Source organism: Glycine max, chromosome 17, assembly GCF_000004515.6.
Source record: "Glycine max cultivar Williams 82 chromosome 17, Glycine_max_v4.0, whole genome shotgun sequence".
Classification (NCBI taxonomy): Eukaryota; Viridiplantae; Streptophyta; class Magnoliopsida; order Fabales; family Fabaceae; genus Glycine; species Glycine max.
Genome location: NC_038253.2, coordinates 565,743 through 824,095, shown reverse-complemented (window position 1 = coordinate 824,095; position 258,353 = coordinate 565,743). Strand labels below are relative to the sequence as shown.

Sequence of the window (258,353 nt, the reverse complement as noted above, 5' to 3'; positions counted from 1 at the left end):
TGGTTGATTGATTTTGGTTTGTGTTCTCTCTTATGCTCAAGAAATCATCAAAGCTAATATTTTCTCTTTTAATAAAATCTTTTTCATACATACAATTAGGAGAATCAAACTCATGTTAGTATGTTAATTAAGAAACTCAATCATGTATTAAATGTGCTAGAGTTTATTGGTATTAAATGTTATATTCATTGCATATAAATTAACTTTAAAAATACTATTGAATATTTTATTTATTAGATATCTGTCAACTGTTATAGACCTTAACTTGAAACGATCTTTAATGATCTTAAATAAACATATTCATCTATAGTTAAGGGATAAGATTAATTATGTTAGTTTACTTTTCAACTTTCCTTCTCTTGCTAAAAAAATATTACCTCATAAGTATCAAACAAGATGATCTAAACATCTTGAATCACAAAAGATTAAAGTAATTAACAATATTAACATTTGTTTAAGATGTTAATAATTTTATTTATTTAATTAACTACTAATTTTTGCATTCTTTTTAAATAAAGAAATACATACCACTTTCATTAATTCTTATTTTTTACTAGTTTATTAATTTTATCTATAAGTTCTTTTATTTATTTATAAATTTCTAGTTTTTAATAATTCTTATAACTTTTATTGAAAAATTATATACTCACGTAAGAAATATTACAAAATAAAAGCGATAAATTAGTATAAAAATTACAACTTGATTGAGGAAATATAATATTTTATTTAATTAATATTTAATTGAATGTCAAATTGATTTTTTTTATTTAACAGTTTACGCTTTTAAAATAAATTACTCATTATATATAAAAGTAGATTCTATACGGTCATATATTTTTTATTTGATAATACGGAGTTTCTTTTAATAAAAAAGTTAATTAATTTTTACTTTATACATTGTTTTTTTTTAGTTTTGATTCAAGTGAATGCTCTTATTTTGGAATATATTTTGTAAAAGAAAAATCCTAATTATTATTCTTACATTGTGTTTGGCTAGGTGGAAAAAAAAGTAGAAACTTTTTGCCTTTGCGCTCCCTTTCATCTTTTTTTCTTTCTTTTTTTTAAAATTCAAATCAATTATACCAAACGAGATTATCATAATTTTATCTGTAAAAATTTAATGTAAAGAATCTTTTAAGAAAAAAGAGAATGATTTCACTTATAACGTGTAATCTCGAGTAAAAAATTAAATTTTTTTAAGCATGTAATTTTATTTAGTATTTAATTTAGATTTCATCTCATGAAAGTACAAATGTATATATGTTTCCATTTTAATGTATCACGGTGTATAAGAAATTATTTTAGTGAAATAAATAACTCACTTTTAAATCGTAAAAATGGGCTTTGATAAGGGTGGTTTGGCATAGGATTTGAAAAGTTGGAATTAGGGCTGAAGGAGTGAGAGTAGTGCTACATGTGGGAAGACGCCAAAGACAGGAGGGATGGTACGCGAAAAGTTGAGAGACGTCACTGGTGATGGAGGGAGGGACGGTCCAAACAGTATCTAATAAACATGCTAATGAGTAATTGCGAATACTTTTATTTGATTTGTTTTCTTAAATAAAATTTCTTGATTTTATCGCTTTACGTCATGTCTATCAACAGCTCCATGATTGACATAAAAGGAAAATAATTTAAAACAATAAAAAGATGCGACGGAGAAGACAGTAGGTCAGTACGAAAATGGTGCATGGAGATAAACAGAAATGTAAAATACGATAGATAGATTAAATTCTGAGTTAAGATTTTGTTAGTCTCCCTAACAAGCCAATGTTATCCAACCCAGTAGGATTGAATGTGCCATCGATTTCTTTCTAACATTTTCTTTTACTCAAAAAACACTCTTATAATGTATTAGACACTTACTATAGTTTTATATACTCAACACCTGTTTTAACAAAAACTCATTGTGATACTTATATAAATCGTCTATCAACGAAAGAAACGTCTCGACAGTTCTAACTAAAAACATGCACACATTACGTGCAAGTATAACTATTCATGAAAAAATTGGATGAAGAGTTGGGAGCTCACACTTTGGTTACATTAGGATCTGGCCCTTGACGTCGTCAAGGGATGTAAATGGTAAAATAGTTCTGGAATGGAATATATACAGATTTACTAAAATTAATTCCTTTGGGCAAAAACAATGATGATTGCACAGTGTATTTAATGGACATCCTAAAGATGGCAATTAGCACTGTTATTTAGAATATTTTACGGGGCTTTAAGGAGGCAAGCAACCTTTATAGGTGGTGTTATCTGTATATAAGTGTGGCCATTCAAAGAAATTGTTGAATTTGACATCAATCCCGAAGATTTGGCCATTTATTTGCTTAATATTTTAATATTACTATCCCAAAGTTATCATTAACATTTTACTTTTAGGTTGGTAGACATAATGGGCTTTTCCACTTTGTAGACCGATTATTATGATTTTGATTAAAAGAGTCATATCTATATTCAAATCACAATAAAGTTGTGCCATAGGGGAAGAGATTATGGCATGTTGGGTCCTGTTCATTGCATGCTGGGCTTCTATGCCAAATATACGTGGTTTCTGCCCTTTTATTTGAGATACTTTTCTGCATTGTGCAGCCTCCAACACTATACAATATGCATTTTTATTTGAAAAGGTTCCACATTCAAATTTTATTAAAAAATTCCATTCGTTAATCAGTCAATTAGAGAAGATAAGGGGATAGTTTATCAGATCCATTTCAAAGTAAGTACCACAAAAAAGTGATAAACTTGTGCCACATAATTAGATTCTCCAAAAATGGGAACGATCAAACTAATATTAATTAATCACATAATCTCACTTAGGAAGGCGCTTTAATTAATAGAAGAATAAATGAGCAGTACAAGTAGTGGTGGGTCCAAGCTTCCCTTTGGCGTTGCAAGATGATCTGTGTGCCACACAAGACAACGGGGAGGTCCCCACATGTTAGTACTTGGTATACTCTCCACCAACGTGAGTTATCATCTTGTTAAAGTTAATTTTAATTTCACTCGACAAGTCAGATGGCACCTTACTAGTGACAAGTTGCTGCGAGATAATAATTGATGTTTCTTCACTGGTCCTTGGTTCACAATTTTCCAACATAAAGTAAATCTAAAATCTTGCTTTCTCATAAGCATATTTAGCTTTTCGTTAATGGAAGGGCGCCACTAGTTGATCCTTTTGAGTCTTTTTTTTCTTAGAAGATATTTTTAGGTGTTAAGATAAGGATAATGATTATCAGATGTTGTTCTACAGTACGACAATGTTTTAATTTGTTCCACGTTGAGCAAAGCTGAATTGTGGTTTTTTTTATTTATTTTTTGGTTGGAAAGGAATTTTAAGTATATTTGTTGTAAATCAATTAAGTGGAGAATTTATGCTAACGAAAAACCATAGAGGCGTTCATGTGTTAAGTTGAAGCAAGATTGGAAAGTGCTTATGAATTTTAACTACTAAGCCTAGTTGATAGTTCGAGTTCTATATATAGTTGCCTCTAGATGGAATAGTAATTGTAGTTGTTGGCATGCATGGCTAATTTAGCTGCAACATTCTTTTTCGTTTTTCCTCTCTTGTTTAGTTCATGTCATGCCACCCTGAGAAGAATTGGACCACTCGTGCAGGACTAAGATAGTACTTCTATAAACATATACCACTTTCTTTAATTTTCATTGTGTCTGTCTAATTGATTCTAGATAAAAATGGGATTAAACAATCTCATATTCAATAAATAATAGAATTTAGACATATTTTTTATTTTAAATTCAATCATTAATATTATGAGTATCATATTTAATGTCTTGTCTTTATTTTTTCTTTTATATCATTTAGGTGTAAAATTAAAATTTCATAATTGTTAATTAAAATTATATTAAAATACATAAATATTTTTTTAATAAAATTATAAAATATTAAAATCTTACTAATTATTTTTTAATCATTATATTCTTACCTTAGGAAAAATATATGTGACTGTAATTTTAATTTTTATAATTTTTATCTATAACTTTTAATTAAAAATTATACTCTTTATCTATAATTTTTAATTAAAAATTATAATGAAAATAATGGAAAAAAATTTAAAGTATTATACTCAGAAGTATTAAAATGAATTAATACTATTTACCTAATTTTTCTTATAATAACTATTTACCTAAATTGAATTGAAAAAAATAACTATTTAACTAAATGTCTTCTCATATCATTTTCTTTGTTCCTTTTTTTTGTGTGTGTTTTGGAACAAGATAGTTTGAACACCTGTTTGTATTTGTCTTTAGATTCTATACTATACCGTGGGTGTGGTTTTCTAAGGAAAATATTTAGTTTTTCATGGTGGGACTGAGAGATTTAGTTGCAAAGATGAATTGAGGGAAAATAAAAATATCATCATCAAATGGAGCATACACATTATAAAACGAAGTATATTTCTGAAAACAATATAAAATCTAAGAAACGCAAAAAAAGATGTATTTGGCATTCATTATGGAGTTTCTTACTTTCTCTTTTTCCAAATAAAGTTGACTCAATCAAACACCATCAAACTTGATAATTTTACTTAATGAATGCAGTTTCTATCTACCATAAGTCACATGTAAGCCCATGTCCAGTAGCTCAGAATGTATAGAGCCCATTACCAAATGGAATTGGTAGTTGAAAATTCTTGTTCTTGCTAGACTCAATATACAAGGCTAATTTTACAGGCTTTATTAGGATAAATGTAACATGATGAAATATTAATGCAAAGTGTAAAGTGCAAACTGCAATGCATCGTAGGAAATGATAAAGCCTCTGAGATGAAGGATCCTCGCTCGTTCATTAGACATTAGGCAAAACGAAAAGAAAAGGATACAAAGGAATAGAAAATGGAAGAAGCAAAGTACGTATATAATAGTAGACGAATTCTAGTGTGCACAAGTGACATATTCTTTGGCACCGTGCACAACTTTTGTGAGGCGTTAGATGTAGGACTCTTAAATTAACGGTTGTACGTGGTTTTTCTTTGTAATTCAATTTTTGATATTTTGTTTTGTTTTTTAGAATTGCACACGTGGAAAAGAAAACATTAGTTTGACACTTTGACCATATTCTTACGGAGTTACTTGTGCACCCTAGAAGTTGTCATAATAATAATGCTCCTAGCTGTCGCGTACAGCTTTGGACAAGAGACCTATATATTCTTTCGGTCCTTCGGACCTGTCTTAGAGGACATGGCTCCCAAAACTAATTAAATTAAGCCTTGGTGTTGTTCAATTTTGCTCTCTCGATAATTACGCTATTGACTTTGATGCTTACGGTTTCCCTTCCTTCCACCATTATCCTCTTTCTTTCTATTGAATATTCATTTATGCTCTCATTCATTGTGACAATGTCACCAGCAATCTTCTTTCTTGGATTGTTAGTTACGATGTGATGGTCACCAACCATCTTAATGGCCATTATGGTCACAACCAATTGTCATTGCTCCCCTAGGTTTTGGGGAATTGGGAAATCACATGTTAATTATTAACCAACTGGGGAACATGAAACACTTGTTTTAATTTGTTGGTTTAGGTGTCCATTTGTACGCACAACCGTTTGAAACTTATTCTCAATTTGTTAGTACTACTATTTCCATCCTTAACTCAGTCAATTAAAGTATCAAACTACTAATGTCATTGTAGGTGTCTCTTTTCTTTTTTAGTCAAGATTGCACTTGATACCGATACGAAACACAGTGGAGCTACCTCATGTGGCTAATTCAAACTCACCAAAAGACAAGCAAGGAAAGATAATCCAGTTTTCCCCCGGTGATCAGCCTTGTAAATCTCACAAATAATACTACTATCCTGAGTTAAATTAAATTCTCAACAAATAGTATAGAATCTGAATTTATTGCAATGTGTGTAATCAATCAATGTGTCATGTGTGGTGTTCAGAAAGGCTAGCTAACTTTGGTGCACATAATATAGGTTATTTTCTGTGGGATTCACCACCTGTTAATCGATGTGAGGTGTTTGAATAATATGGATTCAATGTTTGAGATTTTGATAATGATATCACCAAATCCGACTGATCTTCACATGCAATCAAACATTGGGTTGTTCAATTTTGATAACATTTACCTTACCCTAACAATATGAGTGGAGACTAAGTTTTATGAAAGGTAATTGTCAAGTCCTAAATTTATTTGTACTCTGATAACGTTTGAGTTCATGAGTGGAGACTTAAGTTTGATAAGATTTACCTCATCCCAATCAAATCTCAGTTTTCTTTTTTTCTATTTCAAAATGTCCTAAATTTATTTAAATTTTTGTTAAGTTCATTTTTATGTATTCTAATGTTGTTAACTTTATGAAAAGAGAGAAAATTAAGGGTCTTAAAGTTTTTTCTTTATTAAGTGAAACCAATGCTTGTTTTAGCTTAAATTTTAGAAAAAATATTTTTTTATTTTTCAAAAAGAAGACAAAAGGTGATCATTTCTCTATATGCATTTGATGAAGTATCAAATCATTTTAAAATATTAAAGTTGATTTACAAGTTTTAATTTAAGGGTTTAATTATATTTATGAATGGGCTAGCTTGTTTTTTTTAGGGCAAGAGTGGGTCTTATTTGCCTAAGAGATGATGACAGAAAATGGTTTCTGTTGAGAAAATCATTATTCGATAATTCTAGCAAAGACAAAAACAAAAGGAAAAGTCACGATTATGAGATATTCACAATCATACTATTTGTTGGGAAGAATCACGGAATCAAGGGCAAAAGCCGAACGATTTACCTGTTGCAATTGGTTGCTAGCAAATGTACTCAACTCTATCACTTTCAGTGCTGCATCATTGATTTGCTAAAGTCATCCACTCAATCATATATCGCAACCACTTTTGCTTTTGTTGGCACTATAGTAATAATTACTAATATATACAGTTAGTAGGCTCTGCATCTATGATTTCTCATTATTTATTTGCATTTCGATTTCGTACCAAGTCTAAGAGATGGATATAAATTAGCCTAGTTCTCCAATGTGGGGAAGGGATACAGAAAATTACAGATCTCACGGGCTATTCCATAAATTGGCAAGTGCTGTGCAAAAAGGGCAAATAAAAAAAGCGTCCGAAAGAAAAAAGCTTTTATAACATTACAAAAGCAACAGCAAATAAGTTATTATTCATAGGATTTATTTTGTAATATTTAAAATATCTTTTTCTTTTCTTACTATCTTTCCTTTCATTAGATAAACATTATACAAAAAATTGAATTAACATATTTTCTCTATGAAATTCCAACTCAGTATCCGTACAGGATAGTCCTTGCTCGATGCACGAATAACAGGAAAGATTATAATCCCAAGCAGCAGTACTATTAAGAAAAAAAATCGCCATTCTCATACTTAAATTGTTGTGCTGATTTTGTGCCTGTTTTATTAAAAATAAAAAGAGCGAGAAAGAAAATAAAAGTTCTATTTATCTTTTTAGCATAAAAGATAAGTATATAGGTCTATATATAGAAAACTAAATTATAGGAATGAAACTTTAAAAATTATAATAGCAAAAAAAAAAACTTATATAGAAGAATATGACTTAATTACTTATTTACAACTTTTTTTTATTTTAATTCACGTCATTTCAGATTCACATCTAACTTAACGCTACATATAATAACTTATGTGTAAATGCATAATTGGTCGTGAAAAAATAGCTAAAAAAACAACTTATGTGTAAATGCATAATTTGTCGTGAAAAAAATAGACTGGCGCACATATGTAGCGTACAAACAAACACACAATTAGTGTATATATTTTTATAATCATTATGTTTTAACTTTTATATTTAAAACTATTATTTTAAATTTTTACACGTAATCCTTTCACGTATATTTCTTAACTTGTTTTTAGTCTTCATGTTTAAATGACAAAACTAAAACAGATTAATATATATATATATATATATATATATATATATAAATTAAAACGAGTTAATTTTAGGTATAAGGAGTAAAACATAAATAAATATGTAAATACGGAGATTAAATGAGTAATTAAATAAAAAAAATAAATACACCTTTTATTTCCAAAATAAAAATAGAGTATGTCGTGTATTCAAGAGAAAAAAATGGCTCTCCTTTTCAGTGTGCATATTCAAGTGAGTGTAAATGCACACTTCACAAGAAGCCAATTTGGTGCAAAAGGGAAAGAAAACAAGCGAAGCAGAAGCAGATTGTATGCTTGTGCTTATTTTATTTGCTTCCAAATCATAACAGATATCCATGATATACCATACATATCCTGCAGAAGCTTACAAAATTACGGACCCAACCCAACCTCCGGTACTGGTGGTGAGATATAGGTTAAGTCATGTGTGGTTCAATAATGTTCAATGGACATTATTTAAAAGTCGTATACCTTAAAGTTACTTGAGTTGATACATGCTTACGGAGTCATGCTACACAACCAGCATTTTTTTTAACCCTTCGTGTCTGTATCTGAATGCATGATTGTGTACAAAGAAATAAAGAAATGGATGCGTTTTGATGTAAATTAAATCTATCTACTGCGACCTAAAGATGGTAAAACGTCTAGTCGATTAATTGTCACACACACTGCCAATGGCTAAAAGGTTTTGCCCCTTCACCCAACTCCACCCCACCATCTTTGATCATCCACGCGTTTCGAAGTGATCATGTTTTTTTTTTATCCAAATGATTATGTATTCATTCTGTTGAAATTCTCATTTCATATTATACTACTATAGAACAACCCACTTAAACTTAACTGTGATATTTGAGTAGAGTTCTAGGTTCTATTGGTTATCGAGACCAAAAGTTAACATTTTAAAAAAATAAAATTGAACAAGACAGGTAAATGATTGACTCAATGTTTTGTTGATAATGCATGTTATCAATCTTATCACTACTGATATATATATGACGCATTGAGGAAGAATTTGATTGTGATTAAATTATCTCTTCGTTTTATGTTAGATAATATCAGTTTTTTTTCATATTTATAATAGTTTATCCTTTTAGAATAATTTATCTTTTAGATTGCTGAATAATACAGATTCCTCCGTACAGTTTTATCTCCTTTACATTCCTGCAGAATGATTAATCTTAAAAGAATGATCAGGTTTGGTTAAGTTAATAACACCCAAGTATCCATGGATTATTATACATAATTTAAATGTGCTGCGCCTGTGCTGCTATTAGTCTCGCCTGGCTCATCTGCCAACAATCATCGCTCCAAATTATATTCAGTGAAAACAAGTCATGACAAACACAGGTCATATGATCATATCTGCATATCATAAAGACTGCGTTATCTTATCTTAAAAAATATCTATTTTGAATAGGACACTGGTTCCCTATTCACTGTCTTCTTTTTTTTTTTGTCGAATCCTATTCACTGTCTATGACATTAGTTTAGAGTTTGACAGATAGCGCAGGGATTTATATTCTGAATGTAATCCATATTATTCAAATTGAGGTGGCACTAAAGTTTTTCACCCAAATTACACGGAATGTATTCTTGACGGGCTAGCTTGTAATTTATCCCCTTTTTTTTAGATACAAGAGATCATTCGTGAATGATCACAGAATGACACGACATTTTAGAGAGCTACTAGGGAAGGACAGATTTTTCTTTGATTTGAACACAAGGAAAAAAAATTTCTTCCCCAGCCAAAAGATCTTCACAGGCAAAACCGAGTCAGTTGCCACACCCAAAACAAAAAATAAAAGCAATTCAGAAGATTACATTTTATACCAAACTGTGGAACTCTCGTACGAGAGAATCCACTCCCAAATAATTGGGCATGGATTCTCTCATGTGAATTTTTAATGGTTGAGATTTCAATATGAGAAGATCAAAGTGGAACTCTCACACGAGAGAATCCACTCCCCAAATAATTATGGAAAAAGGACAGTTGATTTTCAAATTAGCAGAAGTAAAACAAGGAATCTGTCCATTTCAGTTGGTGTTACAAGTTTACGGGCCTTATTCATTTAGCATTTATGTTTACAAGCTGTATTGAATTAAAGCCGAAGTAAATGTATAAACCATAACAGCCAGAGTTCTACATTGAACAAATGTATGTAAATTATTATTTCTAGAAAACAAACTATTAAACTTTTCAAAAACTCCTACAAAAATCTAGTAGTTAGCTATGGAGAAAAATAAAACAAGAGTAAATTGCGAGAAATATTACTCGTTACTGTGGTCACCCTCGCAGAGTTCCAATACACAAAGCACTGAAGCAGGACCGTTTGGTTTCCTTATCTTATGCAAAACACAATCCACCTTAAAATTTGTCACTCGGGTACTCAAGTCTCCACCTCCTAAATTTGCATCACTACTACGGTACCTAAATGATGAGACTAGTGAACATCGAACTAGACGATCATGCAGCAAAATATTCCCAAAACATAAACATAAGTCGATGATGTTGACACAACACGAGTTTACCAATAAATACACATCGACTAAAGCATAAACTATTCTCTAGTGAAAAACACAACCACTTGACTAATCTCCGTTCTATTATATTTGCAGTAGTTCCCGAAAAAAATGAATTGCCACCATCAAAAAGGCCTCAGTATGTCTTAAGCTTGTGCACCAAACTCCAAGAGTAAAGTGTGATTAATTGCATCAGATCCTCGGCCAGTGAATTGAATTGGACCTACATTTAAGATCATCATCAGGAGCGTTACTCCAGTTCAAACATTAAAAGAAATTCCAACTTATATTTGATTTCTAGCTAACATAAACAACAACACATTTTAAAAACTAAAGAGAGGAGCATGACTTGGGTGCAGACAGAAGAAACAAACAAGTAGTGCAGGAAAACAGTCAATGCGTACCTGGACTAATGTAGCGATTTTTTAGGGCCCACTCATCCCTCAAGGAGGCAAACTTTTTGAAGGGTGCCCCTGAAGATTCAATTAGAAATTTAGTCCATCATTATCAAAGATAATTAGAGCAGATATTATAACAACAATCTTTATAGTATCTTATATAGCAAATCCTTATTTATTAAGAACTGAAAATCTGCATCCATGAACTTGAAGGTTGAGCAACTAAAGCATGTCATGGGGATTAATATGACAAGGTAAACATTATGGACCCGTAAAAGAAAATAATTTCCCATCCCCATCATTTCATTGCTATCCTTCCATGTGGGTGAAAAATATAGTTCTCACTAATTTTGTAAGCAGACAATAGAAGAATATATATATATATATATATATATATATATATATATATATATATATATATATATATATATATACCTTCAAGCTCCACCATTGCCTTCTTGATCACAGGTTTGAATTTACCTAAAAAGAAAATCACAATTCATTAATAGCAGAACATCAGAGAAAGCACATTCAAATAAATGTAACAACATAGAGACAAAATGTCATGTAATGAATAAACATTCAGAAAATAGGTATTGGGGCAAAGCAAAAGCTCCAATAGATCACATACCATGTCTCCTCTCCACGTCCATCAATGAAGTGAGTGCAGTTCCACCAACAGTCCATTCTTCTACAGGAGCACACAAATTACCAACCTGATAAAAATATCATAGCAGATCCAAAAATTGAGTTGATGGCCCCAGTATTACGAAACATTTTCAACCACAGTCAATCATTAAAACCAATCTAGAAGAAATATTTAATTTGATGATTAGAGAAGATAATGAGAAGCATTGGCACAAACCGATGATATTAATCCAGTCTTCCCACTTTGAAGGAGGGCTGCAGCACCATAACCCAATGCATAGCAGTAAGTAGAATCAAAATTCGTTGGCAAGCCACATCTCCCTTCATAGCTGCATATTTTAAAAGATTATTAGTGACTACAAACTGTAAGCAAAGATAATGATGCCATTAGTGGTCAAAATATTTTTTTTAATCCAGGTTAAACTTCAAGGTAAATCCTAAAGCAGGACCATAGGACCTCTTCATATTTTTCTGTCTCATAGCAATTAATATTATCAATCCTAGCAACTCCAAGAACGGTATATCTAAAATAGACGGAGTACCCGAAAAAGTGGGACTGCCCCCTAAATCCGCCTTTATATGAGCCCTGTTGCTTTCTCTTCTCCAACTCAGTTTCAACCATTTGAATAAGCATTTTCTCTGTTTCTATCTTGGCAACCTAAATGGAAATATATACCAACATTGAGGCTTAGTCAAATTGCATTACAGGGCAAGATAAAGTATAGCACTATAATACATTAAGCACCTGAACATTTCCATGCGGATCTCTTTCAAGCATTAATTGTTCTTGCATTGCTTTAGGTAAAAATTCGAAAAGCTTTAATGACTGATCAGTGAGTTTCTTCTTCCATAGCCCTCCCTCATCCACAGTATCATGGGCCAGAATTTCATTGAGTTCTGCAATAAGGTGTTGGACCTGCAAGCAAAAAAGAATATAAAAGTGACCATCATTATTCATTAACATGTTTCCATATTGATTGTACATGAACAGATGCCAAAACATCATATGGGGAGAAAAAAAAACTATTAACGACTAGTGATAGCTACCTCGGGAATGAAATCAATTAGACCTTCAGGGATAAGAATGACCCCATAGTTATAATTATCCTCAGCTCTTTTAGAAATGATATTAACAATGTAGTCAGTGACATCCTTCAGTGTCATCTTCTTGGCAGCAACCTGAAATAAGATATTTACATGTCAAATCAAATTTTTGATAAGAGAGCCCTGACATTTCACTGAATACAAGAAAAATTGAACAAGGTAAACCTCTTCTCCAATAATAGTAATGTTCGGATGAGTTTGCAAAGCACATTCCAGTGTAATGTGTGAAGCTGCACGTCCCATAAGCCGAACAACTGCAGACAAGTGGCTGTATCTTACCCATTGTTCGAAACTCAGTAGAATAACAATGAACAGGTAACACGCACACACACCCAGGGGAGAGAGAGAGAGAGAGAGAGAGCAGCTTCATATTGTATTCATGGACTTGTCAATAAAAACTAACATACCCCAGTGCCCGAAGGCTCCTCGCTTAGCGGAGGTATGGGGGAGGATCATTGTATGCAGCCTTACCCTTACATATGCAAAGAGGTTGCTTTTGGATTCAAACCCATGACCAAACTGGTCATCAAGGCACAACTTTACCACAGTGCCAGGGCTCACACTCAATCATCGTCTTGTCAATGACTCAATAAAATGTCATGAAAGTAAATGAACCTTTCAACAAGAGTAAACCACGTACAATTCAAGAGAATCAGAGGTAGAAAAATCACAAAGCAAGAGATATGTTCACACAATGCAAGGAAGATGCAGGAACAAGGCATTTCTATCTTAAGAGTCAGATGGGTGAAGAAGATATCATATTAACATGTTATTTGAGTAAAAAAGATGTCATAAGCAGCACATATTGACCCTTAGAAAATTAGAGCATATTTTTGTTGTCACGATAATTGAATTTGCAGTTTTAGAACAAAAAAAAATAAATTGAAACAGACTTCAGATTTTCACATCAGAATTAGAACAAGTGATACTGGTAACTAAAGTGCAATGTGTAGAACTTAAAAGATTAAGTGGTCCATTTGTAAGAAATGGGAAGCAAATGAGCAGCAACAACAATCAATATCTGAATGTCCTAAGTGAAGCATTAAAGATTGGTCAGCGCAACTCAGCAAAGCACCCAAATCTATAATTGCTATAGTTCTAAAGAGTTTCCTGCTTTCAGAACTTACAATGGTAATATTTTCCAGTTGATCGAGCATCTATCATAACATTGCCAATCATTTCTGCATATATCTGCATTAAATTCAAATAAAAAGAGAACTGGGTCAGACTATGCAGGCATGCAACATATAATCCAAAAGGGGAAAGCTGAAGAATATGCATTTCAAATCATTATTTAGAGCATTATGGGAATGGGGTTTCAAAATATCATAAGGCTATTTATACTAAAAAACCAAGAAGATGGCACATCATATGATACAAGAAAAAGGAAAAGCAGCATCAATGGAATTGGAACATACGACAAAAACAAATTATGTACAAAATCCAAGGTTAAAGAAATAATATTATAAGAAATATGTTGACTGCATTACTGGAGAAAATGCAATTCACTTGATTCTCTCAAAAGCTCTCTGATTATATACTAGGATATTCCCATTATTAATCACATAATAATAAATGCACAGAGAAGGCTGACTGCATAGCTTCATTCACCTTGCATGCTGTATCAAACCCAAAACTTGTGGGAACTTCTTTGCATTTCAAATCACCATCAATGGTTTTAGGGCACCCAATCACACGAGTTTTCATATTTTTACTCCTGTATAATCCAAATTGAACAAACAATAGTTAAGGAAACAGGAAAAGTTGTATATTTATGAAAGGTAATTTTTTCTCTCATGTATATGCCAAACAAATTATACAACAGAGGGACAGGTAAAAGACCATTGAAGGTAAAATCATAAACTAAGCAAAAACAAATTTTTTTTTCCTAGATAGGGACAAATCCAGAAAAAATAAATCTAACAGGGTTGAAGACCCAAACATGCTTAATTGCATCAACTAAAAGTCAAAATAATGGACCTGAATGCTAAAGCCTACTACATACATGACTTCAGAAAAAATAGAAAATTGGGAGGGGGAGGGGGTCCCTGTTCCTGGATGCAGATCATGCCAAAATTAAAATTCCCTTCAGAGAAACCTGAAATGCTCAGCAAGGAGGCATGCATTTGTGTTCGAGTCATCTCCACCAATAACAACAAGGCCGTCCAAGTCTAGCTTCTGCACTGTTTCTTCAGCTTGTTTAAACTGTACATGCAAAATAAATTACTCCCCATACTTGAAGATGTGTAATAGTACAAGAGTTCATATGATCAATCTTTATAGCAAATCTGCAGAGAAATAGGCCAACCTGCTCTGGAGTTTCAATCTTGTCCCTTCCACTGCGAATCATGTCAAAACCACCCTACCAACAGAAATTACTCCTATTAGGTGTTGCAATCTCATGATTATTATTTCCAGGAAAAAATCGAAACAACAGCAAGATACTTCAACTGAAAACATTTACATGCATGAGCCACCAATAGAAGGCAAGTCATATGCATCAACTTTACAGCATCAGATTGAGAAGTCAAGAAATACAAACAGCATGACAGTGAAAGGAAAATATTTATTCCACACAACCATATTCGAATAAACAAAGGAATATGTGAAGCTCCAAATATACCAGTAATAAATTATCATAAGAACAATGAAAAAAATAAATTGGGTCAAAACTACACTAAAAGAAAAATAAACCTGATTTCTGTAAGGATAAATATAGTCTGAGGTGAGTTCAACTTATTTGCACTTCATGATGCCAGCTGGACCACCCCTGAAACCATACAATGTGCTTCCTTCTGCAAGGTCTTGCAGGTAATCTAAAACCAAAATCAAACGTTCAAATTAAAACATAACACTGATTCAACTCAATTCAATTGAAGATTATCCTTTACCGAAGATTCCAGAAATGACATTGTGACCGCCGGGAGCCTGACCACCGGATAGAACCACGCCAATCTTCAGCTTCTGATTTACAGGCAGCGCGTGGGAATCGCTCGGCACCAAAGCCGCCGACGGTTGCCCGAACAGGTTCGGAAACAGCTTCGCGATCTCCTCTGCAAAAAAAAAAGAGAGAGAAGATATCTGATAGGTAAGGGAAATATCTATTCTACCATTACTCCTAATTCTACAGCTAAAGGGGATAAAGATACTGTTCATTGATGCTCTTTCATTGTGATTACATAGTATATATAGGGAGATACTCACAATCTCCTCTAATAGAATTATAACAAACACATTCTAGAATGTCCCTAAACTATTATACATATTTATCTATTATTGTTAAAAGACAAATAAAGGATAATGGACCTAAGAGTGCACAGCTCTATTGGCACATAATAATATTCATAACAATATCAAAATTACGTAGAACTAATTGTCGACGGAAAATTGAAGTAGTGAATGGGAGGGAGCGAGACCAGGGTTGCCGGCGGCGGAGCTTTGGGGACCGTCGACGATGATGAAAGGGTTTTTGAGAACGGAGGGGAGAGGGAGGGCGTGGTCGATGCGGCTGTTTTGGACCTCGCTGTAGACGGCGGCGAATCGGCCGGTGACGGAAGGAGGAGTGACTCTGGCGCTGGGGAAAGCGCCGTTGATTGCGAAAGACGGCGCCATTGGATTTTGTTTTGTTGGTGACTGGTGAGAGACTGAGTCGGTGTTCAAGTAACTGTGAGTGAAGTGATAAGTGCAAAATACAAATTCAAGCGCTTACCTAACTTCAACTCTAAATAAAAAGAAGAATAAAAATTAGGCTTATCAAACTATCCTATTGTTATGGTTATCGTTTTGGGTAAGAAGATGACTGATGATACGATACGATACGATACGATACGATACTTGAGAGGTAAACGGCATTTGGTTGGTGGTGCTGTTAATAGAAGCATCAGGCAGTTTCTTAACCCTCGGATTTCCTGTAAATATATATAAAAACAAAATAGTAAACTTGTTTTTAGGAAAAAATTATTTTCAATTTTCAATAAAATTAGTTTTAAGAATGAAATTCGTAAAACAAATTTATATTTGTACTGAAAAAAAACTCATTTGTTTTAAAAAATCGTTTATTTCAAAATTAAATTTATAAAAATGTAAAAGAAACGGATTTGATCTTTCTTTCATAGAGGGGTTTGATTTGTTTGTTTCTCAGTGACTTTCGGTTCACTTTCCTTGGTATTTGGTGAAGATAATAACCAAACAAGGCAGGCCTTCAAATTGCACACTGATTAAAGTTTTAAATTGAGGGGGCTTTGGTAAACATTCAACTTTAGGTCAGTTAGTTGCACACGGATAAAAGTTTCCTTCCAGGCTCCAGCGCACGGTAATTATAATTATCATTAAGTTAACGAGAAAATTGTGTTTTTAGTTTTTATATTTTTATTTAAATATGGTTTAAATTCATGTATTTTTAAATAAATGAATCTAGTCCTAAAACTTTAAAAAACATAAGAGTTCATCATTTTTTTTAAATTAGGAAAATAAATGAGTTTGAAGACTAAATTTATCAATGTAAAAATACAAGAATTTCAACTCATTTTACTTAATAAAGTTTGAAGATATTTTTTATAATAATCATTAAAACTTATTGTTTATTTCAAATGAGTTGTTGAAATATTTTTTTTGAGTGACTTGTTTCGATTTACATATTAAGAATTTTTTTTTTTGAAATAAGATTCTTTTAGAGTTAGGATTGTAATTGTTCCATAAAAAACACACACATACACATCGGAATCGGATAGATATCTAGGCTAAGGGTCATCCTTTAACGCATCAAATTTTTTTAAAAGGACAAAATTATTAAGGTCTATGAGAATAAAAGTGAATGTTATCTTAGTCTCTTAGATACAATAAACTGATCTAACAATATCAGCACAAAAGTGCCTTGAAAAAAGTAGTTTGAATAATTCGATTCGTAAAATAAATTTGGGGAGAGAAGATTATATCTTGTGAGTTTTGAGAATAACATAACTCAAAGAAACAATTGATTGTAATAATTAAAAGAACTTGAGAGATTAAATTTGAATAGAAATTATTAGTGTATCAAAATTTCACATTAATCATGACAAATTCTAGTATTAAATCTTTTAAATTATAAAAGAATCAAACTAAAGAAAGATCTTACTAAAACTCTATTCTTTTTGAATAGTTTATTAGATATCATGTCGTGTTAAGAAAAAAATATTGATAGGTGACTAATTCGTTATAACTTATCATGGGAAATACTAGAAATGAATCCACTAACATTAAGTGGGGCAAATTGTTTCTATAAGTATTGAATCCACTAACATTGGTTATTTATGTGTGATTTAAAAAAATACCCTTGCAAAAAATAGGTATTGTTTCTATAAGATAATTTGTTAAAATAATAAATTGATATTAATTTTATTATTTTATTCTTTTAATTTTTAAATTTAATTACCATTTTTATCTTCTAATTTATTTTTTTAAAAATAAGTTCAATTTAATCTCATTTTTCTTCCATCATCTATGAATATTTTTAAGAAATGAGAGCAAATTGAATTTATTTTAAAAAATAAATAACTAATTAGAAATTTTAAAAATAAAGGAACTAAAGTGAATCTAATATATATAAATTAAGAGAACAATTTAAACCTAAAAAAATATATGATCAAAATAATAATGATTCATTTGCTAATTTACAATACATATTTTGATTTTAATGATTTTATTTCAATTTTCAATTAGAATAAGAAATGAATTAAAAGAATTTATCATTTAAGACGTTTATTTACAATTAATTTAATAAAAAATAGAATACACAATCACATGAAAAAAAGATGAATGATTGAATAATTATTTGATTACATATGTAAATATTATTTTATAATATTGACAATGAAATAATCACATAATATTTTCAATAAAAATACATAAAACACAACTAGGTGGGGTCGGCTACATGGATCAACTTCCATCATAATGTTCTATCAAGTACCATACTTCTATCCAAACCATTAATTTCGAGATCCTTTTTGATAACCTCTCTTATAGTCTTTTTGGGTCTTCCTCTGCCTCGAATTGTTTGTCTTCTCTCCATCTGGTCTACTCTCCCCACTACAGAGTCTACCGGTCTTCTCTCTACATGCCCAAACCACCTAAGTCTATTTTCCACCATCTTCTCTACAATAGGCGCTACTCCAACCCTCTCTCTAATAGCTTCGTTTCTAATTTTATCCTGTCGAGTCTTACCACACATCCACCGCAACATCCTCATCTCCGCTACACCTACTTTATTCTCATGTTGGCTCTTGACCGTCCAACATTCTGTTCCTCATAAAACACAATTATAATTTATAAAAATTTAAATATTTTGGATTATTATTTTATGTTTTATAAAATCTTATGATATTTGTATTTTGTAAAAATATTATAAACTGGGAAACACATAAAGAAATGGAAACTACTTATGTTGCTTGCATATGAATCATACGAGTTCATTCATTATTTTCACCTTGTTCCTTATTCTAAAGAAAAGCAAAAACTTAAGAGACAGTCTGTCTTCGTGTTTCGGTATTCTATGTCTTTTTCCTCTCCGGGGTCTTACGCTTTAGCTTTATCTTTAGTGAGTAAAAATCATTATAGCAACATGTGCTTCGTGACATGCATAAAAAACTTGGTTGTACTGATTACTGGCATTTAATTACCCTAATTATGCTGAAAAACGAGGATCATATTTTTCACAAATTGGCTTAGTAATCAATGATAATCACATGCTAATCACCCAGCTCACCTTTTGCTTTATGAACCAGTTTTGCTGCCTCTGTACTGTGTAGCATACAAATTAAAAAGACGAATCTGTTAAAGATATTCTTAATTAGCTGTGTGTATCTTTTATCCGATTTTCTCCATAATTGGCTAACAACCATTACCCTGCGCACATACACTAAAGCAACCGAAATTCCAATTAACAAGAAACGAGATAGAAATGCAAGGAAGTAGGACTTTGTTTGATTCATCTACTAGTCATCCAACATTGAGAAAGAAGGGCATCATTGAAGCATAATACAACGAATTTAGACATCTTTATCACAACTACTTTAGTAGTATTTGGCCATCCATTGCTTTTATAATTTCCTCAATTTCAAAGAGAAACTTGGTCAAGGGGCATATGGTGTGTTAAATTACTAAGCAAGGTGTGCTAGAGTTCAACAACTACGTACAATACATGTTATCAACTGGGATGGCTCTTATTAAAGAGGCTTCATGAGTCATGCCCCTTCCTTATTGGTCAGATTTTTAAAAGCTAGGCCACCTAATATTATCCTAAAAGGGTTGAGATCATGATAAGTCTAGTTAAACATAATGAACTTTGGCTCAATTAACTATAGCCATGTCCCCCATCTGCCCTTCAAGCTAACACCTAATCCAGTTTTGAATGTTCTTAAAACAGAACATAATGATTAATTCACTGCTGTGCCCCCACTTGTCAATTGTGCATAAGTGATTATTCTTGCACAAATTCCCCCTTCAAAGCATAGTGTTTGTGTCCAAGAATGAACAACTCAAAGCAACAGAAGCAGCTCCAACAAAGAGGATGCAAGACCTTCTGTTGCAGTTGCAGGTTCAGTGTTTCTTCCACTGAGGAAGCAGAAAGCTCATCAGCCTCCGATAGGTTCCCTTCTGTTTCAAGCCTTGCACATGCCATGGTGCAAGAGAGGCTTGACCAAATGATTAGAGCTAGGCATGTAGAGAGAAGAAGGCAGCACGACAGAGAAGGGACCAAGTTTGTTGTAATGGTAGCAATGGAGAAGAGCTCTTATGATCCAAGAGAGGATTTTAGGGAGTCCATGATGGAGATGATTACTGCCAAGCACCTTCAAGACGCCAAAGATCTTCGTAGTCTATTGAACTATTATATCTCCATGAACTCTGATGAGTACCATAGTCTTATCCTTGAGGTTTTTCATGAGGTTTGTACTAGTTTGTTCTTATCATGTAAATGCTATTGCTAACAAATGTCACATTGCCAATGAATTCATGAACGAAGCAAGCTGGGGAACAGTTTAATTTTGCTTTGACGTACTATATATGCATTATGAGGGAGCTTGCTATTTCACAGATAAAACAAGAGAATGTGGTCGTTAATTTAATGAACAAAAAAACTTGGAATAAGTTGGATGTTCAACTGTCATTGATTAGTAGAGGTCTTGGCTCTTTACAAATCCATCTTTTATGAACGGATAAATTAAGAAAGACGTTTTAAGTGTAAGTCATTGAACTGTATTAATTAGTTATGATAAAATAATAATGAAACTCTTCATTTAGAGATATCTCTTGTTAGATTTACAACTGCACCAGGGCAGTTATTTACTTATTTTTGTAACCACTAACCCCAAGAATCATTGCCCCACAGTTTCCTTTTGCTATGAGCATTTGGTAAAAGAAAGTACTGCTTATAGTTTTTTGCTCAAATACATAGTCGACTCTATTTTCTCCAACGCTTGTTTGCAAAACATCTCATTCGAATGGCCTCTAAATAAATAACTCTAATAATGTAGAAATAATAACTTTTTGAAATATATTTTTCACTTTGTAAGTTTTCTTCCGAAAAAAGATTTCCACATAAGGAAAAGAAAACATTCGCTAAAGTACTACAACAGTTAATTAGCGAAGAATACAAAACCTAAACCAAAATAATAAAATAGGATATAATGTGAATGGTATTCTTTTTTGGGTACAATATGAATGATGTATTGCTTGGTAAATGGTAAGGACGTGTCTTGTAAATAAAGTAGTACGTCTTAACTCTTAATAAGTTCAGTGGTTAGCTGCTTTGTCCGTAGCAATCTGAAAATTACTTATACTAACACATATGAAGCAAGAATAGGCCCAAGTTTTTCACCATGCCAATATAAAAGAGAAACAAAATTCATAATAACGTACATGACAGCGTTACTGTGATTCATTTTTGTTAGGCAGAAGTGACATGGTTTGTTGTGTTTTAAAACATCACAATGGGAGTTGTTTAATGAATTGTTTATCGAAAAAAATATTATTTTAATACGTTAAATATGACTTTTAGTTGTTTAAAATTGGATAAATTTATTAATTTAATTTTTTTATGATTAGAAAAAAATAAGAGTTATTTATATAAGTAATTGTTGCTTATGAGTTGTTTAATTTTGTATTAAATATAGGAAATAGAAAAGAAACATTTGTGAGTTAAGTAAATTATTAATAAAAACTACCATTGAAGAGAAAATTAATTGAAGATCACATAAATTAAGTTTTTCATATAAAGATAATTGGAGATAATATTAAGTAACTTGTTAATAAAAATTACCATTGAAGACATAGGTTTTTTTATATTTGTGAGTTAAATAACTTGTTGCTTTATCACTTGCCCAAAACAGGCAAAAAATTATCCAGAAATTGCTTGATCACATGAAAATGAGAAAGTGATGCCATTACAACATTTAAGTGTCAAATGGGAGGGACCATTCTTAATCTTAACAAGGTCGATGGGGTGTTAAATAAGTACACCCAACATTATCAATACGCAAGACAAACACAAGGGAGAGTAAGAGAGACATCTTGCATATGTCATGAGCTGGAGGAAAGGGATTTAGGAAGGCCTTGTACGTTGGTACGTTTACGGATGGATGTGTTCTGCAAATTAAGTTATTAAGGAAGAAAGGTAGTGTCTTCCGTGCTCTTAATAAATGTGATAAGTAACAGGATGAGAAAAAAAGAAAAATAAATAAAAGAGAAAGTAAATTTATATTTATAAATAGGAACGAATCTATTTGTTGTAAATAAGGGGTAATTTTCCCCCATAAACTTTTAATATTTTCTTAATATAATATATACATGTAATTATAAATTGTTTCTCATAATTTGAAATATAATATAAAAAGTTAATTTATAATATGAGTATTGTTCCACTATGAATATTGTTCCCACGACGTAAAATCTTTCTATCCGTCATTGTTTATAAAACATTCATTTTGTCATTCTTTGTAAGAAATTAAAAACTCCCTGCATAAACTCTATTCCCTGAATATTTGACAAATGAGTTTAGAATACCAATCAATAAGTATAGTGTTTGTGCCAAGCGGATAGGACTTGATCTTATGCAAGATCTTTCTCCCATATCCAATTCCTTAGACCCTTATTAAATGGGGCATAAAAGAAGATGGAAGGACCAATTTAAGGGAACTACCTCTAATTTATAAGATGCTTGCTATGTGTTGGAGAAGGGATCTTGCGCGTTGCACCTTTATATTAAGTACCGCTTTAAAATTTGCGGTGGAGTACAGGAAAATGTTCTCTTCATTTTCTATTTTTTTATTTCAGCCAGAGTATTTGTAATTTCTTTCTTTTCTTTCTTATTATGTGATATATAGTTGCATTTGTATTGGTTTTCAATTTTTATAATTTCAATTGTTATGAAGTGCAACTATGTTTGGCGGAGTGTGGCATTTATATGTGTAGCATATTCCCTGCACTCAGTGACCCGTGAAAAGCTCTTGCATTAATATAATCAAATAAGGGTCCCATCATCAAGTGTTAGTTGATCATCCTAAGTTGGAAGTATCGAAGCCTGGGTAACCAGCACTTCCAGTGTTGAGAGACATGGTTAGGGTCTATAAACTTGATGTTCTGTTTTTGTCTGAAGCATTGGTTCAAGCTAGCAGAATAGAGGAAATTCGGGTTGGTTCAGGCTATCAGAGGGCTTTTACAGTGGACGGGGGAAGGTCGAGGTGGAGGATTGGCGATGATGAGGTGGGTGGTGAGGTGATTAGCTGCTCTAAGAATTTTATCAATCTGAGGGTGAGAAATGTCCGCAAAGGAGATTAGGTTTTAACAGGTTTCTATGGTGTCCCAAATAGAATGAGCTCTAGGGTCGTAAGTTAAAATCAAGATTTAGGGAGGATATCAATAGCTGCAAGAAAGATCTGGAAGCTCTTATTCACTTGTCAGAACAGGTATCAATAACAAAGTTCAACAAAAAAAAGGGAGGAGCTCACAAATCTTTTGGTCAATGAAGAGTCTTTTTGGAAGCAAAGATTGAAGGTATTTTGGCTAAGAGATGGTGATAAAAATACAAAGTTTTTTCATGCTTCAATCACTGGGAGGAGAAAAAGGAACAAGTTGGTTTCCACAGTTAAAGAAGATGGGGTTGTTGTTCAAACTCAAGAAGAGATTACAGAGGTAGCTGAGGACTATTTCAAGAATTTGTTCAAGAGTAAACATTATAATCCTATCCATGTTGTTGACATGGTCTAGAATTGCATTTCTGATGATGATAATTGTATGCTTATTGCTCCTTTCTCTAAGGATGAATTCAAGGTGGCTTTGTTTCAGATGCACCCCGATAAGTCCTCAAGACCTGATGGATTAAACACCGCATTTTATCAAAGGTTTTGGAGCTTATTTGGGGATGAAGTTTCAGCAAAATGTGTGAAATGGCTGGATGAAGGCTCATTCCTTCAAAAGATCAATGATACTAATATAGTTTTGGTGCCTAAGTGTGATCAACCAACAAGCATGAAAGATCTAAGACTGAAATCTTTATGCAACGTGATTTATAAGATTTTGTCCAAAGCTTTATTAAACCGGTTGAAGAAGGTAATTGGTCGTTGTATATCTGAACAACAATATGCTTTCATCCAAGGCAAATCTATGCTAGACAATGCATTGATTGCAAATGAAGTTATACACCATATGAAGTGTAAGGTTCGAGGGAAACAAGGAGAAATTGCTTTGAAAAAGGAAATTATTAAGGCATATGATCGAGTTCAATGGTACTTTTTAAAAGATATGATGAAGAAGATGGGTTTCCACAACATGGATAATGATGTGTGTTAGTTCTGTGAATTATTCTATTATTGTCAATCATGACTTGGTGGGTCTGGTGGTGCTGGAGAGAGAGTTGAGGTAGGGAGATCTTCTCTCGCCTTATCTCTATATCATATTTGTTGAAGATTTTCCTCTCTAGTTAAAAATGATGAGAGAAAAAAAGATGTGCATGGGATCAAGATCTGTAAGAGATCACCAATTGTTTCACATTTATTGTTTGCAAACCATTGTTATTTGTTCTTCCGGACTTCAACAACTGAATGTAGTAAACTAAAGAGTATTCTTAATATCTATCAAGAGGCATCAGGTCAAGTTTTGAATTTCCAAAATGTGTGAGGCTTTTTTTAGCAGGAATGTGGACCAAGCCTCCAAGGAGGATATTTTACAGATGCTAGGTGTAGGAGAAGGTCAAATGACTGGTCATTACTTGGGGTTACCAGCAGTCATTGGTAGAAATAAGAGGTCTGCTTTCAGGTATGTCAGAGATCAAATGTGGCGCAAGCTTAATTCTTAGAGGGGGAAGGCCCTTTCAGGGGCGGGGCATGAGGTGTTTTTAAAAGTTGTAGCTAAAACAGTTCCAAATTATTGTATGAGCATTTATCATTTTCCAAAATCTTTAGCTAATGAACTTCATAAGATGATGAGCTCCTTTTGTTGGGGTGCCAAAAGGAGTGGTCATAGAGGGATTCACTGGATGGATTGGCACAAGCTGGGCAGTTCACAAGGAACATGGCGGAATAGGTTTTAAAGACATATATGGATTTAACCTCGCTTTACAAGGGAAACAAGGGTGGAATCTATTGAAAAACCCAACTGCTTTGGTTTCAAAGATTTTCAAAGCTAGATATTATCCTAAAGCGGATTTCTTGGTGGCCATTGGGCATAAATAATCCTTCATACTCTTGGAGAAGCATATGCAATTCTTGGGTTCTATTAAGGGAAGACTATAGATGGAAAGTTGGAAATGGGTCATCAATCAAAGTGTGAAATTTGTAACACCTGGACGAATCACACCAGAAAGAGATTTTATAGTTAAGTATGTTTGGTTTAAAGAAATTAATTGGTACTATCAATACCAACAAGATGCATATATTTTTCGCTAACCCATCACTTAAGAACTTCATAGTTAAGCGTGTTTAACTTTGAGTAACAAAGAAATGCGTGATCTTTTAGGAAGTTTCCCGAAAAATGTGTTTGTGAGGACAAAACACATTGAAAAGTCTTATGTTGATTTGTGAGATCAGTAATTGATCGTGGAAGTAAACATGACTGATTTTCGAGGTCTCGAAAAGGGTTGTCTACAGAAGATTCTGATGGAGGGTTCTAACCAATAAGGATGTTGTGAAGTATCGTAGTATAAAAGTCGTCAAGAAGTAAAAAATCAGAGATGCTACAAATGGTATCAGAACAAGCTCTTTCCTAGTACAGTGTGGTTCGAGGATGAATCATTGGAAGTTGGTGAACATGTAACATCCCAACAAATCACAAGTTGAATAATAAATAGTTCAACCATCAACGGTATAAATGGACAACAATTAAACTTAAAGTGAAATAATAATTGTTTCCAAGTTGAATAATACTTGAATAATAATCATTCAACAGAAAAAAATAATATAATATTTACTTTCAAGTTCCAAGGAGTGAACTAAAAAAAAGTTGTAAAACAACATTCAACATTCATGATACTTGCTTTTAATCATGTAGACTTAAAAAGTAGATATCCTCCAACAACAAAACACTAATTGCAACAATAATTTTTAAGAATATTTACAATATAATTTGATTTGATTTGATTTTCGTGTTAAGCAATTTGAAAAATACAAAATTCAAATCAATAATTGTCAATTTTTCTACTATTTTAATTTTTTGAGTCGGTTTGATTCAATTTTGAACACCGCTAAATAGAAATAAGCATAAAATTATCATATGTAGAATCCATTGTCTTATTAAATCTCGATTTTTGTTTTTTAATGTCAAATGATTTGGGCTGAATGTCATATAAATATTGGTGCTACTTGTTGCTTGTTGATAAAGACGTGCGTGCGGGGTTTTGTTTTTCAAAGCATAATTTTAGTTTGTCTCCCACCACCTGGTGACGTTGCATTGCTTAAGACTGGATATGAATAAAGAGTTCTAATTATAATCCTGTGTGAACTAATGTTTGATAATGTTTTTTGGATATACTACTTATGTTGGAGTCAAGATGAAAACAATTATATAGAGAATGCGTTAATTTGGATTTAATAAAACATAGTATAAAATGATTAGAGGTTTTGCACTATTTAATTTTTAAAATAAAAATTAAAAAAACTACATGCCCTGATTCACTACTTTGGTATTACTGTATTATTGAAGAAGAAATTTTAAATTTCTTGACACGTCGATGTTTTCTATTGAAAAAAGTGATATGATTGTCATGAAAGTCAGATAACTAGTATTATAATCCCCATGATTAGTGCCTCGTAGCAGATAGGACGTTCTGAATTTGGACTTTTTTAGTTTATGAATACAAACTATTTCAGGATGTTTATCTATTCATGCATGCATTTAATAAAATAAACAGTTGATTAAACTGTTATTAAAAATAAGATAATTGCACACGGCAAAGAGCCACGTGGAAAATCCTTGGTTCGTTTGTCAGCTTCAATGGCCACTGGCTTTTGACTTTATCGCTAAGGCCAGCAGCCAGCAGAAGAAGCAACAAAGAAAAATGTTACCAATAATATGTTTTTATTAATTGAAATTTATAACAAAAATGATGTGATTTTATTATTTTTGACTAGTTCCAGTACTTACTGAATCCTACTCATAATTTATAATAAAATTTAGTGAGTAAAAAAAGACATGAAAAATTGACAAAAAAGAATCTAAATTTTGCAGCGTAATATTTAAAAAAGAATAATTAGTAAAAGGAGCCGAAACAAGTGAGAGAAAAAAGTAATGTTATTATGCAAACGCATTGGGCTTGGCGTTGTGTTTGTTTTGTTTTCTTGCACCGCATTCAATATCTCTCTTTCTTCTATTTTGTCCTGATCAGCTTTGTTCAGTTTCTTTCTTTCTTTTCCCAAACACACTTAGTTTCGAATTCCTGTATTTTCAACAACGGAGCGTCCAACCCATCCGTTTTCCGTTGGCGTCATTGAAGCACATCACGGGATCTCTCTCTCTCTCTCTCTCTCTCTCTCTCTCTGTGTGGTCGACATGAGTCAACTCGGTCTCATATTGCAGGAATCGCTCCGCACCGAGAGAGAAGCAAGAACCATTCTGGGTTTGTTAACGGAGCAAATGGACAGCGTCGGTAGAGGCCAACGGAGGAGACGGACCCTCAAAGAACGCCTCAGATTCACCGGAATCGGCTGTTGTGGAGCCACGTGGGTTTTCCGTCCAATTGTCAGGGACGAAGGAGGAGGGGCACAAGCACAACAACAGCCGCAGGAAACAAATGCGGGTCAAGATCCGAATCATACTGGGCCCGAACATGTGGGTCCGAGTCAGTCGAGTTCGGGAATGAATCTTGCGGCGGCGCTGGCGGCGGAGCGTCAGTTCCGTGAGGGTGAGGGGACGCCTTTGAGGGTGTCGTTGATGCGGCTGTTGGAGGAAACAGAGGGTGGGGATGCGGCGGTGGAAGCAGTGGGGAATGATTGGGTGTGCTGCGTGTGCATGGGAAGGAAGAAAGGCGCGGCATTCATCCCGTGTGGGCACACATTCTGTAGGGTGTGTTCGAGGGAGCTGTGGTTGAACAGAGGTACTTGTCCCCTTTGCAACCGTTCCATACTCGAGATTCTCGACATCTTCTGAAATCATCACCCTTTTTCTTGGATCCTTCTCGCCCACACATTCATACAAGCCCAACTAAAATAATAATTGGTGTATTTTATTTCTCTAGTACTAGCTTTGTAGCTATCTTTGCTTCACTCATATGATATGGGTGTGTATCTGTGTATACACCTGCAAGCAAAGCCATGTCTCGGATCTTTTAATTTTGTTTGAAATTCATATATGCTAATGTTGGGATAAATTTGGCGCTTCAATGATCACATTTCTAGCAAGGGGGACCATTTTCATTGGCTTTTATTTTTTTTATGCTCAAGCTCAATTAATTACAATTGATTTGTCACGCACATGAGGTGATGTTTTTCTTATGCATGCCACACATTTGTGATTTGTGGCACAGTCACATTGACACGTGCATTCTGCAGTCGGTTAGTAGCCAACCCTCTTTGTTGGCACAAATGTACCCAACATTCTACAATACACACACACACGACAACATTTACCTTGTGTTACACTTGCGGGCAGATAGATATAGGAGTGGATCCAAAAATATAAACGAAATCCCAAGTATAGCATTCAAAAATTAAAAATCAATTGAGTGTATCAGTGAAAAGTTCCACAATATCCTCTCACCATTTAGACAGCATAAATATTCAATTTATATTGCACCGAGATTCTGCTTTTAACTTGCTGGTGGGCTGGGCCGGGTGGTGTTAAAGAAATGAATTTTTGAGCTGTCTATTTTGTAGAAAAAATATATTAAACAGAGAATGCCAACAAGTTAAATAGATACGATGAGAATTCGAAAAACATAAAAGAAGAAATATATGTGTCAAAAATTAAAGTTTGAATATTTAAAATTATCTTAAGAAATTACTTGATAAAGTTCTTTCCATTTTTTCCTTTCTCAAACTAATCAAATCCAGCTACATTCTTTATAAAAGCATGTAAAAATTGGGTGTCCGCGTCAATTTAAGCTTAATATAAATACACCCCGACGATTCTTGGTGTATACATAGATGAATCGATATTTGAAGTTATTCAATATTCAAGCTTATTTTTAATTTTAAATCCAAATTATGTGAATGGTGATGAATGGGGTTTGAAGTTTATATATTTTTTTATCTGTTTTGAGAAATAACAAAAATTTGTTTACAAAGAATTTTGATTTGTTCTTATCGAACTTTAGGGAATAGTCTTGCGCTTCAAAGTTGAGAGCTATAACACTCTTATACTCTAATAGTTTCGTGATCTCAAAAGGGTTTTGTACTTTTAGTTACTCAAAACAATTTTTAACAAATTATCGAAAAACTTAAAATCTTTAAAACTCGTGTAAATTTACTTAATGTATAGCTGAGTCTAGAGAGAGTTAAGATTCTAGTCATCATTGCTCCAAATGTCGCATACCATGAAGTCAATGTCATGGATATCTACACACTACACAGGTAACACCATACAAAAAGAGCTTTTTAGAATCCAAGATTGATGCCAAAAGCTCGTTTGACCACCTCCAATTTTTAACGTGAATCCATCTTCCAACCAATCCAGAGCCTTTAGCACGAAATTCCAATTAGTAGACCTCCTTCTTATAGTATGTGCCATGAATATACATCCCTCCTTCAAATACTTCATAGACAATATAAACACCCAATTTTATTTTTTTTTATTAACAAAAAATTTCTGCCACTTTCACTATCACTCATGTATATATATAAAAAAAAAAAATCACTGACAAGACAACTACCTACATCGAGTATTTAAAATCAGTACTCACGTTACAGCCACATTAAATCCGTCCCCAATCCTAAGAAAACATATCAGCTAGTATATATTAAAGAAAAAGCACAGTACTCCCATTATTTGCTCCATTCAAGCAATCCCATGTTGATCCATTAATAAGCCACGTGCTTGTTACCAAGTCAACAACACCAACCCGAGCCAAAGCTTTTTAGCCAAGTCCACCCCGTAAACAAAATACTCTGCATTGCCAGCTCCTTTTCAAATTGAATATTTCTAAATATGCATGAATTTCACAAACACCAAACTATTGAACACCAAATTTCACAGAAGTCATGCCACAAGCACCAAACTATTGAAAACCAAATTATATAAGCTTTCTGAGTAGAGTAATCAATCACATCACCTGCATCAACTGATAACATTTAATTAGGATGCCATTTTTTTTCATTTCCTGATTTTATTCTTTTCGGTTTATATTATTGGGTGATTGGGAAAAGGAAAATGCATAACTTGGATTGCTGGTTTTATAATTTTCTATTGATTAGTTACTCTCACTTGGAAGGACTGCAATTTGTGAATTTAAGAACGAAATAAATAAAATTTAGTAGTAGATAAATGTTCATTCATTGATTAGTGTCACTATAACTTTATCAGAACTAATCAGTATTCCAACTAAAGATTCCTGATACAATGTTTCTCCCGAATCCTTATCCTTATTGTACGTATGGCCACGAGAAGTAGAAAGTGTAAAAGGCATTATATATAACTAGATAAAAATGGGTTCTTCCAATTAATGATAATAAATTGAAAAAATCTACAACCACAACGTTCCTGTTTTATAAAAGTGACTTACGTACATACATTTGAATTTAACTATATTAATCACTTGGAAGTAGACGCTTTCTCGTTTAGTACAAGGAACGCATGTTTTTTGGACGTGAAAAGCTTTCATTGTTTTGATTACTAATTTGAGTTAATGGGTCGAGGGTCAGTAGTCATCAAGATTAGTAGTCTCCATGTTGTAAGTTCAGCTTCAGAAAGATTGAAAGCCTTTTTAGCTTAATTCCTTCCATGTGGTCATCGCAACGTTAACGTGTTTCTGTCTCAATTTTTGCTGATGCTGACCGATCCAATATTTAATATAGAAACCACGTATTTGGTGTAATTGTGCAATTTGAATAATTTTTCATTTCATATGTTGTCCCGTTGGTGTGTGTCTAAGATGTTATTATTCGGTTATTCCCCCCTCCCCAAATTAAGGTACTGTATAGTGCATAGAGCATTGAGCAATGGTTCTTAATTAGTAGACAGCAAGATTCTTTATCGCTCAAGCTTCTTCAATAAAAAACTTAAACATTCTTAATTTCTCTAATTGACATTCCTCCAATAATGTTCCTGAAGACTCTTGTCAGAAGCAATGATTACGCAGATCTTGCTTTGAAATTAGTCAAATTAGGATGCATAAGGACGGTGTTCCTGAATAAGGTAGTTTTCCTTCCACTAGCTATCAACAACAAAAGACGTAATCATATAAAATATTAATATTATCTGCGTTTTGAAAACTGATTCAGATTCTTGATTTGTGCTTGATTAATAGGTTTTCCTTCAGATAAGTTTTTCTGTAAGTATTTATTTTGATTTTTTTAATTTAAAAAAGTTATTTATAGAAATAAATAAAAAAATGTTTGAGAATAAAATAAATAAACGGTCGAGATTTCTTCTTTCTTAGTAATTTTACTCTAATTTAATATAAAATAAAAGATTATTTATAAAAGGGGTTAATTTTAAAAATTACTTCAGATAAAATTTAAATTTAAGTTTATATGTGCAAGAAGAGACAAAGTTTCAGAATTAATTGAGACAAAAGTAAAGTTTAAAGTATTTAATTAGAAAAGAATAAAATTTAAGGATGAATTTAAAGAAATTAAATAACCAGTATACTAATTCGAAATTATAAATTGTACAACGCATAAACCATGCCAGTAAGGAATAATCTTTACCTTGTGGGTTTGCGATTGGCGATTATATTCTCCATGATGACCATTTCTAATGGCAGCTAATGAATAATTGAATATTAATTGTATGTGTTACATGGGTGTCAACTGTCAAGGGATTCTATGAATTTGTAATAGAGCACTTCCAAACTTAATAAACGGAGATTACATTCTTCAATTGATATGACAAGCGATTATCATTAATTATTTGAAGGCTCCTGATCACGAATGAGTTTGATTACATATCACCCTCTTAAAAATGTGAATATATTCGTGTCAATTGATTTAGTACTTCTAAAGAGAAACATTCAAAAGAGGGAATTAGATTAATTATGTTTTATTTTCTTAAATATCTTGTGAAGTTTATTTTTAGTCTTTAAATAAAATATTTAGGATTTATTATTCTTCTGTTAACAGTTTTAATTTCTATTATTAAGTAGCATCGTTAAGTAATAATAAGCGCATTTCCTCTAAATCTTTTATAAATTATCTTCAAAAAAACTCTCAACCCATAACTTTTGAGTAAAGTGAAACTTCTCAAACTGCACTTCTTGAAATTTTCTTTCAAAAACCACGTCTCTTTGAACTCTAGCTAAAAATTACAGATCCATCTCACTAGTAGCTTTCAGTAATCCATGTATATCTTCACTCCATAGAGCAACTATTTTTTACTTCTTCAAAAACTTCTTCTCGAACATTCGTCATAGAAATAGCTCCTTTTATAATCTTAAACCCAAAATGTTTTCAGAAATTATATATACACTTTAAAAAAAGTTTCTGATTACTCTAAAAGTATAAATGGATATACTTATATATTTGTTTCATTCCAAACAAACAAATAAATGTATAAATCTATAATTTATATATATATATATATATATATATTCGATCAATCCTTAAACTTTAACTTTAAAAGTCATGTTACTTGTCAAATAAAATATTCTTTTGAGTAAATTGAAAAGGTATGAACATAATTATGAAAATGAGATCTGATACTTAGTTTCTATCAAATCTTGTATGTAAAAAATTTCCATTACTGAACATATTCCCTAATTCATCCTATATAAAGGAAAGTATATATTAATTCTTTTTTTAGGCAGGAAAGTATTAATTATTTCTCGTAAATTTTTCATATAATTCTTTTGTTAGATATTATTTTTCTTTTTTTTTTTAGAGATGTTTCCACGCTAAAAATTCATGCGAATAATCTTGTGAAAAAGTAAAGTAGGACAATTCGTTTATCCAAGTGTATTGCTTTATTCACATAGCTTGAAATCCACTTTTGTCATATATGCTTAAGGGTCCAAATGACTTTTTACGAGAAAGTATCAACATGTCTCTTAAAAATAGAAATAAAATAAAATAAAAATTGGCGATTTTTAGAAAAATCAAATGAAAAATCTGCAATATTTAAAATAATTAAATAAACAAACTAACAAAATTTAATAAATGAAATAATTACCAAACATTATTAAAATACATAAACAAATATTACAATCTTTGAAAATGATGAATCAAATGAGACCAAGATATTTTAATAGATAAAAATATTTAAAAAAAAAAAACTATTTTCTTGTAAGTGTTAATTAGTGTCATGAGGGCATTGATAAAAAAAATTTTAAAAAAATTATTAGGATTTATCAAATTATATTATTTATGTTTTTTTTGTAGTCTTTCGCTTATTTTTATAATAAATACTTATTTTTTTTAATTTCTTAACAAATGTGTTTTTAAGAACAAATACCTTAAAAACTGTAGTTAACAACACTAAAAAAATGTTGTGTAGGCTGCGGAATCCTCACAAGTTACAACTTACAAGGTTGACAATCAGGAAAGGAATTTCAGAACTCAATATTTGCATTAAATGAAAAATCCTTTTGGACATCAAAAGATATGTGTTCTTCTGATTAATTATTCCCTTTCATGACTACAGCTCTACAAGTCATTGGAGGTCACAAATTGGTATGCACAAATAAGAAAAGAAAGAACAAATTCATAGAATTCAGAATATGAGACAGTACCATAGATCCTGCTTGGACGTGTGGTGTGTGTTCTGTTCCTCTCCTGCAAATAAATTCATAAAACATACTTATGGGCATTAGAGCCACGCAGAATCCATGCATTTTTTAGTTATACTACTTATGTATATGGACACTAAGTCATTCATGGATGTTTTAAGTTATCTAATCTCTTTGGAATCCGTGGAAAGAATTATGATTGCAAGTTCAGTCTGGATAAATTTAGAAATCATTCAACCAATGCTGCAGACTCGTCGATATGAAATACAAATATATACTATCTATTATGCTACCCTTTACGTACGTATTAGTTACTGGGCAATGTTCGTAATCTAATTACTATTTACTAACTAAAGCATATAAGCTGACCAACTTTTTACATTGCATATACGAATTATCATTTTTTAAAGTTATCTCTGGATTCGCAAGCTGTTCACGTTGGAAAAGGCGTTCACCTGTTTGTTCAACATTTGACTGAAGAACAGAATAAAATCCTCTTGATAATGTTATCACGAACTTTCTTAGATACCAATATACCATAACGGTCCATTAAATGATCTAAGCTTGGATTGGAAATGGATCTAGACGTTTTAATCGAAGTTACATATATGTTGACCCACATATATATTCTTTTCAACAACTCAGTTCGTGTCATTAACTTTTTTAAAGATTATAGGTTAACCAAATCACTCTATAGTCCACTAGTAATCAAAGGTTTGTGGAAATGACATCAGATAAAGAAAAAGAGACAGGGAATTCAGCGGCATGCAGCTTCGTGTTAGTTTCCTACATAACTGTTATGGTTTTAACATCCATCCAAAGTTTTGCTCGTGATTAAGAAATGCTAATGAACTAACGAGAACATGAGACACAATCTGCCACTGCCATTATAGAAAGTAACATTGCATGTGAGTCGAGACCGAAAGTTGGTGAGTCCAATTCCCGTCAACACTGTGCAGCCCATGCTATTGTACGAATTAAAATAAATTAACAAACATTGTTTATTATATATTTCTGTTTGTTTCTGTTTGTAGAAAGATAAAGCCCACTGTTTAGTAGTAGCATACAGAAAACCGAAATTAATTAGTAATTAATTAACCACCATGCCATTTCCACCTCAAAAAAGAAAGAAACATAAAACAGAAAACACAAAGAGAGTGAGACATTCGTGCCATTTGCTCAAGTATACAATTTATGGCTAACATTATATTCGATTAGGAAAAGGAAGAGGAACAAAAGAGAAAAAGACCAACGGCTAGCTAACTAATTCTGGGTTAGTTAATGCTGATCAAAATTATACTCATGTAAAGAGGATTACTTTTGGTTGTTTGTGAGGAATACAATGTTATCGTAGGGAAGTCAACAAAACTCGTACCTGGTGACTGATCAACTTATATATATTTATGACTGATCAATTGTACTTATAAACTTTTTTGTTACTATTCTTTTTTGGGGATATATGTTGCATTGTTTTATTCTCTTCTTTTGAATATTAATAATACGCCGTTTGGCTTATAAAAAAAAAAAACCTTTAGTTATGATTAATATGTGATTTCATGTTTTAAAAGATTTTTTTCTTGAATCTCCTCTCTTAATTTTTTATTATTGTAAGCAGGTCATTTAAAAAAATCTCAAAACTTCTCCTCTTCATGACCTTAATCTCTTATATCTACAAAATCTTTGATTCTTTTCTTCTTTTTATCAGTTTTTCAACTTTTGAATCTTGTAAATCATTTTCTATCTCAAACCTGGCCTATATTAAACCAGATAACAAAGAATTGAGGATTTTATATAAAGAAAAAGTTATGAAAGTATTTAATTGTAATAATTGATAAATTAAGGGGGCATTTGGTTTAAGATTTTTTTTCCTGTTTTTTGTTTTAAGTTTGTGTAAAGAAATAGTAAAACTATAAAATAAAATAATAAAAATTTGTTTTCTATTTGTTGTTCTTGTATATTTTTCTTAAATGAGAAATATAATAAAAAATTAACAATACATCATTTTGCAATTAAAGGTGATTTTTTTCAAACCAAACAACTCAAATTTAAATAAAAGATCATTGAGAGATTGAAATCGTATACTAACTATAAGAAAAAGATTAACGATTAAACCTATATTCGATTTTGCATTAAAAAACAATTAAACCTATGTTTATGCATGTGTTCAATCTAGTGTGAGTTTTGGGTTCTATATATGCATGATAATAATATGATGGTATATTAAGTCTAAGATTTAGCTTTATTTAGTGAATGATAGAGAGAGAAATATGTCACGAGTGACATAATTAAACGTAAGAATAAAAATAAATGTTTATGTACGAAAAAAAAACGTACGATGATAGCTTAGGTAAATAATGTTATATTTACATGTTGAGTTAGAAGATCATCGTTTAGGATTTAATTATGCGGCAAACATTTCCCGAAATCTCTCAATGCATGTCTTGTTAGTTGATTCCTTTATTAGTGCAATTGGCGGTGATCAAAAGGGTTACCTTTTTATGGCATGCGTTGCTTTTATCGTTTTCCCTTTTCCCTGATGAAATGATAATGTTGCTGCCTTTGTCACAAGTCACAACTAATAATTAAATATTGTAAAAAGACAGCCAAAAATAATGAGTAGAGCTTGTGCATAGATTACATAAACATTTATAATCCGATTATTTGTAAATGATCTATACTACTTGAGAAGAAAACACATTTTTTCTTCTAGTTAGTACGTTAGAGGAATCATTTGTAGGAGATAAAGCCTTTTCAACCCAAATATATATATCCATAATATCGTGAAGTTAACTTTTTTAGGCAATTTTTGTTTTCAAACACAAGACATAAACTTAAAATTTAATTTTAAAAAGTCAATTATATATTATTGGAACCAACCACACTCACTAACTAAGAAAATATATATGAATGAGTTGAGATTCATTCTACTAATTTACGTGGTGGTTGTTTCTATCAATGCCTAAGTGCATTTAATACCAAGTATCAGTTTATAAATAAATATTATATTATTTTTAAGATTATAGAAAAAAAAATTAAATTTGGAATGTGGAGTATTAGATTTAGAATATCACCCTCCCTTTTATGTTTTTGATAACTCACCCTTACTTTCTTTATCTTCTCTTTGGGTGGAAAGTATATATTAAGATAATTGTGATTTTGATGTTTGAGTAGTGCTAGATTGTAGTTTAAGATTGTTTTACATAAATTAGGAAAAAATACTTCATTCATCCTAAAATAATAATTGTAGTCCTAGATGTTTTACACAAATAAAAAAATAATAAATAAATAAAAGAGTATAATAATTTTATAAAATTAAGTTTATTTCATCATTAATTTATTGTAGATTATATTATTCACCATTAATATTATAAAAATATAAATAAAAAATAATTAATATTATATTAAAAAATAAAATAATAATTATTTTAAGAAAAATATTTTTCTCTTTACACAACAGTTATAATAAAACTGATAAGTAACATTTTCTGTACACAGCGGAGGTTTATTTAATATTAATGGGGTGGGAGTTTTAAAGTTAGCACATAGTAGTTAGTAGCCACATGTGGATGTGGGGTTGGATCATGAGTTGATGAAGAAACTAAGAGAGGATGAACAGCTACCAAAGAAGTATATAGGGTCCCATCATTTCCTACAAAAAATGAAGATGCATGACTCAAACTCCCTAGGGTGTGAGTATCAAGGCCACATTCTGTGTGACAAAAGATGGTAGCTAGTGGGATGGTCCACAGGGTGTGAACACGCACATACTCCACGAGTGTCTCTCCTGCATGTCTTTTAGAACTTTGAGATTAGATTTTGTTTCCCATTATTTATCCATTTTCTCTTTCCATTTCCCCAGATTAAAGTTGCCCACCCAATTTCTTTATTCTCTGTGAGTGGCACTACAGAATATATACATGGTGAAAACAACAATGATCCCTTCATAATTTGCCGTAAATATTTCAGCTTCATACCTCCCGTTATTTACCAATACAACAGTGTGACATAATAAAAAAGTCGATCTTTTAAATAGATTCAGTATTTAAAGAAATTAATCTTTACCACTCAATTTTGGGATTTGAAAATATCTGAATTCTTTGTTTAAAATATATATATATATATATATATATATATATATATATATATATATATATATATATAACAATTAATGCACACTGCTCAATCAAAAAGTTTATTAATCTTCAACTTAAATATTATTATACATATTTATTCCTTGCACATTTGGTTAACAAAGGAAAATGTTACTATTGAATCCTACGTACATTATTACCCAATTGAAAATATTTGATTCTCATAATCATATTAAGAATCAAAAATGTCAACTGACTGTGTAATTAAGTAATTGTCTGCGCGAGCGTACGTGTATGTTATATGAGATTTTATAAAGTATATTCACTTATATATCTTTTTTTTAAAAACGTATTTTAACAAATTATACTTTCAAGTGTAGTGTATTTTAAGAAAATCAAATTATGACATCAAAATATTTTATCTAAACATCAAAAGAATTTATATTATCAAATTTCCACACTATTATTTTTTAGAAGAAATATTTTCACAAACTATATATAAATATATTTAAGAAGAAAAATTATTTATCAATTGTATCATGTTTTAATTATGAATACTTACTATGAGAATAGAACAGCACCTACAAGGAGGAGGAGAGAGAGTTGTCTCTTAATGAAGAAGAAAAAAAATTATATGTATTTAATTGATTTTCGTAAGAATTTTAATATCATGGTACCCATGAAGAGCACTAATCTTTTTATGTTTTATATTTTTGAATTAAATAATTTGTTCCTTAGAGAGTCTCATTGAAGCCGAGGGCCTATAAATTGCATCGCAGACAATGGCACTCCTAACAGCATATAGTCACATAGGCTATTAAGGGTTAGATATATAGAAAAACAAAGGAGAAAAGATAGAAATGGAGAACTTTCCAGTTGTTGACATGGGAAACCTGAATAATGAAGAGAGATCAGCAACCATGGAGATAATCAAAGATGCCTGTGAGAACTGGGGTTTCTTTGAGGTACTCTTAATTAAGCAAAATCTATTCTCCTTCATATTTTTGTTTCAAAATGAAAAGGCTAACATATTCTTTGTTTTTATTTTGTTTTCTCAAGTTGGTGAACCATGGGATATCCATAGAGTTGATGATGGACACCGTGGAGAGGATGACAAAAGAGCACTACAAAAAGTGTATGGAGCAAAGGTTCCAAGAAATGGTAGCAAGCAAAGGCTTGGAGTCTGCTCAATCTGAAATCAATGATTTGGACTGGGAAAGCACTTTCTTTTTGCGCCATCTTCCTGTCTCTAACATCTCAGAGATCCCTGATCTTGATGAAGATTACAGGTCTTGCTCCACATACACCAATATATATATATATATATATATAGATAGATATAGATATAAAACCTCTATTTCTACTTGTTTTAGTTTTGTGTTTCATTCAGAGGTCATTTTGTTTTCAGGAAGGTAATGAAGGATTTTGCCGTGGAACTGGAGAAACTGGCGGAGCTAGTTCTTGAGTTGCTGTGTGAGAATCTTGGGCTAGAGAAAGGGTATCTGAAGAAGGTGTTCTGTGGGTCAAAGGGACCAAATTTTGGAACAAAAGTGAGCAACTACCCTCCATGTCCGAAGCCAGAGCTGATAAAGGGGCTGAGAGCCCACACAGATGCTGGTGGCATCATTCTACTCTTCCAAGATCACAAGGTCAGTGGATTGCAGCTCCTCAAGGATGCCCACTGGATTGATGTCCCCCCAATGCGCCACTCCATTGTCATCAACCTTGGAGATCAACTTGAGGTATATTATTATTATTATTATTTTATATTTACCCATCCCCTGCTCCCTCTTTCTTAATATTACTCACCTTATCAAAATCTCACATCTTGTTGCCTAAAAAAAACATTTGTTTTGCAAAATTTGTTTGTTTTTTTTCTTTAAAATATTTTAGATGATACATTGAACAATAAAGTGTTTTAAATAGTGACAAAAATGTTGTTTAAAGAACTTGTAAATACGAAAAATAAAATAAACATATTTTATAAAATTAAAACATTATAAAAAAAAATTACAATGGTAAAAAAAACACTAAATTAAAGAGACAAAAGAAATATTTAAACTGCTAAAATATCATACAATAAATAATATATATATTAATATAGTAAAAAAATTATATGATCATTTAATTATAACATCATATATACTAAAATTTATTAATTTTTAAAATAATTATCTTAAAAGTTATATTAAAAAATGATTTTTGACCGATTGATAATAGAGAAACTTTTAAAATGTCATATTCAAAGAAAAGGTGGCATACTTGGGGGGAAAGAATGTATGTAACATTAACTTTCTTCATTAATTTAACAGCTTGTTGTTTCTGGTCAAAACAGGTCATCACCAATGGCAAATACAAGAGTGTGATGCACCGTGTAATTACTCAAACGGATGGTAATAGAATGTCCATAGCCTCGTTTTACAATCCAGGCAATGATGCATTGATCGCTCCAGCACCGGCCTTGGTGAAGGAAGATGAGACTAGCCAAGTTTATCCTAAGTTTGTTTTTGATGATTACATGAAGCTCTATGCTGGCCTTAAATTCCAGGACAAAGAGCCAAGATTTGAAGCTATGAAGGCCACGGAGTCATCCAACATTAATTTAGGGCCCATAGCAACGGTCTAAGCCTCAGATTGAAGCATTATATTAATTATAATATAATATATGTTTACTAAGATTACTGCTATCTTTATTTGCTATGGATGCTCCGTTATGCAGCATCTGTAGCATAATATATAGTTCAAAAATAAAGCATTAGCTTGATATGATAGTTTATTTGTGTAATGTATGTGATGGTTAAGTTGGTGGCATGTATTGATGCACTTCTTTTATTAGAAAGTAACCCGATCTTAGCTATTTTATAAAGAACTCTCTCCCATGATTCTTCTTTGGCTTATTATGCTTCTTCTTCTTCTTCTTTTTTGTTACATTTGGCTTATCATGCTTTGAAATATTCTTGCCATACAATAGAAAGTAATAAAAAAATAAATTGCCTACCTATGGACTTGGTACTTGGCATATCCTACTAGCACCTTAATGTTATAAAGTGCCTATAACTAGAACCTTTCATAACAACTAGTGGAGGATTTTTTTTTCCTTTGCTATTTTGGTTTGTGAAATTGAAAACATCGTATAATTCTTGTAATTCGTGCTTTCTTCAATAATTTAGTTTGATAACTCTCCATGAGTATTTCTTACATGGATGTATTTTAGGAAATTGGGTCAAACTTCAATATCCAAATGATGAATTGAATTAAAAAGAAAGGAAAAAAAAACAAATATGTACTTGGATCATCTCATCACACAGTGGAGATATGTTGGATATAAAAATTTGGAGGACTTACCGCAAACCTAAAAAAAAGTAACTGTCACATAGTTAATTAAGTTATTAATTAGTTTTTATTCGTATTAGTTATTAATTAGTTATTTCTATCATTCTATGGCTCAGTTATTTAGTGTTTGATGGTGGAAATGAAAGAAATGGAGAGGAACAAAATATATTTCAAGTGTATTTATTAAAATACTTTTATTTGAGTTTTGAAATCTAAAGTTGTAGAGATTTAAAAGTAAATTAATTTTTAAAATTTTCTCCTTTTCTTATTAATCAAATAGGAAAAGAAATATTTCTCCTCCTTTTCATTAAAATCATATTTCTCTCATTTTTCTAAACCAAACAAAATGTTTAATCAAGATTTTTGTTCTCATCTTCTTTGAACCAAATAGTCCCAACTAGTACCATTAAGAATTAGTAAATAAAATGGTTTTATATATAAAAAAAATAATGGTAATATTTTATATGAAATCAGGTGAAGAGTGTGAATAATATTTTTCATATAAAAAATTTCTATTTTATTCCTTAATCAGTATTCTAAAAACATTTGTTGACGTTTTCTTATTTTTATGGATATTTTGGTCCAAATTTTAACACGTTTTCTCCATTTTTTCCCCCTCGTACTGTCGTACATACATGGTTTTAATGTTGCATACAGGTTATGAGGTCAATAGGTGTGTTATACGCAGTACATGTACATTAATCAGTCTCTAACTTCTCTGTCCTTGTCAAGTTCTATTGCCATAACAGTTTATTTTCTTAAAAAGAAAATTCGGTGCCTTACAGATGTTTTTCTCCTTGGTAACGTAATTCTTGTGAATTCCAAGTTTCCTTGTGAAAAACAAACTAATGCATTAAATTATTATCAATCCCTTGACATTGGAAAGCAACCAAACAAGAATGTTGATAATATTAAGAATCCAAAGTAGGTAGGAAAGCATAATCGTTGGATTTGCAAAATCAACCCCGAATGGCTTCCAACAGCATCACGATAAGAGTTGGAAAAAAGTAGGTCAATTTAGTTGATTCAAGAACTAACAATAGACTATGGTTTCAATGTTTAGTCTGATTTAATAAAAGGTGCATGGACAATTTCATCTAGTGATAAAATGATCAATTGGGATCATGCACGAGGAGTGAAGGACCATTAATCTGCCTACCTCCCGGCCAAAGCTGCTAAAATTACTCACTATACATTACAGTTGAGTTGAATATGTTGACAAAGAATTAGAGCACACGACCAAGAAATTTGACCTATATATGCATGCATTTGTGACAACCAGTATGTTCGTCAATGCTACTATTCTCCACTCAAGTTCATACTTGGATTAACAGACATTGTAAGGATAAAGTTTCCAATGCTTGTAAAACCTTTCTCAACATCATTGTTCATAAGCTTTGTCACCGTTGATTTGGCTGAAGGAGAAAATAGTAGTAAAGCAATAATATGTATGACAAATTTGAGAATGGCGGAGCTTAAAAATTATGAGTCACTCCTCAATTATTATTTTTTAATTTTTTTTTTTACAAAAACATCATGTAATGATGTTAGATTTTTAAACAAAATATTATTTAAAAAATGTACAATGATGCAAATTAAAAATTTTGCCCAAAAATTATAGGATGAAAAATTAAGAAATTGTACATTAAGATTATTTTTAAATTTAAACAAAAAAAAGTCTTTAAAGTGTTTTATACTTTTTTTGCATAAAATAATAATGGCTAGTTAAAAAATAAAGCAAAGTTTGTTTTTAATAAATATTTTTTTTCAATAAGAATTAAAACTATTTAAGTATAATAAATGTAAATACCATCTCATAAGAGTATTTCACAGCTGTCGAAAGCCATCTAAATCCTTAGTCATCCTCTATAGGCCATACATATTCCATATTTGTTTGGTAAATCCAAAATTTTGCAAACACTTCACCTCTCTAACAGTCATTTATAGTCTGGATTACCTTTAATGCCTTATCGAATTATCTTTCTGGTTGAGTGCCTATGGAACTGTTCCATTGCAGGTAGCTCTTACGAATTGATCTCAGACAAACAACTTCCTAGGTGCATTTCAAGTTAAGACAGTAACTTTAGAACTTCTTAGAGCATCTCCAATAATATTTCTGTTAGATTCTTAGGTTTAAGAGTTAATTCTTACTCAAGATTACCATAGAAAGGGGATAATATAGCTTTCAGCTGTGAGAACCGGGTTCTTATGATTAAAAAAACATTTTGTTAGATAACATGTGAACCTCATTTTAAGTTCTTAAATAATTACACCATTGAAGTACAAAAAAATGTTAAAAGTTCTTAAATACAATATGACGGTAGGATTCAAGAAAATTGAGTTAAAAACCTGCACTTTAAGTGCACCATTAGAAATGCTCTTAGGTTCTCACCAACTAATTTTTTCTAAAGAGAGAAATGTTAAAAATACACTCAAAGATACTCTGTATAACTTGTTAAAAATCACTAAATCATGCAGAACAGACTTCTTATTTTAATAAATTTCACGCAAAAAAGCATATTGTGAGAAATTTTCTTTTACATTTCTTTTTAAGGGAATATTCCAATATCAGTGGGAAAAACTCTTGCGATTTACTGAACTACAAATGAATGGCACTCGTGGTTGTACTCCAAGTGAGTTGGGTGCCCTCTCATCCTTACGAAATGCAGTAGATTTTCAGTTATAATAAACTCTCTGGAGAGATCACCACTGAGCATGGGAATAATATATGCTAGAACCTAGAATCCCTCCAACTTAAACAACAACAACAACAACAACAACGCCTTATCCCACTAGGTGGGGTCGGCTACATGCATCAACTTCCGCCATAATGTTCTATCAAGTACCATACTTCTATCCAAATCATTAAGTTCGAGATCCTTTTTGATAACCCCAAGTGAGTTGGGTGTCCTCTCATCCTTATCCCTCCAACTTAAACAGTAAACATTTTAGTGGTAAAATTCCAGACTCCTTTGACAAACTGGCAAGTTAATTGGCCTGCAATAATATTACATATGGATGCAATAAATCATGTTGCTGCTGGACGATGACAAAACAGGTCACAGGGGATACTCTTCGTGCATGGTTGCCAAGATGAAATCAATTCCACAATCAGAATTAATCACTAAATTACAGTAAAGAATATTTACCAAATTAGTAAAGAATGTTTGATAAAATCTTACCACTTTCATATTTAATGAAATTTGTTACAGTAAGCAACTTCAATGAAACAATTATGAGCATGGATACTCAAGGTTTGGAGGAATTCATATTTTGTTTCCTTTGCTATAATTGCTTTCCACTTTTGCTTATACTTTTCTGGGCACTAACATGAAGTTTCTTAAGAAACTCCGTAAAAGGATTGTAGGTATTTTTTGGAAAATGACTTATGAACCTCCTATAAGTCATGTTAGCATATTATAAGGCAGCTACAGAGTGAAACTTAACAAAATAAACTTTCTTCAAAACCCCTACTAATTCCACTCACTGTCTCAAATGCCTATGACAAAAGCTCTGTCAACGATCGAGACAAATTTGAGACATAACCCTATAAAACTTCAAGTTATAACTTATACACTCAATAACACATTCAACATATAAATAAGACCTAACAGAACAAATGTCAAGATTTCAGCAAGTAAGCAAGCCTCAACTAAGTTGCATCAGCACTACGAACATAGCAGGGGACAAAAATGATTGTGCAAATAATGTTAAAAAATAATCTCCCTTCATTAGATCACTGAGAACTTCAGAGAAAAGAAAAAAAAGAGCAGAACCATTTAGTTAAGGCACCCTAAATTTTCAATTTCTATTTCAAAAAAATTAGATATCCCTCTTCTGAACTCTGAACAACAAGCATATCCTTTGTCCAGACTCCAGAGTCCTATTTCAAGACTCAACGGAACAGATGCAAAAGAGATTTCAAAGTCACACCATTTATCTCATACTTGATTAGCATTGTTGATCTCTGGTTTAACAGTCTTATTGTGCTGTGGGTTCTCAACCTTTTTATCATCTCCATCTTTTGCATCTCCATTTGAGCAATGATTCTTCAGAACCATCGAAACATCAGCCTCAGAAGCTCCTGCAAGCTTAAAGCGTTCAGTTGCAGCATCCAGGTTTTCCTTCCATCCAGTCATTCCCAATTTGCATTCAACTTGGGATCTTTCAAAAAGCATATTACCCCAGAAGAGGTGAATTTGTGATCTCATGACAGCTGCTTGCTCGGCAGCTTCTTCTGCAGATATTTCACCCTGACCTCCAACACTTGAGGACTCACCTTCAGTAGCACCTTGTTTCTTTCTTCTTCTCAATAATTCTTCTTTCTTGGTTGCATTTGGGTCCTTTAGCTCTTTTGCCCTCTGTTCCTCCAGTTTTTCCCACATATCTGTTGCAGCTTTCATCTTCTCCTCTGCACTGTCAAAAAGTTGAAGTGTCTCCTTAGAATCCCAGCCTGATAGATCTATCTTCTTAGCAAGTGCAAAAGACCAATGAAGTTTAGCCATTTCAAATTGTTGCTGCCCCAGAGCCAACAATCCCTCATAAAAGTCTGGTTTGATCGAGAGTGCTTCCTCATACTTCTCTCTTGCTAAAGAATACTTTTCCTTGACCCATTCATAAGCCACTTGAAGCTGCTCTGCCACTACCTCCTTCCCAGCTGACTCATCCAGGGGAATCCGCTTCCTAGCTGCACACATGTGAACATTACCCCAGTTGAAGAAAGCCAAAGCAGCCACCTCCTGAAATTTTGAAGCTGCCTTGTCAAATAGATCCTGAGCCTCCTCACTAGTAACTGTTTCCTCAAGTGCCTCAGAACAAAGTTCCATCCCAAGCTCATGCAAGTCAAGATGGGCATCTGGATCAATACCAACATGAGAGCGGAAAAGTTGAGCAAACTCAAACAACCAATCATCCATCTCCACTTCTTTGCATTCAGTATCTCCTGTGGTTCCTGGCTTTTCCTTTGGAGTATCCTTCGCAGTCTTATCAACCTCGGTATCAGCAACTTCAGAGACAGATTCACTGAGAGAAGAATGAGATCCACTCTCTTCTCCCATGACCCCTTCATTCTCAACTGGTTTTTCTTCCTCTTCTTCCAACAAAGGAGGCTCCTGCTCTGGACTAACTTCAACAATATGCAGTCTCAGCATTGCTACAGAATCACTTTTATCTTCCCCGGGTTCTTTCATGAGATGGCTATCAACACTAGACTCTGCCAATCTGAGTTCATCAGTAGAGGTTATAGTAACCAAATCACCATCACAATCCTTATACTTGATCAGAACAGAACTTGACGAAGGAAATCTTTTGCTTACTACATCCCTTAGTACTCTAAAATGGCAATTGACCGGCATCTGGGCAAGCCTAATGTCATGATCATAAACAAGTTTCAATGGTCTCCACCGAACTGCAACCTCCAAACGCTGCCCATGAATGGTCGATGACAGTTCCTTGTGATCTTCCTTTTTACGGTTAGGTGGCTTCACAGAACCATTTGAAGGCTTCAATACCAGTTTTGGCAACTGGGACTTGGTGTCAGGACCATTCTCGGTTGGCAAAACTGGCTGTGACTTGTCTGGCTTGTTATTATTAGGCAACACAACAGATCCAACCACCGAATTTGCTCCCTTCTTTCCCACAGGCCGAGCTGGCAAACAAGGCCCTAATCCAGCAATAGGGGCACCACGGACAGCCGAAGCGCCAAGTGCAGCCGGGGAGGGGCGACTGTGGAGGTCCTGCTGGGCCTCTTGGCGTGGCCCCAATGCAGTCCTCAATCTCTGGGCAATCTCCAAGGCATCGCGGTTACCAGGATCAGCTGCCAGCAAGAACTGCACATCTTGCACAGCCATTTCATACTTTCCAACGGCCTCGAACGCCCGAGCCCGGCGGAGAAGTGCCCGGACAAAGCGTGGCTGGACCTGAAGCGCCATGGTGCACTCCACAATGACAGCTTCATAATCAATGGGCTTCATCTGCATCAAACACGCGGCCCTGTTGCTGTGGAAAACGGCTCTGTCAGGGTGCGTTTTGGGGATTAAACGAAGAGCACTCTCGTACTGTTCAAGAGCACCCGCATAGTCCTTGTTCTGAAACCTCTTATTCCCTTCTTCTTTCAGCTCATTCGCCTTCTTCAAAAATATCGACGAATCCAACACCTCCACCCCACCGTTAGCCGTTGGGGCTGCTGCTGCACCTGAACCCGAATTATCAACCGCACCACCTTGGTTTGAGTTCGAACCACCCTTCTTTCTTCTACCCCCTGATTTCCCCATATTATTGTCCTCCCTACGCGCAACTTATTTTACTCAAATTCAAATCCACACAAACTAAAATTATCGTTGCAATGAATATAAGTCCAAATTAACAGATAGATGGGAGAAAGAGAGTTACACTTACCAGTGAGAAGCCGCACGAAATGAAAAATTGGACAGCAAGTACCAGTGGAAGAGTCCAGAAGAAGATAGCGTGTGTGATTAAATAAAGAAAAATGGTAGCTTAGTTTAGTTAGTGAGTTCAATGAGAATGAGAATGAGAACTCCCTCGGCGTGTCTGAAACCCTAGATAGATAGTTAACGTTCCTATCAGATGTAGGTCCACCGTATCATCGTTATCCTCAACCCTCTGATCTGTTGAAACATCTCATCTTCTGTTGTTCGTTGACCTTTCTATTATTAAGGGTTTAGAGGCATTTTTGTAAATACGCGAAGGAGGCGGGGCAATTTTGTCCAGTGGTTAGGGTTTATATCGAATTGACCCCTCTAAGATGAACACTCTCTAAGTCTCCATCTCAATAACACGCCGACGCCGTAGAAGGGAATAACAGGGTTTGGCGATTAATTTTATCATGTGAGTTTCAATTGTTTGTTTTTAATTTGTTGTAAAAGAAAGGCCTCGATGATTTCTATGAGAATGATGAAGAGACTGTTGAAAGTGTCTCTGCCATTGTTTGAACATTGAGGAATAACTAACCCTAATGGGCGAGTCATCGTTTCGGTCGCCCTTTCTCTGATTGGCGAATCGATTGTTCCTCGTCTACATTTCCTTTTTTGTTTCTCCTTATTTTTCTCTGTCCGATTTATTGTTTTGGTCTTTGGATTGAAAAGTCGAAAAAAGTGCAGAGGACGTGTAAGTGTTTAAAATTTCTTCACTTTGAGCCGAGTGGACTCTGTTCAAAAGCTGATACACTTGTAGCCTTTTTGGTTTGATTATGATGGTCATAATGGCTTGCTTTCTAGGACGTTTGAAGCGTTTCTTGCTGAGTTTGAGAATTGAGACCATTGTTACTTTTACTGGTCTGGAGAATAATGAGTGTTTTTCTTGTTCGTTGAAGTGAAACATAACACAATTCATAAGACCAAAGGTTTTGCATAGAGGCATTTTGCTAATAATACAGTGAAAATTACTCTTTTGCTTATCTAAAGAAGGATGCATGATGGGGACTCAAGTCAAACATATAAAATATAAAGATCAACTTGTAGACGATTGATTTGGAAAAAAACCTAAGGGAGAACACAAATAAGCAAAACGAGGACAGTCTCAGATCCCAACTACTTTTACGCATATATTTAATAACCTAAAAAATAATAACTAATTAACATAATCATTTAAAAAATAATATTTTTTTAATTTTAATTTCTCTCTTTATTTTGATAATTACATTAAATTTGATATAAATTATATTAAGATAATTAAAATTAAGTATTTTAATAAATTTTAATATTATTTTATTTGTATTATCTATTATTTATATTTTTATCATGTGTTATTTTGTATGTTCAATATTATATTTTTAACAAATAAAAAAATCCTTAAACAATCGCTTATCAAAACATTTATTTGCATGATCATTGAGCATGCTTTTCAACCGTGTCATGGTTCTCTTTAATTACTTCTTCACGTTTCTAAGAAAATTATATTACACAATAAAGGTTTACATACATAAATTATTATCTCTCACTCATTCATTTTCTTGGCTCTTGAAATAACCCATTAGGTGAATCTCTCCCATATGTATGTTGCAGGAACAAAATTAAATCACACGAGTTTTGTGGACAGCATACACTGGATTTTACAAGTTGAAATTCATGATTTGGTGGAGAGCATTTAAGTGGTGTTTACTCTTAAAAAAAGTAACTACTATTTAATTTTTTATATATAACTAAGTTTATAATAAGTAAATAAATTTAATATATAAATTATATTTTAAATACACAGTAAAAAAATACATTATATTGTCATATGATTTTTTTATTATCATTTATAATGTCTTTAAAAAAATTATTAAAATTCTATTTAGAAATAAAAGAATAGATTGAGGCAATACAGGAATTTGTTATCACACAATATACCATAAGATTGGTCTAAAATAAATGTTTAAACTTAGATCCCTGATTAAGACGATACAGAAATTTGTTATCACACAATATACCATAAACTTTCTCTAAGTTTGATTTCAGTCAAGAAGTACAATGGTGAAAATCTACCCATATTATTATTTTCTCGCCCAATTTATATTCTCATATAACACGGTAACTTTCCGTTGCTCGTCCAATTTTTTTTATAGTTTTTAAAATTATATAATTTAATACGAAAATTTAAATTTATAAGAACAAAATTTACTAAATGAATAAAACAGAGAAAATAAAAATACAATTAAACCAACTGTAGATTAGAAGAAAGCGATGCCATTTTTTGTTTTTAGTGTTCAACATATAGTAAATTAAAGAAGTTGTACAAAAGAAAAAGATAAAAGAAGCATTGTAACCATCGATTTATTTTGTTGGTCATGTCCTCATATTTACCGTTTGAATCTTGTGCACCTTCGTCATTACATAATTGCTCTGCCACGACTTCTGTCTCGCCTCTCGATAATATGACGGTAAGAGTTCTTACTATATATTCTCTGCTCTAAAATCTGATAAATAGGTATTATTAAAGCATGATGAACTAGCTCTTCCTCTTTTTCATGTTCCCTTCTCATAGTGTTTTTCTTTCGCAATGCCCATAGTTTTTAAATAGGTGACTTTGTTTTTTACTCATCAAAAGCGTCCTACAAAAATTTATTAGGAGGCAAGGAAAAAAAATATACTTTCAGTTTCATATGCATAGAGGTTAATTTTATTGTCCCATAGTACTGGGTAAAAATTAAGCTGCAAACCGTCTAAACTTTTTTTTATACTGGAGGAGAATTTCATTGATGACGGGGACTAATAAGTTCCAACAAAGCCAAGTTAGTGAGTTACAAATACAGTGGTGTTTGTGTATCCTTAAGCCAAATCCAATCGGGATTAGACAATGCGAGGTGGCTAACTGACATATATATATAGTTGTCTGAGGAGTTGCCTCTAACTAATTGACATACATCATAATTTTGAATGATTTTATACTATTTGTTTTGATAGTAAGATTTAATTGTGTTTTGAGGAGAATAGTTTCACAAATGAAAAAAGTAATACTACGAGAAGTTTTATTATTTATTAATACACTTATGCGTGATTTTCAATGTACTCACAACGAAATTGTTTATAAAAAAAAAATCATTTATTAATTTTTTAACCCCTTGTTAGCTAGCAATAGCAAGAACCATCATTAAGAATAGAGAATCAACGTATTCATCAGATTTAAATGTATCCAATCCTTGATCCCGAGTCCTCTCACAAAGTGTTTGTAAATGTCAGCATTCTCATGTCCCAAAGTTTGGTAATTGGGACTGTGACAACATCCCATACACAGTATATTTTGATAATGCACGCAACAAAAAGCCTTTTATAAATCCGAACGACCCAGAACAAAATCCGGAGGTCTTCAATCTTTACATGAGAGGAGTTGAAAAAAGTGACGAAGCAGTGAAGGCTTCTTCTACTCGTATGCGCATGCGCTCCTATAGTACTAGTTCTTTAGAACAAACAAGCCATGAACATGACCATGAGGAGGGGAGAAGCAATACTAAAAGCCATTCCCATCACACGACAGAATCTGTCAGTGAAAGAAGCAATTCCGATTACTCTGTCATTCAGAGAGTGAAGTCAGATTTCATTGGTAGCTTCTCTTCATCAAATCACAATATTAAAGGCAGAGGTGGAAGCCATTCCCTTATTAATGACCACGTGGTATAAGTTTCTCATTCTCTTTAAATCTTAGTTAATAGACAATTATAGGTATTTTTTATGAAATATGAATGGCTCCTTGCACAATGGTTATTGATATCTAAAGCTAAATGCTTTTACTTACTAATCACGTTTATGGGTTGTCCGGGACAGAACCATGAAGCAGCACTAGTACCAGAATTTGGTGCTTGGGATGTCACAGACCCTAAATCAGGAGAAGGATATACTGCTATATTCAGCGAAATAAGAAAAGAAAAGGAAATTGCGTCTGGCCGCATGCCTAGTAAGACACCATCGATAAACAACTGTTCTAGTATCCAGAATCAATGTGGCAGACCTTCCTCCATTTTATCCAAGGTAATATAAAAATTAGTTTAGTTGGTTACAAGTTAATTAAATATTAATTTAGTTGGTTACAAATTAGTTATTAGTTTAATTTGTTACAAATAAAGTTCAAGGAAGAGAGATAGAAAAAAGAAAAAAGAGAAATTTGAATATTACTTGGGATAATGCTCAAATGAGCAAATTAATTTTTACATGAATACATTAAGTCTTATATAGTTAAACTTGTAACTAATTTGTAACTAACTAAACTAATAACTAATTTGTAACCAATTAAACTAATATTTAACTAATTTATAACCAACTAAACTCATTTTTACCTCTACCCCGCAAGCTGGGAGGTATTGAAAACTTAAAATATAGTTAAACATGCCGAAAATACATTATTCAAAACAGAAATTTTTAAAAAATTTTGGCCAACTTAGCTTTCTCAAATTTCTTCCAAGAGTCCAAAACAAGCATCAAAACTTAACCATCAAGCGAAATCAACAACAAAATCATTTGGCAGAAGCTCAAATCATTATTAATCCATAAAACTATCAAAGCTTAACCACCAAGCAGAAACTATATCTCAAAGTTTAACCACTTGACAGAAACAACAAGGCTTAACCATCAAGAGCAGAAACAAAACAACAATTCAATGCTTAACCATCCATGACAAAAGCTTAAGCAATACTTAATCACCATCGACAGAAGCTTACATCAACAAAATAGAAGAATTACAAAATTTGTCTTCTCTGACGACTTTTCACAAACACTTTGTGAACCAACAATAACCAAGGCTTAACCATTCATGATAGAAGCTAACAAATGAACAATGCTTAACCACCACACATGGCAGAAGCTAAAATCATCAAAACAAGCCAAATAATAAGTCAAAATTTTCAAAAGCATTTAATCAAACACCTTGTAAGCAAAAACTCGATAGTGCTAGACATGAAGAAACTTACTCTAACCATGCAAATGGAAACTGTTTTGGTTCCTCTTCCGCTTCCCACTAATATCCTTTATCTTCACAAAAACTGTTCTGGTTGCTCTTAACTTTGGTACTCCAAGTATATGCTCATATGATTTGTCTTGATCAGAAATGGTCAGGTGAACAACACTTTGCTTGTTGACAAACTACGATAACCTTAACTTGGAATTTGTGTTGAGTTGGAAGTCATAGAAAGGAGAAGAGGAGCAACCGATTATGGCTGCCATTGGTGATTGTAATAGTCAACGACTAACACCTTTGATCTTCCATAAAGAAAATGATGAGTGGTGAGTGTGTGAGAGAGAGAGAAAAAATAGGATGTATTTTGTTTGCTTTGATACTATGATAAAGTTGAAGGTGAAGAGATAGAAAGAAGAAAAAAGAGAAACTTGAATATTACTTTATATACTCAAATAATCAATTTTTACATTAATACATCTGACCTTATATAACTAAACTTGTAACAAACTAAGTTAATAACTAACTTAACCAACTAAACTAATATTTAACTAACTTATAACCAATTAAACTAATTTATATCTCTAATAGTTACTTGATCCTATCATATATACAAAAATGGTTGGTTGAAAATTAATTAATAGTGAAATTAAATATATTATTGTATGTCAAAGACTGAATAAATTCAACGGTTAGCATTTCATAATACTTCACCTTTCATGGTTTTTACGCAGTGCTGCTGTTGTTTGTTTTCGAGTGAAAGCCAATGAACTCGGATTGTCGTTTGCCCTGACACACGGGAGTTCTCAACCTTTAAACCGGACAATTTCATTCTTTTTTCTGCATCAGACTTTGTAATCTATGTTCAAGAACTAAAAAAATGCCGTTGATTTTCTGTATACCCTAAATTTTTAATGTACGTGGGATATTTTATCATTTTTATATATGTAACTCTTTACAATTGTGGAATAATGGAAATTGTTTTACACTGGTGTAAACTTTTATACTATTATTATGTTATTCAATAACTTTTAAAATATGTTTTTTAATCGATACATCAATTTTCTATATAAATTGGTGTCTCATCTTTTAATTATATATTTAGATATAAGTTTTCTTTTGGCATGATGCTATCAAAATAAGTGAGAAAGCATATGTTATGATTGCCATAAAACTTTTTTATTTTATTTTAATGTCAAATTTGGTAGAAACAATTTTTTAGAAGAGAATTGTAGCATGAACTATATACTTCAGTAAAGTGGCAAACAATAAGTAAATAGTTAACTAAACAAAATCTATTAGTTGGTTGATGCAAAGTGAAAAAAAATCTTAATAATGTTAAACTTTTTTGTTTTTTATTTCTCAAATATTTATATATGATATGATATAAGGATAATTTCTTAGAATAGGTACTAAAGTAGAAATTGTCTTTCAATAATTTTTTAATAAAAAAATTTAGGACTAAATTCAAAACGACATACCTAGGAGATCGATAGATTTCAATTCCTTTTATAATGGCCAATAAGATTCAAGTATCAATACTTAAATTATTATTGATGAAGCAAAATTACTCTATAAATGATCAGATAAAGTTCAATTATTTTGACATGACTCAATTACTTATGTTTAATGATTTAAATTTAAATTTATGAAAACGAGTTTTATTAAAACCGGTAATTTCTTTATATTTATACACGCTACTTCTTTATTACCGTTTTGTTAATGGATCTAGCAGAACTGGGGCCCCGGATAGTGGCGCTGGAATTCAAAAGTTCAAAACGGTGAGAATAGAAGCGTATCCGTAAATCCATGTTTGTTGCGTAAAATTAAGGGCCCCATGACGAGCAAATAATTAAACACGATCTTAGCCGCCGCTAATCACTATGAAACAAAATCACGATTCTCATTTCGAATAAATTGAAAAGCAAGGAAACGAACTCTCAACTGAACTATAAGCAAACCCTTCAGATCGAGGGTGAGAGTTGCTTTCGCTTGTCTCGCTTAGGGATTAGTCAAATCAAACTCTAAGTTCCGAAGATGAAAACAGTATCCGATTGGATCGATTCGTGTTCGAAAGAGCAATTGAAGACTTACCAGGAATGGTTCAACTTAGCCGACTCAGGTTTTGCTGCTTCGCTTCATTTCATTCTTCATTTCCTTTCGGATACAACTAATTCTTTTGTCTTTGATCGTAGACGGAGATGGCCGCATCACTGGAAATGATGCAACCAAATTCTTTGCTCTCTCCAACTTATCTCGCTCTCAACTCAAGCAGGTATTTATTCCTTTTATGCCATTCTCTAATTAAGTAACGGGAATGCTTTTTCCTGCTATATTCATTCTTCATAAGCTGACTTGGCTTAATTGAATTTCCGATTTTAGTGAAATTTCATCCATGCTTCCCTATTTTCCCTCCGTAGGTTTGGGCTATTGCTGATGCCAAAAGACAAGGATATTTAGGTTTTCAAGAGTTTGTTATGGCAATGCAGGTTTGGGGTTTTGAAATATTGACTATTGGTGTTTAATATGGATGACCTGATATCAGAATTAATCTGACTTTAAAATTGAATGTTTCTTGAAATAAACAGCTCGTTGCCCTGGCACAGGTAGGACACGATATCAACTCAGATATCCTTAAAACTGAAAGTAAGTTCACTTAGTATCCCTCATGCCTGTTATTTGTTTGTATTGATCTTTACCTTGTCAGATGCTTCCTCTATTTCTTGTGAAACATGATACGGGTTCAATGTGTGGTTGTAAGGATGCTGAATTGAGGTCTCATGACCTCTTTTATATGTCAGTTGTGAATCATTTGGCATGATACTAGCAATTCAGTGTGTGACTACAAGACTGAATTAACTAATATATCATATACATAAAAGAAAGTTCATTCACTTCATTGAGGTTTTATGTCTCATGTACTATAATTTTAAATCTTAAGCAACATTGACAGAGCAAACAGAACTGAGAATCTGCTCGTCTTGATACTAATAGAAATGGATAACCTACCAAACTTCTTGAGCCACCTAAACAGGAAGGGTGTTGGTCTCAATTTGAGTAATAATGATTTACAATATTGAGGCCATATGAACATATATTTATCTATTGGATTCAAAGAGACTATTTTCCCTTTTGTCTATTATTCTTAATACTTTGTAATATTCAGTATTCACTCTGTACAATGCATTTGATTATTCCATTTCTTTTGGTTTCAGTTGACAAGGAAAATATTAAATCTCCAGTAATGGAAGGGCTTGATGCTCTAATAGCAGTAAGCACTTTATTTTTTTTTTTATCTTATTTTGTCTTTATCAATTAAATCATAATATTTCTGTTGATTCTTTTTCTTAATTTTTTTCCTCTTTTTTCAGAAAACAAAGAGTTTGACAATAAATGCACAACCTGATATATTTGGTTAGACATGTAATTTTTTTTTCAACATTCATGACATTGTACTGTTTAATTGATGTTGATTGTATTGTTTTACTGATAATGTAGGGACTGCTCAACCTCAGCCTTTCCCACTCAATTCATGGGCTGCTCCAAAATCTGTAAAGAAAGTGAGTCCCCAAAATAGATGCCCATTTTGACAAAAATAAGTAGTTTGCTTTATTTTATATATATATAAAAAAAAATGTTTAGACGAAAAGTCATTTTGGTTTTACAGGTGAACAACCAATACGTAAAAATGTTTTAAATTTTGTATATCCATTTGAAGACTGTAATGAACTAATGATAATTATTTTTCTGGTGCAAAAATTAAAAGACACCTGTTAATTAGTGAATGCTTTTTTAAAGGAAAAAAAATTCTTGAATTATTTTGAGAGGTAAGTGCATTCAGAATTGATAGCGATTCATCTTGCTTACATTCATTGCCTTGATGAATCAGTTGATGAATGCAAGGCAACATTGGAGAATTTGTAAACTCATTTTTTTCAAGCTATATTACATATGCCTTGCTTTATTTCAGTTGTTTGTCAGGTATACTCTGATCATGAAATTTTGGTCTATTATAGTTACCTCTAAGTGCAGTTACATCAATAATTGATGGCTTGAAGAGATTGTATGTGGAGAGGCTTAAGCCATTGGAGGTCACCTATCGATTCAATGATTTTGTATCTCCATTATTGGTTAGTGACATATACACCCAATATTAATTAACATGACATATTATTCATACAAATGTGATTATTCATACAAATGTGATTATATTAAGTTTAAGAATGTCTGTGGTGTGTCTTTCAGACCAACAGTGATTTTGATGCTAAACCAATGGTCATGCTCCTTGGTCAATATTCCACTGGGAAAACAACCTTTATAAAACATTTACTAAGATGTGATTATCCAGGTTGGTTAATTTGTAGATAATATTATTTGAAATCCTTCATGCAAAAAGTATACAATCGAGGGATATAAATTACTTTATTGATCATTTGTCACCTTTTAATTCTTCACACAGGAGCACACATTGGACCAGAGCCTACAACTGACAGATTTGTTGTTGTCATGGTACCATAATCTTCTTTTTTCTAGTACTGGCTTTGAAAATTGTTAATTTGTTCCCTTGTTGTTTTCATTTGTGCTTTGCTTGTGCTCATGGAGGTTCAAATCTGAATTTACTTTTACTTGTAGTCTGGTCCTGATGAAAGGAGCATTCCTGGAAATACAATAGCTGTTGATGCTGATATGCCTTTTAGTGGACTTACAACTTTTGGTGGTTCATTTTTGTCGAAGTTCCAATGTTCTCAAATGCCACATCCAGTGAGTTTTCTATATATTTACAATTTCATTTTTGGTGGTTCATTTTTGTCGAAGTTCCTTGAACTTGAAGCAATTTTTTCTTTCAGCTGCTAGATGAAATAACATTTGTGGACACTCCTGGTGTCCTATCTGGAGAAAAGCAAAGGACTCAACGAAGTTATGACTTCACTGGCGCTATTTCTTGGTTTGCTGCGAAATGTGATCTGATTCTTCTCCTATTTGATCCTCATAAACTTGACATTAGTGATGAATTTAAACGTGTTATTGGGTCTCTGCACGGTCATGATGACAAGATACGTGTGGTTTTGAATAAGGCAGACCAAATTGATACTCAACAAGTAATGCAGCATCGACAACATAATTTAACCTCATCTAAATAAATTTGTTATTTACTCTTTGACTCACTTCTATGCCTGATTTTAATATTGTAGCTCATGAGAGTTTATGGAGCATTGATGTGGTCTTTGGGGAAAGTTCTGAATACTCCAGAAGTTGTGCGTGTATATATTGGGTAGGTTACTCATCTTTCAAATACAGCTAACGATTAATGCTTTATTTACAATGGATCAATTCATGTATTTAACCATTCATTTAAGATTGCACTGTCTTGCTGCAGTTGAGCATAAGATTTTTATTCAATCTCAGTTTTGGTGACTAATTGATTTTATTGTCTTTTCTTAACAATTTATGGTTGAAATTCACATTTAAATCCATAGCATTTGTCGATGTTTCAAATTGCTTTCACATCACATCTATTGATTCCTTCTCCATTTAATTTGACATTCTTCAGTAGTAAGTTTATCCTACTTTTCTTTGCAGCTCATTTAATGATAAGCCTATAAACAAAGGCTTTGTTGGCCCATTAGGACAGGAACTCTTTGAGAAGGAACAGAATGATCTCCTGGCAGACTTGGTAGATATTCCAAGAAAGGCATGCGACAGTCGGGTATGGTCCTATTTTGATAATATTGTTTGACCTGGTAATGCAAATGGGTGAATTATGTGCATATGGCAGATCACTGCAATCTTATATTTACGAGTAATGCCATATCCTCATACAATATCTTTCTAATAATCCTCCTAATTCTTGTTTATAATATATCTGGTTCTAAAATCTGATGTTGGAATCGTGCAGATCAATGAATTTGTGAAACGTGCCAGATCTGCTAAAATTCATGCATATATAATTAGTCATCTTAGGAATGAGATGCCGGCAATGATGGGCAAAGCTAAGACTCAACAAAGGCTTATAGATAATCTTGAAGACGAATTTAGAAAGGTTTCCTCCTTCCCCTTCTTCTCCCTTATTTCCCTTAATTTCTTAATTCTTATCATATCTAATCTTGCTAAACAGGTTCAAAGGGAGTATCATCTACCAGCTGGTGACTTTCCCAATGTAGAACACTTCAGAGAGGTTTTGAGTGGTTACAGCATTGACAAATTTGAGAAACTAAAGCCCAAAATGATTCAAGCCGTCGATGATATGCTTGGATATGAAATACCAGAGTTATTAAAGAAATTCAGAAATCCTTATGGCTGAATTAAAAGAATGTTTTAACGTGTTGTTGATTTTGTGATGAATGGTTTTTGGCTGAGATTTTGATGTTTAGATTCTTTAAAAATGGTGAATTCACTTATGTTTGGATGTCTATTGTCTCCTTCATATATTTTTTTTATGATTAAGGTTATTGGAGAATAATCAATAGCTGTTTATACTAAAAATATTTGAAACTAAAAATTATTATATCTGAACTAAAATTTTCTCATTTAATATCTTGATCATACTTGAACCACTAGCAGTGAATATTAAAAAAGGGTATGCTTGAGAAAAATATATTAATTAGACTTTGAAATTTTAAATGTTTTGAAAGAAAAAAAAATAGACAGCTAAAATGTCTAGATAATAAATTATTGCAAATGTTAACCAATGTCCTAGAAGTATTGGTTAAAAAGCTAAAATGATAAAAGTTTTTAATAGGATGTGTAAAATTGTGTTATTTTTATTTTTTGCTATCTCTTATGATTTCACAATAAATACTTATTTCTTTTAATTTTTTAACCAATATTTTAATGACACTTGTTACCAAAACTCATAAGTTATAACTCAATTATTTTTAATTTAATGTCATTTTTTATCCATTATGTTTTATAATTATTTTGCATTGATACATTAAGTTTTAAAAATTTTATTAGGGTTCTTTATGTTTTTAAAGTGTTTTTTTTTTTCAATTTTCCATTAGAATGTTCTATTCGGGAAAGAGAGAACTCTCATTTTTTATCTGGCTTCTATTTCCAACAATATACCCGGTATGAAAGGTTTTTATTTTTATTTTTCGATGAGAAATATAAGAATTTTTTATGTAATTTTAGCCCGATTATGTGTTGACTCATTCAATTCACATAATATTGTATTTTTTATTCTTTGAGATCCCAAAAATATTAGAGGAGATGATGATTATTTTAATTGTTTATTTTTTTAAAAAATAATGACAGATTTTAGTCATCACTAGAAAAAGTTAATTATTTTAAAAAAAAATTAGTGTCACTTGTAATCTATTATATATTACGGTTGATTTGTCTACGTTAAATTTTAAAAGTTTTATTCTAATTTTTTTAATTTAAAAATTAATGAATAATTAGAAAAAAAATAACACATTTTAAAAATATAAAACATCAGAATGAAAATTTTAAAAGTTTAAGTAAGAAATTGAAACAATTGAGAAGCATAATTATCCAAAACATTATTTTTTCTAAGAGGAAGACGACAAGAGTGTATAGTCTAAAATACTAGGAGCGATTAGTATAAGAATTGGGGAAATAAATAAATAGTAAGAAGTAGATGAGCGTGATTTGGTAGGCGAGTCTCGTAGCCATCGTGATTGCAACATCGAAATGGAAACGCCGAAGAGATTTGAAGGTAAGGTAGCCATCGTGACTGCTTCCACACAGGGAATCGGCTTAGCAATAGCCGAGAGGCTTGGCCTCGAGGGTGCATCTGTCGTCATCTCTTCTCGCAAACAGGTTCATATCATTCCTATTATCTTTTCTTTTCTTTCTTTCTTTCTTGCAAAAATTAAGGTTTTCCCTTCATATCATACCGCAGCAAAATGTTGATGCGGCCGCGGAACAACTGAGGGCCAAAGGAATTCAAGTGTTGGGGGTTGTTTGCCATGTTTCAAGTGCTCAGCAAAGGAAGAATTTGATCGACAAAACTGTCCAGGTCACTTTCACTCTCAAATTAATCATTATTATCAATACAAACCTTTTTAATTTTGATATCTAAATATTTTTTAGTCTCTAAGCCAATTATAAATCTTTTAAGTAATTCTTTTTAGAATAGATGATATGGTGTAATCCAATTAGAAGTCGGGCACTAGTCATGTTTGGATAAACTTCTTTCTCAGCACTTCACTAAATAAGGTTTACAGAAGCTAAAATTAGCTTATACATAAGTTAAAAATTATCTTTTAGAAAAACTGACATGACAGTTTCTACAAATTAACTTGCATAAGCTAATTTTAGCTTGTGGAGAAACTCATTTCATTTTTCTTTTTTATTTTCTTCTCCTAAAAGTGTTTATTGAAAAATTTACTTAAACAGGCTCAATACATGATTCGATTACACATTACAGTCATGGCACCCTGAATCTCTTTAACAACCATTATTGTTTGTTATCTTCATCAGGAGGCTAGACCGAGACTTTTGATTTTGTTCAATACATTAGTTTCTATAACATTGAAAACTGGCGATCCAACCATTTGATTGAATATTATGGTTTGTTACAGAAGTATGGAAAGATAGATGTTGTTGTGTCCAATGCTGCTGCAAATCCTTCTGTTGATGCCATCTTGCAAACAAAAGACTCGGTCCTTGACAAGCTATGGGAGATAAATGTCAAAGCCACTATACTTCTTCTGAAGGTAATTCACTCTGTGAAATGGCCAAAACAAAGAGAAGAAAGAAAGAATCTGATATATGTTTCAGCATTTTCCTTTTCTGCGATCTCAATATGATGTGCTGATGTTGTGATAGTATATGGTTTGCTATCCACTTTATGATTCATGCAGGACGCAGTGCCTCACTTGCAGAAGGGTTCTTCTGTTGTTATCATTTCCTCAATTGCAGGTTTTAACCCGCCACCTTCTCTGGCTATGTATGGAGTGACCAAAACAGCCCTTCTTGGACTTACTAAAGTTGGTACTTGGCTTGCAATTGTTCCTTCAAAAGATTATAAACTCATACTATGTTTTTTTTTTCTTTCAAACTTGCTAATTATTTATGATGTATATTGGGTAGGCCCTGGCTGCTGAGATGGCCCCAAACACTCGTGTAAACTGTGTTGCTCCTGGTTTTGTGCCAACCAATTTTGCTTCATTCATTACAAGTAACGATGCTGTGGTGAGTGTCTTAATTTTGACCCAAATAGGTTTTTTCCTCTTCCCTTGAGTCCCATTCCTCGCTGCATATTTAGTCATTTGGATCACTGCAGAAGAAAGAACTGGAAGAGAAGACATTACTTGGAAGGCTTGGTACAACAGAAGACATGGGTGCTGCAGCAGCTTTTTTGGCATCTGACGATGCTGCTTATATAACAGGAGAGACCATTGTAGTTGCTGGGGGAACGCCTTCCAGGTTGTAGATTCCACTATCAATCTTCTCTGTTGTGGGCCAGCCCCACACATTCCTGAAGCTCTTGTTCGTCTGAAATTATTACATGATTGAGGATTATGTGTTACTGGCATGAGATTACTAGGCTATGTTTGCCATTACTAATGAAATAATAAAAGTTATCACTTTTTAAGAGGGGGAAAACACACAAAGATATGCACAATAAGAGAGTAATAGGGAATTACATGGTGGAAAAAGAAAAAGTATCAAACACGTGCATTTATCCGAAAGTGCCCTCCCTAGCTCCAGGTAAGTGGAAAGTGGCAACTCACGGGTATTTGTCTACTACTACTTGAAATGCCGAGGGAACTTTTGAAGAGAAATCTTCATTGCTGTCTGCAAGAGCAATGCGTTGTACTAATTTGGTTTCAGTAACTCTTTTATTTTTCCAAGATTTAGACTCTGTTTGATTTGGTGTTGAATTACGTTCAACGACAAAAATTTCTCCCAAAAATTACGTTCAACCTGCTTTGAAACACGTAATTTATGGAAAACAAATACAAACTTAGTTTTTTTAGAGTGTCGGGAGTTAGAAGATACTTAAAAATTATTATAGTATGGTTATAATTATTACTTAAAAAATGAATTATTAAGATTATGATAAAATGTTTATTATAAATTAATTTTTAAATTATTGATATGTTTATCTTTTAAAATGTATTTCTTTTATTTTAGAATATGTTAAATTAAAAGGTCATAACTGAAAAAATATTTCTTTTTATTTTATTTTATTACATGTTTTATAAATTGCGTATAAAGTACATTTATTAGCCCATTAAATATGCAGATTGCTCTGACTGAGTAAACAAACACTGAATTAGAGAAATGTAAACCTTCACAATAACTTCCAGACATTTTTAGTTTTAATCCCATCCGTTTAGTTTGCTTTATGCAAGGAGGGCAAGTGATTATCAGGCTTTCTCATGATAATATATGTCGACACATTGGCATTAGGTTTCTCTACTTTTTTACTTTTAAAAAAATGAACGGGGGTATTCATTAGTTATGTCAATCTTGTAAGATGTTTACTTTATTATATATTAATGAATTAATGATGTACCCAAAAGGTTATTGAATACATACTACATATATTATTATCTAATCGATATATGATATAATTGTCTCCAGTTTGCGCCTTGTGCACCATTATAACGAGCATCTAGCTTTCTCTTTCTCTCTTGGCTTCCAATGACCGTTTCCTTTCAATTAAGTATAGCGTCATCCAATAATTCATGGAACAAGTTTCACGGATAAACAAACCAGAAAAAATCTCAAAGTCCGGGACACCAAAAAGATATGATTAATCAAGATTTAATTAACATGGAAATTTTGTTGGAGAATCATGTTCAACTTCATATCTTTTGTTGTTGTTCGTTTATATTTTTGTATTCACATTTTGTAGGCATAAGCTACTTTTAAATACTATTGAAAAGATACTTTTTGAATAAAATTTATTATATGAAATTATATTTTAAAAGTATTATTAAGTATAAATTAATCTTTTGATATCTATGTATTGATAGCATAAAAGTTTTACATGATTAACAAAGTAAAAATTGTAATAAGTATAACTTTTAACATAATTACTATGAAAATTAACAAACTTATATCATATATGTCAAAAAAATATTTTCTTTTACAAAAATTATATATGCAAATATAAGTATAAAACGGTAAATTTATATTCATAAAAAGAAACAGAATGACTGAATTGTATCTGGGGGAGGAAAAATACAAAATAATCAAACTTCATCAACGGACGGCATGCTCGTCGCTATAGATTGATTGGAAATTGGAATCAAACTATTTTGGGCCATGTGGAGGAATTGGAATGAAGCATTGGACGGTGAAACAGAGGGTTTGGTACGAGTATTATGTTCCCTTAATCTTTCATCTTTATACGTTTTGTTTTCCACATCCGTAATTTATTTCTCAACACATTAATCTTAATCAGATTCCACACCTTTCAATTTATTTTAAAAGGTCTGATTCCACGCTTAGAATCTCTTACTTTGCAAAATTTCAATCCAATGCTTGGATTGGAATACAAGCTTAGATGATCCACAATTAAAATGCTTAAAGAACAAAATGTTGCCTAGATCATATTGTTATCTTTTTTATTTAGTACTCTATTGTTTATCGCAGATCGAATAAAGGGTCCTCACAAAAAATGTCTGCCAATACCATAAATATAGTTAATCCAAATCCGTTAATTAAGGTACTACACTTTCTGTACCTTTCAGTACCTCGTCAATTGGAAAGATAAATTAACAGTTTAATCATCATCACTTCACTTGCATTTGGATCAAACGGTCTTTGACTTGGCACTTGTGTGCGCTTTAATCTTTATCTTTTGGTTAAGTTACGTGCCACATGTACATGTATTCTAGGACTTTTTTTGGTGCCAACGATGTGGTGCTACTACAGTTAAAGGATGGGATATGGGACATATCCCAAACCATGAGAAGAATGAAAAGTGCAAAATTGTTGGATGAGCAAAACGCAAAGCTCAAATCTACCATGCTTTGCATTGTGGCCACTTAAACATTGATGATGTGATGATGCATGCAAGAAAAGAAACCCCCCAAAAAAAAAACAGAAGCAAGCTAGCTCAATATTACATCGAGCAAAAAGTCTCTCTCTCTCTCTCTCTCTACTTTTGAACCAAGCACTCACGAGACACACTTGAGGCTTCACCCTTTGAATTCATCTTTATGATGCTACACGACCTAATCCTCCTGACCCGTCCTATTTGGAGAAACAAACCGTGAAAACTACTCCTTCTCTTCTCTTTTACAATTTTCATCTTCATGAACGTTCCCTGCAATTAGTTCCAATAACTTCTAAGTGTTTTAAAAAAATTTCACCCTTCTCAGCTTTGAATTGATAAACCAAGTGTGACAATTGCTTGACATGAACACATCTTTCTTTTCTTCCCATACAAGCCAAAAGGGTCTTTTCTGAATTCTATCGTAGATGAATCATATTGACACATATTCTTCTTCTTCATTTTTTGTTGGAGCCTATGTTTCGGAATCCGTTTATGCACTTCCTGAAATCCGTTCACACGTTCAGAAGAAAATCTCCTTTTGACAGTCACTGCATATATATCATTAATTGTTTGAGTCTTTGAGTGGCATGCACTTTGTTAGAGGTTCAATGGGAGGCTCATGTTTCCATGCGCTTCGTTTGAGGAGGTTCAAGAGTAAGGCTCTGCCAGAACCTTCTTCATCTTCCAAGACAAGGTTGGATTCTGACTTGGAGAACATGGAGAGAAGAAGGTTTGATAGCTTGGAATCATGGTCCATGATATTGGACTCTGAGAATGTGGAGACATGGGAAGCTTCAAAGGAGGATCAAGAAGAATGGACTGCTGATCTTTCTCAACTTTTCATAGGTAACAAGTTTGCTTCTGGTGCTCACAGTAGGATTTACCGTGGAATTTACAAGCAGAGAGCCGTTGCTGTCAAAATGGTGAGAATTCCCACGCAGGACGAGGAGAGGAGAGGCTTGCTCGAACAGCAATTCAAGTCTGAAGTGGCTTTACTTTCACGTCTCTTTCATCCCAACATAGTGCAGGTAATTAAGCTCTTACACCCTACACAACTCAACTGTGAGTCTGTATACACGTACCTTCTTGTCCCCATGGTTTTTGTTTGTTTTGCTTTATGGCTTTTTGTTTCTGTCAGTTTTGGAATTGAAGCAAACCACTGTTTGAACTGCTTTGACTTCAAAATTCTACTACAAACATAACTGACCATGGACCCTGACCACATATTCAAGGGACTTGTGAGATAATCATATCCCTTAGTTAGGTGTATGGTGTTGAGAGAAAGATCAATCCTTAAATGAATGAATCTCCGTATCATAACAGATTAGCCTCTACACCCGGCCGAGATACCCTAAGTTCACCTAAAATTGTTTGCTGTAATTATGGTTTTAAAGTTTTTGCTTCTTATATAAATAAATACCCACAGGCCACTGCCACTTAATTACCACTTTAGTGGGAAAAAAGGAAAAAAGAAGAGAGATGAACTTGCTCTAAAAAATTATTTCTTTCCTTTTGACTTTTGTCGTGTATTTTTACGGGATGCAACATGTATATATAGTATGATTTATATTTATGTGTGTGGTTATAGTAGTCAATCGCATTTATTATGTTGAACTGCAAATGCAGGGGAGTGTGTAATTATCCATATAATATGAGAGGGTGACTAATATAAGGTGTGATGTTTAAATGACTGTTAATTTACAGTTTATTGCAGCATGTAAGAAACCGCCGGTGTACTGTATCATAACAGAATACATGTCACAAGGAACACTGAGGATGTATCTGAACAAGAAAGAGCCATACTCTCTTTCAACAGAAACTATATTAAGGTTAGCTCTTGACATATCTAGGGGTATGGAGTACCTTCACTCGCAAGGTGTGATTCACAGAGATTTGAAGTCAAATAACTTGCTTCTCAATGATGAGATGAGGGTTAAGGTGGCAGATTTTGGAACATCGTGTCTTGAAACGCGGTGTCGGGAGACCAAGGGAAACATGGGAACATATCGTTGGATGGCACCGGAGATGATTAAGGAGAAATCTTACACTCGTAAAGTTGATGTTTACAGTTTTGGAATTGTGCTTTGGGAACTCACTACCGCTCTTCTTCCCTTCCAAGGAATGACCCCTGTGCAGGCTGCTTTTGCTGTTGCTGAGAAGGTCAGATCTCAGATTCCTATAACTATTTTTATTTTCATGAATGTTTAATTGATTATAATACTGCATCACTAAGCTAAATATATATCTATATGTCATCTTGCCTCTTGATAGATAAAACTACTATTCGGGTATATAATTAACACTGGCCATAAAGAGGCATCCCATTTTTTTAAACAATGTGAAGACTCTTGAATCGCATACTGAGCTAACAGATTATACCTGTTAGTTAAGAGATCTAAAATCTTTAGTATTTTACTTAATAATCTTAATGTTAATAGTATAGGCGACTGACTTGCAATTCAATTTGCTCTGTGAGTTTCAGAGCCATAAATGCCCTTTATTCAGACTTCGGGTGTTATGGATTTCAGATATTTTTCTTCTTTTAAAGCCCGTCCAAAATGTTGTTGATTTGCTCATATAAATTTTTTTGTACGTAACATGTTACTGTAACTATAAAACAGAAACGTAAGATGACAAGCAAAATGTAACTGCTACACTAATAGTTTTGTCAAGATCATTTGAGTACCATTATCAAGGTTTACTTGGTCATTGCGTTTTCATGTAAAACCGAAACTTTCTGTAGAATTAAGTAGGCTACTTACCACTGTATGGGGGAAATAAGCAATTAAGGAGCAGCTGATAAGTGTGATTCCTATGGTGGAACAAATAACCATACGAAGCTGTTATTCTTGTTTATTTTGGTCATTCATTTCAACTAAAAAAAACCACTTGAAGTGATTACTTTCATCATGTCACATTTAAACCCTCCCTCCCTTTCCCCCGAAATTATGAGAGGCATATAAAATGTTTTCTAATTAATGACGTAGTATCCGGCCTAGTCACTGTTGCAAGCAAGGTAACATTCTTGGCATGGAAGTTTGGAATTATTTGACCACTGTAGGCTAACTCCACGTGAGGAATAATGGTACTATCTTCCGTTTGAAATTCTTTATCATTTTTTGGTCAAGAATTCCTTTTGAATTTTGATTAGTTTTGTCGGAAGATGAAATTGTATGCAAAATGTATAATAGCAAGTCCATGGGTCTAGACTTTTTCTGGGAGGGGGTCCACAGACCAAAATGGGTCTTGACTTGGTTCCCATAATGAATAGTATGGATTGATGGCCCTTGAATGTGTTCTCTCGTTAGTCCCAACAAACACTCCCTAAATGGCCCAATAATAATATGTTGAAAATACATCAGTAAACATTTGTTCCAATATGGTGCATAAATGTGACAAATATATTGCAATTGGATTTCCTCCTTTCTTTTCCTTATGGACATCCCTACTTAAGTAAGCATAAGGGATTATGAGTTTATTTTTTATATGTTGCAAGTATAAAGAATTTTAGATCGTTAACTTATAAAAAAATATTATTAGTATGAATTTTAAAATAAATATTATAAAAAATAATAAATTTATCTTCTACACAACAAATGCATATACTATTTTTGTGTTGTTTTATTTAATAATAGAGAAAAAAAATTATACACTAATGTTATTTAATCACAAATCATAATTTATAATAAATTATTAATTTTTATAAAATTATTTTAAAAATTATATTAATGATGATTTGTAATTGACTAATAATGTTAATATATCACCTTTAAACTCTTAATAATAAGCACTGATTTCGAACAGAATGAAAGGCCTCCACTACCTGCTAGTTGCCAGCCAGCACTTGCCCATCTGATAAAACGTTGTTGGTCAGCAAACCCTTCAAAGAGGCCAGATTTCAGTGACATTGTGTGTACTCTGGAGAAGTACGATGAGTGTGTGAAGGAGGGTCTACCTCTGACCCATCATTCAGGCCTAGTCAGCAAAAACGTCATTATCGAACGCTTAAAAGGTTGCGTCCCTATGAGCTCTTCCATACCTGTACAAGCTTGATTCCCTATAAGGTATATTGCTGTTGTCTTCCTTCCAATCCATATTGAAGCTCATATCATATAACTTAAATATATATATATGTATATATATAAATGCTTCATGTTCTTTCAACTGTATTATGTAACTGTACCTTTTTTCAGTTGTGTCAAAGGGATGAGTTATTTCATTAAGGACGAATGTGATCTGAGCAACTCTTAATTTGCAAACATACACCTAGTCTTATCTTAGTCTAGTACAAACTACAGAATTATACAGTGGAATTAATTGCTTCGACTATGCGCTATTTTGTGCATGCAAAAAATGTGAGATTATATAATTTGCTATAGCAGTGAATCGTAATCTGAAGCACACCAACCTCCAACTACCAGATGCTAATTAACCAAACTCAGCAACAGCATCCATCCACCAAACAACATGAGAGCAAAGCAAAGAGTACTACTTCATTAATACATTGGCAACTGTTACATTCCAACCACCAAAAACGCTGACATTAGTCTTACTCTTACAACTACACTATTGTTGGAACCCTCCTCGATATTTTATCCCTCTTCTTGTCTTAGAAGTTAATTTCCACCTTAATTAAACACCCAGCAAGCTAACTATAAAAACAATTGCACTGAACTGGAACTGTCAGCTGGCCAAATTAGTAAATTTCTGTTGTGATAGCCACTAATGAATAATTAAACTTTCACTTTAATAGTTATTGAAGGAATTGGCTAAGACTCGAAGTACAACTTCAAATGCATAAAATAAATAAACAGTGAAAGTGTCACACAATAATTGTAGAATGTAGGTCAGTCCACTAGCTGTTTTTGTGTTAAGAAATCAAGATGCGCATGGTGTCATAAGTTTTGTACCAATTATTTATGTAGTGTGTTTGGATAGTTACCATAATTGATTTTGGCCTCCAAAATTATTGTGAAAATTAAAAAAGCATAGAAATAACTATTTGTTTGCTTTGATCTTTAACATAATTTTGGAATCGATTGGAAAATTGAATCTAATCCAAACATATTAATAATTATAATTTCATATTTAAGTAGAGTTGTATCACTCACACAAGTGTGGCATGTTACACTAGATGCACGCCTTGCTTTTGCTTTTCTATTACCCTTCTGTGCACTTTCTTTGAGGCCGTGCTTCTTATCCTGTATACATAAAGAGAAAAAAATGTTGTTTGTTGGGTAGTGGGGCACATGAATCTAGAAAAATCTGTAGCGCAGAATATTAAAAGTATCCAATATCTGGAAAGGTAGCCTTAGTTAGCAGTAGCAAATATGAAAATGAAAATGAATAAATTCAATTCTTTATGGAGCATTTGGTTGTTGAGATTTACATTAGCGGGTAGACTTATCTGCTTAAACATCCTCCTTGTTATCCACTATTCAAGGCAACTTTTGGCTATGTTCACTCTTGTTTTTTGTCAGTGGCTATTGTCTCTTAGGAAGTTATAATTCATCCTATATCAATGCGGAAACTAATATGGCCCATGTTTTAAAAGGAGAATATTAATTGACTGCATATGCATATGATAGGATGCGACTAGCTGTAACACTTTTAGACCGCATCGGTGAAATTGATACATGTTGCTTTTGCTACAAGATTGTGAGATTTAAAATCATAAATAAGATAGTAAATGAGTATTATAAGATTTTATTACAGTGAAGTGACCGGTTAGAAAAAAAATCATGCAGATGAGTATAAGATTTTATTACTAGTACTGTGCGGATGCGTATAAATATTAACTTTTTTTAATGTAAATATAAGCACACACGTTGGTTCTAGTATCATTTTTCTCCTTTTAAGAAAATAGAGACTAGAGGTTTGAAAATTTATCACAAACAAATTAAAGTGGGCATATGATAATTTGAAAACAAAGTCAAGGATTACTTGACCAAAATTTAGGATACAAAACTGGATGAGTTTTGTCTAACTTTGACGTTTGACTCATTCTCAGCACAAATGTGTTTATATTGGTTTTTAAAGAATAAAGAGAATGTTAAAAAATAGAGAGAATAATATGTAAATATTTTGGAGAGAAACAAATAGTAAAAGTTATATTTTATTTAGCTACCAATATAATATATTTATAATGCTGGTAGGAAAAACAGAAAAAGCTAATTAAGATAAAACAAAAATATTTTTTTTCTAAAGTTTAGGAGTTATTTTCTTAGAGTTTAGTAATCACTACTTTGATTGAAAGTCTTATTCAACAACTGAAACAATAAAAGACAAGGATGTTGCGTGCAATCCTTAAAATAATTTTCTTAACATTCCTCCTTGTTTTAGGATCTGTAAAGTTCTCACTTATTTCTTAGAAACTCGAACTTATTAATTGGTAGTTGCTTAGTGAATAAGTTTGTAACCTGGTTTTCTGTTTTGCAATAAACAAGAACAACAACTCCATCTCTCTGCGCTTCCCTTACAAAGAACAACTTGATATTAAAATGTTTAGTTTTCCCATGAAAAACATAATTATGGGAAATAGCTATAGCAGCTTCATTGTGCAACAAAAATCTTTGTATTTTCCTTTTCATCCATGTTAAGATCAATTAAGATTTTTTTAAGCCACAAAACTTGGTTAACAACAGCGGTAGTAGCAACAAATCCAACATCTATTGTAGACTGAGCAACCGTATCTTGTTTTTTCGAGCTCCATAAGAAAGTACTTGATCCAAAGCTAAAACAATACCCTGAAGTACTTTTCATATCATCAATTGAGCCACCCCAATCACTATTTGAGAAACTCGTTAACTTGAACTCTTCAGTTCTCTTAAACTTGATGCCAAAATTGCTAGTGCCTTTGACATATCTTATCACCCTTTTTGCAGCCTTGAAATGCATTTCACTTGCACAATTCATAAACCGAGACAAAATGCTTACAACATTTAAAATATCAGGTTGAGTTGTTGTAAGGTACACCAAACACCCAATCATGCTTCCGAAATATGCTTGATCTATCTTCTCGGTTCCATCTTCCTTTCAAAGTTTTTCCTTTTGATTTATTGGAGTGTTCATTTCTTTGCATTCTTCAAGTTTAAACTTCTTTAAAATCTCCTTGGCCAAGAAAGAAGGTCATTAAACCAAGGTTTGTCATCTCAAACTCCTCCATCATTTCTTTCTTAAGTTTTTCCACGAGACTTGTGTTGCTTCCTATTACAAAGAGATCATCAACATAGAGTGAGATGATAAGAATGTCAGCTCCTTCACTCTTAATGTACAATGTCACTTCAACTAAACTTTTGGCAAATCCCAAGTTCAACAAATGTTCATCAATTTTGTTGTACCAGGATCTTGGAGCTTGTTTCAACCCATAAAGAGCCTTCTTGAGGAAATAAACCTTATCGTCTTCTCCTTCCTTCACAAAGCCTTCAGGTTGCTCAACGTAGATTTCTTCTTGTAAGAAACCATTTAAAAAGGCTAATTCAACATGAGTTGATAAACTTTCCAATTCTTTTGCGCAGCAATAGCAAGCAATAACCTAATGGTGTCCAATCGAGCAACCAATGCAAATGCTTATGAGTAATCTACTCCAAAAACTTGAGCATAGTCCTTCACCACGAGTCTTTCCTTATGTCTATTAATAGAGTCATCGGCATTAAGCTTAGTTCTATATACCCATTTGACTCTAATCACATTCCTGTCTTGAGGTCTTTGTACAAGATGGCAAGTTTTATTTTTCTCTATCATTGAGAACTCCTCCCTCATTGCAACAACCCAAATTTGATTTTTCTTGGCTTCTTCATAGTCTGCGGGTTCACATACAACAATATTGCACCTGTAATAAATATCAGAGAGAAGTCTAATACATCATACCGGAACATCATCAACTAGCTCATTTTGCCAAATTTTTGAACTTGGTGCAGGAAAGTTTAAGTTCATATGCTTAGAAGCTTGATTTATCATCCTTGGATTATTCCAATTCCATTATTCATCTTCCACAAAGTGAACATCCCTGTTAACAACTACTTTTTCAGTTTGGGGTTGGAAAATTTTATAGGTTTTGCTAATTGTGTTGTAGCCTATAAAAATTCCTACTAATGCTATTTTATTTAGCTTGTCTCGCTTGCTTTGTGGAACATGAGTGAAACACAAACAATCAAATATCTTAGTTGTCATGTTATAAGTGTGTCGACAAGCAAATCATCCACTTAAATGAAAAGGTGGTAATAAAACCATAAAAGGTTTAATTAATGGTTTGATGGGAAAAGACAAGGCTTTTTGGGTAGAAATTAAAGACATCCAAAGTGGGATGATGGAAAAACATTATGTAAGAGACAGTAGAGCGGAGAGGCCTCGACGAAAGAGAAGGAAGACCGTTTAGAGAGTTCAATTACCCCTTCCGTTCCTATTTATTTAAATTCGAAATAATGTTTTTTTTATAAGATTTAATTTATAATATTTTTTGTATTAATTATCTTTAAATTAGAAATATTTTTAATTTTTAAAAAAGATAAAATGTATTGATAAATAATTAAAAGAGAAAGAGATATTAATTACATGGATACTTTTGAAAAAATTATTAATTTAAAATAAATTTATTACTACCAATTAAATTAATTATTTTTTAGATTTTGATTCATTAGATAATCGAATCTTATACATATAAACGAACGGAGTAATTATTTATTGGATGAATACAAAACATGAATTGTGTGAACTAATTATTCTTTTTGTCTTATTATAATTGTCTAAACTATTTTACACAAATAAAAAATCTACAATAACTAAATAAAAAAGAATAATAATTTTGTAAAATTAACTATTCTCTAATGAAATTTGCTGATCAATATTAAATTTCCAATTAAAGGCGGGTCCTTTTCATGCATCATATTCAACTTACTACTTTTATTTGTTGCACTAAATAAGACACACAATAATAAACAATCAAAGACATTATGTATAAGAAAATTTACAACTAACTCATGTATATCTTATTCAACTTGTACTACTTTTATTTGTTGCGCTAAATATGACGAAAGTATTTCTTTATTACACATCGATGACATGAAGAATGCCCTCATCAAAACGTTACATACAATAATAAACAAACTTTGCTGCGACATGAGTTGTATATAATCTTTTCAAAACAAATTCATTCACTAAAATCATAACAAACAGACAACCGTTAGTGTACATAAATATAGAAATAAAAAATTTAGCTTAAAGCTCTTAATTAAACGATGAAAGAAAGAATATTATTATAAAACAGACATATCATTCAAAATTTCAGATCACATAAAAAATTCACTGCTTCTATAAGTATTATAACAACATTCTTAAAATTTATTATAATTATTTTGAAGATATGACTTAAAATAATATTTTTCATTAAACTTTTCAAAAATTACTTTACATAAAAAAATTATGTTTAAATAATAGAATTATATAATTATTTAATTATATATAAATGTTACTACTTATTATAATAATTATATTAAAATAAAAAAAGCTTGTTAAAAATATTATAGGTCTTTTATGATGATAGTATAAAAACTTTTATGATGATAATAAAGGTCAATTAAACTCTAATTTTTTAGATTTGAATGAAATATCATAATTTCTATTCTAAATGTACTTGAAACAAACTACATTAAATTTAATAATCTCTCTGTATTGAAATATCAATTTTCAATCACTATCATTGATCACCAGTAATGTGCTGTATTTATAAATAAAAAAAGTGACGGTTATTTCAATAAATAATTTATTTTATTTTTTTAATTCAAGAAAAAAATCCTTAAGTAATTAAAATTTATTTATATATGAGACTAAAAAAATAAAAATAAAAATGTTATTTATATTGAAAAGGCGGGAGTAATACTTGTAATAGTTTAGGATGAAAAGAGTATTAATATTCCTGAATTTAAAAACAAATAATATGCATAGATTGATGTTTGGTTTGAGAGGCTAGAGTGCATAAATGGCTTTCGGCCTTGGAGAACAAGGAAGAATACATTTGGACTGTGGTGGAGTGGCATTAGAAACAAGGAGAGAGCTTTGCTTTCGCCCACCTCGTTCTTCGCGACACCTACCCTGTTTCGCATAATTATTCATTTTTCTTCGTTTTTCCGATAATAGCCTCGTATCGTCGACGAATAAATGCAACAGCCACGTGGCAGTTTTGGTAAAAGAATTCGGACCAATGAACAGCGGCACTGCAACGTTGACAAAATCGCCCCCACCGCCCAATTATTTTGATGCCACACCACTCAACACAACACAAGCGCGCTCCTTTTAAATCTCCTCTCAGGCCCTTCTCATTTCCACAAGGATTCAGCCTCGTCTCAAAATTTACCATCATTATTTTATGTCATACTAAAATAATTCATCAATTCAATTTCTACTACTCTGTAGTATATATATATATATATATATATATATATTAAAAAAAAAAACCAAACACACTTTGAGAATTAAGATAATCATAATCATTCACTTGCCTCATTCAATTTTTATTTGAGGACAAAAACAATAGACCTCTTAATTCGATGGGCTAAACATGATTAAGCCTTTATATAATTTGAGTTTTCTTTTACCTCTTCTAGAACTCCTACTAGGTAAATCATTTCATTGGCATCATCACTTTGCAAATGGCAACAACGTTTCCCGTTGGCATGTAATATTTTTTGTAATAAAAGATTTGTAGTTATGTCCCTTTCTAAATGTTCTATAACTTTCATTAACAAAATCTGCGTGACAAGGGAAATGCTATTAATCCTTTTCATAAGAAAAATAAATCATATACGATCAGGCCCACCATTACTTGAAAAAAAAAGACAGTCTTAAATTTCCCAGACATCTTTTGTGTGTTGCTTTAGTTATGTTTCTGCATGCCCAGTCAAAAGAAAAATCAAGACCTATGCATCCTCCTTTGAAAAAATTATATGAAGTCATTCAACAGACAACATCAAGTAGTATATGGGTAGAAAGTTACAGAATTTGCAAAAACCTAATCGGTTAACCCTGCAAACTAATATATATCGTTTCGAAAGAACAGGACAGGAGGAGCTCGAAAAAGGTAGCAACAGCCAAGTTCTACATCCTACGAAATCCATCAGGCAATTAAAAAAACAGTCTGATTTCTTTTTCCCTTCTCAAACAATGCGATAAGAGAACATTTAGCTATAAGTTGATGACTGAAGATTAAAACCTAAAAAAAGGCAGTTAATTAATGCCCCATGATTTAATTGAAACTATACCATAAGATCGACAACTTAATGAAACGCAAAAAACGAAACTGCCATTTTCCTTTTATACATTGCAGAGAAGTGATTAATGTACAAAAAGAAAAAAAAAAGTTTATAAATAAATAAAAAAAGAAGAACCAAAAGAGAGAAAGAAAGGGTGAAGTTAAACCCACCTTTCCCCTTGAAAATTCATTCACTGAGCCCAAGCGCCCCAAATCCTTTCTCCAATGAAACTAACAAACCTTCTCACCGACCCTTTCTCCTCATCGCCGCCACCATCACCGCCCTGACCAGCCTCAACCTCACCGGCACCGGCGCTGCTACTGCTACTCTCCGGCACCGATTCCGGCGGCGAAGAGGGAAACTCGGAGCGAGTCAACTCGGAAGGCTTGGTTTTGGAGCCCCTCTTGTTTCTCTTATCCTTTCTAGAAGGTTTTGTGGTGTGAGCCAGAGAGTCTTCGAAGGTGTCGATGATTTCGTGTATGAGTTGGTGGTTGGGAGAGGAGTTCCAGCGGACCCAGTAGCTCATGTAGCAGCGGAAGCAGCTGCAGTTGAAGACAGGAGGGTGATCGCCGTCCACGACAACCTTAGGGTTCCGGCGATGGTTGCCGGAAAAGTTGGTGGTGGAGGATGAGGAAGAGGAGCATGAGATGAGGTATGCGAGGACTTCTTGGTCCTTCGGGGAGAGGGAAAGAGTGAGGGTGAGGATGGCGGCGGGGAGGAAGGATAGGTGGTCGGAGATGGTTGGCGGCGACGGCGAGGGAGAGGGGTGGACGGTTCCTTTACGGTAGAGCTTCTTCATGGTTAAGGAGAAAACGAAGAGAAGAAAAGAAAGGGTTGATGAGCTTTTATTATTATTCTGATTCTCTATTAAGAGAGAGAGAGATTGAAAATGCTGTGTGTTCGTACATTTTTTTTTTTTATGGGTAGGGTTCGAGTGCGACGCGGGTACATGCTGCGACTCTGCCGTAGGCGAGATTCGACGCTTCTGATTTGTGCAGTGTTGGGTCCCTCGCCTCTCATCTGTCCCTGTCTAGTGTCTATGCTTCGACATTTGTGGGGTTTTCATTTCAAACGCCTTTTTACACACTCTCTCTTTCTCTGTGTTGTTATCATCGGCTACAACTACCCCCAAGTACATACTTTCATTAGGGTTTTCGCCTTGCCCTGTTATAATAGTGGAGGATCTATCGGTGTAAGACTCTTGCATTGTACTAGTATTTTAAAATATTTTTTCTTGATTTAAGTGATAGATTAAAACTGTTTTTATAAAAAAAAATCATATAACTAAATCATTTTTAAACAAATTTAAACTGAATAACATTGATTTTAATATAAATGAATATAGAAATGTAATGCATGTATGACAAAAACTCAGAATTTCAATGAAATTTATCATAACTTTTTTTTTAATAGACTATATATAAACAATGCAAGAATAAATTTTACTTGTAGAGGTATAAATTGGCGTCGCTTAGTAATAGTATATTCGTTAATCAGTACATATTGCATGTATTAATGATATAAATATTTTTAACATTATTATTAAATAATGAAGTTCTTGTACCCTAATACTTAAATCGATAGAGGCCTTTACTCTTGATTTTAAGTCTCTTTAAGTTAATGCGTTTGAGACTAAGAAATTATTTATCTTATTAGTCATTCGATGACTAATTCATTAGAATATTATAAATTTCGTTGTGCTACATACTTAAAATTGAGGAATTATGTATATTCAATTAGTCATAAATCATTTGAGATTTGAGTTTTCCATATATACCAACGAAGTCTTGGATAAATGTTTGAATGTATGTTATATAACTTTTAAATGATTATACCCATAATACATTTGAGATAGTTGTTACATCAATTAAGAAAAATCACCCTTAATTAATACTACCCAGTCAAATGAGATTAAATGTATATAACCAAACACTTGACTCATAGACCAGTTATATTTACACTTATACTTAAATTTTTTTAGAGTAGGTCTTCCTTAATCCAAAAAAACCTTATTTCAAAAATTGGTCATATTTACACTTATACTTAAATTTTTCTAGACTAGGTCTTCCTTAACCCAAAAAAACCTTATTCCAAAAATTGTTATAAGTCGGTTGATTTGTTTGGTTCAATCAAGAAATAATATCATGACTGATTTATTAACTTAAAAAAAATCAATGTATTTTAGAACTAACTAAAGTGATCCAAAATTAAAAAATGGTACATAAATAGGTTTGAATTGATATATTAAAAAATATTTTTAAATTTTAAATTAATCTAAATTTTCAAGACAAATAAAAATATAATTTGAGACGTTGATGTAGATATAAATGACTTTTTTAATTATTAATAATTTTTACCCATATGTAGCCATTCGTTATTGGTCAAACGAGTTCTAATCAACCAAACTCATGTTTAGTGTTTGTTCCAATAGATATCCGACTAAGGTCATAAGGTTGCCAATTAAGGCGCTTGGCCCCCCAAGTTTTTAGGGATTGAATCTCAGAATGTCTGTTACATCATCTCCCTCTTCCGGAGGATCCGATACATCTCTCGCCGTTTGGCCTAGGGGAACATAAGTTGATTTTCAATATAAAGAATAAGAAAAATATTGATGAATCTTCTTACGTTCTCAATTAAGTAATTAGAATAAAAAAATTACTAAAATATTTTTATCTTAACTTTTAATTAAAACATTTATTTAATTTCTTTTACCAATATTCTAAAAACACTCGTTGCCGAGACTCAGAAGTCTCAGAATAAGTACACTGTTAAATAATTCAGAAAAAAAACAACTAAACTGTTAAATAAACGCAAGTGTTAATTTAGAAGAGAATATATTTGCAGTTGAGTATGACTATGCAACATGTACGGAAATTCGAAATTCAAAATTCAAAATCAGAATAATATACATGCATTTCAATTAAAAAAGAAAATAAATTTGGAACATAAAATTTCCTTTTTATGAATGAAAGAAAAATAAAAAATGAAAAATAAACAAATTGATTTTCTTTAAATTCTCTGTTTTTTTTTCCTCTTACACTCTATCAAGTCTCAATTCGAACAAGTAAGCGTAAAATAAGTAGGAATATGTTCAGTTGAATTGAAATAAAAATTAACCTTTCCAATACGCAGCAACAAGATTCGTTGACTCCAGGGTGATTGCGTATTACTGTATATTTATATAATTGATCTTTTTAATCACCCATGTGTCTCAATTTATCTTTTTTTTAAATATCAATAATTGAAAATAATTTTATATCACTAATTAAAGTATTATTCTAGATTTATATATTTGAATATGTTTTTTTATAAAATTTTAATTATAATGTAATTTACATATTCCCAAATATGTTTGTATATATGTTTTATATTATCTTGTTTATTCTAATCATTATACTATTTGTTATTTTTAGTATTATACTTCAACATATTAATAATAATAGATGATAGGGTTATTTTATTTTTTATATTTATATTATACTATTTATTTTAACCTTTACACTATTTACATTGTTTTTGATACTACACTTCAAAATATTTTAACCATTACACTAATTAATTTACTGAAAATATGATGTCTACTCAACTTTCAGCTAACCATTTATAATTACCAACTAACTTTTCAAATTTCAAATAAATTTTCATTTCTTTTAAGTTTTATCAAACGCATTCTAACTCCATCCCAATTATGTTGCTTTTTATCATGTAAAATAAAAAATATTACTCCTATTGCTTAAAATTTCTAAATCTGTTGAATGTTGATGCTTGGCCGGAGTTAAAAAGTTATAGTTCAAGTAGAAAAATGAGAGTTTTTTAAGAGTATTTTAAACATTCAACCTATTATCATTGTACATGAAATAATTCAATTGATAGATAATGATAAAGCAATTCGCAAATAGCATGTACGTAATATGATGAATTTGTTGGACGAAATTAACATTATGCGACTTCGAACATAATATAACCGGCGTGTTATCTACCAAACAATTCTGTCTACGAGTCTTTTTGAACTCAACGTGTCAATTTAGAACTTTGTTATTATTAGTTGATACAGGAAACGTAAGATTGCTTCCTCTTAGTCCTTTACTACTAATACTAAGCATTTTCGAACGAATTTAAAAGTTGTTAACATTATCAATTATCTTGTAAAGCTCCAAAAGGATTCCATATAGTGATGATTCAACTGGCACTTTTAGAATATAAAATAAAAGGTGGGGACGGGGCCGAACATGGTTGATTACCACAAGTCCACAACATGCCCTTTTGTCTTTGTTGTTATTAAGAATTAACCATCGATCGAGTTTTATCTTTATCAAAAAAGGATCGACCATCGAGTTATATGAGTGAGACAGAGACTACTGTAAATTATGAAATGAAACCTATGTGGAAGGTGCAAAACGGTGGCTCCAGTCCAGTCCAGTGTGCTTAAAAGGCATTGGATGCTTGCAACATTATTGCCATAAGATGCACTTCTGACGTTAAATTTGGATGCTTGATATGTGTCACTGTCAGGCACTTCATCTGTCTTCACTATCATTTTATCCCAGAGAGTGAGCCCCCCTACCCAATGAATCAATCTATTTGGCTACTTACACTCCTAACAGAAGAAAAGACGCAAATGAAGGAAGGTAACAAAAACCCACTACCACTAGGGACAACACTCACGAGAGAGAAGAAAATCAAAATTAGGTTTTCATCTGCATGCTCAAGTCACCAATTGTAGATATTATATCGTAAAATTTGGCACTTGGAGTTTGGTTAATGGGTTAGCTAGTATATCCCATCCTCAATTACGCAATAAATCTTGGCTTAAAGAAACTAATTTTAAAACAATAGTATGCTCAAGAGCTAGCGATAAGCATCTGATGTAATAAGTAAACTTATCAATAGCGATATAATTGGCATGTGAATTGGTCCCACCAGAGAGAAGACGCAGAAAATATGTTGCAATGTATTAGTTACATATAGTTGCTACTTGAGGAAAAAATCATTTGGCCACTGGATGCAGTGTGTAAACACTATGTGCTTTATCTTAGGTGGGGCTGTTTGCAAAGCTCAAAAAGGAAATAGGCATCAGGGAACCGCATCACTGACATCTTGACTATTTTTACTACTCCTACATGGTCTGGTGAATTTGAGTGAATTATTCACCGCCACACCCGTCTAAAGTCAGAAAAGTTCCATATATTCCAACATTTGCGTTAAACTCAGAGATAATCTGTCCCCATTCATGGCCATGATCATTATTACCCATGTTTTCATAAATGATAATTATGTAAAAAGCAAACCATGTTCAAATAGCCTCAAGTTTTCACTGCATTCTTGCTAGTAGAACATGAATCCAAATAGGCACGTGTATAGCTTCTGCGCGAATTCGCAAATTGACGTGAAAATTTTCAGACTTATGCAACGTTATACGAAACACACATTAAGATCATTTCCATTCCTGTTAAACATTATGAATAAAGCGAAAATAAACAACAAACTGATCCGGGGTCTCCACAAGTAAAAGCTTATGTTTAGATTATATTATTCCAGGCCGAAATAATTATTGGGAAGAACTTTGTAGGCGTGCCTTGATCCACGACTCGAGATACAGCAGCTCCTCATTGTTTATCGTGTGGCCTAGACCAGGATAAGCCTGCCATCACAACAAATGTCAATGTGGATGATGGCCACAAGGGGGGTTATTGGACAAATAACCAAATTGTTTAAAACTTAGAATTCACCTTAAACTCGCATCCCACACCAATTTTTTCAAGGAACGGGGGACCTGCTTGTCCGGCCTCAAACATTACCGTTCTATCAACCAGCCCATGGGACCATAGTATGGGTGTCTGGATATTTATTTATATATAATATAATAGATCAATAAAAATAGAACAGAAGACAACTGCATACCGCAAAATTCAGTTGAGTAAAAAATTATAAGGACAGGCTATACAAATTATAATGTATTTACATATTAAAATACCCCATCGATTGATACTAAGTTATTCTAGTGTCAGGCTGATGGGCATCATGAAAGTGATTCTAAATTCTAATGACAAGAACAGTTAAAGACTGAAGTATCATTGTTCCAAGGAAAATTGAATATCAACAACCACATGCCCCGATCAGGAAAACCAACACAGCTGGCTTCCACTCTTGACAGTGGATGAAGATAGAAATCTAAGCTGCTCTGTGTATTTAAGGTCATGGATGTGGTTTCCTAAGTTGCGTCGGTGCACTTTTGTTTGGGCATACATCAAATGTCTTGTTCCAAATACCAAAGAATAAAGATAAAGTAAAATTCAATATTTCCACGAATAACTTGGATCCAAAAGGTGGTTAGTATGGAACCAAAAAAATGGTTGCAGCAACCCTTTTATTTTCCCATCCAAAATGATAATAATTATGAATTACTCTTGAAGAAAATGGACGGAAAATAGCTAAGCTTGACAAAAAAGGAACCCCGAGACAAAAATATTAAGGTCGCACACATACTACTACTGAAGATTAGTACCTGCTTTGCCTCTGGTGTAATTTGTTCTATAATAGATGAATTGAATGGAACCCAACCACTAAAGACTGCACCTCCACCTAAAGTTTTAGGGTACAGTAGAACACTAGCCAAGGTCAAGGCACCTGCAAAACAATTTCACCATTAGCAGACTGTATATATATGTGTGTGTGTGTGTTTCTATTAATGAAATAGTGGGAAGGATGAGACATGTGCACACAAGCAAACACATGCACTGACATACTCAGACACAGGAAATAAAAGAGAGACCTCCTTGACTGAATCCACAGATAAATATGTTGTTAGGGTTTATGCCAGCAGCTATTTCCTTGTCTATAGTAGCATGCACATTTCGAACAGCTTTAAGTAAACTACTCTCGTCATTTGGAGAATCCTGACAAATGTGAGCAAAACGTTTTTTAGCATAAATTGATTAGATCAACATCATCCTGAAAAGGATAAGAGTAACTTCCTAACTCAAGTTGCTCAGCCAGTGCACTAAGCTTTTTAGTAACCAAAGCAGTTGAAGTAAAAAATGAAAAAAAAAAAAGAAAAGAGACACTCTTTAAGCTTGTTACATGATATTTAAAAGATGCAGTGACATATGGTTTCAACAAAATTTATAATAAAAATTGGTCATGCTCATAATCACCCAATTGCTGACAGTTGACCTGAAAATTACATAGTTAAGATAAGGAAGCACACTTGTGCACCATATATAAGAGAAGGTTGTAGCTTGCATAATGCGGAAATTGGCAATAAATTAGGACCACAGATAAGGAGATTTTTTCCTTCTAAAATAACATTACAATTGATCAAATTAAAGGATGTAAGAATAACTATGACCATATGTAAAAAATTCTGACATATCAATGTAAAATTCTAAATGTACATATGACAAAGAAGGCAGCTTCAAGTTTGGACCAATATTGTGCTTCCAAGGCTAGAATACTCTTATCAATTTAAGTCATATTTCATTTGAGCACAATGAGAACTTGGTTTATTGTATTATCGAGGCAATACAGAAGAGCAGTCTACAGATTTCATGATTTTATAATTGGTAAACAGTTGGCACTGCCATGATAAAAACACAAAGAGTGAAGCTTTCAACGGAACTATGCTCACTGTCTCACATTTTGCAAATGAAAAAAATTATAATTCGCTCCAAACGTAATATATGTACTCCAAGTTACATTCTGACAACAGTTTGCAACACAGAAAACAAGGAAAAAGGAGATATAGAAGCCCCTAGCACTCTAAAAAACAGGAAAGGCTATAGCTTGTTATACCGTTTATTATTTTCCCTTCACGATTGTTCATACAGGATACAGCATTAATATTAAAAAAAAGAAAAAGAAAAAAAAGTGCCTATCCAAGAAATAATCCAAGAGAGAAGAGAAAGCTAAGCTTACAGCTGCCACGGGAATCTCAAGAATGTCAAACCATGAAGGCATTACAGAACCATCTACAAAAAGAGCAAATCAGTATATTAATTATCTTTTAAAATGAATAAGCATACAGCATTTTTCATAGCATTGTATCTAAAAGAAAACAGGATTGTAAGGCTATCATGATGTCAACAAATGGCATCTTAGATGATGTTAAAATTTGAAAGGATGTACAATAAAAGATACCAAGCAGAAAATCCAGGGTAAGCAAAGGATGAATAGGAGAAGAGATGACAGGAAACGGATTTAGCATACAGCTATATGAGCAAGAACCATCAGTCAGAACAGCAATTCTAATAAATAATTTCCTTGAACTTACGTACGCTATGATCTCCCAAACACCTCAATTACAGTATTTGGTGGTTGAGATTTGAGTAATGATCATAAAATTTCAAGTGGTATGGAACTAGAAAATTAAATTAGACCAATTGAGGAAATCAGAAGGTCAATTTTGTGCGCAGCATAGCCGATCTACGAACAGGGATGTAGAATGAAAGTGAACAGGCAAATTGAAGGTAATTAAGTTGAAAGTAGAGAGAAATTGAGTGTAAAGACATACAGTTGCAAGTGACAGGGGCGGAAGGGGCAGAAGGGAAGGACCATTTGGTGTCTCTGAATTGGGAAGAAGTGAATAAGGTTTTGATGGGTTCGTTGGCGGGACCAGAGTCACCCAGGCCGTGAAGCCACAGAACAAAGCTTCGCGCCCTCGACATGGAAGAAGAAGATGGCTTTTGGTTTTGTGGGAACAATAGTAGCAACAGAATGGCGCTACTTAATGTGATTGTGATTGTTAACACAACACTGCCCTTTATCAGCTTCATCTCCTCTCGCTCTCATTTCATCCCTACCCTTCAACCAGTGTCCAGTACCACCCTTCTCTTTTCTTAATTTCCTCAAACACCCCACGCATTTTCCTATTTACAGCCGCCCCCATTTTTTATTTTTTAACTTTTTAGAATACGGAACTGATTAATTCATTCATTGAATCATTTGATATTATCTTTCTAATTAATTATATAATATCCATCAATTTTTACAAATATTAATAAATTATCTGACAACGAACTGCCATTTAATATTTTGCAGAAAAATGTTAAATATTATAAGTGTAAAAAATTGATGTGTTTTGTGTGTGTGCGCGTGAAGACGGGGCTAGAGAGATAAATTCAATAGTCGATGGACTTATACTGTTCGCATGAATTTGAGATAAACTTACCGCAAATAGGTTAATAATAAAGCCTTTACCAAGATAAGGGCGAAAACGAGTGACTGGTACAGAAATAGAAATTATATATGTACAAACAGACCAGGAAAACATATTTGCTTACTGAGTCCCTCACGTTTTCTTTCTTCTGTATCTGTCCCTTTAAAGTTCAATTTTTCCTCGTTTGGAGTTTGTGATGAGAAGGGAAGAAAAGATTTTGCTTTTGCCTTGACCCTTACATTAGACATTTCTGATTTCTTGAAAGTTCATCTTCTAAGCAATTTGCTTTGATTTTCTGGCAGTTTCCACAAACGGTGCCCACAAAATACTTTTTTTCTTTCTATTTGTTTAAATGAAAGTGGCCACATTATTATTCCAAGACTCAAAACAAACGAAAAAAAATAAATTAGAACAAGTTTCTTCTCTTTTGTACATTAATTTCTGAAACAAAATAGAAGTATTTGGAGATCCAAAATCAACATGTCGAATGTATGCACAAAGTGTATTGGTTTTTCCAAAACTTCAAAATCTTGGTTCGGGAAAGCTTTTTCCTAACAAAAATACCAACACTCCATTGCTTTTGACTATTAAATTTTCTTTCCATCGAATGGTAAGCAGATCATGTTTTCCCTGATGTAAAGTGAAAGTGAAATAATGTTAAGGTCAAAGAAATGAAGAAATTAAAGATTTAAAGTAAAACATTTTCAAAAGTTTATGTCGCGTGTGTTTAGATATACGTGTGTAAAGTTGATTTTGAAATAACAATTTTATAAAATTAATTTTAAGTAAATGTGAGTCTATAAAATTAATTCTATTTTATAGAATTGATTTTGGATGCACATTTTGTCTTGCTCCTTTTTAGAAAGAAAAAAAATGAGAGCATTGCTAGTTCAAATTGTTAAATATTATAATTAAAATTAACAGAAAATATAATCCACTAGATCAATAAATTATTTTTAGGCATGTGAACATAAGTTTATTTAATTTTTTGTATACTATTATTCACTATGGACAAGATCCTGAATGTGTTGGTGTTCAGGCGACGTGAGAGCATGCGTCGTGGGCAAGAGCGTGGTAGATTGAGTTGGACTATTTTACGTCAAAACTTGGGCCTGGTGGAATGGGCCATACGATTGGAATAAATAATATACGTACATTATATAATTTTAAATACGGCATGGCAGAGAAAATAACAATAACAATCAAAATCCGTAGAGCATTGCATAACAGCGCAATAGGGTAAGGGCTGGGTTGGTGTCGTTCCTTTCCGATGGGTTGTATGGATTTGTGATTCGTGGAGATTTGACGGCACACGCATTATCAAAATCCTTACTGTGTTTCTTTCGCGGCCATTGCCTCTTTTCTGTTCGTGGCTTCAGGTACCATTTCTCACTTCATTTTCATTCTAAACTATTCCCATAACTTAATTAACCACTCTTGCTTCTATTTCTGCTTCTCTCTCTCTCTCTCTCAATTTTCTTAACCCTAGACCTAATTATTCTCTTCACTTTTGCCACTTGATACGCTCTAATATTTTTTTCGCCGCTTTTCCCCAATCAATATTCCATTTCCCTCTCCGGACTCTTCCGATCGGAGATTCGCTCTTCTTATTGCCTGAGGAACAAATCTTGCTTCCTGTTGATTCCCTGTTCATCCCGAGAGAATCGGATTCGGCATTAGCATTTAAGAGTTTTTATTTTTCTCTACCGTCGTTGTCTATCAGCATTAAAAACATTTTGGTTCCATTTTAATGTAATCAATTGCATTGGCATTTTCCTCCCCTTGGGATTTAACGCATGATCTATAGTCAAGGGTGAACGCCTTAATTAAAAACTGAATATCTCTTCAGATTCAGACTTCCGGTGTGTATGTCTGTAATATATATCGCATGTCCATATTTCGATAACGGTTTGAGGTTTCTCTCTTGGTTTTTATCTACGCAGTTATTGTTTATCAAGTAAATGCAGTGACCTAACTGTAGATCCTTGTAGGTTTTCTATTGATATTTTTAAAAATTGTCATAGAATGGCATCCGTATCTTCATTTGGAACTAATTTTATATGTCATTCTTCTATTTCAATCGTAATGCAACTTCTGCTATTTGCATGAGGCTGTCTGATATATGATATAATAGATTATTGGCTTTCTGCCCTTTTCCACAATCCGCAATTGATAACACTGATGCTGATCTATCAGGCTTTCATATTTCATTGTGAATTACCATGTTCATATATGTGATATTTTAAAACTGCCTGTCTTATGTTGCTACATGGCTTTGCAGGATTTTTTGAATTCTGCAGCTCTGAAATATAGATAAACCAATCATCAGGCATTAGAGGATAATGGCAGAGTCTATATCTAGCTTCTGGGGTCCAGTCACGTCAACCAAAGAGTGTTGTGAAATAAATTATGCTTATTCGTCTTACATTGCTGAATTTTTTAATACAATATCCAACATTCCAACAATACTTTTGGCTCTGATTGGTCTTATAAATGCATTAAGACAACGGTTTGAGAAAAGATTTAGTGTTCTTCATGTTTCAAATATGACACTTGCCATTGGAAGCATGTTGTACCATGCCACGCTGCAACATGTGTAAGTATCTCCATCATTTTCTTTTTTGCAGTAGTTTACATAAATTAATGTTTGCTTTTATGATAGGTTTCATTTTGTTTCAAGTTTATTTTGCATTATAGAACTGTTTGCAAGGGATATATCACCACACTCTAGTCACACGTTGTAATGAGGAAATATCAGTGTTATCAATGGCGGAAGGCCAACATTCTGCCATTTAAACATGCCATTGCAGCCTTTGGCACTGCCATAGTGGGTCTCCTTTCACAAATTGCCTATGGCAGTTGGCAAGAAATCTGCTATTGTTTTAACTGAATTTGGAGATATTGAACCAGAAATATGAATTTTTTTTTTTTTTTAATTTGCATATGGCTCAATTGATTTTCATTTTTATGACCAACTAGGGTTGCTTTTCTCCCACGGCCCGTCCTCACAAAAATCAATTTTTTATTTTTTTATTTTATGCCACTTTTTGCAACTAAAGTTTATCTATATTCCATACTGTTACTAATGGCAGATGGCTGAAAGCCAAAGTTTCACCAATATAATTATGGTGGATGACATGCTGAAAGCCAAAGTATATTCCAAAATTAATAAACTGAAAGAAAATACTTCCGCTCATGCATATTGACTAAATGTTTGGATTAGCTTTGGAGTCTTTTTTTTTAACAACTAACTAGAGTTGTTGAGGGAAAAAACAATTATTTCCTCAGAAATACTTGTTTTCAAGCATGATATGTCTAGTTAAATTAGGTGGATAGTTTTTATATGATTTTATCTCTATTTTTCTCACGTGTGGTTGCATATGTGGATGAGACTTTATACCCTTTTTGTTGCTGGGAGAAATTCTATACTTTCCAATGGTGTACTTGAACACTGAATATGAAGCTGTGCTATAAAATAATTGATGTTTATGTTAAATGTTGAACCATTTTAGTACTACTAAGCTAGTTACCGTCATTGAGATTGTCAGGTTTCTTTATACATAAGGTGTTCAATTCTGTGACATTCAGATTGAATAATTAGTTTCTTAATTTGGTTTAGATACAATAAGGGTAGGGTTTATGATGGGATTTGACTTGGGTTATCAACCCCCCAACTTAATTCTGAAATTATCTTTCAGTTTCAGTTTAGTCTTTTGATTTATTTATGTATTTTAGTTAGTTGCTAAGTTAACAAATTTAATGTCAAGTCATTCATAAGGACTAAAGTGAGGTACAAGAAGGATTGATGCGATATGAAATCTTATGAAATTAGGGGCTAACTTGCACATTTAAATAATTCAAGGACTAAATAATTAATAATTCCAGGGACCAGTTGCCTATTAATTAAAAAAATGATGCTTGTGCTGATAAATGCATCAGTTTTCCCCAGGAATTAATCATTGGTTACATTTTTCTTCTGTTGAATAAGTATTATTAGGTTTAAGTTTGTGTCTCTTGTAAAAATGGGTTGTTTAATTGTAGTAGTTTGTTTGTCAATAATTCAATGTCTTTCTGTTTTGGATGACTATTTATTGTTCAGATGTTGAGCTTTAATTCAGGCAACAGCAAAGTGATGAAACTCCTATGGTATGGGAGGTGTTGCTGTACATGTACATCCTCTACTCTCCAGATTGGCATTACCGCAGTACAATGCCCATCTTCCTCTTCGTGTATGGTGCTCTGTTTGCCGTTGCCCATTCAGTGTTTCATTTTGGTATTGGCTTCAAAGTGCATTATATCATTCTCATTCTCCTCTGCGTTCCGAGAATGTACAAGTATTACATTTACACACAAGATGTTTCAGCCAAGCGGCTTGCAAAGCTATTTTTAGTTACTTTTGTATTAGGAAGTTTGTTTGGGTTCTGTGATCGTGTTTTCTGCAAAGAGATTTCCCGTTGGCCTATTAACCCTCAGGGTCATGCTTTGTGGCATGTGTTCATGGGTTTTAATTCCTACTTTGCCAACACATTCTTGATGTTTTGCCGGGCTCAACAGCGTGGGTGGTCTCCAAAAGTTCTTCATTTAATGGGTGTACCGTATGTCAAGATTGAGAAACCAAAAAGCCAGTGATAGAAATGTGTGGGAAAAGAAGGAAGCCTCTCTTTGATGATACATTTTGGCAAGATAAGCTGTTAGAAAACCATGTGCCCTGTTAGTTTTTTTTTTTTTTTTTATATAGTTTTGTGGTTTAGATTGGCTTGAAAATGATGATTGATTATTTACATATTTCGGTGTAGAACTAGGACATGTACCATAATTATCCCGTTGGTTACTTTCTTGAGCCTAGACCTTAGATCTAAAATGGGGCAATTGTTTCGTGCACCGTCGTTCTAACAAATTGAATTAATAAATCAATTATATTATAAAATAATTAATATCATTATATATAATATTAAAATTTTTAATGTATATTTAATGTATTTTTAAATTTAAATAATAAATTTTGGGACAATTAATTTTGATATAATAATTAATTTTTTACATATATAAATATTTATGAAATTTATGTTTTTAATTTAAAATTTATATAAGTAAAAAAATATATTATTAAATTAAAATTAATTGTAATGTATTTTTTTATATATATAAATTTTAAATAAAAACTAAAGTGTAATAAAAATTTATATATATAAATAAATTAATTATTAAATTAAAATTAATTATCATAAAATTTATTATGTAAATTTATGTGTATTAAATATATATTAAAAAATTTAATATTATATATAATAATATTAATTATTTTATAACATAATTAACTTTGAGAATTTAATTGACTGAAAGGATGAGTGGAATCTCAAAATGTGATATTTGATAAAGTTTAATGCCGAAGAATAACAATTTTCTTTTTTTTTTAAATAAACAACAATTTCGCCCTAAATTCTTGACTTGACAAGAATTTCAACTATCAAATTGATTCTTTACGAGGTGATCCAATTATATACAATACAAAATAATTTTTGTTTGAAAGGCAAGAATTTTTATTGACTAAGCAAAATAATAACAAAGGAAACATGTGGGTTGTTTACTTGTTATATATTAATTGCATGACATTTTATCACGAGAAATATTAAGAACATACTTTTGTTTTTTAACTGTAAGGCCGAACACTTTTTATTAGTTAAAGTTTATTGAAAAAGAAAAAATTTGTAGGTTCTATATAAATTTTAATAATTCAATGATTTTCTTTTTTAATTTTATAATTTTTAATAAAATTAAACTAATTAAAAATGTGTTTAAAGAAGTATGTGAGATAACTTTTCTTTTCTCTTAAAAAAAAAAGATTTTTTTTTTTTTGTCAAGGAAAGTGTTATCTTAGCACTCTTCTTTTATTATTAAAAAAGGCTGTCCTTAGAAGTTTCTCGCGGGACTGAAACTGGATTTTTCTAATAACAAAGGATTTTTAAATCAAATAGATTTTTAAATATTAATATGTCCTTATATAAAATTTTCATTTTATGATATATATATATATATATATATATATATATATATATATATACACTATATGTGGTGATACAAAGTATTAATAATAATGATTCATAATTTATCTCCATCAGATATAAGAATTCGTTAACATAGTTTTTATTTAATATTCATTATAATACATATTTCAGAAATCAAGTAAACTAATTTGTCTCTTTTATTTTTTATGAACCATGTAAACTTAAATTGTCAAAGACTATAATTCAAATAGAAATATTTATACATTGATAATAATTTAAATCACTATTCTACATAATTTGAAAAGTAAAACACTCAAGTTACGGAAAGAAATTTCCTTCACTCGAGCAAAAAAGTTTAGTGATTTGTTACAGAACAAGGTGAACGCATAATGTTTGCACGTTGCAATGTACAATATGACTATAAATTATTTTTTTTATCAGCAATATGTCATTATAATTGAATTAATATGCCCATAAGAGAGGGATTAAAATCTAGGTTATCCAGCAAAGCCACAGAATAACAACAAAAATGAATCACCCATTTCTTGTTGGTAATTGTCCTTTTTGTGTTTGGCACCATCATTTTTACCATCAAATTTTGTCAAAATTAGAATCCATCGAAATTATTAGGTGGGGGATCAAACTAGAAACTGTCTTCTTGTAATCCTGGAGATAAATAATAGAAACTAACGTTTCTGCTGTCCTCATATGGTTAAACTAAGTACTAAGCTCCAAAATAAAATTTAAAACCATAAAAAAAATGAAGTAAAATTCCAAGAATCAAGTAATTGTCCAATAACCCAACCTATGAAGTACTTTGAAAAATACAACGCTGATAATAACCAGGAAGCAATTATGATCGTGAAGATCCATTTCTTATTGCTTTAGGCCTCTCCGTCTCATTATCCCTTTATAAACTCTCAAAGATATACTGAATCAGTTCACTAATCACATTTTGTTCTTCCCCATCCATGCCTTCTCTTTCATATTCATTCTTTTGATTTCTTTTCTTATATCACAACAATGGGTAGTAGACTCTGCGTTCTGCTGTGTTACCATATATCAGATGGCAACAATTTGAAGAAAGAGAAGCAAGGAATGTATTGCAAGATATCGAAAAGAAAGAAGGAGATGGAGACAGAAGAGAAGAAGGTGGTTCCAAATCTGACTCTAGAAGATTGGATATTAGCTTCTCCTGGTTTGAAGCCAGACTACATTAATATAAGATCAGGAGAATTCTCTTCTTCATGTTCATCTAAGTCTAAGAAAAAGGTGCACCCTTGTGTGAGTCAAGTTCCTAGATCATTGATAGCTGAAGCTAAAGACAGTTTATGCCTGGACAGACCCATGAACCGTAATGAAGAAATGTTAAGTTCCACATCAATTGGTAGAAGCATAAGTGAGAAATCACAGAAAAAAGTGAGCTTTAAACTCCCTCATAATGTCATATTTTACTCACCTGATGAGCCTCGCTCCCCAGAGGAGAAAGAGCCTTATTATTGCTATTATTATAATAGCAGTGAAAGTGAAGACTCATTCTACTCATCAATCTGCAGAGAATATTCATTTGACTCTTCTGCAGAGGAAACCTTGATCAAACTCGCAGTGGATGTTCTTCCTCATGTTTCTGTCTCTTCCAAAATTTGAAGCAAGGATAGTGACTGTTTAATCCGTTAACGTCTGCATGTTTTGCAAGTTAACCACCACAGTGAATTTAAAGAGAATGGATAAAATTTAGTGGAAATGTGTGACTCGATCACCCACTGAAGAAGTTTCAAGCCAAAAATTGAACACGCAGATGCATGAATACTCTACATTCTCACAAGGGGATATATTAATGGCCCAATTTCTTCTTCTTTTTCATTTTTTGTTAAGAGTGCAGTAATTTTATCCATTGATTGAAGTTCTATGAACTGTGAAGTATGTGTAATGTATTGACCATAAGAATATACTGTTTGAGTAAGAGTTTACAAAATTATTTTCAATTAAATTCATTTTAGTTAAAAGTAATTTTGAAGTTATGTGAATTTAGATGTTTTTATTTTAAAAACATATTAGTAGTAAAAATTATTATAATTTATTTTTATCTAATAAAAAATTACTTAAATTAGTTATGGAGCTAAAATCAATCCTTGTGTGACACCACAAATATGATAACATGACTTGCTATATATCATTATTTATCTTATTTGAAAAAAGGGTAATAATACTTGTATAAATTATCATAATGTATATCATTTAAAAAGTTGAAAAAGGACCATAGACATGCAAAGGATGTAGACACCTAAAAAAAATTAGAAGCAATAGATAAATGATTGATATAATTAATAATGTAATAGGATCAAAAGATCCCCATTGATAAGTATAGGGACAATTGCCCCCCAATTTTTTTTTACATGAATATATCTAACAATTTTTATTTTTGCCCCCAACAAAAAATAGTATTATCCCCATAAAACAATTCTTTTTTAAATATATGTAAAAAATTATGAGATAAAAGAGAGAATAATTTGATGTTAATTTATCACTTTATTTAGTTTTTGGTAGTATTAACTATAAAAAAAGCATACATCTTTAAAATAAAAAAAAATGTGTAGAAAATAATTATAATTTATAAGAATATAGATATTTAGATTTTTTTGCCATAACATTATATATTTTGTAAAAATTTATAATTTTTTTACAAAAATATTATAAATTATTTTTTCCATTAAAAACACCTGTTGAAGAATCCTGTGATGATGTGCAATCTTAGATATGGCTAGATATTGAACTTTTTAAAAAGAAGAGACTTTAGTTAAAATAATTTCATATATTTTTATTTTATATTTGAAAATAAAAATTATCTTATATATTTTTATCTTAATAAGCTTTCTAATATAAGTCCAAAGATAATTCTCAAATAATTACATAATTAATCTCAATAAGTAATCATATGGTTTGATCCTCATATGTAGCAATAAATTTTTATTCTTATTTTATGGCAACTTTCACATTTATAACATAATACTCTTTGTTTATATTAATTATATTCTTGGTGCTAACAAAGAATATAACAATATTCACCTAAAATATTTATTTGATTAAATTAAATTCTCTAATTTAATTATCAAATAAATTATTTACTCTTTTTTTAAAGATTGAAACACTCGTTTATGTGTGATCCTTTAAGTTCAATACTAAAGTCGTAATAATTATTCATCAAACTTTAATAAGTTATCACATTACATTTAATCAATAAATGACTTTAAAAACTTTTTTTCTTTCATTCAATTATCTTGCCAAAGTCTTAATTCTACTATAGAGTTCAAACCCAAAGACATTAGGTGTCCAAAATTACAATATAAGAAATAACTTGTTAGTTATTATAATAATCTTAGATCAAAGAAAACTATTATATTTTTTCTTGAGAACTTCCTATTGACATATCAAAGTAATATTAATTATTATGAATTCTCAATTGAGTGACATCCACATATACATCATTTATATATGAAATTTAATAAATAAAATTTATTAATCTTTATCCAATAAAAATCATTACATATATATTGATCTATATGAATGATTGATGTCTTGTTCACAATAATTTTAAGATCAAGAATAATTTGGATTAAAATTATAAAAGACTTATTCTCATTTTCCTAATCTCTATTATGATAACAAATTTTTAATTTTAATTATCAAATCAATTATTTTTATCAAATAGTATAAAAAATAAAAAAAAATAATAACACTTTATTATTAGAATTAATTATATGATGTATTGGATGTTACCCGTACACAATTATTTCCAATATGTCCTACTAATGAAGTCATGTTCATAATATATTTGATGCAAAGTGTAAATGTGCTCATTTTAGTCCGCTATTAACTTTTACTTTTCAATTATTTATTTTTCTTCATTTATTCTACTCTTCGGTGAATTCTATTTTTTACTTTCCTTTCACTATTTTAAATGGACGGAGGAAGGGAACGTAAATTTATTTATTTATCTATTTTTGCAAATTTATTTATTTGAATGGACACAATAAAGCAAAGCAAGTCAATGATTTGAATGTCTTCATGTTCATTTTCAGTCACTGGAATCCTTTTCACCTTTTAGCAATGGTGTACTTGGCTATTGATCTTTGAGGTATGGTTTTGATTTAATACAAGCTCAAGGTTATATTTTCAAGTTCCAATCTTTCTGAGAAGCAGCTAACAAGCACAAGTGAGAGCAACACCTCAAGCTTGCTTAAATTCCAGTCATCACAGTCTTCCTAATGTTTCTAAAAAAAAAACCCTGAAAGAACATAATAATAAGATATAGTGGCACAAACAAATTCAGAAAAATGCTCCTTATTAGCTTAGTAGTTACAAAGAGCGAGACTTAAAATTAAACAGAGCACCCAAAGAAAGAGGCATACTAGATGTTGTTGACAAAATTATCCGCCAATAAATGAATATCAATTTCTTCCTCCAAAAAAAATCCCTTTCTTATTGCTAAGATTACTGGTTTCAGACAGGATTAGAGATAAATAAACAATGAAGAAAGAAACAAGTAAACACTGAAGGCGATTTCAGCTCAAATAACAATGACTACGGAGCCATTCCTAATGCCATTCCTTCCGAATATCAAAAGTGTAGTTGATCTCCAAATACAACTTGTTGTCATCGTCAACAAACTGAAAAACGTGACACAAAAATAGGAGGTCAAGTAATGCATTAATCCAAAAAAAAAAAAAAAAACTGTAACTAAAGATGACTTGTGAGGATACAAAGAGGATTAAACTTCTACATTGTTAGTCCTTGAGTTGAGAATATTGTATATGTCAACATTTTAGTATCTAAGATTTTTTTAAAAAGTTCTTAATTAGTTCCTAACTTCACACACACACACACAAAACTTCCCATTTTAATATTTTTCTACTTTATTTTTTCATTGTTGTTTTTGTACTAATTAAAAACTAAAGTCAATGATGTTTTGTAAATTTAAGAATTAACAGGAAGTTTTTAAATTAAATATCAGAAGTTAAAATGTCTCAATTCATAGTAATTTTGAGGACTAAAATTTGAAATGTACTCCCGTGAATTTGAATTTCTAATAGTAAGTGGTTAAATGTATACACATGAAGTCTGGCAACAAATTTATTAGAACATTTATTGGTGGGATGATTGATGCCAAAGAGACATTAACTTGTGCTCACTTCCTTTCCAAAACAAGCCACAACATCAATACGGACAGTTGGACATATAGACAGGATAGGCCAAGTTTTTTTCTTATTTAATGCACCAGTGCTGGATCTCGTGACCATTGCAGGTTTAATACTAGCAATTTTAAAACCTCTTAATCAAACCGTATGTAGGAATATTAACAAGCTGTTCATTAAGGAAGCATGCATTAAATATTAGTAACTACTACGTACCTTTGATCTAGCCGAATATTGCCCTCTAGCTAATAACCCAGATGGTGTTGTCTCTTCGGGCATCTCATGCGTGTAAGGCTCTGCTTGAGGGCTGAATGTTCCAATCATCTCTTTAGTGCTGTCAACTGTAACAAGGCCCCATAATGAGATATATAAGTCAACTTAAAGATTAATAAATGAATAAACTTATATAATTTCTAATGTTTAGGAGCTAGATTTACTTATATAATTTTATTTTATTTTTTTACTTTAAAAACTACTTACCCTTGAGACCAGTTTTCCATACAGTGTTGGTGTATTTGAGACCTGAAACGATATTATGGCTGACCTGGAAAGTGAACATGAGACTGTAACGGCTACCTTCTTTCAAAGTAAACCATAAGCCACTGGGATTTCCTGACTCTGGTATTGGAAGAACAATGTCTTCTCTACCGGCCGCCTTGATTGCAAGGCTCAGTATCTTCACTTCTGGCTCCAGAGATTCTTAAGTATTCACAAAAACATGTCAAAAGTTAAGTCGAGAACTGATAAATACAATTCTATGGCAAAATTACTGTCATTAGGGGAAGCAACAAAACATGCAACCACAAATTAAAAAAAATCATCACTTAACATGCAGTAAACCATCAAAACACTAGTATAATCAATAGGATAAGCCAGCAGCAATATTAGGGGCAGAAAACTATAAAGAAATGTTTCGATTTTTTTTATTCATGTCTCAAAAGATGTTACAGATTTTTTCTTAAATCTATTATCAATTCACAGTATAATTGAACAACATTCTGTTTTACATCATATTTGACTGTTAAAAAGCTTACGACTAGACTCCTGTTTGAGATCAAGATGATCTGGACAAACAGAAATCAGAAGAAACCGAATCACCAATTTAACTTTAAAGGATAGCAATTGAACAAGTACAATTACCACCAACAGAAGTCATGTCAACACTGCCAAGAAGCTGTTCCTTCCACCTCCTCAAGCTCTCATCATCCTAAGAACTCAAGCAGAAAACACAACACAGGCATAAATGATACACAGAAGAATAAGGAAAAAACTTAAGAACAGTTCCTTAATTAGGTTCTTTTGACATTGTTTTTCAAACTAGAATTAGAGTTAACGTATGTTGACTTTTAATGCAAATCTTTATTAATCAAATTATCAACATAAAACTGAAATTTTGATGGAAAAATATCTATAGAATTGCATCTAAGTTTTATCTGGAGAACAAAGCATAATATATATATATATATATATATATATATATATATATATATATATATATATATAGATCTTTGAGAATAAAAGATGAAACCTTATCCTTTTCAAGCTGTTCTTTCAAGGTGCACTGGGGACCCAAGTCAATCCTCCTCTCAACGTCCTCATCTTCATCCTCGGTGGCAGCAATGGAGCCTTCACTCATGTGTCTACTGAGACTCGTGCCTCGTTCATCGCCACTTTCATCTTCATGAACATGAACCGTTTTTCCCGAGTGCTGCATTTCAGGAACCTCTTTGCCTTTGTTGTCATCAAAACCCATATTGCTTTTGCAATTGGAGACCACCCCAATGGCCAAAGACATCAACGGTGCCAAAACCCAGATGGAAGCTAGCTTTTTACAAGAACCACCACCTAGCCAGTTTGAAACACAAGAAAACCCGCTACGAAGATAATTGAATTGAATTGTCCAACTTACGTGCAAAAGAAAGAAGAATTGAACTTCGTTGAGGAAGAAAAGGTTAATTGAAAAAAAATGAGTGTTGCAGCAACAAAAGATGTCAAGAAGGCAACAAAGAGGGAAGGAAATGGTCGTGTGGTGATCCGCAATTCACAAATATTCAACGACAAATATGGGAGAGACTCCTCGTCATCGTGAAGCTCACTCTTGTAGCACTAACTGCAAATTTATATTTTAAAATATAGTAACATTTAAACCCAAGATATATATATAGAAAGATTATACATATAAAACAAACGAAAATAACGAATTGATAGTCTTGACCTAACTAAAACAATTTATAAGATTGATCGAGGTTTGAGTTGGGTGGTGAACTAAACATGGAGTTTGACTCCTTCAGTCTTTTTTATGGGTAATACCGTTACTATCAAGAAAAATGTTAAAAGCTGACAATAAACCATCCATAAGCTGGTGACCTAAACAAAATTTCAATATTATATATACATTCCACGCTTACCATGGTGTAAGAACTAATCAAGAGAGTATCGAAAGAAAAAAAAACTAATTAAGAAGTTTATTGGTTTCGTTTAAATAAAGTTTCGACTTTAAATTTTTGTGAATAAAATAAAAAATAAATATTTAACGTGACTTTTAAATATTGATGGATCTTAGAATGTAAAAAAAAAAAAAAAAGAGTCTGTATTTCCCCACCAAATATATCATTTAGTGCATATTGCCTCACTAGTTTTTTCATCTTCACGATGAAGTTTTCTTCCAACGAAAAAATGATCACGTAGATTTTAGGTCCATAAGAATAATTTGAAATATAACACATAACGTCATTATATTCGGGTGGAACAAAAACATTTTAAATGCAAGATATTCTCATCATTTATGATTGGTTGCGGTCTCACATTTTGCTTAAACAAAAATTAAACAATCTATTGCCAACTATTTCAAGGAATACAAAAATCAATAATTATTTTTGAACAGATTTATTTAACTGTCCTAGAAATTATTGAACTACGTTATTGAAGTACATATTCTTGCCTCCAGGTATCGTGTGTCTAACCTTTTGGGACGCACATCGATATACACTGAAACTTATAATTTATTCTGATTAGTTAGAAAGTAATGTTAAGAGTAATATTAGCTTGTTAGAAATAAGTTCTATATACAGAGCATTTACCTACTGTCAATATATCTTTTATCAAATTTTAATCAGACACAATGAGTTACTTTGTTGGTAATCCTCTATTTTTCTTTGAGTTTCATGATTTGTGGCAACATCAATTAAGTATTACTTGCCTCTCTTCTCACTTTTCTGATAAATAGAACATCTCACCCTAATGAGCATCATCTTACTGTTCGGGAGCTTGTTGACGTTCAGCTACCTAGCGTGACAATTATGATAAAATCAAATAAAATCTCGGCTGTTGATTAAGTATTTTGGTATTGGAGTATTTAATGCAACCGTAAACAAATTGCTTTCATGTTTATTTCATTAATTGATAGAGCATTTTTGGGGTCAATGTGTCTTAATAGAAATATCTAACCAAAAAAATAACAACTCTACTAAAAAAAATATTCTATTTGCTAATCTGGTGTTTAAATTATGAGACAAGCTCAGATGAAAATGAAATGAGCAAATAATTCAATGACAGGCCATACCACGTAAGGATTGTATTCCAAACAATCAAGAACAATAATAATAATAATAATAAGACTTTGCAGGTTTACAGAGAACTGAAAATGCACCAGGCATCTTTTGGGGGGCATTTTTCAGCTGTTTGTACACTAAACTAGTATTCAAGCCAACGAGAATATTTGTTTTCGTACTTGATCTTGTACTTTCATGGCATATTTTTATAAAATATGACAAAACCGAAACACGAAACCAATCAAGAGGCAGTTGATAATAAAATTTAGAAGTAACCACAGTCGAAAGTTTATTTTTTTGAACGGCAAAAGTAGATATATTATATATATTAATGAAAGCAGTACAAGTGGTACTGATTTACAAACAGCCTAGCATCAACGAGAGCAGACCTATGGTTAGCTAATACAATATACAAAATAAGTATTAGAGAACCACAGTTGAAAGTTAAAACCCAGTTTCACAAACAAATTTTCCTTATCAATTGCAGGCTTGTAAAGGATCATTTTGTAGTCTTAACTAACTTCTCAGGAGAACAAAAGAGGAAACAAAAATTAACCATTGTTCAGATGTCAAGGAAATAAACAAACTTTGAGTTACAACAAAAATCCCCTGCACAAATATTTGCTTGGAGCAAAGGTGATATTGAACAAATTAAGAGGGATAATATAAATAGCAGTCTGCATCATAGGGGTAATGCCAAACCTTTACAGGAAGATTTACTCACTAGTCACTACCCCATTTTCTTACAACATTCTCCATGGCAGAAGTATGCTGATAAGCTTTCTTCTGTGAAAGTCCACCAAAATCTGGCTGATTGCTGGTAGAAGTATTTTTCAAGACTTTTGATGAAATGAAACCAAATCCATTTCTCACCCCCCGAAGTGCATATAGCAATGGATTGAAGATGACAGCAAGGAGCACATCGCCTTTTGCAACTAGGAGATACTGAAAATACAGAGAGGAAAGGAAAAATATCATACTTATCACATAGTACTTATTATGAATTATGAATTCATGACTATTACTAAGAGAGTTGAAAGAGGAATGAGGAAACTTCTTACTACTAGAACAAGACCAAGTATAGTAAGAATAGCTTGTTTTGCTTCTTGCCAAAAATTATCATCATTAGACCAGCCAAACCGTTTACCCCACCCAAACCAACCACCTCCACCAGTGTCACCTCCACCTCCCAGCTCTTCTTTTCTTTTAATTTCCTTGTTCCACTTGTCAAATTCATTTTTCTTCCCACTTAGTGCACCTTCTAATGCTTTTCTAGCTTGTTCCTGCAATTCAAATTCAGTTTCAGTTTTTTAGTGCCCTTCACACCAGCTTTGTGAGGCATCAAGGACTATACAAAGTCCATCATCTCAAGATTCAAAATAGATTTGACTTATTTTAGTGATAAACTATTTCCATGGATAACCAATCATGAGGCCAAAATTTTATAATTATATCAATATCAACTGATAGTTTGGTTTGTTATTTAGTATAAATATTCTGCCGGCTTCATCATGTTGTGTAAGGCATCTTCTAAACATTACCTAAAGGAAAAGGAATTGAAACACAGCATTACATTATGGGATCGCCTTGACATCTAATAGTCATGTGACAAGTAATAGAAATTAACTTGCATATGCTCAAATCATTCAGTTAGGAGATCAGTCAATTAGTTGTAACTGCCTGCATCATTCTGTTATAGTTTAGTTTAGCTTCCATTGCATTCTTATAAATACTTGTAAGTCCTTCTTATATCACCATTTTTTATTCATTCAATACAAAAAGTTACTTCTATGGAACTCCTCTGTTATTCTTTTAGACTTATGATCTTTGACCTCACCAACTTTGCATTCCCATCCAAAATATGATATGGTATCAAAGCTCTCTCATGGAGAGAGCAATGATTCCACTGCTGAATATGACAAGAGAGAGGCTGAGACAGTGGATGAAGATCCAACATCCACATGGGCACAGTTTGAAGAAGCATCTATCACAATTAGGAGTCATCAGGTGATTGAAGACACCACATAGATTGGTTTATATAGGCTTGTTACATTAAATACAAATAATTAAAGGATATATTGTTTCCTCTAGATCAGAGATTTCTTGCCAACAAACTGCTATAAAATAAATGTAGAATATTCTGTCTTGAGTCCTGACTTTCAACACTCCCCCACAAGATATCAAAGAGAGCTGAGAGACCTATTTTTATAAGTTTTCTATCTCAAAGTTGCCTTAATTGCGGCTTCTTTGGGCTTCCCTTAATCGTAGCCTCAAGGGTAGTGTTTAGTCCCACATCAACTATAGATATGATTTAAATAGAGCTTATAAAGCTTGAGCAATCCTCATTTTACAAGCTAGTTTTTAGGGTTGAGTTAGACACTGAGTCCAAATTATAGGATGGTATCAAACCCTATTCTAGATCCATTATTGGGCCACCTGCATTTGCCACTCTCCAGATGATAGCCCTAGGCGCGAGAGGATGTGTTGGAAAGTCGTCTTAATTGTGATTGCCTTAATTGCCAGCCTCAAGGGTGGTGTTTAGGCCCATATCAACTTGAGATGACTAAAATTGAGCTTATAAAGCTTGGACAATCCTCACTTTACAAGCCCATTTTTGAGGTTGAGTTAAGCCCTAAGTCTAAATTCTTAGATTTTCCAATGATGGGCAAGGATTTTAGTTTGACTGTTTGGGAAGCAAAAGAAGTCCTTGCAATGATGGATAATGGTAAGTTATTGGTCCTAAAAGTATTCCTATTTTAGTTTGGAAATGTGTCGGAGAACAATGTATCATTTTAGCTCACTAAGAAATGTGATATCAGATCAGTAGAGAAGGAACACTTTGGTTCCTATATGTAATTTGGATTTATGCTAGGAAGTTCTACAACAAAAGCTACTTATCTTCTACGGAAGTTGATGGAAAGGTGCTTAAACATAAAAACAAACTTATATATGAAGTTTATTGGCTTGGAAAAAGCATATGATCGAGTGCCAAGACTAGAGAGAATATTGTGGAAGGCTTTGGAAAACTAAGGTATAGCGTGACTTATATCTAAGCAATACAAGACAAGACATCTACAACTGAGAAACTACTAGTGTGAGAACTATTGGAGGTGAGACTGATGCTGTGTTTGGTACGGTGGGAGAGAAAACGAGAAAGGAGATAAAAAAAATTGAATTGATAAGAGAATGAAAGGGAAAAAATAAATTTGTTTCTAGAAGACAAATTTTGTCTCCCTTTTCTTTCAATTTCTCTTCAACCAAACAAGAGGAAATGCATGGTTATCCATGTTTGCTTTCCTCTCCAATTGATAAGCCATTATAAAAAAAGTTAGAGAAGGAATGTAAAAACCATGATTGGACAAATAGTGCCACGAAATGCTAAAAAGTGCAGTAAAGAGAATTGAGCAAGAGCAAGTGTTGTGGAAAGTTTAGCATAGAGCCCATTCCCAAATGCAAGGAGAAGGAAAACCAAACAGTAGATACCTCCTTTCTGTTGTTGGAGAAAAGGCAAAGGAATCTGCCGTTGCACTTGAGCTTGTGCTGCAAACAAGTCCAGTTTTGGGAATGCGAATGGCATGGCAGTTTCCTCGTACTTAAGCTTGGCGGGCCTCCGAGGTTTAGAATCTGAATCTCTGCCATGCTCTCCTCTTCCTTCTCTTCTCTCCTCTCTATGTCACTTCACTTGTGTTTTATTAACTCCAATTATCATATTATCTTTTTAGCTGAAATCGTCATCATCCCTTTATGCCCTAAATTAATTTTGATTCGGTTGCCTAATTTCTTTGTTTTTTTTTTTTTGTGTGTTTGTATTCGGTTGCCTTAATTCAATCACGAATCCTATATATTTTATATACAAGAAAAAGATCCACCTACACAAGTAATTCTTTTATTCTTAAATCTAATGGTTAAAAGAAATATATGAAATATAATCAACAATTTATATATATATATATATATATATATGTTCACTATTACTTTGTTCTTATTTATGAAATATATAAAATATAGGCAATAATTTTTTTCTTATATCATAAAATTTTACTTTATCTCTCTTTATGTATTAACTATTGTTTGACTAAAATATCATAAATTGTCTCTTTCCATATTAGAGAGAATATGAATAGATTTTTAATAAAACTAAGGATAAATTTTAAAAAATATTATAATTATAAATAAATTTAATATTTTTGTGGAAAGATAAATTTAGTGTTAATAACTAAATTAATCAATTATTTCTTATAATTAGAGATGAGTAAAGGAGTATACATAATCTTCTGTCATTAAATATAATGATAAAGGTTCATGATTAAGAAACTAAAAAGAGAAAATAAATATTAAGAAGCACAAAATTATATTATTTATGATTTTTTTTATGTTCTCATGTAATTTTCATAATAAATAATTCAATTGCTTTTTTAATTTTTTAATCAATGTTCTAAAAATACTAATTAACATGATTCATATTTTAACTCGTTCTTATTTTTTAAGAATTTGTTTAAGAGATTGGTTAATTTAATCAATAACATTAAATTTTTTAGCAATTTATATTTTTGTTCAAAATTACCCTTGAAAGTATTTAAACTCATCTCTTCACTTAATTATTTAACATATGTTAGTCTTCTTCTTCATTTTCACAAGAGAGAGAATAAATTTATCTTCTTACTAGTAATTCATAACATTTGTTGTAAAATAATTAAGGATATTTTGGTCAAAAAATAATTAGGATATTACTAACCTCTTTGATATATTGTTTAAAAAATTAAAAGAAAAAATATTTAATTAGCTGCAGGTTTTGCTAAGAATATAAGACAGACACACGTTTATTAATAGGGTGGTGCGCAAGTAGTAAGATACTTGTAACAAAGTACACTAGCATATAATTATTTAAATACTTTTAATTATATATAAAGTAAATTGCTTGAATTTATTTTTAGTATAAATCTATATTTCAAAATTATTTATTTTTACTATGAATATATTTTATAAAGTTATTTTTTAATATAAATGTATGTATAAAATGAATTTTTTTAGTGTTTTTAAATTATATTTATATCTTAACAAATATTTACAGAAACACATAAATATTTGTATATAATTGTGGATATTTGTTTAATTGATACCCTGTAAGTATAACCGGGTGTGGAAAGATTGCTAGCTTTTTTATCTCTCTCCATTGTCATCCTATATGATCTGTTTTAGAACAACTAGCTTAGAATTCTCTTGCATTTTAATATCTCTACGACTCTACTTGAAGACAAAAATACCAGGTGCACTTTAACATATGTTTAGAAACATCAGCACAGGTATCTTTCCTACTACCTACTATTTGTATACAGTTAAATATATTAGATCTATAGATCTATATGAGATTTTGTGATGACTATTTTTAGTTTTTACGTAGATTTGCATGTACTTAAGAAATTTATAGCCTCGTTTTTTCTTAATATACTCAGTTTTCTTTTGTGTATAATTTAACTAACTTATTTGTTCAATCCAACTAAAAAATCATTCATATTAACAAATATCATGATATGATTAGCAAATCATTTTATTTTATTCTTTAAATATGTGATTATGAATTTGATTCTATTTCATTAGTATGTTAAAAATCACTCAAATTTCAATATTTTTACTATCAATATTTTATTTTTGATCGAGGAATATTCTCCTAAGAAAATCAATGTTAACCTTACTAATTACTACTCTAAAAGTTGAAGAGTTTTAAAAAATTATTATTAATAGGTTTAATTTGTTCCTTATAATTTCATAATTTATATTTTTTAATCTTTATAGTTTGAAAGCGATTTTTTTGTTTTTATAATTTACATTTTAATTCTCTTTTAGTTTTTCTGTTTTACAAGTGATATTTTTAGTCTTCGTAATTTATATATTTTTTTAGTTCTTATAATTTGAAAGTGATTATTTAATCATATATTTTATATTTTAATTTTCTTTTAATCCTTACCATCAAAATATGAGTAATATTATCAATTATAATTAATTACAAAGATATTAACAAGTAATTTATAACTATTTTATTGTAAGATAATTTATAATAAAAAAATAATTGATAATTTATATAACTAATTTATAGTTAATAATATATATATTATATTTGTAGCAAAGATTAAAAGATAATTAAAATATAAATTATATGAACTAAAAAAATTACTTTCAAACTATAGGGATTAAAAAAAATTAAAATATAAATTATAAAAACTAAAAAAACTACTTTTAAATTATAAAAACTAAAAAAATTAAAATATAAATTATAAAAACTAAAAAATTATTTTTAAACTAACTAAAACATGTAAATCATGAAATTATATTAAAGCTTATTAATATTTGGTGGTCATGATTTTTACCTCGTGAACGAAACTAAAGACATCAGTTATTATCAATATCCTAAATTCATGTACACGACTAAGTACCTGTCTGTATTAGTGTTCAGATACTTGAATATATAAATTTAAAGTGAGACAAGAATTTACGTTTTAACCTGCTTCGAAAAGTGTAAATGAAGTAAAGCAAACACAGTGTAACCAATAAACACTGAGGTTGGGCTAGGGGATGTAACATCTAATTTGCCTCGATCTAGAGATCTTTGCGTGAAAAAGACCCGTCACACAGTGCAGTAAATTCATGGATCCAAATTATTAAGGATTTCCCGTATGCTAAAAACGAAACAAAGAGGGTAGATTTCCATATTTGGCTATTTTAAAACATGGTTAAACTGGGCCATGGACCATGGTTGTTGTCTAGGACTAGGACTGAAATTCTCCATTCCTCTACGTTGACTGTGTTAGCTGAGTAGTAGATGAAGCCCCCCACCAATTAGACAATCTTAATTAGATGACCAAACTCCCCTAATCCCTAACCACTCAAACTCATTGATTTGGAAGATAAATGGCATTTTTGTAATTCCACATTGCTTCCGTTTTACCTCATTCCTCGTTGCCAAAGTCTAAAGAGATGGAGACGGTTTCCACTTTATCCATGTCTTGCCACATTTCATTCATCTTTAACGTCAAAAAGAAGCTAGCCCCTTCCTTCCCACTGCAACCTTTACCCCTTTTTACGTTTCTACCCCTCAACCACTACTCCCTTTTATCCCACGAAATTACACTTTTATCATTAATGGGTGTTTGGTTTCATAGTTTTCTGTTTTTATTTTTACTGAAAATAAAAAATGATGATGAAAATACATTTTGTTATATTTTTAAAAATATTTTTAGTGAAAATATTTTTTCAAACAAATCAAAAACTAGAAACAATAAAATTTCGATTAAAATCGAAAAACTTATTTTGAATAAAATAAAAATACAATTACAAAGAATATAATTTTAAATAAATTTAAAAATATATTTTCTTTTAGAAACACAATGTTTTTATTTCTTTAAAATAAAAAATAAGACATTAAATTAAATATATTTTCAAAATTTTAATCTTTTAAAAATAAAAATAATTTTTAAAAAATAAAAATGAAAAGAGAAACCAAACACCGTGATAACCTCACCACACAACACCATTGTCATTTCCTACATTTCGAAATCGGAATAGAGGGCATTTTTGTGATTTCGATGTTATAAAGAGAGAGAGACAGACAGAGAAACAGAAGAAGAAAGAGAGAAGGTATAAGCAGCCGTTTTTTCTGTTGGTATATGAAGGTGGTGAAGGAAGAAGAAGAAGAATGGTGACGGACCAAGATATAGCGAAAGGGGTGGAGTCCCTACTGCGTCACTCTGACCCAAACTCCATAACTACGGTAAACGGCGTCGTTCAGCAGCTGGAGGCCAAACTAGGGTTAGACCTCTCTCACAAGGCCAGTTTCATCAGAGACCAGATCGATCATCTTCTCCGGTCACAGCCACAGACATTTGCTCCTCACCCTCCTCCACTTCACAAAGACTATTTTGCCCCTCACACCCAACTGCACTTCCCAACCACCCACTTTGCTCCCCATTTTGCCCTCCATGACGAGATCAACTTCCTGCAGCACCCCCACCCTCCTCCACCGCGTAAAGTCGAGACCTTTCCTCCTCAAAATGTTGCCCCTCCTCAAGTGCCCAAAGAAAGGTGCGATTTTTCGTATGCCCTTTTGTTTTGCTATTCAAGTTCTTAACTGGGTGAGTCTTCATGGGGTTTGTCGTTGTCCCGTTAATTAATTAAGATCTTAGCTCCGATGGTTTTTTGTTTGCTTCGACTTAGTTTTGGGTTAGAGCTGTCCGCTTTCGGTTTCGTCCAAAGTACCGTTACGATCTTGGGTTGATCTTATATTGTATGCAGTTCGAATACGGTTCCATTTCTAGAAACTAAGGGTTGGTTGGTTGTTGTTATTATTATTGGACACCGTAGTTTTTTTTTTCTATTTTGTCGTTGAAATTTCATAGCTTTAACTTTTTTTTTTTTTGTAAAAATAGTTGTAAATTTGTTCATGTCATGTCATTTTCCGTTTGATGATTTTATTACGTTATACTAATAATAGTTTTATTTATTGGAAGAGAATACCCCCGGTCCCCAAATATCACTTTCTTTAAAACTATTGTCCTCTTGTAGTTTTGTTGTTTGCTAGCCTTCTCCTGCCCCTATTGTGTATTTATTCCCATTCCATTGACCAGGACGTGCGACAATCTTGTTTGCTTAATGTTATTTGTCGTTTTTCAAAATTTAAAATGCATTGTTTTTTTAAATATACTGTCCAAACACAGCTTATATTTATATATTTTTCATATGTACGTGAACATAATTAGCGTTTTGCTAGCCCATGTTATATTGTGACTTTCTTCACTCTTTAAGCCTTTGCCTTGAGATGTAAATGTAATGCACACGATAGGTTCTAGGCTTCTAGCATATTTGCTACAGTATTGCATATTAAGTTAATTTGAAGGCTGAGGATCAATATCTGTGCCTGATGTCGTCTTCTGATTAGCTTTGAACATGCATGATTTTCTCCAATCTGTCTCTATTGTAATTAGAATGGCGTGATGGAATTAACATATGAGATGGTGTGTTGGTGTTCTTTATAAATGATTTACCAGTGTGCAAACTGGAAGCAAAAGAAGAGGTGGTGCTGGTGGTCTAAACAAAGTTTGTGGTGTTTCTCCTGAACTTCAGGCGGTTGTTGGTGAGCCGGCAATGCCAAGAACTGAAGTAGTTTTCTTTTCCCTAACTAACTTAGATACTCTCTTAATTTCATAGTAAAAAACATGAATTTTTATTTATCTGAAATAAACCACTGATTAAGAAACAAATTCTTTTGGAACACTATAATATGCTCAATTCAGATTGTGAGGCAGCTGTGGGCATACATAAAGAAAAACAACCTCCAAGATCCTGGTAACAAAAGAAAGATAATTTGTGATGATGCCCTGCGTTTGGTATTTGAGACAGACTGCACCGATATGTTCAAGATGAATCAGTTGCTAGCTAAACACATTATCCCACTTGGTCCTACAAGTAAGTAGTAAATACCCAATGCTCTGTTTGGATTAACTTCTCGATAAGTATTTATAGGAAAAGAAAATAAGAAGGTAAAATAAATTAAGATTCTCCCATAAATTAAAAATAACTTATGCAGTTTAACTTTCTATAAAACTTCTCTCATTTAGATTCTCTAAAAGTTGATTTTAACTTGTGAAAAAAACTTAATTCATTTTACCTTCTTATCGAGAAGTTTATCCAAATCCCACATTAATGAGGATGCTGTGTTACCATCTTTTGTACTGTTGGTTCTTTAATCTAAATAGCTTTCAATTTTGTTGCTCCAGAGGAGTCACAGGCTAAACGAGTGAAGGTGGATACTGAAATTAAGACTGAAAGTGCTGAACCTGCTCCATCTACCGTGGCAATATCTGAAGCGCTTGCCAAATTTTTGGGCACTGAGGGAAGAGAGATGCAACAGTCTGAAGCCATAAGACTTGTTTGGGAGTACATCAAGCTTCACCATTTGGAGGTGTGTAGTCATATGTCCACTACGTTTTGCATGCCCACAAACTCAGAGATGCTCCAACCTTCAGTTTTGACAATTCCAACACTTACATAAGAATTAAGATCATGGTTTTTTCTCGTGAAGTTTAAACAGTTGTTCAAACAATTAACTTGAAATCAAATCATGATTGAAAGCCAAAAATAAATCAAAATAAAGAAAAGTCTTTTTCTTTTGAATAATGGATAAAGATTAGGGAATATTTGTTCTTCTCATTTAGGAAGTTCTTTTCCTGGCGTTATTGGTGTCCATAATTGTTTGATCTACAATTGCTGCATATTATTTGTAGGATCCTTTAAATTCAATGGTGATATTATGCGATGCAAAGCTTCAAGAGCTACTTGGATGTGAAAGCATTTCTGCTTTAGGAATACCAGAGATGTTAGCACGTCATCATCTATTTAAACAGTCTGACACCCGTTAGTGCTGATCAATTATTGCCATATAAGGTTAACTTTTTCTTTCATCTTAGTTTTATCTGTTTACTATTGTCCTCATGAGATTTTTTTTTCTAAAGCATTTCTTCAGTAAGCTTGTCATGGCAGAAACAAATCGCCCCTTTCCATTATATGTTTTTTCTTTATACAATACTGAATAATTGAAACTTGCATGTTTCTTTTACTATTCAAGAGTCCAACCATTTCTATATTAGATTGACCACTAAATCCTCTTTATGTCCCTACTTATTTTGTATGTTTGAAATTGTCTTCCCCACTTGTGCAATATCTCTGTGTATGTTTCCCGCCTCATTTCCTTTCCTGAGCTCCGTGTTCTCTGTTACCACTCTGATGCTAATCTTCATGAGTTATTTTATGTCATTGTGAGTTTTTAACGAGTGTTCTGTTATGGTCTACACATGAAAATTGACTGATAAATAGTTCAATTTTTCTTTTATTATGATGCAGGGTATGATCTGCACAAAACGCTGGTTATATGTTTCTGCTCGTTGCTAGATCGTATAGGAACTTTTTACTTATTCCTGTCACTTCATTTATCTCTTTGTTCACTGACGTATGTAAACTGTATGTTGTCTGACGGTTATTAGGTTGGTTGTTTAGAATGACAATGTATACCTTGAGCTAGGCAAGAAGTATATTGTATTTAATATATGCCCTTTAGGTTACCCGTGCATTTTATTTTATCAGTTCTCAATGTCTAACCTCAACTGGCTGATCGAATTAGTGATACTTTTGTACATTGAGATACACCAACTACTCTGAAATGCACCTTGTTTTTACCAAATTTTGTGAAAAATCTCTTGGCTTTACATACATGAGCCGTGTGCAGACTTACATCTAATCTGAAGTTTCTAATGTATACTTATATTTTTCGACTTGTCTCTATGTTTACTATTTTCATAATTGGAATGCCATTGAGCTAGTTTATACAGAATGAAATGATTAGCATAACTAGAGTTTATCATGTGATGTTTTTGAAACAGCTGTGGTCTGTAGATACAGAATGGATCATTTCGATTCAAAGATTCAAAATTACGAGTATCAGTGGGTTTGTTGTGGCTTTTCATATTTTAAAGATCAATAATTCTTTACCTCAAAATTAAAGTATCGAAGCTATTCTTAATTCCATTATTAGTTCATCCATTCTTTCTTCCTCCCAAACAAAATTGTATCAAACTCCCGTATCATTTTTATTCACGTGTGTTTGGAACCAGTGCTAATTTTAGTTGAAAATTCTAACCAATAATAACTAATAAGATGAAATATTGCTTGGAGTCTAGTTGTTGACAAAAGTAATTTACACTAAGTCCTTAACTAAGATTTAAATATTTGATTTTTGATTTGGATATGAAGTCGTAATTAAATGTCATACTTTATCCTAAAATGGATAAATTTAATTGAGTGTCAAATAAGAAGTTTCAATATTTTTTTATTACACCAAAAAAGAATACTTGGATTTTTTTGTTTGGGAAATTATTAAGTGGTTTAGATGATAATGAATTTTACTAATATATATATATTAATGTCATTAATTTTTCTTGCATATTAAAAGATTTAAATTGTATTACATAAAAATTGATCAAAACCTGAATTTGGGATAGAATGGATTACTTAATTTATCCCTTTTTTTTTTTCAGGTAATCTACTATTCAACTATTAGGTAAAGCTTATATATAAGCCATTGTGATAGCTTTGATCACGATGGCATTACTAGTCCCTATTAGGAAAGACCAGCCTTTGGAAGATTCCATTTTGAACCAACATGAAAATGCAGGCTTCGCATTCGAATCGAATCGTTTACATTCTTACCCAAAAAAGTCACAAATCTCAAATTAACAATCAGACAATAAAATATTGGCGTATAGATTAGAATGCATGGATGGCATATTTGTAAAACATTCCAACTAACTATCTTTCTCGTATGGGTTGGCAGCTGGAAACGTAATGAAAACCTGCTAAATAAACGGAAAATGGCATAATATGTTCGGATTGGAACCTCGATCTCTTCTGCAATGTCAAGGTAAGATTCAACTCACTATCCTTAATCAGCTGAAATTTATGGTGTTTAGAAACATATATTGAAACCACATTAATATGATGATGGTATTCGTGAGAAGAAGAATATATATCGTCACATCACATGTCTATTTTTTTTTTACTTCCCCAAAATAGATTTTATTTATCTGCCTTAAATTAAATAATAGAAACTAAAAATAGTAATTTCAGATTTTCGAGAAATAAAACTTAAATAAAAATATTTTAGGAGGATTAAAGCCAAAAATCGTTCAGTTTACAAAAACTAAAAATAGCGATTTCAAAATCTAAAAGGACCAGAAGTAAATAATTTTTGCTTTACAAAAACTAAAATAAAAACTCACTCATTTTATAAATTGTCCGTATAAATTATCAATCCTATTCTTAAACATCACCCTAAAACAATATAATTTAATTAAGAGATCCCTAGCACAAAGCACAACAATAGATACTTTGAATACTATTTTCTAATTTAAATCGAGGCATCCTCCTCTAGTTTATACTTATCCTTTAAAATAATGAAGAGTTTGATTTGAATACGTTGTTTTCTTAAAAAAATGTCTATTATTAACTAAATAAATAGTGTTTTGGAGCAGCACTTGAATCATGCATCTCGGCTGCACATTGATGTATTCAGGCCAACACGCAAGGGATTAAACTCTCACTAAACTTCACATGCTCTATCCTTCGACCATTATATAACACCACCGATAAGCCTTCTTCTTTGAGCCAGTAATTTCAATAAGTACAAAACATACTTTGAGCGTCAAAATGCTTATAAATAACTATCTTTCTGCACACTAGACAACATGGACTGAATATAAGCGTTTGTAATTTCATGTTTGGACTAAATAAATAGTATTTTAGATATGTTACCTTAAATAATTATCAATAAAATTAAGAATTTTATAATAATATAACAAACTCTAATTAATTGGTAATATAAAAATTATTTATATTATCAGTATATTTCAATAAATTCCCAAAATAATAGACTTGATGGTCCAGTCAAAAAGTTACAGTCAAGGCCACTTGATCTTTCTCTGCTTGAAGTTGGCAACGCCAACACTTTAATTTATCTTGACACCTATGCTAAGAAGTAGTTGATATGAATAATGCAAATATTAATAAATAAATAAATAAAAAGAATAATGCAAATCCAATTGTTTGCATTAGACACTTCTGTGGTTATAATTTAGAAAACATTAATGGAAAAGCCCCCATCGCATAGCAGCAATTTCGGGTTCGGTCTTAAAGTAATGTATACCATGAATCTTACCAAGACGGAGATGTGACTCCATCTTAATATTACGTGTCTACACGTTGGAAACATCATTATATACAAATTCGAGCGTCCTATTTTTAGACTAAGATAATAACTGCATGTATATAACACACTTCTTATAAAAATTAACAATGTTTTTTTATTAACAAATCTGTTAATTTTATTAAAAATATCAATAACAAAGATTCAAACACACAATTCCTTCTTCTTTCCTTTTTTCTTCACTTATTTTCAACTGGGCCAATCTTATACCTTCAAAAATTATCAAAGGTGATTATAAAAGTCATGAATTTAACTTTTTGAGGTGCAGGTGTTTAGAGATTATCATTTTATTTTTCCTTAAAAAAAAATTATACATACAACCAGGAAATACCAAAATTGATTTAATTTCTTGGGTTATACACACTTTAATTTAAGAGAAAAAATATTATATTCTATAAAAAAAATATATAATCATTCAATCATAACTCACAATATATAATATATTTATTTATTTTTAAAATAATTATCTTAAAATAATTTAAACAATTACTTATTTTAGTGTCAATACATAAATATTTAAACTCTTAATTTAATGATTATCTTATTACATTCAGTTTTTTAGTATAAAATATAGACAACATTTTTAAAAAATCTTTACAATAATACAAGCTAAATGCATATATGACCAAATTTCAATGATCTACATTTCACGCGCATGTAAAATTATTATCAAAATAAAAAAAATTATGTATTTTTATTTACTGCAAGATAATTACATCATTCCATTAAAAAGAATATCATTAATACAGTAAAAAAAATATTAAGAAACGACTACGGATTAATAAAGAATTTGAGATGTTTGAGCTAATGAATGAGTAACTTAACAACGAACTAAATTTCTTTAAAATTGTGTAACTTAATCACACAGAATGAAATAAATAAATTAAGAGTGTATAATTCAGTTGGTTGAAAATGTATGAGTGCTATAAACTTTTTTATATCACGTTTAATTTCTACCTATAATAAAAAAATCACTCAAAATGAAGGAGATGAAGTGACTTGTATTGAAGAAAAAAAACGAAATGAAAATGAGCAAAATTATTTAAAATGGGTGAATTGTATTGACGAAATAATTGATACTTTAATTGCTTAAGTTTAAAGAAAAATATTTGTCTATTATTATAATAATAATAAGATGATAAATTATTTTAATTTGCGACTCTTCTCTTCATAAACTAATTAAAAATCTACCTTTTTTTTCTTGTTAAATGCGTAATTGTATTTTTGTTTTTTATTTTTTCGAATTTATTTTATAAAATTGATTTAAAATAATAATTTTTTTGGTATAATAAAAAATATATTATATATAAGAACAAATATGAATGATAAAAAAACTGAAATAACTTAAAAATGTTTTAATTTTTTAGTTTTTAAAATTGAAAGTATTCATTTTAAAAATGATTATAAACAATTCTAATCATATTTATTCTTTCTTAAGAAAAAATAGTTTTTAAAAACATAAAACAAACACGGCCAAATCTTTCTTTAGTGAAAACTCCCTTGTTCTCCCGGTCTACTCGTATTGTATTCTTCTTTATTTTTTTAACCAAATATTTTTTATTAACTCAATTTATTTCACATTACCAAACAAAAGAGCCAATGAGTAACACATGGCTTGATTCCATAATTTACGGGTATACATGTGCTACACAATTATTGGTCCATTTCATCAGCGTTAGAATGATTCAATCCAAGATTGGAGTTAATTAGATTGGGGTATTCTTTAATTAATTTTTTAGGATATCTTTTAAAAGTGCTATGAAATTAAAATTATTTAACACAGACGAGAAAAGAGTAACTTTCATGGGAAAGAAATAATGAAGGGGTGATGTGAGGTGGCACCCAAGCATCGAGCGTGTGGGTGCGCAAATCCAACGGTTATGGCTGCTCTGTGACTGACTGACTGTGATGCGTATGTGGGGGGCCATCACTGCCTGTGAGGTTCGCTTGGACGGTAGTGATCGCCACTTGCCATGATCCCTACTTCATATGGACCCACATCAGCACCGCCCCTGCCTCCCTTATTGCCTTTTCATTTGCTGACATGGATTATATTAATTTATTTATTTACTAACCTTAAGTTCATTAGTGTAAAATTCAACTTGCCGTTTTCAGATAAGATTTTGAATTTGAGTTTTAGGATAAAACAATATAATTAAAAAAAATTATAAAACAAGTAAAATAAGTTTTTCAGATATTAATTATATGTGAAATTTTAATAAATATTTTCATCTTATATATATATATATAACTCAAGTATATTTTTAATTAAAATCATTTTTTATTATTACATTTTAATGTTCACCTAAATTCTCAAGTTATTTAAAGAGGTTTTTTTAATAATTAATAATTTTAAATTAATTTATTAATAAAAAAATAATAGAATCAAATGTCTTTACTTTATTTAAATGGTCCAAAGTTAAAATTGAATAAAAAGAAGGACTAAAATTCTATTTAGGCCAAAATAATAATTAATTTATGTTAATGAAAAATTTAGTTAATATTTTTAAGGCTTAAATAACCTTTTAATTTCTATTATATCTTTTTATTTGAGTCTTTTTCTAAAGAATTAAAATTTTGGTTCATATTACTACTAAATTAATTAATAATAAAAATTTAAAAATAAGATAATAATAATAATAATTTATTTTATTAATTTATATGCTAGCATAAATTATAAATTAATATATGAATATAAATAGTGATATTATATATATATATATATATATATATATATATATATATATATATATATATATATATATATATATATATTCGTGTATCTCTTATTCTAGTTATTTGTCAAAGTAATATTTTTGAAAAATAAATGAAAGGAAACAAAAATCATTTACAACTGGAAATGGTGATGTCTGTTATTATTACATTTAATTTTTTGGTATATAGTGGCATGAGGTGTCTGCTATTCTTGGAAGTGGCCATTCCTCACAGTCTCTAAGAAGATATTAGTGTTGAAGACTCTACAACTATATATTTAAACCTCTCTTACTTGGATCAACTCACAACCACTCTCTTTTATTCTTAGCTTTCCTTTCCAGTTCATACTTCATCCTATTATTACTTTCCCTCTTTGCATTCCAAATGGCCACTGTTGAGGTAATTATAAGATACACTGATCTCCATAGTTTTGTTTATCGATCCTCTATCTAGATTATGGAAACCAATCAACCATTTGTGAATAATGTTCACAGTTTTATTTGCCACGATTCATTCTCGATCGTCGAATCAGAACGCGTTTGATGTTTTCTGATGTGCGATCTACATGCATTTTGGATTCAAGCACGCCACATTTACTCCTAATCATCAACATACAAATCAACTCTCTTTTATTTTTCTTGTTTTGGTTTCTCTTTTCTCTTTTCCGACTTTCTATCTTGATCATATATTATAAACCGAACTTATATATATATACTCGATAGCCAGGATGATCAGTGTCACTGTGCTTCATAACCATCTTGATCACGCAACATTTTCCAGTGGGTTGATTATACTTTTCTTACGTATTTATTGAATGGCTTGTGATCAATAACTTCATGTAGATCTCTCTCGGTTTTTATTTTTATAACCATAGTTGAATCCAAATTAAGTAAAAAGAATAAAGATCAATCATTAGGCATCAATTTACTGCCGTTTTCTCAGTAGTGTATTACTTGTGTTAAGCTTGCTGTGCCTTCAAACTAACGCCTTCTCCACTTCTTGTTTTGGATTCAAAGAAGAAACACTAACAGTAAATTCCACGTTGAATCACTTCTTCAGTTATAAGAAGAAAATAAAATTAGTGAATGATGTAACATCGTATTTTTAGCACTACATTCTAGATTGTTATACTAAAAATTTTATTGAAGTTTTTAAAATTAAGACTATTCATTAACTTTATTTTTTATCTGGTAACATATTAGTTTTGGTGATGCCCCCATCGATCTCTTAGCTTGTTATTCACAAGAATATGCGATCTTAAGCTTGGATTATCGAATGCTTAGTTTAATGAAAATGGATCCCGCAGGTTGCACAGCAAACACCAACAACTGTGACAGAGAATGAAACAACGACTGAGGTAACCAAGATTGAGGAAACTACCCCAGAACAGCCAGCCACCGAGGTTACTGCCCCAGAAACAGTCAACGAAGAAGCAAAAGAGGAAGCAGCAGTTGAGACTAATGAGGCAACAGAAGTTACAGAGGAAGGGAAGGCTGAGAAAACAGAAGAAGAAGAAGAAGTGAAAGAGGAGACTAAAGAAACCGAATCAGCACCAGTGGAGGAAGAGAAGCAGGAGGAGAACAAACCAGCTGAAACCGTAGAGGAACCCAAAACAGAACAAGTTTCTGTCGAGAAGACTGAAGTTTAAGCCCATTGATATATGTTATTGTGAGTGGGAAAAAAGAGGTTCTTGCATTTTTATTTTATATATTATTAATGTTGTTATTGTAATGGTAAGTCTTTGGGTATGGCTTTACGATTTATGAAGGATATATATAAGCACCACTCAGTATGCATGCCAAGCGGAGGATACGAGAATTCTATGGGTTATGTTATGCATTGAGGTGGACTATAGTTGCTCTAGTTTGGGGATGAAAATTACTTTGCTCATTTGCCTGTTCCTCTTGGTTTGAATAAATTATATTTACTTTTGTTATTATTTTCTTATGTGAAAAACTCTAATTTTTTTAGCCTTGCTTTCAGTTCCACACGTAAAGTTTATGCATGATGTTGTTAAGTAACTTTATTCTTACTATGTTCTATTGCTAAATAAATGTGAACTACACTAGGTATTAAGAAAAACTGTAAGAATTAGGACTTTAATTTCTTGATGCTCGAGATTTAGATAATTACAAAACATTCCAGCGAGCCGAGGAAAAAGTTTGGGGGCGAGGCCGAAAAATAAAAGATTAATAAATATGGCGTGAACTGTATCCGGTTATGTGACACTGGTATCACATTGTTTTATTATGGTCAACAAACAAGAAATGACATTAAGTATAACTGAAGACTAATCTTCAATAAAATATTCAATTGAACTTTATCCAGTGTTTTATTAATAAAGTCTTATCCTACTAATTAACATCAACTACATAAAACATACGATATTATTTAACACTTAATTTTAAAAATATTATTAAGTCTAAAATCTTTTTTATTAATTTTCTTCAATGTCATTTTTGGTTTCTCTCTTTTCTCTTTTTTGAACTAAAAATCATACAATCTATTTTTTAAGTGTTGTTTCTTGTGATCTTCTCTGTATATACTTAAATCATCTTAACTATTTTTTTTTTCATCTTTTTTCAATGAATGTTATATCAATCAATATTCTCGTATAATATCATTTTGTATTCTATCTTTTCTTGTATGATCATACATCTATTTTAACATTCTCATTTTTGTTATTCTCATTTTTTTCTCTCACGTTGTCCCTTTAAAATCTATCATTCAGTATTATATAATATAATTTGATGTATAATTATACAATAAAACTTATCTTTAAGTTTGATAAGTAGTTTGTGATCTCAAATAACCTACAATATTTTTTTCATTTAAGTCATTTTGCTTGTATTTGTCATTTCTATCAATTTCACCATTATCTTATATAATTGGTTCCAAATATTTTAAACTTAAAAAAAAAACTTGTGATATCAGATCCTCTTCCAATTTTACTTCCAAGCTGAAGTCTTCTTGCCTCGTTAAAATTACAGTACATTCACTTTATCTTACTCTACTTAAGCGAAAAGTTTGTATCCAAAGTTCAAACCTACTGTTAACTGTTTCCAAAGTGTTCAGTTGTACTTAAAAAAAATATTTTCTGAAAGATACCTGTATAAAAATTGGGAAAAGTAGGAAACAATTGTAATATTATTTGTTACCCTTCGGATTTAACAAGAAAAGAAGAGTTCGCCCATAATATCTGAAAACAATTTCTGGAAGCAGGTTATGAGAAGAGACAACATAATTATACAGCAACATAAGTATATCTTTTGAAGGATACGAATCAGTTATAAGTTGATAACCAAAACTTATGACAAACTAGTCGTTATCTATTGTAGCTAAACAATTACAAATCATAGCAAAATAATAACCACAAAAAAAAAAAAGTCGTTAGACCTGAATATAATTATTATAGATGAAGACAGTTGGTTTAAAAATTTTGTTGTTTCTACTGGGGGAGGGAGCAAGTAAACAGCAAGCCGTAATTTTCTTTCTGAGCAAGCCGTAAATTGGCTTAAATTTCAGAGCAGAATTATCCCAAATGGCCAAATCCAAACTATATCCCCATGTCCATGGCATGACAAAATCAGCTATTTACTAGAACATCAAAGGATCACAAAAGAGATCGAATTTTCTTTCTTTAAACCCTGTTTTATTATAATCTGTCCATATAAACATTTTACAAAGACCAATGCCACTGCAACCCTTGACTACTTTGCAAAACAGACAACTTGTCACATTATCCAATTAGAGAACAGATGGAATACTCCTATAATCTGTACAAAGATAATTTTATGTGCAGTCAAAACCACTTCTATTCAGATTGCAGGTGTATTCATTCACCAAGTACCAAAACTGCAGCCAATGTGTTCTTGAGTGATGACTTCAAGACGATCTTTCATGACAGCAATAGAAGAATAAGCTGGGAAACACAGCCGGAAAAAGCATGTGTGAGATGAAGGCAGGCGATCACCAGGTTCAAGGGATCTGTATATGTAGAGACGGGAAGCCAAACCACGGAAACCTTCAACTGGTAAATATTTTACAGATGTCCAAAAGAATAAAAGAACCTTCCTTTGATCTGCTGTCATTCTTTCAACAATCTGCCAAGTGTTTTTCAACAGAAACAACATAAAAAGGGAAAAAACTGAGCAGCATCTCTCAACAAATCTTAAAATACTGATTATTTGAAAAGCATTCAAGAACTAACTAAAAACCACCCAGCTTTAGTTTAAAAGAGATCATCGATAAATCAATTAGACACAGGGGAAGTGAATACTCACTTGTTCAGACTTCACAACAAAAGAAATTATATGCTAGCACTTAGAAACCCACGACATAAATAGTGTTTGGTATGACATTACTAAACAGCAAAATAAACGTATATTCGAAATGTAAAAAAGCTAGATACTATCAGAATAAGGGCCCAAACTGACAATCATCACCAAAACAATTTTGTTAGTACAGTTACAAAGAAGAAAAATATGGCTGCAGTATTGACCAGTCTCCTTGCAAACAAGGCATGACAATTATGATTCAGGCTTCAGCAACAAAAATTTAGAGATAATGTACAACAGAAGAGAGGTGTTGATAAATAATATGAAGCACATTAAAGGCTGAGCCTATCAGGGCTAAAGGAAAGGAATAATTTACACTGACACAGTCAAGGACTCTGGCATACTAGCACGATTGCTGACCAGGTTGTGGATTCCAAGAGCAGTGAATAGAAAACAATTCCCTTAGGCAGCTGGGAAACTTTACAAGTAGCCACCACAGTGATGCTCTCTATGAAGCAATAAGGCAATAAAACCCATTCTGTTTCATTGATAAAATGATCACAGAGACCGCCTTAGAGAACATCACGTAGCAGGTACTTGTTTCCCACTAGCCACTAGAGGGGGGGCGGGGGGGGGAAGATAAAACATAGAGACAGACTTTTTGATTCAATAATAGCAGTATGCACATACCTCCCAAAACCAAGATATGTGAATATCTGTATCTTTATAGCCATTATACTCAGTATGTGCTTTCCAATCTTCAACAGAAATGGTATCTTCACTCCCATGCAGCATCCAATCAAGATCTTCGAGGTCTAAACTTTGGAAGAAGTACTGCTGGAACTTTGAGTTTGAAAGAATATCTGCAAAACCTTTGGCAAAATGTGATACCTGCTCAGATATGGATGTTACGAATCGATCCTGTATAAGAAGATCAACATACTTGTCCCTGTTCTTACTATTAACTACAAGGTTTTTTCCACCAGGGCAGAGCTCAACCACTTTCCTCTGTCCCAATTCCTCCACCTCTCTAACAAATGTCAGTCCTAATGCGTCTGAATCAATGAAATCAGCATCCATATCCAATATTTGCTTGCAGCTTGTATACAGATAAGGATCTGCATCCCTTATATCTTCTATAGCAATATAGTTTCCCGCCAATTGCAAGAAAAACACACGATCAAAAACAATACCCACTTGCACCCTATGCATCAAAGCTAATGCAATAACTCGACCAGCAAAGCTGAAGTACTCAAGGTGCAGAGGATGTACCTTAGATGCTACAAACAAGTACACAAAGTATAAGCTAAACTCAATTATCCAGACATGCTATAATAATGATTGCAACTAATACAAGATATACAGCAACATAGAAAAAATATTGAACACCAACCATGCAACAAGCTGGGAACACAAGTTTAGAACAAAAGCATTCATGGTGGGGCAGGTTACATAATGTAAATTTGAATATGTTAGTTTGAAAACCCTTGGACCTGTGTATTTTCAAGTGATAATCAAATATGTGAATTTGAGTAATAGGCAAGCAAGGAGCCATTGCATCATACTTCAAAAGGTGACAAAAGGAAGCATAAATACTACAACAACAGCGCCTTATTGCACTAGATGAGGTCGACTACATAGACCACACAACATCATCTAGTTTGGTTAAAGACCAAAGTTTCAAAGATATTGATAGAGCCCAGCTCATAGATCAATAGATTTAATTTATGATTCTGTTATTTGATCTAATCGTTAGGATCTATCTTTAGTTTAGGATTATGCTATTTGAATTCTGTCACAGCATATATCTTTAGGATTTATCATTTGTTTAGGATTATGTTATCATATCTTATCTTTAGGATTTTATCTTTTAGGGAGTTAGTTGAGAGAGAATTATAAATATTGAACAGTCTATTAGGGGGAGGCACTCTTTGGTGAATTTCTCTTGAATTTGTACTGCGGAGCTGGTGCTCTAGGAGAGGGAGGCAGTAGATCAATCTGTCAATCTCTTTTTCTATTCTAATAATAAAACTCATCCACTCTTGGTATCTCACAAGATATTATTTACCATAAGATCCCTCTTGACAACTTCCAAGTTCCAATGTTCTTCTTGGTCTCCTTTTCCTCTTCGTAGGAATAAAACTAATGCAATCTAATCTTCTCATGGGTGCCTTCCGTGGCCTCTTTTGTACATGTCCAAATCACCTTAATCGATTTTCTATCATTTTTTCCTCTATTGGGGCTACACCAAGCTCTCCTTGTATATAATCATTTCATACTTTGTCTTTTCTTGTATGACCACACATTCATCTTAACATTCTCATTTTTGCCATAAAGTATAGCTGTATGATAGAATTTGCCTTTAAGTTTAACCCCCAATTCCTTTCTACATTTTAACCATCTTGCCTGTATCCTATGTGTGGAATTCTCATTAATTTCTCCATCATTTTGTGGTATTATCCCAGATACTTAAACTTAGAAACACATGATATGACATCTTCTCTCATTTTTACCTCCAAGTCATATTTCTCATCTCTTACTAAATTGCAATGCATATACCCCGCCTTACTCCTACTTAAGTGAAAACCCTTTTCAGTGTCTGTCTCCAAAGTTTAAGATTGACTACTCCCCTTGATTCCTCAAGAAAAACTATATCATCCACAAAAAACATGCAATTAGGCATAGCCTTTTGTATGTCCCTAGCAAGCATATCCAAGACTAGATCAAACAATTAAAAACTTAAGGCTAAGCCTTGATGTAGTTCTATCATTAAAGGAAAATCTTTAGTCTTGTCTCCTAGAGTTCTCACACTAGTAGTTACCGCTTCATACATGTCTTGTATAGCCCAACATGTGAACACCTTTTTTTCCAAAGTCTTCCACAACACTTGTCTTGGCACTCAATCATAAGCTTTTTCCAAGTCAATATATGCAAGTTTCTTCCTTTGCTTCAGTACCTTTTCATCAAACTCCATAAAACATAAACGGTCAATATGTAAGTTTCTTTCTTTGCTTCAATACCTTTGTCTGTGTTGTACGTGTGCTGTCCTGTCCTATATTTTTTTAAGACATTAGCTATGTTGTGTCATGTTTAGTGTCTGTGTCAATGTCCACACTAAAGTATAGTCCCCTGCAAAGCCAAATAAATTGAAGCATAGTGGGCCTACATTACAAGCCAATGGAAATCATCCAAGGATTTCAAAAATAGCAGCAGCACAATTCATTTATGAAAAACTAATAAGTAAAGATTCATAAATAAATAACACGAATTTAATCTAAATTGTGTGTGTGTGCGTGTGGGGGGGGGGCAAGGATCATTTTGGAAAAACAAGATCATATTAAGCCTCAACATGTTTTATAACTCTACTAAAGATCATTATGTAAACACTGTACAAGTGTTTTCAGATGAGAAATGTCAGGCCCTGGTCAAACATTTTCCATTCAAAAGCACTCCAAATGCATATCAAACAGCAGAGGTATTGGGGGGGAAAACCATTCAGAATTTCAGGAGAAACTTACCGGGATTAGGGAAAAATCTCCTTTGATCATTTGGGCATGCCACAAAAAGAGCATTTTGTGGATTAAATATTGCTTGACATACCAGAAGAAACCACTCCCTTAATACACCTGGGCCAGTAGCTTCCTCATTTTTGAATTCCATAAACAGGCCAGCATGCAGAGATTCGGGCTCAGCACGTGCTATGTATTCAAATGACTCGGTCAATAACTGAGACCTGTCAATAAGCATCTCGTGTAACTCTTCATAGTCCTCTTTCACCTCCGGGAACATCATCATGGCCAAATGCCTTCTAGACTCAAAATTGGTCACACACCTATGCTCAAGAATCCACTGATGCTCATCAGTTCTCTTCGCATATCGAACAATCAGCAGACACAGCACACTTCTTTGCCGTGTCAAAATGCTCCAAAGCTTTTCTTCAGCACCATCATAAAGCTTGGAAATTTGATACAACTCCTTCAAGATGGAAAGATAATGAGACCAAGCAGGATAAAGATTATCCCCTTCCATCATTTCCCGGCCAGTCAAATTTTGGTCCATTTTTTGAAGGCACTGATCAATTTTGTTCAACAACTGAATGTACAAACCATGAAGATGTTCAATCTCTTCCGCGAGCAAGAGATCCTTATGGCGTTTGTCTTGAGGCATAGCATTCTTGACAGCTTGTTGCTCCTTAATTCCAGTCCTCAAAGGCATTAAGAATGCAGAAAAATCCCCAACATCGTTTGACAAAGGCCCCACGGCCGTGGGGGATACCATACTCAAGTCCAAATCCCTCAACAAGCTACTGGCAAGATCACGAACAAAGGGGAAAATATCCTGAATCGAAACCAGCCCCTTAACATTGCCAGAAGCAGAAGCAGCATAGGAAACTCCAGCAGTTTCCAACAAGGACCCAAAAGCACTCCGACAATAGAGATACAAAGGGTCTTGACAGCCCACTCTCCTAAGCAATTTACAAAACTCCAACACCACACGCGCACACTGCCCGTGCAATGCCTTAGACAAAGTAGTGCGACAAGAACTCAAAAAGTGCCTAACAGAGGAATCAGCACAGTCCTTGTTACCTGCGTAAGGGGACACGTAGAGCATAACAAGCACGGCAGGGGCAGAAGAAGACATGAAAATCTGAAAGTAACCAGAGGCAGAGTCGTTGTCAATTCTGGGCGTCATGTTCAAGTAACTGGTGATCAAACCCTTGATAGTCTTCAAGGAATCGTGAACAGTTTCGCCGCAGCAAAGACGGTAAACGAGAGAAACCATGTCGTTGATAACTTGCCAGGCTTGAGGGTGTTCGGTGCTGCGCATACGACCAACTAATTGAAGGTTGGCGTCGTTTTGAATGGAACACTCGGCCAGAGTCTGTTCCCACTGGAGCTGCTTACCGCGATAAATAAGCCTCTGCTCGAACAATGGGATTCCCTTCATGCTTTGGATACGCTCGTGAATCGATTTCACGCTGTCTTCGGGGAAGGCTTGCATCACAATCGTGTTTCCGCCGCACATCATTCGCACGAAGAACTGGATGTGCGATCGCTGCTGGCGCTGCAAGGCGGAGCAGCCGCCGGCGTCGGAGGAGGAGGCGGACCAGGAATTCACCGCCTTGGCCTCGTCTTTCCGCATCCTCACGCAGACTAAGTCCGAGAAATCCTCGTCGTCTTCATCGTCAAATTTGCGCTTGGAAGGGTGACGGTGATCGGTTGAGCCCCCGCTGCGGTGGTGGACGGCGGGGGTTTCGATGACAGACATTTAGGAGGCGCCGCGGCCGCCGAGAGTGGGTCAGAGACAAGCCAAAGAAGCCATCGGAACGGTGTGTTGGTCGCGCTGTGCAGGGAAGCTGAGCCGAGCCGCGACGGAGGGAGATGAAGAGTGTGAAATGTAAGAGAGAGTTTGGGATTTTGTTTTGCCGTGGTTTACCATGTTCTAATCCCCTTGCTGCTTCATTTTTATACTATTATTACATTGTGTGTGTCTGTTCTTATTTTTATTTTTTAATTCCCTGCCAAACGGTGTCGTGTTCCGCTGTGTGTTGGAACTATCCAACGGTGATCTCACGAATAAGGTGATGGTGGGGCCCTTCTGCCTTTTGGAAGCAGCGGATGCTTATTTGGAATTTTTGTATTATATTTATTCACCCAAGGACCTCTACTGTATACTTAGCATAGAACCTGTCAGACTTTTTCTTAGGTTATAAGAATCAAAAATAAAAAACCTTTTTACTAAAGCCGTCCGTTCTAAGTTCACCTTTTTCAATCTCCGCCACCTCATTTATATTGTGATTGGTTTCGGTGAAAATGTGTGAAAAATACTCAAAATATACTCGTGAAAATGATGAGTTTTTTTTTTTTAAGTCAACGATTTCATTCAAATGAAGGGGCTAAAGTTCTTCCACATTTACAATGGACAAAATCTGATGAGGAACCTCCTTAATACAAAATTCTTTTAGAACATCAAAAGCTAGACTAGCTAAAGTGTAAGCAGCTCTATTCAAACATCCTGGAGCAAACAAAAAAGGTTAGAAGATCCCATTTCCTATCAAACAAGGTGAAATTTTATCAAAGTAATTAAATTTTGAGTGAGGATTTATTTTATAATGGGTTTAAATGATTGAAAATGGTGAAAATATCTAATTTTACTAAGGAATCTAATATCTTAATTATTGTGTTATTAAATAAAATAATACTCAAAATATAGCAAAAATGTAAGAAGTAAGTTTGTTTGGTCGGATGAGAATGGTATGAAAGTTTTTTTTTAAAAAACTGGGTTTTACAAAACAGTAAATACATGTACAAATGAAATGAAATGGACTGAAAGAAACAATAATAGAGAAATACCATGAAGCAGTTTTTTGGACAAAAGTAAACTTTTTATTTGAATTTTTATCTCTCAATCAACTTTAACATAAATATTTTTTATTTTATTTCACTTTAACCAAATAACTTTATCTTTTATTCTCTTTTTACTTTATTTCACTTTTTCATTTATTTTTTTCTACACAGTTTATTTTTTTTATCCTTCATAATCAAACACAATATTAAAGGTGGTGAAATGTCTATAATGAAAAAAGATGAAAAAAATGAAAAAAAAATCTTATTCGTGACTTCCACAAGAAAATAAAAAAAAATATAACAAAATTTATGACTTTTGCGTACAAAGTCCTGTTTTCATTTACAACTTGTCATAAATGAATTTTTTTTCTTCAAAAATCTACCATCTTTGGTAATTTTGAAAATAAATTATCCTCGTTTGATTAAAAAAACTGATACATGACTTTTTTTTTATTTCTTTACGTTATATGTTACAAATTTATAAAAAAAATTACACATAGTTATAGACATTAATTAACTTGACTAATTATTACACTTATGTCCTTCAAATCAACATAACTCACATTATTTTTATTTATTTTAAATTTGTTCCTCCAATTCATCATGTATGCAACAAATGTTTGTCCTCTCAAATGTGTTGTCATGGTAGGATAAGGGATAAAATTTTGATCTAAATAATAAGAGTGACTTTATGGTTGGAAATATAAGTTTAAGGATGAAAGGAAAAGAGGAATAAAAGAATTACAAATTTGAATATCTTTTATAGATATTTTAAACAAAATTAGCATTCATGCATAAAAAAAACATAATAAGAAAAATATGTATTCTAAAGGGATGAAATTAATTAGAATGATAACGGAGTTGCTATTGTAGAAAAGACTATGCAAGAAGAAAGTGATAACGCTTTTCTCTCTAAAACAATTTTCTCTCTAAGACTGTTGGAAAAAATGAAATAAAATAAATATGAAGAAGATGCACAGTCTTGAATTAAATAACAAAATAGCAGTAGCAAATTAAATTTAATTAACAGCACATGAATAATGCATTATAACATACAATAAGCACAAGAAAATAAATTAAGGGAAGAAAGATATAGCCTGGGTTGAAGCGCGTAAACGCTATCCTTAGAGAGAAAACGCCCCCACTGCACGGGTAAGAAATTCAGATTGCGCTCCTCTCCCAAGATACGACAACCCGTTGGTTCCGATCGTGTGCAGCGAAAAGATCCCCGAACCTTATGAACACCAATGCTCTTGCTCTCACAAAAATTTAAGTTTTGTATAGGAAAAGAAAGAGATAAATTTTTGGCAGAAAGAAACCAGAGCTCTGAGTATGTCCTTTCTAGAAAAGAGGAAAAAGATATATATAGAGATTTTGCAACAACAAAATATGACCGTTAGAAATATGATCGTTGAAAAACCAACCTACAGTTGTCACAACAAATATAACAAACTAGTTTGACTCATTAAAACAAAATCTTAAGAGAATCTAAAATAAATATTATTTTATAAAATAAAATTAATATATATATATTTATAAATTTTAAATTAAAACACAAATATTTACCAACATTATCATTCCTTGACATTTAATATGCTTTCTCCCACGCACTTCTTTTCTTTTTGTTTGACACTTTGACTGCTTCTCGCACCCACTGATCCACAGCAATCTTAGACAAATAATGAAACATAAAACAATAGTACAGTACATCTTTTTGAACTATTTTTTTTTTTACACGGCAAATTCAGATTATATCAATTTTGAACTCTTGCTTTTTTCTTTCTCCTTTTTATTTTTATTCATTAGTTTTTTACTGTTTTTTTTTCAGTATTTGAAACACAAAAATTAATCTTGCTGCATATTTATTTATTTTGACTGAATTTTGCCGTATATTTATCCCAAACTTAAAACCGTTGTTTTTCTTCAAGGCTTCAAGCAAACAACACAACCCCGTACTTAGGATCAATCAAGACACAAATGTTTCGTAAGAAGAGAAAATTCCTTAATCCTTGATTCCAAATTCCAATCAAGAGAGACAAAATATTTTTTTTCACCTTTTAGACTTATAATAAGCTAATTCACAGAAAAAAGGCTTAAGGCTCAAAAAGTAGGATAATTATGTAGGGTGGTCATTGACTCATTGATTCGCCCTGGCTTGAAAAAAAGAATATGCCTCTTTCATTTATGTGCGAACAGGTCAAGCAGCAACAATAAGAATCAAGCCAAATTATGAAGTAAACAACATGCAAATGTGAAATGAAGAACACACTGAAGCAAACAACTCTGCATAAAATTTTAGTATTCATTTACATCTAATATTTTCTATTTACCATATTATACCTTTTTAATATTTCTATATTTAGATTTTGCTGCCTCTGAAATTATAAGATGTGCTGTATAGGTATAGGTTGGTTACTAATGTCCAACGACAACGAGCATTATTCGGAAAGGAAAGCAGTGTCGGTAATATTATGAAAAAAAATAATGGATCGAATGAATTTTGAAAAAATGATGAGGAATTAGAATTTTTCTCACTTATCACTTCTGAGATAGAGCACATTCATTTCCGTGTTCCTTCCGTCCGTCGGTGTTTCTTCATAAACTCGGTTTCTGCACTTCTTTCTCCAACGCGCGTACATCACCTTCCGCTTCGGTCAAAGTGGTTAAGCGTTCACACTCTAACCTAATAATATAGCCTTTATTCATGGCTGTATAATTGTATGACAGTCCCTTGTTAATTGTTACTATAAATTGTCATCATTTATCATTTGTTTGACCAAAGAAAAAGTAAAATAAGGAAAAAATTAAAATTAAAATAAGTGTTTTTTTTTTCTCTCTTCTTTAATCATAAATTATATATGTCTTAATTCTTCTATTCATCATAAAAAAAAAAATCTAACTAATTCAAAATTCAAAATTCGATCAAGAAGTATTCAATTAAGTTTGTTTAAGAATTGTTTCTATCAAGCTCGGATAATATTCAAATGTTTAAATTTTAACTTTAACATATTAATTAGTTATGTTCAATCACTTAATTTTTTAAAAAGAAAAAAAAATCTAATTAAATTTCTGTATATTCTTGATTTAATATTTTAAACCCTTGTTTAAGTCTTTTAAAATAAATTTGTCAGGTTAAAATATCATAAAATTATGATAATAGAAGTTAGATCGATGAAAGTGTTTTTTGTCAAAATATTTTTATTCAAAACTCAAAACATGATTATATAAGATCAAGTTAAGAATTCACTGAAAAACATAAAATATAATCGGTATAAAGTTTTTAAGTCTTCAAAAATTGCTTAACATGTAAAAATGCACACATTATAAGTATGTTATGTGTATAAAGTTTAAAATAGATCTAAATATTCTTCTCAACAAATAACACAAAGTAAAAAGATATAATTATTGAACTTTAAATATAAGCTTCCGTTGTAATTTGTAAAATTATAAGTATATTTATTATAAAAATATATTTTAACTAAAAACTTTAAGATTTCAAATTATAAAGCTTAAATTACTAATTAGAATAAATATTAAGTATTTATTTATTAAATATATTTATTTATAAATAATAAAAACTAAAAGTTAGCACATTGCTAGGTAACATCTAGTTTAAAAGTTAATTACCAAAAAATAAACATAACTGGTTCTTTATAAAGCTCAACATAAAATTCATCCACCTATAAAATATTTATTTGTAAATGAAATTTGATTTAAATAATAAGGTTATGCAATATTAACCAGAGGTTATTACGAGCAAGTATTTGAGCAACTTGTGATCCGGATTAAACTATTCTGTTAGCCTGCTATCACATGTTTCAGCAGGTATTATTCATATTCTGTATGAATATTAAGGATATCTCCTAACATCCAAAATATTGACTACATTTGAATTACTAATATATCAAAGTGAAATTCGTCTAACTAATGAAAATTTATTCAAGTATACTCATAAAATTAGAGTTTAAACCTATGGGATTTTAAAAATTTCTTCCTTACATTTCAAAACATCATTCATTTTATTTTTAGTGCAGAATGACAATAAAAGTAAAAATGACTAAACTAAAGCATTTTGTATAGTTAAGAAATATTGGGATACTTTGAAATATTTAGGGATCAAAATGTTTGAATTATACAATGTTGATGAGTAAGACTTTACTCATCTTGAAAACTTTCTTTATATATGTTTAAGAGTCAAATCTTGATTAATATACCTAAGAGATTGAATCATATTGGTTCCTATACTCACCTGCAAGTGAAAGAAAGGTCATTTATAAATTTTAAAGTTATTGCTAACACTGGCAACAAGACTTAAAAAATCTATCATTTCCTAACCTATAAGCTAAAATTATTGTTATTGCCAAACCCCTTAAGTTAGGTATCCACTAAGGTCTTCTAACGGTCCAAGATAGTTAATAAATCGGGATTATAAAGAACGAGAACATGTGTAAAGCCAAAAAAGAAGATCGAGAAATATCCTACAACGGATACTTGGCAACACTCCCATGCAGTATCGAATCAAGATCTTCGAGGTCTAAACTTTGGAAGAAGTACTGCTGGAGCTTTGACTTTGAGAGAATATCTGCAAAACCATTGACAAAATGTGGTACCTGCTCAGATATGGATGTTACGAAGTGATCCTGTATAAGAATATCAACATACTTGTCCCTGTTCTTACTATTAACTACAAGGTTTTTTCCACCAGGGCAGAGCTCAACCACTTTCCTCTGTCCTAATTCCTCCACCTCTCTAACAAATGTCAGTCCTAATGCATCTGAATCAATGAAATCAGCATCCATATCCAATATTTGCTTGCAGCTAGTATACAGATAAGGATCTGCATCCCTTATATCTTCTAATGTAATAGAGTTTCCCGCCAATTGCAAGAAAAACGCACGATCAAAAACAATACCCACTTGCACCCTTTGCATCAAAGCTAATGCAATAACTCGACCAGCAAAGCTGAAGTACTCAAGGTGCAGAGGATGTACCTTAGATGCTACAAGCAAGTACACAAAGTATAAGCTAAACTCGATTATCCAGACATGCTATAATAATGATTGCAACTAATACAAGATATACAACACCATAGAAAAATACGAACACTAACCATGCACAAGCAACCCAAGTCCCTATTAATACTAACTAGGCACTCAAGTTTAAAACATGATGGTTACACAATGTAAATTTGAATGTTTTTTTTTACAAGGGTAAATTTGAATATGTTAATGTGAACAGCCTTTGACCTACGTATTTACATGTGATAATGGAACATGTGAATTTTGAGTAACAGACAAGGAGCCATTGCATCATACTTCAATAAGGTGACTGAAGGGAGCTTAAGATAATACAACAACAACAACAAAGTTTTATCCAATTAGGTGAGATCAACTAAATGGATCACATAATGTCATTTGGCTCGTTTAAAGACCAAAGTGTCATATAGATATTATTTACCATAAGATCCCTCTTGACAACTTCTTCCAATGTCCTTCTTGGTCATAAGACTAAAAATCCAAGGATTTCACAAAAAGGATATAGGAGTGCATTTCATTTAAGAAAACTAATGAGTAAAGATGCACAACTAAATGAGATGACTTCCACTAAACTATGTGGGCGTTAACACAAGGATCATGTGAGAAAAATAAGATCATATTAAGCCTCATGTTTTATAATCCTAATAAAGATTATTTTGTAAATATTGTATAAGTATTTTCATATAAGAAAAATGCAAGCCTTGGTCAAACAAACATTTTCGGCTCAATGGCATTCCAAATGCATAGCAAACAGCAGAGGTATTGAAGGAAGAAAAAAAATCCATTCAGAATTTCAGGAGAAAGTTACCAGGATAAGGGAAAAATCTCCTTTGATCATTTGGGCATGCCACAAAAAGAGCATTTTGTGGATTAAATATTGCTTGACATACTAGAAGAAACCACTCCCTTAGTACACCTGGGCCAGTAGGTTCCTCATTTTGGAATTTCATAAACAGGCCAGCATGTAGAGATTCAGGCTCAGCAAGTGCTATGCATTCAAAAGACTCAGCCAATAACTGAGACCTGTCAATAAGCATCTTGCGCAACTCCTTGTAGTCTTCTTTTACCTCCGGGAAGATCATCATGGCCAAATGCCTTCTAGACTCAAAATTGGTCACACACCTACGCTTTAGAATCCACTGATGCTCATCGGTTCTCTTCGCATATCGAACTATCAGCAGACACAGCACACTTCTTTGCCGCATCAAAACACCCCCAAAGCTTTTCTTCAGCCCCATCATAAAGCTTAGAAATTTGATACAACTCCTTCAAGATTGAAAGACAATGAGAACAAGCAGGATAAAGATTATCCCCTTCCATCATTTCCCGGCCAGCCAAACTTTGGTCCATTTTTTGAAGGCACTGATCAGTTTTGTCCAACAACTGAATGGACAAACCATGAAGATATTGAATCTCTCCCGCGAGCAAGAGATCCTTATGGAATTTGTCTTGAGCCATAGAATCCTTGACAGCTTGTTGCTCCTAAATTGCAGTCGTCAGAGGCATCGAGAATGCAGAAAAATCCCCAACACCACACTCGCACACTGCCCGTGCAATGTTTTAGACGAGGTATTGCGACAAGAACTGAAAAAGTGCCTAACTGCGTAAGGGGACACGTAGAGCTGGTGATCAAACCATTGATAGTCTTCAAGGCAGATTCAACTAATTGAAGGTTGGCGTCGTTTTTGAATGGAACACTAGGCCAGAGTATGTTCCCACTCAAGCTGTTTGCCTCTGCTCCAACACTGGGATTCGCTTCATGCTTTGGATACGCTCGTCAAGGATCCACAGCCAAATCTACTTGTACGCTCCAAATTTTAAACAACTTACACAAACGGCCCTTTTAATTTTAATCACATACATTGATATTTGGGATCACAATTTTACCCAAATTCTACTATTACTCAAAAAAATTATCCATCATAAATAAAGTAATTATCCACTTAATGGATTATGAGCTGAGGTACACTAATTATCCACAAATTTTAATGAAAACGATGGTGGTTATGGGTATGTGAGTACCCAACCCTATCATAAAATAATAATAATAATAATAATAATAATAATAATATTTAGGAGATAAATCACATTATTTAATCCATTAAAAATATATAAAAAATCACATTCTTTATTTGCTAAATCATAGATGATGTTATTTAATTCGCAAAATAAGGAGATTTGGGCCATTTTAACACATATAACCTCTTTTCTCTCCTTTTTTTTTCCCTTATTTTGGAAGGAATACTCAATATGTAAGTCCCCACTTATTTTTAATATTTTTTCTCCATTTATTAAGTAATCATACGAAGAAAAGTAGATGATTTTTATTATCTTATTCCCCTCCACTTAGACCAATAACCTATTACAAGAAATTTGACATTTAAAACAACATAACAAACTACACAGTACAAACAACTTGCCTGGTAACACAACTATTCGTCTTCAGGACATCAACTTTGTAAATATTTTTCTAGAAAAAAGCTTTAGATTTCAAAACGCTTGATTTCTTTTGTGCTGGTTTTCTAAATTTCCAGCTAGCGGTTCAAACCTCCAACCCAAAATTGAAAATTCCAATTATCCCAATTTTTCATTAATTGTTGTATACTAGAAAATTTCACTAATGTATAACAACAATAATATAACAATAAGGAGATTACTCCCATACGTAACTTTTTTACGTATCTATGTCCAGATTGCTCTTTGAATATGCTAAGGGACTCGTATATATCCAGATGCTCTCGTGCTACAGTGAATGGCTTCACGCAAGACTCTTTCACCCAATATTCCATCATCACCCGACATCAACAACGTTAACTTTCCATCCAACACAGCTGCATTTAAGTGATAATTCTCATGTGCACAGTTCGCAACTTGTAATCTTCAAAATTAAAAGTAATGACAAAGCTATGCTTACAACAAAGAATATTGAATACTCACTCCATCATGGATCGCCAATCACCCAATTCAAAGCTCCACTAGAACAAACTCAAATCACTTGCTTCATTTCCCATTCCTCCGCCCATGACTCTGATAGGAAGAAGATGCAGCAGTAGGCCCAAGAAGATCAGTACAAGGCCTAGTCACTTGAGGGATTTCGTTTGATCACAACAGTGCTCTGTCATAGGAATCTGCCATAGGAGTTCAAATAATAGTTATAACAATATTCAGGTTGTTAGAAGCAATTATCATTCTGTTAAAAATTGTTAGGATTCTGTTACATATGCACTTCCATAGTTGTGTATAAAAGCAATACCAATCAATGAATAAGGCAGAGAAGAATTTTGATACTTAGCTTGTGAAGAGGTCTTGGTCCTCGAAATCAAGTAGCTTAATCTTTCTCCCCTACCTCTACTCATAACAGACTCTCATCCAATTTAAAATTCCTAAACATCGTGTACTCGTCTTACTCTCGAGAAGGACAACCGCAAGAAGCTTGGACAACTTCTCCATCACCAACACTGGCAACACACAAGTCACGTCTACTGTCGCAATACTGTAACAGTTCTTCATGTGCCAGAGGGTGATTTCCGAAGAAATTAAATTTGAAGTTTATCATGCTGGTGTGTCCACTTTTTAAATACTTTCTTCCTCGGTTTTAAATACTCGTCATGCTCTTGCATGTATCATCCTCACGCCGAAATTCATTATGATTTTGTTTTCCATTACAAAATATTTTCAGTAAGTTAAAAACTTGACCCACACCCTGAAAGATTGAGTTAATTTGAGTGACAGCAAGGAAAATATCACTAGATCGAGTTTTTGATGAATAACATCCTTCGTAATTTTCTGACAAATGTGACGAATTATTGCTGTGTAAATGACGGTCCTCTTGTCATAAATCGTAAATACCTGCTTACTTTTCAGTATGAAAAACGGTATCATTGACTTGTTACAAAGCATTCTAATCCCAGTGTTCCGAATCATTTATCAATCAAGCGAACAAAACTTACTTTCTTCTAACAGATAACCATTCATGTAAAGCTGTATGAGATTCGCCTATTCCATCGGCCCGTATAAGGGTGGCTACAACCAATAAATACATAGATGCATAAACCCACCCGATGGGGCAATGAACTCATCAAGTATCTAGCAGCGTAGGAGTATAAAATATAAACACAAATTTATTACAAACAAAACGGGAGATGGCGCATTAACTTTCTCCTTGTTGGGATGAACAGCTTCCAATGTAAGGAAAGGAATCAAAAGCAACATCTACCCGAGATCCATTTTATCATCGTTTTCTTGGTATTGAAAATTGTGAACTATAGCACTTTGGTTCCCCTTCAATCCTGATGAGAAAAACAACATGAGCAAACTCAAGCCAGTAAAGGGAGGGGTAACTGAAAGTCCCCAAAGTTTAACAATAAAAAGAGTGGTTTTTGGTATTGATCATTCCAACTGTTTAACATGAACCGGGGCGTCTAATTTCAGAACAAGATCACAACTCAATTCACAGGATAAACCAGTTTCAGCTATATACCATTTCCTCTTCATATTTTTCCCGCTTACAATGTCAATTTGAACCCCTTAGAGAGGAAGTCATCCCTGCCAAAAAAGCTAAAGTAAGCACAACAACATCACAAAAAGAGGAGGAGAGTTGAAAATTCAAAATTGGCCCACTAACAAGATAGGAATTAGATTAAATTTGGGGTAATTATTAGAGTATAAGACAAAGATCTCAGGAGACAGCGTATTTTACTTATTTATAATAAGATAAGATAAATACCAACCATAAGATGCTTACCTTGAATTTTTAAAAAACCCTCCCTCCACAGTCCAACCTTGAAAAATTAATTCCAACAAAGAGAACACTAGCATGCATGCTCGGATTTTTAACTAAAATTGAACCAGACAGTGAGACAGCCTACATTGACTTGCATTGACTTGGAGAAGGAAAGGTTCCCCTAGCTAGTCATTAACATCAAACCTGACACTAAAACTTTACTTTATCAATCATTTCACTTGTCAATAGAGAGGGGTGGACTTGGCTCAAGCTTATGGTCAACTCACAACTAGACAGACCCAGAGCCACACAGTATAATAAAATCAAAATTAATTTTTTTTTCCAGTACGGCTATGGAACTCAATCGTTGACAACAGAGAAGAGAAAAACAATGAGTCAGCATTGCATTGGTACCTTTTCTTCCTATTTTTCTCCTGGCTCTCATCACGCAGGCTCAGTAAAGTTGGCGGGACCAGGCTTTGTACACAAACCGTTCCTTCAATTGTGTTTCCAATTCCAGAAGGTAATTTAACGCAACTCACATCACCAGTTTTGAGGTCATACCAACAGAGCTTGCTACGGTTGTGTTCGAACAAAACCCTGTCCCCATCATCCAAAGCCAAAGGCCTCACATATTTCAATTTTCCCGATCCCATCTCATGGTGGTGGTTCTCTGTTAATGAAAAAAGCTTCTCCCAAGAATCTCTAGATCCGTACACTCTCATGACCCAGACATGAAATCCAGTTCCCCTATGCTCCACGACGCAGAGACAGCCACCTAATAAAGCCACCTGCATGTCGAAATTTCCGTTAACGGTTGCAGGGAGCGGCACTTCACAGAAGGTCTCGCTTGTGAGGTCGAAGGCGACGATGAGATCGGGCTCGTCAGGTTGGAGTTTTCGGGTGACGAGCCAGTGGAGGGAGCCGGAGACGAAGACGCCCATGGTGCGAGCGCAGCAGAGAGCGTAGGGCATGGAGGGGAGATTCTTCCAGGAGTCGGATTTGAGGGTGTAGAGCTGGACCTGGGAATCGAAGGTGCGTTTGTGGAGATCGACGAAGTAGGTAATGCTGAGGAGCTTGTAGTCATTGGAGGGGGGGTGGTGGCCGAAGCCGTAGACGCGGGCGGCGAAGAGGGAGGATTCGGGGCGGTGAAAGCGGTCGGAGGGGAGAATACGGTGCTTGCGGAGGAAAGGGTTCCAGAGGGCGATGTCGTCGGCGACATTGGAGATGCAGAGGAGGCCATTGGAGGAGCCGAGGACCTTGATGCTGTTGCTGTAGCACATCAGGGGGTGGCTAAGTTCAAAGGGGTTGGGGTCGAGGAGGGATTTGAGGTCCAAGGAGTAGAGCTGGGAGCGGTGCCGGAGAATGAGACTGGTGTGGGATTTGTTGAGGTGGAAGAGGATGAAGTGCCTGCTGTCGATGATGGACCGCCACCACTTGCAGGTGGACCGCAGCCGGATAACCGACTTCACCGGTAGACGGGACAGGATTTCGGTGACAACTTCCACCGGAAGATTTGCCATGTTCGATACTGTGATTGGATTTGCATGCATCCAATTCCTTCTTCTTTCCTAGGGTTTGCGTCTGGAGAAATCCAGACTGTGTCTGCGTGTCATTACTTACCAACTGCAAACCTCTACTGAAACACGCGTTACCACATTTTTTACTTTATTTACTGGAGTTAGACTATGCCCATTTCAAGTAAGTTTAACTTACCACATTCCCCCATGAATTTTCTAAATTTATATTAGTAGAGTACTTTGTAATTAAAACCAATTCCGTATAAAATGGAATAAATAATATTACTTTCCTTCCCTCCTGCTTAGTTTTTTCTTTTCTTTTCTAAAATAATAATAATGTAAGTAACGCTATTATTACGAAATTTTCTAGGAATCTTAACTTAATGTTCTAGTTTTATAAGAACTCTTGGGAGATGAATTTTACAATTGAAATATTTAAAAATAAAAATATAATTAAGCCTTTATTAGTTATATTTCTTTTGCTTTGAGAAAAATGAATGAAAATAATATATCACTATATTTTTTTATATATTTGTTTATCTTATTCCAATATTATTTTTATATATCTTTTTATATATAGATATATATATATATATATATATATATATATATATATATATATATATATATATATATATATATATATATATATATATATATATATATATATTCTTACTTTTTACTTTCTATATAAGTAAATCAGAAAAAAATTAATATTTTTATTTTCTCTTCTATCAAATTACTTGAGAAATTAGATAATTTTCTACTTTTCTATTTCTTTCTTTTGACTTTTTTTTTCCTATGTAAACCAATCATACTGTAAATGGAGGGTATTTTATTTTTCCAAGCCAATTGCGTGTAGTTTAAGTAACTAGACTAGATGGTGGGAATCATGTGAAGTAGAACTAGTGAAGACATGCAAAATCTAGCAAAATCAATTTCTCGAAATCATGTATCTTTCTGGTGTAAAAGTTTGGCGTTCTGGCTGGTCCTAATTCCTAGGTTAGCTTACGCATATTTCTCAAGTTACTTTTTTTATTTTTCTAAAATTACCAAAATTGTTCACACTATCCACCTGGGTAGTTTTTGGAAATTTCCAAAAATATCCTTCCAACGAAAATATTTTCGTTGTATAATCCCGTACAAAATCTATAAAGAAAACATTTATCCATTGCAGCAAAGGATGATGCGTACAAAGTATAATATGAAAATATATTTATGATGTAGATTTTGTAAGTAGTTTTCATGCCACAACGAAAATGTATTTTCCTTGTTATATAAGAGGCTCATACAAAATTTAAAATGGAAACATGTTTCCACATACAAAATGCACAATAGAAAAATATATTCATTTTAGATTTTGTAGGCACCCATGTATGCACAACAAAAGCATGATTTCGCTGTGGGTTTTGAAAACAAAAAAAAATAAAATCATCATTTCCTTGTGTCTTAACACAATAAAATTGTGATTCCGTTGGATAGAAAAAATTACCTTATCTCATGTGAGTCTAACGAGAGATAGTAGAAGATGAATTAGAAAGGGGAATGGTTGGGGGTGTTGTTAAATAGGAAGAGAGAGATGACGGAGAAGTGAGAGAAGAAAGGAGAAGGGTTAGGGGTGTAAGAAAACCTCAGAAGGGTAAAATGGTAGTTTGCTAAGGCTTGGTAGTGCATACAGAAATTATTGTAGTGGCAATAGTAACTCCCATATTCATGTAAGCTTGAGAGGTCTGTCTAAGGCCCAATTCAATAGGAACTACAAAGCTTGAGCTCTTCATATGGCCTGGAAAAAATGCTAAAGATTTTTGGACCCCCGTGTTCTCTCGCTCAATAAAATAGAGCAGACCTTATGGTTAGGAATGTTAAAAACTTAAAAGACTCATCACACAATCTAATGTTAATGTTATATTCAGTCGAAGTTCTGGACAATACCTAGGAATGCCAAAATGGTACAAAAATCTAGCTATTAATTACCTACTGAGTTACAAAATGTAAACAACAAAAGCATCAGCTTATTATCTCTTATGTATTTATTGTAATGAAATACCATATTCTTGTTGTAATGAAATACCTTATTATCTCTTATGTATTGGATTTGATTACATTTGCACATAATAATAGTTACTGCGAGCAAGAGTATTTTCAATTTACTGCCATGGTCCCCAATTCATCAAATAATGAATGTATAAGAAAACAATTTGTGTCCACGGCATAAACAATTTAGTTTGTTCCCCTTATTATTAGCATAGTAATATTGCAAGTAGCATTTGTGTTTTGGCAGACCTGCACTTTTGTGGGTTAGACAAGGTTTATTTGCTTACAAGACCAGATACGAACCAGTCACGGATAAGAAATGCTGAGCAATTAGATATGCAAACCTTATCCAAGGTGACGCCCCGACGCTGCATGCCTCTAAATTACAAACAGTTAGGTGCAATAACCAAAATTAGTTTTTTTAAAAAACTTAGCAAAGTTAAATACATCAAGATTTTTCAGTTAAATTTCGACATTATTGATTTGCAGAAGGGAATCTTAGCTTGTAACGAGGGATGTTTTCTTCTTCAAATATGTTTCTTCAAAAAAAATCTTTCCTTCCAAAAATTAGTTCTTCAATTTTAAAGTATATATACCGTACACCAAATATTTGTTAGATTTTAGTAAACCCTTGCCGTTATGATTGATAACTAATAACATTGAGCATCCTATATCTTAGTTAATAGTTACTTTTTTCAGAAAAGAAAAACTAATATCATAATTTCACTAATCTGAATAGTGTGTTCAATTTTATGTTGGGAATTTTCTTTTAGGAGCAGAGCCAGTTCAGACTCAAACTTATCGTCAATTTTTGTGTTGCCTTTGATTGCGCATTTTTGTTGGCCAATTGCAAACTTATTCAGTTTTTCTATTTGCCTGCGAACACAGTGTTTGCGGTTACTAAGAGCCATTTTCACTATACATTCACCCCTTATATATGCTGTTTAGTCATCGTTCTCAAAAGTGTACCCTTATTATATATTGCTCGGTACGTAATCATTATACAAGAATTTATTTAAAAAAATAAGGGAACTAAATGTTTTGATTTTGATTTAGAAATAGAAAAACTAAAATTATAAATTTAAAATTACAATTTAACAAAAAAATAATATTAGTAGACACTTTTTGAGTGTAGATTTTCATGATATGTCTAGCTAGGGAGGAAGAAAATACAGAAGAAAGAATTCACATGCAATGATATATTGTTTCTTGCTTAGTTAGAGAGAATTAAAAAAATGACAAGAGAAAAAATATTTCTAAAACAAATTTAAAAGTTTTTATTTTATTTTCAATTCAAAATTTAATTTTCTTCCTTTCACCCGATCAAACATATTCTTATGTCTAGTGAAGTAAGAAGAAGTGAAGAAAAATGAGAGGGAATTGCTAGATTTTTTGTCTATTTGATAGAGACATATGAATATGAGATTTTTGAAAAACGGCAAGTCCCATCAGTGAAAACTTTGGCTTTGAAATGAACAAAAATGTATGGAAATGTTTGCTCAAAATAACTTCCTCACACTTAATAAGTCTCCTACTCATGCATGCTCTCCCATGTTGCTAAAGCTCATTCGCGAGGTGTTGCTCATTGTGCTGGTGATTCGAGCTCGTCATATATAGCTTGTTCCTAGTTCCTCTACCTTTGTGTTGTGTCGAAAATGAGCGGAGAACACAGTCCGAGGTGTTCTTCCATTCTTCTTCGACTCCAAGAAACACTGAAATCAACAAGTTGTATGTGATCCTAGGAGGCTTGTTGTCCCTCGTAATTATATGTCTGTTTGTCAACCTCGATGCGGTGACCTCTTTCTCTTCCCTCTCTTTGGGATAGCTTCTTACATGAACGACGTCATTACGCTCGTCTTGGGAAGTTTCGTACACAGAATATTGCCCTTGAAACTTGAAAGTGATCAGTATTCTCTATTCTCTACTCCCTCGCCACAGGATATTCATTGCTCATATTTTATTTGTTATCTTCCAATCAAATCAAGAATTCCACATTTCCATGGACTGGAGGCAACATATTGTCGTTCTTTTTTTTTAAGAAAGAAAAAATCTGATTATCAACTTTATTATTGTTAGTGTGTGCATTAACCAGTGTAAAATGATTTTAATTTAATTAACCGATAGTTAATATAACTTGTGAACTCAAATTTAAATTATAAATATATAATTATATTAAATATTTGTCATAAATAAAAATTTATTACATATATAAGAGTTTATTGGTTATATGTTAAGTGTATAAAATAATTTTATATTATTATTTATTATAAATTATTATTGATATAATTTTTAAGACAAATTATAATATATATAATAATGTATAATTAAACGATATTATAAAATATTATTAATACATAACTTTTTATTGACTTATAATAATATTATCTTTTGAGCTTTAATATATATATATATATATATATATTATAAAAGTGTCAAAACTCAAAAAGCTTGATGATGCCGGTGGCGAAGGGGATCCTGCAGCGTCTGCCACCGCCAGAGTCTCACGGGGACAGGTGTCAACCTCATATTGGTGGGAATATTGGTGGGAATGTAGAAGATGTAACATTTCAAAATAATCTAATAATTATATAGATTAAAATATTTAAATATATTTTTGAGTGAAAAAAAATATAAATTAAATTGTTTTAATATATTATATTTTTTATTTTAAATAGATGTTAGTATAAAATTATATAAGATTGATTAAAAATAATTATAATTAAAGATAATAGAAATAATAGATAAATAAATATTAGTTAAACAAATTTTAAATTATATATCATTTTTATATAAGGATAGATAATTTCTTCCCTTAGAATCACACCATAAACTATCTTTCTTTATATTAATGGGTTGTTCAAGGAATGAAAAAAAAATGGAAATTCTTTTGATACAATTGATAAAAAAAAGAAAAATAACGAAAATGTAAATGTCTTGCTTCAAGAGGTGAGTAAAATATTTTTTTTCTAAACTTGCATATATATATATATATATATATATAAAGAGAAAGAGAGAGAGAGAGGTTATCTAAAGGATTTAATCATTAAATTAATGAATATATAGTTTAACCTTTGGGATCAAAACTAATTTGTAGGTATGTGTGTTATATTCTAGCCATTGCAATTATTATATGTCTTAGTTACTATATTACATATATAATTGTTGTTATATATGTGGTTTCATATTATTAGTTGATTTTATTATTATTATGCATGATGTGATTTTGAAAATTATTATTGGAGGCATGAAATTAAAAAGTTTATAAGTAGTTATTTTTAGAAAGATATTCTTATAATTTTGTAAGTCGATCAACACCTCCACCGTCATGATCTTGTCATTGTTGTTGTGATGGTGGTAATGACGATAGCAACGATAATGATGGTGACAGTTGATGACAACGACGATGATGACAAAAAGGTGATGGTGACAGAGGTGATGACAATGATGATTTATGGTGATGAATGCAAGGATGCTCATGGTAATGATAACGTCAATCATGATGGTAATGAATTAATTGAGATATTTTAAGAAATGATAATTTAGATCTTTTTAGATTTATTTGTTGGTTGGTCAATCTTTTAGAAAATTGATGATTTGAAATTTTAAATATTTTAATTTCAATCATTTATTGTTTTGAATCTTGATCTAATGTTTATTATTAGTTGCTTTCATTTTCTCACATATAAGATAGTGTTCTCAAAGGAATTATATATATATATATATATATATATATATATATATATATATATATATATATATATATATAATTGAACGTACATATTTTTTAAAATTTAAGTGATCATTTATTAATAGACAATGCAATAAATCATTAATACACTTGTTTTGTTTAGTTAAACACATTGACATTTTTTTTCTATGTATCATTAGCCAATAATTATTATTTTTTTTATAAAAAATATCAAAATTTATAATTTTGTATGTCATTTTATATGTTTTTATTTTAAATAGTTCACATTTTTTTATTTTGCCAATTTATAATTAAATTTCAGAAATTAATATGTAAATTATTCACATAATTTTTTGGTCAACATCAATATGTTATATTGAAGTCAATGTTTGAATTTAGACGCTTAATGATAAAAGGATCAAAAAATTTTATTTTGAAAAAATAAAAAAATAAATGTTTTAGTTTAGAAAGAGTGAATTGACATGATAAATAACTCGTACCTGCGTGTCAAATTATATATGTAAATGTAATGTCAGTATTATATCCTTTTTTTTTATCAAAACATATATATACATAATATATATTAAATATTTTATTGTTATAATTTTTTAAAATCAATTAGCATAATAGTTAAATAATTAAATAACAAACTTAAAAAATACATTTAATTATAAATATAATTGAATTCTTAATTTTTTTATTTTAATTTTTTTATTCATCATATTTATAAGTTGTTTTAATTAAAGTATAATTAAAAATTTAATATATAATTTATTTAAAACATATAAGTAAAGTAAAACTATAAAATAGTATAATAGGCTATCCACATGTATACTCAAATCTGATGAAATCCAACAAGAATGTGAATGGATATTAAAGTTTTAAATGGTCTTTTTTTACATACTCATATCACCTTGCATTACGGGGGAGGGCCAAACTCGGCCTGTTAATCATACATTTGAAATCATAAGAGATTAAAATTATAATTTAATTTTTTAATTTGATTAATAATGGAAAGAAATGATTAGAATGAGAACTGAAGGGAATAATGAATAAATAAATAAATAAGACAAGGCAGCAACATATTAATGCCTTTTTGCATTGAGGTTTGGTTGTTGAAATCGGCAGGGGACGGAAATATCGAAAGAGACAGACAGAGCGACGTCGGAGAAAGAAAGAAAGGAATGAATGAAAGAGGGATGGTAGGAGAAAAATGAGAATGGCGTGAATGTGAGGAGAGAAGAGCCTGAATATTAGAATCGGATACCCTTAAAGAAGCGGAGATAGGAGTGTGCGCCTCCAAACCCAAGGGGCTTCGGAGGGGCTCTTCATCGGAGGCGGTGCTATATTCCCCTCCGGATTCCCCCACCATGAAGAGCCTCTTCAAGCCCAAGCCCCGCACTCCTTCCGATATCGTCAAACAAACGCGAGATCTTCTTCTCCGTCTCACCTCCCGAGATGACGATAACATGCCCGACTTGACCAAAAACCTCAGGGACTTAAAGTCAATCCTCTATGGTAACAGTGAATCCGAACCCGTCCCCGAAGCTTGTGCACAGCTCACTCAGGAATTCTTCGCCGACAACACCTTACGCCTCCTTATCCAATATCTTCCCAAACTCAACTTGGAGGCAATTCATTAACACAGACATGACATTTTTTTTATTTTTATTTTTTTTTAATTGCGTGGCTCCTGTTTCTTTTGTGTTGATGCTGCGATGCGATTTTTGCAGGCTAGAAAAGATGCCACTCAGATTGTTGCAAATTTACAGAGGCAGCAGGTTCAGTCCAAGCTCATCGCCTCTGATTACTTGGATACTAATTTGGATCTTATGGATGTCTTGGTATCTGGGTAAGCACCAACATTTTGGACCAACTCTAAATTTCATTTTCTAATGTCTGTGGATTCTAGTCTATTGTTCTTCATTGCTACTTTTTATTGTCATATTGCGTGTTCATAGCTTACTATGTGAATGTGACTTCTGTATATTGTTGTGCTCTTTGTGAAATTATGCTTTCCCTTGGGTCGATTCTAGTATGCTATTGACTGAACATTGTTTCATTTTGTAGATATGAAAACACAGACATGGCTTTACACTACGGTGCAATGTTGAGGGAGTGCATAAGACACCAGATTGTTGCAAAGTAAGGGGGAACGACCAAATCAATTCAATTTTGTGTTTTTCTCTTTTAATTTCAAATTTAAATCAGTCAATGTTGAAAGGTGGAAACGCAATCATTTTGGTCATGGTTTTAGGTCATGTTAGAGTAGTTTTATATCTTGAAGTCATACATTGCTGGTGCTATTGGTTCCAATACTTCCATACAGTTGCCACCTTTAGAGATATATGTTAATTGCCACATGAGTAGCGTACAGTGTAGATAGCTCATATAAAAACTGAAGCATAGATATATGTTGTAGAATAAAAGACAGCCTAGGTATGATCTTTCTTTCTAGTATGACTTTTGTGAGTTGTGACTTGTGATGCTGTAATTATTATTGGCTTTATATCAGATATGTTCTGGACTCACCTCATATGAAGAAGTTTTTTGACTACATTCAGCTTCCAAATTTTGACATAGCTGCAGATGCCGCAGCAACTTTTAAGGTATATTTTTTTTCGGTACCATACCCATTTTTTTGGGAAAGTTGAAAGTTATATATGTTTTTATTGTTGCAGGAGCTAATGACAAGGCATAAATCTACTGTAGCTGATTTCCTTAGCAATTATTATGAATGGGTAGGTTCCCCGTCGCCTCTCAAATTATATGGAAAATAGATGTTATTTTAGTTCTGACACTTGTCTATTGAGATGCCACTTTTCGTCATATTCTTAGCATGGGTGTTATGCTTGATTTGTGAAGGTTTTTATGTAATAATTAGTATGTAGCTTGGTAATGGGGGCCCGTTTAGATTATGATTTTTGTTGTGTGGTAACTCTTATTCTGGACCTCTGGTTATCTGATATAAATGATGTATTGAAAAAGGTAATTTTATCATATATAGTTCTGACTATTATTTTAATCTTCCCATTCTTATTAGTTGATATTTTATAAATAGATCCATCTCTTTTTGTTTCTTTGCTTTCATAGATTAAAACATTGCACTTAATGCGTGTTTGATTCAACTTATTTTGTAGAAATAATGGCTTATTTTGTTAGTTTTCTTAGAGGGATTTTGAAAATTAAGTGATTATTTCTTCAAATTTAAGTTGTACCAAACTTGCTGTTAGAAAAAACAATTCTTAAAATATGGTGGAATATAACTTTTTTCCAGGATAAGGTGGATGGGCACATTTTCTATTTAGTACAGCTGTGAATGCATAATCACATTTTTTAATGATTATTAACCACTCAAGTTTGTTTACTCATCTAAAACAATCGCTTTTTAACATTTTTTTGTGTGTGTTGGGGGGGGGGGGGGGGGTGATACTTTCAGTTAGTTGCATATTTTTTTTTAGTGAGCCTATCAGTTTATCTTGTAGTGCTTTAAATTGTGTTGGGTTTATCTCATTATAGTTGGTTACCATCCATTACTCATTGTCTTTGTTTTTACTTTCAGTTTTTTGATGAATATAACTCTAAACTGTTGGAATCTTCCAATTATATTACAAGGCGCCAAGCTGTCAAGGTATGATTTAAGTTTTGGTATTTATCTCAACTGTTAGATTATTGGATGACGCAAGAATGGGAAGTCTGGGCTTCTGAGGTTATCCTCTTGAATATGTTTTCATAATTCTTTGCTTGTTTGTTTAAAGTAGATTTGGATTCATTTGACTTAAAAATAAACAAGCCATCCCAAGTAGTCAACAATTACCTTGTTATAGCAATTATTTTCTTGTTTTGTTTTTTTCCCTGCTGAATTTAGGATAACTAATCTTTGCAATAATATGTCAATGCACTATTATGGCTACTTTTATTATAGTTCTATAGTTGAATTAATGCATGTATATTTGTTGAGTGGTTTTTGGTTACAGTTGCTGGGAGATATGTTACTTGATCGCACAAATTCAGCAGTAATGACAAGATATGTCAGCTCACGAGACAACTTAAGGATTTTAATGAATCTTCTACGTGTATGGTCCTTTCTTTAAAACTTCATGACATGTCTTCTCTCCTTCCTTTCTTGTGTCCTCTCCCACACAAAAACTAAAAAAAGGGAAAAAAATTATATGAACTTTGATAATGTTGAACTATTTAGTTTCTGTTTTTGTGCCCGAAAATGTATTTGCTTTGTTAAAATACTTACGCGCCTTGTTACTGTTCCACCCATGTCTAAACGTACGGAATTGCTGAACACTGATATGTTCAATGTTCAGTTTCTGATGAGCATACATTTTTAAATTGAACAGAAAATTCAGAAGTTAGAGTTATGTTTATACAAGCATTTAATGGGTCATTGCTGATATTTTTCTGCAGGAGTCAAGCAAGAGCATACAGATAGAAGCATTTCATGTTTTCAAGGTATTATAGTTACATAATGGCCCACATTTTAAAATGTTATTCTTAAACTTTGACATCCCGTGTTTTTCTTCTTTATATTGATTTTATCTTGTCATGCAGCTGTTTGCTGCTAACCAAAAGAAACCAGCTGATATCATCAGCATATTTGTTGCAAACAGAAGCAAGCTTCTTAGACTTTTGGGTGACTTAAAAACCGATAAAGGTAAGGAGGTGATGCAATTTCTTATGAATTTGTACTTGCTTTTTTCTGGTATTATGTTCCTATGATATCATATTTACTGGGATTGTGCAGAGGATGAACAGTTCGAAGCTGATAAAGCTCAAGTTATAAAAGAAATTGCGGCTCTTGAACCTAGGGACCTCGCTTGAGCTTCAGTTTGTGTCGAGTAACAAGTTGCATTGTGGCATTTTACCTTATTTAATTGTCTATTGTTATAGTTCTTTTAGTCTTCATCAAGATGAGACTAACATTCAACACAAATTCCAGTGTTTTCTTTCTGAATTTTCATTTCGGTTCTGTAATTCCTAGATGAATAAATTGCTGAAAGAGCTACATGCAGTGGCAGTATTCGGCTTTCATGGTGTTAGAAAGCTTTGCTTGCCTAGCAGTTAGTTTATAAATTATACGATGCCAAGTTATATTCTTACGGTCTACAATTTGTATGTCAAATTTGTTCTATTACTTCTTCATGATGGCTAACATGACTGGTGTGTTTTAATTTTTACCCGTGTTCTGAAAAATATACTAAATTGGTCAGTTGGACTAGAAAATCTGTGAACTAGTTTTTGGCTCAAATAAACCATATAATGAACGGGTAAAAACCGGCAAAATATTGAAACAATGAAAAATGCTTAAACGTCATTTTGATTAAATAATTTATATACTGACAATGTAATGATTATTTACATTGCTATTTATTAACAAATTATTATATATTATATGATAATTTTATTGATTTTTATAATAATTAATTAAAAAATATATCAATGAAGACTTTTGATTGATTGTTTGTATAGTAAGTTATTTCACATTATTATCTATCATTTTTTTCAACTAAATATTTTAAAAAAAATTGTTTTAATTTATTACATGTCATTATTCTCCATCCATTAAGTGAAGTGTCATGTCTTATAATTGACATCATTAGACTTGAAGACATGACATTTTGCATTATCACTTAATGGTAGAGGAGTAGATAATAAATTGAAACAATTTTTTTAGGTAGTTATTTGATAAAAAATAAATTTTTAGGTAGTAATATGAACATGATTTATTTTTTAGATATGAAAAACATATTTAAGTCAATCTAAAAAATAATTTTATAGTTAAATGATAAGGAGTAGTTTTATCAAAATAAATATTTAATTTAAGATAAAATGATATTTTTTATTATTTTATTAAAAATAAAAATAGTAATGGTAAATTTAAGTTATATTAAAAACAAATCTTATAAGTTAATAAGAAAAAAATTTCACAAACACTTTTATTTGATCAAATAAATTTATAAACTTGTAAAAAAAATTAAAAGTTAATTAAAATAACTTGATGAACATATATGTAATTTACTTTTATATAGACTTAAGAAACTTTATCATATTTATTTAGATGATTTCTCATTCAAAATAAAAATACATTAAATCAATAAGATATTTTTTTAATGGTAGGAATAAAAAAATAATATTTAAAATTTACAATAACTTACAATTTATCATATTTAACCAAGTAAACTAGATTAATAAAATAATATTAAAGATAAAATTAAAGAGTTAAGATGTGTACATTTAATATCTAGACAAAACTAAAAGAGTGAAGAATCCAACAAGATTAAATTGTGAGATATATATATTTTGGGTCTAGATAATATTAAATGGAAGAGTGAAAAAATATATAACATGTTATATATATATATATATATATATATATATTAATTATAGATTACAAAATATCAATAATATATGATTTAAATATTTTTTATATCTAAAAAATAGGTCGTTTTCCTATTACTAGTTAAAAATTATTTGTCAAATAACTACTTTAAAAAAATTATATTTTAATTTATTATCTGTCATGAATCCTTTTTATGAGATGCTGCCCCAACTTGACTATGCTCTGTTTCTTCTCATCCGTAACTCAATTTTGAATTTCATTATTAGATGGCTGAGTCATTTGTAGTTGGTAGTATTTTTTAGGCAGTTGGTATGATCTTACAAATAAAATAATTGACAGAAATATGAGAAAATTACAAGCGGTAAATCATCTACTAAGTGTGTTGGCGTGCGTGTCTGCTTCCCGGTGGACCGTGTTTGGTTTACCATTTCATAATATATGAACACCGATGATTATATAATACAAAATTATTGGTTTGGTACAGAGGAAAGACAAGTTTGAAGAGAATTGTGTTGAGATAAGAAAGTATTATAAAAATCCAGTTTTCATGGTGGATGGTGAGGGGAAATTGGATAAAAGAACTCGATGCTTTGCTTTAGTCTGACCAATTCTATTCTAATTGAGGATGGGTCAATGATTGTGCCCCTAAATGTACCATGTTCAAGGAATCTGAGCTGTATGCTTTAACGTTTGAACTTTTCTTTACGACTATAATTAACGTTAAGTAACTTTTATTAAAATTGAGTCAGAAGAGTTGTTTCAATCAGTTACATCTTTATATTTTTCGCTTCGGCCATTTCTTATTATGTTGTTCTCTTATTTCTGATGCTTTATCAAAGTGAGTTGAAACAATCAAATTATAGCCTGAGTTCTTACGCTTTGATCCCTGACCTAGTTTTTCAAAATCGAGTCTAAGTTTCTTGGTAGTAGTGTGGTCTCATATTTTTGGAGTCTGAAACAAAATCTAAGAAAGAGACCCTAAAGAACTCAAACGTATCTTATAAATAATTTATCGATTTTTTTTTATGAATTTATAAATTTAATCATAAAAAAAATAATACATAAAATTCTCACCTATTAAAAAGTTCACGTTAATAATTTTTTTTTAGATTTTTTATAAATTATAGGATCCCTCAAAATGAGAATCCTGACCCGTTATGCATGTGTCCCAGATCACATTGTTTCTCGGGAAAATAATGTTAAAGTACTGCAATAAATATTAGGTAGTTTTCAGAAGTATTTTTATACCAAATTCATGGTCAAATTTCCTTGTTTAAAGAAAGAGAAAGGTTGCTCCAGTAGAACGTAAAAGATTCTATTTGAAACTGAAGATATGTAGAAAAAGTAAGACATAAGTAAAAAATAATTAATACAAAAATTCTTCAAACAGAAACCAATACAATGCTATACCCTGTAGTAACAGTATGGATAAAAGCAGAACCTAAAACCCTATGAAAGAATTACCTCAAAAAAGAGACTCTAAGCAGCTGGAGTAACCTTAAATACCCTCAACATTATACAATAAAATACACACGTCTAGGAGTAAAAAGGCATAAAATTACAAAAGAAACCAATATTTATCTGGCTACACATCGTATCCTACACCTGTTGTGGCCTAGAACCATACCCATTAGCACCATTTGCTCCGTGTGGAATCTTGTTCTCTGACTTCCTCCTCTTGAAGACTATGATCCATGTGAAAGCTTCCAAAAAGACAGCAATGCCAGCCAATGCTCCAATAATACCAATGTACGCATGCTTCCAGCTATTGTAGCGATCCCCTACGTATTTTTCTATGGTTTCGAACCCTTCGAAAATGTTGACGACACTGATGATTATGGTAGCATATCCGACCAAGTGGTGGTACACATTCCAGTACACTCTGTACTTATGGTCCTTGTTGGGCCTCAAGAACAGCGCAAACACCTAAAGAAAACAGAAAAATGGCATAACTTAAGCATGGAGTAAATGGTTTCATATATAATTAAGTAAAAGATGAACACATGGTACCTGAAGAGTTCCAAGGCAGACGAGGACAATACCAAGTGCTCTGTGGGTGTCATAGTCAACACCCTCTGAGTCACTGCCGAGTTTGAGACCGGTGCCTAATCCAGAAACACCAACTATGTAGGCAGAGGCTTGGCAGGTGATGTGGAGATAAAACCAAGTAGGGTCTGCAGACTTGAACACCTTCAAGTACCTTGCGATTATGGCACCCGTTGGCATCAATATGCCCCAGCTCACAGCATTTAGCACTCCATGGGTCTGAAATTAATATTCTCCACTGTCAATCTATAGGAGCCTGTTTCATTCCATCAACTTTTTTTTTCCTATATAAATAAAAACTACTTCCTAACAATCAATTATAATTTTTGAAAATTGTTTCCAAAACAATACAACTGAAAGATGTTTTATCATCCTCTTCTGTTTTCTTTTAGTGTTGTGTTCAAATGCTCAAAAAGAAAATTTTAAAAAACAGAATGAACTCACTAGACAGACATTTTCAAATATACCCACTAGTCAAATGAATTTTAAAAATAGAAATTTGTATTTGAAAACAGGTATTTTTTTATAGATGAACATTAAAGGTGTCATGTATGTTATGATGAAAAGCATGAAGCAAAGAGAGACATAGTGTGTTATATTTTAACTTTGAAGACGGGCATAAGAAAAGATTAATTGGTGCTTACGTTTCTTCTTCTTTGGCGTGAATTTCCGGTTGGCTGAGTGGAGGAACCAGAGAGAAGATCCAAGATTTCCTTGGAGTTTTGGTGGGAAGTCTCGTGGCTATGCTCTCGTGGGGTAGTTCCAGAGAGAGGGCCATCTTGCCAGACGTGGACAAAGGAGGTGGTCCCGTTTGGAAGTGTGAGAGTGGCGAAAATGGTGACCTCGTTGTTCTCAAACGTAGCACTCAACCCGGACAGGGGATAACTGATAGCTCCCTCTTCCAAAGTTGTGCTGGTGCTGGTTATGGACGAGGCATAGGCCCTTGGGCTTCCATTTGACTGAGGGATAGCCACCAGGGCCTGGGCCCCAATCATGGCTGGGTCGAGGGTGTTTCTGGGATTGATGGCCCATGCAACCCACCTGTTGGTCGAGGTGATTCCAGCGTGTTTGAATGCTATCTCCAACCTCCCACTAGCCTGGTCGTATGTCCAGTGCAGGTAAGCCGTCAACTGTGGAAGATCACGACATGTGGCAAACACCCTGTTTGAGAATGTTTGGTTTCTGCACGTTTGAGCTGAGGATGTCACAAGCACACAACTCAAAACAGACAAGCCCAACACTAGCCTCAGCATGCTGCTGCCCATGGACACAAAAAAGGGATTTCAGCGTGGCGTTGTTTCTCGTGATGTAAACAATGGAGCAGGTAGTGGAGGGAATGAGAGGGTTACTTTATTTATAACAGTATAAGAGTTGGTGGCTCTTGCTGGTTGAGTTGTTAAGTTATTGACTAATTAAACACTTCCCCGCCCACCGTTCGGAATAATGCCTTTTATGAAATCTTCCACACCAATCATAAGAATTAACTATCCCCGCCCACAGTTCGGAAGCTTCCTTGTTAAGGTGTTTTGATTTTTTCCAGGAAGAATAATCTATATTCCTACTTCCCCTGGCTGACAGCTTTTATCTACCATTTTTTTAAACCAACCATTGCCTCTAACTAATAATAATTGATTTGGCAAAGAGAATATTGGTGCAACTTATACATCAAACTTACATGCTTGATTTTGTAGAAGACCAGAGTGTTTTAGTCGGTTTACCCTGACGTTTCAGAGTAGGTGCATGAGGTGGCTCCATAATCTGAACCTCCAGATAAATACGAATTAATTGCCTTTTATTTCTATTCATTGAATTTAATTAAAATTTTGTTGTTATTGTCAACTCTTAATTAAACTTTTGGAAAATATTTTTATAAACAAATAACGAATCACACAAACAACTCTTAGTTGCTTTTGTTTCATGTTGACATGAAAATTTGGTTAAACATGCATCATGTATATTAATAATAAGTAACAATTTTATTAACGCTTCCATTCAAGAATAATCTCTAAAGACTCTCTTATTCAAGAGTGATAATTTAAATTTATAACATAGGCATATATTTAATTTTTTAATGTAAAATAAGATAATTAGTGAAAAATTAACAAGAATGTGTAAACTAAAAATGACAGGGAGAAAGCTTGATAATGTTTTCCTCAAGATCTAGTATTATATTGTAAATTAATTTAAAATCTTTCCTTGAATAAGAGTTTTTTAGGAATTATTCTTGAATGAGGAAGATAACAATAGTATTTTGAAGAATTATTGTTACTTTCATTCAATAACATATTTCATCCTAATTCTATATATTGAAAATTTAATTTTTAATTTTTTTATGCTTTTCAAATATATTTATTAATTTTAATTTGATTTAATAATTAGTTTTAAAAAATATGTTTCATTAATCTTAAACCACTCTTTTTTTATTTTTTATTTTTCATATACTTGATTTATTTAAGAGAGGGTCAAAACTGGAAACACGTTGGCGTGTGGAAGAGGACCCACCCTGAGTCAAACGGTTGATCTTTTCGCTGTGGGACCCAGGTACACCCTCTGCGACTTGTCTTTACGCTGTCGTTTCTTGTTCTCTTTACGTTGTTATTTCTTGTTATATTTTCTTACTAGTTGCTTAAATACATATTTCACACGTGAACTTAAATTATGAAGAATTCCTCTTAATTTTTAGGTCGTCTTTGGCTAAGCATAAAAATGGTCTTGTTAGATGGAAGCATGAAGGGTTCCAGAATGCTGTGTGCAAATCACACTCCACACCATTTAAAAGGGAAGCACACTCTAAGAGACGCTAATGAAAAATGACACAACTTCCCCCCTTTCTCTTCTTTCTCTCCTCACGACCTCTTTTCTTCTTTTCTCTCCTTGGTCCCAAACACGCGCCTGTGGATCAACCCATGACTTCTTTGATCTATTCTTGTATTTTTGAATCCCTTCTGTTGATCTGACTTGTGGTTCTTTTCTTCTTCTCCTCTTTCATTTTTCTGTTGCTTTCCTTTAAAATTAGTTAGGGAGAAATATTAAAAAAACCATTTTTTGAAAAAAAAAAAAAGTTATTAGGAGATTTTTTCATAGAATTCAACCGTAGTAGGCAGAATTTTTAAATAAAAATAATGATAAATATAGTGATCAGGAATTCTTAAGATTAAGAGTCCAACTCAATTTTTTTTATTAAAAATACTGTTAGACACTTATTATCCAAAGGATTACTAAGTTTCTTTCCCATTCATAAAAAAGAATTATAAAGAAGTCATTTAATAAATAAAAAAAATCATTTGTGGTGTACCATGATTGTGACACATCTTTAAATATATTTTAATTATTTGATGAACAACCGTATAAAATAAATGTTATATTAATAATAAAAGATAGTTCATTGCACCTCATTCCTATCCTAACAACACGAAATAGATTTATATTTATATACAACAACACGTTACTTCAGAAGAAAAAAACAAAAATGTTAGTTAGTAAAGAAAATAAAATGACAGCTAACAAAAATCTGTCAACATGTCTTAAAATAACTAAAAATAGCTCCTTAGTATTATTTTTAAATATACTTACTATGAGGATTTTAAACAAGTAATAATAAAAAGATTCTCGTAACTCAATTGAAAAAAAAATTGTATGAAGTGTATAAACACGGTGTGGTCTTCAATATAAAAAAAATGCATGCATTAAAAAATGCAATGCCTTCATAAAGAGAGGTGTTGAAGTAATATAAATGCAATAAAAAATGAAGAAAAAAAATACTTATATATTTTAAAATAAAAAAAAATGAAAATTTATGGTTTAGTAAAGATGAGTCAATGAGAAGGGCCATCTTTTAATCGTATTATATATTTATAACGTGCCAATATATAGAGATACAGCATCAAGTGACATCATATGTTAAATTTAGTAAAATAATATTTTCAATAATTCTTTTTATTAGAAGCAAATTTAATCAATACAAATGTTACTGTAAAAAAAAAATTGTTGAGTTAGGCTATATTAATTATCACGATGATCATGTATATAAAATTATACGTAATTTACATATTTGTTCATTTTTGTAAATATTATATATTTTTAATTTAAATATAAAAAATTTCCCTCCCCTCTTTTTCATTTATAAGCTTTACTTTTAATCAGTATCCTTATTTCCTAGAGGTTTCAATCCACAATTTAAAAAAAAATGCATTAAACTTTTATCAGAACTTGTATTGGGAAGTGGAAAGAAAAAAAATTACGTTTCCTATACAGTTCATTAGCAATCTTTATTGTTAAAACATTATTGGGCCTATATGTAGGCGTATATTGGTTACATAAAATGCTGAAATGGGTCTTAGACAAAAAATACAAAACAGGTATCCTAAAAATAAAACCAATACAAAAACAAGCGATAAGCATGACAAAAAACGAAACACCATTGTGGTTTGGACTCCTTCACGCTAAGCCTGCAATGTGAATTGGATTAGGCATGAGATGTTTTCAAACAAGAGGTCCGATAAACACATGATCTTTCCAAACCAAGCTTCCCGGCTTATTACTTCAATTGATCCAAAGCAACCAAAACTTCGCATTCCTTTGTCAGTAAAAACACCAACAAAGATATTTGGATAGGCTTTTTTAGAACTACTTTTATGAAAAAAAAAGATAAATTTCTTAATAATTTAATTTATAGATATTATTTTATCTTTTAAAAAAGTTATATTAAAAAACTTTTATAAATTAATTAGTGACTAACTAATTGAGAGCTCATTTTAATTTATAGAAAGATTCATTTTTCTCTCTCTTAAAAATGTTAATAGAGAAACTCAATTGATGACTTCCATTTTTGTTTTCTAATAAGTAGAATATATACATGATTAATCAATAAGCATTATTTTTTATAGTTTATATCAATATTATAGGACGGAAACTTTTTGTGTCAGATTTACTTTAAATATCTTATTCTGGGAGATATGTGAGTTGATTCACGTATCAATTATACTTCAAATATCGATAACAATTGGACAGATTATTTGAAACTATGAAAACAAATATTTAAAAAATATATTTCATACAGATAATTTTATTTTTCTTTCCAAACCATGTATTTATATAACTCAGTCCAGCTTGATGACTTCCTCTTTCTGTACTTCTTCCTCTGCTTCTCAGCAACTTGCTCATCCATGATGTTACCCTGACCCCATGGCTTAAGAGCTCAAGACGGTCCATAACACCCCGACCTGGAGATTTTCCTTAAATGTGATTTGCTTACTTAATTATTGGCATTAGACTTGAGAGTTGAGATTTACCCAAATGTTAAATACTCGATCAAAGGTTGGAATTCAACCCATGATAAGATGAAATTAAATATTCAATAATCTAAGAGTCTGAACATGGTTTAACGATGAAACTGGAATGAGCTTATGTATAGTGTCAAATGCAATATTGTTCGATTGGTGCAAATCCCAATTAACAACAAATATACCTCATACTTGACCAGATGTTGTTAGTCTTGCTCTTGCACACCCAATTTGCTCCACACTTGATTTAATTATAATTTCATTTTCGTCAACTGTTATTCTTTTGTGTTCATACTGACATCTAATTTGATATTCATTTCTTTAATCTGTAACGTACAGATATAAATCTATTCACCCAAAACAAAAAGAGTATAGATATAAATCTTTTTTTTTTAAAAAAAAAAGTGAGAAGAGACAAGGTACATGCAAGTACGAACATGCCCAATCTTTTAAGACCTATATATAATTATATATCGGTGCTTTGTACAACTCATATAGACTGTTATATCGTTACACAACATAATAATTAAATTATTGTATTTTAGTCAACAGAAATGCCTATTACACATTATAAATAAATTTGTATCTGGTGATAGATCTTTCTTACCCACTAAATATTGACTCTATAATATTATTGTATATTTATTTTGATGGCCGGTAGTATATATTAATTGTGCATGCAAATCATCGACGTTGTAACTCGATCAACTACGTAATGCGAAAGCAGTACTCTATCGTCTTTTTTTTTTTTATTAATCTTTTGGTTTCTATATCTTTTGTTAAATTTTTGTTTTAGTTTCTACGTCTAATTTTTTACCTTTTAGTCTTTACATAAACATTTATTTTATATTTTAATTATTATTTCTTCATTTTATAGCAGTTCCATACTGCCAGAAACTAAAAAAAACCAGAATATAAAAAGTTATTCGTATAAGAATTAAAATTTAATTTTTTTAAGTATAAAGAATAAAACAAAAAATTGGTATACATATTATAAAGATCAGAAGATTGATTAAATTTATTTTTTTTATTTTAGACTTTTAATGTAAAATATGTTTGTCTAGAAAACGACCTACTGCTTTCATATAATAATAAATACCAACCAAGTAAAATCTGTTAGCTATAAGAGCCCCCAGACACAACATAATCAATTTAATATAAAAGCACTCTTCTTCTTCTTCTTCTTCTTCTTCTTCACTCTCTTTCTCTATCTCTGCGTGGCAGCATATATCAAATATCAGTTGCAGTATTAAAGAGGCTTATCCGTCAGAATGGTTTCCGCGGAGAAAGATTCCAATGAAACTCATCGAACCATCATCGGGAAGTCCATGCGAACGGTGCGCTCCAAAATATTCCAACACGACCACGCCACGTGCGTCTCCGACAACTTAACCGGTTCGCTAATGGAACTCGCATCGCGAAACAACAAATCCGTTAAGTCTTCAATTACGGAGGAGCAACTCCTCGAGCTCTCTCAAGCTCTGAGCGATTTCTCCGCCTGTAGCAGCGATATCTCCGGGGAGCTCCAGAGACTCGCCACCGTCTCCTCCTCCCAACCTCCTGCTGCTGCTGCTGACATCCACGGCCAACCCCAACCTGAGCCCGAGCCGTGCCTAGGGTTTCTCCAGAGGGAGAGCTTCTCCACTGAGATCATCGAGAGTATCTCGCCGGAGGATCTTCAGCCGACGGTCAAGATCTGCGTCGACGGACTTCTCTCGCCGTCGTTGGCCGTGAAGCGATCGGCGGCGGCCAAGCTGAGGCTGTTGGCGAAGAACCGAGCCGACAACCGCGCTCTCATCGGCGAGTCCGGTGCGGTGGCTGCTCTGGTTCCGCTGCTCCGGTGCAGCGATCCGTGGACGCAGGAACACGCGGTGACGGCGTTGCTGAACCTGTCTCTTCTGGAAGAGAACAAGGCGCTTATAACGAATGCGGGTGCGGTGAAGTCGCTGATATACGTGCTGAAAAGAGGGACGGAGACTTCCAAGCAGAACGCGGCGTGCGCGCTCATGAGTCTGGCGCTGGTGGAAGAGAACAAGAGATCGATCGGGACTTGCGGGGCGATACCACCGCTGGTGGCGCTGCTGTTGGGTGGGTCCCAGAGAGGGAAGAAGGACGCGCTGACGACGCTGTACAAGCTGTGTTCAGTGAGGCAGAACAAGGAGAGGGCGGTGAGTGCCGGGGCGGTGAGGCCGCTGGTGGAGCTGGTGGCGGAGCAGGGGAGCGGGATGGCGGAGAAGGCGATGGTGGTGCTGAACAGCTTGGCGGGGATTGAGGAGGGGAAGGAGGCCATTGTGGAAGAAGGTGGGATTGCTGCGCTTGTGGAAGCGATTGAGGTTGGGTCGGTGAAGGGGAAGGAGTTCGCTGTTTTGACTCTTTATCAACTCTGTGCTGAAACCGTTACCAACAGAGCCCTTCTCGTCAGGGAGGGAGGGATTCCGCCTCTCGTTGCTCTTTCTCAGAGCTCCCCTGTTCGAGCTAAGCTCAAGGTAATAAAACTGATCAAGCTGTTGGATTGTGCAACTCCAAACACTGTAATCTTTGACTACCTTTTATTGAAGTTTCTCGTTGCTTTTGCAGGCTGAGACACTCCTTGGATATTTGAGAGAATCAAGACATGAAGCTTCATGTTCAAGTCCGTAGGTAGGGAATTATATAATGTAATTGGTTGTTGTACATATAGTGCTTTTTTGGTTCGTAACTTTGTACACTTTGGATTTTTTGGATTAGAAGCTAGCCAGCATATCAATACTCTGACCCTTGATGATTTAAAGATAGGTTCGGTGATTTTGCTTTCCCTATTTCCCTTGTTCAGTTTGTTATGTTTCCAGGAGTTGTGTTGTGGTGTTAGTTTCTTGTTGGTTAATCTCTCATTTTTCTCTTAATCTTTTTGTTTTGGAAACTTCCAGTTTTTGCAGAAAAGGCTTGGTCTTGGTGTTAGTTTCTTGTTGATTAATCTCTCATTTTTCTCTTAATCTTTTTGTTTTGAAAACGTCCAGTTTTTGCAGAAAAGGCTTGGTCTTGGTGTTAGTTTCTGTTGATCATTAGTCTCTTTTATTTTGCTCATTTTTTTTTTTGTTTTGAAAACTTCCAGTTTTTGTTGAAAAGGCTTGCTGAGTTTTTTGTGTTTTTGACTGTCTTGTAGTGAAACTATGAAAGTAGAGGTTGTAATAAATGCACTACCACGCTGAATATGTTAGGTCATAATTTTTTATTTTGGTGAACTTGGAGTTTTTAATTTAGTTACTTTGATACTGTCGAATGTATTGCATTGGCCATAGGCCATTATATCACCTTCATCTGTTTCCATTTTGTTAATGCATAAAATCCCAGATATAGGGAAATGTTAGGTGGTAGTCGAATTAGGATGAAGATAAAGACGTGGTTTGGAGGGTGTTGATTCATTTGAATATGATGGTGGTGTGGGCCCGTGAAGCTGCTTCTCTTTGTTGTAAAGCGACTCGCCGCTCTCAAGCTTTCATGTGCGGTAACAAGTTGCATCAGTGTGCCCCACAGCCACCATGCAGGTCAACCCCACCACACAACAGAATACATCTCTTTGGTACCAATTCTCCTCACATATCTTCATTTTTATTTATTTTTTCTTCCTTTTTCAAATCATCTTGTCCCCTATAATAAATTAATAATCACCAATTAGCTGGCACAGCAGGTATTTTCCGTGCTTCTGTTTATTTGGATAATAATTTGAAGTTTCGAATAATCAGCTGTCGGTGTTTTCAGCTTTAGTTCACTCGTAACATTTAACCATAGGTTTTCTACACATTAGGTTGAGGATTGCACCAAAGGTGAAGAGCTGTTGGGTGAGAGACACTGCTTTCTCTCACGCAGAAGTGTGAGTTGCTGAGACATACAGAAACCTTCAAAAGCTAGTGGTTGAATTCTCTCTTCCTTCCATATACTAAGGCTTTACGATCAAACAAATTTCTACTCAACATTCGAACTGATTTTTTTTTAATATACACGATCAGAAAGAGGGGTAACTGTAAACGGTTTAGATTTGGTTTAAATTTTTATTGTATGATATTTAGATTTAATCAAATACGACGTGTGATTATGTTATTCCACACAGTATATTTTTAGTAAATTAAATGTATTTAAAGTTACACAAGAACTCTGCTGTGTTGTTATAATTTATTATTTAACTCGAAAATCAATTATTACAATCCCTAATGCTCATGTTTTTAATGGCAAAGACAATTTTATTGCATTCCCTAATGCTCATTAAATACGAAAACAACATAGATAATCAATCATGTGCTAGAATAATCTAGTACTTGCCAAGATTTATCAATTTAAGTGGCATGATAAACCAATTATGCAATAAATATAAGGAATATATTTTAACATATTATTATTCATATGGCATAAAGACAAAATAATGGGCAATATTTATCTAATTTAATTAATGCGTGATCATGATATTGTTAAATAATCTTAATTTTCCACATTTTAGCCAAGCAGCACAATCAATCAACCAACCAACCAGTACGATAAAAAATAATCTTAATTTACCAAACCACAATACATGATCAATGAAGATGTGATAAATATGAAAATATTTAAGTCAGTGCTATCAAGAAATTCAACCAAGCTTGTTAACCTTTATTTTTTAAAAAGATGTACGATTTTGTTGTTGATGAATTAATTATACCAATGCAACCTAAATGCAAATTCCCTAAAAACATGATTATTATATGAGTGATTTCCAGATGAGGCACACAGATACAAATAATTTGAAAAGGATAGAAAAAAAATCATTAAGTAAGAACTTTCAAATATGAAGTGAATCCTAGTGAAAAGTATAGTCAAGTTGCGAGTTTCAAGGGTTAGTATAACAGTTAATCCAATTAGAAGCTCAAGTCCCTTAAAATTAATTTCATTATGAATTAGATACTCATCTTTCTTTCCTCTCAAAGAATTTAAGGGTTAAATTTGAGAAACTCCCAAATTTTTGTTAGCAAATGTCTTACCACAAACTTGAAAGGTAACTTACTAATTTCCTCTATTCATTGATTACCTTCAAGGACTTTTTCTATTGGATGAACAATTTAGAATGTCATTTTAAAGCATAAATGGAAAAGTGAAGTTTATAACAAAATAGACAAATAGACTTTTTTTTCTATTCTTTTTTTTTTTTCCCTTTCTTCATCCTCTTTTTGGTCATTTCCGTTTGTTTCTTTTTCCCTTATAATTTTCTTTTCCTTTATCAGGGGCATTTCACAATATCATAAACAGATAAATTAGACCCTTTAGTATCACCATTTACTGATTTACGTACAGTACCATAACAAAATAAATTCAAATAAATATAATGTAGTTTCATTTATTATTTTCAGAGAGAGGAAGAGAAGAGATGATGTTTTTGTTGAACAAGAAGAAAAATTCCTATAGCATTAATGCTATTTTTTATCTTCTTAATTACTTGGTGTCATCCTCCTTTTTCTTGATTTCGTTGTTCTTCTTGTCAAATGGGAAAGGTCTAAGCCATCTTGAAGCAACTTCTCAACCTCCTCGAACTGAAGGCCTTTGGTTTCTGGCACTAATAAATAGATTGCTACGATTGGAACCAAGGAGAAGCCAGCAAAGAGGAGGAATGTGCCAGCCGCGCCTAAAGACTCTGTCATGCTTAAGAATGAGTTACTCATTATGAGATTAGCACACCAGTTGGAAACTGCAGCTATACCTCCACCAAGACCTCTGTATCTCAGTGGGTATATCTCTGAGTTCAGAACCCAAGGCACTGTTCCCATTCCAGGAGCATATGCTATGATATACAATCACAACACTACAACAGCTAGGATTCCAATTTTGCTTGGGCAACCCTGAGAAAACCATACTCGTTTACCTGCACGGCACACACCTCTTACACTCTTTTCTGCAGCCAAGCATGCTCCCGGAGGAAACTGGATAACAAAACACACAGTTTTGTTCAATCAATTCCTTGCACAATGTTCAGCTTAATCTATACAAATTCTTAGTAAGAGAAATTACTATATTAGATAGTCTCAAATCATTACGTGTCCATGGTCGTGACTGATTTCTATATAATATATAGTGAGTTTCTCAATTCTATAGTTTTTTTTTTAGAAAAAACAAAAACTCAATTATATATTATATGGAAATTAGTCATATCATGGTACTTGTGAACCATATAATAATTTCTGGTACATGCATGAGGACATATTTATGTAAGTTAAGTTAACTAGTGATGATGAGAGCGGGTTAAGAAAATGATAAGAGGAGGTTGGAAGAAGTTAACTTATTATATACTTGATTATCACTGTTGGCACAATCTGCCTGTAAGCATTGCATGCAGTTCCATGAAGAGAGAGTAGGGGCATTTGGGTAAGCCTAGCACGTAGAGTTTCGACCAAAAGCGAGGTGTCATGGTTACTAATACAAGGAGCATTTTGAGCTGCCTGGTAAAAATATAGCACTAGAAACGACGAGGCAAACAATGATCCCAACCATGGAAACGAGCATTAGTCTTCTCCTTCCATATCTATCAATGAAAACCATACTCAAGACAGTGCAAGAGCTGTGGAGTTGGAGGCAATTCCAGCAAACTGAAAAATGGTTGGGCTGTAATACATGAGAGTGTTGATGCCCACAAACTGCTGAGCAACTTGAACCTCTTCGAACTACATCATTCTTAAAAGCACCCTTTAGTTTCTGCGTTAAGCTCAACTTCCCATTCAACTCTTCTTCCTCCTTCTCAGTCTCAACCGAATCTTGCATCGCTCTCATCTCCTCTTCAATTTCGCTAGGCCGATAGATTCTCAACAGGATCTCCTCTGCCTCCTCTTTCTTCCCGAGATACAAAACTTTACATGTTAATTAATTACTTGATCATTCATATTTATGCTATTGAACAATCACTGGTCTTCTTTCGAATATTATTACCTTAATGTAGAGCCATCTGGGTGACTCAGGGAGGGACAACATTAATATGAACCCAAGTAAAGCGGGAATTCCTGCCACCCCAAGCATCCATCGCCTGGTTCCAGGTGCCTAAAACACATCAAATTGAGCATTTAGAATCTGACAATGTTATTGTTATCCAAAAGTTTTAGACCTTTTCATTTCCTATCTATGCATAATGTATACCCTGGTGAATGCCAAATTGATAAGGTAGGACAGAAATTGGCCTCCTGTTAGAAGCATACCATTGACACAGACTAGAGCTACTCGCAAAATTGAAATATAAGTAAGGACACATTACACACATACTACTATATTGTAACGTTCTATGAACCACGCACACAGAAGCACATGCCTAATGTCTAAAATTTAAGACATGGAGATATCACATACACATATATAATCATAAAGATTTTAATAAAATAAAATGTGAGTAACTTATAACCAAATATCTAAACTGACGATACATCCATCTTTTAAGATCAATATTTTATGTTTTTTCAACTGTATAAGATGTGTAAAGGTGACTATTTAAGTATTTAAGCTAACAAAAATAATTTTTAAATTAAATATTTAATACGAAATGTTAAACAAATGCTTAACTGTGTTTGATGTTAAAAATGTGTCCGAACACAACTAAAAAGGGAGAGGTATCGTTTGTGAAACCAACGACCAAATCATGCTTAATTTCAACCCCTTATCCAATTTAGTGACAGTCATGTGAAAGCATAAAACAACTTTCTGAAAGTTATTTGGTTGTTGCATGTCTAAAGGGCAGATTCAGAAAATTATGAAGCATTTCGCCTTTTCTTTCCCTTACACGCATTTATGTATTCCACCGTTTAAAATTTTATATTTAACTTTAAACAGTAAAATTCTCTTTTCATAAAATAGATCAAGAACTAGATTGATGCAGTTCTATTGTAGATAATCTCAATCCCCCTTTTTGGATAAAAAGATTAAATTCGAATCTGCCGGGTGGCAGCTTCTATTTATTGTTCCCGTCTTTAGTAACAAAAAAGTCAGAATAACAATCACAAGAGTTTGCCTGACAAAAATAAACTGTCATTGATGAATATGGTGTGTACGTTGAACACAGATTCTATCCATATTGAAATTTAAAATGAAAGCGTAAATTGAATTGATGTCATCCATCCATGATTTATATACATTAGTTTGTAATATCTTTATACAAAATGGAGTTTACAAGACAAAATTACTTTATCAGTAAAAAAGAAGACAATATTAGTTTATAATTATTTTTTTGGTGTGAAGTTTATAATTCCTTTTAAGACGTGGAGAACATGTTAATTTTATAATATGTTATGCAAAAAACAAAAAATTAATCTCACAAATAAATATACTCCTAGTGATAGATGGCATGGAACTTGTTACCGTTAACCTTTTAAAATGACAATATTAGCATAAAAACCGATGATGCGTGGACAGTGGTACCAGTGCGGTGTGCCGTGTGTGGTGGCGGTTTGCTAGTGGCAGGTGACGATGCATGATTGTGAGAGGGAACGAGTGAAGTGAAGGCTTCGTATTGTGAGTGAGTGGTGGAAGAAAGAAGCTAGACCAGAACTCAGAATCAAATTGAGAGTGAGAATTGAAATTAAGGTTTCCTTCTTATAATATATATATATAAAGGATACTTTTATAATTTAATAGGTGTGGGAGCAGGGGGAAACAAATATCAGCATTACCAAAATTGTCCCCACCCCAATCAAAATATGTTTAGCCGTACTTATATATATTGAAAACAAAGTGCAAACCCATTTTCACTACCACTGAGGTGGGTGTACACATTTTTGTGCTAAACTATTCAAATTTACTAGGTGAAAGAAATAAACTCTAAATATGTTTAGATTATGGTTGAAGTCTTTCAAAAATATGTTTAGCGTATTCAATTATTCACATGATGATTTAAGTTTATCTTTTAATTTGTTGTCATTTAAATTTAAATTAAATTTAAGTTATATATAGTTTAGTAAATAACTTAGGATTTGTTGTTTTCTTGTACTCTATATATACATCTCTTGTACACATATTAAATTATTGAATAAAATCCTAATCTTATATTCTCTATATGGTATCAAAGCAACATATATTTGTGCAAATCCATTATTTCACTAGCCTATGAAACATCTTGCAATTGGCTATCACTTTGTGCGAGATCTAGTAGTCAACTCCGAGTCTCATATGTTCCATCCAATCATCAGCATGTTGACCTCCTCGTCAAAGTTCGTGTGTCTTAACACCACAAATTTCTGATGGAGTAAATTAGCGTTGTTTTCACCATCATCATCTTGCATGAGGATGTGCATTGAACTGTTGACATAATAATTTAAGTTTATTTTTTTAATTTGTTGTCATTTAATTTCAAACTTAATTTAAGTTACAAATAATTTAGTAGATAACTTGTGGTTTGTTATTCTCTTGTACTTTATATATACACATCTTTTATAAAGTACTGAATTGTTAAATAAAATCCTAGTCTTATCTTCTCTATATAGCACTCAAAAGTATGTTTAAAACATTTATCAGTAGCATGTTTGGTTTGAATTATGTAATGCAATTCTTCACGTCAAATGGAAGCAGCTCCTTGTAGCTTCCACACAATTGAGACCTGAAAAAAATTGGAGCAATGCACGTACGTACAAAATGCCCAAGCAAACATGCATCCGACCACGTGCATCAAATTTTCATCGAAGATGCTGATGATCATGACGTCGTGATTAGGGATACAGAGAGAATGAAAGTGAAATATTTAGGAATTTAACTCAATATGATGAAAATTTATGAACATTTAGAATGCTGAAAACATGTTACGTAACTGAAAGCATCGTGAGAAATTTTACACGTAAATCCACTCCGCCTTTTCTTCCGTTGAAATTTGTCTCCCGATAAGATTAATTAGTTGCACCTCTTGGTGTAGATATTCAGAAACACATGAAGAAAGGTTATTGATATGATTAATGATATTATATGATAATGCTATAAGAAAGAAATAAAAAGAAAAGAAACTTATCCGGTCAAAATGAAATGAAATATATTAAATAAGTGCTTTGCCTGTTTTAGGTATACAAAAATAGGGGATCTTTGTGTATTAGTTAAGTGTTTGCCCAGTTTTAGTATATTTTTAATTTTTCAGTTATGTTGTATGTCTGCTCGTCTACAAACTACAAAGTGTTAATTTATAAAGGCTAATAGATAAGGATGAAAACAGTGGAGGTGGAATACAGACATTTTATTTACTCACCGTGTTTAGGTTCAAAGAGCTGGTTACAGCAGACTTTTTTTTTTACAGAATACGATAGACGTATTATGAATAATATATATTTTAGCATACTTTTTTTCTCTTTCACAAAAAAAAGGTATACTTATTTTAGGAGAGACTTAAACAAGATAACTGCTATATTTTTTTAATATTCCTATTATATAAAACAATTTCATTTTTAATTAATACTTGCTGTATTTTTTTAATTAAGAGGATATGGCATTTTTAATTAATTGAGAAAAGATAAAAATAGACATGTACATTTTTTAGAATAGAAAAATAAAATTTATTTTGTATCATTTAATTGATTAATTAATTATATTTAATGAAATTTAGATTGGAATATAAAAATTATTGCATCTATAATTTATAGATTTAAATTATTAACAGCATCTATAATTATTCAGCCCATGTTCTAACTTTTTTCCCCCTATCCAATCCACTGTGTATAAACAATACACATGGGCTGAATAAAAACTTTTCTTCCTCCCAATTCCATTTAATTTCTAACATTGTTTGTGACTGGTGACGAGCTTCAACAAATGATTTTCAAGAAGTTGTTGCCACTCATATACCTTCCCCATTCTCCATCCCATTCACTGAAAAGAAAATAATGTGAAATATAGCAACAATCAGCTATATAGAATTGTAGCAAGAACGTAATAGTGCAGGTAATATATGCTCTTATGAAAGGAATAAGACACAATAGTCCATTAACATCATCTTAGAATAATTAAAAAGACCAATGATATTTATTTTGAGACTCTATTTATTTATTTCATTAAAACTTGGTGTGATTTATGAAATTGTAAGATCTAATCTAGTAATTGATTTGGAAATTTTTGGTTGAGGAGAAAATATTCATAAAAATCAATTAACGACCCAAAAAATATAAAGAATAAAGAATTAATATATAAATTGATTTATAATTAAAAATCATAATAAAAATATACTCAAATATATAAATTAGATTTCAGATTCTTAATGACTACTTTTATTTTGATATAAAATACTATTAATAATTTCCTAAAAAAACATTAAAATTCAATTTAAAGAAAAAGATAAAATAAAGTAAATTAAATGGGATAAGCGGTTAAAAAATTAAAATATAATAAGATAAAAAAAATATGAAATGGTTTAGAAGAAATGTTTAATTAGGCCAATTGAAGGAATAACATGTAAATTGCATATAAAAAAATATAATATTATAAATATTTAATTGAGAGAATGAGAATAAGGAGGCTAAGAGTAAATTAGGGGAGGATACTCATGGAATGTCATCCCATAAGAATATTACTACATAGGATGATTAAACGCATAATAAACAAGATAACTCAAATAACGTGCTAGTGTAATTGATAAAGTTAGTGCCTCCTGTTGGAGTTTAATTTCAACTTTGAAGAGTTATAACTCATACAGCACTTTAGGAACTTTTACCTTAGCGATATTGTCAAATAAAAAATAATTAAAGTTCTTAAAATTAGTAAAAATAAAGAATAAAGATTTGAATACTATTCGATTGTACAAAGATTTGAATAAAGATTTGATTGTACAAAGGCCAGGGATTTGTGTTTGATTATATTCTAGTGTGTCCTATTCTGTTCTATTGAATAGCCATTACACAAGAAGAAACAAATGGTGTAGAGTAACAACTTTCTGAAAACGTCATAGTAACAATAATACCATTGTGGTTATTCTGTGGTGCTGTCTTTTCCGCTGGAAAACTTAATGATCGAGCAAGGCGTTTGACACAATTCAAACGTAAGGGTTTTGATTTTGTTATTATGCTACCTGAGAGAGAGAGAGACAAAAGGTGTCAACCCTAAAATATACTAACATATTTTTCCCCAAAAGAAATACTATAATAATATTTACTGACCATCATCAGCACTTGAAGCTGATAGTGATATCAAGTCTGGTGCGACGGGGTGGTTGGCAATGGAAGGTGGCACAGTCATTGGAGTTCCCAGGTTTCGTGCAAGGCGTTTAATTGCATTTAGACGCAACCTTCTCGGAAAAGCTTCCAGCGGAATTGACGATCCTGTTTGTCGATTAATTAGCACAATTAACAAAATGAAAGAACCATCAAGTAACTGAATAAATATGATAAATTAACATTAACTAGAGATGACCTTGAAGAATTTGAAATGATGAGTTAGAAGGAGTGGACAAGGCTTCAGCCATTAATGGAGCATTATTTGCAGATCTCTGTCTTCGAAGCTGGTAGTTTCTGCGGCGTCGTGCAAGGTGTCGTTCCCTCTGTTCTTTATTCATCGATTGTCTCCTCTGCTTGTCACGTACACGACGCCGTTCCCTCTCTTCCTCCCGCTCCATTCTGCTTAAATACAAAACACTCATTCCATTGTTTTCTTCTTAAATAATCATCGATGACTAAAGAATAAACCCAGATTACGTTTTATATGATATCAAAATGCAAGTAAGAAACGGTATTTATGGAGAATCCCGGAGAATCTGGCTGAGTTAATCGCAGTCAAGCACATGCCACGCGACAATCGTGAAATAAAATTCAGCTAGAATTGATTTTCTTTCAAATTCTTTAAGGTGCCAGCTAGGATCATTAGGCAATAGAATTTAGTTCTAAAGAAATAAGGAAATGGCGCAATTAGAGGCGAATACTATTAGTTTTTCATTTTGTTGATTTATGTTTTTATTATTTTTTTAAATTTTTACAATTCAATGACAAATGTGATAGCGCATAAGAAATTCAATGACCAAAAGGATCATTTACTCATTCATAAGCATATTCATGTAACGAATTAAATGTTAATAAAAAGAATTCAATAAAGTCATTGAATTGAAAAAACAGATTAAAAGTTAAAAATTACATAAAAATGGCATGCATCAATTCTTACTTTAATATTCTTAACTATAATATATTTTAGAGTTTAATTTGATATATGTTAAAGGTCAATATAATGATCAATGTAATCACTTAATACATACGTATTTGGTTACTCTTCACGTTAACAATATTGATCCATGTCTCCAAAAGTATATCTGTATATGGTTACGTTTGTTTTTCCGTTGGATTTTCGGCTGCATGCATTATAACTTACGAGATTCATCCAACGATCGTTCGTAAAAGGAAGAAAGAGATCCGTTGGTGAACGTTCGTTCGCCGGCTTCCCAATTGATCTCCAAACATGCACTATGTGTGTAGCTTTTATGTCAGATGTGGTTTAATAAAAGTTTGGAAGCATGAAAAATCAATGTTAGTATAGTAAATGAATTAAAATTAAAATTACATAAAAAAAATGCCATCATGTGACAATTTTTATTTTAATAAATTTAATTATAATATATGTTAGAGTTTAATTTGATATACCGTGAATGGTCAATGGTCAATGTCATCGCTTAATATGTAATTGAATTGAAAATATTAAAAATTAGAAATTATGTAAAAAGATGTCTTGCGGCAATCTAGGGATTTTTAATATTATTTTTATTAATTTTCTAAGATAGAAAATATTTATGACTTGAAAAAAATAAAAGAGGATCTCAATTAGACATGAAAGATTAAAATATAATATAATTTCAAAATAAATAAAAATACTATTAATAATATTATATGAATATATATATATATAAGTTTTTTTTTCTCAATTTATGATTGAAATAATAAAATAATATTTTAATTTAACAAAATTAATGTAAACTTAATTTCTGTTTATTTTAAAAATTAAAAATAACCAAAAAAATACAAGTTCAATTTGAGTTTGAAAATATGAAAAATCAAGAAATGTGTATAAATGAAAATTTAATAAAAGAAACAGAAGTAAAAAATTCAAACAATTTATACAATATAAGTAATCTTGTTTTTATATGGTTTGTTTATATGCATAAATATTGAATAGATAACGCTACCGTTGAAGTTGTCACACACTCAAATTTTGTTTTATTGAGTTTTTTAGAAATACAGAATTAAGCTTTGAAAATAATCTAAATTAGTTTATTTCTAATAAATTTTGAAAATTTAAATCAAATTTTCTCCTCTCTCGTAATTGATCAATTTGGGACTTTATTAATTTTTATTTTTCATATTATTTATAATTTCGTTCATTTATTTCGCTTATTTAAAATCTTAATTGCAAAATATTACTTAGTTTGTAACCATTTAATCTTTTGTGCTGAATATTTTTTCAGCAATTGGGGATTCATTGTTTAGGCCACGTGTTACAACCCAAACGTACTTATGCATTTGTCACAGTCTTAGACTTAAATAAATTGTATTGTGTGTGTTGATTTTAGTTTTTAGAATTTGGACATTTGATTGGGCCAGCGGAATGTTGTAGCGCGTGTGCAAAGTATTTATTACCAGTGGACGGTGCTCCCTTAATCAAAATGGTCAGCATGAGAGACTTGATTTCAGCCATCAGACACAGATGAACAACGTGTCTGCTCCAAATTTGATTATGATCATCAATTTCATGTTTTTTTCTTGACACGTTTTAGAGTCCCGGAACATCAACATCAGCACGTTTTAAAGCATCAAAGCCTTCTTGTTGATTTAGAGGCGTGGGCGTGGCTTCACCTTTTTCCTAAAGTTTGGTGTTTGCTCATCTACCAAACACGACCTTAGGTCACCCTTTTTATTGCCTTTGCCATTCCTAATCAGAGCAGAGCATGCTTAGATAAGTTACGCACTTGTTTAGATTTTATTTTATTTTTGCTGATGTAAGCACTTGTTTAGATAAGTTAAGTCCTTCTAACAACGAAAAAAAATAAAATATTTTTTTATAAGTTAAAATTAATTTATGCATGAATTAAAAATTATCTAGAAGTTATATCAGAAAATTTCTATAAATTAATTTATAGATAAGTTAATTTCTATGAATTAAGTTCATTTCTTTTAAAAATACTTCTAGAAAAATTTATAGAAACAATTCCTAGTTTTTTTCTTTCTATTTTACTTATCTTCATTGCACTGCGTACTTATAGATGGCAGTTGTTAGGCATATACATGTAGAGATCATTGACAAATCTTGTTTGATAGTCAATCTTGGACTTCCTAAAAGTATAAATAGTAGCAAATAATGGCATAGATAGGCATCAACAAGAATCATTTTTTGTTTATGGGCAGTGAAAGTAGTAAGGGGCACTGCAGTTGTTGACCCCCGAGAGGGATAACCGTGAAAGGTTAGTGCTGATTGAAGAGGGTAATGTTCAATTCGTGAGGTACTTTGAATTTGGATGGTGGAAAATTGTTTAATTCTGTGAATGTTGAACCTATGATAGCTTGTAAGGTTAGGACTCTGGTAGTGATTAATGGCAACTTGATAGCCTTAAGCAAATAAAGAGTACGTATAAAAGTAATTAATGTCATGAACATAAATTGTGACAGAGAAGTTGAGTGTGAGCCTAGCTGGAAAAGGCTAGGCATCATATAGGTCCTAACTAGTTGGAAAAAAACAATATAGATCTTACACTAATTAGTTAGACAGTAGTACAGTACTATAATAGATATCTGACAAAGAGCAAATGCTGTAGAAAGTGTGAAAATAGTTCAAACCACATCCGAAATGGTGTGGTTGTTCTTTAGTTTAAGAATAAGCTAATGGGTAGTTTTAATTGAAAATTTGAATGGAAATTACAGCGCTAATCTCTGTTTCTATCGATTCCTTTGCTTCCAAGCCTCTTCCTTTATCCTCTCTGCATTCAGCCCGGGACATCGAGGATATTGTTCTGCTGCCACATATGCTCTAGGAGGTAAATATCTTGGCCTTTTTCAAAACTAATTTTCATATGCATAATGAAGCTATTACTTCTGTGGGTCAAATTATACAATTAATTATATCTTAAGATTAACTCAGTTACCACTTGAATCAATATTTAAACGTGAACATCCATTAATTAGGGACAATAATGTGAAAAGTTTTAGAAGAACAAGATTCTTGGGAGAACTCACGGCTTACACAATATACGTTCAGGTAAGTGCTACTTCTACAAAGCAAATAAATAAACTTATGCATGCGTAGAATTATGTATCTATTATGACTCAGGAAACAACTACAGGGTAATATATAGTAGAGTAGTAGACCAAAACCTTGAGCTTAATGTACATCTGTAGTGTGGTGTAAGGTTTCTCATTTCAGTCACTACAAGGAACTAAACGAGGAAACAAGCTGAGTATCCTACTCATATCACGAGTTAAATAAAACTAAAGCCCGTGGAAGAGGGCAGGAAAATAACGCTGAAGTCATACCAGACGTTTCTTTTTCTTTCATTTATGTATTAGCATTTACAACGAGCTTTGAGATTCTACAAAATGCATTATAGAACAGAGGTAAATCTCAAGTCCTATGGAGAGACTACTTGCTCAATTAAAAGTCAAAAAGGAGGCAAACGCTCGAACCAGTCAGTTTCATCTCCAAGCAGAAGAGGTGGCCATATGTCTGTTCATCCAGCCAAGATAAAGAGCACCATCTCTATGTTCAAGCCTATAATTTTGACTGAACTCCTTTAGGAGATTTTGGGTAGCAACCATCACTGAAGAACTCAATTGACACTGTTTAAATCCAGCCATGGAAAGTCTTGACCTCCACTTTCCAAAAAGTTCATGCCTCTCCACCCTCTCAACCCCCTCACAAGCTATCATGTTGACCATGTCTCGTGCCACGCAGTGCTGCTCTGCGCTAATCCTCTTCTTATCATCTCTGGGGCAAGCCACATCTATAGATTCAAACATTGCAGTATAATAATCCAAGGTCTCAACAAACCTCTGAAAGAAAGGAGAAGTGTTGGTGTTGGATTCTTGCTCAACAAAGGTAACAACCTTGGGAGACAAGCTCTTAACCAACCTCAACAATCTATCCCTGTGATTTTCGGTGCTCACACTCTCATCTGGCATGTGGTGCAAAACATAAGGAAAGTTTACAGCCAGAGCTTCCCCTGCTCGGATTTCAATATTTCCTCGTACAACCTCACAGCCAGATATTGCAGCACTGTGGAATTCAAATGGAACTCCACAAGACCTGGCAAAATCTGAAAGCCTTTCTCCAACAATCCAAAGTCCTCCACCTCGTGCATGAGTCGACTGTGAGTCATCAACACCGGTCACACGAAGGGAGGGGGGTCCCCCTGGCCTATGTGCAAGAGCCTGGATAAGTAAATGCCACTGTGTGCCCTGCGCAATTTGAAAATCAATTATATGAATCCTTGACTCATTTGCCATTGTTTCTTGGATGACAGCATTTGCAGATATGTATGCAAACTTCCAGTATGGGCAAATCTGGTACAAAATGTGCATGTAACTCATTAGCTCTTTGCTTGTTGGTTGTTCACACTTAAGGGATTTGTAGATGAGATTCCCTGATGATTCCAACCTTGCTCTAAGCCCCTCTAACAAGTAAGCACCCAACCTCTGGATTGGATCACCAGAGACTGATACCAATTTCCCCAATACATTATCTATCCAGCCTCTTGCTGTCGGAACATCATCGTCAGACACAGCCTGTGCACATACCTTGAGGGCTCCTTTCAAGTCAAATTGTGCAATATTTTCTGCTATCTGATCCCAGTTATGTTTGGCCAACTGAGATGATCCATGGAGGCCACCCTTGACGACGCAGCAGCCGCAACTGTCTGTAATGTCTGATTCCTCAGGCGCCAACAATGAAATCTCCAGTTCTCTTAGCTTGTGCTTTAGTTGATGCCGGTCATCAACACTAGACAAGCCACTTATTGGCGAACCATAGGTGTTGTCAGAGGACTGGTGGTGATCTGAATAGCATGACTGAGAACCTTGTGGAGAAAATGGAGTCCTTTTAGATGATACACTGGCATAGGAAGGAGAATCATCACAATCCATGAAATCATTAGTGGGTGCTGGGCATGATTCCAGAGTAAAGTATTGCTCCTTACAGGTTTCAAATGAAACACTTGTTCCCTGGCTGCTGCTATCTTGGCATAGATTGCTTTGCAACATTTGGTAAATGCCTTGCACAGGCTGGTGATAGAAATGGGCACCAGCTGAACTAGGGTGCTTCTGAGACGTTTGCATCTAGAAAAGAAGTATTCACTCCGCCAAGAAAAATCAATGAGAATAACAAGTAGTCAATCTTTGTAATTGGGAAGGTTCTTTCCAATCGCACTGGATCACTTGATGGTCATTCAGAGACACAATTTTTGCAGATGACTCATTAGATGCAATAATTATCTGCCAAGTGCCAACAACGGTTCACAACCTGCATAATAAAATTAGATAGAATTATTAAGAGCAGTTAACGGTGATTAAATAAAGCAAAGAAATATGTTCAAACAGGTTTACATATGAAGATCTAAAAATAATTAAGATGAGCTAAAGAAAAGTAAATTCAAACTTCAAAAATATATAAAGGGAAAAAGAAAAAAAAATCCAGACTACGGAAGAGATTCTCGCATGAATTCATGTAATGTAAGAAATATATGATTAAAAACATCCTGAGAGCTGTACACCTTCTCCAGAGACATGAGATGCAGACTCACTCTCATATGGAACTAGGATTTCTTTTTGGGTGGAAGGAGGTGGTGTTAATTTTTAGAATCTGAATGATCAATCAAGGAGCTAAAATAAATCTCGCAATATTTATAGATAGACATCAATAGGTTCAATACACTTTAAATTATCATCCACTAGTAACCAGTTAAATCTCGCAACTGAGACTTCATCAAATAATAAAAGATCATAGAAGAACTCCTGACATTAATAAGGTAACCAGAAACTACAGAAAAAGAATATAAAAGAATAAATAGACGAGTAAAACAGAAAAAAATGAAAAAGTTTATATTACTCATGTCATGGTTCCCGAGGAAAGAACTTTTGATCGGATACGCTAGCAGTAACGCGAATTTTAAGATTGCGGAAACATACACACAAATTATACTACATAACCGAAAGGCTCTGTTCCGTAAAAAAAAGAAAAGAAAAAGAAAGCATTTGACTCAACGAGTCAATAAGGGAAGAAGAATAAATGCACAAGGAAAGACCATACATGCCAAAAAATTCAACCCCTTTGGGTGCCAAAATCGCAAAATCGCCAACCTCTAAGGAAAGTTCGAGGTTTTAAAAGTTCAGCACAAGACTGGCTAGTAACAGAAGAGAGAGACTTAACCATGAAACTAATAATTAAAAAAAAAAAATCGAAGTAGTTGCTGAAACTGGACGAAATTGAATGGTAAAGAGGTCGGTTGGCCAACGGGTATTTGAGACAGAAATGGGAGTTTGTGTGGGGATTGTCGATAAAACCGGAAAATGGAAAATGAGAGAGAAATGGGAGTTTGAGCTGAATGAGACAAGAAGAAGAAAAGCAAGAGGCATGAAGGAAGTAAGTGTCCAGCGAGAGCATACCTGTGACTCAGAGCAGAGAGAGAGAGAGGAGAGAGAAACCAGATTGCTTGCCAATGCCAGCAACTAATCTTATATGGATTTGTAGTCGCTGAGTTATAATTTTATAGTTAAAAGGTTGGTAGCGAATAGTAGTAGTATTTATTAATTAAGAAGTGAAAATTACACGTTGTGATTCACTATCATCACTCTGCTGAGGAAGGAACAAGGAAAGTCAGCTCAGCTGCGAATACCGACCAGTGTAATGTACGGTACTATTCAACAACACATAGAATCTTCTTCTCATCCCATGTGCCTTCTGACAAACCAGAAATCATTATCTATTCCTTCATTGCCACCTCAGTTATGCTCTTTCCAATATGCCTTTGACACGGTAAGTATTTTCTTTACTCCACTATTTCTTTATTTGTTTGGTTTCAATATGGTACTCAAAAGAAAAATAAATAAAATCAATGAATTGCAAATACAAATATAATAGGAAAACGAGTTCTCAAACATTTTAAGCTTCCTATTACTTATGTTTTAAAAAAAACACATCTTGAGTTTCAATTTTGTCCTCGTTGATCTTTTAATTTATTTATTTTCAGTCAACTTATTACTAGCATACTAATGAATAATTATAAAACCATCTCAATTATTTATTTATTAATAAATATTAGTTATTAGTTTTTGTTATTAAGAAAATTTAAACTTATAATTTTTCCCTTCATCCTTCTTTTTTCATCGCCAAATCAACATTATATTTCCTAACTAGTTATTTATCTTAATAATTTTGATTTTGCTAGAGTGTTCATGGCCTTCAATCCAATCTGAAACGTAATAGCAATTCATTTAGAATGGATTGGATTGGAATTGCATCAAGAAGAAACTATCATTAAAAAAAAATTTGCAATGGAGATTCCCTCCACACAGCTGGGTTAAATACAATGGTTCAATTAGACATTGAGGGCGACATACTGGTTATGTTGGTGTTTTAAGGGATGCCTCTGGAGGAGTCTGGATATTGGGTGTGAAGTTTCTATTGAAAGTTGAGAAGTTGTAGCATTATAAGAAGTTTTCAACAATTTTGTATTATAACCTATCTACAGACACCTTTGTCTGTTGCAGAAAAAAAAAATCCTATTCATGTATTGGAATTTTACAGAAGAGAAAAAAAAAACACAAAAAACTTGCTGTTAAACTCTTTGTGTGTTTCTCTCTCCTATTAGAAAAACTAGTAATCGGAAAGAATCCAAACTCATGTATTGTGCCAATTATGCTCAAGCTTCACATATTCATGTATGGTACTTTATTGCTTCAATTCAAATAAATTATTCTACGCCAATTCATATAAATTGTTTAAATCAACAAACCGATAATTAATATTTCACCTGTCCAATAACTAATTCAATTTTAAAATTTGATAAATTTATAAAACTGCTTTTTCTCACCTCACCTCAACTCAAGCGCAGGATCAAACTTAATACAATAATGAAACAATGGTCCATTTAATTACTACTAGTATAGGTTCAGAGGTAAACAACTAAAACAAGGCTGTTCATGAAAAAAATGTGGGGAAAGCATACAGAGAATCTTGGTGCCTTCTTTCATTCTTCCAAGAAAGAAATAGTTATGTCACTTTTTTTTTTTTAATAATCAAATCCATCATCACTCTTTTTTTCCAATAAATATTAATTATTAATTTTTATTTTTGAAAAAACTCGAATTTACTACATACCCCTTTCTTTATTATCCTCTATTGCCAAACTACCAAGTCAATCTTATATCTTCTCTATCACCACCCCTTAATTAATGTTCATTTAACAAAAAAATAATATTAATTTCTCATATATATATATATATATATATATATATTATGACTCATAATTTAATGCAATTTTATAATTAAAATTAACTTAAGCATATATTTCAATTATGTATATTATTTTGAATACAATTTTATTAGAATAATTTTTGTTTAAATTTAAAATAAATGGATACTTAATAGTGCCACCTAACTAGTAATTACTATCACTAAAACAAATAACTCATGGAATACTTGAATTGTGGATAATACATGTGTTTTCTATAAATAAATAAAAAATATTCATAACATGTCTAAATCTATACGTACATTAAAAGTAAGATTTTATTAAAAATCAGTTAAATTATCATCTTAAAAAATAATCATTAATAGATACTTTACTTAAGAAACAATATAGACCAACGCTATTCTACTCCAATTGATCAAGTCATTCTTTCATTTACAAATCATTGCGTGCGTGCGTGCGTGCTTGTTTTTTATTTAATTTTTTGGTGAACTTGCAACAAATCCAAAGAGTGTTTGACCGTAAAAGTCTGGATGTTATTTTTCCAACCTCTATTGTCTCTACAGCCATCAAACAGAAGCAGGTGTAGGGAGAACTGGAGAAAGGTTATGATTTGTGAGATTCTATTGCACGTTACATCCACCAACCTAAAATTAACACAAAAGCAAAAATCAAATATTATCGCGCGTCACACAAAAGGTGGGGCCAGCCAAACAACGTCAGCAAGGAGTAAGACGTCACGTCGGGGAGACCAGATCACCATTTCTTTCTTTATCTGACATGAAAAAATATATAGAATAGTTAAATGGAAAGAAAAATTCTAATAATAAGTGACAAGATAAAAGATAAAAAGGAGAAAATAAATACTCTATATTTATAAAAAAAATTATGGGAGTAATTAATTAAAGGACAGAGTGGGACAATGCATTGATAAAAAAGATTTGTGGTGATCTTATCCTTCCCAACTAAACAAAAGAGACTTTCCTTTCACCGACTTTGATCTTTCCCTGTATCTTCAGTGCTTTGTGGAATCACCTTTCCCTTTTTCTTTCATCGAATGAAACACATTCTATTCCAATTCCAAAATCTAAAAACTTTCAACTCGAACAATATTGGTGTGATTATCGCTTCCCTTCTTTCTTTCTTCTTTTCCTGTTTCTACGAAACATTCAATTCGCTTTTCTCATCAAAAATATTTTTCTACACCTCAAATATGTATATATGGGAGCTGTATTGTATTTCTATGCAAGACAATAACATAATATAATATTAAATCATATTGCTGGAAAGTCACACGTTGTCGGCCTCAATTGTTGGGATGCAATGGTTTTCAAAAAGAATCTTATTTAATAGGTTCAGAATCTATAGTTTATTAAAAAAAACTATAATTCATCTTGATAAATCATTTATTCTAATAGGCTGGTACTCGCTTGTTAAACAACTTCACTCAAAGTTAATTAATTTTGAGATAAACTCTATAATATATATATATATATATATATATATATATATATATATATATATATAAAATTAATCAAGACAATAAATGATTTTTTTAGGAAAACAAAGAAAAAAATAGAAAAAACCATGAATTATAAGTTTAATAAATGTCTTGTACCTGTCGAAGTTAGTTAGCCAATTACTGAATATTTCTTTTACTCCAAGAGTCTTATTTTTTAGTATCCAGATGTTTAGTTTTTTGAGGATTGAGATATTTGCAACACATACTCAAAAGCTTAAGTTAGAATTCGACACTAAATAATAAATATGATTAATAAATGAGAATAACAGTAATTTTTATATCGAGAATTTCACTCATATTTGACTAAATTATAATATTTGTTCTCCTAATTTTATAAATTAATGATTTTGATTATTTTTTAAAATTATTAATTAATAATTACAATTAATAGAATTATTTAAATTAATTATAATTTTTTAAAGTAATTAATGATTTTTAATTCATTTATAATTAATTTTGATAAAGCAGTTAGACTTAAATAAAAATAATGAAGTGCCTTCTATATAGTTTATAGTGATACAAGGGAAGTTGTCCTAAAAGTAACGATGCTAAATATACACCGATATTTAATCATATATTATTAAGTATAGTATTAAAAAAATTGTTATGTGTAATATGATGAGTTTATTAATTTTAATTATAATTATATTAAAAAATCATATAATCATAAATTATAATTAGATAATAATATAAAACTACTCGAAAAAAATGTTTTAATAGAAAGGTCTTAGACGCACTGATTCCAGTGAAAATGAAACGTAGTTTATCAGAAACTTTTCTAATAGGCAACACAACAGCAGAACGCACTAAGCAATTCTCTCTATCTTGTATTTAATTATTTTAGTTTTTATGCCTCAATTCAAGTCGCTTGCACGTTGACATGAGTCATGAGTGTACAATCTAAAAATATTGACAGAAATAAAAGTGAATGTGATTCTACTTCTGTTTAAATTAATTTGCCATGGAATTGATGATCAGGTTATTATTGACCAAATTCTGATTTTGATCTCCTCTCATTTTACATTTTAGGATTGCAAGAAGTTACAAGGGCAGGTCAATAGTTTAAATCATCCAAAGAAGAAGAAAAAATAGAGTCAAATTGAAATTGTAATTAATATTCTGAATTCGTGACACAGCACATGGTGTGCAGATATAGTACATATAGAAAAAGTAACTTTAATTTGTCAATCGTGCAACACAAGCTAATTAATTAAACCTCACATGGATCACTCTTTAGACGCGAATAGTTAAGAGTCAGATAGTTGATGAAACGCGGGATTTGCCAAAATTGTGAGTAGGGTCGATATTTCCTTATTTTTACCCTTTCATCCATTGGTGGCAGTGAAGTATATTTGCAAGTTAAGAAGCAAGGCCACTATCAAGATTCGATATCATTCATCTTCAGAGACTTTTTAGAAATATGAATTCTCAATTGCTGATGAAAAAATTAGCATTTAATATTACACGTAAATAAAATTTTAAATTGCAGTCAGAGTCGCAATTTCCTCACTTTCCTTGATATTGCATCAAGTTATGGATAAATTGGGATTGCACACACCCAACTGAGTTTAAAATTACTGATTAAACTAGAACAATTAATCTTGTGATAATTTATCTACGCATGGATGGTAAGTTATTTTTATATATCATATTAAAACCGTGCGTGACTTATATTTTTAAAATTTTACTGTATCTAGTGTTTGTCAAATCATCGTATGATATCCATATCCTGTATCTATCTGTGAAGCAGGCAATAGCAAGTTGTACATTTGATAACACAATTGCCAAGTTTGTCTAGACGTGAACAAACGTTAAGTCACAGGGAACAAATCTAGTTTTCTCACATGTCTTTTGATGCTTGATGGTATTATTCCGATCAATTTTTAGCTGGAGCTAGTGTTCTATGACTCTGTTCCTATGTCGGAGGCTGAACATCTCACGTATTACAAACTCTTTGGTGGATATTAAATGTAGTTAATTAATTAATTTGGACATTTCCCCAAACAGAAGAAAGCCTAATAATAAAGAGAAATAAGGCATAACAATAGACACACTCTCACCATTCCATTTCAAAACGGGTCCTCGATGTGAGATTTTATAATTATTGAAATAAGTTTTCAGTTGAGATTAAGGGACTAGAATAACTTAAGTCATCCTTTTAGTATCACCAATGTTTCGACTTAAAATTTTTATATGAGATATTATTTATTAAGATGTTTGATAACAGTCACAATTTTATTCTTATAAAAAATATCTCAATAGGATGAGAGGAAAGACTGTTTATAAATAACTCGTGACTTTTACTCTTAAATATTGTAAAATTTTGTGACTATAAGAAGTTTGAAACAATTTTTAAATGCCAATATGAGATAAAAAAGAAAAGCAAGATCCAACCAAAGGTACAACTATAGATAATAGAAAAATACCAAAATCATGACGTGAAAAGAAATCCTAGTTAAACAAATCCTAGTTAACAACTAATGAGATGACGTGAAAAGAAACTTAGTCTCTCTATTTATTAAGCATAAACAATTTTTCATCATGGCTTAGTGGTTCAATCCACACTATTTCCCACACCTATGACATATTCTTGTCCCCAAATACAGGATTCGTTTTGATGTATTCTTCTCCCCGAATACAGGATTCGTTTGTATCCTCCAATGTGATTGATTATTCTGAATTTTCAAAGGCTCAAATTGAGCTTGGCAATACAGGTGAGCTAATGACACAACAAAGAGAAGTATCAAGATTTTCAAAATCTGTTTTTAGTTTTTAAAAATTATTACATGTGACATGCTATTAATTTTTATTTATAAATTAAAATATATGGTTATATGTCACATGGAGATTGATGCAATGGATCGCATAATCATAAACAATGTAATAATGATTTGATTAATGATTATTGGAAGCATTGCCATCCCATGTCAACCAAAATCCAATATGGATGGCTGCATACATGCACTTATAAAAAGCATTGATAGCCATGACCGATGGTATTCCAAGAAAAAACAAGTCTCTTTAGGCATACCACTGTCGAACATTTAATTTTCCATTCAAAGCACATGGGTCTGTATCTTTCAATCATTTTCCCAATCCAATAATCTCCTTCCCACGTGCCTGAAAAACCAATGAGAGGCCGAAACATTATCACAACGGAAGAAAAAGGTAACGGATCCTCGTGGGTTTTGAGCATGCGCGTCAACGTGTCGGGCAGGAAATCGGAAAACTACCTAGTATTAGAGTGAATCAATGGATTGGTGAACGTGAACGTTAACGTGCCTAATAGCTTGGTTTGTAGGAACTTGTTATGCCACAAACAAATTTTCATATAAAAGTCTAGGCGTATCCCAAGCTTGTCAAAAATTATTATACAGTTCAGCATAATTATAATCTCGGTCAATATTAATTTGACATATAATTCAGTTTAATTAACTCTCTCATAATATAATTAAAATCTGACTATGCATTATATAAATATCGATTAGCATCATGAACGCAGTAGATTTAGTACTTGCCATTTTAATGTGTTGTTAGGCAAACACCCTCGTCCTAATTAAGCACGTTGGAATTTGGGTGTAACAGAGTTGGATACTAGATATAATTATTTTTTGTAAAAGTTGAGAAAGAATTTTGTATTGAAAATATGTGTTCAAGTTCTACTCAATTTTAGTCATAAATTGAATCTATGTACTAGGCGAGAAGAATTAATTTTAGAAATAAAAATAACACGCCCTTAATGTCGGTCCCATGCTTGTGTTGTGTAACTGCACATTATGTTGTCACAAGTATTTCTGTACAACTCATCCCTTTACCTCAAATCATCTTTAATATCAAAATGACAAAATTTGGCACCTTGACCAAAACTCATTCAAGCAATTTCTGTGGGCGATTTATCCCATTATCAAAAAGTTTTTAAAATCTGACAGGTTATTTTTTGCTAAAAAAAAAACGGTGAACACTGAAAGTTTAGGTTTAAAATAGTTTAATTATTATTGTATTGAGAAGATTTTGTAAGACTAGTAGAAGAGGTCACATTCGTAAACTAGTGGGAAACAAAACAATCAAACTGAGTCAAGTATTATTTTGAATTAATAGTCAGTATTGATTGCTTAAACAAGTGATAAATAAAGCCAAATTTTATTTACTATATGTGCATTTATGTACATGAAAATAAGTTTGCTATCAGTAAAACAATGTAAAAATTGATGTAAATGAAAAGGACAGCTGCAAAGAATGACAACTCTTTTCTATGATCATTATCATTAATTTGAAATGAAACAGACATATCTGACAATGTAACTAATCATTGGATTCAGAACAGTGAACTGGCGTTAACACATTTGACCGCATGTGTAGACATGGACTAAAAGAGACACATTCCAATATATATATTCTCCCCAATAATGCACTCAAATGTGCATCATGAGCTGTGGAAACTTAGAATAACTGTTGTTTGACTGCAAGTGTAGCATGCTTTTGTTAAACTTATCACATTTTTCTGACAAATTTGAAGTCATTTAACCTCTTCTGAAGCTGTTACGTCCATTCTAACTGAGACCCAAGTGCCTTTTGCTTTATTGGCCAGTGGCCACAACGCGGCACTTCTCGTAGTAACAAACACACTAGCACTAACTAGCCAGCACTCATTATGGTTATAGTCTTAATAGAGACAATCATATATTGCCCATTAACCTGTATTGACTCAGCTTTTTTATCCTTGTTTGTTGCTAATTTGGCGTGATTCCTTTCTCCAAAACAAAAGCTGCTATATTTAACTTAATGGGCAAAGAAATATAATAGTAGGATTTATAATGCACGCCTTGCCTAAGCAGGCTAATATAACCTTCATTGGCCAGTACATGTTTCAAACTTGAAGGACTTATAGACGATATGATAAGGGGCGGGTGGTTATTATGCTGCATAAGAGAAGCATCAATCCAAGCAATAGTGGCATCTGCCCTTTCATTTCTGCATGCCATTCACATCCAAACACTTGAAGACAAAGAAGTTGCATAGAGATGGTTGAGAGAAGAATGTTGGTGTATGTTTGTCCTTGTCATACACAATTGCTTGATCAAAGAATGATATGACCAGACAAAGATCATTAATTCCTCCCTCCTAGCTAAAAGCCCTTGTCCTTATTGCCCAACCGTTCAACTTCCCCTTCTCCCAACAAAAGGAAAAGCTTAGCGGAGTTACTAGAGTATTACAAAGAAAGAAATAAAATATATATGAGATACCAATAAAGCCCACCAAAAAGACTCCACTAACCCCAAAGCACAAACCTGAAGAATAGGGCTTTTGGACATATTGACAAACTGACAAAGCATCAACCGACTTATTATTCCTCCAAACACATCCTTCCATGTGCTAGTTTCGACATTCTCTTGGACTATTCTGTGAGTCATTTTCTGCCTTACCAATGCTTTTGCCTCTTTGTACCGAAAAAGAAAAGAAAAAGATATGCTTGTGTCATTCCCCTACTTAGGCACATTCACAGGCTACAAAAACGGTTATATTGGCCAATCAACATCTTTTTGGATTTTGTAGCTTAGTTGCCGATTCTCATTTCTTTTTTAATCATCAAGAATTTTATTGAGGGAATAAAAGTGAATAATTTATTGCATTAGAAAATCCTAACCATGCCATCACTCTATAAATAGTACACACGTAAAGCAATTCATTCCTCCTCACACCTCAGAGCTCATTCCTATTGCTAGCCACAATTCTGCTTTTTTGAAGCCACAACCACATACTTCTACAACACAACTCATAATGAGAAGGAAAATCCATCACCCCACCGTGTTTCGCTCTTCCATCGTTTTGCTACAAGAGAGATTTAGACAGTTGCAGAGAGTGAAAGAAATGAGAAAGAAGAGAGAACTGCTGAAAATGCTCACTACTAGTGAACCTAAACCTTTCAATTCCAACCCCACTATGAGGCAGTTTTTCCACCCTGAATTGATCATCCCATCAAGGTCATCTCCTCCTCATGTTTCTCTTTCTCTAGGGCCAACTTCACAGTGCATGCAAGAGTACAACAAAAGCACTATTGAGGCCCCAGTCTTAAATAACATGCTCTCCATAGATTCTACACATAATCAGTCCATTCAGGCTTCATGCAAGAACATCTATGATTGGGATTCGGGCTCTGACTCTAGTGTTGATACTTCTCTTCACCTGTAACATTTACATAAATATACTTGTCTTATAAGTTCTAATGCAGCTTCATACATAACCACCTGACCTCTTTTCTTGGCACTTAATTAGTTATTAATTATTAATCAGCATATTATCACTATTTGTAACGATGACTAGCTAGTAGATTCAACGATTAGATTTGAAACAACATGAACTGGGGAGTGGGGAGGGTGTTTGGTAGTGAGTCCTTGAATATCTATGAACCATCTGTCTTGTTTTTCTAGGTTGGTTATAGGTTTCTTTGATTCGGTCCTTGACATGTTGTTATCAATCTATGAACCATCCTTGAATATCTATAATCTAGTTTAGTGTACTTTTTAGTTGACATCAGTCCTTAACATGTCAATCTGCTTAGTAACTTTTTTTTTTTTTTTTTATATAGGGAATCAGTCTATGTTTAATGCAACCAAATTGTGCTTAAATCCAACCCTACTGGAAAGTGGGAATTTTTGCACTAGAGCTAAATGATCATGGACATTGCCCAAACGGGGAAACTAGTCGCTGATTATTGTGAATTTGTGATGCCTCAGGAAAATACTGAAGGACCGAGAAGAAAAATAGTGCTGGCTAAATTATTATAATAAATACATACAAGAATATATCACGCTGAACTAGTAAGAGGTTTTCATGCAACCAGGTTTACCAAATTATAACAACACAAGATAACTTCAAAGATGAACCAATCGAAATTGTCTTTTCTGTATGTTTCTGTACCGTATGAGACACTCCCGATGTTGAACCGAATACATTATAACAGTATCGAATAAACCATCAAATTCATCCTTAAAGCTTTGCCTTTTTCTCCCCTTAATAATCCATAGAGTAAAAAAATATTATAAGTAATCCACCGAGTACTAGAAATCATGCTAAGTAGTCACTTAAATGTTGAATTTTTTTTTCAAATTGGTCAGTAAAATATGTCAACTTAGAGACTAAACTAGTGGATATTCAATACTTTGAAAGCTAGTTATATAATTTTATTATTTTAGGGACTACTTAAGAGAGAAAATAATATTTGAGATACCAAATTGATTATTTGTTTGTATAGTATCATAATTAATTATCATTAGCATATACTTCTAAGCTAGAGATGGTCTTTCTTTTTTGCATATTAACATATATAAATTCATTTTACTGTTTTAGAGAGGATGTGGTGTATTAATCCAATCTTCAATACTGGTGCCAGGATTTACTGCAAAAAATGCAGAGTTCTGCTCCAGAAAAATTCAAAAGAAATTCAAACCAAAAACTAAATGTAGTAATTAACAAAAAGCTGATTATTGGTAAGCAAAAAGTTTCCTGTGTTAAAACATAATGGTTCGAAATAGGTATTAGGAAATTGAAAATCCTTTCTGACATGGGAGCACTAACGGATAGGTATTTGATGCCAGGGTTGCAAATAAACAATGCTAATTTATATCTATGTTATGTGATGCATTATCAAGTCTCAACTATTGTATTCTTTCTTTCTGTTATTCATCTAGTATTATATTTTATTATTGCATTGATTCCATGGCATTTGATCACAGAACTAGAGCAAATATTTGCTGCAACGATTTGTGCATTGTTCAAAAAAGAAATCCCTCCTCCTGGATCTTTATTCCTAACCCTAATCATTTTGGAGTTATTATAAATCCTTTAGGCAACAAGGGTCCCAGGATGGAAATGAGACAAATGATTGAACTAGATGGAGTGGCTTGGTAAGAACTCTGTTGGGTCTATTGAGAAGGCATAAACGATGAAAAGAAATCACTTCTTTATTTGCTTTCTGGCCTGATAGCTTGCTTCGTAAATTGGTCATCTAGATTCCTCATTGCAAAAGAAAATATGCTTGGAATGGACCTACTGAACTGTTTGTTCTTCTTATCTTGTACAATGAAAGCTAAAAACAGTATCTTAACCAAAACTAGAATTACATAAGATAATTTAATTTGTTTTATCCTACGGCTACTCCACAGAATTATTGATCCCTATAAGTACTGCCGTGAAGGTCCTCTTAATTTACTTTCTGTAGCATCTGCAATTCTCTACTCGTATAAGGCAAGTTATCAGGGGATTTAAAAAAGATCTAAATATACCATATTTGGAATGTCCATATCTAACATCGGGGTATAAGAAAAGTGAAAATTTGGTAAGACAAAATCACGGTGATAGAGACATTCAAAAGAAAAGCAAAGTTTGAAGTTATCTTGACAACGAAGACATGGAAGTAGGACCATATAGCTTGGTGTCTCCGTCTTTGAAGAAAGATGGTGTGTCTATATTATAGTCTGAGGCTCTGAGCTTTTCTCTCTTCAGAAGGAAACTTTATAAAGAGAGTAGCACTTATAAGAATATTTTTCAGCCATTACATGAAACATAGATGAAGGTTAGATAAGAAGCTCCTGAAGAGAAATGACTTCAACAATGCTCAAAATTTTGATGGCTCAGCTCCTTTTGTCTCTATCTTTTCAAGCATATGGTAAAATCAGCATTACCTCTGCTAAGTTTGATTGATTTTTGCCTTATTAAAAGGAAATAAATCATTGTGGTCATTGTTATGGAAACTAAACTAAAACCATTAATTTAGTTTTGTGTTAGAAGCCAAAGACTAGTCTATTATCTTATTGAGTTAGTGGAAAATTTCAGGACAATTTGAGGAATGGTGCATAGCAGATGAGCAGACCCCAGATGAGGAGTTACAGAGGGCCATGGAGTGGGCTTGTGGAAAGGGTGGGGCAGATTGCAGCAAGATACAAGTGAACCAACCCTGTTACCTTCCAAATACCTTGAAGGACCATGCCTCTTATGCTTTCAACAACTACTATCAGAGGTTCAAAAACAAAGGAGGCTCTTGCTATTTCAATTCTGCTGCAATCACCACTGATCTTGACCCAAGTAAGACCTCAGATTTCTAGATAATCTCTCATAACTCATCTTTAGATATAACAATGATTTAGTATTTACAATTGTCTGAATGTTTTATCCTTTCATTTATAGTAACAATTACAAAGACATTGAATACCCAATGCCCAATGGGGCACAAGTAGCTTGAATTTGATCATTTTGTAATATCAATGGCAGGTCATGGCTCATGCAAGTATGAGTTTGTTCCTTGAATAAAGTTTGAAGTAACATATTTTCTTTCATCAAAGACAATAAGACCATATTTTGCGGTTGAACTTCGGAGGGAGTAATGGGTCGGTCCTTCTTTTTGTCCGCGTTTCTTAAATTCTCATTGAGTTATTGTTCCATCTCTTGAGTCTTGATATCAAAGTGAAACTGTACCATGGCGAAATGACGTTGAATTCTTCTATTTAGTTTAAATTATCAAATTATAATTTCTGTTTTTATAATAATGAGATTTTTTTTTTAATTTTACAGTTTCATCATTCACATAAAATTGACTCATTTTATGTCTCATAAATAAGATCAATAGTGTTCTTACTTAATGGTCACGCATATTTTATTTTTGTTTTGGATTTTTTTTAATCAATGCCACATTGAGTTACTTTACTAAAGGTTGGGCCCTTTTCGAGTTGGGCCTAAATGGGCGGAGGAGCGAGTCATTAGCGAAATTTATTCTTAAAAACAAAAATTGAGCATAACCAAACATGAGCTTAGGATTACTAACACTATACTAGGGCAAAGAGCCAGCCATTAAAGTTGTGAAGAATTATGATTTAATCGCTTATATTGATTATATCATGCTGATAGAGTGACTGACATCATTTTGAATTACACATAGGAGAGCAAAGCAACCACTTTTGAAAGTTAGGTTAGGAGAGTGGTGTGCTTAGTGGAATGAAGTGGGTCATCTCATCGGCCACACACATGCTTTATCCTCCTTTAATACACTTGGCAGTGCGCGGCTGAACTCTCATTTTATGAGCCTAATGATAATGTACAAATTTTGGTGAGATGTTAACGTGTGAACTAAAAAAAACCACAAACGCAAACCTGCTAGCACATGCTCCACCATAACATACAAATAAATCAATCATCTAGATATCGTTAATAATTGCTTCTTCCATTTCCTGCCTTTCTTATGCTCTTCAAATTTCAACCATTTCCACGAAAGAGAATAATATTTGCCGAAACAGCATTATTTACAAACTCCAAAAGAAACTTTATACAGTAAAATTAGATTTATGATACATCCTCCTCCTTTCTTAATTATAAGATCTTTCGATTTTTTTTTATAAAATTATTTTCTAATTTTTAGATATATTAATTATTTTTTTTCACATACTCTTAATTTCTCTCTCTAAATATTAATGAGAATCACTTAAATAGATAAAGATAAGAAATGAATAATTTTATAATAATAATAATAATATAAATAATTATCAAATCTAATTGGATTCTTAAAGAATATGAATTGATTGAAAATATCTTATAAATAGATATAGAAAAAAATAACTCATTAAAGTATGTGTGAAGCATTAGAATAAAAATAAATTAAATAAGAGACAATAATAATACATAAACATTTATTTATTTCAAATACTTCATTAACATTCAACTTTTTTATATTATTTTTTTATCATATGATGCCGCTTATTATATTTATATTTTTATTCTTTTTTATCTCTTACTTTTACTTGTATTAAAGTAAATTGATTTGTGGTGTCCACAGATTACTTTTGATTCGGTATCGGTCACATGTGTTTGTTAAGGCCTAGGCAAAAGAAATGGGGCAATGGGCACAAAAAAACTGAACCATGCGGCCTTAAATGACCAGAATTAAAGGCACTCCTTACCTTACCTAGTCAATTAGACACAATATTGGGACAAGAACTGTTCATCATTTCTAGAAAGGAGAAGGAGCTCTAAAAACCACATTTTTCTTGCCATTTAGTAGTCCATAAATAAATGCAGAACCAGAAATGATAGCAGAGTCCTTAATAAATGACCCCATCTTTGTACTGTTAGGATAGCTGAGTTTCCTTTGTCTTCTCAGCTTTGACCACTTGGCACGCTACGCTACGTTGCATTTTCAACCATCACTCTTTTGTGTTCAACTAGTACTATATAATAGTGGACACCTCGGTTGTTCACTTGTTTTTGTTTTCTCGTGTATATCTCAGTGTTGATCTTAAAGGGGAAAATGAGTTACTTGGGTTTGGGTGTTAGTCCAGGTACTGTTCCAGTGTACCATGGAACAAAACTTAAAGTGTTGGATAGGAGGGTGAGGATAACAGAGCTGGTGTTAAGGTGTGTGAGCCTTGGTCTTGGAGTTGTTGCAATTGTTCTTGTGGTGACTGATTCCCAAGTCAAAGAGTTTTTCTCCTTTCAGAAGAAAGCTAAATTTACAGACATGAAGGCTTTAGTGTGAGCTCTTGTTTCTTCACTTTCGGTCTGAAAATGGTTTTCTTCTCTCCTAATCCTAATATAATATTCTTTGCAGGTTCTTGGTAGTTGCGAACGGACTAACTGTTGGCTACTCCTTAATTCAAGGGTTGCGCTGTGTTGTGAGTATGGTTAGGGGAAATGTACTTTTCAGCAAGCCCTTAGCTTGGCTCATTTTCTCTGGTGATCAGGTACCTGCATATTATATTTCACTCTTCTCGCTTGTGTGGTTTGTTTCACGGCTAAAAGTATCACAATTTGTTTTCTCTTCCGTCAAATGTAATCTTAAAATAGATACAAATTGATTATGCATTATATTGAAAATTTTACTTCAAGTTTTACATCAAAGTTACTCTCAAGATAAAAGCATATAAACATAAATAATTTCAATTCAAAATCAATTTTATATAGTATGTTTGATTTTGCGATCCTTTAAAGAGAATCAATTCACTTTTCTACATCAGTAATGAAACAACTCTGTATAGCTTTAGGTCTTTAACTTTCTCACTTTTTTTCTGTGATTTCAACGCCAAGCCATACACAAAAATCCACTCAAATACATACCAAGTGTATAATTTCCTTAGCACTGCACCATGTCCAAAAGCCAAGTATCAATACTTTTTGGGATCTTCTTGGTAGCAGCTAATGTAGCAACTGCCCAAAGCTGAATCTAGACTATGTGGTACTATTCATTTTTTCTTTCTTTCTTTCTTTCAAGGAGTTCATCCCAAGTTCTCAAACTTTTTAAATGAATGCATCAAATTGATCAATGAATGGAATGGTGAGTCCATTTTTATTTATCCGCAAATGTTAATCATTAGTTTGTTGGTTTTTCGTTAGCGGGGGATTTGAACCTGTCACCTATCTCTTCACTCTTTATCAACAAACCAACCTTATATCTCTTAGAATTGTGAGTCCATGTAAAACTAATCAGGCAAATCCACCAAAGGAGGGAGTGATCGACTTTCCCTTGAAACATTTGATCCTGCCCTAAGCATTTTGCTATATACATAAATACCTGTGTCAGAATCTGAGAGTGGGGTCGGGTTGGTTTTGTTTTGTTGAAGTCGGGGCTCATATAGTCAAATTTGTATAGCAATTCATAATTCATAATTATCTCAGTTTTGCCCCGTGAAGCCTGAGGAACTGGGAACCACTGCTGCGGGACCTCATGAAAACCGTCGTACAGGGGAGACACTCACCACATATATCGTAGATTCATACTTAATCCCCTTTGGGATCACATATGAAGTTGTTGAGAATTAATTTTTTGTCTGAAATCACCCAAGCACTTATAGGACCACGCGTTATAGTATTATTGACCTTTCTTCTATTCTTTGGGGGGACACAGACAGTATTTTATGTTTATTTCAGTTTAAGGAAATGAATTCTGGATCCTAAAGAAACATTAAAAATAGATCATAATTGATAAGTTTAATAAGGAGTATTTGTACTACACAACATGACAACAATAATAACATGTTTGGTTTGACTTGACTGGAGGACTGAGTTGCTTCCAGTGTGAGAGTGAATCTAAACACACTACAAGTGTAATTGAATATCTATTTGTACAGGTGATGGCATATGTGACGGTGGCTGCAGTGGCGGCTGCATTGCAATCTGGGGTGCTTGGAAGGACAGGGCAAGCAGAACTTCAGTGGATGAAGGTGTGCAACATGTATGGGAAATTCTGCAACCAAATGGGAGAAGGGATAGCAAGTGCTTTTGTGGTTAGCCTTAGTATGGTGGTCCTCTCATGTATTTCTGCTTTTAGTCTCTTCCGTTTGTATGGCACCAACAAAAACAAATATGCAGGTTGGTAGGTACTATTGGGAGCTACCATCACCATGGTTTCTTCAAGTTAACAACCAACCTACTCCACTTACCACTCTTTCTTGATCAACATAGTAGTAGCTTTCTAATTTGTAAGGCTCTTTGTTATAGTGAATTATGAATTATGACGCAAATATGTGCATTTCGGCTGTCACTGATTTACCATTTCATGCTTGTGACGTTGTGCCTTTCTCTTTGACAATCAGATAACAACAAAAAGGAAAAAAAGTTGACTTATTTTCTTTTTTAATTTAAATGGAGTCGCACATAAAAAAAATTTAAATGGAGTCAAACTTTAATACTATTAAAGAGTTTAAAATAATTCACATGTTTGAATATTTGAGTTAGATATCAACAAAAGTAGGTTTAAAATTTATGAGGGACCAACGAAAATAAATCAATTTTATTTGATAAATATACAAATAATAAATTATATAAAATATTCATAATTATGTATTTTTTAAAGTTATCTACTATTGCAAGGCTACCAAATGAATTAAATTTGTACAATTCTTTTTTGCTTTTCATTTCTCTTTTGCGGGGTTTCTACTCTATCAAACTAAGTGAAAAAGAAAAAACTTTGAAACGTAATAAATAAATGATAAAAGATGGGGCAGAAAACAATAAACACAAAAATAATGTTATGGAAATTGTTGTACTAATAATAAAAAAATATATTAATTATTATATATGCATTGCATCTCAATATGTAATTATCAATATGATTGAAAAAGATTTTAAAAAATATCGCTATCAAGTTACTGTACAACTAAAATAAAAGGAAAATAATAAATAGTCCACTTTGAAAATTAGGGTTTAATATTTAAATGGATGAAATATACTTTTAATCATTTATATTTTTTAGTATAATTAGTATAATATACTTTTACACTTTTACCAGTATTGTTATTTTTTACTCAAAAGTTAACTGTCGAAAGTTGATAACTTTAAATTGAAAAATTAATTTATTAAATTATAAATATTCGATAAAAACTATTTATTAAAGTAATTGAAAAATATAAAATGATAGAAATATAATAAAATAATTATTTATTTAAAAGGTTAATAAGAAAATTTAATAAATATATTAAAGATAAAAAGAAAAAAAGTATAAAAAGCTAGAAACTATTTTAAAGAAATATGACTGCCAGTAACATTTCAAGAAATACCAACAACTAATAAAAAATTACTAAAAAAAATTATTTATCAAATAATAAAACAAACTCTTTAACTAAAAAAAAATTTAAAACTAATGAAATATCTTGTCAAATATAATCATTGTCACCATTGTGTAATATGATTGGTACATTATGTGATTAGAGATTTAATCATTTACGTCATTAATTATATTTAAATGGATAGAATATATTTTTAATTATCTTATTTCTTAAACATGTGTTGAAAAATTCAATCAAAATCTTTGATCCATATGTATGAAAAAAAAAACATGAAAAATGTCAAACTTTTAAAGAAATCTTAATATATTAAGGAACTATTTCTTATTTTTGGTTAAGGAATACTTCGATTCATCCAAAAATTCAATTTATTTATTTATGTTTTTAAAATAACGTAAAATAATTTCTGAAAAAACATTATGAGTTTTGGGTTACCATTTTGAACTCTTTAAACTCATTTGAAAGTTGTAACTTGCTTAAATAAATTCATTTGTATAAAATTATGAAACTCAATTAAACCAAAAAAAGAATGTAATATGATGAAAATAATGTGAAAAATAAATTTCATTAGCAATTGAAAAAAATGATATTAAATTTTTTATTTTTTGGGTTGCTTGGATTTACTTTTTAAGTTATTCTTATCATGTTTATAACTATTTTTCAGTTATTCATTGGACTTACTCCGATGAGACAGTTCTCAAAATATTAAATGTTAAATTGAACTGTCAAATTAAATATGATAAAGGATATAAAAAAAAGTATATTTTAACTTATTTAAATTATACTTCTTCACAAAAAAAAAAAACATCACCAAATTTTTTAATTATACTTAATTCGTTCCTTTTTATAAAATATTACTTTAAAATTTATTTATCCTGATATAAGACTCTTTTCTAATTATTTTGTTGTATTAATTATATTTTGATAAAAATATTGTTAATTATTTTATTTCATAAAAAATAAATATTATGAATTGTCTCTTTTAAAAAAAATAAAAGAATTTAGTTTTGAAATTAAAACTTCACTACTATTATTCTTTCTCCATATATAAATTATTCAAGGATAATTTTTTCAAAAAATATTATAATTATAACAAAATTAATCAGTTTTTAATATTTATGAATAATTAATAATATTTTATAATCAGAGACATAAAAATACATATTTTATACTGTATAGATTCTGTAAATTTTTTTTATAGATTTTATTATACAACTAGAAAGTACTTCCCGAAAAAAAAAAACTAGAAAGTGCTAGTAGACTATAGATGGATTTTGGAAATTGAAAAAAAAGAAGAAGAAGAGAATTTGGAAAGGGAAAGATTCAGGATTGAGGACACGACCTCCGTTGGTAGTCGCAATTCGGAACACAGCCTAAACACAAATTCACTGTTCACAGTGTTCATCTCTCTCCTGCGCCCTTCCTTTGACTTAACGAGGGAACCGAACAAACACAACTTTTATTTATGGCTGTGGCCTAATTTCCTTCCTTTTCCCCAATCAAAATTCAAAACCCTAACTATATCCTTCGATTGATTTTTTGTTCATTAATTTGCTGCTAGCTATTAAATTGTGAGAGTCAGAGATGTCGGAAAAATTCTCGGCAGCACTTCGGATTGGAGATCTCAACGATTTCATCGCTCCTTCGCAGGCATGCATAGTCTCCCTCAAAGGATTGAAAAAGAATGATAAACCGGAGGTATTTTCGTTTCCTTCTCTTCATCGGAATAATAATCACAATACTTTTGTCAAACCCTTCTTGTTCACATTTAATTTCACTCTAGGTATCAAATGCTATCAAGCAGGTCAAGTTTGAACCTGTTAAAATTTCGCTTAAGGATTGTTTGGCATGCAGGTTTGTCTTTGTATTTCTTTCTCTTTCTCTGCTTAGTACCCCTAGTTTTACAAGTCAACGGATGTATTTGGCTGCTGTACTTGTTTCTGTGTTTAGTAAATGGTTAATGATATTGTTGCATTGCAGAGGGAAAAAATACTTTACATTAAAAGATTGTGTTTCTTATGGGGATGCTGTTGATAATGTCAAAGTGCAACTTTTATTTGGAATCATCATTTATTTGTCTGGTAATGCAGTGGATGCGTCACATCAGCAGAGACAGTTATGCTGGAGAAGCAAAGTTTGGATGAGTTTCTGAACAATATTAATTCAGGAAAGGCCGTGATTGTGTCTCTTTCTCCCCAGTCAAGGGCTTCTATTGCTTTTCATTTTGGCATTTCTCCAATTCAGGTGACACTTTACATGTTGCTTTGCTCGTTATATTTTTTGGGGTTGAATATGTTTTTGGTACCTCTAAAATGAAAAATAAAATAAAATTGAGAGGGCAATCTCAGGTGCAGCAGTAAAGTTGTGCACTGGTGATTAGTTGGTCATTGGTTCGAATTTGGAAACAGTGTCTTTGCATATGCAAGGGTAAGGCTGCCTACAATGACCTTTCCCCATACCTTTGCATAGCGAGGAGCCTTCTAGCACCAGGGTACGCTAATTTTCTTTTTAATCCCTCCAAACTCTAAAAACCACATTTAGTCCCTGTTGCTAATGGACTTTCATTAAGTGCTGATGTGGCTAACAGAAGTCCTTATAGGCATTCCACTTGGCATATAGTAATGCACACATAGAACTCACTTGCCACCTCACCAATTTTTTTTTTCTGAACCAAAAAATTATTCCACACGCAACGGTGGGCTTTCCTTCTCCATTTTCACTCCAAGTTTTAATCATAAGAAAGCCTCCCCATGTCTCACCTTCTATAGTGTCATGCTAACCATAGTCGCCCCCTATTCTTCTATCTTTCCCATCATAATCTGGTTCTGTTTTACCCATTTGATTCTCACCCCTCTGCACTATATGCTGCACCCTTTTCTGGGACACAAGAATCACACACCACCTCTCCTTCTTCCTTCTCTGCCCTGTGCCACCCCCTCTCTCTTCTGTCTCCATTACCTAAAAACCAACGTCACCATCTCATTCTCCCCTTCTATCTTGGCCGACTAGCCATTGTCTAACGAAATAATGTTTTCTGGCTAATTTACAAAGTCTACGCATTTGTTTTCATGATTTGAGGAAAATTTTGGAAAAGTCAATTTGAGGTGGAAAGTGAGTGACACATGCCAATTGCCGATTGCCAATGGGGATGCCTATGTGGATTTCCATTAGCCATGTCAACACTTAATAGAATCTTGTTAACGGTAGGGACTAAATATGGTGATTTCAAATTCGAGAGGGATGAAAACCTTCAAAGAAATTATAGGGACCAAAACCAAAATGCATTTGTTTAACAGGGGCTAAAAATATATTTAACCCTTTCAAAATATTTTTACAGGGTTCTCACTTGAAATAAATTTGGGAAGAAAAATCCAAATTTCTTCTTGTTTCCCCTGGCTGAAAGTCAAACTCTTGCCATTGCAGGCTTTCAAAAAGCTGACAAGATTTTTTAAATCCTTGGGAGTGAAGGCAATTTTTGATACAAGTTGTAGTAGAGATTTGACCCTTGTCGAATCTTGTGTGGAGTTCATCACAAGGTATAGACAAAATCAAGTGGTTGAAGATGAGAGGAGTAAATCAAGTCTACCTATGATTGCATCAGCTTGCCCAGGTATAGAAGTTAAACTTATCAAGATCATAGTATTGGCAAATTGTGTCTGTGACATGACTTGACACATGAATAATGACTCGGCAGAATCCAAAATATAAGAACACAACAAAGTTAAGTGTATTAAAAATTATATAACATATTAAGTTGTCAATAAGCACATGTTTAAGGGTTATATGTGATGTGTTAAATGAACTTGTGTCGAAGATCTTGAAAAAAAGTTGGATGAAGTTTTTTTATTCTGACTTTTGAAGTAGAAATGTAAGCTGAAATTTCAGGATGTTGTGTTGACTATGGTCTGTGTTTTTCCTTGTTTCTGTTGTGACTTGTGATTGCTTCGTACTATTTCATTGTGTTAGAAATATAGGGTTGTGGACCAGAACTACTTTTCAATGTGCAGAATAGGTTCTGGTTATTGATATGAACATCTATGTGCAGGTTGGATATGCTATGCTGAAAAGCAACTTGGATCCTTTGTTCTACCTTATATTTCATCAGTAAAGAGTCCACAGCAAACAATTGGAGTTATCATAAAGAACTATGTGTGCCAAGAATTAGGACTCAGGTTGCATATTAGTTCCAAATTATAATTTGAGATTGAAAGAAACATACATTTACCTTGAAGATGAGGGAGGCCACTTAATCTTTTGATGATTATGATGCCTCAGTTGTTATTCATATACTCATGATATATTTTGGCATGATGCAATTTCCAGAGAGTTATATGCACAGTAAAACACTTGAATGACTGTTTAAAGTTTTAACAGGCCAGAAGAAGTTTACCATGTCACCGTGATGCCTTGTTATGACAAAAAGCTTGAGGCTGCTAGGGATGACTTTGTTTTCCAATTTGAGTCCCATGCTGAAGGGCGTGAGAGTGAAATTAACATGATTTCAGAGGTAGATTCAGTATTGACAACTGGAGAAGTTTTGGAATTGATTCAGGTTATAAGTTTGATGCATTCCCTCTTTTTTTGTGATTTTTTTCCTCTTCTAATTTAACTTATGATATGTATACTAATGCACATTTGAGTTCAATCTTACAGTCAAAAGAAGTTGATTTTAAAAGCCTAGATGAGACTACTCTGGACAAAATGTATGAAACTAACTTTTGCTTCCATTATTTAATTTCATGTTTTTGTCGAACAATGGTGTTCAGATGTAGTATGGTGCTTGCAGACTAACAAATATTAATGAAGATGGATACCTTTATGGGGTCAGTGGAAGCTCAGGTGGTTATGCGGAAACAATTTTCCGATATGCTGCTAAAACACTTTTTGGAAGACAGATTGATGGCCCTTTGACCTTCAAAAACATCAGGAATTCAGATTTTCAGGAAGTTACTCTGGAGGCAAGTCCTTTTGAACTTTATAATATTATTTTTATGCTCGTGAGGAAGGTTGTTATTAGTATCTTTTGTGTGCTGTATCTAACTATAAAATGTTGAGTATTTATGCATTGTAACAAAATGGACAATAAGTAGTTTTTAAGAGCCATTTCTTGATGGGATAAATTTCCAACACAGTTTCTGGTTGTTATGTGTTTTATTTAATTTCTCTCATTATTTCTTTGAAGTCATCATTCTTTCATGAATGAGTCCATGATTATCCCTTCACCAGCAACCTTTGCTGTTATCATTCTTTCATCCTGCAGTGGCAATTTATGTTGCTTTGGTCCCTGAATGAATGTTTTCATCTGCACAAATTAGTTCTCTGAGGGATGAAATTGTTTACAAGTTGACAATTTTGTAAGATAAACTTTTAGCAAGTATAGAGCCTCTTCAAGGAAAAAACCAACAAGTTACCGCTTTTAGGACAAAGTTATGCATTAACTTGAAGATAATTTAGGGGTTTGTTGTGCCTTGTTTAGCTAGAGTTTGTTTATCTGGGTATATATGATATAATGCCATGCTATATCATGATGTAGATAGAATGGGCTATTAGTTTTTGATATGTCATCTAGATTTATTTTTCAAAATTGGTTTTGATTTGGGATTATTTATTGTTATTTGTTATTTTGGATTATCTCATTCTGGCTCAAAATAGGATTATTAGATTAGGATGTATCACTATGTTGGGTCTATAAATAAACCATAGTATAAACAGTTGATTCACTTTTTGGGTAGTCTTGATATTTTGTTTCCTTTGGAGAGTTTGTGGATCCTAATTAAAGGGAGTACCCTGCCAAAGCCAAGAGGACTTGGAGTTGGAGGAGTACTCTTGCTTACCATTGAGTACCCTGCCAAAGCTAAGAGGATAAGTAATGCTAAATCCTCCTACTACCTTTTATGGTAAATATTGAATGAAAAGTAAAAGCATTTATTGTCTTGGAAGTATAAAGTATATTTAAACCTTACCATAAAAGCTAGTAAGAGGATTTGTAGGAGGATTAAGAATTATTCCTAAGAGGACTTCGAAGAGTACTCTTGCTTACTGTTCTACATCTGTCTGTGCAGGTGGAGGGAAAAACAGTGTTGAAATTTGCTCTCTGTTATGGTTTCCGGAACCTGCAGAACATTGTACGAAAACTTAAAACTGGGAAATGTGATTATCATTTCCTAGAAATCATGGCATGCCCTTCAGGTACCGTGTTTTTCCTTTTTCATAAATTTTATTTATTTGTTGGTTTTTGTTAGTTATCAATATTTTTTCACAAGGCCCATAAAATTGGTAGGTATTGAACTGAAAAAGAATGTTCCCTCAATGCAGGTTGCTTAAATGGGGGAGGTCAAATCAAACCAAGTTCAGGGCAATCTCCTAAAGAACTAAGTCAGTTGTTAGAATCAGTTTACATGGAAAATGTAAGTAGTATTATCTCAGAGAAGCTAGTATTTTAAGTTGCACTCTTCTTTAAAAGTTTGACTTGCATAAAGATGCGTAAGTGTTTGTCTACTTCTGCATTAGTGGGAGCATCAAAAGTCTGAACACTGCATAGATTCTTGTAGGACAAAATTACAAACAATTGTTACTCTGTATCTGTATTGATGCTCTACCATATTTGCTTCATTGCCTCTAGGCACTACAAATAATTTGTCATCGGTGGTTTTACCCTTTTTTTGGTTATTGTGGAACAACTTTTGGATATTGAAAACTTTTTTTTAACTGTATTAGTAATTAATTGTTTCTCGCATCAAACATGTTAGTTTGTGAGTAGCGTTAGTGGAGTTTGTTGTACCATTTTGCTCTTTTCTGCTATCAGAATCTTTATTAGGGACTGATTATGTTTCTTTATATGCTAGGTTTTGGTAGCATCACCGTTTGACAATCCCATCGTTAAAGGCTTATATGACAAGTGGCTTGAGCAGCCTGGTTCTGTGAAAGCTGGGAGATACATGCACACACAATATCATCCTGTTGAAAAAAGCATTACTTCTCAGTTGCATAATTGGTGAGGTGTTGAAACTGAACTTTTCATATTGTTTCTTCTCAAGGTCATTTTGTGGTATTAGGCGGAAGAGTACTTTAATCCTTTTGCTATGGCTCCTTGTGGATATGTTTGCATATTGGAGTCGTCCAATTTTGGCGTTGAACAGATTTTTTTGATGTATATAGATCCTTGATCTGCACCCATATAGATAGAAAGAATCACATTTTGTAATTTACCATCTGGACCTCGGTTTTGTTGTTCCTGCGGGTCCTCTATTATTTTTAGTATCTAGGTTCTCAATAAAATATTCCTTCATTACACGTGTTGGTGTGAGTGACTGAGTAGGTGAGAGGACGAGAGTGACAGTGACAATTGTTGGAGCACAAATTGTCCGCTTTACATTTATGCACTCTTAAATTTGAATGAAGCAACAAATATTTCTCTGATTTCCTTTGTTGTGGTTATTGCGTGGTATGCGGCTAAATTGAGCGATGGTAACAAGTAGCTGAGATAATAAATCTCAACAAGGAACAAATTATTGATGTTATTTACGTAAGTTGATGTTTTATTCTACCACCATTGCCTGATTTTGCTTCATCAGGACTTTATCTGGCGTTGTTTCACATGATTCATTGCTGTTGCTCCGTTTTGGCAACTGTCAGGATTTCTGGATAACTACATCTCGTAAGAGCTGAATTCCATTAACTTGGATTTTTTTAATAGACAATGTTAATTCTTAGTTTTGTTGATGAGGGTTTTGAACCCATGACCTCCCTCTTCCTGTCTTCATCACCAATCCAATTTATATCCATTAACTTGGAAATTGAAAACTCACCATCGGAGTTCTTTTCTTCTTTCGATTTTGACTGAAAATTCTAAAGGGCTATTATACTAACAAGATTCTTTTACTGATTTGGGGAAAATTAAACTAGTTGTATATGCTTTCAGTTTAGAATTTCTTAAAAAAGGGGTGCAAAAGTATTTATACGGTACGAGGTTATGTCATCTGTACAAAAAAAAAAAAACAGTACGAGGTCTCAGTGCCCTGCAAACTTGGTCATGATTTTGATTAAAAAAGATGACAAACTAGAGCTATTTCGGTCTCCGAAAAGCCGAAAAGCATTTCCTTCATAATAATAATAATAAGTAAGGAATAGGAATCAAGTGAAAGTTGCAGTTTATATTTTATTCTATTCTGAATTAAATGAAGGTGCCTCCTTTGCCATTATCATGGATTGAAGGATCATATGGAATGGGAATCAAGTGAAGGTTGTTTTTCCTTCCAACCACAGCTCCAAATGATTCATCCATGTCAAACTCCTCTGGTTTCGTTCCTTGTTGGAGTTCCCAATTGAAGTGATAGAGTAATTTGGCTAGAGCAAACTCCACATTGGCTATACCAAATGAAATGCCCGGGCACATTCTCCTTCCTGCCCCAAAAGGGATGTACTCAAAGTCTATTCCTTTGAAATCAATAGATGCACCGTGGAATCTTTCTGGTATAAAGCTGTCTGCATCATGCCAGTTCTCAGGATCTCTTCCAATTGCCCATGCGTTCACTATGACTTTGGTCTTGGTGGGTAAATCATATCCATCAATCCTGCATGCTTCTATGCATTCTCTTGGAAGCAACAAAGGAAGAGGTGGGTGTAACCTCATGGTTTCTTTTATTACTGCCTTGAGGTAGCTAAGTTCTCCTAGGTTGCTCTCATGGATTGTTTCCTTTCCTCTCATCTCAGCTTGTGCCTTCTCCCTTACTCTTGGGTTTCTCATCATTTCTGACATTGCCCAATCTATTACTTTTGCTGATGTATCCGTTCCAGCAGCAAATATGTCCTGTATAATGTTGAATATAGTTTCACATATTTAAAATCATAACAAGAACAAGAAAATCACATTGATTTTTCGAACATACTTGTTTGAATCATATATGTGGATCATCTCAAACAGAATTTAAAATTAGATGAACGTCACGGCAGAGATACTAACCCAAATCACAGCTTTGATGTTGTTGGTTGTAATTGGGGTATCAAGGTTGCCACTGTGTTGGACTCTTAAAAGAACCTCAACAAGATTTTCGTTCTTTTCTTCTCCCATGCCTTTATTTGCTTGATTCTCCTTTATGATCTTGTCTAAGATCTTGTCAACCTTCTTATGCATCTTATCCATTTTGGCTTTCAACCCGGTTATGAGATGCATAGGTTTGAAAGAAGGAAACATATCTGCAAGATCAAAGCCATCTGCCACTTCTATTGCTTCCCTTGTGATCAATAAAAATTCTTCATGGTCGTCAGTTATGTTACCGAATGTTGTTCTAGAAACAAAGGTACTTATGAAAGAGTTAATCATGCTGGTGAGATTGATTGGTGCACCTGCAGATGACTGAATTTTTTCAATGAGCTTAGCTATCTCCTGTTCTCTAATATTGGAGAAAGACTGAACCTTCTTTGCACTTAGAAGCTCCAACGTACATATTTTCCTCATTTGTCTCCAATAATCTCCATATGGAGCGAAGGCAATGTCAACTGATCCATAGCCCATGATATCAGAAGCAAGAAATTTTGGCCTCTGTGCAAAAGCAAGATCATGTGTTTTCATTATTTCCTTGGCCATGTTGGGAGATGATACAATCACTGCAGAAATCTCACCTAGTTGCAAGTGCATCAAGGGTCCATATTTTTTAGCTAATTCTCTGATAGCATGATGAGGAAGTGAACTTGCTGCTGCTAGTTGAAGCAGGTTCCCTATAATAGGTAGCTTCCATGGCCCTGGTGGCAGTTTATGGAGACTCTTTTGCTTGTAGTTCTTTGCAAGAAAAAGCACCAAGAGTGAAAGGAAGAAGGTGATGACTGCCAAGGAAGATAGGACTGCCATTGTTTGGGAAGGACTTTTATTTTTAAAAAAATGTATGTAATTTTGATAAGCTTCTTTGAGTTTTCTTTCTTTTGAATGTTATATATACAACCAACCATCGTTGGTGACATCATCTACTTGAATCATTTAGTACCAAAAACGAATCTATTTAATGCTTGACGAACCAATTTTCTTGTGCAAAGAATCGATCCAAATAAGACAAATTCCTTAACCAACGTAACATAGTTTGCCATTCGTTTTTATGTTTTTGTACAACAGCTAGTAATTCCTTAACCAACGTAACATAGTTTGCCATTCCTTAACCTGGGGGAAGCTTATGAACCACACTCCCTTACTTTGATTTTTTGCTTGTAATTCCTTGCAAGCCAAAGCAGCAACAAGAGGAATGAAGTAATAACCAGGAAGGAAGGTTGGAGTTCCATGGCATGAATGAAAGACTATTGTTTGAAACTGATGTTTCTATATATTCCAGTCTGCTCCCACAGCTTCCAGGAATTGGTGAGTTGCAAAAACAAACAAAAAACTGTGGTCATGCAGTAAACTTAAATAATTATATAATAATGAGATGCTTTCAAATTTTCACTCAAGATACCTTAGCATTAGAAACAAATCCTGGTGGGTTGGACAAATAGTGCTTACAGTGGAAACTCACTAACCACTATGATGACGATTTTTAAATGAACACTTGATGACATGATTTACATCAACATGATATAATGAGTTGGTTTTATGTTATATCAAAATAAGTCATAAATTACAACTGCAACTATTTTACTCTAATATAATATAATATAATCCAAATCGAAAGAAAATAAATTATGATTTCCCCGTACAGGACAATGCTGACGTTGAAACTCTGCTTATATGTATAGTTATAGAGGTACTATCTTCTATAAAATTTTGGTTAAATTAATTTATAGTTTCGTGAACTATTTGAGAACTTTTAGTTGGGTCTTTTAGCTTGAATATTATTTCTGATATTATCTACTTAATGTCATATCATGATCAATGTTACAGTTTTAACATTCAACAAACACTGAACATTTGAATTAAAATTACATATTTTACTAAATTGGGATACTAAAATCATGAAATTAAAAATTGGAAGACCATAAGTGTAATTTAGAAGAAAAAATGGTTAAATTGTAAATTTTTTTTATCTCTATTTAATTTTTATCTTCATTTTTTTCTTGTGATTTTAGTTCCTAAATATTAAAAAATTTACAATTTTGATTCAATCTTTGTTATTGTATATGTTTATTTCTTTTTATTTTTATAATTAATTAGTTTTTTAATTGTTAAGTGTTAATTTTTACCTTATCACAATACTAACACATTATTAAACAGCTGTTAAGTAAAAATATCAACATATAATTGAGAATTAGACAAAAAATGATAAATTTGAAAGAAAGATCATGTGTCCGTGTATCTTAATAATAATAATAATAATAATAACTTTGTAACTCAGCGTAACAATATTGGAAGCTCTAAGCTTAATTTCTAAGTTGGAGGGTTGCGAGGGTCCCAAGATGGGCTGGGCATGTAAAATTTGCAGATAAAAATCCAAGCATAGGCCCACACACACCACACACTTGGAAGATAGATAGGGTATCAAATAAAATAAAAATGAAGATAAAGTCGTATTGGTTGAGTTAATGTGAGAAGATGAAAAGTGTTAGCCTGAGACCAGAGCTTCACATTCCAATTTGTTCTTCAAACCCTCCATCATGTGTCAAACCAATAAAACTAGTGGTAGTATCATCGTATGGGAAAAAGTTGAAACATCCAGCTTCGAAATTGGCAATGACTCATAGAGAGCACACAACAACTTTGCCATTACTGAAACATGATTCTAGCATTGTGATGATGGGAGCGGTGTGTGTGGGAATTTTGGTGGTGGTTCTGAGCGAGGAAAAGGCCTTGGCTTTGGGCCCAGAAGGCCCACTTGTGGAAGAGTTCTGGGACAACGTGAGGAGATATGGACTCTACGCTCTCACCGTCAGCACAGGTGCCCTTTACACCATCTTCCGCCCTATAGTGGAACTTCTCAAGAATCCCATTTCTGCAATTTTCATCCTTCTTCTTTTCGGGGCTTCCTTCTTCATTGTTTCTCAAGTTCTCTCTGCCATGGTTGGTGTTTCTGAATTTTCTTACGACTTTGGATACTAGCCTACACTACCTCCAATTATATTATATGCAAAATAAATCCTTTTTTATTTTTACTCTTTCATCAATCCACTGCATGCATCCTGTCAATCAATTCTGAGTGGGATCGATAACCGATTATGTTTCTTCCATAGCAAAAACATTATCTGATTCCGTTGAAAACTTAATAAGTGAACCACCAACTGATGGCTGATTTAATAGTCTAGCTTTTCTGTACCTACCAAAAGTCAAAAACTAAAAAAGAACAAACCACGGGACGAGGTAACACACCTCCATCGAATTATATTTCCTTCCCATCTTTTATCCATGTCCCAAGTTGCTTACAACATATGATACACGGGGAGATTTACATCAAGGAATATGGGGAGTTTTACATCAAGGAGCATGCAATCACACAAGGAAATTTGATATCACATTTTAACCCAAAACTTTAATGTTCAAATTTATAGGTCTTCTTCTCACTTATCACTTATATAATGTTCAACTTTTTTATTTCTACCCGAGGTTCTACTTCTACCCGAGGTGAGATATCACCTCACACTTGTACACTCCAACCCCTTCATCTGCAATGCAACCCACTTTTTCAACCATGCAATTTGTTTACTTTTTATTATTACCTAAAAAAAGGGTTCTTCATACCACCAGATTGCAGCAGCTTCCGAAAGGTGATCACTGTTCTGTTTCCTCTGGAAAAGAACATCTCTTCAATGCCAGCATCAATCCTACCTTCCTTGTGAATTAGTACATCCCCCACTGCATTGCAAACAGCAATATCAGTGACTCATTATACCATATATGAAAACTTTAAAAAAAATAGAGAATGGATATTGATGGGAAACAAAAGGAATTAATCAGAAATGTAATAATAACTACTCCAAACCAATCTACAAAGTCAGCAATTAGTACATTGTATCAAAGCCGAACAATTAAACAAGAACCATACCAATATCTTGTTATCTTAATGCATTCAGACAAATAAATCAAAGTGTACTGGCTTGTCAAGTCAGTATAAAGGAAGGAAAAAGTCAACGGGTGAGTAACGCAAACTGCTCAAAGAGTTTATTTTATGAGTGTAGCACCCGATTGGCATGCATGTGTGACATTGCTGTTACAATAGGATAAAGACTATGTAATATGTGTTATTAAGTTCAGGGTGTTACCCAAAAGCACGGTTAAGAGAGGGGCCACGAGCGAGGCAACCGAGACCATGCAAAAGCTTCGAGCTTTGGTACTTTGTAACGCAACTTTCATTCTGATTTCTTAAATGCTCCCAATCTGCTTCCAACTAACCTGCAAGTGCTGGAGAAAGAAGCACACATGTTTGAGTACCAGAGAAGCAAGCCAGCGCATACATAGAATGTAAGTTAATGTAGAGGGAGAGAGGAGTTAGAACCAATAAGTAAACTAACGATATCTTGTCTTGAAAAGTTTTTAGTGTGATGAAGGCCTGAAGCTTCGTAGTTTAAATACTAGTCCTTCGAAATGCGAGGAAAAGGAAAAGTAAAATTACTCGGTACTTGTCAAAACATGCTAGAATTTATGATTTAATTATAGCTCAGAGCCTCGGACTCAATGTCCCATCTTGCTAAAGAAGCTCTGTTTCATTAGTTAAATTTACGGCTTTCTTTTCGCTGAATGGATTAATTAAAGGGAGACATACGAACTCAATTGCCGGTTAAAATGAACCAAAAGAAAGAAAATAAGGCCCAAAATGGGGAGATTCCTATTCTTAAAGAATTGGATCTTGAACTATGCTCTCTTATTTGAGCATGTCCAAGATGGATTATTTGAGTTTAAATTGATCTTTTTCTTTTAATTATATGGCAATGCGTAGACGAGCGTTGACCATGTAAATTTTTCCAGTAAGACTCGATCCAAATCAAAGCCATCAATTGACAACGTTAGCATATATGTTTTATTGTTGCTATTACTGTTGATTTCCACGAAAGGAATTGGATCAAGTGCGTGTTTACTTCTCTGTCACGTATACAGTAAAAAACAGAGCAAATTTGCTTCTTAGATCCATCAAATTACGAAAACAGATGGGCATGGTGCATGGTGAAACTGAACTCAAAACATTATTTGGCTCTCGATCGAGAGTTATTAGTTATTACCATCTGAATTGAAGCAGTTGAAGTGAGATCAATGAAGCTTGTAAAGTAGAAGTAGATAACATCGTATGCAGGTAGGTAGGGGAAAAAAGAGCAGTGAAAAATGGTCCTCATGAGTCAGAGAAGCATTTAATTTATGAGGCATGCCCACTGCCTGGCTTTTGGCTTTTGATATGCGGCGTCATTTACTACCCTTTAACTCATCATTCATTTACCATCTCTCATCTTTCTCACGCTACTCCTTGCCCACCACACCACCGCCCCTACACTATCTTTATTTTATTTACAATAAATAGTGATTTTTGTTTCACAATCTTTATAGAACCGATAAATTTGTATCTGGAATATAAAAAAATTAAATTTAATTTCATAAAATGTGAAAAATGAGATAAATTTATTTTATCATTAACATTAATCCATTAAGAACTCACCTATGTGACACATAGAAATAAAAATATCACGAAATTGATGCTCACATGAATATAAAGATTAAAATTACTCACAAATATATTCCTAATTCAACAACTTATTAGTACTTTCGTGTTTCAAGTATACAACATATAGATAAATATATCAACGAAATATATAAATTTAATTAGTTGGCATCAATAACAAAATACATGCGCCAACAACATATTAGATTACAAATTTTATTATAATTATATTTATAATGTCAACTTATCACAATGAATCATTCCCAAATAGAAAAAAACAAATATGAAATGTCTAACAACTAATATTTTATAATTTCTCTGCTTAGTTAGTGACCACCTATATAACTATAATAGACATCAAAGGAAAAAGTAATAGATTATAATATAGATTATAATTTCAAGTTATGCAATAACAAAATCAGAAACTTTAAGTCTAATATGTTATTGGTATATGTATTTTGTATTGATGTTAACTAATTAGGTTTATATATTTTATGGATATGTTTTTTAATAAGATATAATTGAAAAATGAAAATATCAATATTAAATTTTAGAGATGTATTTTAATGGAATGAATTTGTCTCACTTTTTATATTTTTAGGAATTAAATTTTACTTTTTTATTTTTCAAAAACAAATTTGTGAGAGCAACGCACTTAAGACTAAAATGATTATTTATTTTTTTATTTATTATAGTTTAGTTGTACTTATCTATACCTCATACTCCCTCTGTCTCAAAAATAACTTGTTTTACACAAAAAAAAATAGATGAAAAAATAATTATTTTACAAAACTAATTAACCTCTGAAAGATCGAGGACCCTTACAACAAAATTTCAGGATTTATCGTCGATTAATTTTTTATACATATAATAATATTTTATTCATCCCAAATTTTAAAAATTATCTTAAAATAAGTGTGATGTTAATTTTTTAATGTAATATCAAAATAAATTACTTGGCGTAGGTGTGTAAGTAAACTAATTTTTTTTCGGATAATCTTTTATGGATATAAATTTCACGCGGTCTAAATTAATTTTAGTGAAACTATATATAATTTTCTGGATAATTTTTGTTTCTTAATTTATCGTGTTAGAGTGTTGATGCATGCATAGTTGTACTTGTGGCCGGCGGAGACTGGTCACAACTAGAAACTTCTTTCATTAATGACAGCATCTCCTCCCATTCTTTACGTTGGATTCCCTCTTCCAATTAGTTGACCCACTTTTAATGGCTTGCTGGAAAATTCCACTTGAACCATATCATAACCTTTCTAGTGCTTATCCATATCATAATAAAATCTAGGCCATTTTGGTAAATTGATTGCAGCCCCTTCAATTATTTATTGACGATATCCAATTTCATAGGCTACTGCGTACGATGGACAAAGAATATGATCAGGATGATATAAAGAAGAAATTCAACAAGTTTTTGAAAAGTACTCTGCAGTTTGTTTTATCAGTTTCTGTATTTTCTTTCTTTGTATGGTACTCTTCTGGCTTCTCCATACTCCCTCAGTGTTTCAATGCATACTTCTCCTCGTGTCTTTTCTCCATGCTTACTCGCACTCTTGAAAGGAAATACATGTTTCTCATCTGTAACGCCATCCTTGCTCTTCTAGCCATGTCACCTCATTTTGACTTACGGGTTTCTGAAGAACCACTTGGTGCTTTTCGCTTGCTAGAGAATGCTCCTCTTATGGTTGAAGAAGAAGCAAAAAGGCATGAAGAATATCCTGATCAACATATATCACAAGCTGAAGAAAACGAAGGAAGACTAGTTAGTAAAGTTTCTAATGCAGAAGAAGAAGGAGCAGGAGGAGGCACAGGAAGTAGTACTGGAGTTATTGTAGCACAAGATGATGATGAATTAGTAGCAGAAACAGCAATGGAAATGGAAACAAACGAAGAACTGGCAAATACAGATGAACTCAACAGAAAGATTGAAGAATTCATAAGGAAAATGAAGGAGGAGATGAGGATTGAGGCACAAAAACAACCAATTGCAGTCTAGTACATGCATGATTACGCATCTGCATGTTATGTTGTAAAACACGAGGAATAACTAATTAGTGCTTTAGTCTTACTTTTAAAATGACAAAGCCTTATGGTGTGGTCCTTTTTTAATCATTTTTATTTGTATGTTAGCACGTACATCTTTTTCCTCCTAGTTTCTTTCTTTTTCAATCTGTTAAGCTCTATCATGCTGCTTTCGTTTTTTTGTTTAAATTATATTGTATTCCCTTCTCTTCTTGCCTTCTAGCTTTATTACCCCTTAGCTACTTTTTATTAATTTTTATATTCACTACCTTGAATGGCCTTACCGATCGATGAAATTAAAGTACGTTGAATATATGTGAATTGAAGATCAATGTCATATATTCAATATCTTAACAAAGAGAGACATATTGGAGCACAAAGAAAATAGCTAGAGATCGAGCACTTTTCATTTTTAGCAGAGAGCACTAGATTCTAGAGCGTATATATTCCAAACATTAAACGAGACAGATCCTGTTCATATGTATGTAGAAAATTCTACACAGAACCAGAATTTATAAAGTTCGTTCACACAAATATTTTAGTGGGGTAAATATAAAAACGATCAATTATAATTTTGGTATCCAAGTTTTTCAATTTTATAATTTTAATCCTCTTAATTTTTAATTATAACATTTAATCTTTTAATAATATAAATTGATAATTTTGTTCCTACTCGTACATTATTAATACGAGTATTAACTAATAACAATGATTATTAGAGATATTAAATTAATTATAAATTAAATAAAAATGATTAATCATTAAAAAATTAACAAAAGATGATTAACCTTATGTAATGTTGAAATTATGATTAATAATTTTTTATTAATTTTTAATAATTAATGGTTTTAATTAATTTATAATTAATCTAATAACTTAATTAATCAGAATTATTTATTAATAATTTATAATTAAATGTTATAATTAAAATCCAATAACCAAACTTATGAATTTAAAAAAAATAAAGAAATTAAAATTAATATTTAACCATATAAAAATGATCAAAACATTTTAAAATTAAGAAAGCATACGTTCACGGTTCTCAGTAAATAAGGTATTTGTATAAATTATTAAAATTGACAGTCGCTTTCCTAAAAATAGAAATGTTGCTGTTGTTAATTAATTCCTTTTGGCCAACAAATTTATTGTCAGGTTTGGTTTGAAGTAGAGTTTTTAGTAAAATATATGGCTCAAGTTAAATTGTAGTATATTAATTCTATGTATATTATATATTATTGGGTATAAAGCTATACAAATAATTAAGGTTTGTTCATTCTAATCAAGCATTTTGAATAGTATAGTATTTCTGTATTAATAAATCAACTGTAGCCACAAACTTTCCACGTAGTTCCATTTCTATGCATTCAAAACCTCAGCGATTCCTGCCATCACTATACATTTTCGATCATAATCAGCGTGTGGTGCACCAAAAATATCAAATATCATGCGAGCATTGCGTTACCATTTTCGCCATGTACTGTATCAGTATCAGTATCAGTATCAGATACCGAGTGCTCAATCAGGCTTCTACATTCGTGGCTAAGAAGTAATATTAAGACAGAATCCCTTTTCAATCTTTCAAATCAAATATTTACTGTCCAAATTAATGCCATGGCCTCCAAAAGATAATTCTAGAAGCAGGGTCATGGACATGGACCCTGGCATGGCTTGGCTTGATGCCTTTGCAACAAGGGAACTGAAACAAATTAATCATATCTAATATATTTACACCTAGCTCTCACAAAAATGAAGAAAAAGATATCATTTCTGTCTGCAAGTTAGGACAAATATATGAGCGTTATACAATTGTGAATTGTCATTGGTTTCAGCACGGCATTATGTTATGATCATTATAAAGTAAGAATACAATCATTAAGATTTTGATAACAATTTGTGTCACTTATTAAGTTGTTCAGGTTTAAATTTTGATTCATTATTGAATATGACATAAATTTTATTAAAAAAAAATACTCACGTGAGTCAAAGGTTAAAAAAAAGAAAAGAATATATGCAAGCAAAACTATCCACACCCTAAGTTCATTCATAATTATACATGCAGTCAGTCACGTGGATGTGTCCAAATAATGCGAGAGGCGTTTAAGAGATATTGTAGGTCACTAGTTAAGTATACGTTACGAAACATCGTTTCTTCCTTCCTTCTTTTTATTTCCAAGATAAAAACAACTATTTACCTCGTGCGCGCATTGCATGGTTTTTGAAGATTTAATTAAAATATTTTCAAAAAACAAAAGCATTTTAAAATATTATACTGTATTAAAAAAAATAATGTCAATATATAATATTATTAATAAAAATTAACAAATTTAACTAATTGATAGATATCAGTGCTGCACGTGAACACCTCTACGATCTAGTTAAAAAAAAATTGTTCTAAATTATCCTTTATCTCGTTAACCTTTCCATATAAGCTTCTCTTCCCGTCTCATAATATTTACGACAAAAACATTACCTCTGTAGCGGTTCCTGTCCACTAATTCCAACGGGACAAGATAACAGTTGTAGGTGCTACCCAGCATTTCCTTCACAGCTTGATGAAAAATGAGGGAACGCTATGGTATGACACTGGGCCTGTTTGTTTATCAGGCCATTCCAAATCCAGTTGAAGTCTTAAAGACTGCGTTACGGGTATAGCTTGACTGAAGGTTAGTTATGAAATTATTTACCATTTTTTTATAACTTTTTGTGAGATATTTGATTTTTAAAAATAAATAATGTTTTGAAATATAATCTCAACTAAAAATGCATCAGTGGCACTTGGCTTGTCAGTAAATCAACTTGGGTTTTATGGAATGGTAAACGGTAAAAGGGAAAGGGAAAGTAGATATTTTATGGTTGTAAAATGTCCATTTGGAAGGATGAGAGACATTATTGGCTATTTTTAATGAATTCTGAACTTACTTAAATGGGGACAAAAAAATAGAATTGTCATTTTCGGTTAATCTAACAGAATTTGAAGAAGTTATGATCATCCATTTCTTTTCTGAACAAGTTGTTGATCTACTAGAAACAGCCCTCTCAGGTAGTTAAAAGTTAATCTGCTATGCTCTTAATTTTCTGCTTATTGGCCTTTGAAGTGTTTGATTTCCCTAATGTTCAGATGGGCCCAGAAAGATGGTTTAGCAACTAAATGCCATGTGTTGTCAAGTAATTTTGCGAAAAGGAAAAAGGAAAATCAGATTAGTGCTTTTTTGGACTTAATATTAAAATAATACGTCTTTAGAACAATTACTTTTGAATGGTTTCTCAATTGGTTCAAATGAACGTAATGGTTACCACTGTTCAGTTCAGACTTTAGACTGATTTATATAGCCTGTACAACCTTCATTTCAGCCCCCTGATTCTCTTTATATTATTGTATTAAGTATTAGCACATTGGCTTCTATAATGAACTATGGTGAATTGTTGGTGAGTGTTGTCTACTAATTATAGCACAAGAGGGTTTTACAACTCATTGTATGCCATATGTTCTGTGGAGTAACTTCCAGGAACAATATATTTTCAAAGTTTGCTAACAATTCAGACAATCATAGAACTATCTCAAAACAACAAATTATCAGGTAATTGGAGAGGAAGGAAACTAGTTTGGGCAATCAATTTTATATTGATCATTTAAAATTTGAATAACCACAATGTTTTCTCTTGTTAATGAAGGAAAATCTGCAACTGCTAGTAGTAGTTTCATAAATCTATTCAAGGAGCAAATTAAGTCCCTCACAACTTCAACCTCTTTTTAGATGGTCTGCTGACATATGAAGCTTTTTTAGTAAGCTGATGGGTGGTGATGAGAGTCGAGAATCGTTGCTTTCAGAAGCAAGAGATCATTCTCATCTCAATGAGATAAGTGACCTCCAGAGGAGAAGGCCACGGCGTGGTAAATCTTCAGATAAAGAGAACAACCTCAAAGAAAAAAATGTGGTCCAAAACCCTTTACACTCTCAATATATAGATCCAAAACAAGAAGCAGAATTCCATTTCAAGACAGTGTTGTTGTGGCTAGCTGCATACCTAGGAGGAGGAACACTATGCTTCCTTCTCACAAGTCATCAGATCAAGGGCATTAAAACCAATGGGTTTCTTGATGCCATTTACTTCTGTGTTGTGACGATGACTACTGTTGGATATGGAGATCTTGTGCCAGATAGCCAATTGGCAAAACTTCTTGCATGCATTTATGTCTTCACAGGCATGGCTCTTGTAGGGTTAATTCTTAGCAAGGCAGCAGATTACATTGTTGAAAAGCAGGAAATATTTCTAGTTAGAACCTTATTCAAGGGTGAAAATTTTGGTCCAGAAGAGCTTTCCAAAGAGGTCGAAACTAACAAAGCAAAATACAAATTCATTCTCGCAGCATCCGTCTTTTTGGTGCTTATGATTTCAGGGACTATTTTTCTGCATTATATTGAAAATCTAGATTTTGTTGATGCCCTATATTGTGTTTGTTCCACAGTCACTACTTTAGGTTATGGGGATAAGAGCTTCTCGACTACTATTGGCCGTGCTTTTGCTGTGTTCTGGATATTGAGCAGTACCATTTGCTTAGCTCAGTCTTTTGCTTATCTTGCTGAATTTTATACTGAAGAAAGACAGAAAGCAATGGCTAAAATAGTTCTTACACGAAAGTTGTCACTCCTTGATCTTGAGGCGGCTGATCTTGATGGAGACCATGTTGTCAGGTAAGGTAGAACAATTACTCTTGGTAACCATTTGCACCAAGAGACGCAGTAAGTTCATATATATTTTTCTAGCATTCATAGATTGTTCCAATATTTAGCCGAGTTAAGTCATTAAATGCTCACATTCAACATTTTTCATTTTCTCAGTGCCACAGAGTTCGTATTATACAAGTTGAAGGAAATGGGAAAGATCAACCAAGAAGATATTTTAGTTGTGATGGACATTTTTAGAAAACTAGATGTTGATAAATCAGGAACCCTGACAGAAGCTGATCTAAAATATTCTGAATCATCTAAACCATAGCCCTAGGCCAGCCTAGTACATCATGAATTTCAATTTTCATTTTAAACTTTGTCATCTGTATCATCTTTTATATACACTGTATTGAGGTATTTCAAAGTGTTCCTGTAGGAACTATACTCTCTGTAAGCTACAAGGATATATGATGTTAGCGTGCGCACACACATTACGGAGCATATCATGTGAGAGATGAAAGCGTTAGAGAGGAACGAATCTCAGTCATCTACCTATTGTGAAGTCCGTGTCTTATGACCGATATACTATTCTCACGATTCCCCGCGATACAAAGATTTTCTGATTCAATATAATGTAACGCAGTCGTAACCCTAATTGCAATTTAAAACCATGATATCCACTATATCTCAATTTTTCATCTTAGAATATAATTGTATTTAATATTAGCCTCTTATCTCAACTTGTGATTAAGAAGATTCATTCAATTTGCCACTTCATAATTTTTAAAACTGATTCAGATAACTTTTTTCGTGTTATACCTTGTTTCTAAAAAAATGGTTACATTACTCGATTGTAATAACATATCAATAGCAACTTAAATTTTTAAGTGGATAAAATTAATGACCTAGTTAAAATCTAGGAAAGCATTGGAAGGTGCATTTTGTAAGAGTGATGATATATAGCCCGACTAAAAAAGCACAGGAGGGCCACATTTTGAATAAAAGAATTTCTTATACTTGAAATGGAATAAAATTTTAAAATCCAAAAATTGTTTCAAAGGGAAGCTCCTCGAGCAAACCAATATTTCACATTTTCTAATACAAATAAAAATGACGATAGAATAGATTCCAAGAAAAAACTAATGGCAACAAGAAGCTGTTTTCTAAGTTGATCAAAGTTAATGTAAGTTCATAATCATATACATTTCACTATTTCTGCCAAAGCAGGCATAAGATATAGAGATAAATATCAAATAAGACACTAATAATTTCCAGAAGTTAATACTTTTATTTTCGTTCATACTGCTGATTCATTGTACAGAACTAATACAACTGTCATTTGGGCATGAATCTATATATTATAGATCATTGTTTTGAAAACAAAGCTTGAAATTTGAAGTTTGAACACCCTTCATGCACTTAGAAGTTTCGAGCCTCCTCAGTATGTTCTGGCATGCCTGTTACATAATCCAAGAGCCCTTCACCAGCTTTTTCACCATGTCCATGACCTTCAGTAGAGAATTTGGATACCCCTCCCAAAGCTATTATTGCAGCCAAAAACACTGTAGTTGAAGCTATCAAAGGCCAAAAATACGCCAGAATGATCATAATTCGTGGTGGTGCATATAACAGCAAGGAAAGGGACAGTGAAAATGCTATTGCTATGGTGATATGGTATCTATACTGCACAAGCATTCTTGGTACATCCATGACCCCTTGAATGAGAATTAATCCAAAGGAAGAGAGAATTGAGGGACGGAGGGAATAAAAGTATGGTTATATCTCCAATCCATTAACGAGTTTGCTGTTTATATTCTCAAGAGATTCTCTATTTGGAAATGATTCTGAGAGCTTGTTTGTCCCATCTGCCACTTATTCTTCTAAAAAAAGGCCAAGATGTTTCTTAAACAGTCCTCTTACGAATAAAATAGGTGGTCATGCTAAATATTTATTTTTGGCAGTTCAATACATTTAATTTACAGAATATAATTTTAGACATTCAAAGTCACCTGAATATATAGAACCCGTGTAATTGAAAAATTCTTCCTAAAATGACCATAATTCCACCACAATATTTTACCTCAAATGCGATAGATATTAAGTTTTTTACACCTATGAAGACCATGTTAGTCAGTAAAACAAGCTGACATAAACTTTCTGGTATAGATTGGTAGTGCTATTTTGAAATTGGAAATGCCGAGTTTCAATTGGAAATATGGAATATGAAGACTAAATGCACAGGAAACGCACAGATTCTTATTCTTCTTTGTGGTGATGTCGTCATGAGTATCAGCAAGACAAGAAAAGACAAATTAATCAATGACCGTTTGAGATTTGAGAGTCCTATGGGCTAAACTTATTCTTCCTTTGAATTTAATGTTTCTTTAAACCAAACATGGATACTGTCTCCCTCCACGTGGCCAACAACTCTAGCCTTGACATCGTTATTTAATGAAAGAAACAGGGTCTGCCCAAGGCTAAATAAATACATGACTTGTTGCTCTATGCCCTTAGAAAAACAGTTATTTAACTACTTGGGTGTGGTTAGTTTTTGGTTTTTGGGTTTCATATGTAATTTTAAAAATAAGATGTGTTTAGCAAAAATGAAGTTAAAATAATTTTTAAATTAATTTTGAAATATTTTTACACTCATTTTTAAAATTAAGAAAAAAATATTTTGTTAATTTAATTTTTAGCTTAAAAAAATATACATTTCTACATTTGATAATGACACATTTTGTTAGTACTATCACTGATTACATTAGAAAAACATTTATTTAACTACCATGGTCATTGTCACTTCAACCACCGCAGTGATTACGACCCTCACACCATTGTCATCATCGTCATCATTGTCACTATCATAGCCGGCTCTCACCACCATGAACACTAGCACCGCTATCACTATCACCATTATCACCAATATTGCTATCACCATCATTATTAGTGTTACCATCACATCCATTTAATTTAAAAAAAAATAGTTTTTAAAATATAATTAATTTTAAATAAACTCATTTTTACAAGTTTCATATTGTATTAAAACTAGTTTAGGAGTATTTTTGTATTGTGGTAACGATAATAATAATGATGATAATTTCAGCAGTAGTGACAACAATAAAGATATCAACAATGATCGGAGTAACAATGATCAAGACGGATTTATAAGGAGACAAAAGACTTTAGCCTCCCTCACTCAAACTTCTTTCAACCATAATATATAATAATTTTTTTTTAAAAAAATATTATTAATAACATATGTAATAATTAATAATTAAATACTACTTACAGTAAAATAAAAATAAATAAATATTAATTAATAAATCTGAAAATTAATACGTTATAATAATATTTTTAATAATAAAAATACCAATATTTTTAATAATATATATTATCACTAAATATAATATAACTCAAAAAAGATATATATACTAATTAATAATCTGATAAGAATGACATTTTTATGATTTTTTATCAATTGGTATTATCTAGGCTAACTATGTTTTTTATATTATTATAAGCCTCATTTATCTATTTATATATATATATATATATATAATTATTAACATTAAATGATAAACATATTTATATATATTATATATATATATATATATATATATATAGTATTACATCCTTATCCTTTTCTGTAGTGAGTATGTAAAATTATTATGTTCATTCATAAAATTATGAATTCGTTACTTGTTAATTTAGTCGATCGTCGTACATTGGACACGCATTTTAAAAGGCAATATAGAAAGATTGTAATTAAATTGGATGAAACGTCAAATTAGTAAACATTTACATGGATTTTTTCTTTTTTTTTTAAATTTAGTTTGGAACATTATATTTTTAAAAATCTAGCAACTCAAACCAGCATAAAATATAGACCGCAAAGAGGAGCACCTGAAGCTTAGCTTGATCCCACTTTCACCGGAAAACTCTTTTAATGGCTTTGTAGATTGGTAAAGCCTTCCATCAAAACAAAACAGGGCCTACATACCAAGGATTGCCATTTGGCTTTGGCCTTTTGTACGTACACAAACAGCTGGAGCTGCGAACAATGAACATTTGATTTAATTATATATGTATTATACTTTTAAGCAAAGATGAGAAGTTGTCTAAATATTGATCCAAATTTATTTGTTCTTCAAAGTCACTTTAGTTTGTCGTTTTCAAATTTGATCACGATCATGAGTGCACTCATTTCGTTTGTTATAGTCGCAATCTTATCCGAGTAAAAAGAGAAATTATCTCAGAACTATTATTGCGATTAAGCAATTTACTAGACCAAAGTGATATATTTTCCACTAAAGTTGGTGAATAGTTTAGTTTCCCCATTAAAAAGAATGATGAATGAATTGCTGAATAGTGAGCTAGTTAAAAAAAATTCACATTAAATAATAATCTTTTCCTTTCAAGAGTTAAATGATATCTATCCTCGATCAACATTCTATTAGACCTTGTAATTATGTTCACTTTACATTAATCCTAAAACCCGATTGGTAAGTAAGGATGTTGTGTATCTCACCACTGATTAATGTTGAAGATTGAAGCAAACGGTGTCAGCTAATGCAACCTCTGTCATCAGCTAATGCATTATCTGGTTACTTTGCAATAGCAATATGATTGATGCTGAACTTTATTGTTCCCCCGGTGCAATGAAAAGATGTATTAGGTAGGGCAAAATTATTGTTATTATTATTGGTTTCAGAAACCAAAAGTAACTTTATAATTAAGCCTATTGCGTTAAATCAAGTACAAATTATACTTTGTTTGTTTTACATGAAGAGGGAAGGAAACAGTTCTGGGGTGGCTTTTGTTTGGGACATTTGTTTGGAAGTAGTTTCCTATAAGGGTTCAACGGCACGTAACATCCTTTATCCGTTTCCCTTGTTTAAAAGCCTACCTAACAGGATCTAATCTAATAAAAATAAAGGTCATTATTTCATTATCATAACAGCTAAGACTGGAATTTAAAGATATAATAACATGGAGAAAGTGACCGTTAGTCCAGTATATTAAGGTACAATTTAAAAGAGTAGCCGGCTAGGACGGCCTGTTACTGTTATGCATTTCATTTGCTTCACCAAAGGAGAAGGTCATCATCTCATGCCTCTCTCCGCGGTCAATTCCTTATACGAAACGAATACAATCTTTCATTTTCTGCCTTTGAACATCTCTGTAATTATTATATATATGTGTGTGTGTGTGTGTGTGTTTTCATGAGAGCCTTCATTTTGTTGTTGATGCTTTTGGACTCATCCTACCTTGTCATTTAGTAGCACCTAAAAAGGAAAGGAACCGAACCAATTCCAAAGCATCGTGTAGAGATATTCATTTTAGCCACTGAGTCCTCCCATCTGTTTGTCAATCTATCTGTGTGCATTTCCCAACGCCGAAAGGAGAAATGGTGAGCTGTGAAGAGAAATATGGAGAAAAGCTTACACTTGTCCAACCAGACCCGGTGGCGTTGGAGATTAATCGTTTGCAAAACCAACTCAAAGGTTCTTATTCTGTTTTGTTCTTGTTTCACCATTCCTCCCTTAGTTTTCAGTTCCTTTCTTTCTTTACAGACTGTTGATCAGGTGTGAAACACTATACCAATGGCATTGATGTTCCTAGTTCTATAGAAACTGAAATCTTGTGGGGACCTCTTAAATGAATTGTCTGTGTTTGATTCCTATTGTTTATGTGTCATATTGATATGTTTTCTTTTCATAGATTGCATTTGCGTGCAATACCTTGTTCTCAAGAAATCATAGTTTTCTTCTTGCAACCCAAAATGAATGAGTTGAATACAGTTTGAGGGCGTCCAATTTTAGTATCTTCATATCAGTGGTTCATTTATAGACCTTGTAATAACTAATAACTCAATTTGATCATCATTGCAGAAAAAGATAAAGAACTAGCGACTTGTCAGGGTGAAATGAAAGCCTTAAGGTCAACTGAAGCTCTGAAGGATAAGGCCATAGAAGAGGTACTTCTTTTGAATGCAGTTACAAACTCTCCCTTGTATACATACCACCCACCTAAAACTGTCTTGGAATTTAAGATGAAAAACTCATTATCTAAAATAAAGCATATGGCATAATATCATAAGAAGCTTGATGCCTTAGGACTACTATGCCATGCAAGTCAACATAGAAAATTATGCAAATATATATCTATTTTCATTAAATGACAAAGTATATAAATTTATCCATAGTCAGTACTAATATTAGCTGTATTTCTCGTTCTCCATTTCCAGTTGAGAAATGGAGCCAGTAAACTGGACGAAAGACTTAGAGTTACAGAGGATCATCTTAAACAAAAGGTACACTGTTGTGGTACTAGTATTTCTTGGAAGTTGAAAGTTGGAACGATGTCCAGCAATGCTAGACTTTAAAATGCATGGTGTTTTTAAAGTATATTCATATGCAGAATCTAGAAATCAAGAAACTGACAGATGAAAAGAAAGATGCATTGGCTTCACAATATGCTGCAGAAGCAACACTTAGAAGGGTACATGCAAATCAAAAGGATGAAGATTTTGTTCCAATTGAGAGTGTCATTGCTCCTCTTGAAGCTGAGATCAAAATGTATAGGAATGAGGTACAGATGATGCAATTTCCAACAAGGATGTATTTACAAGGAAATAAAAAAATCTAAGTGAATTGTGCTTACTGACAATACTAACAAATAACATTCCAATTTGGCTTCATAGATCACTGCACTTCAAGAAGATAAGAAAGCTTTGGAACAACTCACTAAATCAAAAGAGTCAGCATTGCTAGAAGCAGAGAGGATTCTGCGAAGTGCTCTAGAGAGAGCTCTAGTAGTTGAGGAGGTTCGAAATCAGAACATTGACTTGAAGAGACAGATTGAGATCTGCCAGGCATGACTTTCTATGTTTGCTTTTTCATATTTGATTTCTATAGTGAAGTGTAAGTGGTTCAGCCAATTTACAACTACCATAAACAGGTGGAGAAGAAACTCTTGGAGAAAAACCATCGTCAAAAGATTTTGGAAGTTGAAAAGCTTAGCAAAACCATTCAACAACTTGAGGAAGTCATCTTAGCTAGTGGAGCTACTGCTAATGCTGTCCGTGATTGTCAGCGACAGATTTCTGAATTGCAAGTACGCATATCTTAAGGAGTTATTAGAATTCTGAAGTTATCGTCAGCTATAATGATTTTTTGATTATTGTTATCTGATTTTGCATGTTTTTTTAGGAAGAGAAGAGGACATTAGAGAGGGAGCTAGCAAGGGTAAAAGTTTCAGCCAACAGAATTGCAAATGTTGTGGCTAATGAGTGGAAGGACGAAAATGATAAGGTCATGCCTGTCAGGCAATGGCTGGAAGAAAGAAGGATTATGCAGGTATATATCTTCCTTTGAAAATCTTTGGAGATCATATGGTCCTGTTTTCACACCCAAAATACTACGAATCTATTCTATTAGTCATATAGTTTTACACCAGATAACTACAATAACCATGTATTCCAAGAGAATCTCAGTTTAAGAGGGTGTAAACCGATACTTATCCTATATTAGGAGTCCAATCAAGATAAGCTATTACTCTTGTCCTAACTGTAGTGAGGAAAATTGGCAAAAACAATTCAAATACATTTTCTCTCCTTATACTTATTCAAAATATTGAGCAAGAACTTTCTTCATCAAGTGTATGTCCTTGAATATGTAGGGAGAGATTCAACAGTTGAAAGACAAGCTAGCTATATCAGAGAGAACAGCTAGGGCAGAGTCACAATTGAAGGTATTCATCCTACTTTTTTGTCCTCCATGTAAGCATCTAAATCAATTTTTAACTTATTACTAACGTTATGTGGTGTTTTAACTCCAGGATAAACTGAAGTTGAGGCTTAGAACACTAGAGGAAGGCTTAAAGCATTTCTCCAGTTATCCAATCACTTTGAATGTGTCTTATGCATCTCCAAAAGCAGAAAAGTCTAACATACTAGCTTTCCTAACAACCAATGGTGGACTTAGAAAGAGATCCACATCACAACCAAGGGCATCTTCGGTTGGAAGCTCTTTGTTCCAGACACCAAATATAAAAAACAACACAGACATCGTAGCTGGGAATTTAAAGCTGGGGAGCCCTACTAAGAAATATGGTTCTACAGAAAATATGTTGAAGAAAGGTATGTGGGCATTAAGAAGTAAAGTTGCTAATAATGGTGAAAAGGAAAATGAAATGCAGGTGAAGACAGACATGACTTTAAACAGATACACTGATGAAAGTGAAGCAACAGAAATTAAAACCATTGTTAATTTGGATGAAGATGCCGAAAGCAAGAAACCAAACGGTTCAAGCAGGGATGATGTGGTTTCAGGTTTTCTATATGATAAGCTGCAAAAAGAGGTCATCAATTTGAGGAAGTCTTGTGAAATTAAAGACAGTAGTTTACTGGCTAAAGATGAAGAAATTAAGGTAATAGTAACAAGTAACAACCATTCCCCACCCTACTACCCATTCTCACATTAAAGTAAAGATGATTTTGTTTTTTCAGATGCTTATAAAGAAAGTCGATGTACTGACAAAGGCCATGGAAGTAGAGTGGAAGAAAATGAAAAGAGAAGCAGCTGCTAGAGAGAAGGAGGCTTCATCAACAAAGTCAGATGATAACAGGAAAAAAAGAAGCGGAAACTCCTCTAAAAGGTTCTTTAACTTCACTTTCTGTAGTGTGGCTAATAACTGTTAAATGTCAAGTTTCTTCAGTCCGTTTTAAGACTAACCGTAACAATTTTGTAAAAATTACTACAGGGCGATATAAAATTGTTACAGGGCGCTGAAAGAGCGCTGAGAATTCTTTATTTGGAGATAGTTGAAGGCAATTTATTTATCAAATGGCATCTTGTGATTTTTCTCTGTAAACACAAAACATTTGGTGAGGTAGTATCCTGAAATAAATTTCCGCTGTGGAAAGGAAGTTTGAGAATCAGTTTCTGTACAAACATTAGCGTTCAACATCTTCCTCTATATTTGGATAAATGACATGTTTTGTGAAGTGAGTTTTACACACTAACCAAGTTGGTCACATGCTTCAGCGACATGAAACATGAGGAAACAAGTGGATTGTATAGTCCTCATTAAGTTGTAAAAGATTTAGGGCCTATTTGATTCCATTCTCATTTTTTGGTTATAAATATTAAAAATTGTTTTCTAAAACAATCTCACAGTACTCAGCAATCAATTTCTCATTCAAAATCTATTAAATATTAAAAATTATTTCCAAAAGAAGTGTTTTGAAAATAAATAAAATATTATTTCCAGACTTTACTGCTCCAGTTAACAGCAATTGCAAGCGCTCCTTACTTTCCTCATTACAATGCTCACTTTCCTCGTCTTCACATTTCTGTTGTAAGTTTTCCTACGAGATACCAAAGGCTCAACAGATTGTGTCAGGCATGGCACACCAGCATGTAGCGTTTAAAATAAACAGAGTTCATCTTTATAACCAGCATTGAACTTTGTTTCTCTTCCTTCAAGCAGAGAACCACTGGGCACTGGTTTCCTTCTTTGGTTGAAACTAGACATGGCAATGGGGTGGGTCGGGTACGGGTATTGTCTCCCCAATCCCTTACCCCGACTTCTCAACATATCCCCATACCCGTATCCGATACCCGACGGGTTTGAGTTTATTGTCTCATCCCCGTACCCGTTGGGTATCGGGTATCCCCAACCCCGTTCCATACACCATTTAGAAAAATATTTTTTTTTTGTAAAAAAATATTAAAAATTTGATTTTAGAAAAAAATAAATTGATTGTTAAACATTTATTTTTAACTACTTATATATCAATAAATTTATTATAATGCGTGTGTCTACATAAATAGTTAAGAAAATAATATTAAATTATGTAAAAATTTTAAAATAAAATTAACTAGTAATAAAAATTATATGCATTTTGATTAAATTATGCAAAAATTCTAAAAATTTTAAGTGGCGGGATGGATTCGGGTTCGAGGTCGGGACGGATCTAGTAATCCCATACCCATACCCGTACCCGACTTTTGGTTATCGGGGAAAACCCGAACCCGTACCCATATCCGGTCAATTCGGGTATTACCCGTCAAAGTCGAGACGGATTCGGACGGGTACCCACGGGTACGGATTTTCTTGCCATGATGTCTAGTTGAAACTGAAAAGTCATATAATTTCCCATTGTGCATTGATCAAATGAACTTAAGACTCGTTATATATAGGTATCTATTGGTTAATTAAGTTGAATAAAACTAACGTGCAAACCATCACACTGCATTCATTCTAATTGACTTGTTTAAAAAACACAGAAAAGGGTTTCTTTCGACAGAAAAAGTAAATGACGCCATGTACTCGAAGGAGGGACTTGAACTCTCAATGTGATAGCATGAGCTCCAGGAGCCCTACCATTGTCGTTTAACTCGTCTTTTTTCAAAAAGAATACAAATTTTAATCTAAACCAAAGTCAATCCCACTCACCGCCCACGTAATTAATTGAAATAAGGTCAACCATTATGACTGTAAAATATGCTCAGCCTAATTGTCTTAACCACGCCTTTCATTCTCTTCCTTTTCTCTTCTCTTAAGTTACCGAGAAAATAAAAGAAAAGAAAGAAGTTAAACAGGAAAATCACTTGCATTATGTTCGTAAATAGAACACTCGGTGTGTTGTTGAATTACTCTTCTTCACAAGCTTGGAGGGCATTTTTCTTCCTGTCTTTACCTTCTATTTAGAACATGTGCCACATCGATCTTTCCATAAAACGAGGAACACATGCAACAATGCATATAAGAAGACAGAAGGCCATATTTTACCTTGTGTACCGGTCTATGCCAACTATCACTTCCACTTGCATGTTTACTCAATCAACGCTTCTAACAGCCATCAATAGGAATTTTTGACAATTCTGTTGTGCCAACAAGTTTTTTACATTTATCCATTTATGTGAACATTCACTTTCACACATTTTGCAAAATAAAGCTAAACCCATCAATCGCCTTTATTTTCCTAACCCATGCAGTAACTTCTAAAAAGCGGACGCCCCATGGGGTTTGCCTTTATTTAGAAGAAATTCACAATTTCCTACATCACAAAGCAAAGAACCTAGCCAGTAGCCACCATACTAGAACCTTCATTTACTCTATAAGGCATACAAAAAATTCCTCAAAAGACAAAGGAAAATGCATAAAAACTGCATGGCATATCATTCCCTGAAATTACATTATCAATGGAGAAAAGCTGTTGGCCTACCTAAAAACCATAGAGATCAGAAATTATGCAGTAACCAATTTCCGAGACTCCAGCCATGACTTTGCTGCTACCTGTGTAGTCAAAAACCAGCCAGCCTTATCCGGAGCCTCATGGAATGGAGCATTGAGTTCGTTCAAATGTGATTCGACAACATTTGCCAAACCTTTGTCCGAATACCTGTGTTTCCCATGACCGGTATTAATTCCAAGCAGTGGTGGAAGATCCTCTCCTGATTCCAAAGTCTTGGACAAGTCATTTATCCAAGCATGTAATGCAGTCAGCGAAGCTCCAAGCGAGAGACTCTTTAGATGTAGAGACCACTGAGTTTGAGACTTGGACTGTATATCCGTATATATTTCAAGTGTCAACCCCAGGTCCAGAAGTTCACATGCTTTGTCCAACAAATTCAGGTTGACACAAAGATCAATCAGAGAATTGCAAAAGGGCTTCTTTACTTCATCAGCAATTGAATTAAAGAGTTCAGATGCTTCTTTCCTAAACTCCCCATCACCCTCCTCCAGCCCTTCCACCAAATATCTTAGCACAGACCCAAGCTTTGGATTAGCCTTCTCCACACAATCATTTAGCTTACCAAGCTCTTCTTTTGGTGTTTGGGTCATAACATTCAGAAGACAACCACAGAAACGGTCGTCTGGACTGATGCCCAAATCCAAGAGTTGATTAAATGTCTTCAAAACATCATCAGTACGTCCAACCTTCCCATAGCACTGGACAAGCGATGTCAGAACAAAAATAGTAGGCTGAAAGCCAGACTCAATCATTTCATTCAACATTCTTTCAGCTTCCGAAACGTTCCCACTGCAAGAATATATAGTAATCAAGGATGAGAACGTCCAACTGTCACAAAGGCAAGTTGCAGAACTTTTCATGTCTTCAAAAATCTTAAATGCATCATCGGCTAGGCCAAGATCGGCACACATGGCCAAAAGGGTGTTATAAAGATGAGTGTTCATCTCCATTCCCTTCTCCTTCATTTCCTTATAAACAAAAAGAGCATCTTCGCTGTAGCGCCCTCTTCCATAGGCCCTTAAGAGAGACGCATAAGTTGCCCAATTCGGCAAAAATCCATTATTAGTCATCTCCGTGTATATACTCTTGGCCTGCCAAGGCCTCTTAGCTCTCCCCATGGCATCCAACAGAGTGTTATAAATAACCATGTTAGACTTAACACCAAGAGCCTTCATCTCTTGGTAGACATTCAAGCATCCATCATAATTCCCTGCCAAACCATACATCTTAATCAAGGTGGAGAAGGTAACACTATCAAGTCGCCACTTCTCGGTCCTTGCACGATCATACAGGCGCAAAGCCATGTCAATATTACCAGCCCTGCCATAAGCATCAATCATAGCCGAGTAGGTAACATCATCAGGCTCACACCTGAATGATGGCATCTTTTCAAACCACTCCACAGCCTTATTGGGCAAAGAACAAATCCTAGCGCAGCTAATTATAGTGGAGAAAGAGACATTATCAGGCCTCACCCCTCTCTGGAGCATTTCATCAAACAGCTTCTCCATTGCATCCAAATCCTTGCTCTTTCTAAACACCTTGAGGGTAACGTTGTAGAGAATGACCTCTCTGGTGGGTCTAATCCTACGCTGAAAGTAATTGAGAACAAAGGGTACAACGCGAGGATTGGACATGTTGTTGATGACAATTACAGCGTCTTGCTCTATGACCCTACCCCATAAATCCTTCAAAACAAGAGACACATCCTCCTGAGAGGGATTGCAAGAGTCCAAGGAGAGGGCGAGGTTTACAAGAGAAGTGTACCTGGCATCGTAGGATCTTCTCTCGAGTTGTTTGGCCCTGGGGCTTCGGGGGTTGACCCAGATGTAATTACTTTTCGACGAAGACGAGGAATTTGCGTGGGGTGGTAGGTGTTCGGGAATGGGTTCGTGCAAGGAGACATGGAGAAGGGTTTTGGAATGGGGGGTGGGAGAAGGAGAGGGTTGAAAGAAAGAGGACGAGTTTCGAAGTTTGAACTTACGACAAGAAGAAGAAGAAGAAGAAATGGAAGGAAGGTCATGGAAGAGAGAAGAAGGGGAGGAGCAAAGATTGTAAGCCATTTTAGCACCCTCTGAGCTGAGACTAACATCTACAACAAATATCCAAAGGTGGAATGGTAAAATTAGCATTTAAACAATTCCGGGATACAAGGACCATCATTTACATCCCTCAAGTCAAGGTGAAGGTGAAGAACAGATACAACTCTTAATCACGTATTTTAAAGAATAATATTAATTATATTATATTATGTTGGTAGGATCTCTATTATTTGTGTTCTCTTTAATGTGCATTTAATTATATCAAAAAAAGAGTAAATATAAGTGTTTTGTAAAATATGTAAAAATATCAAATTGAAAGTACACTAAAAAATTATTTTAGTTGATATAAATTATTTGAATGGTGATAAAATAATAAATATTTAATTTTTATGCTTGTTTTATATTATATTATATTATAATATAATCAACAGATTATAATTACTAGATTATTTTATATTATATGCTAAAATACAATTTGTTTTTCTATTTTTTTAAATCAGTGATTTTCGTCTCATATTTTTAATTGAAATATTTTGTTTTTCACTTTTTAAAAATTTATAATTTTAGTCTTTTTATTTTTTTAATTGAGACATTTTATTTTTTACTATGTATTTTTTTAATAAACTAAACTTGTTAAAAATTAAATAATTAAAAAAATATTTGTAATATACATAATAAATAGACACGTTTCATTTAACATTTATAAAGCACATAAATTAATATTTAAAATTGGTCATAATAATTAAAATTGTAAAAATTTTAAAAGTAAAGAATGAAATATCTCAATTACAAACTAGAGAACTAAAATCATAAATTTTTTAAAAGTGGAATAATCAATTCTTTTTTAATCTGAAACAAATTGGCCTAAATCACGGTGTAAAAATCGTTTATATTATTTTCTCAAAATTAGTAAAATATAAAAGATATAGATGTTCATAACTTTTATTATAAACAAATTAAACATTGATATAACTATATTTTAATAATGATTTATAAATTTATTATTATATTTACAGAAAATACATTTATGAATAAAAGTACTATAAATAAAAATTTAAGTGAAATTTATTGTTAAATGTGGGTTAACTTTGGATGCCTTTTTTAAATGTTTTGAATAACAAAGTTAACCCACATTTACTAAAGAGGCATGCATGTTGATAAAGATATAATAGTATTTTTATAATTTTATCATTTTATTTTTACTTTATTTTATTTTTTCACTTAAATCATACAACTCAACATTCTATTTTGTTTCTATTTTTTTCTTTAATTATCTCTCAACTATTTTTATCATTTATTTCTCTCTTCAAATTAAATATAATGTTACAGACATCCCTACAGGGAGAGTTTAGAAGAAAAAAATTTATCACAATAAAATAAGATAAGAAAGTTATTTCTTTAAACCTTACGAAATATTTTTAGATGTAAGGATATAAAAATGATAAAATAAATAAATAATAAAAATAATTTATTTATGTTAATTTTTTTTAATGTTCAAGATAAAGAAAGTCTCAAAAATCAAAACAAATAAAAAATGAGACCTAAAATAAATTTTAATAGAAATATTTTATTTTAAATGAGAAAATTATATATTATCTTTTTTTTAACATATGTTACATTTTTTTAATAAATGACCTTTTTTGTTTTACAAAAACTAAAAAAAAATATTTTTATTAGTAGGCCTAAAATTTATATGTTGTAGTTACTTTATCCTTGGTCTGCCCTCCCAGAGACACAAAATTAAATTAGCCCACCAAAGGGATCAAAGTTGATTACAACTTCCATGTAGGAATTGAAAACAATTAGGAAAAGAAACATAAAAACAACAATGGGTGGTTAAACATAACCCATGTTTAGCTAAAGAATCAACCGACGTACTGTTTTCCCTACGAATGTACACGGAAATGCAGTGCTAGAAAGACTACTTCAATGTTTCTATCTCATTCAGCATGTGTATGAAAACGGTTGTGCGAAGTGCTAGTGTTAAAGTATTGCAGGTGAGAAAAGGATAAAAGTTTTATCTAGAACACTAAGCAAAATTGCTCTTAGACTGAGCGAAAATAACTATCAGACCAAGGCATAACAACTTTCAGACTGAGCGGAAATAATTATCTGATCAGACTGAGCAGAAACATAAAAATTGTGAATTATAAATTAAAAACCTCAACAGCTAATTGCAACCCATAAATGATTGCCCAAATTTCAGCTTCTTGATAAACTCTCCATGTCCATCACGAATAACAACACAAGAGGCCAAGGTTGCAGCCCCATAACTTAGCTTGAAACTATTCGTGCACTGTTCATCCCTGCAAGTAGACTCTTCAGCCTTTCCCAAAATCACATCAGGCTGCAACATATATATTAAGTTGCTCATCTCTCTATTAATATCAAGCACCAGACAACAAATATCAGCAATGCCACAAACTGTGGCCATTCATTTCCCTCGAAAAAATGAATTAATTTGCGATCCAGAGCAACCCCGAAAAGTTTACTCCAGTTAACACAATTAGCAAATAAACCATTGCTAATATTTGAATCCATTCACCTGTGAATATCTTTCTGAAAAAAATTTGTTTGGTCATTGATATTCAGATTATGGTATCATATACGATGTTAATTATTTTATGCTTAAATAATAAATTTATTTTAAGAAAGACATTTTATTTTGGGTTATTGAGATTCAAATGAGATTTTGAAGTTCATATTGAGATTTGTAACGATATTCTAATGTATCTAAAATTATTGCTCGATAAGATGAAAGTTGGCACTAATTAGGAAAGAACAGAGGAAGGAAATTATATGCATTTTGGTAGGTAATAAACTAATAATTATACTGTATGTTCACGAACGTGACAAAAATAGCAGTGGAATCATAGTACATTGCAAATAATTTTAAGATGATTGTGTGCTGTCATTGCTGTGGGTCATCATCATCACCTTATAAGGTCCGTTGCTTTCCGATGGCTGCATGCATTAATAATTATTTATATATTATCAACTGAGTTTTCTTTTTAAAATTCATTTCAGAATGAGTTGATATTACTATTAATTTTTAGATAAATAAAATATTGTTATTCTTTATTCAAAATTTCGTCGTAATTTTTTATAATTTCTAATTAAATAATGACAACCTATTAAATGATGTACCAAAAAATTAAATCTCTATTTACTGTTTAAAATATAAAAAAAAAATCCCCACGAAATTTTGTACTTTTTCTTTCTTCTTAATCATCCCACCAAACTTGGTACGTAGCATTGCTTAATTAATAATTAAGATATCTATTTTTCTTATTGATAAAAAGAAAAATATCTGTTTTCCTTTGCCATTGGACCCGTGTTGCATAGCCCTCTACGTTTCACGTGCATGCTTGCCATATGCCAATTTGGTGTCTCCTTTAATAATTTAAAGAGAAAGAGAAATTATTAGATTTAGTCTTCACACGTCAAGAGGAAGAAGAGAAGGTAACCTTACAATTGTTTAAAATTAGGCTTAATTCATTATATTTAATAATTATTTTATTTTGGCACACTAAATTTACAAAATTTTATTCTGGTGCTTTTATGTTTTGAAAATATAATATTTTGATCCTTTTTTCCAAATTCTGTTAGTAATTGGTGATTCTGTTAGCTTAAAATTTTAAAATAACTAATTTAAAATAATAATGATTAAAAATCACCACCAATTTTATTTTTATTTTACCACTAAACATAAGTTTCAAACATGATTCAATCAAAAATATAAACCAACAAATAGAGCAAAGCTTCTCACCATCGTTGCACCACATCTAGATATGAGAGATTCAACAAATGATTCATGACACTAACGATAAAATAAGAATCATCCATAAAACATTGGCCACAAAAGAAGAATAATAATAAATAAAAACAAAGAACGAAAGGAGATCGAAGACGTTGAAATGAAAAGGAATCCAGATCTAAGAGATCAAGCGAATCTGATCCAAAGTGACAAACAACCATCCTTCTTCTGGTCTTTTTTTATTCCCCAATTCTTTTGTGTTCAAACCCTAATCTCCTTCCTTGCCACTGTGTGAGCACAAACCCTTTGCTATTGGACACTGAATCCAGATCTCGTGAAATTCTGTGAGCCATCAGCGACGGATTTTGCTGCATGCATGAAGAGAAGTCTTCGCCTTGGGTTTGGAAATCGACAATAGGAAGTTGCGGTGGCTCCAAATCCAGAAACAAAAACGACACCACCATAATTGTCCTCATCACTCCACTCGACTCCATATTTCAGATCAAAAAGCCTTGTTCACTATCGCAATGGTGGCACATGAATATGCCAGCACGTATGGTGGTGGACCTGAGTGGGTTGTGTGTGGGGGTCTCGTTTGGATAATAATAATTCTTAATCGTTATTATGTTAACTTAATTGTTTTTAAATTTAAATATTAACAGAACATTAACATTTCAAACGAAAACTTGGAAAATGAAAAAATGAACTTATATTTTAAAAACATAAAGAATTAAATTAAAATTTTTAAAATTTAATGTATTGAAATAATAAAAAATTACAAAAAATAACAAATCAAAAGTCACATTAAATCTTAAAATTATTAATCATGTTGCATATAGGATTAACCGTACCAATTAAAAAGTTTTTATAACTCTTCTGCTTTGCTTTTTGGCAAAAATCCAAAAGCCAAAAAGCTATCGTTACGTGGAATATTTTATCAGTGTTTAAAAAAAGGGAGAAATAAAACTATTAAAGGAAATAGACCTCCACTAACAAATGAAGAACTGAAGAAGGCTTTTGAAAAGAAAAAGAAGGTTTTTGCCTACAATAAAATACGATATTAGAGTTGTTTCTTTTTTATGGGTATAAAAATGATAAAATAAGTAATACAAAATTTATATATATTATTGTATATTATCTTAATTATTTGAATTTTGTTTTTTTTTCATGTATTTTTTGTCGAATACAGTCTTTGCAGTAGATTGAACACTAAATGGAAATATTTTTCTTGATAGATTTTTTGAATCTTAGTTTGTTACATATTGGGCAAAACTAACCCTTTTCACTAGAATCAAACACCCACCACTAGTTTAATTATTTGAACATAATTAAAGACATTTGTTTCCTTTTACATTCAACACTAAATAATCATATTTTGGGTCATTGAGATTGAAAATGTGAGTCGGAAGTTCATATTAAGGTTTATAATGATATTCCTACTGTATCGATGTAACCACACATTGCTTGAAAGATGAAAGTTGGCACTAATTAATTAGGACGACAGAAGATCGGGGAAAGGAAATGATATGCATTTTGGTAGCTAATAATTTAATGTTGATTGATTTGCTTTGAATTATATGAACTACGTGGTGAATAACAAAAAACTAAACATTATCTTCAAATGAAAGCAACTTTTATCTCTGGATGGAGATTGTCGAGTCATTTTCACTTCAGCCATAAGAAACCATTTCTTCAAGTTTTACTTTTCTTTCGTCTCTGTTTGAAGAGGCAAAATTAAAGTGAATGTCGGCTGCATCTTTCCGGCTATAATATTTCTTGTAACTTGATGTATATTAATGAACGATCGAGTTCCATATATATATGCAGTTCTGATAGACTTAGACAGCAACCGAATCTTTCTTTTCAAACGAAGCCTAATTTTTGTGGAAAGTTAATTACCTTGTATAGTAATATATATCCCTAATTCCCTATTAATTGTTGGTGATTCTGTGTAATGGATCTATAATAGGGTGGGAAAAGCTAATTATAAGTTGTTGGTAGGAAAGAAGAGGATCATGGTTGTCAGCTTGTCATTGTCTACTGAGGTCATTGATCAATAACCACTAATATGCAATGCATGACTCATGAGCAGGCAAAGCTTATTCAACTTTGTCCATAGGAAAGTACATACGCGATAAGGTCATTTAATTGTCACCTTCCTAACCGAAAATTCCCTCAGCAAAATACGTACAAGTGAATAAATTAGTGTCTATCCATCTTCTTCTTTTTTTAATACATATACAAAGTCTAGCTGTAATGAGAAAACAACAAAAAGAAATTTACCAAATGTAGTTTCATAAGGAAAATGAGCATCATCGCGTCGTCATTCATTAAGTGCAAAATTTCTACACCGTAATCAAGTAATCATATACAGAAAGAAACAAAAAATTGGGAGTCCTTATCATGACACTGACCTAATTAAACAATATTAATTGGTGGTGTGATTGCAGTTAGAAAAGTTGTTTGTTTTGTCAACAAAATAATTCATCGTGGAGTCGTTGTTATATAGGGATTAGCTGCCCACTTCAAGTCCCCATCGGCACCAAAGCAAACAAATCCACTTTACTTAGAAGCAAATATTGCAGTGTGCAAAAAATTAATTAGTTAGATCATATCGCGCGTAACTAATTCGTACACAAATTAAGAAACTTTATTAACTTGTGAAAATGTAAGATATCACAGTATATAGTATCAGTTACATACATTACAGTAAAAACATTTATTCTTTAGCTAGCTAGCCTCTGGTATCATATCATATTATCTATATTTGTTTCACGTACGAAACATTTTGTACTCCCAAACACAAAAAAACAAAGATCATTATTCCTTGGATTGATGAGGGTGATGATCGCTCCAACAATAAGATGGAAGAACGCGCCGTTGCAACAACTTGCATGCATGGGCGGCACAAGAGAGAGAGATTCGATGAATGAAGTAAGTAAGTAATAATGCGATCGATCACATAATTGTGCAAGCAGAGGTGTTTTCTTCACAGAAATATTCATCGCAACGGCTCACGTAACAAGGCCTGCTCCCACCGTAACTATCATAAACAGGCCTTCCATAATAAGCGTCATAACATGGTGGGGGCCCACCGCCGTACCCATCAAAGCATGGCCCACCGGGCCGACCTTCATAGCATGGAACACAGCACACCCCAATCGGAACCACCACCGGTGGCGGAGGTGTTGGCTGTGGCGGACACACTGGCACCGGTGCCGGACAAACCGGCACCGGAGGAGGGCATTCAGGCTTGGGCTTCTCGGGCTCCTTGGGCTTCTCGGGTTCCTTGGGCTTCTCGGGCTCTTTGGGCTTCTCTGGCTCCTTGGGCTTCTCAGGCTCTTTGGGCTTCTCTGGTTCCTTTGGTTTTTCAGGTTCCTTAGGCTTCGGTGGCTCCTTCGGTTTCTCTGGCTCTTTCGGCTTCTCTGGCTCTTTCGGCTTCTGTGGCTCTTTTGGCTTCTCTGGTTCCTTGGGCTTTTCTGGTTGAGGTGGTGGTTTGGGCTTGGGAGGCTCAACAATTTCAATGCTTTTGATCGTACCACAACCTTTGCAGCAAATTTTGTCCCTGAGCTTCTCAGGGTTACAGCAAACCACCGCGATGGTCACGATGTTATTCTTCTCGTCGTACACCTGGTCTCGGATTTCTCTTGTTCACAAAAATATTCATCACCCAAAAAAAATCAACTCAATTTGATTCTCTTTTCATTTAGCACTATACATATGTATATTACTTGAATTTTTGTGAGTTATATATATCGCATGCAATTAAGTTTCCTGCAGCACCAGAGCAATAAAACTAAAGTTGTAATTGATTGAGAACTCACGAGGGAATTTGCAGAGAATCTTCTTGACCTTCTTGTAGCATTTGTGGCACTGAAGATCAACCTTGAGCCTCATTATGGTGACCTGATCAATCGATTATCAAGAGAAATGTTGATCAAAACTTGAAGATTGCGCATATATATAATACTGGTCATAGAATTCAATTGCATGTGATAGAAGCAGCAGCACATAACAATGAACACAAAAATGAAATACTTATATATCAAAGTGAGCGAAAGAGTATTGAATTAATAAATTTGGAGAAGAGAATATGATGATTAGGATAATTAAGAATGAACGCATATCCTAGCTACATGGTATACCTTTTCGGCCATGGCTGGGGAATATACGAGAGCTCAGATCTGAAACAGAGATGAAAACGATAGAGAAAGTGTGAGGAGTAAGTAACTAAATAAAAAAAAAATAAAAAAAAATGAAATGGGAAAGCAAAGAAGAGATAGAGGCGGGTTAAGTAGGCAACAGCTGAAACACTAAAACCAATACGATGACAACACGTATTGTAGTGTTACGACTTACGACGTTGGAGATTGTCGTCACATGAAGGAACAGAGCTTCAATTCAATTCAAGTGTGACTACGCTCATACACATACCATTGCCGACTCTGCAATTCACTCACCACATCGCATCATCATCTGCTCCATCTTTTGACTCCCATTGCTCATCCCCATAAATACTAATAACAAATTACTACTAACATTTTCAAACATTTTAGACATTTCCTAACCACTCATCACCACCCAATAAAATAAATATAAACTATATTTTTTTTTAAATAATTATAACTATATATTTAATAAGAGTGACAATAATTCTCACTAGTGTTCGTCTTCATTAGTTAGATTTCTTTTTTTTATAAAAAGTATGAACAGTAAAAATGAAAAAAAGTTTGTTAAGCTTCTTATTTTTATATTCATTCTGTTATTTATATATTAATTTTTATTTTTTTTAAACTATAAATAATTAACTGTAACATTTTTAACAGCGTTAATACGTTTTTAACGCGACGGTACGACCTAACAATATGAATTTATCTCATTCGTAGGAACTGAGAATAGTCCAAATCCGTGGGCTCGAGAACGTATATGTGCTTTTTCATTCATTCAGAATAAAAGCTTGGAAACCAATCCTTGACCGATTGCCCTCGTTAGAGACCAAAAAAGGAAAATAGAAAAACAAAACTTTTTAGGCAAACATATATTTTTATCTTTCGATATTTGATAGCTAACTTTTATCAAAAACACTTCTAGATAAATAAGCTAACTTATTATCTTTCAATTTTTAACTAATTTTCTAACTTTCAACTAACTTCTTAGCTTTAAATTAGCTTAACAGTTAGTTTACTATTGATTAGTTGAGTCATTAAGTTGCTTTGAATTACAAATTATAAGTCCTATTGGGTCGAATTTAGGTTTAGTCTTGAGCATTTAACTAAATTCAACCAAATTCATATAAATTTAGTTAAGGAGAAATGAATCTTATTCAAATACTGTGATCAAAACTTGTTCATTTACCTTTTTTTCTCTTCAGAAATTGAACGCCTTGTTTTTTTTATATGCATCACGAATATCTTTCACGGGAATTTGATCTTTATTACGAGAAAAAACAAATTTAAAATTTGAATATAACCTTATGGTGTTAAAATTTAATGATAATTGATTTATAAATGTGAACCTTTTTTTATTAAAAACAAATAGTATATGTTATTATTCAATTATAAATTATCATATGATAAATTTATTGATTTTTACTATAACTTCTTAAAACTTACATTTATCATGATTTTTAGTTAATTAACAGTATAATTTTTTTACACCCACAGTACCTTGGAATTAAACTCTTCTATTATTTATTTTAGGGTTCAATAGTTTATTAAAATTGTTGAAAATTTTATAGACGTCGATGGGTTGGCCTAGAACTTGCAATTGGTTTAAGTCAATTCATATTGGTTGTACAACACGCCAGCCCATACTAGATTGGGCTCTTTAAGTGTGAGCCCAAGATGGGATAAGTTGACCATGGCTACCAAAATGGTTCTGAGTGAAGTGAATTTAGCAATACGGTTATCTATTTCCAAACCAAAAAAGAGATACATACATTTGTAATTTGTGATTTGACTTTACGGAAGATTTTAAACTGACATCGGTTGTGGTGTTGTAAGCCTGTGGTTATAAAGGTGTTGACATGATTATTGAAGGCAGTACTACATTTTGTCAACTGAATGTGCGTGAAGGTGTGAGAGGAGGGAGTGTGACGACTGATATTTATAGAGATGAAATGAAAAGAATTAGAGTAGAAAAGTGTATTCTTAATTTTTTTTAAAAGTGTATTTTTGGAATAAAATATAAACAAAAAAGAAAATGGGAGTGTAAAAAGTAAAGAGAGGGTGTATTATTTATTTCTCTGTTCAATTTTAATGGCCCGAAATAGAAAATCGAGCCCATGAGTTCTCAACTTTGCTTCATTTAGGCATGAGGATTTTTCATGACCGAAGAAATGCAGCAGGAGTTTTACAATAATTATCAAATATTTATGAATTACACATGTATTTTAATTTGTAAATTAATTAAATATATTTTTTTAAAAAAATTATAACATATGTATGCGTTATTATCTCAGATGAAATTTAAACAACAGTCAAATCACATACCATATAAAAATAAGAAGAAATCATGTTATTCTTCAAAGTTGCATATAATATTTCTCTCTACATGTCTTAGATTTGAAAGAGAGAAGAAATACTTGAGTTCCGCATTTTTTCCTTCCCCATAGGGATATCATGTCACATTGATTGTCATTCAATTGATTAATTCAATGGCCATAAGATGCTTGCGAACCAAAAAATACAAAAGAGAAGATGGTAGTGTGTATAAAAGGTGGGTATGTGAGTGACACTGACAATAGATTTGCTTCAACATTGGTGCAGCAAGTGCATTGTACATTAATATTTCATTTTGTACCTACGTGTATGGCTTCATTCGGATTCTTTATGTGGGACTAGGAGGGGGCTTCACCTAGTTTACTTTAAGGACAAAAACTTTATTTTTATTTTTCTCGTACCATAACCTTGCCTTACAATTAGCACATCGTGTATGTAAACGATTTTGTTTTCCACAATACTGATACTAATGGAGACTCTGTTGGATGACGCTTTGTCTATAAGCGTGGCGTTCAGTGAATGGTATTGGTTGCCATTTGCCACTCGACATTCTATAACCTTTTTTGTCATTTTTTACCGTATCATATACTATATTTAAGGCCAGCTTCAGCTTCTAAGACTCACCCATCCTTTGCACTCGACATCTTTCTTGCTTTTTACATGCTTAGTGGCGTAACCGTTAACTATAAAATTTAACATTTCATTTAGATTATGATGAAATATATGTAAATTAACATTTAAGCAACTTATCACTGTTGGAGAAAAAACTACCAAAGGTTCTTAAGTGTGAAGTGGTTTGTATGACTCATTAAAAAGTTACTTAAGCAACTCTGTTAGCAATTGAGTGTTGAAGTTTCTCTATAGCGTTATTTTTAATTAGCGTGCACGGTTAGATTTAATAGCAAAATACTATTATTTATCTCTCTCGTCACAAGTCACAACCTGATAGGATTGGTAAGAGGCCCAAAAGGAAGAAACATAAATACCCATTACAGTGGGATATAGTATGCATTTACAATCAATGCCAGTGGCATGGCTTGCAATTGCAAGGTTCCACTCTATAGTCTATATCAATTCAACACCTTTTATTGAATCCTACCGCAAAAAAAAGGGAAGTCAACCTGAAATTAAATCTTTAAGGTATTTTGCAATTTACAGTTGGGGTTCCATGCCAAACATATAAGCAGCCCCCAACAAGGTTTTGGGCCTGCAAGTATTACCTACCATTTGATATTAGGACAATGCCATATTTGGTGTGTGGGCATGAAATTACCATACACATCTTAATATCTACTATTCACCTAATATGTTCAATGTTATGTGAGGGCTTGGGATGGCCTTCAAGCCCATGATAAATTAATATGATTTATCATGTCGCTTAAATCTTAATCATGTTTTAAAATAAAATTAATCCAGTCAAATAAAAATCATGAAATAAATTATAAATTATTATATGCATGTAGAGGGGAAAATACAGTTATAAACAAAACAATTAGAAATTTTTTGAAAGATCAAATAACATAAAAAAAAGGGTGGTTTCTTTTGCTATTTTTGCAGGAAGTTAGTGGTTTAAGTGGTGACGGTGAACTAAAGGGACTTGAGTTCTAGTTTCATCTCTATTATTTGTCATCATCCAGTGGACGTGCTGGGGGTAGTTATCGGACATGTTTTTTTTAAAAGCAACGATATTTGATTAATAAGCACCAAAGATGCTAAAAACAGAAAATAGCAAGTAGCAGGAAGCTACTGCATCAATACCCACACGATCTGCCAAGAGAAACAATATCTCCACAACAACACACACCTACTTGAGAGTAAATCTATCAAAATAAAATGAAGCCCCTCAACAGAGACTGAATCTTTCCTTATACAGTCGTGCACTGCATAAGAGAAGATAAAATGTCTTCCTAAAGACCAACTCTCCTAAACAAACACCAAGGATAAACATAGAAAAATCAAACTGAGATGCAGCAACTAGTATTCACTTGCCACTGCTGGAAATTAAAGCGAAAGTCCTTTTGAGATGCTTTAAGCCACGACCAAGTGTAAAACAATACTTTATGCCACATTTGCTAAATATCAAACAGTTTCCCTTCAAACACAATATTATTTCTCTGCGTCCAGATCACCCACAAAATTGCACATCATCAATCCTTAGATTTAGCTCCCAAGAGCCCACACGAATTCTGCCGAAAGTGTGCCTCGGCTGATTGAGGGTGAGCCATTGAGAAGCCAAGCAAGTTGTACCATCTCCACCAAAGTTGTTGAGTCACAGTGTAAATAAAGAACACGTGAGATGTGTCCTCCACTCTCTCATGACAAAACACACATAATAAATCTTGGTCTTCGAGATGTATTTGCCTCTTGGATAAGTTCAGCTTAGATGGGATCCTGTCACCGAACACCCTTCAAAGTAGAAATGACACCTTAGGTGGAATTTTTAATTTCCGCAAGGTTTTGAAAATGTCCACTTCACCAATACCAAATTCCATGTTGTGCAAAGCCAGATATGCAGTTTTTTCCGAAAACAAAGTGGACTCATCCTCCATCCAAAGCCAATGATCCTCACCAAAATTACCAATTATCGATCCATGCAATGAATTATAGAATTCATTCAGCATATTGTTTTCTCATTCTCATTCAAACCGCTCTCTCCTCCATTTAAGCTCCCAAGTCCATATGCCATTAATCCACCTACCCTTGTCCCTTTTGCTCTGAATTAAGGAAAACTCTTAACATAATCATCTTTTAAGCATGCCCCCCACACCACCTATCCTCCCAAAACCATGTATTTTTTCCATCACCCACCCTCCATTCGATTAAGGTATCAAACCAACTCACATTACCCCCTCCACAAGTCAACTTCAAATCCCTCCACCAAATAGATTCATGTGATTTTATATCTCCCTCCTCTAACCCCCTCCAACCCGAATACTTTGAACCAAGTACCTTCTCCCCTAACTCCTACTATGAAATAAATTCCGTTTCAATTTTGCAAGGATTGCACAATTGAAAATGAAAATATCTTTAATTCCTAGACTACCATGCTCTTCAGGAGAGCAAATTTTCCACCAACTAACCCAACATATCTTCTCCCTACCCTCCTCACCATCCCATAAAAATCTCCTTTGTAGCCTCCTCAACAACCTAACAATTCGGGACCTTAAATAAAGACAAGAAAAATAAGAATAAATGAGCAAATACTAAATTGATCAAATAAATTCTTCTCACGAAAGAGAGGTGTTTGTGTTTCCAAATTGATAACTTTTTTTTTTTACTTTTGTGATAACAGACTTTTATATTTCCGTCCTCCTAGGATTAGTCCCTATAGGAATTCCCCCGTAGATATCGCATGACTAATTGTTGTAATTTTTTATATCTAAGTTTGATTCTTATTAATAAAAAAAATTCTTACAAGAACATTTAACAATAATTTGCTTAATTTATGCTACTGTAACATGTAACACATAACACAAATTGAAATTGTAGGATAGTCGATGAGAAAAACCGAGGCCTGTGAGCACAATTCACTAAAAAATAAAAATAAAAAACATACATGGTGTGAGTATAATGTACTCATGCATGTTCTAGAACTCACACCATGGCCTAACCTAAAAATGAGTTAATAAATAAATAAATAATACTTTTTTAAAAAAGATTTCCGGTAGTTTGTGCAGTAAAGTAAGTGCCCACGTCAGATTTACAGAATCCCTACACGTTAAATTTTCTGCTCAGCCCAACATTGCTCCGATGGACAGAAAGGCAGGGAGAGAGAGAGAGAGAGAGTGCGTGTTGGGTTGTGTTGTGAGTGCATAAATAAATAAATAAAAACAATTGTTTCAACATTCAAATTGGCATCATTAAGATCTGTGTTAACCACTAAAATCTCTGAAGCAGAGGGCATTGTCTACTGTCACAGGCATGGGTGAAGTAAGACTTCTCTTCTACACTCAATTTCACAATCAATCTCTCTCTTTGCCTCTTCCTCTTTCCAGCTATTACGCCCATCTTCTCAACTCTGCTGCTTCCAAGTTTTTTTCCCCCTTAAGTACTCTATGGTTGTGTTGTCTTGTTATTTGAATATTTTGTTTTTTGCAAAGGAAAAGAAAGACGAAGGAAACAAAGAAGAAGCCAAAGAGGAAAAGAAGGAAGAAGAGAAGAAAGAGGAGCCACCACCGGAAATAGTGCTCAAAGTTGATATGCATTGTGAGGCCTGTGCAAGGAAAGTTGCAAAAGCATTGAAAGGATTCCAAGGTCACCTTTCATGCATTTTGTTTCTTTTAATTACTTAACTTCTAACTAATCCGAGGAATCTTATGCTGATTGACAATTTGACACTGTAGCTAGTTTTGCTAGTACTTCAACTTTTAGTTTCCCTCTCTTTGTTCCCCCTTGTTAGAGGGATCAATTAGTTATCTGCATGATTGCTTTTGAAAAAAATTTGTTTTAGAGACAAATGATGATCATAGTTTAGAAAGGTAAAGGTGTTTGTTTAGGAGGTGGAAAAGATTGATAAAGTGGTGTTAACGTTTCTAATATAATCTCTTTTTCTTTTCTTAAAACAGGAGTGGAAGAGGTGAGTGCGGATAGCAGGACAAGCAAAGTGGTAGTGAAAGGAAAGGCAGCAGACCCCATAAAGGTGTGTGAGAGGCTACAAAAGAAAAGTGGTAAGAAAGTGGAGCTGATTTCACCCTTGCCAAAACCTCCAGAGGAGAAAGAAGAACCACCCAAAGAAGAACCACCAAAAGAGGAGAAAAAATATGAGGTAAATCATTCTCTTCTTGCTTGCTTCTAAGTTCTATCTGTTCCATAGGTGCAATGAATATTCAGCAAGCACGATAAGATACTGCAGTCAATCATTCTCATTAAAAAACTTTCAAACCCCGGCCCAAGAAATAAGAACATAGTCTTAAAGTTACAAATACCAAAAAAGTTTGGTTAATTATATAATTTATTTATTTAACTTGGAGATTAAGAGGCACATTGCCTGCTTGCAGTTGCAGTGTGAGTGGGTAGCTAGCTTTTTGCAATTTTGGTGTATTGTATTGTATTGTTGGTGCAGTGCAGTTTTGCATTGCAATCCAATCCAGGGTGAGTGCTGACATGAAAGTAACGAAACAAAGCGATGTCCCTCCGAAAGGCACACGTAACGAGGGGAACGGCGGTGACAAATGAGAGGGGTTTGACCCCACTCCTTTTTGCAAATTGCAACTTGACACTGCAAAATTGGATTCACGGGTGCAGTACCCCTGGTTTTACCGTGTCCCACTTTCATAACATTCACTTCCACACATCGGTAAATCTTTCACACCACATAACCATGTGACGTATGTATGCTATGGAGGTTAAATGTTAAAACTACAGGCGCTCTTCATTCCATTTATTTATTATAATACAATGGATGAGATTCACATGGTAAGACTAACTTGTCTGATCCAATTAATACTATTCTGCTCTGCTGGTACTCTAATGATAGGGTGGGAAAAGAATTTCAAATACTCGCGCATTAGAGTAATAAATTTTTGATACATTCTTAATAATATATCATGATCAATAGTATATTGGGTTGTATTCGAGAATTTTCAAATTGGGGTGAATCGGGGGAATGGCCATATTTAGCCCATAGGTGGATAATGTTTGCTTTTAGGATTTTTTTAGTTAACACTTGAAATGGAAGTTGGAAACCCCATGCCATGGCTCGTTCCTGAATTGAAAAATTATAAGATAGTCTATTCTATTGTGTGACAACATGGTTTGGTTTAGACATAAAATTCAAGACAAGGTCTTTTAATTATTTTGTACTGAGTGTTTCTTGTGTTGTGTTTTCCTGCTGTGGTTTTAAGTTTTAAATAATGCTCCTGCTTAAGATATTCTCGATCATTAAGTAAAATAATCCATGTGAAACCAAAGTTGACACTTGAGTACTTGACAGTAATCTAATTCCTATCTTGTGATTGCTTGAATTGCTCGTCAGCCTCCTCCTGTGGTAACAGTTGTCCTAAAAGTTCGAATGCATTGTGAAGCATGTGCTCAAGTTATACAGAAGCGAATCCGCAAGATTAAAGGTACAAATATTCATCCTCTTTCTCTCTATTTCACTCGGCCACTTACAAGTACAACAACCCCGGTTTGGATCAATTATGCTAAATTCCAGGCCCTACATGAGTTTGTGTCCTCCAATCATTATTTATTATCATGACTACTAATTACTAGTAAATAGTAATGACTAACGAGAATCCCAAAAAAAAAACAGCAGTGCATGATTAATTGCCCTTTAATTTGATTTACACCTTTCTTTGTTCAAGTTTACCATGGAATCGCCCACCAAAAAAAAGTTTAACATGGAATATTAAAATCACAAGAAAAAAGCTGATAATATACTTTTCGGTACTTCATTTTTTTAACACTTTTTTATTATTTGATAGAGTTTCTGAACTTCTTCATGGAAAGTTTCTGAACTTTGTGAGAAATACATAATGATATTACATTCCAAGCCCTACTCTTTAACACTCTAAAAACTGACATCCATAATCCATAAATGATACATCAATAATTGCTACGTGATATGAGTCATACTAATAATGTGTAGTAATAATTGTATGTGCAGGAGTAGAATCAGTGGAAACAGACTTGGCAAATGATCAAGTTATAGTAAAAGGTGTGGTCGACCCTGCCAAGCTTGTTGATCATGTATATAAGAGGACCAAAAAGCAAGCCTCTATTGTGAAGGACGGAGAAAAGAAGGAAGAAGAAAAGAAAGAAGAGGAGAAAAAGGAAGAGAAAGAAGAAGAGAAAAGAGGTGAAGAAGAAAACAAGGGAGGAGAAGATAACAAAACTGAAATCAAACGAAGTGAATACTGGCCATCCAAAAACTACATCGACTATGCTTATGACCCCGAGATTTTCAGCGACGAGAACCCAAATGCCTGCTCTGTTATGTAAACCAGCAAGTAATTCCGTATTTCAGTTGGAACAGTAATTAGCTGAAGTAGTTTTCTTTTCAATGTTTTTCTAAGAATATGTACCAGTGTGAGTATGTTAAGGGTACATTGGTTCCTTTACATAGCGTCCCTCAAAGTTAGATGTCTTATTTCTTGTGCTTTTGAGGTTTCAAGTAGTATATTCGTTGCCATATCAGTTTGTGTAAGTGTTAACATGCTTCAGTGAATTTTGGCCTAAAATCTCTTTGCCCATGAATGTTGACGTTGAAAATTGCATGCAATGGTCTCTCTTTAAGAATTTTCCGAAATAGTCATTGGTTCCCTTTAGCAAGTACCTGTGTTTACAATACAAAATTTCAGTCTTCAAATTATAGGCTTCGTTGGAATTGGAATTACCTTCTCATCTCAGAACTCTTTTCAATCACAATAACTCTATCATTGGTTGAATAGGGTTGGTTCACTCATAGGTGAATGTTGCAAAGTGACAAAGGAATACCACAGGTTTTTAGTTTTGGAACTCGAAAGGTATTGTGTGATTTGTGCAATCATTAAATAAGGATCACACGGGGGATCAAAAGGGAAGGTTTGGTAGGCTATCCAGAGACAAGACATGGCTCCTTCACATAATGTTCCATGTTGACTTCTGCCAAGTTGATTTGGATGAGATTTGACTAGACACTTAAGCTATAGGCGTTCAAAATGTTGACACATAATTGGCAGAATTTGGAAGGCTTAGAACATGTGGCTTGGCTTAGTCCCAATTTCCGAATCATCACATTCCCTTCTTGTTGTGGCCCATTAACTCATACCATTACAGGTTAATTAAGACTTGACACAAAATGTTAAAAGGCTTACCATGTTTCTGTCAGTAGCCTGAGATTCCAAATCCACTTTCTCACCTAAAGAAATGACTAGTGAGGCTCTTGCTTGCATGTTGACCTAGCAACTTAAGTCCTGCTCTAGATTGAGATAACCTCAGGAACTGACACTTTTTTCAGTCCTTATAGGCAAACACTAACACCAACCCTGTAGCTAAACCTTGGTGATCACAATTTCAGATTTCATATACTAGACTCACTGCTCAGCTTACTTAAGATACAGTGCAGAGGCTTATGTAGTGCGTGGTACAAATGAATATATAATATAGGCTGATAACATCAGAGGAAATAGTGCAACCTTATCTCTTGGTTTTGGGTAAATGTTTGTACTTGGACCACAGGGCAATTGTTGAACTACATTTACATTTTACACAGTAGACAATGAAGTCTGGGACAAGCACAGGCATACAAAAGGAAAAAGGTGAAGGAGACTGGTTCGATTCAGGTCCTAATCACACTGATATTGGAGTTGTGGTACCGTGTCCGTGCGTGACTCAAGACAAAACAGAACAGAATAATGCCAAAGGCAGACTAGGTGCTATGCACATCTTAATGGCCTTTCCTTTGTGTCCAAACTTGAAGCATTATCTCACTTGAAGATTTTCCTTTGAAAAGAAACCCACTATATATCCTTCTCGAATTCCTAGTGCTCTGGGGATGACATAGATTTGGGTTCATTAGATCTAACCATTAATCACACATTTTAATGAAGCAGTTGCGTGCATGATAGGTGCAATCTGCAGAAGTTATCAGTCAAAATGGTCAATGGTCAATGATCATTGGGGGTAATCCAAGATCAAGATAATCTATCTATCTTATCATGTTTATATACTTTTTTTATATGTTTTGATATGCTAAAAAAATCTTACATTGCTTAGAAATTGAGACTAAAAATATTTATAAACACTCATCTTTTAATTCACCAAAAATTTTTCTAAGAACAAAATTGTATGGCCCAATCAAAAATCACATAGGCCAATATTACTTTCATCAAGAGGGGGGAGGGGTTTGTTTAGAAAGAGATGGGGAATGAAAAATCAAAATTCAACTTTATCTTTTTTACTATAGTTGGAGAAACTCATTCACTTTTTTACATATTTAATTTAGCTTATTTGCATATAGTAACATTATAAATACATGAAAATTTCCATAGTATATTTAGATTATGTACTAATTTTTTAAAATAAATAAATCAACATATATATCCTACACTTAAATAAATTTATAGGAATAATAAAAGAAAATGAACTGGTTATCTATTAAAAAAGACAAAATATTTTAAATGAAAGTAGATTTCTATGATATGAAATATATCCCAGTACTACGACTCAGATATCTTTAAAATCTGCAAAAAAAAATTCAAATAAAATCAAGGGAAAAAAATTACAATGATTTTTAGAATGTGCCTCTCACCTCCTTTATGGATTTATATTTCCCAATACAGACTTTTTGGAGTATAAAACCAATACTTGCATGAGCTTTGCTTGGTGTGGCTAAAAAGTATTTTGCAGAACGTTTCGAATCCATGCACTTAAAAAGGTTATTTAGCTTCATTCATAATACATCTAACCCTTGTTGTCGAGCCCACTTCTAAAACTCAGAATAGTAGGAATATCACCTTGATATCAGGCACAGTAAATAAAAAGGAAGGGGCAAAAGTGATGTAGAATTATTTCTGATTGCGTATTGATTTTAAGATGTGGGTCTCTTCAATTCGTAGGTGCCTTCCAATGTGATGTAACCAAAATTTTAAAAATATTTATAAGCGTGGGCCAGTTGATAAAGGTGTGCATCGTCATTGTATCTTAGAAAAGGGCCGAAGCCAGGATGCCCTAATAGGCCGTGAGCCTTCAACCTTCAATAATCTATTCTGGTGGAAATGCATCTAGTAATAACTAATGTGTTCTTTTTGTCCCTTGCCGAATAATTCATCGTCCCTCGTAGACTCAAAGTTGACTCTCATAAAGTACCCCTAGAAGTTGTAAACTTGTAATATAATATTTTTTAGTTTTTAATAGATATATTTTTATACCAGATAATCTTGTTCAAACTAAATAAAATTATTATCAACAATAGAGAATGACATAAGTTCAAAATCAAGACAACTAATTAAATTAAAACAACTTGTGTCAATTAATCCATCCATTTGAAACTTCAGGATCACAACATTAGTGAAAGAACAATAACTCAACTTGAAGAATTTAAAACAAATATAGGGAGTAAGATGTAGTCGAACAGCTGGTGTTAACAACTGTCTAGTCTTGTAAGTTGTGCATCAGTCCATACATGCAAGCACGGGCAGATTCAAGATCCTAAATCAGTGGGTGCACATTATAAAAAATAAAATCAGTAGATTCAATTATATAAATATAAATAAAATAATATAAAAATATAAAATTTTATTTAAAAATTTGATGAATTTTAATAAATGAGAGGGTACAAGTGCACACCCTCAAAGTAATGTAGGTCCGCCACTGCATGCAAGGTGATCAAAACAACCACAAGTTTCATTTTCAAAATAATAGGCATGTTAGTGAGGATACCCATATCCGAAACATACTTAGTTAGGGATGGGTTTTGTATGAAAAAAATCTATTTATCTACCTATTTATCCCAAGATTTGCTTGTTAGATAACGATAACAAATTTGTTTTGTTTGACTTGAAAACAACTTTAAATTTTAGGTTGTTCTCCGATAATATAATGGAATTTTTATCATCTACTCTTAAATATATCATAACAAGTTAAAAAATATTTTTAACAAAATTTAAAATATATCTTATGATGTATTTAATAATTAATTTAACAGCAAAATGTACTTCATGAACTTATACAGACAATTATACTTATAATAATGAATTTACAAAAGTCTAAAAGGGGACCCCGTGAATGAGCCCACAAGTTCTCCTTTGGTATGGTTGGTGCAAGGTCATATGCCTTCGGGATTAGGACAGTTTTTGGCCATTGGTGTGAAACCATGGAAATTTTTTATTTCAATCATTGAGAGTAAGAATCTAATTCACATACGAGACACAGTCAAATTTCCAGGGATGTTTGAGTCAATTACATGCCACATCACACTAGTATTGAATTCCGTTAATTTGTCTTCGTTTTATCATTTTCTTTGGTGAATATATGTATCCTTTAACCTGTTTGGTTATTGGAAAACATTTAGCAACTTGGTAAACAATTTAGATTTTTAAAATTTTATAATATGCTCAGTATTATTTGTAATTTATTTTCTTCAATTTAATTTTGATCATTTATTTATTGTAAAAATGTATTTTCATACTCAAAATAATATTCATTACTTTGTTGTTATCATTACTCTACCACATCAAACCACTAATAGATGCTAAGCAAATCTAATCTTCGCAACTTTTTCCATCAAACTAATTTGGCTATATATAGATATCTAGGAGGGGGGAAAATGACAAATATTCTAAAGAATGTCGTGTCTAAGTCAAATACATTACAAGAACCTCATAGATTTTTTTTTATAAAAGTAATTAAACATTAGTATTATTTAATGACAACAATTCGAGGATTGGATTCTACAAAAAAAAAAAAAAAAAATCCCACGAACCAAGTACCCAAATCAAATGATTGGAAGTGCAATCTGTGGAAGATATATTGATGTCCAACATCAATTGGTCCTCTACGTGTTGAAACTATTACAGTGTACTATTACAGTGTTTGACATATAAAAGAAAAATAATTTTTTTTTTAACCCCACTTGACTATTAATTATGTTGCGAAGGCATTACTTTGATGAAGAGTAGAGAAGAATCGAATATGACCTCTTATTTTTTTCCCACATAGAAATGAAATTTTGTAAAGCATATTGACTGCAACCTCGTTACAAATAATCCTCATTAAAAAAAAAAAAACTCGTTACTAATAATGACAGAATAAGTTAACCTATGGCAATCCACTCAAATTAATGACTAAACAAGTTAACTCACCAAACTCAAAAAATTAAGAAAATGAAAGTGAAAATTAAAGATTATTTGTTTAAACCTTTTTACTTCACACGTGATAAGAAAGTTAGGGAGTGAAATTATTTTGAGCTATTTAAAAAAAATGCCTTGATTTAATAAACGGACTTGAGTCCATGTAAATGATCGAGTTGAACTAAGTTAATATGAGGTCTTAGGTGAGCTATTCTTTTAAACTATCCCACCCACAGTTAACTCATGATGAGTCATGGGACATTGACTCAATTTGACACTCTTCTCTTAAATTTATTAAAATACTAAGAGAAAAAAAAAAGTTCCGTTAATGAAAACAAATTCATGATGTTTGTCTATATCTGCAGAAAGCGCAACTAATCAAGTTAAATATCTGCATCAAAAAAATCAAGTTAAATATATAACGAATTCTCAGAGGATTCAGCGCATATATAAAAATCCTTTAATAGTAGGACAAGTATTTCCTTATTTAACAACTCTTATTTAATTAAATTCAAATTCTGATTTGATATGTTGAGTAGATAATAGAAACTAATTAGAAAAAAACATGCTTTAATATTATTGGAAGAAAATAATTTTTTTATCGATAAATATTATTTGCTAATTAAGTTTAAATCATTTTTTTAAAGGGATATATATATGGTAAGAAGTACCGATGCATAATTACATCAAAAAGTGTCTATCTCATATAGGTGAGAAGTGAGATCATATATACCAAAAAGAACCGTTTGGTTGTGCTATGTGTTAAGACAGAACAAATGATTGTTGCACCAAGAGGAAAAGAAAATAAGAGACTTGTGTTTCCTTTTGTATAAAAATCACTGCCACGAAATAACTTTGATCTTTTTTCTAAAATCTGTGAGCCATCAAACTGTTGGTCCGGACAAATGATATCGATGTTGTTCCTAGCATTCCACATACACCAACACGTAGCATGCCATAGCAAGTGTTTCCATCTTCCATTTCTCCTTCCTGTGATGAATAAACCAAACTGGTCATAGAGCTGCAAAACAAGATTCCACTCTTGGCCGTACATCCGAAGCTAGCCCTATCTTGTTTCTTCCTTACTACTATCACGTACATTCTTCCTAACATTTTTATTATTAAAAAAAAGTGCATTTAATGTGTAGTTTTGATCACTCATTTTTATCGCCGGTTTTAATGGTTATCGGAGTTTTCCCCATCATTTCACCGAAAAGAACTGCATCGCCATTTTTTTTCTCTCGCAACTTTCAGTGAAGTCCTTCCATCATGTATGATTTAGAACATCATGAAAAATGCTCCTCAATATAGGATTTGAACACAAGATCTTTTGTTTTAAAACTCTGATGAAAGTTCCTAAAACACTTAACTTATTTAATGTATGTATAAAAATAATATATTATTTACAATGATAATATGTAAAGATTAAAAAGTGCATATATTTTATTAACATTAAAAATAATAGACTAAATTACATATTTTGACCCCTTATAATTTTTAATTCAGAATTTTAGTCTTGTGATTTTTAAAATTTTGTGAGTTTCCTTATGTAAGTTAGACTTGTGTTGACGGGACTTGATTTCTAGTTCCATTTCTATGAATTTTATTGTTTTGGTTAAATTACAATTTTAGTGTTTCTTTAATTTTTAATCCATAATTTTAGTCACTTTATTTTTTTATTGCAATCTTAGTTCCATTTTTTAAAAAACATATATAGAAGTTAAGTCCAATCTTCAATTTTTGCATGATTTTTTTATTTTATTTATTTTGGTCTACTAAATTCTAAATCTAATATATTTATTTAGGGAACCATTGAAATCTCGTTTCCTTTGATTATGTATTGTCTAAGGATTCCCACATGATTCATGTCTTAGTCGTCAAGGACAAACATGTCAACAAAAGATGATTAAACTCTTGCTCAAAATCTAAATGTAACGGTAAGTGTACGGGTGCCAAGCAAAAATAAACTAAAATTCATCAATAGTGAAAATTAAAAATCATCACCATGTCAAAATTAATTATTTTAAATGCATAAGCTTAGTACTGATTCAAAAACGTAAAAAAAGGTTAATGTGATTTGGGATTTAACAGGCATATGGCGGAAAGACAAAATTCACAACATTTTTAAAAGTTGAACAAAATGCACAAATAAAAAAAAAATGGGGACAAAATTCGTAAAAAAAAAAAAAGAAGAAGAAGTAAATAAGTGATATGTTGGAAGTAAAAAGTGTAATCAAGTCTATATTAATTACTGATACAGGGATATTTATTGATTTAATAACAGGACTGTTTTCTTAAAAAAAAAATGTTGATATTTATTAGAAAATGATATAAGCAGAGTATAATAATAAGAATAACATATAGGTAATATTTTAGTTGTGAAAGGAAGAGGATGGTGTCTGTCCAATTTGGTTTGAAGGCAAAAACGATGGATGCATTATGTGGAGGTACAAGAAGAAGTGTGACCATACCCACATTGGATGGCCTAGGCATACTTTAGCTAGATCGCGGCATCAGAATATGTCAACGCAATCTCTTCACTATTGGAATTGGGATCGTATTTGTGTTCAAACTTGAGTTGAGCATTTCCCTAGCAGCTTCAATTTTAAACTTATGATATTTCTTTTTTCTTCTTCTGAAATTAATATATTTTCATAAGTAAAAGTCATGATCTTAATCTTTCGAGAAAGTAAGAAATTAGTTATTATGTTTCTATGCTTCAATAGGAGGTGAAAACAAAAAAGAGAGAGAAAATGATAAATTATCCAGTAAAATGAGATGAAAAATAAAATAACTTTGTTAATTAATTTAAAGATCGCAAAATAAGTAGCTTCTTCCATCTCTATCCTATCTATCTAGTTTGGACTTTCCTGGGACCCACCACTTCACATTCCAGGCATCAACGTTCGGTTCTAACGCAGTCCTTAGTCTCCTTCAACCAGCTCTCCTCAAATTTCTCCCTTTTCTAAAACGTTCCTTTCTCTTTTTTCTTTTAGCCCCAGCTATTTCTTGAGAAATTTAATTAATTCGTCTTCTCTTTCTGTTCCTTTAGTGGAGTATTAAAAAATATATATCCATCTATCTTGTATCAATAAGCTCATCACTTTCTCGACATTCCACTCCATATTTATTTATATATGTAAAAACCAAGAAAACAAACGAGAAAAGACTTTTCCAATGTGTTGTTTTTGTCTCTCTCTTTTTTCATTTCACGTGGAAATGTGGAATGGAATTTTTTGCTCCAAAATAAACAAGCATGCCTTTATTTCTTCGTATTTCATAGTTCTTTGTTCCTATATTTTTGAGTAAAAATTATAATTTATACTTCACTATGTTTAGAGCTAAGATTAAAAAAACACTGAATATTAAGAATTTCACTTATATATGTTGACGTGGCAAAGAAAAACAAAGAGCGAGAGAGAAAATGCATGCTATAGCAGCCTGCATGTCCGTCTGTCCGAGCTTATTTTGTAATGTTTTGAAGTCAGCTTTAGAATATGTCTTTGTTAATTTCTAAAATTGTCATAAACCATCTTACTATCAACAATTCAATGGCCACTCCTAGAATGCCCGGATTGATGAATTTTACAAAACTTAATTGATAATATAGAGTGTTGTTAAGGAGCCTTCCAAAAAAAAGAGTGTTGTTAAGGATTTGGTAAATATACCAATGGCACAAGTATCGAAGTATTATGAGATTTTCATCTCCCAAGAAACTTCCGTAATATTAAATCAATTGAAACACTAATTGCTAACTAAGGAGAACGAATCAATAATTTGCATTTAAGACCAACAACTATTGAAATATAACATAAACTGAAACTTCTTTTGTTTTTTTCCTCTTCTTATATGAACTTAAGAATGGATAAAAGAGAGTGTTTGGGGTTGGAATTCATTCCAACTTTACCTAAGTGTGTCAATGACAATTAAACAAGCAACACATTCCATACAATCAATCCTCACTATGAAAGTTTCTAAATCCTAATGCCATAGTGATTTAGTCCTAAACGTAATTATCAAGTCCCAATTCCTTAGTAATTTATGATGATATTTGCATAAATCTCATAGTCAAAGGAAGGCTAAGTGTTTATACACTATTCCTAGTGGAAAAAAAAAACCCTTAGTTACCCTATTTTATGTATGGATTTAGCAACACTTCCCAATGTAACAGCATCCACAATATGTAGTTGATCACTCCACAATGAACATTAAAGCATAAAATAAGATAGATGATTAAGGAATATGAAACTTAGATTAATAGTCAAAGATAATACATAAGGTACATTTCAACCCCCAAGCAAGCACCATGAGGAATTAGCTACTCATAACAAGAACAAGGAAGAAAATTGATGAAGAGATGGTAAAGATGGATGAAGGTCCCATGACAAATCTCCATATTGATATCCTCTAACTCGATCAGGTGTTGTAAACCCTCAAAATATTTCATGTTAGGTCAAATCATACTTAATGAGCCTTTTATAGTTGTTAAGAAGATTCTCAAAAAGATGTCATGTGATATGCTACGCTTAAGCGCGGTTTACATCTTATATCTCACTTAAGCACCGAAACCTAAGAAGAATTTGTTGACAGCATTGGTTGCACTTAAGCGTAGGAGGAATTACACCTGAGCATGAGCGGAGATTTTTTCTAGAATTTGAACTACCACACTTAAGTGAGAATGAGACTACGCAGTCTACCCTTAAGCGTGGTTAAGTGATGCTTTCTAGAATTCTTGCTTAAGCGTACTAGATGGCCCGCTTAAGTGCACATTGTCTTTGAATTGAGGAACTTTTGATGTTGCTGCTTAAGAACAAGTGCTTAAGCGTGAGTTGGACTTTTAAATTCACCGATCCTTTTTTTTTTTACATGAAATTAACCAGAATTCAAAATTAAAAGAACTTTACTTAGTTGACTAATTATAACTTCTAATATATTTACAAACTCACTAACAAAAATACCCATTAAAGTTAAAAATTATTAGAGTATTAAGATAATTGCCTGAATATTTATCTTGAAAACTAATTCCTTAATGCAATTATCAAGTAAAATATAATAGAATTATTTAAAATTTAGAAAATATGTGTATTTGGAGTTAGTCCAAATAAAGTGCATGTGATGTCATGCAAACATATTTCTCCAAAAAAATAAAAACTGAGCCACAAATTCAAAATTTAGAGATATGAAAACTAAAGAAAAAAAATAACAAGAATAAAATTATAATTTACTTATTTTATATGTACTAAAAATAATTTTAAATCTTGAAGTGACGAAAACAAAAGAAATTATATTTTAAAAGACCAAAATCAAATTTTGTTTATTTTATATTGACCAATACTATATTTAAGCTTTTTAATTGTAACATATTATTAGGAAAAACAATTTTACAGTATTACTAAAAATGGTAAGCAAATGTTTTATTTGTGAAACAAATTAAATATATTAAAAAGTTTTGAATAAAAATGACTTTTATCATACTTTTCGAACCTGTAAATATTTTAAAACTATTTTAATTGTTGACTTCAAAAAACTCTGATGTATTATATGAATAAAAAAATATTGATAATAAGAGAAACTCCTATCTCTTATTAATTACCCTTGTAATGAAAAGCAAAACTAAAGTCAAGTTTACAATGCAAATATTTTAATTTAGAGAAAATGAGCGTTTCAATTACAATTTTCAGTCTTTTTTCCCTATGGTAGCACTCACTTGTACAAATGATGTCGATAATTCAGCTATTGACACTATCTCAATTTAATTATATATACTAAAGTTTACAAAAGAAGTAAAAATTAAAAGATAAATAATCAAATTCGTTACTGAAAGTATGATGTGGTGATAAATTGATCCCTGAAAATAAAAAATATAAATTTAGTCTTAAATATGTAAAAAGTATAATAAATTAATATTATTATTAAATTTTGTCATTAAATTGTAATGTTAAAAATTAATTTGATAAACTATATTTTTTTTAAATCAATTTTACATTAAGTTATAAAATTTAAAAAATAATTTATCGTTCAATTATTTGTAAGATTAATTTATCACATATTTTAAACATTTAAAGACTAAATTTAAATTTTTTATTTTTTAATGATCAATTTATTAATATCTAAAGATAAATCTGATTATTTACCCAAAATTAAATCTTACAAATTCAATGTAAAGATATGCAATCATCAACCACAATAACAGTGTCTCACCACATATTAGTATTTTGTTGTTGTATTTTTTTTTTTTGAATATTTTATCGTATTTGATAACACCGTAAAGAAGTAACCATTTTTAGTTTTTATTTTTTATGGATACCATTTTTAGTTGGATATGAGGACATCACACGAGCCTTTTAACCTACGTGATAAGCATTCAAGCAGGTGAAACTCACACCCTGACACGCTTTATACTTGATAGATAGTCGTCCAAATTACATTTTTCATCAATTTTTTGTTTAAATAAGTAGTTAAACATGTTAATATATATTATTCTAAAAAAAACATGTTCATATATTTTACGGAAAAATTACATGCAGTTTCTTAAGTCATTTAATTTTTTTCAATTAAAAATGAAATTTTATCTTTGTACAATAAAAATTTACAATGAAAGTCAACCTAAATTATGAAGGATAAACTCTAATTATGATTAGGAAATG

General features: G+C 32.5%; 35 protein-coding genes, 1 non-coding gene and 2 pseudogenes across 49 annotated transcripts; 21 read left to right on the top strand and 17 right to left on the bottom strand.

Moving 5' to 3' along the window:
• Positions 1-10,161: 10,161 nt before the first annotated feature.
• On the bottom strand, positions 10,162-16,442 carry LOC100804816 (pyrophosphate--fructose 6-phosphate 1-phosphotransferase subunit beta-like; annotated as a pseudogene). The gene is made up of 16 exons (XR_418954.4): positions 15,992-16,442; positions 15,467-15,628; positions 15,270-15,391; positions 14,884-14,937; positions 14,674-14,780; positions 14,187-14,292; positions 13,703-13,766; positions 12,741-12,829; positions 12,519-12,650; positions 12,217-12,387; positions 12,014-12,129; positions 11,689-11,800; positions 11,455-11,539; positions 11,259-11,303; positions 10,830-10,898; positions 10,162-10,648 (listed from the first exon to the last, which is right to left on the bottom strand). The product of XR_418954.4 is annotated as a pyrophosphate--fructose 6-phosphate 1-phosphotransferase subunit beta-like (transcript).
• Positions 16,443-19,894: 3,452 nt separating this feature from the next.
• Positions 19,895-20,599, top strand: LOC112999988 (probable transcription repressor OFP9). The gene has a single exon (XM_026126568.2). It carries the CDS (start codon positions 20,081-20,083, stop codon positions 20,537-20,539), a length of 459 nt encoding a protein of 152 aa, XP_025982353.1. The 5' UTR covers positions 19,895-20,080; the 3' UTR covers positions 20,540-20,599.
• A 6,671-nt stretch (positions 20,600-27,270) lies between these two features.
• Positions 27,271-28,420, top strand: LOC100792613 (uncharacterized). Its single transcript, XM_003549590.5, has one exon. The coding sequence runs from the start codon at positions 27,591-27,593 to the stop codon at positions 28,185-28,187; it is 597 nt and encodes a 198-aa protein (XP_003549638.1). The 5' UTR covers positions 27,271-27,590; the 3' UTR covers positions 28,188-28,420.
• A 10,366-nt stretch (positions 28,421-38,786) lies between these two features.
• LOC100789627 (1-aminocyclopropane-1-carboxylate oxidase) lies at positions 38,787-40,872 on the top strand. Its single transcript, XM_003549584.5, has 4 exons — positions 38,787-38,971; positions 39,066-39,295; positions 39,415-39,748; positions 40,342-40,872. The coding sequence occupies exons 1-4, from the start codon at positions 38,867-38,869 to the stop codon at positions 40,630-40,632; spliced, it is 960 nt and encodes a 319-aa protein (XP_003549632.1). The 5' UTR covers positions 38,787-38,866; the 3' UTR covers positions 40,633-40,872.
• A 4,177-nt stretch (positions 40,873-45,049) lies between these two features.
• Positions 45,050-47,975, bottom strand: LOC100786963 (protein CLMP1). Its single transcript, XM_003549580.5, has 2 exons — positions 47,736-47,975; positions 45,050-47,624 (listed from the first exon to the last, which is right to left on the bottom strand). Exon 2 carries the CDS (start codon positions 47,609-47,611, stop codon positions 45,281-45,283), a length of 2,331 nt encoding a protein of 776 aa, XP_003549628.1. The 5' UTR covers positions 47,612-47,624; positions 47,736-47,975; the 3' UTR covers positions 45,050-45,280.
• A 269-nt stretch (positions 47,976-48,244) lies between these two features.
• LOC113000023 (small nucleolar RNA snoR111) lies at positions 48,245-48,377 on the top strand. The gene has a single exon (XR_003265296.1). It is a non-coding gene; the product is annotated as a small nucleolar RNA snoR111 (small nucleolar RNA).
• A 6,130-nt stretch (positions 48,378-54,507) lies between these two features.
• LOC100803757 (EH domain-containing protein 1) lies at positions 54,508-59,131 on the top strand. Its single transcript, XM_003550429.5, has 16 exons — positions 54,508-54,843; positions 54,917-54,996; positions 55,142-55,210; positions 55,310-55,367; positions 55,937-55,992; positions 56,093-56,135; positions 56,220-56,281; positions 56,738-56,851; positions 56,967-57,069; positions 57,181-57,230; positions 57,354-57,482; positions 57,569-57,820; positions 57,914-57,993; positions 58,302-58,428; positions 58,618-58,761; positions 58,837-59,131. Exons 1-16 carry the CDS (start codon positions 54,759-54,761, stop codon positions 59,020-59,022), a joined length of 1,638 nt encoding a protein of 545 aa, XP_003550477.1. The 5' UTR covers positions 54,508-54,758; the 3' UTR covers positions 59,023-59,131.
• A 1,243-nt stretch (positions 59,132-60,374) lies between these two features.
• LOC100170726 (peroxisomal short-chain dehydrogenase/reductase family protein) lies at positions 60,375-62,121 on the top strand. The gene is made up of 6 exons (NM_001251416.1): positions 60,375-60,503; positions 60,586-60,702; positions 61,268-61,402; positions 61,550-61,675; positions 61,779-61,880; positions 61,972-62,121. The coding sequence occupies exons 1-6, from the start codon at positions 60,375-60,377 to the stop codon at positions 62,119-62,121; spliced, it is 759 nt and encodes a 252-aa protein (NP_001238345.1).
• Positions 62,122-64,590: 2,469 nt separating this feature from the next.
• LOC100803225 (serine/threonine/tyrosine-protein kinase HT1) lies at positions 64,591-69,405 on the top strand. The gene is made up of 3 exons (XM_003550428.5): positions 64,591-65,729; positions 66,406-66,861; positions 68,506-69,405. Exons 1-3 carry the CDS (start codon positions 65,289-65,291, stop codon positions 68,752-68,754), a joined length of 1,146 nt encoding a protein of 381 aa, XP_003550476.2. The 5' UTR covers positions 64,591-65,288; the 3' UTR covers positions 68,755-69,405.
• Positions 69,406-75,908: 6,503 nt separating this feature from the next.
• On the bottom strand, positions 75,909-77,166 carry LOC100777525 (uncharacterized). The gene has a single exon (XM_003549562.5). It carries the CDS (start codon positions 76,744-76,746, stop codon positions 76,138-76,140), a length of 609 nt encoding a protein of 202 aa, XP_003549610.1. The 5' UTR covers positions 76,747-77,166; the 3' UTR covers positions 75,909-76,137.
• A 4,157-nt stretch (positions 77,167-81,323) lies between these two features.
• On the bottom strand, positions 81,324-84,781 carry LOC100818152 (acyl-protein thioesterase 1-like). The gene is made up of 6 exons (NM_001254582.2): positions 84,457-84,781; positions 83,862-83,914; positions 82,720-82,843; positions 82,453-82,574; positions 81,677-81,784; positions 81,324-81,588 (listed from the first exon to the last, which is right to left on the bottom strand). The coding sequence occupies exons 1-6, from the start codon at positions 84,716-84,718 to the stop codon at positions 81,496-81,498; spliced, it is 762 nt and encodes a 253-aa protein (NP_001241511.1). The 5' UTR covers positions 84,719-84,781; the 3' UTR covers positions 81,324-81,495.
• Positions 84,782-86,285: 1,504 nt separating this feature from the next.
• On the top strand, positions 86,286-89,932 carry LOC100814435 (alkaline ceramidase). Its single transcript, XM_003549547.5, has 3 exons — positions 86,286-86,480; positions 87,383-87,697; positions 89,220-89,932. The coding sequence occupies exons 2-3, from the start codon at positions 87,444-87,446 to the stop codon at positions 89,728-89,730; spliced, it is 765 nt and encodes a 254-aa protein (XP_003549595.1). The 5' UTR covers positions 86,286-86,480; positions 87,383-87,443; the 3' UTR covers positions 89,731-89,932.
• Positions 89,933-95,431: 5,499 nt separating this feature from the next.
• LOC100802701 (rho GDP-dissociation inhibitor 1) lies at positions 95,432-99,038 on the bottom strand. The gene is made up of 5 exons (XM_003550427.5): positions 97,827-99,038; positions 97,439-97,505; positions 96,779-96,997; positions 96,515-96,639; positions 95,432-95,773 (listed from the first exon to the last, which is right to left on the bottom strand). The coding sequence occupies exons 1-5, from the start codon at positions 98,091-98,093 to the stop codon at positions 95,702-95,704; spliced, it is 750 nt and encodes a 249-aa protein (XP_003550475.1). The 5' UTR covers positions 98,094-99,038; the 3' UTR covers positions 95,432-95,701.
• Positions 99,039-100,187: 1,149 nt separating this feature from the next.
• On the bottom strand, positions 100,188-103,656 carry LOC100806945 (uncharacterized). Its single transcript, NM_001252874.3, has 3 exons — positions 103,333-103,656; positions 100,911-101,132; positions 100,188-100,794 (listed from the first exon to the last, which is right to left on the bottom strand). The coding sequence occupies exons 1-3, from the start codon at positions 103,486-103,488 to the stop codon at positions 100,573-100,575; spliced, it is 600 nt and encodes a 199-aa protein (NP_001239803.1). The 5' UTR covers positions 103,489-103,656; the 3' UTR covers positions 100,188-100,572.
• Positions 103,657-107,392: 3,736 nt separating this feature from the next.
• Positions 107,393-111,076, top strand: LOC100804281 (uncharacterized). Its single transcript, XM_003549529.5, has 6 exons — positions 107,393-107,925; positions 108,888-108,999; positions 109,134-109,305; positions 109,617-109,801; positions 110,124-110,283; positions 110,740-111,076. The coding sequence occupies exons 1-5, from the start codon at positions 107,540-107,542 to the stop codon at positions 110,256-110,258; spliced, it is 990 nt and encodes a 329-aa protein (XP_003549577.1). The 5' UTR covers positions 107,393-107,539; the 3' UTR covers positions 110,259-110,283; positions 110,740-111,076.
• A 5,518-nt stretch (positions 111,077-116,594) lies between these two features.
• LOC100801797 (uncharacterized) lies at positions 116,595-118,364 on the top strand. Its single transcript, NM_001252711.3, has 2 exons — positions 116,595-116,767; positions 117,675-118,364. The coding sequence occupies exons 1-2, from the start codon at positions 116,753-116,755 to the stop codon at positions 118,014-118,016; spliced, it is 357 nt and encodes a 118-aa protein (NP_001239640.1). The 5' UTR covers positions 116,595-116,752; the 3' UTR covers positions 118,017-118,364.
• Positions 118,365-120,003: 1,639 nt separating this feature from the next.
• Positions 120,004-126,119, bottom strand: LOC100796470 (E3 ubiquitin-protein ligase UPL5). Its single transcript, XM_003549516.5, has 3 exons — positions 124,164-126,119; positions 121,336-121,925; positions 120,004-120,471 (listed from the first exon to the last, which is right to left on the bottom strand). Exons 1-3 carry the CDS (start codon positions 125,911-125,913, stop codon positions 120,208-120,210), a joined length of 2,604 nt encoding a protein of 867 aa, XP_003549564.1. The 5' UTR covers positions 125,914-126,119; the 3' UTR covers positions 120,004-120,207.
• Positions 126,120-131,470: 5,351 nt separating this feature from the next.
• On the bottom strand, positions 131,471-133,266 carry LOC106796719 (E3 ubiquitin-protein ligase UPL5). The gene is made up of 2 exons (XM_014769649.3): positions 132,837-133,266; positions 131,471-131,991 (listed from the first exon to the last, which is right to left on the bottom strand). The coding sequence occupies exons 1-2, from the start codon at positions 133,264-133,266 to the stop codon at positions 131,471-131,473; spliced, it is 951 nt and encodes a 316-aa protein (XP_014625135.2).
• A 2,712-nt stretch (positions 133,267-135,978) lies between these two features.
• LOC100791213 (F-box protein CPR1) lies at positions 135,979-138,628 on the bottom strand. The gene is made up of 3 exons (XM_006600236.4): positions 137,166-138,628; positions 136,509-136,573; positions 135,979-136,317 (listed from the first exon to the last, which is right to left on the bottom strand). The coding sequence occupies exons 1-2, from the start codon at positions 138,302-138,304 to the stop codon at positions 136,534-136,536; spliced, it is 1,179 nt and encodes a 392-aa protein (XP_006600299.1). The 5' UTR covers positions 138,305-138,628; the 3' UTR covers positions 135,979-136,317; positions 136,509-136,533.
• A 6,458-nt stretch (positions 138,629-145,086) lies between these two features.
• Positions 145,087-149,158, top strand: LOC100788031 (putative MO25-like protein). The gene is made up of 10 exons (NM_001255197.2): positions 145,087-145,624; positions 145,727-145,845; positions 146,064-146,138; positions 146,509-146,602; positions 146,675-146,734; positions 147,556-147,624; positions 147,971-148,069; positions 148,413-148,457; positions 148,557-148,659; positions 148,750-149,158. Exons 1-10 carry the CDS (start codon positions 145,364-145,366, stop codon positions 148,824-148,826), a joined length of 1,002 nt encoding a protein of 333 aa, NP_001242126.2. The 5' UTR covers positions 145,087-145,363; the 3' UTR covers positions 148,827-149,158.
• Positions 149,159-151,679: 2,521 nt separating this feature from the next.
• On the bottom strand, positions 151,680-154,059 carry LOC100785371 (cytochrome b561 and DOMON domain-containing protein At5g47530). The gene is made up of 3 exons (XM_003549495.5): positions 153,036-154,059; positions 152,356-152,610; positions 151,680-152,271 (listed from the first exon to the last, which is right to left on the bottom strand). The coding sequence occupies exons 1-3, from the start codon at positions 153,654-153,656 to the stop codon at positions 151,945-151,947; spliced, it is 1,203 nt and encodes a 400-aa protein (XP_003549543.1). The 5' UTR covers positions 153,657-154,059; the 3' UTR covers positions 151,680-151,944.
• Positions 154,060-158,782: 4,723 nt separating this feature from the next.
• Positions 158,783-161,750, top strand: LOC100801642 (U-box domain-containing protein 4). Of its 4 annotated transcripts, none has more exons than XR_003265233.2 (4): positions 158,783-160,159; positions 160,251-160,313; positions 161,097-161,232; positions 161,458-161,750. XR_003265233.2 is itself a non-coding variant. In XM_006600235.4 (3 exons), exons 1-2 carry the CDS (start codon positions 158,945-158,947, stop codon positions 160,311-160,313), a joined length of 1,278 nt encoding a protein of 425 aa, XP_006600298.1. In that variant the 5' UTR covers positions 158,783-158,944; the 3' UTR covers positions 161,458-161,750. The 4 variants fall into 4 exon arrangements, 1 of the variants encoding a protein (XP_006600298.1); XR_003265232.2 differs by having other exon boundaries at positions 161,004-161,232; XR_003265231.2 differs by having other exon boundaries at positions 160,251-161,232; positions 161,442-161,750.
• Positions 161,751-163,109: 1,359 nt separating this feature from the next.
• On the bottom strand, positions 163,110-164,885 carry LOC100801098 (inositol transporter 4-like; annotated as a pseudogene).
• Positions 164,886-168,804: 3,919 nt separating this feature from the next.
• LOC121172676 (uncharacterized) lies at positions 168,805-170,249 on the bottom strand. The gene is made up of 3 exons (XM_041011272.1): positions 170,025-170,249; positions 169,772-169,933; positions 168,805-169,683 (listed from the first exon to the last, which is right to left on the bottom strand). The coding sequence occupies exons 1-3, from the start codon at positions 170,224-170,226 to the stop codon at positions 169,496-169,498; spliced, it is 552 nt and encodes a 183-aa protein (XP_040867206.1). The 5' UTR covers positions 170,227-170,249; the 3' UTR covers positions 168,805-169,495.
• A 3,163-nt stretch (positions 170,250-173,412) lies between these two features.
• LOC100776109 (scarecrow-like protein 13) lies at positions 173,413-177,375 on the bottom strand. Of its 2 annotated transcripts, none has more exons than XM_003549477.4 (2): positions 177,239-177,375; positions 173,413-176,096 (listed from the first exon to the last, which is right to left on the bottom strand). In XM_003549477.4, exon 2 carries the CDS (start codon positions 175,910-175,912, stop codon positions 174,275-174,277), a length of 1,638 nt encoding a protein of 545 aa, XP_003549525.1. In that variant the 5' UTR covers positions 175,913-176,096; positions 177,239-177,375; the 3' UTR covers positions 173,413-174,274. The 2 variants fall into 2 exon arrangements, with proteins under 2 accessions (XP_003549525.1, XP_025982244.1); XM_026126459.2 differs by lacking the exon at positions 177,239-177,375 and adding an exon at positions 176,682-177,232.
• Positions 177,376-186,343: 8,968 nt separating this feature from the next.
• On the top strand, positions 186,344-186,754 carry LOC102670464 (uncharacterized). The gene has a single exon (XM_014769503.1). The coding sequence runs from the start codon at positions 186,344-186,346 to the stop codon at positions 186,752-186,754; it is 411 nt and encodes a 136-aa protein (XP_014624989.1).
• A 2,272-nt stretch (positions 186,755-189,026) lies between these two features.
• On the top strand, positions 189,027-190,659 carry LOC100817256 (PLASMODESMATA CALLOSE-BINDING PROTEIN 5). Its single transcript, XM_003549469.4, has 3 exons — positions 189,027-189,230; positions 189,398-189,646; positions 189,833-190,659. Exons 1-3 carry the CDS (start codon positions 189,164-189,166, stop codon positions 189,865-189,867), a joined length of 351 nt encoding a protein of 116 aa, XP_003549517.1. The 5' UTR covers positions 189,027-189,163; the 3' UTR covers positions 189,868-190,659.
• A 137-nt stretch (positions 190,660-190,796) lies between these two features.
• LOC100812100 (CASP-like protein 2B1) lies at positions 190,797-194,067 on the top strand. The gene is made up of 3 exons (XM_003549461.5): positions 190,797-192,082; positions 192,159-192,291; positions 193,675-194,067. The coding sequence occupies exons 1-3, from the start codon at positions 191,859-191,861 to the stop codon at positions 193,921-193,923; spliced, it is 606 nt and encodes a 201-aa protein (XP_003549509.1). The 5' UTR covers positions 190,797-191,858; the 3' UTR covers positions 193,924-194,067.
• Positions 194,068-196,310: 2,243 nt separating this feature from the next.
• LOC100806757 (protein NAR1) lies at positions 196,311-202,527 on the top strand. The gene is made up of 11 exons (XM_003549451.5): positions 196,311-196,806; positions 196,892-196,962; positions 197,199-197,352; positions 198,532-198,718; positions 199,154-199,280; positions 199,483-199,660; positions 199,762-199,811; positions 199,895-200,066; positions 201,171-201,297; positions 201,424-201,515; positions 201,954-202,527. The coding sequence occupies exons 1-11, from the start codon at positions 196,693-196,695 to the stop codon at positions 202,104-202,106; spliced, it is 1,425 nt and encodes a 474-aa protein (XP_003549499.1). The 5' UTR covers positions 196,311-196,692; the 3' UTR covers positions 202,107-202,527.
• LOC100800554 (cytochrome P450 71D8) lies at positions 202,373-205,563 on the bottom strand. Its single transcript, XM_041011265.1, has 2 exons — positions 204,071-205,563; positions 202,373-203,917 (listed from the first exon to the last, which is right to left on the bottom strand). Exons 1-2 carry the CDS (start codon positions 204,953-204,955, stop codon positions 203,282-203,284), a joined length of 1,521 nt encoding a protein of 506 aa, XP_040867199.1. The 5' UTR covers positions 204,956-205,563; the 3' UTR covers positions 202,373-203,281.
• A 983-nt stretch (positions 205,564-206,546) lies between these two features.
• On the top strand, positions 206,547-207,171 carry LOC100800026 (uncharacterized). The gene has a single exon (XM_003550423.5). The coding sequence runs from the start codon at positions 206,621-206,623 to the stop codon at positions 207,122-207,124; it is 504 nt and encodes a 167-aa protein (XP_003550471.1). The 5' UTR covers positions 206,547-206,620; the 3' UTR covers positions 207,125-207,171.
• A 245-nt stretch (positions 207,172-207,416) lies between these two features.
• On the bottom strand, positions 207,417-208,559 carry LOC100500686 (uncharacterized). Of its 2 annotated transcripts, NM_001364660.2 has the most exons (3): positions 208,515-208,559; positions 208,282-208,420; positions 207,417-207,874 (listed from the first exon to the last, which is right to left on the bottom strand). In NM_001364660.2, exons 2-3 carry the CDS (start codon positions 208,370-208,372, stop codon positions 207,735-207,737), a joined length of 231 nt encoding a protein of 76 aa, NP_001351589.2. In that variant the 5' UTR covers positions 208,373-208,420; positions 208,515-208,559; the 3' UTR covers positions 207,417-207,734. The 2 variants fall into 2 exon arrangements, with proteins under 2 accessions (NP_001351589.2, NP_001386218.1); NM_001399289.1 differs by having other exon boundaries at positions 208,282-208,559.
• Positions 208,560-210,894: 2,335 nt separating this feature from the next.
• LOC102669616 (uncharacterized) lies at positions 210,895-211,855 on the top strand. The gene has a single exon (XM_006600232.4). The coding sequence runs from the start codon at positions 211,045-211,047 to the stop codon at positions 211,675-211,677; it is 633 nt and encodes a 210-aa protein (XP_006600295.1). The 5' UTR covers positions 210,895-211,044; the 3' UTR covers positions 211,678-211,855.
• Positions 211,856-214,150: 2,295 nt separating this feature from the next.
• On the top strand, positions 214,151-216,862 carry LOC100799492 (two-pore potassium channel 1). Of its 5 annotated transcripts, XM_041011271.1 has the most exons (4): positions 214,151-214,366; positions 215,210-215,281; positions 215,376-216,397; positions 216,545-216,862. In XM_041011271.1, the coding sequence occupies exons 3-4, from the start codon at positions 215,496-215,498 to the stop codon at positions 216,699-216,701; spliced, it is 1,059 nt and encodes a 352-aa protein (XP_040867205.1). In that variant the 5' UTR covers positions 214,151-214,366; positions 215,210-215,281; positions 215,376-215,495; the 3' UTR covers positions 216,702-216,862. The 5 variants fall into 5 exon arrangements, with proteins under 5 accessions (XP_040867205.1, XP_006600293.1, XP_006600290.1 ...); XM_006600230.3 differs by lacking the exon at positions 215,210-215,281 and having other exon boundaries at positions 215,459-216,397; XM_006600227.3 differs by lacking the exon at positions 215,210-215,281.
• A 4,569-nt stretch (positions 216,863-221,431) lies between these two features.
• On the top strand, positions 221,432-225,480 carry LOC100798976 (microtubule-associated protein 70-5). 2 transcript variants are annotated; one of them, XM_041011264.1, is made up of 12 exons: positions 221,432-221,877; positions 222,265-222,350; positions 222,621-222,686; positions 222,794-222,964; positions 223,077-223,247; positions 223,334-223,489; positions 223,585-223,731; positions 224,054-224,125; positions 224,213-224,513; positions 224,706-224,803; positions 224,883-225,031; positions 225,137-225,480. In XM_041011264.1, the coding sequence occupies exons 1-12, from the start codon at positions 221,781-221,783 to the stop codon at positions 225,144-225,146; spliced, it is 1,524 nt and encodes a 507-aa protein (XP_040867198.1). In that variant the 5' UTR covers positions 221,432-221,780; the 3' UTR covers positions 225,147-225,480. The 2 variants fall into 2 exon arrangements, with proteins under 2 accessions (XP_040867198.1, XP_040867197.1); XM_041011263.1 differs by having other exon boundaries at positions 224,213-224,803.
• Positions 225,481-227,231: 1,751 nt separating this feature from the next.
• LOC100794718 (pentatricopeptide repeat-containing protein At4g16390, chloroplastic) lies at positions 227,232-229,827 on the bottom strand. The gene has a single exon (XM_003549283.5). It carries the CDS (start codon positions 229,766-229,768, stop codon positions 227,630-227,632), a length of 2,139 nt encoding a protein of 712 aa, XP_003549331.2. The 5' UTR covers positions 229,769-229,827; the 3' UTR covers positions 227,232-227,629.
• A 6,236-nt stretch (positions 229,828-236,063) lies between these two features.
• On the bottom strand, positions 236,064-237,947 carry LOC547653 (uncharacterized). 2 transcript variants are annotated; one of them, NM_001349173.1, is made up of 4 exons: positions 237,795-237,947; positions 237,581-237,619; positions 237,260-237,341; positions 236,064-237,079 (listed from the first exon to the last, which is right to left on the bottom strand). In NM_001349173.1, the coding sequence occupies exons 2-4, from the start codon at positions 237,590-237,592 to the stop codon at positions 236,394-236,396; spliced, it is 780 nt and encodes a 259-aa protein (NP_001336102.1). In that variant the 5' UTR covers positions 237,593-237,619; positions 237,795-237,947; the 3' UTR covers positions 236,064-236,393. The 2 variants fall into 2 exon arrangements, with proteins under 2 accessions (NP_001336102.1, NP_001235946.2); NM_001249017.2 differs by lacking the exon at positions 237,795-237,947 and having other exon boundaries at positions 237,581-237,698.
• A 5,715-nt stretch (positions 237,948-243,662) lies between these two features.
• LOC100527827 (heavy-metal-associated domain-containing protein) lies at positions 243,663-247,184 on the top strand. Of its 2 annotated transcripts, none has more exons than NM_001362482.1 (5): positions 243,663-243,865; positions 244,042-244,189; positions 244,501-244,700; positions 245,910-246,000; positions 246,543-247,184. In NM_001362482.1, the coding sequence occupies exons 1-5, from the start codon at positions 243,857-243,859 to the stop codon at positions 246,875-246,877; spliced, it is 783 nt and encodes a 260-aa protein (NP_001349411.1). In that variant the 5' UTR covers positions 243,663-243,856; the 3' UTR covers positions 246,878-247,184. The 2 variants fall into 2 exon arrangements, with proteins under 2 accessions (NP_001349411.1, NP_001238056.1); NM_001251127.2 differs by having other exon boundaries at positions 244,036-244,189.
• The last annotated feature ends 11,169 nt before the right edge of the window (positions 247,185-258,353 follow it).

Bases quoted from the DNA above. Each gene is read 5' to 3' on its own strand.
- LOC100792613 (XM_003549590.5), top strand. From the start codon at position 27,591: ATGAGTCAACTCGGTCTCATATTGCAGGAATCGCTCCGCACCGAGAGA.
- LOC100806945 (NM_001252874.3), bottom strand. From the start codon at position 103,488: ATGGCAGAGATTCAGATTCTAAACCTCGGAGGCCCGCCAAGCTTAAGT. The intron at 101,133-103,332 runs GTATCTACTGTT...TTTGAATTGCAG, and splicing joins TCTCCAACAACAGAAAGGAG to GAACAAGCTAGAAAAGCATT. The intron at 100,795-100,910 runs GTAAGAAGTTTC...CTGTATTTTCAG, and splicing joins TACTTGGTCTTGTTCTAGTA to TATCTCCTAGTTGCAAAAGG.
- LOC100794718 (XM_003549283.5), bottom strand. From the start codon at position 229,768: ATGCTAATTTTACCATTCCACCTTTGGATATTTGTTGTAGATGTTAGT.
- LOC100818152 (NM_001254582.2), bottom strand. From the start codon at position 84,718: ATGAAGCTGATAAAGGGCAGTGTTGTGTTAACAATCACAATCACATTA. The intron at 82,844-83,861 runs GTAAGCTTAGCT...CACATTTGTCAG, and splicing joins TTGAGATTCCCGTGGCAGCT to GATTCTCCAAATGACGAGAG. The intron at 82,575-82,719 runs GTCTCTCTTTTA...ATTGTTTTGCAG, and splicing joins CTGTGGATTCAGTCAAGGAG to GTGCCTTGACCTTGGCTAGT.
- LOC100798976 (XM_041011263.1), top strand. From the start codon at position 221,781: ATGGTGAGCTGTGAAGAGAAATATGGAGAAAAGCTTACACTTGTCCAA. The intron at 222,351-222,620 runs GTACTTCTTTTG...CTCCATTTCCAG, and splicing joins AGGATAAGGCCATAGAAGAG to TTGAGAAATGGAGCCAGTAA. The intron at 223,248-223,333 runs GCATGACTTTCT...TACCATAAACAG, and splicing joins GACAGATTGAGATCTGCCAG to GTGGAGAAGAAACTCTTGGA.
- LOC100527827 (NM_001251127.2), top strand. The intron at 244,701-245,909 runs GTAAATCATTCT...ATTGCTCGTCAG, and splicing joins AAGAGGAGAAAAAATATGAG to CCTCCTCCTGTGGTAACAGT. The intron at 246,001-246,542 runs GTACAAATATTC...TTGTATGTGCAG, and splicing joins GCGAATCCGCAAGATTAAAG to GAGTAGAATCAGTGGAAACA.
- LOC100789627 (XM_003549584.5), top strand. From the start codon at position 38,867: ATGGAGAACTTTCCAGTTGTTGACATGGGAAACCTGAATAATGAAGAG. The intron at 39,296-39,414 runs GTCTTGCTCCAC...TTTTGTTTTCAG, and splicing joins GATCTTGATGAAGATTACAG to GAAGGTAATGAAGGATTTTG. The intron at 39,749-40,341 runs GTATATTATTAT...TGGTCAAAACAG, and splicing joins ACCTTGGAGATCAACTTGAG to GTCATCACCAATGGCAAATA.
- LOC100812100 (XM_003549461.5), top strand. From the start codon at position 191,859: ATGAGTTACTTGGGTTTGGGTGTTAGTCCAGGTACTGTTCCAGTGTAC. The intron at 192,083-192,158 runs GTGAGCTCTTGT...TATTCTTTGCAG, and splicing joins ACAGACATGAAGGCTTTAGT to GTTCTTGGTAGTTGCGAACG. The intron at 192,292-193,674 runs GTACCTGCATAT...CTATTTGTACAG, and splicing joins TCATTTTCTCTGGTGATCAG to GTGATGGCATATGTGACGGT.
- LOC547653 (NM_001349173.1), bottom strand. The intron at 237,080-237,259 runs GTGAGTTCTCAA...TGTGAACAAGAG, and splicing joins GATTCTCTGCAAATTCCCTC to AAATCCGAGACCAGGTGTAC.
- LOC100803757 (XM_003550429.5), top strand. From the start codon at position 54,759: ATGAAAACAGTATCCGATTGGATCGATTCGTGTTCGAAAGAGCAATTG. The intron at 56,282-56,737 runs GTGAGTCCCCAA...GGTCTATTATAG, and splicing joins CTCCAAAATCTGTAAAGAAA to TTACCTCTAAGTGCAGTTAC. The intron at 57,821-57,913 runs GTAATGCAGCAT...TTAATATTGTAG, and splicing joins ACCAAATTGATACTCAACAA to CTCATGAGAGTTTATGGAGC.
- LOC100800026 (XM_003550423.5), top strand. From the start codon at position 206,621: ATGAAAAGTGTTAGCCTGAGACCAGAGCTTCACATTCCAATTTGTTCT.
- LOC100791213 (XM_006600236.4), bottom strand. From the start codon at position 138,304: ATGCATGCAAATCCAATCACAGTATCGAACATGGCAAATCTTCCGGTG. The intron at 136,574-137,165 runs GTACCAATGCAA...CTTTTTTGGCAG, and splicing joins GAGAAAAATAGGAAGAAAAG to GGATGACTTCCTCTCTAAGG.
- LOC100803225 (XM_003550428.5), top strand. From the start codon at position 65,289: ATGCACTTTGTTAGAGGTTCAATGGGAGGCTCATGTTTCCATGCGCTT. The intron at 65,730-66,405 runs GTAATTAAGCTC...GTTAATTTACAG, and splicing joins TTCATCCCAACATAGTGCAG to TTTATTGCAGCATGTAAGAA. The intron at 66,862-68,505 runs GTCAGATCTCAG...GATTTCGAACAG, and splicing joins CTTTTGCTGTTGCTGAGAAG to AATGAAAGGCCTCCACTACC.
- LOC106796719 (XM_014769649.3), bottom strand. From the start codon at position 133,266: ATGGGGCTGAAGAAAAGCTTTGGGGGTGTTTTGATGCGGCAAAGAAGT. The intron at 131,992-132,836 runs GTAACTTTCTCC...ACTTGCTTGTAG, and splicing joins GAGATTTTTCCCTTATCCTG to CATCTAAGGTACATCCTCTG.
- LOC100786963 (XM_003549580.5), bottom strand. From the start codon at position 47,611: ATGGGGAAATCAGGGGGTAGAAGAAAGAAGGGTGGTTCGAACTCAAAC.
- LOC100804281 (XM_003549529.5), top strand. From the start codon at position 107,540: ATGGTGACGGACCAAGATATAGCGAAAGGGGTGGAGTCCCTACTGCGT. The intron at 107,926-108,887 runs GTGCGATTTTTC...ATGATTTACCAG, and splicing joins CCTCAAGTGCCCAAAGAAAG to TGTGCAAACTGGAAGCAAAA. The intron at 109,306-109,616 runs GTAAGTAGTAAA...TTGTTGCTCCAG, and splicing joins TATCCCACTTGGTCCTACAA to AGGAGTCACAGGCTAAACGA.
- LOC100799492 (XM_006600230.3), top strand. From the start codon at position 215,496: ATGGGTGGTGATGAGAGTCGAGAATCGTTGCTTTCAGAAGCAAGAGAT. The intron at 216,398-216,544 runs GTAAGGTAGAAC...TCATTTTCTCAG, and splicing joins GATGGAGACCATGTTGTCAG to TGCCACAGAGTTCGTATTAT.
- LOC100806757 (XM_003549451.5), top strand. From the start codon at position 196,693: ATGTCGGAAAAATTCTCGGCAGCACTTCGGATTGGAGATCTCAACGAT. The intron at 197,353-198,531 runs GTGACACTTTAC...TTGCCATTGCAG, and splicing joins TTGGCATTTCTCCAATTCAG to GCTTTCAAAAAGCTGACAAG. The intron at 201,298-201,423 runs GTACCGTGTTTT...CCCTCAATGCAG, and splicing joins AATCATGGCATGCCCTTCAG to GTTGCTTAAATGGGGGAGGT.
- LOC100785371 (XM_003549495.5), bottom strand. From the start codon at position 153,656: ATGGGCAGCAGCATGCTGAGGCTAGTGTTGGGCTTGTCTGTTTTGAGT. The intron at 152,611-153,035 runs GTAAGCACCAAT...TATTAATTTCAG, and splicing joins CACGCCAAAGAAGAAGAAAC to ACCCATGGAGTGCTAAATGC. The intron at 152,272-152,355 runs GTACCATGTGTT...TGTTTTCTTTAG, and splicing joins TCTGCCTTGGAACTCTTCAG to GTGTTTGCGCTGTTCTTGAG.
- LOC100170726 (NM_001251416.1), top strand. From the start codon at position 60,375: ATGGAAACGCCGAAGAGATTTGAAGGTAAGGTAGCCATCGTGACTGCT. The intron at 60,703-61,267 runs GTCACTTTCACT...GGTTTGTTACAG, and splicing joins TGATCGACAAAACTGTCCAG to AAGTATGGAAAGATAGATGT. The intron at 61,881-61,971 runs GTGAGTGTCTTA...GGATCACTGCAG, and splicing joins TTACAAGTAACGATGCTGTG to AAGAAAGAACTGGAAGAGAA.
- LOC102669616 (XM_006600232.4), top strand. From the start codon at position 211,045: ATGGACAAAGAATATGATCAGGATGATATAAAGAAGAAATTCAACAAG.
- LOC100800554 (XM_041011265.1), bottom strand. From the start codon at position 204,955: ATGGCAGTCCTATCTTCCTTGGCAGTCATCACCTTCTTCCTTTCACTC. The intron at 203,918-204,070 runs GTTAGTATCTCT...AACATTATACAG, and splicing joins ACATCAAAGCTGTGATTTGG to GACATATTTGCTGCTGGAAC.
- LOC112999988 (XM_026126568.2), top strand. From the start codon at position 20,081: ATGAACAACTCAAAGCAACAGAAGCAGCTCCAACAAAGAGGATGCAAG.
- LOC100801642 (XM_006600235.4), top strand. From the start codon at position 158,945: ATGGTTTCCGCGGAGAAAGATTCCAATGAAACTCATCGAACCATCATC. The intron at 160,160-160,250 runs GTAATAAAACTG...TTGCTTTTGCAG, and splicing joins CTGTTCGAGCTAAGCTCAAG to GCTGAGACACTCCTTGGATA.
- LOC100788031 (NM_001255197.2), top strand. From the start codon at position 145,364: ATGAAGAGCCTCTTCAAGCCCAAGCCCCGCACTCCTTCCGATATCGTC. The intron at 145,625-145,726 runs GCAATTCATTAA...CGATTTTTGCAG, and splicing joins TTCCCAAACTCAACTTGGAG to GCTAGAAAAGATGCCACTCA. The intron at 147,625-147,970 runs GTATGATTTAAG...TTTTGGTTACAG, and splicing joins CAAGGCGCCAAGCTGTCAAG to TTGCTGGGAGATATGTTACT.
- LOC100796470 (XM_003549516.5), bottom strand. From the start codon at position 125,913: ATGTCTGTCATCGAAACCCCCGCCGTCCACCACCGCAGCGGGGGCTCA. The intron at 121,926-124,163 runs GTAAGTTTCTCC...ACTTGTTTGTAG, and splicing joins GAGATTTTTCCCTAATCCCG to CATCTAAGGTACATCCTCTG. The intron at 120,472-121,335 runs GTATGTGCATAC...AACACTTGGCAG, and splicing joins ACATATCTTGGTTTTGGGAG to ATTGTTGAAAGAATGACAGC.
- LOC100802701 (XM_003550427.5), bottom strand. From the start codon at position 98,093: ATGTCTTTGGCCATTGGGGTGGTCTCCAATTGCAAAAGCAATATGGGT. The intron at 96,998-97,438 runs GTAATTGTACTT...TGAATACTTAAG, and splicing joins TGACATGACTTCTGTTGGTG to AATCTCTGGAGCCAGAAGTG. The intron at 95,774-96,514 runs GTACGTAGTAGT...CACGTTTTTCAG, and splicing joins AATATTCGGCTAGATCAAAG to TTTGTTGACGATGACAACAA.
- LOC100776109 (XM_003549477.4), bottom strand. From the start codon at position 175,912: ATGCAAACGTCTCAGAAGCACCCTAGTTCAGCTGGTGCCCATTTCTAT.
- LOC102670464 (XM_014769503.1), top strand. From the start codon at position 186,344: ATGAGAAGGAAAATCCATCACCCCACCGTGTTTCGCTCTTCCATCGTT.
- LOC121172676 (XM_041011272.1), bottom strand. From the start codon at position 170,226: ATGGAGCGGGAGGAAGAGAGGGAACGGCGTCGTGTACGTGACAAGCAG. The intron at 169,934-170,024 runs GTCATCTCTAGT...ATCGACAAACAG, and splicing joins ATCATTTCAAATTCTTCAAG to GATCGTCAATTCCGCTGGAA. The intron at 169,684-169,771 runs GTCAGTAAATAT...TCTCTCTCTCAG, and splicing joins AGCTTCAAGTGCTGATGATG to GTAGCATAATAACAAAATCA.
- LOC100500686 (NM_001399289.1), bottom strand. From the start codon at position 208,372: ATGAAAGTTGCGTTACAAAGTACCAAAGCTCGAAGCTTTTGCATGGTC. The intron at 207,875-208,281 runs GTAACACCCTGA...TTTGCAATGCAG, and splicing joins TCTCTTAACCGTGCTTTTGG to TGGGGGATGTACTAATTCAC.
- LOC100777525 (XM_003549562.5), bottom strand. From the start codon at position 76,746: ATGAAGAAGCTCTACCGTAAAGGAACCGTCCACCCCTCTCCCTCGCCG.
- LOC100817256 (XM_003549469.4), top strand. From the start codon at position 189,164: ATGACTTCAACAATGCTCAAAATTTTGATGGCTCAGCTCCTTTTGTCT. The intron at 189,231-189,397 runs GTAAAATCAGCA...GGAAAATTTCAG, and splicing joins TCTATCTTTTCAAGCATATG to GACAATTTGAGGAATGGTGC. The intron at 189,647-189,832 runs GTAAGACCTCAG...TATCAATGGCAG, and splicing joins CACCACTGATCTTGACCCAA to GTCATGGCTCATGCAAGTAT.
- LOC100814435 (XM_003549547.5), top strand. From the start codon at position 87,444: ATGGCAGAGTCTATATCTAGCTTCTGGGGTCCAGTCACGTCAACCAAA. The intron at 87,698-89,219 runs GTAAGTATCTCC...GCTTTAATTCAG, and splicing joins CATGCCACGCTGCAACATGT to GCAACAGCAAAGTGATGAAA.